Source organism: Thunnus albacares, chromosome 18 (assembly GCF_914725855.1).
Source record: "Thunnus albacares chromosome 18, fThuAlb1.1, whole genome shotgun sequence".
In the NCBI taxonomy this organism is placed as follows: domain Eukaryota; kingdom Metazoa; phylum Chordata; class Actinopteri; order Scombriformes; family Scombridae; genus Thunnus; species Thunnus albacares.
In genome coordinates this window covers 28,533,219-28,821,576 of record NC_058123.1, presented here as the reverse complement: position 1 = coordinate 28,821,576, position 288,358 = coordinate 28,533,219, and the positions used below count along the sequence as shown (strand labels likewise).

Here is a 288,358-nt window from a genome sequence, read left to right as displayed (position 1 = left end):
ACCCTTGGTTAGTCAATGAAATTCCAGTCACCGCTCTGCCCTGAAGCATTTCCTTCCCACCACATCAGGCTCTGCACAGACTGAAGAGAGGGGAAAGAACCAGGTAGAGATGGTAGAGACATTAAGGATTGATAATTAGAAATTAATACAAGCTGAAGCTTTCATAAGTACCTACTGAATGGTTCAGTTGACTGATCCAACATGTTCCTTTAAATTTTCCAGAAGGCTACAATTACAGCCACATCACCATGACCTTTCCTTACTCACTTGTTAGGGAAAATCTCAACAAACACAGACCTGGACCAGTATGTTTAAAGCTATTCAGAGTAAAGTCTTGGTCTTAAAAGTGTCAAAATTCTAAGAATGGGGTGACATAATTTTGCTCTTATTCTTACAAATCAGTATGAGTTAACAGCAGAAGCAGCAGCTAGATACTTTCCACATTTTGAAAATGCTTTATAATAAGTTGATAAAAGCTCTGTTCCAATACTCAGACTGCCTGTACAACATAGAGAGATTTATGACAGGATGGAGACAGTCAAATGGTTTCATGTTCATTCTTCCAAATGTAGGAAAACACCGAGTTGGGATAAAACATTGCCTTTTTCAGTCCACTGAAGATTTTGGGAGCTATAATCCCAAAGGGAATGTGCACACAACTGCCTCTTTGTTATTCTTTCCAATGTACACATTAACCACTTCTACATACATTATAAAAAGTGCGATCATTATTACATTATAGAACTGTGAAATACTAGAAGTCCTGTGAAAACTGAAGTGCCCCCCCCTTTCTCTCTCAACCCAACTGGTCAAGGCAGATGGCCGCCCACCTAGAGCCGGGTTCTGCTTGAGGTTTCTTCCTGTTAAAAGGGAGTTTTCCCTTGCTGCTGTCGCCAAGTGCTGCTCATGGGGGAATGTTGGTTCTCTGTAAGAGTGCAGTCTAGACCTGCTCTATGTGAAAAATGCCCTGAGATTACTTTTTTTATGATTATATAATTAAATTGAATTGGAAAAAAACTGAATAATAAAACATAGAATTGACAAATTAAAATGATTATATCCTCCTCACTATTTAAATATGTGGCCTTTGCTCTCTCTCTTGTTTTCCCTGAAACTTAATAAGCTTAATATGATGTGCTCATAAAAATGCAGAGGTGCTCTTTTTTCAGGTGAGGTGGGGTGCCTTCACTGTCAGAAACCCTGCAGGAGGAAACTGGGAATTTATAGTATATGAAACATGTGACCATGTAACGACTTCTGTGCCTCCCTAAACTACCAAATATTAACTACGCAAAACATCCACAGTGCCAAGTTAAAGAAGAATCTGAGCAAATGAGTTGAGAAACATAACAAAGTCGGATCCTTGATGATCCATCTCTAAATAACCCTCAATCATCAGAATTTTGCTGTTAAATCAGATGTCCTGGTGATAAGCTGTGTCCAGCATAGCAATATAAGATTGGTCCTAATGAAAATAATTTTGTTTATAATGGAATTTGGATTTCTGGGGGATTTCCTGTCATGGCGAGGTGTTCTTTTGTTAATCCCTTTATTTAGGCTTGTCAAACACTGGTTAAAAACAAAGAAAGAATGAAAAAGTCATTTAAATTGGCACAAAGGCAAGGGAATTTCCACTGGTGGATGCATGGCTGTTAATCCTTGCTATTTTCATTCAGGCGTTTAACTATAATGTCTCTGAAAGAGGACCAGTGTCACACCAAGGGTTTGTACTGTCACATGTCCCAAGTCCACACCCATTCATGTGATTTCCGTTTCTTTAGCCATGCTAGCGACATAGCTCTAGGGATGGCCCTGTCTGACTGCCTGTCTGTCAGTCCAGCACTTCACTCCAGAAGGAAGCGTTCAGAATTTTTGAAGTCTGTCTTAAAACAACAGTCAGGAGTCCAACTGAACATTGAAACAGGTTTTTCTTGCTGTAATCATTCCTCCTGTTCATACTGACCATTAGAAGATCCCTTCATAATGTACTTACAATGGAAGTGAGTAAGTCCACAGTCCTCCTTCTGTGCAAAAATATATTTAAAAGTTTATCTGAAGCTAATATGAAGCTTCAGCATTTCATTCAGCAAATGAGTCAAATCAAGTAGATATCTTTCAACGTTACAGTCTTTTTAGTGCCAAAGTCCCTCTTTTTGTTACTATACTTCCACCACAGCTCAAGAAGGAAACACTGTCTGAGGAAACTCAAAGAGGGAATTTGATACTAAAAAGACTGTAAATGTGTCAGATATCCACTTGATATGACTAACTCAGACTGCTGAAGCATCATATAAGCTTCAGATAAAGTTTTAAGCACATTTTTGCACTAATGACTGTGTGGACACACTGTGGCGCTGTGCTGGGTGGTAGCCAGCAGCTCTTGTTTGGTGTTTTGTTTTTTCAACTATTTCATTTCAGTGACTGACTGGCAATGGCTACTTTTTGTTTTGCGATTTTTCACGTGGTTCCATTGTTACTTTCTACATTCTTGTAACGGGGAGCCATGCAAAGAAGAGTTAGGCCATTGTTTACTCACGTGGTCAGCTGATTGAGTAAACAGTGCTACTGTCTGGAGCAAGGCCTGAAATCCTGGAGGAGCTGCAGAGGTGATGCTGAGGTTGCAGAGCTGGAATTAAGTGGAGAGCGAAGAAGAGGAAATAAAAACCTTCCGTTCTAGTGATTCTTATAGGGAACGTGAGGTCCTTAGGCAATAAGATGGACGAGCTTGGTGCGCTGATCAAGACCCAGAAGGAATACTGTGAGTGCAGCATTTTGTCAGACATGGCTGCATTTGCACTTCCCGGACCATAGTGCGGCTGTGCCTGGCTTCAGGACTGTTTGGGCGGACAGGGACGTTATATGGAGCGGTAAGAAGAAGGGAGGAGGGATTGCACTGTATGTGAGTAAAAGGTGGACATGTTAATGTGACGGAACATTTCTGTGGCCTGGATTGACCGCTAGCTGTGGGAATGCATCCATATTATTTGCTGAGGGAGTTCTCGTCCACCATTGTTATTGCTATCTGCATTCTTCCATCAGCTGATGCAGAGGTAGCATGCAACACCATTCACTCCACTGTTGCAAGACTTCAAACTCAGCATCCCAATGTTTTTGTAGCTATTACTGGGGACTCATATCACACTGGGCAAAACATTACCTATAGTTTATCAGTATGTTAACTGCCCCACTAGAGACAATTAAACACTAGACCTCCTGTATGCAAATGCTAAGGATGCATACAGTGCCACTGCCCTTACCCCCTCTGGCAGATCTGATCACAACGTGGTCCTGCTGACACCAAAGTATGTCCCTCTTGTCCAATGGCAGCCTGTTGAGGAGGTGGAGTCGGGAGGTTAATGAGGCACTAGAGGACTGCTTTGAGTCTACAGACTGGGATGTGCTTTGTGAGCCACATGGGAAAGACATCAACAGTGTTACAGACTGCATTACAGAATACATAAAATTCTGTGAAAACACCACCTTGCCAGCTCAGACTGTACGCTGCTTCCCTAATAACAAACTCTGGATCACCAGTGACCTGAAAGTAGCTCTGAATAATAAGTAAGCCTTCAGGTCTGGACATTCAGATCCCCCCTGGTGAGCTCCTTTGTCCCATACCAAACCACCTTTGATGTGCCTTTCCTCCACTGAGACAACGAGCCCCCTTCCCTGCCTGACTGTGGCTACTGGCCAGGTTGGGAGACAGGTGGAGAGACTCCACCAATGCAAGGCTGCAGGCCCTGACAGTATCAGCCCCAGGGCTCTGAGGACCTGTGACAGCCAGCTATTTGCTATTTTATGACACCTCTTTAACCTGAGTCTGAACCAGGAGACGATACTGGTGTTGTGGAAGGCGTCCTACCTGGTTCCTGTTGCCAAGAAGAAGACTCGATCTGGCCTCAATGACTATTGACCAGTTGCCCCCCTCATCTCTGTTGAAGGTGCTGGAAAGGCTGGTTTTGGCCCACCTTAGACCGTATGTGAAATCGTCACTGGACCCTCTGGAGTTTGCCTACCAACTTCATCTGGGAATGGATCAAGCCATCATCTACCTTCTGCAGCAAGCTCACTCTTACCTGGATGGAACCAGTTACACTGTGAGAATCACATTCTTCGATATCTTCATTGCATTGAAAACCATCCAGCCACTGCTACTGAAGAAGAAGCTGCAAGCAATGAGGCTAGACATGTCCACCATCTCCTGGATTACTGACTACCTGACAGGCAGACCGCAGTTTGTCCAACTGGACAGTGCTCTGTCTGAAATGGTGGAGAGTAGTACAGGGGCTCCACAGGTGACTGTGCTGTCTCCCTTCCTTTTCACCTTGTACACCTCAGACTTTCAATACAACTCCAGGTTGTAGCACTTGCAGAAGTTCTCTGATGACTCTGCAGTGGTTGGGTGTATAAGTGATGGGTGGGAGGAGGAGAACACAGCACTGGTAGATGATTTTGTGGAGTGGTCTGGAAGAAGTCATCTTCTTCTGAAAGTGGCCAAGACTAAGGAGATGATGATCGACTTAAGAAGGAAGAGGACGGCTACACAACCCCTTTGTATTCTGAGAGAGGATGTTGGCATGATGGAGGAGTACAAGTACCTGGGTGTCCACATCGACAACAGACTGAACTAGAAGACCAACATCGATGCCGTATATAAGGAGGGCATGAGCAGACTCTTTTTCCTGAGGAAGCTGAGACCCCTCAATGTGTGCAGCAAGATATTAGAAATCTTCCACCAGTCTGTTGTGGACAGTGCACTGTACTTTGCTGTAGTCTGCTAGGGGGGCAGCGTTGGAGCCGGTGACACCAACAGACTTAATAAACTGATTAGGAAGGCCAGCTCCGTAATTGGCTGCAAACCAGACACCTTTGAGGTTGTAGTGGAGAGGACACTGAACACACTGCTACCCATTATGGATAATCTTGACCATCCTCTCCACCACCTACTGGACAGACGGCGGAGCACTTTCCCAAACAGACTGGTTCAGCTTCGCTGTCACAAGGACTGATACAGGAATTCTTTCCTGCCCAAAGCAATAACTCACCTCTGTCTAACAGGGAACTCTCAGCTTTATAGTTTCTGTCTCAGCCAAACCCCACTCTGTTGTGCTCCTTCAGTAACTTTGCTCATGGTGAATTTGCACATCTTTATACTCCTACTCTACCTCTATTGCATTTTTAAAACCTCAACAATTCTGCACACTTGTCTAATGTATATAGTATGTTATTCTATGTTTATATATTTTATAATATTTGTAGTGTGTGCTATGTTTTTTTTAATATTGTATTGAGCTATTTTATTTTGTTATTTGATGTGTTTATTTTTCAATAGATATATTTTTCTATCTCTCTCTAGTGTTTATATGTACTTTTTTTTTTTTTTTTTTTTTGCTGTGTATTTACTGTTCCCATGCGACACCTGGACAACCTGCTGCTGTAACACAAGAATTTCCCAGTTTGGGATCAATAAAAGTACATCTCTCCATCTATTTCTGTCTATCCATCTATCTTACATTGAAAGCACATTTGAAGGGGCTCTTTTAATAGCCAGTATGAACAGTAGGAATGATTACGGCGAGGAAAACCTCTTTCACTGCTCATATGGACACCTGACTGTGGTTTTACGACACACTTGAAAAATTGTGAACCCATTCTTTAAATATCTCAACAACTGTTTGATGGATTTCCATGAAATTTGTACAGACATTCATGTTCCCCAGAGGATGAGTCTGGCTGACTTTGGTAAACTTGTGACTTCATCTGCTAAACAGCATTGTCATTGTAAGCATGTTAGCCTGCTGACATTAGTATTTAGCTCAAAGCACCACTGGGAGTACACTACTTAAGTACAGCTTCACAGAGCTGCAAGCGTGGCTGTAGACTCAGTGTCATTTGTCTTCTTTCCTTTCCTGCACTATTACTGCAATTATGTTTTAAAATAATAAATATGCTATCTTTTAAATTTTATTGCTTTTATTGTAGTTAACTAAAGTCACTTAAAGTAGCTGCTCAGGTCATTACTGCCATGTTCTATCAGAGATTTTGTGTGAAAGCTGTGAAACATAAAATATAGAGGCTGGTTTGTATAAGCTAATATTGCTCCAAATTTAAGATACAGTGGCTGTAGAGCAGTCTTAGTCTTGTTTCCAACTGTCTTAGAATGACAGTGAGAACAGGCCAACCTTTCTTCAGCAAAGGCAGTGTGTTGATACAGTAAGTCTGGCAATGAGAGGCTGGTTCCACATGGCTTCTCACAGGGGGATTTGCATTTATATTCCTTCCCACCTTGACAAAGGCAACAGTTCTGAGGGGAAACACTGAAAATATATAATGATTTTTCATGAACATTGTCTAACTTAATCAACAAGTGATCAAATGTCACCAGCTCTGGTCTAGAAATTTGGTATTTGGTATTGTCATTGTCCAGATGTCTGATAAAACTCATCTGTCTTATTTTCTGATTGACAGGAGCTGGCCAGCTGTGGATGGAATGGGAAAGAGAAACACAGTTTGGCTCCCAATGTGGTTGCATTCACACGCAGGTTCAACCAGGTGTGTCTTACATGATCTCTAAAACAAATATTTCCTCATCTGATTTCTTCTACTTCTCAGAAATTACATTTAACAAATAAGAGTCATATAAGTTATGCTTGATGTGCGACTTGACTGCTAATCATAAAGGCAAGTGAAATACTGTACAGTTTTATACCAACCCATGAACCAATATTACTGTAGCCTATTATTGATGGGAAACCCTTCCAGTTTGTTCAACAAGTATGTGTCTGTGGTCTAAAAGATGCTCCAGTGAGACAATCTATCTTCACTTTGTTATCATAGACATGAGTCAAAGATACAGGACATTTATCATCCTTAATATCATCAGTGGATTGATCACAAGATTCAGTAGTGGATACTATTGTTGTAGGGCTCAATCTCAATTTCACTTTTTAGTGCAAAATCCTAGGACAGGACAAATGAAAAACTTTTTCCTTCCCTAATATAGTTTTATTCATCTTTAAAGCTGCACTAATCTAATATTTTCAGATTAGTGTGAAATGTCAAAGGGTTCACTTGTAGAGACAAACCCACAAACCCCCAGTGCTTGTTAGTGTCTTTCAGCTCATTGTTTTGGTTTTACTGTATTGTTTTGGTCTCAGCAGTTAAAGAGACAGATAAGTAGACTTATATTCATCAGGTGGACCTAAACATGATTGCATGAATGATGTGAAAGTATGCAACTGTTTGCTAGCACATTTACCATATACCATTATGAAATGATAATATGTAAGTGTTGCGTTGACAGCTTGTTGCACTGCCCTCAAATGGCCAAAAAAATTAATGATGCAGGTTTAATGTAACAATTACTGTTGCATTAATAATAACTGTACAAAATCAAAGTCAGATGGCAGGTAATATTAATTGCAATTTATGATATATGAGAAAGATGAAAAATATGAACATAAAATGTAATTTATAAAAGTTTATTGCAGATTTTTTTAAAATATGTGTTTGGATATTGTTATGTTTCAGGTAAGCTTTTGGCTGGTGAGAGAAATCTTAACTGCCCAGACGCTGAAAATCCGAGCAGAAATACTGAGCCATTTTGTCAAAATAGCAAAGGTGAGTTCAAATGACTGAATGAAAGTAGTTTTATGAAAAATATTGCCTAATGGTGCACTAACAATGCCATACATTATGAGCACTAGTTCTTTAACACTGATTCAGTGTGTTGTTAAATTGAGGGGTGTGTATGTGTTATCCTAACTAATGATTTATTTTGCAGCCCGAGATGCAAGTAGTTGTGATTTTGTTCAGTTAAAACATTATTCATAATATAATAAGTAATAAGTAATAAATAATAAGTTTTTGAATATCGCAGTTGGTGATAGAAACTTTCGTCTCTCTCTGTTCTTACTGGATCAACTATTCTAAAAACTGAAATATGTTTTCAAAAGACAAAAACATGCTGTTCATCTCCATTGTTGTTACAGTAGAGATATCTCAATGTGACGTGTTGTAAGCTTTACAGGGTCATAAGAACATCCATCATCAGACATGGATATGTGTTGAGAAGTGGAAGCAAGCAGGAAATAGTTTAGTGTTTCAGTGTAGATTTTTGTTTCATGGGTCTCTGCTAGTTGCTTGGAAAGCAATCTCAACACAGAATCCATTATATTCTGTGAGCCCGCAGCATACAGGAGCACCCCAGCTACTTTATTACAGTATATGAGGAGTAATGGAGAAAGCAGACGCACTGATGGCAGAAACAAAATGGTGTTTCTCCTCTTGTGGTCCGATCAGGGAATAGTAGCAGCATGAGTTTCTCCCCGAGGTCAGAGTGTGGGATGGAAAGGAAACGTGGAACCATGACATAATGTTCTTGGCAAATTGCAAAGATATTGACTGATGCACCCTTTATGTACCTGACTGTAACAATACACAAACCCAGAATGTGTCACCATAGAGAATCACTCTGAAATTATGGATCGGGGCCTCAACCACTGCAAAGGAGTGTAAAAAGTAATTGAAATCTGAGAAATGCAGGAGGTCCTGACATAAGCAAAGAAGTAAGAGATCATTTTTAAAAGTATTCATCATAGAAATCATGTATAGTTTATACTTGAATCAAGTGTTTGATTCCACCAGCTTGGCTGCGTGGTCATTAAAGTGAATTCAATTAAATTGAATTTGCAAGTAAAAAAGCTAAAATCACTACAACTCAAAGATGACAAATCATCTTCTGCTGGCAGAAACACAATAGGTTTTAGTAATTAATGTTAAAATAAGAAGCCTGCTATGTACATTATATGTCTTCTGTTGCTCTTTGGCAATGAAAAGAGTGAGGACAGATAAAAAGTATGAGATTTGGAATTTGTTCGCATTGAAGCTGAATGAATCTAGGTGTTTTGCCAGAAACTGGATCAAAAATGGAACTGGCTATTAGAACCAATGCAAATAATAATCTTTAAAACTGCCATCTGTACTCGAACAGTGGTTGCAATAGAACCAATAATATTCATTCACTGATCCCTGTATAGTGTTTACACTCTGTAAACCCCTCATCTGTAGTGCCCCACTGACATTATGGGGGTATGTGTTCCATGTAAGGCCTTTGTCATTCCATGGGGAAGTGTAGATTTATAGTGGCAACTCACTGTGGGACTCACATAGCCATGGGTGGAAACCCAGCTGTGGGCATTAAAGGTTAAGGTAAAATTGTGTGCAGTTTCATTTTTAGAAAAGGCTCAGTAATTTTCTAAAACAGCTGGTCACTACTAAAATAAAAAACACATAAATTTCAGCCATTCCTGCCATTCCTGACATAAATTTCCATCCTCAGGAAGGCTTTATAAAGACCTCTTAGCTGCTGAACAACCAGCAACACTTCGAGTGTCCTGCTTTGCTTGTCATCTGGCTGAAATGCAAACTCCAACTACAGAAGTATTGTACGCACTCAGCATAGTGCTGGGTGGCGGTGGGTTCATGCTAAAGCTTCCTGCAAATTTGATTTGACTTTCTGGTGTGACATAGCAACGGGCTCTGTCTTAACACCGCTCACTCTTGAGGTGCGAATTTAAAAATTTCAAATTACTTAAAAAGACAGAGGAGATAGAACTGAATAATTTTAGAGCACAGGAGAGCCCACCATCACCCTGATCCATCCCAAAGATCATTTTTCTTGTGTTACCCAATGCTAGCCCTTTAACAATATAACTCAAACAGGAGGAAATAGTGCATTTATTGGGGACTGTTTTCAGCAGCAGATGAATCCATATTAGGTTCTCTTGTGAGTATTTCTGGCAGCAGTACTGTGTGTGTTGGATTGAGCCAAAATAAACTACAGTGTGTGTGTTCATGGTAATGAAGGAACATGTCACCCAGTGCAACAGTGTGGCTCATTAATGTGTTTGTTTTTAATAGTTTTTAGACAATAATGGTGCTCTATTGCACAGAGAAAGAAGATATCATCAGGTTTTGGACATGTACAATACTTGTTAGATTTGTTGACTATAAGAAAACACAGCTTCATGCTTTAAAGTGAAGTACGTAGTGTATGTTTTCATTTACATAGCTCATTGGTTACAGAATAAGAGAAAGAGTTGCAACAAAGGTCGCTGGTCAGATTTGTTTCTGTTCATGGTCAGCGTGTTCACACCTAAGCCATCTGGGCACTCTTGTTTTTAAAGATATTTATGGTTTCTTTCTTTGAAGTCATGGGTTATTACAAGTACATCATCTACAGTGCTAACAGACGTGTGAAGTTGCATGTTAAACCTAGGGTGACACATGCATCCTGTTCATTAAACATCTGTCTCTGTTCCCAGAAACTGTTGGAGTTGAACAACCTTCATTCTCTGGTGTCTGTGGTGTCTGCTCTGCAGAGCGCTCCCATCTTCAGACTCAGCAAAACCTGGGCGGTAAGACATTAGCTTTATGCAGGTCTTGAAGTGGAAAAACATAAGTGCTGGTATCAGCAAATCATATTACATTTAAAAAGACATAAAGAGATATTGCTGATATTCACAACATAAATGTATTAGTAGAAGTTGAAAGTAAATGAATACATTTACTTGAAAGAGGCTCCATCAGGTTTTGGGGTTAGATATGCTTACAGTATGTCCAGTGGTTCCTCAGGTTAAGTGTCTGTGTAACGTCATCATTATATATATATACCATGAACTACTATAGCAGCTGAAAAACAGAAGCAGGCAGGCAAGAGCATAAACAGATGAGCCGACTTGCATCACACAGTGCTGTGCTGGGCTAGCAGGATTTGCCACAGAGTACAGACTGTGCCAGTACAGTTCGCCGGTAAGTACTGGCCAGCTTTACGTATTGTTGAGGGTTATGCATGAAATAGTCATTACTGCCTCAATAACAATGCCTCACTTATTTAATGATCTATATATTTATTCATTTCTTGTTTTTTTTTTGTAAAAGATATATTTGTTTAATTGTGCATAACTATCTGATGCCCAGCAGTTGATTGTTTCTCCACTTGTGTCAGTGTATTGTGATGAGTTACTGTAAAGCGATTGTCCAATAGTGATGTGTCAATGAAAGTAGGGACAAAATTGGATTTTGGTCAGTGCTGGGGACATTACTGCTCTTGCCTGCTTGCAGCACATGACACATACAAACACAGAGTGTTACAACCAGATAGGGCAAGACCACAATATTGAAATTGTGGTCTTGAATCCAAATTGAGTCTGCAGCTGTACATCCAAAAACAGCTGGAAGCTAACCTGAAACCTGGTAGTTTGTCATGATCTGCTGTGTTCAGGTTAGGTAACAGAACTTTAACCACCAACTCATACCCTACCTGATTTTTCCAGTGCAAGATTTGTTTTTTTTAATTATTTCTTCTGTTTGAAACATTCCAGACAGGAGATATCGTGTATATAATATTAGAATTATCATAGATTTTAAAGCTGTCTGTCTTTGCTCTTCTAGACCTCGGTGTTCAGGTTATCATAATATTCTGCTGGACAGATCAGAGAATTGGTTTTAGATGGATCAGATTGGATGACCATCCCTCAAAGAAAATAAGATAATAAACAATGCAGTGCCTGGCTTTTCAGTCCAAATGATTTTTCACTACCACAAACAGATGCCATTGTGTATGTTTATGAGTAATAAAGTGTGGCTGGCTTGTGCCTTTTTTCCAAACGGGGTGTTTGAATGATTAGTTCCACATTACCAACAGCTGTTTGTGAGCTGTGAGTTCTTGTAAGCCATGTCTTCTCTTTCCAGGCTATTAAAGTGCAAACTCTTTGGTCCTGGTTTTAATATTTGAACATGATTTCTGATTTTACTGCACTGAATATGAGACCATGAAAAGTGGGTGCATCAGCGCCAAAACACATGGAGAAATACTCTGTATGTTAAGCAGGAAGGCTTGCTTCAGTTGATGATTTTATAGACCAGTACACAGAGAAGGTTACTATATCAACAAGGCTTTTAAAAACATTGATATTATATTACATTTTTAGTGAGCAGAAAGGGGTTGTATATTCAGGGTTGCCAAGTTAAATCAACTACGTGGAGACTACTTGAAAATGTGGTTTTCTGAGTGGGGAAGCAGCCTAGCATCTTGTAGCGTTTCTACTGTCTGTTGTAGCTGAGGATGGGGTTTGATAGCATAATTACAAATCTGAATCCAATATCAGATCCATTATCAAATCTACATAAGTTCGGCTTTTAATCTTTTTTACATAACTGAAGTTATAAAGAACATTGATCTGTGCTAGCAGAAGACTGAATAATGTTGACCACCTGCAGTTCCGACCTGAAAATGAGCTAAGCAGGAGAAGACATGAACTGTTGATTATGCGTCTGACACATTGTAATAATGGCTGACCTTTACACTTTATTTTTCACTGTTTACTTGAGGGAAATACTGATAAAATAAAAATGTGAGAAAGTGAAAATGCCCATCAGCATTTCTCAGTGCCCAAGGTGATGTCTTCACATAGCTTGTTTTGTCTTACCAACAGTTCAAAACCCAAATATATTCAGTTTACTATTTTTAAGACAAAGAAAAGCAGCAGATCCTCATTTTTTAGATGCCGTAACCAGGGAATGTTTGACATATTTGATTTTAATAATGACATAAACTATTAACTGGGGACAAAATAGTTGCTGAATAATTCTCAGTGAATCAATAAATCAACCAGCGAATTCCAACTACTGATACTGATGTGTTGCAAATCGCAATCACCTAGATTGCTTCACTTAAAATTCATCACTCTTTGTATGGTTGAACTACGAAAACACAAAAAATAGTGGTGCTTCTTTCTCCAACAAATCTTTGGCTCAATACAGGAATCAACTTGTGCACCTTAACCAGTCTACAGACTAAGCTTTCATTTTGGCCTTTGGGAAAGTTATTTATGTCTTTAACACTAATTAGCTACAGCTGATATAATCTGCCCCTTAACCAGCAAAAGAGACGAGCAGTAGCAACTAAAAATGAGAAGCTGCTACATAAATGTTTTCTTTGGTGCTCTAATAAAAACAGAGCATGGAGAGATAAAAGATTGGATGAGAGAATTGTTAGCCTTGGAGCTTGGATTTGGGTATTTTGCTTACTTAGAAATGGATCCAAAATGAAACCAGCCATTGAAACACAGTTGTTTTACTTAACCAGATACAAGTTTTTAGAGTGCTCTCCTAAGAGTCTTTTTTGGGTGAAAACTTAGGTGGTCTAGGAGGTTTTCATGCACGTTTGACCACATCCATGTGTTTTTGGCTGGTAGCATGACACACTAACATACTTTGTGTGTCTGCTCAACAGTACATTATGCATACTCTACATGTGTATAGACAACAACATGTTTTTCTTCTTTTTTTACTTTGACCTTTGTTTCACACACTGAAAGCTGGCATCTCATCAAAATGTGGAAGTCTGTAATTTATTTATTTATTTTGTTTCTGGCACACGTCTGATTCATACTCCATAGACTTTTCTTTATTTTTTGTTTTGTACAATTTATGGAAACCAATCCCTCTGAAATCACTTACTTTGTGCCTGAACAACAGAATTGGGTCACATATTGGCAAGAAAGAAAACCAGACTTTGCCAAATATGTCTGAATCACTCAGGATGACACACTGCAAACCTCCTCTAGCTCACTTTAAATGAACAGCTGCCTACTGCAATAATAACCATTGAGATATGTTGGAAACAATTGTTGTGTATATTCCATTATTAATAAGCTTCTAGCTCCAACAGTATGTGAGTTTTAACATTGCAGTTAGGAATGAGGAGGAGAAATCTAACAATATATTTTTCTCTGTTCTTGTAGTTGATCAGTAGGAAAGACAAGGCCACATTTGAGAAGCTAAACTATCTGACATCCAAGGAAGAGAACTACACCCGCATGAGAGAATACATCCGCTCCCTGAAGATGGTGCCCTGTATTCCTTATCTTGGTAAGTCCTCCATTGTTATTTTGGCCTGCTTTAAATCAATGCTTTCTGTCCTAATGCTTGGGTTCCAGACCCTGTGACATCCTACACCATTACTCTGAAATCCAATTGGCAGTTGTACACCTTGCAATTATACATATAGTACATTTGGTTTTGATTTTTTTCACCTCAGCTGGTATAAAATATGGAATACCATATCAGAGTACAGGTAGCGTACATTTGTAAGGATCTGCAATTTTCTACACAACATTCCTGTTGTCTTTCTACAAGCCACCATTCTGGAGACATCCCTCTTGAGGTTTTAGTATAAAGGACTGTTGAACTTTGGTATTCAGCTGCCTGGTCAATGATACAAGTCCAGCTGATGTTGAACACCTTTACCAGTTGCGCAAATGCTCTCAAAGTGGCAAAGAGAGAAATACTTAACATTTGTAATACCACATTGAACTGACCATAGAACAAATTAAATTACTTGTTATATATTATATAATGACAATTTGCTAATAATTAACCAATTTGCTATAAAATATGCTAAGCACTCAAAAACTAGGTTTACTGTTTTTCCAACCAGAGCTATGGAAATTAAAATTGAGGTCATATACAGCCATGAGCTGTAAAATAAAGTCCATAACAGCATGATGGAAAGCATGATTTCCAACCAATAAAATATTTTCAGTATAACACATAATTTCTTATCTGACCTACTGTCAGTCCCCTGTTGTTTGCAATGAGATTAAAAAGTGTTCAAATCAGTGTCAGTGAAAATATTGAGAACTGGTTAAATCATAAATGCAGAAATAGGAGATATGGATGTCTTAAGCAAAGAGATTTATTGACAAACACAAACTTGATCGATCAAGGAGACAATAGTCACATATTAAACTGCTGGTGTTGACACAGTGAAATGCCACATCAAGTCTGAAGGAAAAGAGTTGAATCATTCTGTTATTCAGGCAGCGCCCAGACGACCTTGTCCCTAGCCACAACATCGTTGTAAAATTGTTGACTTTAGTGCTGTCTAATTTAATTGCAAGGAAATTCTATGAAAGTGTGTTTTCAGGCACTGAGTGTGAGCATTGACATATTCAATTCATCTAACAGGCTTGTAGAGAACGTTCAGTGGTTCAGTTGCCAGAACAGTAACAGCACATTCACCTTTTAAATTAAGGTTGGAACTTGGGACGTTGGTCAGACATCCTCAATGATTACAGAGGTCTCATACAGAGTCCTATAGTACCCCGGCCAGGCCAAAGCAGTCAACCTAGGGGAAACACTGAATCTTGTTATGTACTTCAGATTTCATTGGTTGCTAATGAAAGTAGGCAGTTGGTTTATTATAGGAGCTGTACCTAGACTCAGTTATTGGCCTTGCTGTAGTACTGTTGAAAGCACTGAAAAGTTTGTTTGCATTACAATTATACCTCCATTGTATAATACTGCCGCAGAGAACAATAAAAACTCCATATTTTTCAGATACACTGGTGTCAGGTAGTGTTATCTTTAATGCTTTTATAACTTGAATTAGATGTCTTCATAATAATACCATATTAGTTAGGGTGTACTGTAGAAATGTCGTTTGGTAATGAAAGCTGCTGTTACAGCTTTATGCTAATATAGTTTAAAATGAAGGGATTTTATTGGGTGCATGGAAACAAGTTCTCTATCTATGTAGAGTTCTCCTTTGAGAATAAGGGCAAGTGATTTTCAGAGCAGATATGTATGCTGTAGCATACAGAATTTCTCCAGTTCCTCCCTTTGGCTAACTGAGCATTAGAGTAACCATGTCACTTCTGTGTCAGTGGTGTCCACCAGTCACTACATCACACTCAAGTGAAATACCTTGACAGGAAAATCTGATACAAATCTGTTAAACCAGGCTGGCTCCACACCCATAATCTCTGCAGTAAAGTAGCACTTGATTATTTGTAAGGACAATTAATCATTTACAGTTCAGCAAATACCTGCACAGCCGACATACAGCAGCAAGGATGTCACAACAGTTCTGCTTGTAAGAGAGCATTTTCAACAGTTAGATTAGTTCCAGTCTAATTGTTGACACTAATACTGTTCTGGTTGTACATATAGTGGTAGCAGGGACAGAGTCTTGCACATATGGACTATCCTAATTGAATGGGGACGTTGCTCACTCAGGTACATGCCTTCCCCTGTCAGTCTGAAAGTGCATCTTCTCAGAGAGAATGTGAATAGATAAAATGAGTCTGAAAACACTTTGACACTTAATTTTTTTACACAGCATGATGTGAGTAATATAACTGGCTGAATCTATTTGAGAACGAATCATTTTGGGGCTTTTCTGTTTATCACTGGTTCTAAATGTAAAGTGACTGTACTCCTACATACTCACTCATTGATTTTTGCTTGATTCTTATGTCTTACTGTTTGTCTTACCAGTATTTCAGTTTACTTTTAATTGGTTTTCTGGACTCATATGATATCAGAGTACTTCTCTCATCTCTGTTAATGGAATGTGTGATAGTAGTCCAGATGGATGAAAGATTGAACTTGGTTTAAGTTGCTTCCTTGTGAAGGAAGGAAGCGTAATTAGTATCTCTGGTTCAAGCAAATTAAATGAATCGTTAAAAAAGTGGAACTAATTGAAATGAGGTCACTGGAAAGACAAGCAGAGCTGTACATAGTTTATTGCAAGATCGATAACATACAGACTATAAAAATACTCTTAAGGAAACAGCATATATATACACAGAGCACCTGGTACATACTGTATCTGCACACTAATACAGTGACCGATCTTTTCAACAGATCAGAAACCTTTGGTGGGTAGAGGGAATGACTGAGTTATACACACACTGAACCGAGTAGTGTAGTGTAGCTACTTTTTCCTGGAACACCTGCAAATTTTTTGTTAAATGTTTTTGTCAATGCTGTAATGTAATTCACAACGTCAACATTAAATAGATGTGGTGGGTCTTTGTTTTGGAGCTGGTGACAAATAGTTCAAGATGTACGGAGCAAGAATCAGGATGTGGTGAGTCTAGCTTAGCATAAAGGCTAGAGGCAGGGGGAAACAGCTAGCTTGGCTCTGTCCAAAGTTCAAACACTCACCAACCAACACCTCTAAAGCTCACTGATTAACATGTTGTGTCTCATTTATTTAAGCTGTACACAAACAGATGTGTAAAATCAGTTTGTGGTTTTAGGCAGAGTTATGTGTTTGAACTTTTTTTTATTGGCTTTTATTGGCTAACAACAATTGGCTAACAACAATCCATTTGCCCAGTACTTCTGTGTTCCAGCTACACCACGGGTTGTCAGTTTGTTTTTTTTGTCTCTGCACAGACACAATGGTACCAAACATGGTAACCTCACCGTGACAACAAGACTCTGATGCAACAAACTGGCACTGTGCTTTGCTATTGGTCACCAAAAAATAGTTCCAGCACCTAACTCTCCTTTAAACCTCAAATTGGTGATTTTACATTTCTTGTTATGTAAGAATTAAAGAAACAAGATGCGCTGGGTTAATCAGAGATCTTTAGATGTGTGGGGTGCATTTTTGAACTTTGAGCCAGGCTATCTGCTATCTGTGTATAGAATGGAAGATCTATGTAAACACGGATACTTTTCTGAGCATAAAATGGTTAAATACAGTAAAGTTAATGAGTAGTGCCACAAAATATTGAGTATCAGAATCTTCAGTACCAAAACATTAGCATCATCCTTCAAAAACACATAAATGCACAGTAATTTGATACATTTGAACAGTATCAATGGTTGATCAGGATATGAGAAGAAAGGGCTGTTTCTGCACCATTAGTGGCAACAACAACGGTTTGTCTTGCAACTTCTAATCTCACTATAAAGACACAACAAGCATTATAGAATAGCTTAGTGTATTCAGTGATAGCTGTTTAGTCTACAGTCTCTGTTGTTTAGATTCAAGAAAAGTTGACCTTTTAAACTTTGTATTTTGGTCACATACAGTACTTAGCAGTCAGTTGACCTTTGATCCAAAACTATGATCATATCCAAATATTAGAAGAAATTAAGAAGCAAAAGAGTTAGAAAGGAAATGATGGTTACAAATTAGACAGATTTACTGAAAATCTTCCAGAAAATTGTATCAAAATAAATAGCTGGATTTCTCTCCTTTAGAACTGGTCTCAGTCTATATTATACATATAAGCACCAATGGTAACATGAAGCAAGAGTTTATTGCCAGTTGGCAGTTCTGATCTCTGGATATACATTCTTGTGTTGATATTTTACAGTGATATAGAATGAAAGCAATGTGGATTTTTACTCTGTACATATCAAAACAATCTTGCTGTAAGTTTTGTACTATATTTTACTTATTGAAGTTGTGCACACCAACAAAATAAACAAATCAACAAAAGCACACAGAGAAAGAGACAGGGATAAGGTGTTACAGCCACTTAATGTATGTCTGTGTGATTATGTTGATTTGTGCGCAATGATGCTTTATAAGTCCAACAAGATAAGTAAAACCTAAACCTGTAGAGGGAATAAAATTTTAAAAAGCACAATTTGAAGAGACATTAAGAATGTAAAGCAGCCAACAGAAAAAAGCGAAGACTGTGTGCGAAGTTCAAATCAAGGATGCCTGTTTTTGTGATATAGAAGTGGAATCCCTTTGGAGGAATTGCTTGTCCAGGAAAATCTGTTCTGAAATGTTAATGGAAGGTGTTTGCATTGGGTCTTATCATCATGGTCACTTTCTTCAGAGAATAAGCCCCTCCCCTGAACTCGGCCCAGTAGACGCCATCCTGGTAGCGGCTGCGGTAATGCCCACCACGGTACCACACGCCGTTCAGGTTGGAATGAGCACAGGCATTATACCACCATCCTCCCTTCTGGTAGTGGGCACAGTTACCTGGAGACACATAGAATCAAATCAGACTCACTGGTATAAAGTTGATTTGGTCTTCTTCAGGGTCAGGGTTAGGATTCATCATTAATCAGTTATTTTCATAAGATTCCTGCATAATTGTCATTTTTGTATTTTTTCATCACAGCCAGAACAGTTACCTCATTACTGCAATACTGCCTCTGAACCTCTGAATGCATACAAATGTTTATGTTCTGCATGCATATCGACAGTCATAGAGGAAGAACAGAACATGGGCATTTGGACACATTTTGAACGAGCAGACACTGAATATGGGTGAAGTGGTTTATTGAATGCCAAATTCAATTTGCCAAATTGCTGCAGTAATCTTCTGAAAGTAGAGAATCATTTTAAACAGTAACATTTATAGGTTGCTGAGTATCACTTTTTCAAAAAACAGAACTGCAAGAAACACTGCATATATATTATTATATATATATGCAGTATATTATACAGTATATATATACAGTATATTATACAGTATATAGGTGCTTTTGCTTATGATTGTACATTAAACTGATGTGAATTTCAGGTTGAACAATTCTGACAATTTCTCTGGAACAGCTTCTGGCTGGAGTTTATATGACACAACAGTAAATTCATGGTGTCTTTGGGAACCCAGGACAAGATTAAACCTGCAGTTTGGAACTTTTACATATAAATGAACGTCAGTTACATTCAAGTCCTTGCCAAACAAGTTCACACAATGCTGATTAAGCCTATCACCACCAGATAAATCTCTCTGTATTTCACAGTATACCAGACTTTTTAATCTGGTTGGGTTTGGATGAATGCATACTGTGCATGCTGTGGGGGCAGAGCATGCGCCCCAGAGACTTCTGCCAGCCGAGCCTGCTAACTTCCAGTTAACTCTCTGCTAATTTGAATGAGGATAAAATAATTTGATTGCACAGCTTTTCTAGACTACCCAAATGTTATTGGACCGAATGGATCAAATTCTGATAGTAAAACAAGTCATTTTATGAGGGTTGTGTGACGCTCAAAATGATTTATCCACTGTTTTATAGCCCCAACAGTAGCAACGGAATAGGCTACAGAGCCTATGATGTAAGCATATGTCAACGGTGCTTTTGTAATTACTCTCACTGGCAGAAAGGAGAGGCATAAGTCCAGCACTTCAGCTTTTAATGTCATCTGCTGAGCTGAGACGGACACCTTCTGACAAATCCTTATCAGTGTAGCTACTATATGAGGTCCAAACAATAGCGTTAAGGGAATCTACACTGATGACCCTGCTGTCCTTTACGAAGAGCAGGTTATGAGAATCGACAGTTTGTATGAATGGATGGATGCTTCAGTAGCGCATAGGGAATGCTGGTTAAATATATGGGTTTGGCTGTTTTGACTAATTTTTACCTTTCACTTTGAATATTGATTAACTCAAGACACACCTCTGTTTTTTGGAAACGCTACCAAACATTCATAGCTTTTTAAGTGCTTTGTACTTTATATCTGTATGTCCACTTTCTGTATCCATCCATCATACCTGCTTTTCCTGTGCATGGTGGCGTGGGGCTGGATCTATCCCAAGATATTCAGTGAGAGGCAACTTATACCATGGACATGTCACCAGTCTGTCAAAGGGCAGTGTCTGTATCAACTCACCATTGTGGGTGCATAACTCAACCCTGAATACAGACAGGTATGATTTACTCACCCTCATTCAATGAGAGGAATGGCATATACAGTAAAAAGTTGGGTTCACTGATGCAACTGTGTGGGATTAATTGAATCAGATACCAAAACATCTGCAGTTCTTGCAAACAAAAGCCCAGCAACAGTTATGATTTGCCTTTTCTTGCACTACATTCCACTCACCTGTGTAGACATCATGGTCTCTGTCCAGTGTGGTAAACTGCTTGCCATTGTGCCAGGTAAGAGAGTCTCCAGCGTTGCCATGGTATCGGCCCACCCGCAGCCTATAGAAGTCGGCCTCAGACTCGATGCGGAAGCTGGCATACTCTGCAAAGGTCTTGCGTCCAGTCCAGTCTTCCAGGGTCACCAGCAGCTTGTAGATGCCCTGGTTAGTCAGCCAGTAGATGTTCTCTAGGCCTAACCAGTATTCACCATCAATGTTTCCAAACCCTTGCTGTGGTAGAAGAAAGACATTGAATGAGTCAGGAACAATCCATTCCTACTGTCATGAATTAATAGAAAATGCCACAGTTATTATTTTATTTGATCATTTACAAGAAAGAAGCTGTTTTTCCTCCCCTTGGATATGGCCTTTAAATTCCAGCAACAAACCACCCATGTTTTCCAGACATTTGTGAAACACTGGTATGATGTCAGAACACGAGGCTCAAGCAGTGGCATAATGGCAGGACGTGTTTAAGATCCTCCCCACTAGAGCTCACTGTGCGTCTGAATCCCTGGCTTCAATTACGTAACACATGGATTAAATCAGGAGGGAGTCCTTGTCCCTGCCAAATGTGAATGTGTAATTGGCTTTAAGTGCCCTGTTGACTCATCGAGGGAGGGTTGGGGAAAGATCTGGTTGGGGGACAATTTGGAAGTACTCCGTTGTGCTTCGGTCCTGAGTTTAAAGTACTGAGAAAAGTATCCAGATTGGGATGTCTTCACTTTGGGCTGCAGGATGTTAATCTTTGGCACCAAAATGTATCATCTTGCACTTGTATTTACGTAATGTCGGGTTCCACCAGTAGTCACTGAAAAACACAACATGGTCTTTAGATCACTGCACTGGCTGCAGCACTGAGAGCATGTGTAGTTCAGTTGGATTGGTTTCAACTGCTGGTGTGATCTCATAAATTTGATTTTGTTGAGTTTTTCGTATGATTACTCATTTATTACACAATGAGTTGGGTTGGTCTGCCAGTTTGTTCAGTTAAAGATGGATTTCAGCTGTTGGAGCTAAATGGCAGTTTTAATTATTTCATCACAGATATAACTGTATTAATCATGTATTATGTCCGCATGGCACTTTCACCCCTTCACCCTTTCACATGCCCATAGCCACTGAGGAAATTGATCAATTGCTACTGAATTTAGTCATCTAGCTCCTGTTTACTTTAGCAACACCATTGTCAATTATTCTGAAATTGGCCCACTAGCTGGGGCTGCCAAGTGTTGGTGCTGTTTTCCATAAAGTGGGATGCATAACCAACCAACACACATCTGTAAGTAGTAGACTACCTCAGATGACTCCTACCCTCAACCCAAAACCCCATGGGAGTCGTAGTTTCTCAGTGCATTGCGAAAATGGCGAGTGTTGCAGGAGTAGATATTCATTTTGCTTAGCATATGACTAAAAACTGCCAATGCCATGTCTCAGCTTTAAAGAAAGATTGATGTAAGATTTCCTGTATGACAAAACAGATTGTGAAATACACAAGTGGAACAGAGGCTAGTCTGGAAATGGAGAGGAGTTTGGCTACAACCACTGATGCCTAGTCAGCCTGCAGCGAGGCAGCCACTAAACCATTGAAAGGCTTAAGGTTGTCTTCACAGGAGTTTCAGCCATGTTTTTCAGTCTGCCGCCCACATTTCTAGCAGAACAGATCCACTTAATTTTGAATCAATACAGGTTTGCAATTCACTTGCGTAGCTGCAACCCAGAGCATATTTTATTTTCTTCTGACTTATGCATGTACCCACAGTACATTGATTGTGCTGTTATTAATTAACTCAACAGGCTAGATCTTACATAATAGCATGTTAGGAAACTTCCAGTCTTATTATTGTCCTTCAGTTTCCGTATTCATTTCTTTGAACCCTATGTATTACATTATTAACATTTTAGTGAACTGATATACTGTCATCCTTTCTGACATTCCTCTCTCATTCTTTATTATTCTTTAATTATAATAATTAAAATAGCAGATTTTAAGGCTGTATAATCTGGTTGTCCAGAATCAAAAGTACATGTAGAACAGCCCTGGACTGGCTCCATTAACAATTATTAACCTCAGTCTTAAACTGTGGACTTTCTTCTAAAGTGTATCTCTATTAACTTTTGTTTTACTCCATGGCTACAAAACTGGGCCATTATGTCATAACTGATGTAATGTCTGTTGACGGCAGCACACTGGGTTCCATTAGGAGTATTTGAGGAACAGAGCATCAGCAGAGGCACTGAGGGTGCCGGGATATGTTCCATCAGTATTTCACCTCTCCTGCTTGCCAGGTCCCATGGCAATATGAACATATGCGCTGTGGTCTCCCTTAACTGCTCCACTGTGCAGACTTCTCCTTTAGTCTTTTTGTAGTTATTGAACTGAACTTTAAATATTGATTTAACTAAAGTTTTTAATGTTTAAGTTGTACATGTATATAATTTGTAATAAATTCCATGTTTAATTTATTCAAGATTAAATTAAACTCCTAGTGCTTCAAATAAATACATTACTTAATGTTTTGTAATCCCACCTCTGACCACAATGTGGGTTGCAATGGCAGAGTGGCGCTGTCCATATTTCAGTTGACTCCATGAGCAGAAGAAGAAGCAAATCAATGTTATTTATGAGGTATTTTTATATATTTTTCGGGAACCACTCATCCAAACAGCTTCACGCATCGACATTGCACTTCCTCATTGCACTGTAAATTGTTTGTATAATATCCTAATATAAGCTTTCTAAAATTTGATTAAATAACCCTGTAGGAGCCAAGCCCATAGTTTGTATTTATTTCTTTTCCTTAATTTATATATAATGGCCACTTTGTATTGTGTGTGTGTTGTGTGTTTATTAATGTTGATTCTCCCTTAAAGGACAGGTGCTGCAGCCCAGTGGTGTGGCTGACAGGAAAGCATACAGTCTTTAGACCTCGCGCAGATCTTGTTTGCTTGCTTATTTTGCATCCTTTAATCCATTTATAATAATAGTTTTAGTATTTTCACTTTCTTTATGCAACTGTTATTTTATTTTGTGTAAGTCAGCCCAAGACTGACTTACACAAATGGATTTTAACAAATGGAGACCATGGTCACTAAAAACCCTGAAGATGACTACAAATAAAAATCTCAAATTTATTACGGAAAGCCTGAGTTACGAAACTGGAGGTATGGAGTTTCAATTCAATTCAGTTTTATTTATATAGCACTAATTCATAACAAAAGTTATCTCAGGGCACTTTTGACATAGAGCGTACTCTTTAATTTACAGAAACCCAACAGCACTTGGGGACAGCAGCAAGGAAAAACTCCCCTTGAACGGGAAGAAACCTCAAGCAGAACCAGGTTCTAGAGTTTGAAAGAAAGACAGGATGTGTATAATGACAGGCACTAACCAGTTGCATTATGGGAAATGTAGGATCCAGTGTCACCAAACTTAATAAAAGTAAAATACCCAAGTGTTGGAGTACTCTTAAGTACGTTTCACTCCACCCTTGCTTCTAAAGTTTTACCTTGGCCTCCTGCTCCTCATTAGAAAGATAATTGTTTTGTTAGAGGCAGAGGAGGGAGGATAGTTTATTATTCATTTGTTACATTTTCTTTCCTGTACCATCATAGCAACAGCCATCTGGACTTGTATCAATTTTTAGCTATACCAGCAGTATGGCCTGGCTCGAAGGATGACACTGTCAGTCAGTCCTGGGGTCCACTCCATTGGTCCAGACTGAATTCTCTCAACGCCCATTAGATGGATTTCCATGACATTTTGTATAAACCTTCATGTTCCCCAGGGCTTTAGCTACCATGAGGTTGACATTTTGGCAGCTATTGTTGTTATGGTTCTGTCCAAGTCTGGTTTATGTCTCTCCACCATTATATTTAAGAACCACTTGAGATACTGTTGCTTTCTACATTGACTCTCATTGGAACTAAGTGCTAACGTTAACTGAAACAGTAGTTATGTTATTCAGAGCTGCAGTTGTCTTTTAGCTCAATTAATGTTGTTACATGCAGCCTTAATATGCAGGTCATTCCGCTTGGCAGACTGATTGTTCATGTTTTTGTTAACAGGAATATATGCTGATGTTTATTTTGCTGTGTGTGCTCGTTGTGACTTATTTTAGTTGTGTTCATGTGAGTACTGGGACAGTTTGTGCATGGTTATATTGAGTTTTCTGTTGTTTTTTTTTTTTTTTTTTTGGTTTTCTGTTTGCTCTGCCTTTCCCTTCTGTGTTCCTGTGCTCCACACCTGCCCTGCATCAGTCTTGTTAGCCCCGCCCTGCTCTATGTGTCTTCCCAGCCAATCAGCTCCCAGCCTGTCCTTGTGTCTTGCCACCTGTTCCTTGTTGTTTCATTAGTTCAGTTTGTATTTAAGTTCTGTTTTTTCAGTTCAGTTTTGTTGGATCCTTTGTTCTGCTCTGTTTGTTCAGTTCTTTTTAGTTCAGTTTTACTTTGCCTGCACCCGAGCCTAGAATGAAGAAGTTATTCTTCAACTTTACTCTGCCTACGGTCTCCTGCATTTGGGTTCAAGTGCTCCCCTCCACATAACAATTGGATCAATTGAAATTGGTGCCTAAGGGATGAATCCTGATGACTTATGTGATCACTTATCCTGTAAAATATCTACAGAATTTCATTCAGATATTCATGTTTCCCAGATGATGTACCCTGATGAATTTGGTGATCCCCTAACCCCTGACTCCCCCTCAATCCCACCATGACTGTGATATTCAGGTCCCACTCAGACTGACATTAGCCATAAAAAAATGCAGTCTGCTCATTCTCATTTTGCTCTGGCAAAAAAACTCAAAAGAGTTGTCAGGCAAAAAGTTGAATCTGGCTCAACTTTCATAATGCACTGTGCTGGCCAATCGCATACATGTACGTGCACTTTCTGAACTGAGTGAACTCAGTATTTCTCGTCACAATGAAAGTTGTAAAATCCTGTCTGTGAGTATAACAAACCACTGTGCAATATTTTGGTGTCTGAGAAGCCTTGAAATTCATGTATCTGTCAAACTGGACTTCCTGAATCTCATTTTATGTCTCACTTGTACCTGAAGCAACACACCTCCACCTACAGTGTGCAGGCTCTGTGTTGTTTTAACATAAGTTTGATTTTGGTCTGAATGTCCTCTGATTGTTTTGGGTGAAATGTCTTGACAACTATGAGATTGATTGCCATCAAATTTGGTTCACATATCCATGTTCCCCTCAGGATGAATTGTAATAACTTTGGTGATCATCCTGACTTTTCGTCTACTTAAAACTAAAGCTAAACTAATGGCATTAAAATCAGCTGTACTTTGTAATTAGTGCTAATTAGCAAATGTTAGCATAGTAACACACTAAACTAAGATGGTGAATATGGTAAACATTATACCTGCTAAACAGCAAGCATTGTCATTGTGAGCATGTTAGCATGCTGTTATAAGCATTTAGTGCCGCTGTGCCTAAGTACAGCCTCACACAGCTACTGGTGTGGCTGTAAACTCTTATCTTGTTGGAAAGAATGACTCTGAGTCATTTTCATTTAATGCCATGAATATCAGAACAGTCTAGAAGGCACATAGATCCTTATAATTCTAAGATCAGATCCTCATTAGTACCTTGTACGTCTCCCAGTTTCTAAAAAAGTTGACAGAGCCATCCTGACGTCTCTGGATGACAGTCCAGCCACCAGGGTCGTGTCTCTGGTCACACCAAACCTGCATGAGGTGGTTGCTGTTGTCTGGTTTCAGGAGGTACATGCCACTGGTAGTGTATCCGCTCTCCAGAGCCCCCAGACAGTCTTTGGATGGACCTGCAGTAGAAAAGGAACGATGACTAACAACCTGTGCAACTAACAGACACTGCAACATCAAATAGAATATTAAAACATATGGTAAGAGGGCCCCTGGAAAAGTGAAGTCACTGTTTACCATGTGTTATGTGTGCCAAATATGACAAATGCTTTCCAGGCCATAGCTTTGTTTCTGTGATGCTGGCAGCAGCAAATATTATCATGAGCAAAAAAGAGACGATACCTTCAAATATACTTTATTTAGATCTCATCATTCCATTATGTACAGTGGTTGATGGTTGCATCTGTCCACCTTGGAGGCTAGAAAACTTTGTATTTTCAGCATTAACACTAAAATGCTGTGAAAGTGTGTGTCCGTGAGTGTGAGTGTGAAGGTTAAACACTAGAGGGTGTAAAGTATGTGCATAAGCGGAGGTCAGGGTGAGGATGTGGATTAGTGTCCAGCATCAGGGACATGGTCACATAGAATATATTCCATAATTCTGTCCTATCGGATTTTATATAGTTATTTATTTTCCACAGTTGTTTATTGCTCCCCTCTGTCCCTGTCCACAGTGTGTCTGGGCGAGTGAGTGACCAGAGAGCAGAGTACTACTGTACTGCAGCAAAAAAAAAAGCCTAATGTAGGCAACTCACAAGTCAGTTTTTTTAGAAACTTATTCTCGTGGAAAACCCAAGTAATATATTGCAATGACACCTACAGCACATACGACATATGTGATCATAGACATTTGAAGCAGGATGAAAGTGTCTCTTTCATATCTGCAAATGAATGCATATATGAAATAATATAACTATTTAGACTAAATTTACAAAAAAAGGCTTGCGCAAGGTGAATATCACCAGACTCCCAGTTTAGTTTTGCCTTTAAAAGTACAGCATTTTACACTCAACAGAATGTTAATTGCAAGTATCACCTGGTGGTCATCTGGTATTGAAAATAATACATCAAGTTTGAGTTATTTCAAGAAACATCCATCATCAAAATTTGAGTTTTGTTGTTTGATAACACTCACTGCCAATTTCTTCCCTTCTCACTGCAAATGCCACTGTGCGCTAATCCTTCCATCCATCATCAGTTTGTTCTAAAAACGTTATGTCCTCACATCAGTCACATTATGATTATTTTCATCATGTTTAATCTGGCAGTTATTTTCTTAATTAATAAATCAATACTATGTCTGAAATGTTGGAATTCTGAAAAATGTTCAGTCGCAATTTCTTAAACCCAATATTCTTAAATAAATAAATAAACTTCATATCCAACCAACAGCTCAAAAGCCAAACACATTCAGCTCACTATTACATAAAATAAAGAAAAGCAGCAGAAGGGTGAACTAGTCATTGTTGAGCATTTGTCTTGAAAAATGATTGATTATCAAAATAGTTGCTGATTAATTTTCTGTTAGTCGACTAATTAATTGATAGACCAGTCTTTTCAGCTATACGTCATTTACTTAAACCATCCTTTTTTAAAGAAACGTAATACAAGTCACATGAAATAAAGCCTGGTTAGAGTCAGAAATGCATTCATTTTGATACACTTTTTACTTTCATCATATATTCTGACATTTGCTTCGGAAAAGTTTCTCCCTTTCCTTCCCGCTGGAAAATCTATGGGCTGACTGGACATGAAATCTGTTTTTGCAGCCACCTGTTAGATCCACCATCATCCCTGCCTCAGAGAGGACTATTAATGTAGGTCTGCATGATTTGTCTGAGCCAAATACTGCTCAGAATGATTTCTCCTTTGGGATTCCCATACCATTTCATATTGTTCCCATATTATATCAAGTTGCATAAATTGTTCTTTATTGACGCCATGTTTTCTTCCCTCTTTCAGTTATTTATGTTCCTCTGTTGTGTCTGTCTGACCATCTTCCCATACAACTCATGTACAGCAGAGCTGAAGAATTTACGATTAGAAAAGAAGTTTTAAGTGCAGAGTTACTTCTGTTTTTCTCTTCTGAGAGCAAGAGATGTGAATTTTTGTATTATCATATGAGAGCTAACTTTCAGCTTTTGTTGTGCTACATAGTAGTTTAACAGACATTAACTGAGGTCATTTAAGATCATGTGTATGTAATTTAACCTTAAGAAAAGATGTGAAAATGCCAGAGAGGGCATGTACTCACCAGAGGGCTCATTTGTGAAGCTGTATGTAGCACTTGGCATTGTGGGCAGGGGAGGTGGCAATTCTTTGGAGTTCTGGTCATTCTGTATCTCATTAGTCATGGGGTTGTTGGTGTGGCGGGTGTAGGTGGGCGGATGGAAGGGTCTGTAGCCTCCAGGAGACAATACAGGCCTTTGTAGGGGAGGCTGAGCAATCACTGGAGGCTGTGGACGGACAGGACGGATCCTCTCCTGCACCACACCATATGAATATCCTCCCCGCTTGCAGTGCTCCTCCAGCTGCACCAGCAGAGCGCTCTGGTTGCTTGCGAGTGCTGACAGATGCTGATACTTATGTTCCAGGTCGCGGTAGCGTGAAGCTAGCCTCCCCATCTCATTTGTATGGTTCAGCACACGGGTCTCCAGCTGTGACACCTCTAGAGCATTGTCCCGTTTGCGGATAATCTCATGCAACAGCTGCATGTAGAGCTGCGTAACACGGGAGTTCATGTTGCGGCTCTCTTTTCGCAGTAGCTTGACTTCATTGACCACACCCCCATCTACTTCTACCAACTGCTGCAGCGCCTCAATCTGCCGTCGCTGCTTCTGCAGCTCACTGTTAAGCAGCTCCAGCTCCTGCTTATTGACCCGATTCTCCAGCAGGGCTTCGGGCTCCTTGGAGTTCACACAGATGGCCCCGGTATTCTTCTGCTGAGGCACAATAAAGGTGTAGGAGCATTTGTCCGTTTGGGAGGCACTGTGGTCGACCACAGAACGTTTTTGACGCGGTGTGTAGATGAATTCTCTCTCCAGGATCCTATCACTGCTCCCGATCTCCTTGGTGTCTCCCTGGAGAGATGACTCTGGTCCAGAGAGCAACAGGAGCACCAACAAAACCACTACAGGCAGAATCATAGCGCAGTCCTGCTGCACAGCAACCAAGATGATTTCTGGGGCAGAGGTGAAAGACATCATCAGTAAAAGTCCATTCTCACATCAGTCACTAACGTAATAGTATAATAAGAGTTTTTAAGGCCAGTATTACTTTCATATTGTATATTTTTTGTAGCTACTCAGTTGTCATCCCAAATATTGTATTTTGCATATTGCCTGGTCACAACCTTTAGGTGCTTAAAGCCACATCATTTCTTTTTATGTTTTTGTTTTCTTGTTTGTTTGGCCACTTGGTACAGCTTTGGAGCAACAGAACAAGCTGAAAACTTTGACTCGGCAAACATGTTGCTTATTTATACATCCAGCAACATTTATTTGGAGTCATTGTTCTGGAAACTCGACAAAAGTCACACTTTCACTCTCCTTTTAGCTCTGTTTTGGTCTCCACCAGCTCTTCAGAAAAACTATTACACATAATCATTGTTAATTTAACATGTATTGATAAGTGCGGCTTTAATATCCAGTGTCCAAACATTGTAATAGTAGAATTCATATACACCTCTTGAACTATTTTCCAAATTGTCCTGCTACACAGACTAGTACTGGACATAAATCATAGTGACTGGGTTGCCATAGAAGCGCTGCATCTATACAATTTTTATATGAAGGGTGACATGAAAAAACAACCCAACATTTAGTGTCTTTAGCTACCAGTGTACTTCGTCAAAAGTGCTTGTCAGATTGCTTCAGAACCCCCGGTCTCTATGATGGCCAACTTTTCAGTCTGCCTTCTAGTATAGCCATCCTGATCAACTATGAACACTTTTGATTTCGGACGTGGTTGGACATCATACGAAGTAGTTCTGATGGAGCATAAACTGACCCTAAGACTCCAGAATAACTTCAGTGCTCCTTGTTATAGACTCTCTAAGGCTGTGGGACTCTACTGGAGGGATAAACAGACTTTTTTCCAAAGATATTTCCTCATTTGGTGGAACACCACTTGGCTTTTTGTTCTGCTGTATGCACAATGTAGTTCTTTTATCAATTACACTCTACTTTGATAACTGCCAAATTTGATTGCTCCATATTACTACTTGTCATTTGTAAACTATTTGATCGCTTAAATTGACCCTAACTTGATCCCATACAGTGAAATCATCAGTCCACTTTACCAAGATACAGTACCGGTCAAAAGTCACAACTCCTCATTCACTTGAATGAGAAAGTGTGTCCAAAGTTTTGACTGGTACTGTATGTGACTAAGAAGGCGTGCTCAAGCAATATCTTTATTGTTTCCAGTCTTGGTTTAAAGCTTGTATAAAGGCATGCCGTGTGATGATGTTTCTCTTGGTCTTGGGATAAAAAATGCTGTCACACCACTGGAATGTTCAATAGCACAAAACACAAAAATGAATGTCCCTTGACTATATCAGTGTTATCTTAGGTTGTTGGAGATGGGAGTTACTACATCATAACATGTTCTGCCAACTCCTGTCGCAGCCAGGCCAGCCCCGTCACTGTTGGTGGACTTCATCCATTTTCCCATAATACTCTAGTTGAGGTTTTTCCCAAGTTGAAAGACTGTAAATCACATTCATTACTCAAGTGGACCATAAGTTAATTCATGATGTGAGCAGTAATTCATTTATTTGTAGTGTGTTCGTATTTCTGACATAAGTTTTATAGTTTTTGCTCTTGGTCTATGATGGCCTGAATGGCTGAGTCATAATCCGTAACCCCCTTTCAACAAAAGGAAACTTTTCCTGGAACCTCAGGTTTTTTTTAAGGTACTAAAGAAAACTAGAGCATATGTTCAGTTTTAATTCCCAGCTCCACAGTTCCCAATGGCCCAGGAGCTCTTTGTTACTGATGGATGCATACCATATCTCATCCAAAAATGATACAAGCTTCATATTTGTTATAATCTGTTATCTCTCTAATTTCCCTGGTCTTCACAGTTCTTCATAATCTGTGAAGATCTTTTAGGTCATGAATTGCCCCTGACTTGTTTAGTCTTTTGCCACCCCATCGACCCTCATGAACATTGGCAAATGGCAAGATTTACATCACTTGGACACTTGTGACAACATTTGTCATTTGGACAGTAAATTCTGTTTGTCCTCAGGGGTTATTTGTAAAAATGTGGACAGAGAGGAAATCTCTCTTAACTACTTAATTGCAGAAATAAACTGCAACAGATACAGTAACTATTTACACAGTATAAAGTTCTATGATTTTTGTAGGGTGAATGAATGAATGATATAACAAATAATATGCATTCACCACTATCACTCATTATGTTGACGGTGGGGACATTGATCCTTACTTCCTACTGGTTCGTGTCAAAATAGGCTTCCTCTTTTCACATGCAAACGAAAAAATGGCAAATTCAGCAAGGAAATGTGATGAAATTGCAGATTTTTAGGAATGCTGATGCTGGGAAACAATCTGTGATTGTGCGTGTCTTAATGGTGCTGGTGTGCAAGCATAGAAATGATACACACAATGTGTGACAGAGATCGACTGTCAATAGACACATGCAAAGCTTGTTTTGAGTATTTCCAAGGTTGTTAATGAAATTTAATTGTCATTTATTAAGTTGTGGAAATGGAAAGTGGATGAACATGACAGGAAGTTCAGACTGAGAATGATTGTAGGGGGTATAAACTACATTAGAGCCACTCCAAGCTCCTCCGTCTTCTGATGCATCTTGCCTTCCTGAAAATATGCCTATAGCTCACATAACATGACCATGTTCCACTGACCAACCACTGCAGACTGGAGTATTTTAATGTTCACTATACTGAAATCATGGGAGTGTCCATTGATTAGCATACAGTTTCTTTTTATTACTCTTGAATTGCAGGAATTTGATCACATTGTCACAAGTCTCACAGCTGGCTCACAATGGAACTCAAGCTGTGTTACTCTGAAGAAGTTGTGATTGTCCTGGCTGACAGGATGGTGTGAAATATACATCTATACACAAACACACACTGATGACACAAACACACACACACACATTTGCAGTTTCCATTATTTTAGAGACACGTCAGCATAAACCTCATGATGCTGCCTGGAGCGCCAAGCTTGAAACACGTTGTAATTGCTGCTGATCCAAGGCTCTTCTGTGTTCTTAATGCCATTTATGGCCTGTATTAGTGCACATATTGAACAGATTAAATTCTTAAATTCCTTCCTTTTTTCTCAGGACATTTTAATCACACTTAAGCAGCCTTTTTTGTTGTATTGCAGCTCATCCTCAGTATCAAAGCTGGTGTTGACTTTATTAAACTGATCATTATTCCATATGAAATACTCTTCTTTGTCACATTTACTGTGTCTTGACAGATGAGGGGCAGACTGTCACACAGCAGCAGGGTCGGTTGTTGGCTGCTTTTGTCTCCTGTTGGACAGTTTTATAAAGTGTCTGAGAGGAACATGCTTTTATTTTGGAGTAGTGAGTTCACCAATTTATAGAATGGAAAGCACAAAGACTTGAGGTAGAAGAAAACAGTTTAATTTCAGGAACTAATGAGTGGTCAGTATAAGATCTGCTGTTTCCAACATGAGATTGTTGATGTGCATCGGATCTAAAATGCCTGAACTTCCCTCACAGTAACTGGATTCACGCAGTTTGATTTGATTTGTGAATCCTGATTTTATGAGGTAGTAATCTCATAATGCTCAGTACAAAAACTTGCTTTTGTGCATAAAACATCTCCATAGACTAGCCTGACCAATGCTTAGGTGTTCATAGTTGTCAATATTATTTGCAGGTTTTATCCTCTCACAGATAGATAGATTGGTATCTGCATATATGTTGGCTGAAAGGTAACAAGCAGTTGCAGTACAGAAAAGTCAAGTGTCTCCATTACATAGTTTGTCCACCAGAAAGCACTGACAAGTTGATTTTTACACTGTAAAATGTTTCACTCACTACATATCTTAATCAGAATTCTTTAATAACCAAACCTCAGAGTGCTTTATCAAAATATCTAATTATGTTGTGTGTTTATATTAATAAACAATATCGAAATGATGGATCACTATCATACTTTTTAACTTTCGAATACTGATATTTTATTAGTATTGAAGTAGTCAGTATTGCACTTCCATAATTTTGATGGACTCATAAGTAACAGACTTTTAAAAAACAAAGCTCAAGCTCCAAAAGCACTGGATCCTACATTTACCATAATGCAACTTGGTAAATACCTCTTTTAATTCCACACCTCTGGTTTGTAAAACAGGCTTTCTGTTCAAATGTTTTGTCTCCAAGCCGATTTCACCCTGATGACGTCATCAGGATTATTTTGTCATACCTGGCAAAGCTCCTCCGGAGCTGCTGGAAATGTTAGAACCTTTGCCACTGTAGTTTTCCCCATGATGAATAATTTGAACTTCAAGCGTAAAATCAGTGAAGTGTCCTTTTAAAAGTGGAGTATTTGTCGGGTTCTAAAGGACATGTCAAAGGCTCAAATCACTGGTTGACCCGTTTGAAGATCATTCTGTTGTGTTTAGTTTGCGTATTACACGTATTACGTATTACAGGCTCATTTCTCCATTTGAAAGACAAAAGTAAATAATGCAGAAAAAAGTGTGTATTTGCGTATGTAATACCAGCACTTCAATCTTAATGTTCTGAAAGGAGATTGATTGCGGTGGTTTGAAGAGCGCTGCAGTAGGCTGTGCTGTAATGGAGATGAATAATTCACTTCCTGCTCTCTGCTGAACATGACATGAAGTAATCCAGCCTGGCCTGAGGAGCTCAACAGGAAGGCATCACAATCTAACAGGCAATCACACATGACTTTTTTTTATTTTATTACTTTTTTTATTTAATCTCTTTTTTTTTCTCTCTCTCTCTGACTAATAGCGCAGTTATAAATACTAAAAGGTAATTTGTCAGTGAACCAGGCGTTAAAGTGCTCAAGCACACGTGTTTACCATTATTCACTGGCTAATGTGTGTGCGCACGTTTATCAGTGGTCATTACTTGGCTAGACGTCTCAGCTGCCAGCAAGCCTCGCAAACCTCTTTGTCTGCTCATACACACACACACACACACACACACACACACACACACATATACACATACACCTCTAGAGATGGTAGCAAAGCCTTTCCGTAGCTACAATGTGTCAGGGCGTCACTGGGAAATGCAGCATGAACCCCATAAAATCAGTCCAGACACAGATCACCATCTGTCAGGCAAACTTATAAAAGGTGCCAGCAAGACACGTATACGACCACACAGAGAACAAACACAGTCCTCTGCGGTAGACGTCACAATCATTCAGCAGCGACAAAAGTGATTAATCAATTTTTCACGCATGCTTTATCCCTCCTCGTCTCCCGCTACTCTCTTTCTATCTTTGTCACTGTGTCTGTTTCTGGCTCTCATTCATGATCACCCACACACACACACACACACACATGCATACACAGCAGGAACAGTTGCCGGTGGCTGCGACTCGTCTGCGCTTCAAACGCACGTCGGCGTCTGGCTACAAAGGCATGACAGGCCTGTGGTGCTCTGCAAACCTCGGAGACACCCGGCTCTCCTCATTCAGCAGATTTGGTTTAGATGGCGGGTGACTAATGAAGAACCTAAAGAAGAAGTTGATCTGGATTAGTCAGCTCACTTTCCCTTTGTCTAACACAAGCTGAATGAGACTGGTGGATTGTAAGAGGAGAGCTATCCTTTAATTAGTCTTAATTAGTTTATTTACATGGCACTCTTTAAAATCGTAAAACACAAAACACACAGCAAAAGCACATATGAAAAATCATTGCATTTTTAAATCATAGCATTGAAACAAAATACAATGATGCCCGTATTAATTGAGTTTTTGACCTCTTGAGAGCAACTGCTAAAAAAGAAAGCTGCTAAATGCTCCACTATGTTCACCAGCTAGTCTCTAACTGTGTTTGGCTGCTATTTGGTGCTGAGCAGGTCGTGCACCGTGGCTTTTTAGAGCTTCGCCACTGAAAACCGCTGCCCGCTGTTACTGGAAACCAACTTAATGAGAGCGCTGAGACTCAACGAAAAGTGTTGTTAAAAATCAAAACAATGAGCTGAAAAACATCAAATCTGCAGAGTTGTTTATAGTTCTCTGTGGGTTCGGTGCTACGGGCAAAACCTTTCACATTCCACACAGTCGTTTGACCCATCATTAATGTAAAAATACTAATTAATGCAGCTTTAAATAATTGTGACCAAGATATATAGTGAGTGGGACATTTTTTCAGACAGTTTCTGAATGACCTCAAACTGACATATATTGTTACTAGTCAGCTTACATAACAGTCAGTATTGATATCAATGACTGCATGAGGAGTTAATGACACATTTGTGGGGCTCCAGTCTTCAGTTTTCTGCACAGCAAGTCAACGATCCTAAAAGATCTGCCTATCATGGATTATTCCATTCTGCTCATATCCCTCAATATAAAAAAATAATGGGACACATGGGGAATTCCTCATTTTTCAATGTTCTCAAATACCAGAAGTCAGCAGTGGACATTCCCAGATCATATTCAGCAAAGTCCCAGCTGCACCTGCATTTCTTCTGTCAGCCAGTGGATTTATAGTGAGCTTCTGTTACGCACGCTGTAAAAAAAAAACACTTCAATAGTTCCAGCAAATAAAAAAAGACTGACCAGGCTGCTTTCAAGTTGAGTTAAAATTGAACTAGAAGTAAAAATGCTGTCCAATTTTGCTCTTTAGTCGTTCCAAAGTAAACACTCGCTGAGTCAGCTAAACTGAATTGAAGATGATTGAAGGTGAGAGTTAGTTGAGGCTTGATATCCAGTTCTGTTTATTTTTTCACCACCAGTAAAACAGTGTCAAGAAACTGAAAATAGGATCAGTGATGACACATTCATATGAAATCTTATGAGGGAGTATTTACATTTTACAGCATCGTTTGCTTTGTTAATGAGTCACATTTATAAAAAATACACAGAGCAAGCCTCACCATGTCTTCAAATTAGAAAAAAAGAGGCTTTTAACCTCAATAATATGCATGCTGGAAAGTATGTTAATAGGCTAACAGTGGTCCCAAACGTGATGAGTAAATTGAATTGGATCATGCACTGTGTAACTTCTGAAAAGGTTCAGAAAGTGATAACTAGATAATTTAAGTTGGTCTGGCATGAAACTTATAAAGTAGTAACACTGATGAGTTGATTGAATCAAACTGATTATGAGATTAAACAGTTCAGTGTAAAACTTTGTGAATGAATTTGTGAAGAACAGCTCCAGTGTTACTACTGGCTGCACAAAATCACCTGATACACTTTTACTAAATGAATTTATGTGGAATCTCTCTACTAGCAGAATAGTCATTGATGAGAGGACAGTCCCTGGAAGTTGAACACTTTTTAAAAACTCATGCTGTGCAGCAAAACTTTGTTGAAACCCACAGAACTTAAACTTCAAATGGAGATCATTTTAAGATACAACATCTGTCTTGCTGAGGAATGATGCACAATACAGAGTTGATGTTAGCATCCTTGAAGAGAGGGGAAAACTTGAAATAAATACATATATATGCAGTATGATGCAGATGAAATGAAAATGTCAGGTCAGATTATTGCCTCACTCACCTCCACTTGTCTCCGTGTCTTTATTTACTTTGCCTTCCTGGCAAGTGTGACTGCAAGTCCTCACCAGTCAGAGTCATTCCACATTTCCCTCTATTTGTCCGTTACTTTGTCTTCATATTATTTCCTTCACCTGCTGTCAGAATCAGTCCTCTGTCTGTAGAGACAGCAAGGTAAACTGTCCAATTGTGATGATGTCCTTAATTGTCCAATCAAGCAGAAGCAACAAACAGCCAAAGCTTTCCTCTTGTAAATTCAATCATGTGCAGCAGAGGACTTTTCCACCTTTTGTCAAGTGATGAGTCCTAAACTCAGAGAGCCTGTTCTATCACGCTTATTACTCTGTAGAGTCTGTCTCTCTTCCTCCCAGAGCCTGACCTCCCTCTGTCTTCCTGCCATTACCAGTGAGACACTTACTGTTGCTTGAAGTAATTAAGCTGTGAGCCACGGTGACGCCCCTTTTCCCCTCCCCTTGACAAACCATGGAGGCATTAGACGGAGGCTCCCTGTCCCCCCACCTAAACCCTTGTCCCCTGCAGCCCCCCTGCATCTCTCAGCCCCTCAGTCCTCCTTTTTTTTTTTTTTTTTTTTCCACTGCTGTCCTCCAGATAGCCCAGGACTCCCTCTGTGGAGGAGACCGGGAGAGCCGACCAGCTGCACATGTCAGTGGTTGCATGTGTTGCAGGCTGAGGTCACAGGTTTAGAGCATGTGGATCTTGACCTGTACGTACAGAGGGAAGCTACGGGAAAGAGAGCGTTTGTTTTCCTTCTGCTTCAGCAGCAGAGGCTCTTAGAATGAAAGGATCTTCCTTTTTTAAAATATTTGTATGGTTTTAATAATTATATAGTTATATTTGTATTATTCAATTCGATTAAATTTTATTTACATAGCACCAAATCATAAAAAAAGTCATCTCAGGGTGCTTTTCACATAGAGCAGGTCTAGACCAAACTCTTTAATTTACAGAGACCCAACAATTCCCCCATGAGCAGCACTTGGTGACAGCGGTAAGGAAAAACTCCCCTTTAACGGGTAGAAACCTCAAGCAGAACCCGGCTCTCGGTAGGCGGCCATCTGCCTTGACCAGTTTGGTTGAGAGAGAGAGGGGGGTAGGGGGTGGGGGGGAGGAGAAGCAGAACAGCAACAACAACAACAATAGATACATGACTAGCGGCAAAACAAACAGCAAACAAACAAACAGCTGTTTTGGGGCATTTTTGTGAGACAGTTTCTAATGTGTGTGAGTGTGAGTGGGTGTTTCTCATGTCAGTGGTTCACTTATATCTGAGAGCCGCTGTTGCTAGGAGACATGCCGTCTGCTTGCGTGGTGTGCTGCTAACTGGAGAACGTCAGACTGTGTATATCTGAACCTTGATACATTTTTTTGCCCATCAGACATTTAAGCTGTCTGTCCTTTACAACTCTCAACACTTGGGAGGACCCGTTGTGCTGTTGAAAGAAGCCTGTGGAGTTTTTGGCCACTAGTAGCACTATTTGTTTGTATCATTTGCATTTTCACAAGGATTTACATGTATGTGCATGAGTTTACATGAGTGTAATACATTGTTCTGTTACTAGTTTCACACTATTCCACTGCAAAACACCCATAAAAGGCAGTGAAGAAGACTGCTAACCAGTAAACGTGATGTAAACAATGCAGTTTTCAAACTACTTTAAGCTCTGAAAATGTTTTATTTGGAAGGGAAAGTATTTAGCCTGTTTATTAAAGATCAAAGATAAACACAATATGTTATGCTAAGAAAATGTAAATCTCCTAAGGGCCAAGCTTCAAGTCCCACTCCACTCTTGTTGTCTTGTTGCTTCACTGTGCTAAATGTTATATGAGCAGAGTTTGTTTTCACATTCATCTGCTGAAGAAGGAAAGTGTCTCAGTGATTTCCTAAAATCTCAGTTTAAAATGTTTACCTAAGAGTGTGATTTGTGACATCAAAACTAGTTTGGAGCTTATCGTGGTCCAGTATGATGTGGAAACTTGAAGCCTCCTGTACACAAACACTGAAAATGAAAGAATAACACACATCTTGTGTCCAGCAGGAAAACTTCTGAAACAATATTTACATATTCGTAGATTCTGAAATGTTCTGGAAGAAATCCTAACTAGATAACTGAACTTGTTTTTGGGAAAAAAAAAACATGCCAGACACAAATTATTAGAAGAAGAGCATTTTTATATGTCTTAAAACATGTCCGGCCAAATAGCAAGCTATCTAGTTTCCTAGCTTATTAACATTAACACTGAATCCCTCTAGATGTTACATCTCCTTCATCATCAACAGGTTCTGCACACTGTTGGTCCTGCATTTGAGAAAGGAGGGGCTCTAGCTACTGCACAGTCTTTCTTTTTTTTTTTATTTTATCAAATGATCAGACCATCAAAACATCCCAGGAACATGATGCAGTGTGTTGCACTGAGTCACACACTCAAATAACAGATGAGGCTAAGCATGGATAACAACGTAATCTATTGTGCCCTCCCACACAGATATTTCACCAATCAAATTTCAGCATTGTCAGTCAGTACCAAAATGTCATGCCAACACTACCAACACCAATGTAGGGGCTGCTGTAACTGCATATAAAACTTTTTTTTAGCAACAATGCATTTTAATATCAGTTTGACTTGGGCAAATGGACAAAAAGAGAGTCTTTCCCAGTCTCATTCAGACTCCTGTAATCCTGGACTTAAATAGGCACAACAAGAATTAGTTCCCAGCTAGAATTGGGCATTTTCAGTCTTTATTTTCTGTTTGTAAGAAGACTCTTACATAGACTCTAAGCTGATGTTTATCTCTGAAATGAGGCAAACACCATGTCCAGTCAGACAATTTGCCAAAAGCAGAGGTGGAAGAGTGTTGATACAGTTTGTTATGTTGCCATAGTAATTACTGATTACATAACACCTGACAAACACTTTCAGCAAATATTCAGTGACTCATCGTATTTGTTTTTAATTGCAGGAGATGTTCGCAAATGCGTGATGTATGATAGCCTTTTATCCATGGTTTAAAAAAAACTGCCCTTTGTCTCTAACAGGTCAGATGGGTGAGGATGATGGTTATTCTCTCAGACATTTGCTGAAACTCTACTCTTGGAAGAGAAGCTCATGTTGATTTTTTGTTTTTATTTGAGTTCCAAAAGCTTTTCAAGGGTTATTTTCAGATGGTTTAATGTGACTGTTGCAGCTTGAAATGAGCTGTATTCTAATTGGAAATGGGCCGGCCTTTTTTTTAATTTTGTGAAGTAAAGGGGACCGGACAAGTTAGTGTTAACAAAAAATAGGCTAGGAAAGATTGTTAAACTTTGCCAAAAGACCGTTGGCACTAACTTGAATGATCATGGCCATGTTTATCAAGTTAGAACCACTCAGAGGGCAAAGGCCATCCTGGCAGACCCTCAACACCCTCTTCATGCAGAGTTTTGACTCCTGCCATCAGGGAGGAGGTACACTTTCCCTGGGAGGGCCAAATCAAACATATCTGAGATCATTTGTTCCCTCTGCTGTGGGCTTCTTAAACAAGCTGCAGGCCTGCTTACTATTGCACATACACTTTAACAAAGGGCTGATGAGCCCTTAGTGCGTTTTTATTATGATGACATCTACATAATGTTTATTATATGTATGTGTGTCTTTTTATTATCTATTTTTATGATGTGTATTGGTTGTATTGACTACTGTTTGCAAACCAAACCAAATTGTCCCCCAGGGACAATAAAGACTATCCAGTCCAATGCAGTCCAAGATCCGCCTGTAGTCTTAATGCTGGAGAGTCTCATTCATACATTTCATTACATCTTAAAACTCAACATTATATTTGACAAAAACAGCAAAGAAACTAAGAGGCACTAACAGTGCAATAACAACATTATTGCCAATTCAAATCCCTACAGGAAATATTATAATACTCATTTAACTGCCTTCCTGCAAAGTTGAAACATGCCTCAGAGCACATCGAGATGCAGCAGAGCGTGAAACCAGAACCATGATTCTTCTTTTCTTTGTTAGGATTCTTCCTGTATGTGTGCTTTAACAAAGAGAAATTCTTGGAACTTTTGTAATGGCTTTTGTACGTCATGCGATCCCGTGTTTTTTCCTTTCCTCTGCTTCATAAAGGAGGACATGCCCCAGCCTGTGACCACTCTCCAATCTCTGTCTTCTCAGACACACAGTCTGCTCTGATGGGCCTGATAATGACCTACAGTACAGTGGAGCTCCAAGTGTTAGGCAGCAGGTATTCAGGAAAAAGCAGTGGGCTGTGAAGCGTCTTTCCTGCTGCAACCCACTCTACATTCAGACCTACAACACAGGAACACTGTTGGTCAGTAACGTGTTACAGATTTTTTTGGCTACGAAATGACATCACAGTTAGTAATCCCAGTAATGCTCCAATACTTAGACACTTTGGGAGTTGACTTGTTTGCTGCGTTAAAGGTAATTTGATGAAGGGTTGATATCAATTTGGTCTCTATGTGTTGATGAGGCTTCATTAGTTCAGGTTTAGTTCAGAGTTGGAGGCTGTGACAACGAAGCAGCTTCACTGCGAGGTCGGGATCATGCAGTTGCTGCGGGTAACGTTAAGGTAGCTGTTGATGGTCAGTAAATACCTCCAAACTGTTGGCTGGCTACTTGTTAAACCATAGTGTCTCCTTTTCTTCTTCTCTACGTGTTAAACAAAGAAGATGGTGTTAAGATGGCACCACAGATGGCAGTTATGGTATTTTGTTCCTGTGTTTTTTTTTCTGTTTTTGCTTATTTCTAGTGTTTATGGTGTTCCCAATAGGATCACCTCTCTGAGAGATGAATTCATAAACATTGATATTTCTATTTCTCCACACCTTAAACCAAATTTTTATTTTTCCACGGACTATTTCAACATCCTTGACGCCAGCAGAGCTGCAGTCCTGGCCGTGAAACACACAAGGACCTGGGGAAAGCGCTTGTGTGCCTTCAACAACAGGGATTACGCACACCTCTCCTGAGCATATTACTCTCAAATCTGCGTTCTCTCAACAATAAAACTGACAAACTAGGACTTCTCTTCAAATCAAGAAAGGACTTTTCACTCTTTGCTGTTTCCCTGAGACCTGGCTTTGTGAGTCTACCCCGGACAGGGTGCTGCAGCTGGATGGATTCAAAGGCAACCGCAAAGACCAAAGGAGGGGGAATATGTTTTTACATCAGTGATGGACTATGTAACGATGTCATGGTACTGTTAAAATACTGCTCTCCTAGAATCGTATTCATAAACTGTAAACTGTTTCACTCCTCACAGGAATTCAGTTCACTCAGTACAGAGTATATCCCACCACACACATGCGTGTGTGCAGCATAAATGCAATTCGCCGAACAAATTACTGCAATAGAAAAAAAAACTTTCCAGACTCCATGGTTGCTGTTTTAGGAGACTTTAACAAGGCAAACCTCAACCATGAGCTCCCTAAAGTCAGACTGCATGTTACCTGCCCCACCAGAGAACAGAGTACACTGGACCACTGCTACTCAACTATTAAGAACTCATATTGCTCTGCTTCCTGTGCAGCACTGGGTCCCTCTGATCACTGTTTAATTCACCTAATCCTGACCTACAGGCAGAAGGTTAAATGTGCCAAGCTTGTAGTGAGAACTGTGAACAGATGGACAAGGGGGGGCACTGAAAATCTACAGTACTGCCTGGACTGCACTGACTAGAACGTTTTCAGTGAGACATAAACTGATCTGGATGAGTACGCAGACACTCATCCTATCAGTTTTTGTGAGGACAACTTCATCCCCACCTGGACTCAGGTCAGATACAACAACAACAATCCATGGTTCACTGCAAGACTCAAACAGCTCTGTCGAGCCAAGGCCTACAGCAGTGGAGATAAGGACCTCTACATGTAGGCCAAGTACAAGATGAAGAGAGGAATCAGAGCAGCCAAGGAGAGGCACGCTGAGAAGCTGAAGGACAGGTTCTCAGCCAACAACTCATCCTTAGTTTGGAAAGGCCTGCAAGAAATCACCAACTACAAAAGGAAACTCCCCCACTTCTTGGACGACCATCAGAATTGACCATAGACTTCAGGAGAGCCCCCCACCCCTCCCTCCACTCACCATCAACAGCACCGCAGCCGCAGCTGTGGAGTTATTTAAGATCCTCGGCACCACCATCTCCAAGGATCTTAAATGGGACATCAACATAAGCTGCATAACGAAGAATGTCCAACAGAGGATGTTCTTCCTGAGGCAGCTGAAGAAGCTCAACCTGCCACAGGCAGTTTTGATCCAGTTCTACACTGCCATCATCCAGTCCATCCTCACATCATCCATCACTGTTTGGTACAGTGACATAACCAAACAGGATATTCAGCGCCTGCAGTGCCTCATTTGCTCAGCTGAGTAGATCATCAGCTGCTGATCAGCTGTACTCCTCCAGGGCCAGGTAGTGTGCAAGCAAGAACTTCTCCGACCCCTCCACCCTGGAAACAGACTCGTCAAACTTCTTCCCTCAGGAAAGAGACCAGATCCATAAAATCCTCCACCAGCAGACACAGGAACATCATCTTTCCAGAAGCTGCTGCTCTACAAAATAGCTGAACTGTTCTGTTATCAAACTGGACCTTACATCTCACATCCCTCATTAATCCTTGCTCCAGTCACTTTCATATATTTCATACACTTCATTTCTTTGTCCACACCACAGTCCATATTTCCTTTGTTCTGTCAATATTTCATTTCAAGTTTTATATCCCATTTCAAAACTATTACTATTTCATTCTATAAATAGATTTTAATTTTTTTTTTCATTTAACCTTAGTTCTACTTTGTTTATTTCATTATTTATTATTACTTTACTCTTGCTCTATTTTTATTCTTCTATGTCGTGTTTGTGGGAATAAACACCAAGATGCTGCATACTTGGGTAATAAACAGATTCTGAATCTGATGTGGCTGTGGAGGTTTTGAAGCTGTTTGACAGAGCTGACAGCTAAGTAACAAAAGTAAGTTAACAAGTAATGTAATGAATTGCTTTTGTTGCTGAGTAAAAGTGCAATGTGTAAGTAACTGATTGATTTGACTGATTCATTCATTTCATAGAGATAAACGAGTTAACGCTCTGTGAAAATGATTAGCCATCCAGCTCGTTCATGAAAGCTTGTCATGCTACTGTTCTAAACAGCTGGTGTTTGGTTGGTCTGATTATTATGAGTAGAGATAGCCACATATGAATGAACATGTCAATCATCACCAGATTATCCAATCAGAGTACTGAACACACTGATTGAAAAGTGAGCAGCACTTAGAAACATCATACCATATCTGCTGGTTAACAAATAGACAGTAAGTGAAGCCAGCATAGTTGTTTCATTTATCACTCTTCCTGTCTGAGAAAAAAAATAAAAAATATTCATGTTGTTCAGGAATAACATATTAAATAGGCAGACTTTATAAAAACACAGGAAACAGAATAAAACAAGAAGAGTGCACTCAGTAGAATTCAGCTCTCCGCCAGGTGTGTAAGTTTTCTTATACAGATGTTTGCATAGTTTTTGTATAGTGTAGTCTGCACCAAACAGCATCGTGGAAACACAGATTTATATAATAACATAACATCCATGGAATGGAAATGGAAATTTTGTTATGTTGTAACATACATCATAAAATGGTGAGGACAAAAGTGTAAACTTTACTGTAGGCTCATAAGGAATCACTTTATAAAATAGGTTTTTATAAAATTCACCGCAACCACCTTGAGGTCCTTGAGCATACAGTGATAAATGTGCACAAAAAATATTAGGCTGATGGGTCCAGTTGTATACGAGATTATCTGCGGACACACACACATGCACACACATACACAGACACACACACGACCAAACATGTGCGTAACTATCTCCTTCCAGGCATGAATACAGTATATTTAGCATTTTTTGAGTTACAGATGAACAAAAAAGTAAGCAAGACAATGTAAGTTTGATTGCTGTGCTGTAGCAATTCAGTCCAGTAACATCACATGAAAAGGCAGTAAATGTATTTTGGAGCTTCATCCATTGTGAAGCAGCAGTGTTGTGTTCTGAGTGACAGCCGACCCCCTGCACTGTGCTGGCAGAGCGAGCATGTCTGAAGGGTATAATGAGTTTGAAGGCGCCTTGTGACCGGGCTTCCCTGTGCGTCAGAAGCAGGGAGGCAGGAAGCAAAGCTGTACTGCTCTGCAGATCCAACACAGCTGAAACACATTACACCCAGCTCACATGCGTCTATCAGGATGACATCATCGGCAAATATCCGTTAAGCATTTTGTGTTGTGTTATGCAGATGTAATATTTAGGCCGTCCCTGCCAGCACAGCTGATATCATGGACAGCCCGTATATTTAAATGGGATTTGGGTGTAGCATGGTATGTAACTGGGAAAAATACAACACACAGTAGAGGGATTTTCAGCCTAGTGTTAGGAGAGGTTCGCTGTCTTCTATATGTGAAAAGCACATATAGAAGCTGCTGGATATCATTGATAAAATGTTATAGTTGTTTTGTGTGTTTTTTTTGCCCTATTGGCAACATTTCTCAACAGCTAGGGGTCGCAGAGTTAGTCCGTTGTTTATTCCGTCCAGCACTTTGAAATTATGAGGTGTATTGAACATCGCAGTGATTCAGTACAGAGAATTGTTTCTTTCGTGATTACAAGCTCAACTAAAATGCTGAGCTTTGAAATCCTGCCAAACACTGTCTGAGGTGCTACCCAATATTTCCACCACTGTTTTCCATCTCATCAATTGAGCCTTTACATGTTGGCAAAAACACAGTCTGAACACATCTTGTAAATTTGGTGTGTAATCATTAATAATGAAGGCTCCCCCAGCTGTTTTCCCTCCTGGTCCACTTCAACTTCAGTTCTTTAAATGTTCAAAGATGAAATCATAACTTTCCACATGTTGTTAGTGTGGTAAATAAATGCTCGGGCTACATGAAAGATGATTGAGCATCCAGACTTGTCCTTTCTGACTTTGTGTCACGACGCTGTTGATAATTTGTTATTCACTAAGATAATGAAACTACAAACTATAGCATGGACGACATGTATGAAAGTAACTGATGAACCTTTTTTTGTGGTGAGTTAGATATAAATCCACAGTCTGAGCAAAGAGGGTGTCTATGCTGTTCAGATTGTACAGCCCTCAGAGACAACTTTAATTAAAAATCGACCCGACTTTGTGTACAAGAGCTCAGTTTTGAAGCAACTTTATCAGCATTGTCAGCTAGACTGGTGTGGAGCATGTAGTCCCACCACAGGAAATTTGTAAATGAATGTGTATACAGATTGAACATAAAGCAAATGTTTGTAGTCTGTGTTTATTTACCTCAAACAGCTAATGTATCCACCATACTGATGCAGTGTTGCTAGGTGCAGTGCTGAAAGTCAAGGCAAGTTTATTTGTATAGCACATTTCAACAAGGCACTTTTAAGTGCTTTACATTGAACATAAACAGCATCAAGACAGACTATAAAAGCAACACAAGCTAATGTTAAAAGACATTTAAATACAATTTTTTGAAATCAATTCTTTGACAGACAGGAAGCCAGTGTAAAGATCTGAGAACTGGAGTGATATGATCCACTTTCTTGGTCTTAGTGAGGACGCGAGCAGCAGTGTTCTCAATCAGCTGCAGCTGTCTGATCCATTTTTTTTGGGAGACCTGTGAAGACACCGTTACAGAAGTCAAGTCTACTGAAGATAAATGCATGGACAAGTTTTTCCAAATCCTGCTGAGACATAAGTCCTTTCATTTTTGATATATTCTTTAGGTGAAAGTAGGCTGACTTTGTAATTGTCTTAATGTGACTCAGGTCTGAGTCCATGACTACACCAAGATTTCAGGCTTTGTTTACTGATTAAAGCTGAGGGTTGACCTCTAATTGTTCTTCCTTGGCTCCAAAAACAGTTACGTCAGTTTTATCTTTGTTGAAATGAATAAAATTCTGGCACGTCCAATTGTTGATTTGTTCAATGCACTTACTCAGTGCTTGTATTAGATCGTAATCCCCTGGTGATATGGTTATATAAATATTTGTCTCGTCTACATAATTATGGTAACATATTTTGTTGTTTTTCAATGATAAAAATTGCAGGTTTGATATGGGCCTGTTGTTGCTCATTAGTGAAGTGTCTAGATTGTTCTTTTTTTAGAGTGGCTTGATGACGGAGGTTTCAGGGCCTGTGGGAAGACACCTGAGAGAAGACACATGTTGACAATCTGTAGAAGATCTGAGGCCATGCAATTTGAAACAATTTTGAAGAAGCCTGTAGTCAAAATATCAAGGCAGCAGGAGATCACAGGAATGATCAGAGAGATCAACATCAGTCACCACAACCTTAGAAATGTTCAGACCCTTGGAGATGATTAAGTCCAGAGTGTCCCCCTTGTTGCGTGTTGGCTCTGTCACATGCTGAGTCAGTCCACAACACAGTTCTTTAGTGCTGTTGTCCTGGGGGTTGTCAACATGGATGTTAAAATCACCAACAATAACCACACAGTCAAAATCAATACAGATTGTAAACAGCAGTTCGACAAAGTCATCAAAAAAGGTTGCACAGTGTTTAGGTGGCCTGTAGATATTTAGAAATATAGCTTGAGAGGAGGAAGCTGTGATGATTGTGTCAACCCTGGCTGAGGCCACTGGTAGAGGTGGACGCTGAGGGGGCTTTAGGGGGGAGAAAATGGGAGCAGGGCAATAAAGTCTCGTTTCAGCACTTCAGACTGTTGTTTCACAACATCGTTTGGCCTCTATGTGCAGTATGATGTTATTCACAGTTGGATGTGCAGCCACAACATGCAGGATTCTCTCAGTCATGTCAGAGACCATGTCTTTAGTGTTCTTACTGCACATGCTTCTTACATCTGTTACAGCATACTCACCCACAATCAGAGTTTGAGGACCAGTTGTTATCTTTCCTTGTAGCCTTCTACTCTCTTGAGTTACTCTTAATTCTTACGCTGCTTTGTGAAGATGAAAGCATACCCAGGTCATCAGATGGAGATCCAAGGTTTTGCAACAGTGAAGCAAATCTGTTATCCAGTTGCACACTTAATTGTTTGTTTGTTTGTTGTTAGTTCTCCCTTTTGCAGCTGACCACGGCTGTGTCTCTGCAATTGTCTGTAGTGGTCCCAGTAATATGTGAAAGAGATTTTATTTAATTATAACTATTCTTATTATTTTTAATTGTGACTGACCAGTGACCGCTACAATTAAGTCCCCCTGCTCTTTCATCTGTTTCACTCGGTGGATGTCTGTCTTTTTCTCTGTATTGAGTGTTTTGTCACAGTGATTATTTGGGGTGCTTTAACGCTCTCCCTCATGCCCCTATGTGCCTTTTTTCTGCCTCTTTTCCAGTTAAGGAGGCTGCGGTGAGAAAGTTTTGACAGCATTTTGGGTGCAAATTCAGGAGGCTTATGTCCACCCAGTTACTGCAGTTACTGTCAAATCAAGCACACCTGCAGAGGGGCTACCCCACACTAAACTGATGTAACAGCTTTTCAGTCATATGTTTTACCTGCAAGACTCGTGTTTTAATGCTGTTGTTCACTGTTTGTGATGTGAAAACATCAGAGAAATAAAAAGCTTGCGTCCTCGTATTAGTTCAGTTATAAAATCCAAATGCACTGCAGAGCGTCTCTCCTGCTGTCCTGCTGCCCATCAGGCCTGTACTATCATAGGGGAAACACTGAAGTTTGATAGACAACATTGAATAAACCTTAGAAAACCTTTTAAAAGATCCCTAATAGACTCAGTATCTTACCACTGTAAAGTCTTGCCGCCTTCTCACCTTTTGTGCCACAAATGAACTTCACACATGTGTAACGCAGATGTTCATGCATGAGCGACATGAAGAAGACCAACTTCTGCTGATTTCCTGTCAACTGCGGAGGTGGAGGTTCAAGTTGTCTGCATCCGTATCCACCATTTTGTCTTCATCCAGGTCCCTCTCAAAATATAATAGAAAATGGTGAAAAATGTCCATCACAGTTTCCCAGTGCCCAAAGTTCAGATTCCCTTTTTAAAATGCTTGAAGTTTTTGCTTGATAAATTACCAAAATAATTACACTGTTTACAAAATTGTTTCAGATTAATTCTTATCAATCAGTTAAATGAGTTATTGTTTAAGATCTGATTTACTAAAATTGACTTAACATTTAATGTTCACACCTTTACTGTTAGTATGCCAACACTGTCCCATATAGATAACAAAGGATTATGGTATTTGAAAAAGCAACAGATTTCAGCTTTACAGCATGAGTCGGTCCTGAATGGGATGTGATGGTCTTTTCTGGCTGACAGTTGCTGTGTGTAGCTGCGTTCTTGTCTTCACCCAGGTCAGAGCTGAAGAGATAAATCACCCCTCAAGCTGTAACTTTTGACCCTAAAGAGAAAACATGTAACTGTTTTCACTTGACCAGCTAAAGAAGAGACAAAGCCAAGACAAACAGCAATGTCTTTGGCTTCAGACAGGCTGTCCATCCTGCAGCTCTTGTGTGGACACTGTCCTCTGTGCTCCAGTTGAAAAAGTTTTGGCTCTTTCCAGTTCAGCAGTTACAGGATTATTTGGCCTCCGAGCAGGCGACTGGACCTCACATTGAGCAGGATGGCAAAAGATGATGTGGCACACAGTCACTGGAGCAAACTGACTTGGATAATAAGACTCTTGATAGTTCATGAGTGAGGGTGAGTGGAGCAGTGACAGGTAAACCCTAGTGTGTTCTGTCCCAGGCACTCCCAGCATGGGTGCAGAAGACCAAGTTTCCTTTAGCCCTGCTCCATGACCTCTGACCCCTCCAATGCCTGACCCCCTCCAGGATGTCTCCTTTGTGCTACTAAAGATGTTTCTCACTGCACTGCTCAAGAATTTCAACACTAGTGTGTGTGCTCTACTGTGCTTTGTCCACCTCAGCCGGCTGTTGCTGTTCTCCTTTAAGATAGCTGGGCTCTACATTCTGCTGAATAAGCAAGAGAAAAATTCGCATGTGTGATGATATTATTTGGTTGCAGCAGTGTGTGACTGAGGTTGGAAAAATAGACTTTCTAAGATCCAAAACTAATAATCATTAGCAAAGCAGTGTGGAGTAACATTCAGCTAGCAGCCTCTCATTTTCACACCGTGTCTACACAGAAAGCGTAGCATGAGCAGCACGTTTAGCAAAGCAGCAACAGCGAGCGCTCTCTGTTTGTCTACACCGGAGTTGTTCAGGCACAGTGATGAATGTAGGTCACCCGCGTTTTAGAAGCGCTTGGAGCCCAATAAACAATGACTAGTTATGTTCATAAAACGGAGGAAAATAGACTTGAAGCCTAAAAATACACTATGGCTGTGTAGACAGCTGTATTAAATATAGAAGGGTACTGCTCTGTCAGATGCATGTGAGACGGACAGCTGAAAAACACAGCTGAAACGCTTTCTGTATAGATGCTGACCATTGTTTTCACCAGTTAAAATGACAAACATCTTTTAACCAGCGATGTTAGTGTCTTTTGCCCTCTATGAACTGGTGTCTGTACTCGTCAGAGATCATTTGTGAGGGATGAACCTCCACTCTGTAACACCACTGAACTATCAGAGTGGGGTTCCCTTAGTGTGTTTAGTGTTTCTATAGTTCCAGCAACTCCAACAGAGTGATTTGCTTCTCTCTAATGAGAAGAAAATGTGACATATTCAGTGTGACATATACATATTTAGGGTCGTCATTTGAGTAAATATAAGAATTGGATTGATGCCAGTGTTGGCAGATACAGATATTAAAAGGTTGGGATTGGGGCAACAAAACTTGATGGGAGTAATTGCTTTGATAAATCTAAGTTGAATAAAGTTGTTCAAATTCAAAAAAGTTGGAAAACGTGACATTGTACATTTGTAATAAACTATAATAAGATGTGATGTTCATGGGGTGTAGCCAAGTGTAGCCATAGCAACAAGTTTCAGAGGGTCTCCCACCAACGTAGCTGGCTATGAACCAACAAATCCTCTGACCTACACAACAGAATAGGTCATTTGCCTTTGTCTCTTAGAATGACCCGTATGAATGTTTTCTGATCTGCCACCTCTGTGTTTAAGAAGTCTGGTGATATTTTATGTTTTTTACATTCTAATTCAGCAACAAACCTCATGTGTAGAGCCAAACCAACGATGAATTGATCTACTAACAAGTGTGATATATCTTCCTGTGTCATAGAGCTCCTTTGGTGTCCAAAAACTATTAAAAACACATCTATTTACCCAATAGTGTTTGAAATGTTATTATCAATCACAAGTTTTGCATTTGTTTTTGCCTTTTTCTCTTACTTAACAGTCTTACATGTGAATGGCAAGTTATGATGCCTCACTGCACAGGGTGTACTAGTGGTCACAGGACATAAAACACTCTGGCATCTTTTAGGTGCAGAACCTACAATTAGAGAGTTCTCCTTCCCAAACATGTTGCATAATTTCAAATGTAGTGATGTAATGTGCTCTGTTGGATCTCAGTGTGGGGAGACTAAGGAATGCTGCCATAGTAATAGTTATTTTACTTTTAATACACACATACATACTGTACATAAATAAAAGTATACCTCATTTATTCTGTGAGAAGTTCTAGACATTTATACAGTGAAGAAATTCCTTTATTTGAGGTCGGTGAATCACTCCTGTCTTCTTGTTACAAAAACAGAGTCATGCTTGAATCTCCATGATTATACAATGAGCACAGAGCAGCCAGGCTATAACAGAGAGATAAATGGAGTGTATTCAGAGGTGCAGTGGCAGTTTGTAAAATATGTGTGTGTGTCATTATTTACAGTTGTGAAAAGAAAGAAGAAACATTTCGCTCATCCGGCATGTGTTTATCTCAGTGGTTTGAATCATGAGGATTTTAACACATTGAAGCATCTGTTCTCTGTTTTTGTCCACTCAGTGAACTCACAGTGATTTAGCACTGTCTGCTCTCTCGTCTGGTAAAACTTGCAATATTATGTTGTAACAGGACTGGCAAGACAGCTGTCAGGATTCTTTTACTTTGCATCTAGTTTAATTTTCCTAAAACCTGAAGATATAGATGATATCTTTGTCCTTGCACAACTCCAGCTTGTGATTACACACTAGAATTTTTCATATAACACTACACATTGTTGTTTAGCCTTGTTTCTTTTTTCCAATTCCAAAGAGCCAGCAAACTAGCAAGAACTAGCAGGCAAACAACACTGGTAACAAAAAAAAATGTCGTTGAAAGGTTCACATATAAATAGGGATGCACAGTGTCCTGGTTGCCAAAATATGACATTCTAATGTATGGAGAAAATGGAATTTCAGCTGATAATGAGTCAGTGAAATATAGAGTTAAAATGACCTCCTTTTAGGCTGTTTTCTTGTTCCTGTTTTGTTAGCTCTGTGCAAAAGCTGTCAATGAAACAAGTATAATGTAGCCGCTAGCTCAGCTACAACAGAGGTAACACACAAAAACTTTTACAAAGGGTCATGAATGTGCTTCTAGTGACTGTCAAAGCTCCAGCAGACTCTCTGTGTTTCCTGACAGCAGCTGCTCATAGCTGGTTAGCTCTGACTACCAGCTCTACATCACTTCATGCTACACTGAGCGCTGGTCAGTCTCAATCCTCTCTGGTCCCCTTACCGCCACGTCACACACTACCACATAGCCAGGCCCCCTACAGTCAATGTCCTGTGCATAGACTGTAAAAAAAAAATTTTTAAAAATGCACGTAGCCACTGGGACGTCACCCATTGGTTTCCGTCCAATCATTTCATTCAGCCTGAATGAAATGTCATTTTATAGCAGGTTTCAGTCTTGTTCTTTGACTTTTGTTCGTGGGATTTCTTTACATTTGAATAACAGATTGTGCCTTTAAAACTATTTACCAGAACAGTAATTCATCTAGATATAGATGTAATTTCCTTACCAGTTTTCCTGCTTTGAATCTGTTCATGTCTCTCTATCAGATGATGCCTGGGTGGCCTCTGTGTTTCTCTTTCCTCCTTAAACTTTTTCTTTCAATCTTTTTGAAAGTTCTTTACTTTCTCCTTTCAACAGTATTACATCCTGCAATTCTTCCTCACTTCTTTCTCCTCTCTCCTGATTCCTTCACTCACTCTGAAAATATAAAAAGCCTTCCTTTAAAAGTTTAAATGAGCATAAAGCAGAACTTTAACTTATATTGTGTTAATTACAGAAATTGTGCACAAAACACACAGTGGGGATGCATCATCAGCCGATCTATCCAAACTACCAAGCTAACGTTACATTAACATTAGTGTAAAGTAGGCTAAAGCAGCAACAGATAGATAAACTGGGCGGTAAAAACACTAATGTCAATTTAAACTTTAAACTTAAGCTCCACTTTTAGCTGAAGAGTTTTTGCTAGCTACTTATTTTGTGATCCTTTTTCTGACATTATTTGATGCTGCACATGTCAGTTAATGTCATATGTGATTCATTCGTCTGTCTTATGAAAGCGGCTCCAGTCTGCCTGCTGGCTTCAGCACGGAAGGTTTATTTGATTAAAACACCTGCGTAGCAGGAGTGGGCGGTGGATTGTTGGTCATCCCTTGTTAACAGTAACAGCTGTCTCCGTGTCTCATACAAAGATACAATGTTCAAACGGAACACTCTATACCAAAAAGACTGACTGTTCATCTCTGTTGCTGCGGCAATGTTTTGGCGTGAGAATTGTTTGGGCAGCGTGAGAGTGTGAGCGTTGGCAACCCTGCGTTAATTAACCTAACCAACGTTGTCGCTGTGGTAGTGACTTGTCAATCACAACATAGCCACACCCTAAAGCATACACAACTTTATCGTCTATTTTACTCTAAATAAGACCATAATTTACTAAATGAACATTATGATGTATTGAGACTTGAAACTAGCAACTGAGATTATAAACTCATTAGGAGGGTGTTTACTGAGGTAATAAATCAAGTGAGAAGTAGGGTCATTTTCTCATAAATTTCCATACAATCTGACCTATTTTTGCAACCAGTGGAGTCACCCCCTGATGGCCTCTACTGCATTTTTTAAATAAGCTGGGATGGAGGGAGCTAGCAGAGTTTGAGTATGTAGTTCATTGGTGTGGAAGCATCTTCCAGTCTTCTGCCTGTATGAGAAGAATGAAATCCAAGTGTCATTTACTGACCAATATCACTGCTTCAATGTTTTCTGTAAAAACACAAGTTGGTGGGTATTTGTAATGGAGTAAGAATTGGGAAAAGAGTATCAGCATTGGAGAGCAGCCTCTCTGCCATCTAGAATGGTGTATGGGCACAAGACTTTAGAAATAAAACAGACTAAGTTTTATAAAGTGCTGTAGTGTGTGTTGGTTGGTCAACTCATTTGTTAGTGCTGGAGTTCACTGCCTCGCTATCATTAATCTCTAGATGATGGCATATAAAGTATTTGTTGCAAAGCTGTTATTAAGCTTCTAAATCCAAACCACCAAACACTTGACTTTTTTGAAGATGAGCTACAAGATAACTTCTTCCTCCCTCACAGTTGAGTTCCACCTTTTTTATTCCATCAACATAACGTTATTAACTAACAGTATTACAGAGATCAATATTTAACATTTGTGAATTGATTCAGAATCATAGAAAATAAGAATGATTGATGATGAAAAATGATTCTTATCTGACTATTTTCCCATAATACCACAGTACAAGATGCCTTTCTGTCATCCTGTTTCCACCTGTCCATCATTGGTATTGATACAAGTCTGGACTAATAATGCTCATAATCAGTTTCAGCTTTATGACATCAGAGAAGATCAATAAACACATTAGGCTCAGTAATGTGCAGCCGATGTGATTTCTCCATGTAGCTCTGATGATGCAGGGTGACATCACTGTCACTGTCTCACGAGGGAGCTACTTGTCAGTCCAAATGATTTGATGCTTACAGTTCTCCCTTCATTTGTAATTCTCCAGTGTGAACATGAAATAGAGCAGATCAAACCAATTCAACTGAGCTACAGGTGTGAAAGTGAGCCAGAGGCCTTGGAATGGGACTGATGGAAATCTGCTCTGATTTTATTTTTCCTTCAGTTTCTATCTTGACGTTTCAGGAAAATGACATCATATCTTTAACCTGGCACATCTCCAGCTTGAGACTGTCACTGATAACTGTCTTATCACACCACACACTCTTGTGTTGAATTGGTTGAAGTACACTCTTGTCAATTTTACGGTCTGACCCGTTATGACACCTCATCCTCAGAGGAACAAGTTCCCTGTTTGTCTGTTGTCTCCTTCACTTACTCTAAGCCTCATCACTGTCATACTGACTTTGAGAAAGATGCTGCTTCATCCAACAACAGAACATCTAGACCTGACACTGGCAGGTGTGTGAGAATCTGTTTTTAATGCAATAAAGTTTGAAGCAACATACTGCTTGAGTCAGTGGATCTTATTCCTTCCAGTGATGATAGTTTTTCCCATGTCTGTTGAGGATCAACATCCATAAATCATAAGCTAGATCTCCTTTCATTTCACAGTATCTTCAAATTTGAAGCTTTTTGTGTGTGAAAGACTTGTTTCCTGTTAGAGTGAAAATGCCACTGAGTGTCATTCTACATGCTACTGGCATTAATGAATATATTGTTTAACCCTGTAAGCCAACATTTTGGCACACTGGAAAAGTCTGCACAGGTGCAGTGCGGGTGTGCTCCTCAGTTTTATTGGAGTCCTGTAACTTTTATGAATGCACATTCCCCAGCATGTCCACGTGTGCCCTCTGGTCTTTTCCAAAGCCCTATAAATACTACGTATTCCCCTGTTTTCCACGTCCTATCTCTGCAGACATATCCACAACTCACTCCCGTATGGACTCTGAGTCTAGAAGATGTAAAGTGAATATTAAAGATCACAGTCATTTCTACTTTAGCTGCAAAATGGACTAAATTTGATTTTGAAATGAAATAGAATGCTTTTTTTGGCAGTTTCCACTGTCTTCCTAGAGTTAAAATAACATTTTGCATACACCAAAGAGTGAGACCATAGTGTGAACATAGTGATGGAAAAATAAATGATTTTTGGTCAGGTGAGGACAGCAGAAACAAGTAGTGAATACAACACTGACACATCATCAGCTTTTGAGTTGATATGTTGAACTTGTTAGCAGACAGTTACTTATTTCCACATCCAGCTGTTACCAACTCCTGAGGGAAATATCTGGTTCTTTAGCAGCTAAATGCTCCACTATGTTCTACAGCTACAGGTTTTTGGCACAAAAAAGAAAAACGATGCCATGAGAGCTCTGAAATTGCAGAGTGAAAAACAGTGAAATTGCAGCCAGACAGCTAAACAATGAACCTTGGTTGAGGATGAGCTGCAGGGTCAGGTGATAATTCTCTGTTGGTTCATCACTACGAGAGACGCCTCTCACATTACACAGTCATTCTGTATACATTATTATTATTAAAAATGTGCAGATCATAGCGCTTAAACTACATCGAACATGTTTGATGCTTCAGGGCTTGTGTCCTCCCTCTGCAGCTGCACTGTCTGTCTGCAGTGACATATACCAGATTCTCGTGCTTGGACTTTAAAGGAACACTGACAATTTGGGAAGTAAGCTCTTTGTTGATGAGCGTGTTCATCTGAATGCATTCTGTATAGTTCTTGGATTTGTCGATCCAAGTTTAGCACTTTGGAAACGAGGACACAATGTCTTACACAAAATAAACAGTCGATCCCCTGCCTTCCTGTTACTCTTATACAAATTTATCTAGGAATATAGATCATTAAAGCACAATGTCAAGTTAAATAATACACGCCTGCCCTGCTTCATAGATATGATAATACTGTCACATTTACATCACCGTACCAATAACAATGTTTCAAAGTTCAAGAGGCACTCGAATCACAGAGATAGAATCGTGGATGATTGTGCTATCGTGCTTTGGCGCTCAGTAACCACCACGTGAGGCATGCAGCAGCCAGAAGGAAGAACTGAGGTAATGGGTATTTTTACACGCAAATCTCTATGATCTTAATCTTGTACAGACCGTCTGCCTGCTCCTGCATCAGTAAAGATTCCAACATCTCTTACCTGCTGTTTAATGCTCAGTAAGGGTTATAGGTAGCCATGTGCATGTTAAAATCCATGTTAAATGGTTTAATAGGAGCCATGTAAGTCATTTTTTTTCCTGGCACTACATCTTAAGGCAAAGAGCTCCAGCTTCATGTCATGATGCATTCTGATGCATGTTATTGTCTGTATGTCTGTCTATTATGTTAATCTTATTTATCATCTATGTCACTCTTTTTTGTCACGCTATTTCAGCAATTTAAAAAAAAAAGCACCCTTGGTCTTCATCAGTGGATAGAGTTTGCTCACTTTGCAGTTTTTTCTCAGATAGGACTGCATTTTTTAAGAACTAAGAGGTCAAGGTGAGACATTTTAGGAAAGTCTACTCACTAAGCACAGTAGCGTCTTCACTTCCAGCTCTTCCCTATAATGTTTGGACCAGCTGTGAGTCATTAGTTCAGGGTTTTCATTGAAGTATTTAAAGCCTAATTGGTGAGAACAGTCAGTGATTATGAGATACAGGAGGTTGCATCCTACCTCCTTACCACCAAAGACCTCACATCACAGTGTAGTGATGGTGAGATTGTCTCCTGCAACCTTTCCTCCCCTCATCAGTGTCTATGTATGCTTTTGTGACTTGATTTGGGAACAACATTAACTGACATGTGCTTTCATCTCTAATTAATATGAAAATTTAAAAACCCGTGGAGGGTTCTCCATCCTCATTAATACTTTGTGTCTGAGTAATATGTATTTAACATATTCTGTATTTCAAAACTGGTTGTTCGCTTAGTTTAGTTTATTCTGTTGTATGTATGTATGTATGCACAAATAACAAGACACCAAAAAATATGGTATGCTTTAAAGGAGTAAAAAAAAAAAAAAAAAGGATTTTGCTGGTGGGCTTTAAAAGAAAAACAAAAAGTTTTATCAAAGAAAAAAATATATTTATACAATCATTTTACCACAAACATACAGAAAAAAATAGAACAGAATAACTAATAATTATGTGTGCCAACAGTAAAATAAACACATGTTCCAATTGCTAATAACAAATATAGAATACTATAGAACTGCTTCAAAAATATACTTGGAGAAAGCAAGAAGGCCACAACAGGGCAGCATTTAAAAAGAAGAAGAAATAGGCCACATTTACACTGAGTCATTTCATGTATCTTGGGCAGATCACGTGGCTGCTCAAAAAAGATAAGTGCAAATGCATCCAAATCTTCCAAATGGATTAAAATCTAATGGAGACCAGTTCTAGCCAGATTACGTCTTTACTTCTCCCATCTGTAACTACGTCAGTAAGCACTCTGTGGAAAAAGCTTGTACAGGGTCTCTCCCCTGTGATAATGTTACACTTTTACACTGAAATTGGCCTTCAAGTGATTTCAACACATATAAACATACAGAAGGTGCACCAAGCTGTTGTTGCATTTATTTGATACCTGATCAGTACAATCAGTGAATGATCTGGGTGGGTGAGAGAGCAGTGATCTGTATGGGTAAGGGAGTAGTTTGAGACAGAGCCTGTGCCGAGAGGTGCAAAAGTAATTTTTCTGGAGACACTTATACAGTATCAGTTAAACTTTTGGACACACTTTATCATTCAAGGGAGTTGGAAGGTGTCTCCAAACTTCTGACTAGTACTGTATGTTTCTAAATGTCAATGAAAGTGTCTGAAATCTCATCTGGGTTTAATCCGGATATGAGACACTTGAAATGACAAGTGTAAAATAGGCCGTAGGGAAAAAAATTCCATTCCAGCTGTCCAACAATGAACACTGAAACCGGGAAGTAGTTACAGTACAGAAAGTGTTTTTATGTATGATGGACAGTACACTAATTTGAATATCACAAAGCAGTGCCTCTGTATATAAATGCTAGTTGGAACATAATGGAGGATATTCAGAATGCATAGCAGAAAATGAGTGAATTATCAGATCAAAGCTTTAATAGGTATCAGTATTATATATAATATAATATCAACATTTTGTCTTTTGAAGATCTTTTGTCCCTGGTAAGTGTCCTGGTCAGATTCAAACCAGGGATGTTACAGATACATGCAATGCATCTTACACCACCAGGCCACTGTGAGGCTCCACATTCTGTTGATGAATGACTTAATAAAAAGTCTAGTCTGTCATTAAATGCATGTGGTGGACCACCCTGCTCTATGGAGCTGCCCTAGTAGAATTTAATCGGTGGGGTTTTCAGTGGAAACGATGGTGTCCAACAGTGCTCCCAAAAATGCGTTTTTCCGCCCTGGCGGTTCTGGCGCAACACTGACTATTTCTTTAGTTTCGGAAAACTGCAGATATTTGTTGAGATATTAGCAACAATGAGGTGCAGGAATATTGTTTACATTTACACTCTTATATCAGTCTAGTTTTGATTTGTGACTGTTAATAAGACATGTTTAGGCTGCTCGAGGATCTGCACTGATTTGTTTATTAAACACATTCTCATGTGAAAGTGTAATATGTTGAGATTTTACAAAATTATGTGGAAAATGATGTCATCACTTGGCAAATATAGAATATTACATGAAATATGTTGTTCTTATCTCACAGGTGTGCAACATCTATACATCTGTCAGTGTCCATAGTATATTCTTTAACATATATGTATAATTGAAAAACAGAATACACCACATGAAATGCAGCATAAAGTGGTGAGGCTGAGGGTGAGTTTCCAGTCTGGTATTTAGCACCAGTTAGTACAGAGTAATTAAGACGAATTGTAGGAAAGTTAGTGACTCAGCAGATGTTTTCCAGGTTATTTTTGACACTTGTGATGTGCTCTGTGTTTTTTCGTCCTGTCCTTGGTACTAGAAGCCAGAAATCAGACATGCAACCCTTCTACCTGTATAAAAGTCATAATGGTATTTAACAATCATGTGGTTTTGCAGAGACATGTCTTGGCATATCCAAACTCTAAAAGAATCCAAGTTACGCTCCAAAGCCAAAGAATTTTAAAAAGAATTAGAAAGATATAATGCATGTCTTCAACACTTGCAGGCAAAGTCTATGGTCTTTCTTAAATAACTAGTCAATAATTTCTAGTTGACATTGTGGGTGTATGTGATGTGCTATTGTGTGTAACTTTGTATTTTGAATTATGGGCCCTGTGTGTTTTTTGCTTTCTACTGTTTGTTATTGTGCTGTTATATGTTTTATTTGTAAGGGACTGCAGATAAAAATTAGTTTTAAAGCATCAAATGTTAACATTTCTGTTTAAAACTGTACATTGTCCCAATAAATACAATACAATAAACAATAAGTTTAACACTTTGGTCCAGAGAAACACGATGTATCTTAGCAACCGTCTAGATTGTCAAAATATCTACTTTGAATATAGATGATGAATCTCAATGTTTTCGGTGACTTTGACCTTCATGGAATATTTTTAGTACTACCATCAAGCCAAAATATCAGATTTGCACAGCAGTCACAATCTGACTGGCAGATTGACAAATTCCAAGATGAATTCATGCTCCCAAGGGCATAACCATTTTTTATATTAATGACCATCACAGCAGAGCCCCTAGGCAACAAGAGCACAGTGTTCAGTATGTTGTTTGGTCCATTTCATATTGTGGAGTGTGATGAACATTTCAGCATCTGAGGAGTGGTGTTTAATATTTTATTCTTCACACACTTTTATTCTCATCTTTTGTCTTGCGCTGCTATTGAAATATAAAATCAGCACACTATCTTTGGTTGTGTATGTTCTCAGCCATAAGACTACAACGACTTTAAAGCCTCATATTCTTTCTTTGAACTGGATGTGTAACAACATAAGTCAATGAGTAGTGCATAAGTAAGCATTTTGGCAACTGATTTGCTATTTTGTGATGTCTCCTCTAGGGATTTACCTGTTGGACATGATCTACATCGACTCAGCCTATCCTGCATCAGATAGTATCATAGAGACAGAGCAGAGGACCAATCAGATGAACAACCTTCTGAGGGTCATCTCTGACCTGCAGATGTCATGTAACTATGGTAGGTAACAAATAATCATATACAATATATTATACAGTGGAATGAGTATTATATACTGTATGCTTGCTAGCAGTAGTGTTGACTCTCTGAACTCTTCTGGAGGGATGAACACCATTCTTGTGCTGAACAAATGCTTGTCACTGAAAAATGAAATAAATGTCTATATTGCTTATATTGTAATATACTCAGACATTTTTGCACATTTTTTCCTCTTTGCATGGTAGTTTTAAAAAAATGGTTATCTTTAGGTACTCAAATCACCTGGGTAAGATAAGAAAGATGGTGGTTTGGACTAAATAAGGAAAACGTTGACTTGAAGCACAAGACATGGCGTGTTTATTAACATTGAACTGGAACCATGTCCGGTGCTTTGCACATCCACCACAACCACCTCCATGATTCTGGTGTGGTGCAAGAATGTAACACTTCCTTCATTAGAAGAAAGATTGCTGGTGAACATGTTTACAGACAGCAGTTACATTTCTTTCAAATGTGTTTGGCAGAAGAACTTGGTGAAAAAAAAAGTTTTTAAGTCTTTAGTTTCTGTAGTATGACATATTTCCCAGTGAAACAGAATATGTGGATTTAAATCAAATCATGGCTCAGCTATAGAGGACTGTTCCTCCACACACACCTCCCTCAGCTGTGTTGTTAGATCAGGAGGAGGGATAAATTAGATCTGCTCTGTTAGCTACTACGACCCACAAGCAGTCACGTGTGGTTTTATATGATGGGGATTAGCTAGTCTCCCAAAATCACATTTGATTGGATATTATATTTTTTGCAGTCATGCCTGGTTCATGATGAGTCATCAAACATATGAAAACATTTTACAAGAAGAGAAAAAACAGAGATTTTTAATATAAAAACACTCAATGATTTTTTTTCCACACACACATCAAGAAATAACTGAACACTAAACACAGGGACACAAGATTAGAACTGGGAAAATGTATTTTCTATTTTACTGTGTCATCAAATTTGTATTCCACTTTTTTCTGCACTTTTTTATTTCACAGTTAACATAAAATTAAAAGAACATCCCAATAGATTTGGGTGTGTGAGACTCCTGTATTTCATGTTAGTGGACATTCACAGGTATCCTCACTGAGCCAATGTTTCCTATTTTGTTTGATTTGATTTATGTGTTTCCTTTTTTCAGAATCATTCACAACAACTCTGCAAGTACTGTATGTGAAGTGTCAGTTTGAGTGCTTTATCTAAAGTATCTTCTCCCATTTTTTTTTCTTCAGATTATCTTGTGACCCTCCCACACGTGCAGAAGTATCTGTTGTCAGTTCGCTACATAGAGGAACTCCAGAAGTTTGTAGAGGACGACAACTTCAAGTAAGTTCTATCTCAGTGACTGGCACTGCAGGAGTGGCAGTAAACACTTACAGTCATGACATTTAAGCTCTTTCTATTGTGGACACTCCACAAGCTTTCCTCTAACCCTCTAATGGCCAGATTACCAATATGTACACTCCAAACTCTGCCCAATGTGGTCTTGACACCAGCTTTTTTCTAGCACATGGAAACATGGAGGTGGGCGTGAAATTGACGGGGGTCAATGGACAGGAAGCAGGATGGAAAACGACAGGCAACTGGTTTTATCTTTCTCCACAGGGAGTTCATTCAGTCAGCCCTGATGACTTTCTCAGATTCTCAGCTCAGGGATAGGTTTGGCCGACTGCCACAGCTCGTGACAGCTCTTGATTTTTGGGGTGGGACGTCATTTTGGGTCTCTGGTTATACTTGGTCTTTCTTAGCCTCACCCTTTTCAGGAATACATTTTAGGTGGGACACGAAGTAAGCTCAAATGATACATCAGCCTTATTAATTAAGATATTTTCATTTGGATAATAAATGTAATTACAAAATGAATGAAAGATTAAGTCTGTATTGGCACATTTGAAGCATAACTATGTGACTTCTGAAAGAAGAAATGACAAATAAAAAGCAATAACTCATAGTCTTCAGTACAGTACAGTCAGGGGTTTCACTGCTACAGCCTTACTCGGTCTTGTATTTGCTTGTAGTAGCTAATTATTTAGTCAGTTCACTGACTTTATGACTCTTCTCTACTGATAAACTATAAAAAAGTTATATTTTTATGTTTTTAAGTATCATACACCCAAAGATGCCCAGCTCACATGGCCTTACAGGACATCACATTACTTAAAAAGGCAAGAAAAAACAAAAAGGAAAGCAACCAAGTCCATTGTACTGCATATGTGTCACAGTATATCAGATATAAACTTAACCTTAAAATGCTGACTCCTAAAATTAAAGGATAAGTTCACAATTTTTCAAGTCTGTCTTAAAACAATAGTCTCATATGAAATTGAGACTATTGCATGCTGTAATCATTCCTCCTGCTAATAGAAGAAACATGTATTTTGTCATGGCCATTTAGAATTTAGTTTTTTTGTGGAAAGATTTTCCTGACACAAAGTCATTAACACTGGCAAAGTCTGTTTAACTCACCATGCTAAAATGTCTATCTAAATGTTTGCTGCAGAAATCTAAAATGTGGAAGTGGAGAGACTAACCGCTCATGCAGCGCTGCAGGATGACTAGAGCCGTAGGGAGGGAACCATTTACCTGCTCATACTGAGATCAGTCAGAGAGGAAATACACTTTCCAGACCTGTGTGTTTGAATTTCAATTGAAATGTGAGAGGAACTTTTCTGCAGAACATTTGTGTAAGCGGCTCCCCAGAGTCAGTCATCAGCTCTGTCTGTCAATAATGTGTTAAAGCAAGAGTCACTCGGCGGTCAGCTGGCTGCGTCCAACATGATGGAGGCACCAGTGAAAAGCAGTAAATTATGACCTGCTGCACCATTTTCCATTGTTAGAGATGACAAAATGGAAAAAAATAGGCCTAAACACATGTATGTGGGATATTTACTATGGTTGTGCAGCACTGAGGTTTTTCAATGGTAAAATGGAAGAAAAGCAGCACCACTGAAAAGCAATATGTATTTTAAGGCGTTTCTGTTAAGAGGCGCAAAATATGGGAGGAGGGAATGGAAATTCATACAAATATTTGCTGCACCTGATTTATCACCACAAACTGGCCACTACAGCAGGAAACTGTGTCTGAAATTCAAAGTCTGGGAAAAGAAGGTTTAAAATCTGCCACACTGTTTTAGTGGTCACACACAGAGGGCAAGAGACTATATGGAAATATAGATATATATATATAGAGAGAGAGGCATTACAAAGTGACTCTAGTTGAGCTCTCTGCTCAGCAACACAAGACAAAAGAGCAGGAAAGCAACAGTCTGTTATTTTTTTGTTTTTAATGTCTCAGCAGCTCCAGTCCAGCTTGATATGATTGAGGCAGCCAGGACTAAGTTATATTATCTGTTTACAAAAGCAATCTTGTTGAAGAATGTAGTAGTTTTACCAAGAATCTCTCACTGATTTTTCATAACTGATTCAATCACTGATCTGTTTGTTTAGCTGAGAACATCGGTTATTTAAGTCATATTTCCTCACATCTATTGTTCTTCTAGTGAGAGTAAAACACACTTGCAGGTCCAAAAATGACTTCTCCTCAATCACTATTCCAACTCTGTTCTCCAGTATTCAACAGTCCTTTCCAGACAGCCTGGCATCAGCTCTTACTTAGCGGCACTTAATGAAAATAAGATGAACTGCCGCTTGGCTCATGTATATTTCTAGTCTTAGTAAATGCCCCACTAAATAAAAAAAATTGTGGTAATGGTAATTTTCAACTCAGGCTTAGTAAATATCCCCCTCAGGATCAAATGATACAACTCAAATTTACAATGAAAATGAATTTAGCTTTAACTTGCATTCTTGTCAGTATTAGTGTGAAATGCATAAGGATCTAAACAACCCTAGCTGAAGTAGAACTTGGAATACCACAGTGCCATGGAGCGCTTGGTCCCAAACCACCTAAACAGACGTTACCCAGGTCGGTGGTCATATACTTCAAGGAGTTTAAAACTAAAGAACTGGTGTTGCACTGTGCGAAGAAGCAGAAAGACATTCACCACAGCGACAAGAGGATCTACTGCGATCATGACTACCCTGTAGAAAGACTAGCAAAAAGGAGGGCGTATGCACAGATTAGGAGGATTCTTCAGGAAAAAGGACTTTGACTTTAAACACCACCACCAGCCAAGCTACAAGTTTTTTTCGACAGGGGGCTGGTAGCCTATGGGAATGCAGCAGAGGCAGCAGAAGACTTGAAGAAGAGGGTTCTCTTGTTGGACTGGGAGAAGGCTGCTGAGTCTGGAATCCTGGAGAAAGTACGCAGGATCACCTGGCAGCGACCAGCGAATAGAACCAGCCAGCAGACCTGCCAAGAGTGGATTAAGGAAAGGTTGCAGGGTTTCCATTGGCCAAGATAGACTTAGAGGCAATGGGAACAGGAGTAAACAGACTATCAAATGATCTTGCATTATAAGAGAGACAGATAATAGGGTAAGCAAGATAACCGTCTAGTTAAGGATATTTATTAATGCCATTTGCACTAAGGGATGGAGCTGTATGCCTTCAATGTATAGGAGTAAATGCTATAACTGTTGCTTTTTCATAGCTGACTCCACCCTCTCTACTAAGACTGATGTTACTTTTATTTTATTGAATATATGATTACCAGTTCTCATTTTTGTATGGGACTAAATTTTTGAGGATTGCCCTTAACCTATGAAGAGAATATAGTTGACTGATAAATATGGGTAAGAGATTTGGTTTTGACGAATATAGTGCACAAAATAAACTCCTGAAGTGGGGGTATTATAGGTTGCACTGAAGGGGGGCTCTGGTGGTTAATTAGACTACTCCCCCCACATTAAGAAGTGGTTTCTACTTCAAAATGGAGGTCTGCCTTAGTTTTTGACTCGTTGATTTACTTCATCTTGTAATGATTTGAGTTTGTTTGACAGTTCAAGAATAGTTCAAATTTGGCCACCAAAAACATGTAACTCACCTACTTGTGTTAACTGTGGGATCAAATACAATGTCAGGAATAAAGGGTGATTACCCTTAATGTACTGTAAATGGCTTACACAGTCCAGTTAAAAACTAGGGTTTAAAAATACATTTTACTCATCCTATGAGAATGGGAGAAAGAGAGGGCTAGCAAAACTAACTTAAATTTCCAAGTGGTTTCTGAACTTTGTGACAGAGAGGGTCGTTATGTTTTTGTTAAGGGATATCTTGATCAGAAAGAAGTCACACTAGTTAATGTGCACAGTATATACCACCAGGCTGGGACAGTTCTTGTTTTAGGGACATTTTTGAATTGATTGCTTCTGAAGCCTCTGGATCTCTAATATGTGGAGGAGACTGGAATATATAGATACAACCCAAACTCGACTCCTCTAATACGTTACAGAGGCTTGCTCCTAATGCCAGGATAACTAAAAAATGTTGACGGAGTTGGGAATGATCAATATATGGAGGGATTTCCACCCAACAGAAAAACAACTCACATTCTATTCAGCAAGTCAAGGTGTTCATTCAAGAATTGACTTTTTTACTTATAACTCAGACAGACACAGACTCAAAGATTGCAGGATAGGGGTCAGAGATATCTCTAATCACTCAGCTGTTTATTTAACTCTGCATCCTGCAACTTAATACAAGTATCTTGAATGATAGTACGTGCAAAGAATATGTGCAGAAGGAATTTAAAGATTATATGGATAACAACAATAATGGATTAGTATTGCCAAGTGTTTTGTGGGATGCTGCAAAATTACGGTATTGTTAACACATAACATAGTAATATAGTCCAAAAACAGTGTACTATGTATTGGGTATCCTTAACGAATAGCATTCTGCAAGAAAACAAGTTTTTTTTTTAAACAAGTTTTCTCAAAAAAGTGCATTTTTCAGATAAGAGGTTTTGCTCTTCAGCCATCGATATATGATTTGAGGAAGAAGTAGGGAAAAAATTAAATTTGTTGAGCAGGGATATTATGAGAATAGCTCAAGGGCCCTGAAGCTTCTGGCATGGAGTTTAAGGAAGCAGGTACCATATATATGAAATTAGGGATCCTAAAACTAAAAAAGTGTACCATAAGCTACAGGATATCCAATACATTTTTGAAAAGTACTACAGACACCTATATAATGAACCAAATACAACTACCTATTTCTAGAATAGCCAGATTTACCCCCCGTAGGTGAAGAACAGAATAAAGCCCTAATGGCAGAGATTACATAGGAGGAAATAAAGAAAGCAGTTTCTAGATTAAAGGCTAATTAAGCACTGGGAACAGACAGCTTTGCAGCCGAGTGGTATAAGGCCTTTAAGTATATAGTTTTTGATTGCTTTAATTATACACTTAAAGAAGGTGAACCACCAAAAACATGGCCATGATATTGGCGATTCGTAAAAAGGGGAAGGACAGAAAATCTCTTAGATATTCATAATAGGGTAGAAACAATAAAAATGAATGTACTTCCCTGACTCATATTTTTTCCAGTCCTTGCAGTTGTAGTAACACAAACACAATTTAATGACTGGGATAAGTGGATTTCAAGATTCATACAACACTGCAACTGTCTAAAGAAAAACCATGCTTTACAGACTACTATAAGGCGGCACAATAAAGATCACTAGCATGATGCTGTGACTCAGAGTGTATAGCAAAGTGGGAAGACTTGGAAATCTTGCAGTTAGATACAATCTGTATTGGGTAGCAAAACTTTGTATGAGCAGAATTCTAAGGTTAAATCAATGGACTAAAGTTCCTCTTAGAATCTGGTTTAAGGAATGTAAATCACCACTACCTGAAAGACAGTCTAGACTGGTGAAATGGATTGCTTTTTAACCTGGACTACAAGCCAGCAAGGATTGACAGGAGGTTTAAGCATTGGTACAGAACTGCCATCACTTCTTACTGTTCAGTTTCATCAAAGGGAAAATTGGATAGCTTTCAGAAAATTTCAGATATGTATGCTCTAGAAAAATTTAATTATTTTTAGATATTTACAAACCTTATTTTATTGATGGCGGAATTTGACTAGATATTTTATAACCCCTAAGTTGAAATGTGTACAGACAGGTGAGATGGGAAGGGCTCTATGTTGAAGGAAATGTGGAGAACAGCTGGCAAATCATTTACATGCATTTTGGAGCTGCCCAGCCATTCAGTCATACTGCAGAAGGTAATACAGAACATTTTTGGTGACTGAATTGACTGTTCTTTCTCTACAACGTATTTGGGCAAAGTTGCAGTTAATTTACTGGTGCAAAACAAATATCTATCAATATATCGATATTATTAGCAGCCAGCAAGAAAGTTGTAACACAAAAATGGCTACAGACCAAACCTCCAACAAAGACTGACTGGATAGATAGTGTGACTTATGTTCAAAGTATGGAGAGAATGACTTTATCGTTAAAAGTGTGTACGATTTTTTGGCATCTAGCAGTGAGGTTGCAGATTGCAACCAACTGAATACCCCTCCTCCTCCCCTTCCAAGCATGTAGGAGAACCTATGGTGGCTGCAAATCTCGCGAAAAATGCTAAAGGCCCTCTCTGGAGCCAGTGTTTTGTGTGTCAGGGGTCGGGATTTGGGCTGAACAGTGTGAGGCTGACGGGATAGTGCCTGGTGACTCCCATGTGTATCAGAGGAAGCACATAAATGCCTAAACCTTCCTCAGGTCAACTCAAGCATTTAGCAGCAACAGTGATCATGACACATGGGAATTACCCTGGAGCAAATTGAAAGGAAGCAAGGGAGGAAATAAAGCAAAAAAATCAAGATATCAGACAGTAAAAAATATAAATACTAACAGTCTGTGTAATGTGAGAGGACTCACTCGTAGTGAAGAGAGAATATCACTCTGATGTTCTCAGCTCTACAAATCTTTTTAACATCTTTCAGCTCATTGTTTTGTTTTTATGGACACAACTTTTCAGTTTAGTTCGGTCTCTACACTCTCATCAACACCTAATGTTGCTATGTGTATGCTGAATGTGTTATAGGCTATTTGCTAACATGTTACCCTTATCAACTTTATAAAGTGAAAATATGTCAGTGTTGTGTTTACAGCTTGTTGCACTGCTTCAAAGCACTGTGTAGTCACTAATCATACTCGTGAGCAGTTTGGAGTGCAGTACAATCCACTAGCAGAACATGCCTCAGCTCTCTGAGATCTGATGTTATCTCCACTCCACCAAAAAATAAAAAAATGTCTGTATGTTGACTGGCAGATCCAGGGCATACTATAGGTATGTACTAATTCCCTTATTTGATCGTTCCTCTATCCTTGATCCATGCTTGACCCATTCTGCCATAATGAAGGCTGACAGAGAGTTTCATGAGGGGGTCTGCAGCCTTCATGGAAGTATTACCTCTTTAATGGAAATCAGTTAGACTGCTTTGATACATCACATCATCGCAGTGGACAGACAAATAACAGACTATTCTCAAATGTTATATTTTATTTGTTTTTTTGATTCAACAAAGAACTATAAACGACTTTCTTCACTCATTAGAAAGATTTTTCTTTTTATGATCCATTATTTCCCCTTTTAAAGCATAAGGCTGGTGATTTTGTATATTTTATTATTGTCAACAAGTCTCATGTTTGGATCCAAACCAACAATGAACTGATCTACTAACAAGTATTGTGTGTGTATCCAAAGCTGATATGTCTTGTTCCTCTGTGCCGTAGACCTTTGTTGTTGTCCAAAAGCTATTAAATACACATCAATGAGTCACGCTGCTGCTCTGGGTAATGTTGTAACATTTTGCTTCATTAGTTTGGTCACGTTAGTTTGTTGCAACAGCTCTAAAGACAAATAACAACGTCACCTTTTCAGTGTCCAGAGTAGTTCTGTGCAAGGCAGACGCCTTACTGAGCATCCTCCTCTTATCTGTTCCTGTATCTCCTCTTGAGTCTACAGTTGGAGGGAATATGATGCAAGGAAAGTACACAAGTGAGGAAAATGTGGATGCAATTAAGGGAATTGGCATGTAACTTCTACCTCATTCTTACTGATGTTTGGACCTTCCTCCAGAGCCCTCGTACATTGTCTTTCAGACAATGGCTCACAAGGAAAAAATCCTGTGGTGACCTTGGGATTGTCCTGCACTGTGGATAACGGATGGTCCTGCCAACATCATGTAACCTTCAAATCAGCAAATCCACCTCAACATTTTCCTAGTGATCGCACACAGAGGCTTCAGTTTGAAAATACTACCGATCGTAAAATAATATGCTTAGGTTTATCAGCACAAGATAATCTTAGTAATGCCACTGTAGATGGTCAACATGATCTCAGAAATAGAAGGGTTATGGCGTGTTGAATGTTAACACATCCAAGAGTGTAACACGTGTATTGTACTCCACTGGTCCACCACAGTGTAATCAGGAAGTGAAAGTTTCTGACATGAATCAGTTTAGTGGGAAATGAATCAAACCTGTATACAGTGCAGCTCTGGGAAACGTTTCCAGAGGTGAGATGGTCTTTTTGAATATATTCCGAGTATCCGTGCTGCGTTGCACAGAGCATTACTAATGACAGCAGCGACAAGAGACAAAACAGACACACAGCGATATAACCAGACTGACTGTGTGATGCAATGTAGACATTACACATGACAGACTTTGTTTGAAGTTTGCATGTCACTGCCCTTCTGTTTCTCTTTGGACCCAGGACTTTGAACAGTCATTTATAAACACAACCAAAGCCACTCTCTCTAATTAATGACTATTTAACCCAAAGTTCTTTCCACTAAGAGTTTCAATAAATTCTTTCCAAATGTGATGATGAGTGGCAGAATCCCATTTACCAGTGCACACAATTTATTAGGGATATTCCCTGCACTGATAGATCAAACTGAGCATGTGCAGTCAGTAGAGGAGACTCATAGACAGTAAAGGAAGATGAAAGAAGTACACTTTAAAAATGTATCAAGTTATGAACCAGCCTCTTCATGTATGTATGATGCTCATGTTACAGGAAATGAATCTATTGTTTTTGTTTATTTAATGATGCTGAATGCTTCAGTGTAGAGTTCGCCCAAATGAGTGTGGCTGGTAAACTCAAAACATATTTCCCAGCTGAACTTCAGTCCAGCAACAGTTATAACTTTGTAAACTTTATAAACAGAACTTTGTACAGGTATGATCACAATGCTCTTTAAAGGGGACATATCCTGCACATTTCCAGTTTGATATTTTAATCTGTGCTTCTACTGGAATGTCTTTGTATGATTCACTGTTAAAAAACTCCCTGTTCTGATTGGCTAGCTTCTGGAAGTTGCGTTCTGACTGGTTTTCCATGGCTCAGGAGGCTACCTCAACAAACCATGAAAAATATTATAGTAGTAGGATTTCATTACTTTTTCTTGTTCTTTACTCGAAATGTCAACAATACATCCATGCATGCTGGGGCTGAAATCCAATCTGAAATACGAGTGGACTATGCGAACAACATGTGGACAAACCTTACCAACAACCTTAGCAAGATGAGAACTCCAGCAACACTTGTAGTATGAAGAACAACTTTATTAGTTGACCAACTCGTTTTGGCTTGTGGCCTTCATCAAGGTCATCATAGAACAAATTACAAACAACATTTAAATAAAGTAAGTTCGGTATGAAAAAAGGTTAAAAAAAAAAAAAAGTTTAAAAAATATAAAAGACAACCAATCATATATATCCAGACACATATCAGCCAATGGGGCATCTACAAAGATGGTTGGATATATGGTCATGTGACTTAAGGCCAATCGTTGTCCAAGAAGGGACATGGGTGACACCATATTTGGTCCATTAACTAGAAAGGTGCAACTAGGGGGTGGTACTTGGGTTTTTGTTAATCCAAAAATGTGCCTATTAGATATGGCATACATTAGAAACACTGTGATTAGGACAGTAACAATAATAATAATAATAATAATAATAATAATAATAACAATAACAATAGTAAAGATAAAAAGCTTTATAAAGTGATGTGTATAGAGAAAGCAGAAAGATACATAATACAATACAAATTGATAAAAAAAAAAAAAAAACATCATTAAAAAATTTTGTCATAAAAATATATCATCATCTTCATACTATAAGTGTTGCTGGAGTTCTCATCTCTCTAGACTTCTTTCCCTTCTCCATGCACCTTGGAAGTAGGTGAAGTTGTGCCAGAGACCCTTACTCTGCATCTGCAACAACCTTAGCAACAGAGGGTTATGGCTCAGACCATGTTTAACACAGATATCTGACATCATAACAGTATGTTAATAACAGAAAATCACAAAAAGCATAATATGTCCCCTTTAAGAGTCAGAGCTGTGGAGGAAGGTTGGAGGTTTTTATCTGTTGTCACAACAAGCTCAGAATGTTTCCACAGTGCAAGTCTCATAATGTCATCTCTTCATGGAGAATTTAAACTGAGAAAAACAGAAAGAAAAGGAAACACATAGATTTGTCAGCATGCGGATGGTTCCTAATTAGGGGTAAAGCCTTAGTTACAGTTGTGAAGGAGGTGGCAGTGTGATGAAACACTATTTAAGTTTAAAGATCTTATTTTCCATGTGGTGTATGAATCTCACCCAGATCTCAGTTCTTTAACTTATGAGGAGTTGTGGCCTTAAACAGAAATAGACTTGATCCAATGTTTATTACACTTTGTGAATATCTTTGTATTACTATTTGTATGAAGCCTTCATAAAGTGCAACACACTACAGCCACATCATGGAGCACTGCATCAGTTGAAACCCTCAGCACACACTGGATGTGTCACATAGACAGAAGAAGCAGTCATGGTACAGCAGCCGGGATGTACAGATCTTTAAGATTTGATTTATTTATGGGTCTACAAAACATGCTAATCTGAGGAATAACATGTTAAAGTAAGAACACTAATTTCCTACATGGTGACAATGATGTTTAAAGACAGGCACAAAACATCTGGGGAGGAAATGTGATCAAATTTCTGCTTTTCACTGAGGTGCTTAAAGAGAAAACTGTGTTAGGGGTTTTGATGTGCATCATACACCACCAGTGTTTGTCTGTGAACATCTAATAGTGTGTATGAAGGTTTGACAAAGCCAATCTTAAAGATATTTTTACTCCTGATTCAATATGGGCATTGGAGGTTAGAGAAGTGAGTTTGTGACAAGAAGGTCGTCGGGTAAATCTCTGGACTGGCAGGATAAATCTGGGTTGGGAAAGTGAAAAAGCAGCATTTACCCTTCCATCATTACCACCACTGTGCAAGGCCCTCAACCCCAACTGCTCCAGTAGAGCTTCCAGGTGTGAAAGTGTGTAGTCTTGCAATACCAGACAATCAAAGATCTCCACCTACCAAAGTCTGGGGATTTCTAAATGCACAGTAGTTGCTTGAACAGCAGCGAGAACTGCCGCTAACAAATTTACCCCCCTTACATTTTGTCAGGGACACGCCTTACAGGAAATGACGCTCTCCCCCCATTCTCCTCCGTAGTGAACTGCATGTCACCACCCCAATATGACTGGCCACTCTGAAGACTTTGGATTGGTTCTGCAATGCAGAGCTTTTTTTAAAAAAACTCTCTAATTGTTTCCACCCAGTTTTAACAAAGAAACTTGGGGGATTGTCCTCAATCTCTATAAGCATTTAGAGACTGACCTGTGAGTCTAGAATGTGTGAAACTGTGATCAGGGCATTCCTGTAAAAAGAGAGGCTTTCTCTCAGTGAAACTTCCCTGAATAAATTAAGGTTAAAAAAAAATATTTACCCACCAAGACAACTGGAGAAAAGAGGGTTAGGAGAAATTATATCTGAAGAGCTTTAATTGTCAATTTTCAAGTTGAAAATACAAAATATGAAGATGCGTGTCTACACAGCCATCAATTGGAGTCACTCTAACTCCCCAAAATGTCTCAGTATTGGGTTTGACTTATGGCACTATGACACTCCTAACTCAAATGAATTCATCTGTCACCCAGAGGCTTCCAGTCATTTTTATGCAAATCCAATCAAAATTTATACCAGCCTAAAACACAGCAGTCTTGACTGGCTTGAAACAAGGATTTAACCAGTGAATCCTGTCTATCTGTATATGATCTTAACATGAACTCCCTTCATATCTTTGTATCTTATACAGTAGATCCAAATAACTGTGCCATGTGTTCCTTTTTCTCACCCTTTTACATCAAGAGATGATGCAAACACTGAACCCTCATTGTTTAGGGGAGAAATGCTCAGTTAGTCATCGGCTGGTTCTGGTTTTTTTTAATTTAATTTAATTGTCTTGGGTAAATAATTTGGGACCGCAGGAAAAAGGTCTGTAAAATTGGCTTTGTGAAATCATCAGATACACTGTAAGTGGTTGAAAAACAAAGTTTAGACACTTTCTGCATCGTTTTCTGTGTAACTGTGTAATTAAGCTGCTGGAGAGGATATCACCACAGTGATGTATTTCTGTCTGGGTAGTAGGAACTATCAGCTGGCCAGAGTGCAGCAGTTGGGCTGGTGTGTCTGATAGAAACCATTTGTGTTTCAGGCTGTCTTTGAAGATTGAGCCTGGCAACAGTTCTCCTCGCATCGCTTCTTCTAAAGAAGACCTGGCAGGTAAGACACACATGTGGCAGAGTTACACTGATGCAATACTCTTTTGATTAGGGTCGTTAGATTCAATTACATTCGAATTCGAGTTTATTAGGTTTTCGTTTTATATGTCAGAACCAGACACATCACACCAACATCACTAACACTGAAAAAACAAGAACAGTAAACCTTTATGTAATCATAAGCTTAGTTCTAATTATCCATAAACTGTATTATACAATAGAAAAAGGTAAAAAAGTTAAGTAGAAGAAACCAACAGTACTTTTCATTATTTGAATAACTATATTATACATTTTGTTCATCTCGTTAGAGGCAAATCCTAGTGTGATAATCTGACTGAAGTGCCTTTTTGTTTTCACTTTATTGTTACGTTTGACATTGTGTTCATGTTAGGTGTTTTCTGATGTTTTGAATGCTTCATGGACATAATTTTCAGTAAACAGAAGTTTTTTTGGGGGTGGTTAATGTTTAAAAATATGTCAACTTAAAGGGAAACATTCTTCAGGCATTCTTAGGCAGAGCAAGGAGAGAAGTTGTGTCAAAAGCCTTTATTTTGTCAGGCATATTACTTAAACTAAGGAATTTGTTTTTGAAAAAGATTTATAATCTATTTACTCATTCAAACCTTGATATACTTAAGCATCAAATGTAAAAATCGGAAAAGTTTCCCTTTGCTTGTGTCAGACAGTAGGGGATATTTTGGGAGGTTTGGAAAAGACTTCTCCAAGCATTAGATCACTCCCAATTGGATTTTATGATGTTCAATTGTTGAGCCTGATGACTATGACGCATCACTACAGATGGCTTTTTGAATGTGAGTCAGTTGGAGCATCTAGAGGTAGCACTTAAAGGTACTTCTGCATTGGCTTCAGCCTTGAGCCATGGTAGCTGTTGCTTGGTCCAAAGTGTATGAAAACTCTACCTACCAGTACCTCTAAAGTTCACATATTAACACGTTATATCTTGGTTGTTTAATCTGTACAAAACCCAAAGTGCGGTTACGTGCAGTAAGTATTTGTAGCCAGGTACAGTGATTTCCTGGAGTCTGTTTGTTGCCTGGCAACTTCACAGTGACCAGAAGACTTTTGCACTTTGGTTTTTGGGCGAATTAAGCCAACAAGATATAACGTGTCCCTGGTTTTATGTATATGTAAAGTTACGTTTCATAAGCACAGCAGTGTAAGTTATGATTATGTATTATTCTGCAGGTAGATACAAAACAGAAGGGGACCTAGAACAGAGCCTTGAGGTATTCCACAGTTCAGAGAGCCAGATGAGATGATATGAGAAGAAGTAAACTGTTTGAGAGCAGTGTATGCAACTCCTACAATGTCTCTCAGGCGACAGATTAAGAAACTCTGATCTACTGTAAAAAACAGAGCCTGTTTAATTATTCACCTGAGTCTCCCTTCATGAGCATAAAGAAGAAAGGCTGTTGTAGTTCAGTGTTTTGACCATAGCAGAATGAAGACAGTAACAACAGGTTCCTGAAGTACCAGTGTGTATTGACAGGTGATTTTGATAAGGTCAGAGATGAAAACAGCAGAGAGCTTGCTGGCTATCCTGAGTGGGTTACACAAACAATCAAAATGGTCTGCTCTGTCAGTGTCATTTCCTGCTCATCCTTCATCCTCCCTCACCTCTCTCTGTTCCCTGAAGTCATCATGGAGGTGAGGAGGCTGTACTGAACACACTCTGAAAGCCGCAGAGAGACAAATAACTTTCCTCTTGCATTTGTAAACTGTGTAGATAGGCCAGCGCAGTTGGAACTGAGTGAAAAGTTCCATGAGGACATGTTGTAGAGGGCCAGTCTACTTCCTTTATTTTCCTTTCTTATGATGTGCTGGGGTTTGGAGGGGTTCATTTGGAGTGGGCTGGGGTGATGTAATTCAGCAGGAACAAGCCAAGAACTAGATGTAGGTCATGATAATAAAGAGGGATGAACCCACAGCCACATCAAAGACAGCACGGCACTCTGCAGCTGTCTGTGTGTGAGCTCTGCTTCCATATGTGTCAATGAGGACATTTAGCATGATCATGCGCATGTAAAGTTCAAACAATGCTAACATTATTTGCATTATATGCTCTTTATATGAGATAAAATGAGAAATGCCTTCAAGTGAAATACATGAAAGTTGGATTAATGCTGAAATGTTTATGAAGTTTATATACTTGTCAGTCATTTGAGTAGTAACTTGATCAATCATTTATCAATGAAAAATGCCAAACATTAGCTGCTCCAGCTGGAAAATGCTTTTCTTTTTTTTGCCCCTCACATTTTTATTGAGAAGAGATTTGAAACATTAACTAATAATAGTGACAAAAGCCTTTGTCACTATTATTAGTTACAAAAGAAAAACATTTACAATAATATTTCAATCATTTATGCAATCCTGGTGAAGGAGTCATTTGTAGTTCCATTTCTACCGTTTTGAGTCTTGAATAATAACAGCTTTTCCCATTTTTCCTGCAGTGTTTCAAATTATACGTCAGTTTTTCCATCAGGATTAATTCAACAATTACTAGCCATTCCTCCTGTGTTAGCAGAGCTACTTTTCCTCGTAACAGCTTTTTTACCCGCAATGAATATTATAGGAAGCAAATACCTATAACTTCCTACATTCTTTCATAGAAATTACAGAGATAAATTCTCATCAAGACTTCATATCCTAGAAATTGTCATAACACTTGCATACTTACCATTTCCCAATCATAACAAAATGAATCAAACATTTCCAGGTAAATTCCCTCTGCATATGTGAACTGGTGGATGTAGGGTGTATCTTCCACGTGGTTTGCTGATCACTGTCTGCCATCTTTGTTGAATTAAGTCCATTAATGTGGTTCTTCCAAGAAGTGCTGACATTACTGATTATTGATATTACTGACAGAGACAGAACATTGCTTAATGCAAGATGCTTCTTATTAACAGTAGAGAAACAGGTCAAACAGCTAAATCAACATCTGAGCAAGAGACGTTATTGGCTCCAGGAGGAGATTGTTATACTAATCAGGAATTACAGTGTGTGATTTCACAGATGCTGCAGCTCCTTCAATAAGACTTTACAGTAAAACCGCTTTATTGTTTATTGTTACTGTTTTCATTGGATGATGAAAAATGAACACATTTCATCATGGATCTCAAATGCAAATTAACGCTGGTCTTCAGAAAGGTGTGTTTGTAGGTATTTGATTAGCCAATGCAGTGTGTTGTCAGACGATGTTGCACTGCATGGAGTTGCTAGGCGGGAGGAGCTATTTTGGGTTCCGGATGTAAAAATCCTATTCATTTTTCCCATAGACAATGTTAAGTGACTCACAGTTTGATCTCTTCTACGTCTTGGATCAGTATGAAATTTAACCCTTACCCTAACCCTAACCCTAACCCCCTAATCCTAACCCTAAACCTAACCCTAACCCTAACCCTACCCTCCCAAGTGTGAAGGAGAACTTAAGGTGGCCGTGGAAAACGTGAAAGGCCCTCTTCAGAGCCAGTGTTTGGTTTGTCTGTTCTGGGCTACCGTAGAAACATGGCAGTGCAACATGTCGGGCTCCATGGAAGAGGACCTGCTCTCTATGTAAATAAAGGGCTCATTCTAAGGTAACGAAAACACAAAGATTCTTATTTTGAGGTGATTATACACTAATTAAAACATACTTATGAATATTATATTTCAGGCCATTCTGCTAGATACCACTAAATCTTACACACTGGTCCTTAAAAATTTAGTCATGTTTGCGGCTAAAAGTGGACAGAAGCTAAAGATAACGTTGAAAAAACTGATTTTATAATCCACAGAGTGAATACGTTCACTTTTAATTTCTGGGTCATATCATTTACAACTTCAGCAACGAAGTTGAAGTTGAATTCATCACGCTCTGATTTGTGTCCATGGTTTCTTCTCTATAGCAACGGCAGCCAAGGCACATGAGTATTGTAGTATTTTTTGCTTTCCGCCAAAATTACAGACAAAAACCTAATTTCTCAGAAATAAAGTTGAAATAATTGAAACTGGTGGTCGTAATATAATATTATAGGATTGTTACATTATTCAGGAGAGTCCTGTGTTTCCATGTTCAGTAGCATTGAGGAGATTATTTAAAGAAATATTTGAAATGGGAATACAGAATGAGGAAAAACACTTCCAGAACCAGCAGCCTCTCCCACATTTCCAATCTATTCTGGCAAAAGTTTCTTTCTTTTTTTCTTTCTTTCTTTTTTTTCTTTTTTTTCCTGCTGGAGCCCTCTATGTTGGCACCCCTGCTGTTCTCATCCACATGATGGTAGAACATGTGGACTCAAGGACACAAGATACAAACAGGCCCAAGCTCATTATAACATCACTCTACAGCACCACTAATGACTCCATGAGGCTTTAAACAGTTTAATCGGACAAAGAGTAAAGAGCATTATCAGTACCTAGAGTATTAGTATAGTTTAATTTGGTCAAGCTGGAGTCACCAGTTTTCATGTAAACCTCCTCAGTTGGTGTATAATCATTAAATGTGGTTGCAATAAACTGTTCACAAATCAAACGTACCTGGTTGTAATCTGAGCTGTGGGTGGCTTTAATAACCTTCTCTGCGTGTGAGTGTGACTGAATTACATTTCTGTTTTTATTCAGATTTATCTACATGAATTTGTCAGCGTGGCAGACAGCAAAGACAGCTGTGAGAATAAATAGAAAAATCTTTCTTTGTTTTTGAAGTTTTTACATGTTGTGGCTTCAGAATACAATACGAGTGGTTGACTGAAGCTATTTGCACTTAAACAATGCATTGTTTTTAGATATATGATCTCATATCATTCATAGCAGGTTAAGCCAGTCCATTCTTTACTTGAGCTCAGAGTCATGTAGAGCAAATGTCTGACTAAAATTTCCCATGAGCAAGTTAACGACGCAGCTAATAGCAGTCTCACAGCAGCAAAATGTCAGCCATGGGAGCTAACACATTGATCTTTTTCCATAGACTCATGTCTCGCAGGCTGGCCAGCCACACGGTGGGATGTGTTTGTAACGGTTGTCATAGCAACCGCTATTCTCTCTCTCTCTCTCTTTCTCTGTCTTTCGCTACCACTTATCAGACAATTTTGTGCAATCACAATTTAGACAATTTGGTGGTATTAATCTTTACAGTGTGACCGAGTCATTAAGTGTTTGTCACTGGACTGACCGGAGGGGATTGTGCAGTAAAGGAAGGAAAAGTTTAAGTTTCAGTGCTTGTTAATTACAAAAGCATCTTTCAGTGCCAAGAGTGTAACGTGCTGCACTCATTATAATACACAGGCCATCAGTGAATCATTCAGGAAGGAAGCACGTGTCTGAGCCATTACATGGAAAAGTTTGGTTAGAAACAGAATGTCACTTGAGGGTGAACAAAAACTATGCTCAGTTTCTTGTTTTTACGACAAGATATTTTCTCCTATAAAGACGTATTTTTCTTATTATTATGACAGACAAGCTCATCTTGTAATAAACTTTACATGATTCGTAATAAACCTTTCATCGTTATCATAAGTTAGTATGAGACTGTAACAGTGTTTCATATGTTACAATAAGAAACACATTCAGTCAAAGCCTGAAGAGAAGATGTTGTTGCCTACGGACATATAAAATGTTGCCTTGGTGGGAGAAAAGGGCCAATCCACCAGTTTTATGTATAAACGTCAATTTGCTCATCATGGTGTGCATTACTCAGCCTGTGAAAACAGCTGTTTAATGTCTTCTGTGGCTCTGCAAGAGTCTGAGAAGCTATTGAGTTGCGTTATGGGAGATGTAGGATTCAGTTTTATTGTAGTGTGACCCAGGGACAAAAAGTCAGGATAACTCAACCTCTGCTTCTGTGATTTTCAAGATTTATTTTTTTTAAATCTGTCTCACAAGTCCCCTGAATACATGCAAGTTCAATACTAAATCACTGGACCACCCCTTTTAAATAGAAAATTTTTAAGTACAGCTTTAGCAGTCAGCAATAGAGCACTTACTTTTTATTTATGTTCAAGTGTTCTAGTGTTTTTCTCAGTGTGATTACAAACTGTGACTGTTAAATGACTGACTTTTTAATGTAGATATATAGAATATTTATAAGTAAAGAGGTACAGAGATGCTTGTTTTTTACCACAAACAGTGTCTGGCAGCAGAACTTCCTCCAGCCCTGTGTACAGCCCCGAACAAGTTTCAACAATTTCGGTTCAAGTTGCAGCCGGTCAGTGTTAGAGTTATTGTTGATGTGGGAGTCAGACTATTCCAGACAAGACAGTGGAATTTGTATTCTTCCTGAGAGACAGAGCTCAGTGTACCAATCAAAACTGGTTTAGATCAGAGTAAGGGTGCCCTGCTTAGTGAGAAAATAGCAAATCACTCACACTTCTACTTTGAGGGTGGGGTCAGTGATGGTGAAACAAGCAGCATCGCTACAATCTAAAAGTCCTGCATTCAAAAATATACTTCAGTTAAAGAAGTATTAACCACAAGTACTGAAGTGCAGTACTTGAGTAAACATACTGTGCATTGTACACAGTAAAAACACTTTTTACCGAAACAAATAACTGTTTGATACCTTCTGCATGCAACTAAATCTGTGAATTTTACTTGTTTCCCTTTTTGCTTTTATTTATTATTCAATGTCAAGAAAAAGACTTGTTGTTCTGAGCGGACCTGTATATATACTTGTTTTTTTTCCCAAGAATCAGCAGTGTCTCATCAGTACATAATGAATGTCGGTGGTTTTCTCCTCATGCTGGTCAGATGATCATTTAGTGTTATATAACATGGCAGAAAACAGCTGTTCTGGCTGTGTCCACTGGCTTATTGGCTCATTCAGCATAAACAAGTCTCAAACACACACACACACACACACACACACACACACTGACACATACACACTGCCAAACTGAAGAATTTGGTTTACTCACTCTCTCCATGTACAACAAGTCAGTATGAGATGGCATTATGAACTGAGCAGAACATGTGCGAGCACAAAAACAAGAGAAATCACACGTGACATGATGCATTCATCCAGTTTACCACCTCTACAGCCATCAGCACGTCAGCAGAGAAAACCCCTCTAATGATGGTGCTGTATTTGAATTGAGCTGTGATGATCCTGAGAATATTAGCTCATGTGAATTATGTTCTATAAATCATCTATTCTGGGACGCTTGTGGCTCAGCTTCTCGTGACTGAAGTTTCAAACCGCAAATTCATCCAAGCTGTTTTGTAATGTCTGAGCAGTAGCTGAATAAGTACGCACATGTGCTTAGAGATGAGCTAAGAGCTAACATCAATCACCTGGAACATGACGTTTCAAAGGGGTTTTTAGACATGTAAGATCACAGTTTTCTTGTTTGTTCCTGCTTTGTTGAACCTGCCAATCCTACTGGGTGTCCATTTCAGCCTTCCTATCAGCTCTCAGAAAAAAAAAAATGTCCACAGGTAGTAAGCAAAAACTGACACATTAATAGTCAACTAAAATACAATTGGATGACAAAAGTAAAACCATATATAATGTGTAGGAAGGTGTGCCTCCAGAACATCTTCAGTGCTCCTTATCATATATTCTCCAAGTGTGTGGAACTTTACTGTGAGGATGAACACCATTCTTCCAAAAGATATTCCCTCATTTGGTGTTTTGTGATGGTGGTGGAGAGCACTGTCTAACACGTTGCTCCAAAATCTCCCATAGGTGTTCAATTGAGTTGAGATCTGGTGACTGTGAAAGTCATAGTATATAATACATATCATTTTCATACTCATCTAATCAGTGAAACCTTGTATGGAAATATCTGCAATTTCTAGTTTCTCCACTCTTTTAGGTTTGCATGGTTGGGATTTGATAGCATTATCATCTCTTAACATCTCTAATTGAATCTAATTAATTTTAGCTTTAACATTTGAAAATAAAACTTAAGTTAGAAATACCTAAAATGAAAAGATTCATTACCGATCTATAATCACTTTTTGTTGGCTTGAAGGAAACAGTGCAGTTGTTAGTGGCTTTATAGCCACAACCTTACAAAGAAATTAAATATTGATTTAATGTACTGATTAACTGTTATGGCCTACTTACATAGCACACTTTTTTACAGGCTACTTTCTCCAAATAGTGGGAGTCCTTTATTGAGAACTTACAATCATAACAATGATATGCATAGAAAGTTAACTGGGACATTCTGACAACTGAAGTTGACGACTGTCCTGCTATTATTACAGACATGTGAACTAACCAGACACTCGACTATCCTACTGTTATTACAGACATGTGAACTAACCACAGACACTTGACTGTCCTGCTGTTATTACAGACATGTGAACTAACCACAGACACTCGATTGTCCTGCTGTTATTACAGACATGTGAACTAACCACAGACACTCGACTGTCCTGCTGTTATTACAGACATGTGAACTAACCACAGACACTCGACTGCCCTGCTGGTATTACAGACATGTGAACTAACCACAGACACTCAACTGTCCTGCTGTTATTACAGACATGTGAACTAACCACAGACACTCGACTGCCCTGCTGTTATTACAGACACATGAACTAACCACAGACACTTGACTGTGCTGCTGTGGTGGACTCGTGATGGTCAAGGGCTTATGGGAAATGCTGTTTGTCAAAAGTTGTGAAAAAAGCTGAAATCTGGAATAAACAATATTACCTTGTTTTCTAAAAGAATAGTTGTCTTTTGTGTACTTTAAGTGAGTTTTCATGAGTTCTGCTTGGCAGTATTTCGCTGAGTGTGCAGTTCTCCAGCAAGCTTCTGTTACCCCAACCAGCATGAGTCTTTATATGCTAATAGTAGTGATAAAGACACATTAAGGCTGCTTCTGTCCCAAAGCAATCACATTATACTGCCACATTACATGGATTCCTTTAATTCTAACTTTTTCCACATTAGTATTCATGATTGCAAAATTGCAGATGAGTAAAAATGTCCTACAAATCTCCTGTTTGTAGGAAAGATTCAAACTTGAACACATTCCATAGTACAGCATCAGTGGGAATATATGTTTCCCCACCAAACCCCCATGGCACAATTGCATAGAGTACAGCTGTCTGTCTGCATGTCCTCTGCAGTGTGTGAGGTTGTCTTCATGCTGCAGTTGCTCAGTTCTTATTTTTCACGAGGCTCATAGTACTTATTACAATTAAAAAAACGTTTCTTCATACAAGTATTCCAAGCAGAACATGTTGAACACAGACTGCCCTGCTGGGTCCTTACTGGTCACGTCTAAATGATTGAATGGCCCCAGTGGGTTTCCAGTGAGAGGGAACAGGGTGTGACTCAGAGGTTCCACTGGCACAAAAAACACAACCTAACACTGCATCAATTCACTAATCCACCGCTGTCCAGCCAGAAGGCAGTGCTGTGGACGGACTGATGATAGTATTATGAGGACCAACCTGACACATTCATACAATCACTGTACAAAGAACATAGATAGACTTGCTACAGGGGATGGAGGCTTTGGTTCCTGATGTAAATAATGCTTTTCATGTTGAGGCTCATTTTCTGCCTCACTGGCTCCATCTAGTGGATTTCGTGCAGCATGATTATAAAGGAGAGCTGTACATGATCCCAACTACTGTAGAATCTACTGTATTTACAAGAAATACACTAAAGCACAATATCAGCTAATGTGGGTCCTGCACCATCCCATAGTGTTGTAAAAGGTCCCTTGTTCCTATAAGTTATTTAGCTTTTTGCTTTTCTTTGATGTAATTTCACATACTATGAAAATAGAGTAGCAGTATTGTAGCAGCTAGCATTGATGACCTGTTTGCTGTGTTTCAGGTCTGTCTGAGGTATCTGCATCTCTGAGGTATAACCGACGGCCTACCTGCCCTGATGCCTCTGTGGGGGTTCACATCCCCACCCCTCCGCCCTCTCACCACAGGAAGAGCCATAGTCTGGGAAACAAGTGAGTCACAACAGCATTAGATTTGCTGTAGGATTCAATAAAGATCAATCTCTATGTTAAACCCTAATTCTAAGTTTAAAAGTGTCCAATAAGATGTGGAACATCTAGTGGCAGTTGTAGGAAACTACAACAACATTGGTAAATTTGTGTCTTTCTCATCAACTCCCAATGTTTTTGAGTTGTTAAAAATCCCCTATTGTTTCAATAAAATACTCCATCACAAGTAAAAGTCCTACATGAAAAATCCTGCGACATTAAAAGTACATAAGTATTATGAGCTTGATGTAGTTAAAGTATTGCAGTAAAAGTACATAAGTATTATGAGCTTGATGTAGTAAAACTATTTTGGTCCCTCTGACTGATATATTATTATATATGACATCATTAGATTATTAATACTGAAGCATCAGTGTTAGAGCAGCATGTTACTGTTGTAGCTGCTGGAGGTGGAGCTAGTTTCAACTACTTTATATACAGTTAGCTAGTTTAGTCCAGTGGTTCCCAACCTAGGGGTCAGGCCCCTCCAAAGGGTCACCAGATAAATCTGAGGGGTCGTGAGATGATTAATGGGAGAGGGGAAAAAAAAAAAACAGTGAGAAGTTTAGAGGGAAAAATCACTATTTGGTGGAGCTGTTAACAACTCATAGACATGTGAAATGTGACCCTGACTACACACTGGTTTTTGTAAGACGTCAAAAGCCAAAAAGGTTGGAAACCACTGGTTTCATCTTTAACAATGTGTTGTATTTTAAAAGCTTGTTATATTATCCATTGTGTCAAATAGTCATCTGAAAAGTAACTAAAGCTGTCAAATAAATGTAGTAGAGTAGAAAGTACAATATTTCCCTCTGAAATGTAGTGGAGTGGAAGTATAAAGGAGGAGCAAATGGAAATACTCAAGTAAAGTACAAGTACCTCAAAATTGTACTTAGGTAGAGTACTTGAGGTGAAGTAGAACCACACTGTAGCAGTGAACAGTGCTTGAGTAGAATCTAAAGTTTGCAGGCTTCACATTCACATAGGTTGCTGACCGGTCCAACAAATATGAATCCAATGCCATATCAGTATTGAACAATTCTCAGAGTCTGAAGCTCCATTCACCTCACTTCTAAACTTCAAAGGTTTCAAACCTGTCTGAGCACTTGTGTTGCTTGCTGTAATGGACGCCGGTGTAGAATCTCTGTCCTCAGATCTCAGACTTTACTGCAGCATCTATATACAGTATTTTCCTTGTTGTGTAATGGTTCCTCTCTGTCCACAGTATGATGTGTCAGTACGGCATGTCAGAGAGCAGGAGTGCCACGTTTCCCATAGAGAAAGCACGACATCTGCTGGATGACAGCTTCTTAGAGTCTCAGAGTCCAGTCAGAAATGATCCACACAGTACATCAGTGTCCAATGGCCTGTCATTAGGTATGTATATACCGTATGATACAAATGTTTTTCTATTTAGGACTGTAATATTCAGACATTCTGTCCATGTCAAATACAAGTAAACCGCTGATATGTGCAAATGCTTCACTAGATTTTCTTAAAAATGTGAGACCAAAGAATACACTCCTTCATAACAGGTTTGTTGTTGTTGTTGTTGTTGTTGTTGTTGTTGTAACAGGCAGCAGTGAAAGCTCGTTTGGGGAGGAGCTGTCACCTGTAATGGAGAGGTGAGAGCCAGTCATAATATGTAATCTTAGCATTTGGTCTGTAAGGGCTTTAATCACTTTGAAATGGCAAATAAAATGTGCCTACATGATTGAGCGAAATTTTAAATATTGTCGTCAAATCCCATGAAAGGATCCAGAGCAACAATATGTTAGTCCGTCTCTTCCTGACTTCCACCCATTGGTTCCTACTGAAGATGTACATCTTTAAAAACAGCTCAAAATATACTGTATATTTGAATTTTTAACAAAGGTTCAGTAATTTCCTACAACAGCTGGAGTTTTTAACAAACATTTCTTAAACAGGAGGAAATAGTGCATTTGTGAGGGACTTTTTTGGTAACACTTTATTTTACAGTTCCCTTAATTTTATACTAATTTTATGTAAATGTTCAGTGTAATTTGCAGGTATTTAACAGAAAATTTTTAGGTAATCTTACAGATGGGATGGTGCAATGTGCTACAAATTGTAAGAAAAAACAGATAAAGTGTTAAGCTGGTTTAGTCGGTAAGTGTCCACTCATTATATTTGGGTTCATATGTAGTTGTTAATTAACAAAAAATCTTAAAACTCATGACAGACAAAAAATACTTAGTGTTCAGTGTGTAGTTTTTTGTGTCAAACAATATATTAGCTATTAGGTTTGTTCAATAATTTCCTAAAAGTGGCAGCTGTGTAACTGTAATTTAGTAGTATACAGGAGATGTGCTCAGTATAGAGTTTTTATGAGTTGTTTTTTCTTTTTGTAAAATTTGTAGCAAACTGCACCCCCCTCTCTGTTAAATGTCCAAGAAATTAACCATTAAATACCTGAAAATTACTCAGAACATTTTTGGAAAATTAGTGTAAAATGAAAGGACCGGTAAAATCAAGCGTTACCACTATTTTCAGCGGTGGATGAATCCACATTTGGTGTTCTAGTGAGTATTTCTGGCAGCAGGACAGTGTATGTGGGATTGAGTCAAAATAAACTACAGTTGTTAGCAGATCGGATCATTGTTGGTTTGGCTCTGCACATGAGATTTGTTGACGATAAGAAGAACACAGTATATCTCCAGCATTATACTTAAAGCTTTATTTGTCTTTGAACTGTACTTCTGTGTTAACTCCCAATCTGTGCTCTGCAGTGGGTTCATTATGCATATAATATCAGTGTATTTGAATGTTGCTAACATCCTAACATCAAGTTAATCATACTGTATATCTATGTTTGTCCCTGCAAAAAGATATGTTATTTATATTTGTTACTGGCAGATGAAAAAGATTGTTTGGTCCCAGAGTGACGTTTATATCATATATCTCAATAAATGGTTTAGGGTACACTGAACAATTCTGCTAACCAAAAGGCCAATCCTATGAGCCCCTCAGACTGACTCTGACAATATGTGACAAACAGGGGCCGCATGTACGCAACACTGGGCCCCAACTGGAGGGTCCCGCTTCGCAACTCCCCCCGGAGCCGCAGCTATGTTTACAGGTACAGTGAAGCAGGAGAGCAAGAAGTCAATATCACTTCAAGAATTCATTCACCTTTTTATTAGAGTAAGAAGTCAGACTCACTGCATGCTGGTGGAAGCCAGGTATCATTTTAACTCAGCTCTCAGGAACTGAATGTGGCTGTGGGCTGTACATTTGACTCACTTGAAAAAGGATACATTGGATGAATGTTGTAATAAAGGGTCAGTTCAATCAAATTACTAAAAAAAATCTAAAGCAGGTAGTTTGACCATAACTGTTGACAGGACACATTGTCAAAAGTTTTAATTGGGACTATTTGTTCAGAAAAAAGTAGTTCCAACAAAATGTTTGACAGTGTGTTCTGTGGATTATCTAAAGTTACAGGGGCACTGACCCATTTAAAGTGATGTTGCTATTGATTTTTTTAAATGTAATTTCTCAATGCTGTCAGCATCACAATTTTATCCATGCAGTCCTACTGTTGGTTTGGAGGCAGAAATATCAGAAACCTACAAGGCTGGGTATAGTTGAGATTTTCAAATACAAGCCAATACGATTCCAGAGCTACAGTACCAGTAACAAGATTGATAAGACATTTCCTAGCTTTCAGAACGTGGCAGTTTTTGATATTCAGTGCAACAGACACATTGTAGTCGTACCAAAAAAGTATTTATTTTCAATACCCTGCCATAGACACAGATTTCTGAAAACCAGGACAAATAAAACAGAACTATTTACATGGCTTGATGTAAGAAATGTGTTTTTTTTTGTAATTTGGGTGAACCAACCCTTTAATCACAATGACTATATGGTCTGGAATGGGCTCTCAAACATCATACTATGTAACTAGAAAAGTGTTTGAGTGGCAGGTTAAAAGCATTTAGGGAAGGCTTGATTGGTAAAGGAACAGTCTGATGTTTTGTGAAAGAAACTTTCTCATTATCTTTCCCAGAATCAGATGAGATATTATATATCAGTTTACTGATTCATCTCTGTGTAAGCAGTACAGAGATACTGTAGCTCTAGGATGTGTTTAGCTTAGCTTAGCACTAAGACTGGAAGCACATTGAAACATGCTAACCTTCAGTAGCACCTTCAAGAATAACTCCAAAGCGGTCTTATTTACATGTTTTGCACACAAGGTTCTATCTTCCAAAATCCAGTGGGAGATTTATCACCTCAAAGGATAACACCTTTTTATTTTTAAGGCCCTGTGGTCTTAACCCCAGTGGTAAAGCTGTGTTCACATTATATTGGAAAAATGCTCTTGTGCTGCATGTGCCACCTCGGACAGTGCAGGATTCTTGGTTGGATTATTGGCAAATAGCAATTAGCGAATACTTAGTGTTAGCTTCTAGCTATTTGCAAGTTTTGTAAGGTATCATTATCTATTCTGATCACTATACTCACTACAGACTCAAATAGTGTTTTTGTAACATACCTGATAATTGAATCTGAAGGCTGGTAATTTGTGCAGCAAATGTTTTTTATTGTGCTGTTAATGTGAGGAGGATTTGTTATTGCATTAATACAGTCATTTATCTTTTATTTGAATCTTTTAACACAGCTTTGGCCCATGCCAGTGCTCACAAAGGCTCGGGGTTAAGTTGAACTATAGGTACAACACAGTTTTACACAGTGCATTAAATGCATCATCATAGATCCTTCACCATGAAAAAAACACACACACCATGCACAATAAGGCAAAAGCTGTTTTTCTGCTATAACGTGAACATGGCTTAAGGCTCTAGCAAAATAACAATGTATCCATAAAAGTCCTGGAAGTGGGGTGGCCTCAACATTCAACAATGTTTTTGTGTACAGTGTCACTGACAACAGGTGACTTTTGTCAGACTAGATCATGTCTTACTTAACTGATAGAGTCAGTAGTGTGCTTTATGTTTGTCTTGTGTCTGTCTTATTTAAGAAAAGAAAAGCTAACTTTGGGAAGCATAATGTCAGTGTTGGTAACTTGCATGCTGTTTCTACAAGATGGTTCACAGTCATTGTCATACACTATAATGTGTGCGTTCCACTTCAGTCACATTGTATATGGATATCCAAAGTCTGGACTATTCTGAAGTCAAATGGTGCATCTTGACAGGGACACCAGTAGCAGAGGGTTCCAAGCATGGAGCCACACCAACACATCTTGTGACTGCATTGAATTCTGGTCTATTGAGGCTACTGTCTGTGGAGAAATTGAAGCCAATGTACACAGCATCCATAATTCTTCTCATTTACATATTTTTCTGCTTCTATTGTCAGATAGCAGAAGAAATATGAAATTTGATCACAGCTCATAAACCAGCAGTTATTACCAAGCTGTTGTGCTTGCAAATAACACCATTATTTTACACCCACAACGCTATCTGACAAAATTAATAAAAACCGCGATGTTGACATTTAAAATGAGTGATAACATAGAGAGTTAGAAGCAACAAAAGGTTGCCATATTCAGGTAGAGCGACAAAGCCTCTCATATCATCTAAATGAGCTGCCAACATGTATTTATGCTTGTAAAACGTGAAAAAAGAACAGACGCTAATAAAACATTTCCAGTGGACACTGAAACAGCTACAGAACTGGTACTGAACTGGAGTACAGCCGGTAGCTGTGTACATTCAGTGGTAGTCTCTCTGCTCTCTGTTCAATAGATTTCTGCCCCTATCTTTCACAGAGTAAATACATTTTCTACTGAAAACTCAATAATAGCTGCACAGGACACCATGTATGGTAATTTGTTTGGCCTGTTGGGAAAAAAAGAAAAACATGCACCACCCAGTTGGCCGAGAAATACACATAGCATTAAATCAGCATATAATGTGTTTTCCCTGCAAGAACCTGTTGTATCAATACAGGCACTTAACAGACAATAGTTCCTCATCAGAATCATATTATGTCAAACTGAGTTGTACACACTAAACTCTGAATACTAAACAGAAACTGTTTCAGTTGCTTATAGTGTTTTGTGTTTCCATCTTTTCTCATATTTCCCAACACCCTCAGCTCCTCTGCTGCCACCTCCTGCTATGGATGCAGCGAGGCTGGCAGTGTGACCATTGAAGGACCCCTTCGAAGGAAAACACAGCTGAAGGAGGGACGGAAGCCCAAGGTAAGGTAGATTTCACCATGTCAGCACATTGGAGAGGAATCATCTTATTGTGAATAAGATCTTTTCAGCATATGTGTTTTATTTTGCAGTTGTCATCATGGACCAGATTTTGGATCACTCTGTCTGGATCAACACTTACATTCTATGGGGCGAAAGCACTGAGGGCCTCTGAGAGGAAACATGTAAGTTTGCTGCTTTAAGAATATGAGGCTAAGGTGGTGAAAGGTTTGTCTTGTTTCATCACTGAAAAGGATACTATTGATGTGTAACAAGAAGAAGAAGAAGAAAAAACTTTATTAATGTAGCCCTTATCAAAATCAGCAAGTACAAAGTGCTTTGATATCTGCAGTTTACGATTACTATTTTCTACAATGTAGAAAATAGTAATCTACTGTCTCTGTAGCTTCTGCAGTGTAGCTACAGCATCTATGCCTGTGGACATACTATCCATAAGGTCCAGTCTCATGTTCCCATGCTGTTACCCCCTTAATGCAAAAGTATTCATCTACCTTAACTTTTACTTCAAGTGAAAATAAGCTGTGAATGTGACCCATTCTTGTACTTACCACAGTATAAGTCCAGCCCCTGTAAGAAGGTGTGTGTGACTGGGTGGATGGTGGTGCTGCCAGATGACCCAGCCAGACCCAACATCTTCCAACTCAATGACCCAGACAAAGGTCAGCTTCACCCCTGCCAACAGAACATGTTTCCTTTTCTTCATTTAAATTGATGCACTGACACAAAGCTAATACCTGTTTGGTTTTAGTAACATATTTATGTCACTTCACAGGCAATGTTTACAAGTTCCAGACAGGATCCAGGTTTTCAGCGATCATCTGGCACAAAAACCTGGAAGAGGCTTGTAGGAGCAGTAGACCTCAGGTATGATCAGCACAGTGAAAAATAAAGCCACTGTACACCACTTGCCCAGCGCCAAACAGAAGACAGACACAGTTAGAGACTAGCTGGTGAACAGTGTGGAGCATTTAGCAGCTAAAGAGACAAGTGTTTTTCTCAAGAGTTGGTAGAGACCAAACCAGAGCTAAAAGGAGAGTGAATTTTGGACCTGGATTCATCAGGTGAACACAAACATGACTCCAAATGAATGATAATGTTGCTCTGTGTCTTCTGGATATGTAATGAGGCAATGATTTATGCCTCTCACATTTACCATAACAGCTTTATAAGGTGATGATAAGTCAGTGTTGTATTTATACCTCATTTTTTGCCTCAATTGGCAAAGAAATCTATTAAACTACTTTACACAGACACAGATTAGCCTCTAAATAAGACCTGGATATGGCTTAGTTTTCCTCGTTTCTAATATTTATGCTAAATATCTGTTCTGTTCTCTCAACAGATACCAGCAAACCTCATGTCATTTGAATGAGAGCAGACCTTTCCCAGCAGGACATTATTGTGCCAAACCCATTTGTTTGGGAAGTATAGACTAAATGATGGAACACATTGGATGGAAAATGATGGTCTCTATTGAAATGGGAGAATGATCAAGCATCTGAAACTGTAGATGAAGCACTTTGATACCAGATGTGTGACTGCAAATGCCATTCCACCTACTATCTTCTTCACAAGGACCATGTGTAATTTAAACTCTGGAAAAATCCAGGCAGTGGAAGATGGTGAGGCTGTCCCGTATTTCTTTCTCTAAGCTTCCTTGTTCACTATCGTTTGTTATCGCTGCTATAAACAGGTGAGCGAGCACATAGTTTTTTTGGCCCATGTTGGGTTTCTGCTTGGGTGAAAAGATGCATCAGTGCACAATTGTGGACGACAGTGTTAGTTGACTGACGAGAACATTTTCAGTTTGCAGAGCAGTGTTATACAGCCTTCAAATGGAGCTTGGGTTTTGACAACTTGGAAAAAAACACCCCTTTTGTTGAAGTTGTTAAATTTGTGAAACTGCTGTTGCAAGGCAACTAAGAGGAATTGGATGTCTGCATGTTCTGTTGTCAAGAAGAATGAAAGATTTGGATTTTTTTCTGCATTTCAACATCATACCAAGGAGGATGAATAGGAAACATCAATACACATCCCAACTCATGATGTTGGATCTATCCACATGAAGATCACCACCCTGTTTGAGGCCTCGTTATACCACAAAATATCAGCACTGCAACAGAAAGGACAGACAATAAATCTTTATCACCTTCAGCCCTGTGACACACAGCTGGACTGAGATTGTTCTAAAATGTAAGAACGCCTAGTTGTTCAAAAAACAATAAGGAACCATGAAGTTTGCTTTAGGAGCCTGCGTTGAATTGTTGTTCAAATGAAGAAGCAGCCCAGGATCAGTTCACCTGTTCACCCCTGCTACCTCAATTGGTAGTCCTCCTGTAAAAATGTGTTTGCTGATGTACATAACAAGGTTTACAAATAGCAACAATTAATATTTTCTACAGACCAAATCAAAATTTGTCAAACACCGTGGAAACAATACCGAACAAGGTGATAATTACAATCATTAATGCAGAAAACAGCCAGTTCTTGTCTAAGCCAGTATGCCGAGGCAGCTGGTCAAGTTCATCTAAAGCAATTCACAATGAAGTACCTAGCTTTCAACAATCACGTGTGTATAAATATTGTATTTATTTGTAAAAGAGTTTATTTTTTTGACTATTGGCCATCAAAGGGAAATGGTACGATGGATTATCTTTGATTCACCACCTGCTGCAGGATGCTGCTCCTCTGAGAGACTGCTGGTGGGAAGCCACCCTAAAACTGATCTCCAACTGAAGGACACTGGGATAAGGGAGGACTCCATCAGCATTGGTACTGTAAAATAATCTGCTTCAAAAGCAAAATGTTATGCTGTAATTAAGGACAATTGCGGTTCATTAGTAGTTGCATATTTTTCTGTAGGTTTGGCCATCAGTCCTATCAGTAATAATAACATTGTACTTACCAAGTCAATTGCTGAGATCTTGGAACACAGCAAGTGATTAAGTTTGGACTCGTTGGGGTCTTGTTCATGAGCGAAGGAGGAAGAGGTGGAACATAAGACTGCCAGGCAGATTGGTGCTGCATCAAACTGCCGTGTTGAAGCATTGAACAATCTATGTCCCAATCCTCACCTATGGTCATGAGTTTGGGTTATGACCAAATGAATGAGATCACATAAACAGCCAAAATGAGTTTCCTTTGCAGGGTAGCTGGGCTCACCCTTAGTGATAGAAAGAAGGCATTGCTATGCCGACGGAAGTGCTTTTCAGATAGTTGAACAGCATCTGAAACTTTTCCCCACACCTTTCCGATGTTGGAATTGGGGGTCTGGTCCAACAATTTTAGTAACTTTATGAAATTGACAGTCTGAGGAGCAAAACCCTGTAGGCACTGGATTGGTCAGGCTGTAGAGGTTAGAAAGTAGGCAGAATATAAACTTCTCTGGCTAACTTTTTTCGTTCTTCACACAACTTACTTCTCACACTTTTTGTATGTACAATTTAGTGGGGCACTATGAATGCCTCTAAGGAATGATTGTTCAAAGTGTGCGCCATTTGTACAATTTACCTCACCCTTCTCTAGACTTTTTACCCCATTAGGAACAGCCATAAACACTTTTGCCAGACTCATCTTATTACACTGCCTCTGTTTTTTGGGCACATCCAACTGTGAGAAAGCCCAGGGCAGACCCAAAACACATTGGATTACATATCCCATCTTGTTGATTGCTTTCCAATCCCACAGGAAGAGTTGTAGGACGTGATTAGAGTGAAGGACGTATGGGCTATTGTGTTTTCGCCAGCTGCCAGGGGAACCTGGACACGGATAAACAGCAGAAAGGATGGATGGATAGATGGATGGATGGCAACATGAGTAAAAAGAAGTGTGATGGGTCAACGAATGTGAGATGATCACGTAGGTTTGAAACAAACCCTCAGGTTAGCCAAACCTAGTGGTAAGAGAAAACAAAGGTGAACAGTAAAGTCATTATCCATGTCTATTGTGATCATCCATCACAGTTTATTGACCAACTTCCTGCTTCAACCTTCACCTACCGTACTTGCTATAGTTGTGTGCAGACAGTGTTCCTGTGCAATAAGGGATTATTAGTGACATTTCAGGTGTTCTCACTCTAAGTTTGACCTCCAAATAAAGTGGATTCAATAATCTGGATAAATTGTTTGTTGGTTTGCTTACAACCTGTCTGGTCATCTGGCTGCTCATGTTTACCCCGTTGGACTTTGTTGTAGAGATGTGATGTTGCCATGTTCCCAGATCTCTTGATTACTTTAGGTACAGTTTTATCGTAACTGATGGAAACAGTGGCCAAAGCTCTGAGATTCATGTTGTAATAAACCAAATTATCCTTAAAGAGTAAAACTCAGCTAAATGAAAAAGAAGTGAAATATTTACTAATAGATGTCATATTTCTAATGTTTCCCTGTTGTAAATCATGGTAACTGTCATTTATGATGTCAATCACAATGGTGGCAAAAACAAACATATTAATGAACGTCATGAAATCACAACTTTTCAAGAGTAATCACATTGTTAAGAATTTTATAAGTTTAATGTTCTGTTTTTTTCTGAACTCATTCATTTATTGTCCTTGACTAAAATTTTCAGTGGACTAAGGATTTCTTCAGCTAGTCCCAATTATTTTTGCAGTATTATTGTTGTGTGTCGATGAATGCAGTGATGAAGGCTCTATTGAATTCTAGAGGGCCATACTGGTGATAATGCATATTTAAGCCCATTTACTACAAATCACATGTACTTTACTTCAAGGCTAATAACTCTACAAATTATGCTGCTGTGTTTTAGAAATTGGAACGTACTCTTTCTGCCATTCCAGGCGTTCAGTGGTTTCAATTCATTTCTGTGAGGCAGGAAAATCAATTGACAAACTCTTGAAACTTGCTTGTAATCCATCACAGTGAACATCAGACTCTGCCTGTTGATATTAATTGGCCAATATTAGCTTTTTGCAGATACATCTTTTTTGGTATATACATCGGTTAATAACAGTGTTTCCCCTATAATTGTACAGGCCTGGTGGGCCACCAGGCCAATGAGAGGCCCCACTGGGCCAAAAAAATCTTTTCTTTAATGCCAAAAATAACACCAAATATCCATTCATTCGGAAATTGATAATCATTTGCATTTGGGAGCCTCTGTGCAGCACTGTTCTGAAATGTGAGTCAACCTCTATGTCGTTGCCTGGGAAACTCTTGACGTGATGTGAGTGCCACTGCTGCCAGAGTGCCTTTGAATTACTACAGAGTAAGAGCGCAAGCGTATGGGATGCAGGTTAGCTAATGGCACCACCTAAAGAGAAAGATCTAACACAGGGGACAAATATAACCAAAGTTTTTCTCCAAAACTCTGGAGCCAAGCAAAAATACATATTGGGAAGAAGGGAGAGTGACAGAAGTGGGAGAAGTAAGAGGAGCCGATGAGGGGGGAAGCTCAAGCTCATTTTTATGCAATAAATGCAGCTTTTTAAGTTATCCTCTCCTTGTGATCTGACTGCACGAATATGCCATCCTGCGCACCTTGTCTCTTTAGGATTTTTTCGGTGCGTACCTCCAGGCCTGAAAAAAATTCTAGGGGAAACACTGAATAAGTAACAAGAATGGTATGATCAGTAGAGAAATGTCAGATATTTTTGAGGTAATTTAGAAACAGTGTCTCCATTACATAATTTGTCCACCAAAGAGCACTAACAATAATTTCTACATCAAGTCTGCATTAATTTGTGTCAAAGTTACATCACTGTTATGAGCTAATGTAGTGTTTACAAATCAATCATTTAAATTATAATTCATCTACATCATCATGCAGTAATAATGTAATGTTTATATGAATGAGTGCAGATTTCATGTGTAACATAAATGATTACACAACCCCAGCAAGTTTTAAGGATCTGCAAATTGATTTTCAAAATCAGTGAAACCAAATGACTGCCTTGGATGTTAACTTTTAAACACAAAGGTATCGTCCTTTAATAAACACAAAAGCACATTTCTTCAAATAGTGACAGCAGAGATACAGTTTGACTATAATTGTTCCTCTAACATCTAGTGAACATCAGGAATTAATCACAAATAGAGCATACAGTGACCACTCCTACCAATGTCCTGTGAATGACTGAGCCTGTGTTTTTGTTTGGTATTTAGTATTGTATTGTTTTATTATTGCAGTTCAGCTGTACTAAGTGTTCTGCATTGATTGACACTGCTGCATCCCATTTTCAAGTCTGAGTGGAAACATTGTACTTTTTTTTTTTGCTGTTGTTGTACAGTACATCAAACTTTATTTATTTCACATGCTGTTTGAAGGGTAAAACTCCAATTAAGTAGAATAATCAAAGACAGTTGAACGTGTCCAGGTAATAGTATAAGCTTGTTTAAAAGATAGAAATGACAGTGACAGATTTGTTGTTACTCCATCTCAACAAATTTGAAATGAAACAGACAGACTATGAGGTTAAAGTAAGGAGTTTGATGTTAATGTTAGTGTGTAAACCTCCTCAGGTGAACTGTGTTTGATTTATGACCTTTTTATACATAATCTCCAATTTTAAGTGACAGAAAGTAATCAAACAAATTAGCTGTTTTTTTTTGCTTGAAATCTGGTGTTCAGCAGGTGAAACTCATGATCAGTTTGAAGTCAGGTGATTGTTTGGCAATAAAAAATCCTTGGTTACTTATGTTTAGGATGATTATACTGCTTCATTGTATCAAAATTGGGGCCCTGTGTATAAAAAGAGCTTCGCAGTCCTATACTGTTCACCAAGTATTGGTATTATATACATCCTAACATACCTTAAAAGCTGATAGTGCTTTGACCTCATAGTTATTGTTTATTGTTCCATTATACTGGAATTGAACCAAAACAATTAAATGCAAAATCCAAAATAATTTTGACCAGCTTGTAGGTCCAGGATGTGTTAGCCTAGCTAGAGCACAGAGAGTGGTTTACATAATATCTACAAGCTAGTCAGCTAGTAGTCCTAGTAGCTGGTCAGTTCATTCAAGAGTCATCTGGGTTATTGTTAAAACCCGGCTGCTGTGAGGAGGGCTGGGTATCCAACTTCAATACTGTTTTAGGTTTGACTAAAATGTGTTTGTAGTATTGAAAAGTTTTAAATACCAGAAGCTGGGATTGATGTCTGGTCAGATTTGTAGTTACTGACTTTTGATCAGAAACTGATCTAAAATGATCAGAATGTTTTTTTATTCACTTTTGATGTATGCTTCCAGTCTTTGTGCTCTGGCTAGGCTAAAAACACCCAACCTATGTGACCTGGACCAATAATGTTTCTGTACAGAGATAAGACTTATACTGATTTTCTCATCTGACCCTGGGTAAGACCCTTGAAAGCTCATGATTTACTCGCTTTTTACCAACTTTAACTGTGTAGAGTAGGCTTTACCTGCATCATCTATATATAATTTCATACTGCAAAATCAAATAATATTGTGGAGTCATGTACACCAGTATGTTTTGATACAGTACATTTTCTGGAAGATGGATTTTTACTGGATACAATAGCCAGACAGGAATGGCTGGTTTTGACTAATGTAGCAATTGAAATACCTGACAAAAAAAAATCATATAAAAGTGTCCTGCTCACATTATGGCCACAATGACCAGAGCTCCCAGAGACATTAAAGGGAGAGCTAGGTGTAAATAGTATGTCAATATTTCAACAGTTGACAAATTTATGGTTTACATTCATCAGTTATTTCATCCTCCCCCCAACCCTTCTAACTTCTAATTGTGCACAAGGTAAACATAACTAAACATGGCGACATCCAACACGTATTGCATTAGTAATGCTTAGATCATGGCAGAAAAAGGCAACAAGCTCTATGAATTTCTCTTCACTTTTCTGCTGTTGTTGTTTGTTTAGTCCACTGCTCTCTGCTTTATACAGCATCTGACATACTGCCTCCACTGTTCATGTGTTGAACTGCATCTTGCAGAGGTGTAGCATAAATTTCGGATAACACTCTGAAGGAATGCCAGATATGTGTGGCTGCCACAAACAGTTAACTAACCACAAGTATATCACAAGCCAAAGAAGCACATTCTCCAAAATGTTTCTTTTGAAGAACCTCAACGTCTTGCCAGGATTTAGCATGGGTCATTATAAATTAGACTCATCAGTTTAATGCCAACTACTGTATGTGCCACCACAGTTTTCATGAACTTATCTCCAAACAGTAAATTGCAAATGTTGCAAATGTTTTTTATAACCAATGCTGATGGATCTTTGAATGACTGATCAAAAACAGCAAGCAGCCCTAAAGATTAGTCTTACTCAAGTGAATTCTAGTTATAAGTGGCTTTACAAATACACAAATAATTACAAACACCCAACCAACATCTCAGCATGTGCCAGTGAGTTTTCCAAAATGCAACCATTATCAATTTAGATGCAGGTTGACCCAACACTTTTTTGTCACAAATGTTGAATGAAGAACCAAAAGATGACACGTTTAGAATAAATTCCCTCATGACTAGCAGTGTTTTTTTTTTAAAAAAAAAATGACTATCCAAATAAAATTGATCCAAATATAATGTATGTTAGCATAAATTTGTACATGATTACATCATATCACTTTCCAGTTTGTTTTCATGAAGTATTTCAACAGTATTGCTTTACTGTTTTCTTTCGATCATTTTGATACTTGTATATGTTAAGATCCAGACATTTTTCTGTTTTGATCAAATTCCTCTGAGGAGAAACTGAGTGTGTTCTATGGGGCATTGCATGTATTTATTTGTACAAAATTTCTAGTGTCGTAACTGTGAAAAAGATAACCACTCGGTTGTGATTATCAGTCTGTGATTATTTTGCTAAGTTATTTCTTATCATGGCATTGCTATATGTTGCTGTATTTTTCAGCTTCAGCCACTGAATTGGGAATAAAATTTATGTACAGAAAGTTGTTGACTTTATGTCACATAGTTTCTCCTGTGTGGTGCATCAATACTACTTTCCATGTGGACATTAAAGGTTCCCTGTGGAGTTTCAGACCTCTATTAGTGCATACAGGTGACACGACACACAGTGCTGCTGCTGGTTTCACATTATTCCACTGATCTACAGCAATGCACCAAAAAAGGCAGAGAAGAAGAAGGTGACAAGCTAGTAAACATGGATGTAAACAGTGCAGGATTTAAAATACTTCTACTTTAAAATACTAAAACATTAAATCATTTATAGAGGAAATGCATTCAACACTCTGACATCTGAGTCAGAGTGATGGTGGTTTAGATATGGATTTAGACTGAGAGCATGGCTGGATTCAACTACGGCTTATCAGTCTCCCACTCCGCTTTTCTATGGTATAATACAACCTGGCCCTACATTTGCTGTGTCATAATTTGAATAAAAAACATACAACATATAAACACAAAACTGAGGTAATGAAAATCTTCAAACAAGATTCTGACGCTGGGACCCTCTTTAAGGTCAGATAGATCAGGTAATGAAGCAATCATACTGATGCTGGCCAACATGATCAGTGTATCTGAGCTCAGTGACTGCAGGTCTGAGTATGTTTCTGCCAAACTAGATTTAAAATGTTTAAAAGTACTGCACCCTTGGATACTCAGTGGTAAAGAAGTCCACATACGGACTGCCTTAACTGAAAAAAAGTTTTGACCAAACTTCAACATTCAACAGTCCCTTTTAGTGGAGCTCTTGTTAACTTTGATCCAGGACTACAGGTTGTTACAAACTGTTCAAAAGATTGAGGTGCAAGATTGTAAATAACTGTAAAGAATAAACCAACATTAGCTATAAGCAAAAACATCTGAAGTCAGAAGATGGTGTTTTTAAATTTGGTTTGAAATAGTAAAAATGCATATATGATATCAAAGTTGTGTCTTATTAAGCATCTACAAAAATCGGAGTGAAAGTGAACATGCATAACTATTAGAAAACCTAGTTCAAGAACAGCTCTTTCTCATATTACAGCTAAACAGTAACTAAAATATAGAAATAGGCAATGTAGTAACAGAATCTTGATTCATTTTTTTGTCGGGGACTACAGATGCAAATTAGCTTCGAGCTAACTCTGGTGCAGTGCATCTTTAATGTTTCAAACTGCACACTGTTCCATTCAATAAATAAATAAATCAATCATATCTGATCAGCACTGCCTAGTTTGACAGTTTGATCTGTGTTTCGTGAGCTGTGTGTTCAGGGTCAGCTTACTCTGTCTATCACAACACATAGCTGAGAACACAAAGGGGGGGGGGGGGGTAATAACTTACCCATAATGTAATACATTATTACATTATTGGCTGGTTATTACATTATTTGCTGGGTTTAAAGAAAATCATAAAAAATGTAATAACTGGAGCCAATAATGTAATAATATACTTATATCACTTTATTTAAGTTTTATTTATTGGCTATGAAGTGTCACACTTCCATGACACTTATCCTTACTGTTGCTTCTTTCAAATAGCTGCTCAAAAACTTGACCACAGTGATTATGTAACATAACCATGGTGTAACCCCGGATTCACAGAGTATAGGTAGCTGCTGCTATTGTTTTCAGTTCATTAAAGTTAACTAACATTTTGCTCACCTAAAAAAGTCTTGTTCAGCGTTTGGTTGTAGTAAAAGACCCTCTAAGGAGTTGGATGTTCAGCTTTTCCAGTGAGTACATTTTGTTTTAATGGTTTTTGGCTCGCTTTTCACTTGCTAATTAACATTAACATTAGCATTATCACAATTTACCATAGATTGTAAATGCACCATACTAATCAAGCTAGCAGCTAGCGTTAAGGTCAGCTCCACCCTCTCATCCACATATGGTCACTTCTGGCTCCAAAAATCAAACATGGCGATGGTCAAATGTCTAAATTCAAGGCTTCAAAATGGCGGTTTACAAACAAATGGGTGACGTCATGGTGATTACGTCCATTTTTTTTTTTTTTTTTTACAGTCTATGGTAGTGAGTGTGTAAATGAGCGTGTCTAGAAGTGCGAGTGCAGAGAACAAGCAGCAGAAAAGTGACGTGAATGTTAGCAGGGCAGAGGAAAAGGTTAGCAGTAAGTTGTCAATGTGGCAGTGAATGTATAGCAGTGGCAACTGGTGACTCAAAAAATTGGGGAGGACAGGTGGAAAACCAACATGGAATCTTACAACAAACTGCATCAAACTATATCATTGTCCCCCACTCAATGAAATCAGAGGGGTGGGGGACAATTTTATATGCCAATAAATCAATTTGCATTCAAAAACAAAACCCCTGAGTGGTGAAAAGACTGCTTCTTTAGAGACATTTAGCATATACATATTGTTTCTAAACAAAGAAGTGCTCATTTTAGCTGTGGAGTGGTTCAAATGTGTCATTTTACTAACAAAGTGAAATTCAAATTTATAGTATTGTTCTATTGTGACAACAGATTTATGTTCTCATCAAAAACAGACAACTTATCACATCATTTACAGGTGTTTCCTGTGTATTTTCTTAGTATACAGAAATATATAAAGTACCACAAAGCTTATAATCTGATACAAGTACAGATCAGTGCTGAATACTAGAAAGACTGAACACTAAAAACATTCACTGATCTAAAAGTGTAGGTTCACATCAGAAAGTGTTAATGCATGTATCAAATACATGACTTACACACTCTTATCTATATGCACAACATACAAAATATAGTCTACAAAACTGACATGTTAACACTTATGTTATTCTATTTACTTTACGCTATTAATCAATATACAGCTCAGCTTAAAAACAAACCGAAGAAATTGTCACAAGCCAGCAGCCAGACCTCCTGCACACTCAGTCACTAATCACACAACATCAACAGGTGACTGAACAACCACTCATTTAAAAATGGGATAAATTCCAAATGAATGAATGAGTCCAGACAACTCACTGTAACTTCAACAAGCAAACTACCTGCAACACATTATATGAACTCTGCTGCATTCTTGTTAAGGAGATAAATTCACACAATAGCCACACAGAGACATTTAACCATCAGAGATGAAATTAGCAACCTAAGAGACAGAGAGAGAGAAGCCGTATCTGACTCACGTTATCTGACGTCTTCTTCTTTCTATCATGGAGATGAAGTATTCATGTCATAAGGTCCATTTGTGGCCGTTGGTCATTTTGTTTGTCAGTTAACTGAACTTTGTGGCTGCTGGTTGTCCAGTCTGATATCATTAGCAACAAAGACAAACAAGCTAACTCTCTCTCCAGCCTCCACGGCAGCGTCCTGCAGCTGCTGCACTGCACAGTCCAGATCCATTCTCCCATTAGCTTAACAACAGTCCTTAACAGTCCTTCCATGGATGTATAAAGAGTCCTTCAGGCTGCTACAACAAGCTAACTGTTGCGTTGACTAACACAAGGAACTATATACTGCTCGCTATCCACTGCTGCTACTCTGCTTTACAGTGGAGAGAATTGAAGATGAAATCTGGAAACTATCATTGGACCAACATGATGTCAATATTACATTCTGGTTGTTGATTGGTTAGGGAGACGGTTCTCCCTTGGAGCATCATTTTACATGTCTTGGCCAATCATAGATTAGCATGAAAAAAAAGAAGTACATTAAATCGATGTAAGACATCCCGCACTGCTGAGGACAGCAGGCACCCATCCTCCTCTGTCCCCCATTCCCCCGACTCTCCCCCACTGCCCCCCACCACCGCTTCACACACACTGCTCTTTCTCCTCTTGCCTTGCAGGTGTCGCTGTTGAAGTATTTTAACCAGAATTTCAATAATGGATTTTTTCCAAAGAAGAGAGAAAAATATTTTGTAAATAATACTGAGATTTGGTAATGGTTTACTTCATCCAAAAATTCTTTTTTATATTTTGATCTCCCTCTTGCCTCTCAAAAAATAGAGGAGGAACAACCTCCTCTGCCTCTAAGGACCAGCCTCCATTGCTATGATTCTTTTCCATATGTCTTACTGCATCACATATTAGGGGCAGGCTGGAGAAACAGCCATATAACCTCTTGAGTTCTTATACAAACAAACTCTAAAAACAACAAACAACAAAAAGCCAATGCATTTCCATCACTGTAGGGTACTGGAGAAATACAATTTACTGAGCTTTGGCTTTGATTTTAGATTATTCTCAAATTTGTGCCTGGTTTATAAAATTTTAAGTGGTTCGGCCCCTCCTCCACTATGTGATTTTGTGTACACTCGCTCAGTAAGCTCTATTAGATCCTCCAGAATATCCTCTATACAAGATTGTACCATAACATTTCGTCACACTGCATTTGGTTAGTCAGCTTTCTCTGTGAAAGCCACAACTCAGTGGAATGTCTTACCTGATGATATGAAGAGCTGCAGTTCCATCAGTACATTTAAAACCAAATTAAAAAGTCTGCTGAAAGCTACTCAGCTCTGTAACCACTGACTCTGCATTTCATCTCATGGTCTTCTCATGAACGCAAATTATCTTGCTTTTAATTTGACAAGCTTACATTATTAATTTCTTGTTGACATTGTGGGTGTATATGATGTGCTATCATTTGTGTGTAGCTTTGTATTTTGTATTATGTGTCCTGTGTGTTTTTTGCTTTGTACTGTCTGTTATTGTGCTGTTATATGTTTTAATTGTGACCTGCCGAAGGGACTTCAGATGAAAATTAGCTATAAGCTAACTCTGGTACAATACATCAACTGGTAACATTTGTGTTATACACTGTACATGGTCCCAACAAATAAATCAATAAATGAATAATATTGTACATTTCTCCCATCTATTCAATTCTGGTTCAGAATTGGCTCAGAAATGTTGCTACATCAAAGAGAAAGAAAAAGTGACTTACCTGTATCACAGTGGTGATTTACAGTCCACTTCTTTAGATCACTTGCTTGTTGATTAGAGTGTGGTTGTCTACTCAACTGCTCAAAATAAAATGAACAGAATCCAAACGGCTCTAATTTATGCGGGACATCAGTTCTAGAACTCCTTTATGATGTTGACTGCTCAGTTAACCTGAGTTCTAAAGGCTTCACATCAACATCACATTCAATTCAAATACAAATAAAGCATTGAAGATACATTAAATCTTTAAACATGGCAAGCCCTTTGAAATGACACTTTTTAGCCTGTAAGATATATATACATTTCTACAAAACAGATACCTGCTGGTAATATCTTAATATTTTGTGACTTAACCATCAATTACTTGAGCATGACCTGTAAATAACTCTGACAATAGGTGAACATTGCTGAATAATATTTCAAACTGTATGACAAAAGAATATTGAAAACATTTAATCAGATGACAATGTCCTCTGCAGGTATATGCAGTTTTTTAGCTTCTTAAACCTGCTGAACATACAAACATACTGCCAGGCCCTTTACTTATGCAACACAGACTGAGCTACTATTTGGAATGATATTGCCTGTAAACCTCCCAACACATATAGTGTATATACTGCATACTGTTGTTGGAATATTAATAATTTTATTAATATAAAACCTTGTCTGGGCACCGCTTCCTTTAGGCTAATCTTTAATGTCTGGAGGAAACATTAAACCCTGAATTCAGTTCTCAATTTTATCAATTAATCAGTCTCATAACTTTAAGTTCTTGTCCAAGCAGTGACCTCTATTTACTGCAGCTCAAAGAAGACAACAACAACTTCTTAGGATAAATGAAGACATTCATTAATAGCTAAACATCTTGAGGATACATGATAAAGCATGTGATAATAAATAAAAAGAGTAATAAGGCCTATAAATGGTAACAAAAAATTAAATTAAAATAATAAAGTTTAGAAATAGTGTCTCAAAGTGTGTGACTTGAGGCTGACATATTGCAATGGGGAATGCTAAGGAAAAGCTAAACATCCAACCTGAAATTCTTCACATATGTTTTTACATTTTTATTACTTCAGAAACTTCATTCATTCAAAACAACTACTTATCTAATTTAACTAGTAAAATTTGATTGTCTATGAGGTTAATGGATCAAAAGACAAACAAATATATTCATATATATATATATATATATATATATGTGTGTGTGTGTGTGTGTGTGTGTGTGTGTGTGTGTGTGTGTGTGTGTGTGTGTGTGTGTGTCTAGGTCATTCATTGTCCCTCAGGTTGCATGTTGCTACATATTGGGCAGCAAGATGCCTTGTCTCCTTCTCCTAGGAGTATTTTTAGTTGAACTTGTTAAAGTAAATGTACCATATTTCATTGAATGGTTTACATTGTGGGAGGAAATGCATCTTTGCCTGCTGCCATGATGTTATTTGCCAATTTGTGGTCACTGAGTCTGTGCTTGGTTGGGATATGTCTCTGCTTTCTATCTCTGACTGTAAAGAGATATTCTACCAATTCATAATCTCTTTTAAGGCCACATAATATTCTAATCTACTTTGGCTTTTAGTTTCTTCTTTTCCAATGTTCAAAATCTCTCTCTCTCTCTCTCTCTTTGGACCAAAAGTTGATCCTGGTTCAACTTTCTTTCTTTCTTTGCCACCCCTGCAGCCTCAACGCTTTACCCTCATTCAAATGAATGGGGGGACTGGCGTTTTCACTGCCACACCTGATGTGGTGTGAATTCAGCCTAACGGGCTATTTACACTGCTGAAGTGTGTCAGACCTATTAACAAGGAAATGTAGAAAATATGATGCATAGTGTTAATGTAGCAAATATTCTGCTGTCTTTTTTGCACATTCACCTGCTATTTTCCACAGTATAGAATATGAAGTGTACATATTTGGCATATACAGTTTATTGATTACAGAAAAATTCCCCAAACATTGTTGGTTTATCTTTTCTTCCAGTAAGGGTCAGGCAAACAGGCCAAAACACCAGAGGTTAACATGGACCTCACCAAGTCCAATTTAAAGGGACTGTGGTTGCTGTGATGAAACAACATTCTGTACACAATTTGCAAGGGATGATGCCATGACATGCACCATACTTCTGTACTTGATAGAAGTCTTGAAGATGGAGCTAGAGATGGAGCTCATCTTTAAGAGAAAACAAAGTGAAATCAGCATACTTACAATTAATACTAATTTGATGTTTTTAGAGGAAAGAAGGTTTCTATCACTAATGACCTTTTCAGATTTTAATGTTGAATAAAATAACATTTTAATGGTGTCAGCAAGTCACATTTTAACTGCTATATTTGGTATACAGATGGGTTTTAACAAGACCAAGAGTCTACAGCCACACTAGCCGCTGTATGAGGCTCTTGTGGCATGCTAACATTTGCTAACGAGCACTACCGCACAACGTACAGCTGAGGCTGATGGGAATGTCATTAGTTTTGCAGGTATATGGACCCACATTACCGTCCCTAAAGCTGCTGCTAGCAAAACAACACTCACCAGGAACATGATGTTGACTCACACTCACAAATGGTGGCATGACCAAATACAGACACAACTATATGTATTTGCTACTTTTATTTCTTTGAACGACTGCAATATTGAAGCTGATTGTAGATGGATGCAGGTGACCATAAAGCTATGACAGTGCAATAGATTTTGTGAAATAAAAACAGTGTGCAGAGTTAACTCTGAAGAGATACTTCAACACAAAATTTAACATCCCATTTCATATTTCTCCTTTTCCATTTCAATGTATCACTTTATACACAAATCATATTACTGTAATTTCAAATTTGCCGAGTGCTGCTGGTGGGGCATAATGTGGTGCAATGGTCAGATAACAATACAAAATATATTGGTGGAGTTTTAATTAGATTTGAAAAACCTAAACTAAGAACAGTCTGTACATCTGCTGTGTACAATAATCCATGTGAGGAACAGGTTACAGTCTGTATACAAGAAAAAAACTTATCTGTCATAAATGAGGTTTGGTGCACATGAATACATTTCCATCCGTAGTGATCTGTGACTTACCAATGCAAAGGAAGACATCAATGAAAAATTCTGGGAAAAAACACTCAATTATGGCTGAGGTTTCAGTTTTGTAGAAGCAGAAAACCTAATTGAGACAATGTTAAAACTGATGCACAGAAGGCATGATTTCAGATTGTTTCTCTTGTTAAGCCAGAAAAACCATCAATTCAAATTTTCTTTTGTTTAAAATAGTAATTTTGCACAGAACCAACTACTTCACTTCTTCTCTGTGCAATGCATTATCGCCTTTAGAAAAATAAACCTGATGTTTAAATACAGTCAATGATTCATATAAGCCATTCACTGAGCAAGTCGTGTCAGGTAGATAGCTATAAAATTACAGACATCTTAGACTGTTAGAGCACAGTAAATATGAAAAATCCAACATAAAAGTAAGATTTACAATGTAGTCATCACCTTACTGTAATGTGCCGGAGTTATCAAGGAATTCTAGTTTGTAACGTCAAATGAACTGAAAAGGCACATCACATTTCTTAAGCTGACATTTAAACCACATACCCCTTTTTAAAAAAAGCATATTCAGTGGAATTACATGAAATCTCACAATGTTTTACATGGTACACAACAATGTACCAAACCACTTTTTCAACATACGATACGGTGTACAGCTTCCTCGGGGATGGTCTGTAAAAACCTCAGGTAACATCTCCCTTGTTGTCAAAGTCTGATATCAAAGGAGATGTTCTGGTTTATAAACTGTGCTTAAGGCAACCCTGTTCTCTACAAGGAAACCAACATTTTGGCAAATCAGTTCAGTGAGCAGCTTGGCATTAGGCATGTTCGAGCCACAGCACATTTGACATAATCTTATCCTGGTAAGAAAAGGTCAGTGGCCAAAGTTGGCACCCAAACATAGACTGGATTAAAGGTTGGCTAAAATATTATCACTGCACAATGCTAAACTCTTCAAAGAGCTAATTTGCCAAAAAAAAAACAAACAAAAAACCCCCCAAACATTTCCATGTTTAAGTCTATTACATGAGAATTCATATGGTTATGTTTATTTTGGAACTTTTGATGGCATTTTTTTTTAAATGGTCGCCAAGACATCTTGGGTCTTCAAGAAGTCAATTTTCTTGTCTTTGTTTAAGATCAGAGGACTGATAAGAGGTTTACAGGTTTCTGCAGGAGCAAGTGCTGATCTAGCTCTGAGTTTGCCTTACATTTCCATCTCTTACTGTTCATGTTTATGTCTAGAGGAGGACTGTATGCAAAGGAAGAAACAGATAAAAAACAAGATGCTTTGGTCCATGCATGATCTGTTAAGGTTCATATGTTCCAGAGCACACATGATGGTGGCTCATATCCTAGCAGTCTGGGGTTTGATGTCCTTGTTTGCTTCTATCCGTTCTCCTTCCACAGTACCAAGTGAATGCTATGGTCGGGCATGCTTGTGGCAAACACCAGTCCAGTGTCATTACCCCCGTCCAGGCCGTTGAGCCAGGACGTCACACCGGCCAGGAAGCTGGATCCTCGTTTGGATTTTCTGTAGGCTGGTAGAGGCCAGCGGCCCGAAATGGCCTCTGTCCTCAGGTCCATCACATACAGGAACTGGTTGTCGAAAAGGAGTGCAAACACCTCGCCAAAGCTGAGCAGGGACAAGTTGGCTGGGTCCTGCGTTTTTATCACCCTAGGAAAATAAAAACATGCTGCATTAAGACGTTATCTTATAATAACAAAGTTCTCTTATAATTCTCTGTAATTACAAAAAAGGAAAAACTTGTTACTGAGGTTTCTGTTTTACATGTACAGTACTGTGCAAAAGTTTTACTAAAAGTTTAACCTAAAGTTTTTCACTTTAGATGTTTAGATTCTTATCCATTATGCAATACCATGATAGAGGCATCCCATCAGTCCCAAATGTATTCTGCAACAAGACAATGAGCCCAAACATCCAGCCAGAGTCATAAAGAACTATCTTCAAGAACAAGGAGTCCTGCAACAGATGGTCTCTGATCTCAACATCATGGAGTCAGTCTGGGATTAACATGAGGAGACAGAAGCAGCTGAGATGCCAAAATCCACAGAACTGTGGCAACTTCTCCAAGATGCAGGAACAACCGACCTGCCAAGTACCTGAAACACTGTGTGCAGGTGAACTGAGGAGAACTGCTGCTCTTTTAAAGCCAAATATCAAATTTTGATTTCATTTAAGTTTCTTCTGTTGACTGAACTTTGTATCAAGTTGACTGATAAAAACAATTCATGGCATTATTTTTGAAAGCACCCTCACTTTACTTTTAGTGCCTAAAACGTGCACAGTACTTAGTAAAACAGTAAAAAGTTTTGTGTGATGTAATGCACACCGGTGAAACACAGGTCACTGTGTAGTACAGATGGATTATTTTTAAGTGGTGTCATGATTCTCCAAATCCATGATTTGATTTGACTTTCAATTTTAAGGTCACGATTCGATTTGACTTTCCATTTAAAACACTTTTTTTTCAGCACTGACAGCTATGCCGTTGTTAGACTATCGAGTCTTTATTTGTAAAGATCAACAGATCATTGGTTTAATGCCCTGACAACTGTCATTTATATTTTCAAATTCTTCTTTACAAAGATGAGCTACATGATATCAAGTGTGATATAACTACCATATTTTTTGGGAATGTACCACACTAAGGCCATATGGTCAAATTTAAATAATTTATTTAAGATGTAATAACAATAACTTATTTCAAACTGTTTAACACAAGAACAAAAAGAACCACTAGATGGCAGAAGGTACTTTACAACAACTGCTTGAGTTTCTTCCCCTTGCTAAAAGCCACCAGGATTAATCCTGGTGTGAGGAAACTAAGTTTCTGCATGTTGCACATTTTAGACGGTCCCTGTGCACTTGTCTCACAGCCGGCTGTACATAGAGACTATAGTCCAGCTCAGAGGACTGATGGTGAAAATTAGGTTGTATCTCGTTGTCTACATTACTATTGTTTGAAAGAGGCGTTGTTTGTGTTTGAAAAAGGTTCCGCTTATGAGTTTAAGATCCAGAAAGTTTGAATCTGTTAATATATTTCCAACTTTACCAAAGTGTGTAGCAAAGTCTTCAAACTAGTTTTTCTGTCAACGATGCCTTTGTTTTTTACACAACAATCCTACTTTTGATTTCACATGTTGAAAGTACAATATTTTCTTTTTTATAGAACTTTGAGCCCATGGTCCTCATGTTAAGAAAATACATTTAAAACGTTTTTTAAATTCCCATAACTTAACTGCAACAAGAGCACATAAGAGCACAAAACATCACAAATTACATCTCAATTTTTGAGAAAAGCTGCTGCAAAATAAAACATTTTTGGCCACAATAATCACAACTGTTATATACTTGTGACATCTGCTCCAGGAAGGTGAGTTTGAATTTCACAAATAATGCACAGCAGCTACACAATAGGTTCATTATTTGACAGAGACAGATTTTGGCGTTGGTTGTGTATTATTCTACCTGAGAATCTCAAAACTGGCAAAGTCCCACTGATAAACTCCGAGGTCAGAGCTGCAGACGATGTAGCGTCCATCAAACTGCAGGCGAGGCTGAAGGCTGATGCTGCGGTTCTCTGACACTGACAGTGTCTTCAAACACTTACAGTTGATTTCTCTCCCTAAAGGCCAGACCTACAGAAGGAACACAGTGTTTGCTCCATCTTATGGACTCCTCATGTACAGCAGCTCATAAAACAGTAAATTATTGTTTTTCAAACAACACACACATCAAACAATAGAGACATCAGTATTACCTTAATTTCATACTTGTCAGCACTTAGGAGGATATAATCACCAGGACTGTGCACCATAGATTCTACTTCACTTTTCTGTAGTATCACCTGATGGGAGATAACACAAGATGCACGTTTCAAAACACATTGTTTGTAATAAAAGCAACTGAGAACCCAAAATAACTCACACGTCATATTTTTTTTAAATATGCGTCAACTTAATGCAGGGTTTCCACCAGTGTACTGACTCCCCGCTGGGCCTAAGCATTTTTAAGTTGTCTTTTAAACTAAAATGTGTTATACAAGTAGCTTTAAGGAATAGCTTAGTGTGTAGGTTGTGTGCAGTTGAGAGAGAGAGAGAGAGAGAGAGCATGTGTGATGGTGAGTATAAAGTTAGCAGTATAGCTCTGAATGAAGCAGTGCAGTTTGTGTACAGTTAAAGCTATTTATTGGTGATAAATGCTACAACTCCTCAAGACCAGAGCCAAGTTCCTGTGTCTTGGTAGTGGACTCAGTCCACCTTGCAAGGTGTCCATCACCAAGTCCACCTGTCCACCTGTCAATGGTCAGTCCAAAAAAAGACACTTGGCTGCCGGGTCTAACAACTTTTCTGGTGGAAACCCTGTATTAAGGTTATGTTAAAAAAAAAAAAAAAAAAACCCGAAGAAATAGCCTATAATTAAGGATGGGGTTCAATAGCATTTTGTCTAATTTGAATCCAGTATTGAATCCACTTATCGAATCTGAATCGTTTCAAATTTCTAATCGAATCTTATTATGTTTACTTTTCAACTACTTCACCAGCATAGCTGTGTGGTCATTAAAATAAACTGAATTTTAATGAATTTGCAGGTAAAAAGGCTTAAACTATAACTCAAAGGGAAACTTTGGTATTTTTCAACCTGGACTCTATGTTCCCATCATTTTATGTCTAAATGACTAATGGGGACAACAATTTTTGAAATAGGTCCAGTATTGAGCGCGAGCGCTGCAGCCAGCAGCCGTGAAACAGGCAGCTTATTAGCTACAGTTGATCGAGCTTTAACCAACATCAGCAAAGTTGATCTAAAAGTGAGAAACTTGGTTTGCCAGCGTCTGAGCTTAATGAAGTCAGGGTTTTTTGCAGACCCAAAACCAGATCCAAAATGGAACCAGCAATCAGAACCCATCGCTACTTATAATAACACTTAGAGATTTTTTTTCCCCCCTAAAATAAAACTTGAAAAGGGAACAGTGGGCTGACCTTGGTGACCCACTCAGTGTGTCCAGTCAGAGTGTTGAGACAGGCACCAGCTGACAAAGCCCAGACCTTCACGGTGAAGTCTGCAGAGCCGCTGACCAGCATGTCCAGCTCATCATTGTAGTCCACACTGAAGACTTAGCACACACACACACACACACACACGCACACACGCACACACGCACACACGCACACACACACACAGCAGTTTTCAATCAGCAGCAAAAAAGAATATTTAAATGGCTGCAACTAACTATTATTTTCTTTATTGATTAATCTGCAGATTATTTTCTCTATTAACCAATTAATCATTTAGTCAATAAAATATTGAAAGAATTATGTAAAAAAAAGCATTCACAATTTCTTAGAAGCCATGGTGATGTCTTCAGTTTGTTTGTTGTGTCTGACTAACACTACAAAACCTTAAGATATTAATTTCACTGTCATATAACAAAGAAAAACAGCAAATTTTCACATTGAAGCAACTGCAACCAGCAAATATTTGGCATTTTTGCTTGAAAAATAATTTTAAAAAAAACTATTCACTTATAAAACTAGTCACCAGTTAATTTTCTGCCAACTGAGCACTAAAGGTCATAATATCAAATGCATCATATCGCTCTCACATTGCCTAATTTTTTAAATGAAAATGCATCATACAAACATTTTGCTCTTTGAGGTTATATAGAGTAAATTCATGAGGACAACTTTCCCCCGATTCTATTTGCTTGGTACACTGCAGTGGAGTGACGATAATACTAAAAATACTGCTGAGGTTTCATATTAGCTTGAGCTGAGTTGTATACAAGCAACAACCCCCAGAGCTGAAAAATGAAGCCAAAACTAACTGCAGTTCCTTGAACGGCCACTTGAGGCTGTCTCCAAAAGCCAGTCAATCTCCATAGACCCTCATGTTAAAATGCCCAACTTTACAGCAGAAATAAACACGTTTAAAGCAGGAAGTGGCTCTGTAAACTGTGATGAATGGATGTTTACAACAGACAGTTTAGATAATAACTTTATCTTTATTTTATCGTCTCACATAAGTTTGAATAACCTGGAGGTTTGTTTACAACCTGCCAGACTTCTCTCTGTGGCATCACCCTGTTGCCAGATCTCAAAAACTTGGTAAGTACAATATTATCATAACCAATTGAAATTATTGTGAACGCTACAAAAATATTTGTAGTAAATCACAGTTAAAAATTGTGAAAGCTTTGTTTTGTTGAGGTTATGTATTTAAATGCATTTGGTTGACTTGGTTGTTTATGTATAAATACTTTTAATGTTCTTTGCTTTTCTGTGATGTAATGAAATGACCTACATAAATAACAGTTTGCTTGTGTATTATTCTAAAACAACCCGGAACAGAGAGGTGCTGAACATTTAAACCAACCTGCTCCTGTGTGGCCCCGGAACTGCTGGATTTTAGCCCCTGTGCTCCACTCCCAGCATGCAATGGTGTTATCAAAGGACCCGGTCACCAGCTTCTGTTCATCAAATTTCACTGTAGCGCAGGTGTGTGTCTGAATTCCATAAATGCACTGCCCAGTGCGCACATCCCATAATTTGGCAGAAAGGTCATCAGATCCTGAAAGACAAGAGGACATTTATGTTATTGCTACAAGCTCTGACCTGCTTTCATAACACCCCGTCCAGACCACACAGTCTTACCGTGCTGTGTGTAGCCCATAGACTGGATGGAAATAAGGTGTAGCTGTGGTGTCTCTGGTTTAACAGGTGACAGGTGTGTTATCAGTGTTTATGTTCTCTGAAAGACTTCATGATACGAATATAAAGTCACACAGCTGATGGACTGTTAGCCTAGCATGCTAATCCTACTATCTATCTATAATAACAACGTAGGTGTTACTTTGTTATAGATTAGTGGGAGATATATTATTGGCCAATAAGTAAGAAAATCAAATTATGGTTATTGTTACAATAATGGAATTTCAGCTGATAAATTACATCTGATTATACAAAGCCTTCGCTGCGGACGAGGGATGCATCTTCTCTTCTCCTTGTGTCAGTGTGTGTTTGCAGTCAACAAATAGTTGATACCAGTAGGGGAGACGACATGAGTAATTGATCAAAGTGTTGAACAAGCAGAACATAAACTTGCAGAGGTTTAACATCTTCAACTTCTCTCCTCGCAGTTAATTCCTGACAGGGCTCGTTATGCTAATAGTGAACCCCAGAACCAGCAAAAAGCAAGTGCTACCTGTTATAAAAAATATGATTACACTGTGTATGAGTGTTACTATTTTATCTAGATCATGATGAATTGTTCCTGTCTTGTACTGCAACTCTGCAACGTCAGCAGACTTATCAGCAAAGGTTAAAGGAAGTTCAGTATTATATTTGTAAAGAGGAAGATGTAGAAATTAGAATTTGTTGGAGATAGGGTGAGACATGTCATCTGGGGGTCAGTTGGACAAGATCCTCCTGGACAGGAGAACTGAAAAACAAACATGACGTTATCTATAAGTCTGTATTTGATAGATTAAGAAAAGAACTGTAACACCCACTTAAGATGTATAAAACCCTGTTGTACGTGCTCCTCGGGGAGCCTTTTTCTTTGTAACCTCATCCTGTGTGTTGCACAACGCTCCTTCTTGTACAAGAAAATAAATTCTGTTAAATTTGATACTTCGACTCCAGTCTCTATTGTTTAATGGTCATTACGAAGAAGTTCTTTTAACACTAATTGTATGTAATATTTCGTATTGTCAACTAGTCTCAGCCAAACCAACAATGAACTGATCTACTAACAAGTACTGCTTGTATATCCAAAGAGTTTGATCACATTAGTTTGCTTAGAAACGGCTCCAAAGACTAATAACAGCGTCAAGTTTTCAGTCTCCAGAGAGTAGTTCTATGTAAGGCGGACGCCACTGAGCATGTGCAGGAATGTGGTTCTGTGTACACCTTAACTAGCTTGTTGTGCTACATATCACAACCTCTGACTTTGTACTGAAGTTCTTTGAGAAATTTACAATGTAGCACATAATGAGAGCTACATTAATACAAATGTTGCTGTGTCTGCTGGATGTGTAAATAGGCAACTTACACATTGATTTACATATATATCCATCCTTTCCAAGACAGACGAGAAGATTTTCAACACCTGTATGTAACTCAAGCCCAAATCTAACCCAACATTTTCCATATTCAAAATCATGCAGAGCCACGGTGTACCTGTGCAGAGGAGGCCGTCCTTGTAGTAGAGGGCGTACACACGAGCGCTGTGGCCGATGAGCGAGGACGTCTCAAAGGCCTCCTGATCCTTCAGCTGCATCATACGCAGTTTAGCCTTCAGGTAGACCCCCTTCCAGTGTGTTGCATCCTGAATGGACTCATCAATCCTCCAGCCCAGCTTCCGACACACACCCTGCCACACCTCTGTACATGAGCTTATCACCTATAAAGAGACGGACACATGTTGGAATGTTTGAACGCTGCTTTCAATACAAGAAAAGGTTTGTAAATTTAGTTTTTATGTTCTGAAAACAAATTGTTTATGAAACTGAATTATTATTAGCCTTTCTCGTCATATAAGGTAACCTTTCATTTAATCAAAGATCAGTAGTAACTCTAACTTATTTTATCAGAAGAAAATCAATACATTTTGTGCCAATTTGCAACAGTTGTTCCTAGATGGCAAACACAGATACAGGACTTTGACTTGCACCAATGCAGCCTGTATGAGTAGAAAACTGTGACGTTTATGCAGCAGCATCATCGAGACCTGAAATCTTGAGTAGTAATGATCACAGAACATCACACATCAACTGTGCAGACTGCCTATGCCGCACTCTGTGACCCCCGCCATCCCTCTGAATTATCAGTGGGATAAGTAAGTAAGTAAGTAAATTTTATTCATGTAGCGTCGTTCAAAACCAATGCAAACAATTGAGAAAAAAAACTGAAAGTTAAAAACAGGAATATCAATATAAAAAACAATAAAAACCATAAAACTACACAGAGGCAAACCAAATCAAGAGTGTGAGCATGATTGTGGGTTGGCCCTGATACATGTTGCATTCAAATTTGAAGATTGAATAGTAAATAAAAACTTGGCAAATTCAATTAGGAAGCCATTATTTGGGCCAGGTGGGCAGTAAATCAACAGACAGTAAAAGAGATTCATCAATCTAATCCTGAGCATGTACACATCCAAAGTGTTGAACTTGTTGAACTATGTCCATGGAGTGGCAGATCAACTGTTTGGAAAAAACAGCAGCTAGGCTGCGACCAGACATCCTGGGTGCACTGACAAAGTCACAGTCAGTGGGACACAGACACAGTGAATCCTGTCTCTTTTGAAGAGCAAAGCATGATCCCAGAACAAGTTAAAAAGTTAAAATTGTCAATAAAATCCATGTTTTGAGTGCTGCATGCAGATTGGAGTAAGGTGTGCAGGCTGAAAATGCGGCTAAAGTGCTCAACTCCGCATCCAAAGGACTTCGAGACTTCGTTTGCAATGAGGATGGCAGTTGGAGGCTCAGCCCGAGAAAGACCTCCCAAGCGTCTGATGACGGCCTCCCACATTATAAGTAATGTGGGAGGCCGTCAGTAATGAGGCCCCCGCTGGCCACAGGTGGAGGAAACGCAGCGGTGACGGGAGGGGCCATGGCTGGAGTGGGGTCTGCCAGCTGGGGTGAAAGCGGGACTGCAGGGGCATCACCAGGATGGACTGGAGCCTCATCCATCAGAGATATGAAGCCGTTAGAGAGAGTTCAAGGAGGTGGTGGAGAAACTCTCCCCCTAACCAAATCCCTCCTTCGGCCGCGATGAACCACTTCAGCCAGGATGGCTGCGACAGCATTGGAGTGGAGCTGTGAACCGGGGCCATTCCCATGCCGACCTCTGGATCAGCTGGCGGCTCTAGTGCAGAGGCAACCAGCTTTCATTCAGAGGAATGGCCACTCACTTCGGCTGCAGGACTCTCTGGGCGGCCGGCCCAGTGCCGGTGTGTGTTGAGGGCAGCCAGGGAAAGGTGGCTGCAGAGGCCGAGACCAGTTGTGACATTGGGGAGGAGGGTGATCGGGCTGCCTGGGCAATAAGGCTGGAGGAAACATGCTTTGCCTGGGTAGCAGCAATGCTACTCAGGCTGTCAATAAGCTGATCCTTTTTTTGAAGTTCTGTCTTCAGGCGGTGAATATCCTCCTTCAATTGTGAGTACTGATGATTGCGGTACACATTCACAGCCATTATAGCCGACTTCAGTTCAGGAATAACTCACAAAACAACACAATCATTCAGATGGAAAACATGAAACAAGGTAAAAGTAATCCAAGATTGGTGAGAGTGGTGTTCTCAGATGTGTGCTCTTGCACTTTCGTGACTGTACCTGCATAAGACAAGTCCTTAAAACAGCTTAAGATCCACGTCCAATGATTAAAAATCCTTATCCAGTTAAATGACAAACGACCGTTATCTGAAAGTGTATTAAAATAGATAAAAAGTCCATTTCTGACAGATTTTCTGGCAGGTACACACAGATGCCGACGCATGCGTAGGGTGCTTCTCATTTGCCTTAATTCATGCCTCCTCACTCCTCGGGTGAGCCAATAATTCACTTATTTCTGCTCTGTAGAATGAAGACAGAGAAGCGAGGATGCTTCCCTGAGAAAGCACGATACACGGGACCATTTCCATTATGAAAATATTTTAACAGAGCGACACAACCCTTTATCAGAGATCTGTTAGTGAAAAAAACCCAAAGTTGATCTAGCTGCTCTGAAACTGCATCAACTCAACAGTCATATGCAGTTTTACACCAATACTCACGTATATTATTATTCCCAATTTTTATTTTTTTCCCCAAATCAACAATTCAAAGTGTTAACTGGAAGCCAAATTAATAAATGAAGCACAGAACTACTTTCATTCATTAACATGTTTCTTTTCAATAGTCTTTAGAAGCTGCATCCTGGCTCATAATGGAGAGTCTTTAGACTTTATTCCTGTATGACAATGCTGCCTGTTGTCCTTCAGCAATAAACATCATTATATTTACCTTATTCCACTGTTTGCAGACTAGGCAGCAGGTGAGCAGGGTCTGCGGATCCAGCCAGCGCAGTAGGTAGAAGGCCAGCTCCAGAGGAAGGAGGCGCAGGAAGTCGCGCTTAAGCAGCGTCTCCAGTCCATTAGACAGATGACGGAGCTGGACGGCACCACTTAGCGATATGAGGTGGTCCAGAGACTGGTTGCGCTGCTGGTCATTTAGTGTAAGGAAAGTGGCGGAGACTGACTCCAGCCACCCCTCAAAGGCCGCTTTCTCCATGGGCACATGAGAGCGACCTGCAACACCTACAAGAGTAACGCAGGATCTAACTTCAGCATTTCATTTTTTACTCAAGATGAAACTCACTTGTCAAGCAGCAACAGAGGAGTAATCTGATGAATCAAATGTTTTTTTTTCCCTGACTGAATCACAAAGATATTCAATTTGCAATGATACGATTAACAGAAGGAATACCTTGTATTTGAGAAACAGTGACAAATGTATGATAGTTTTACTTTGATCAAAATTGTAATTGATTAATTTCCTATTGCTTGTTTAATCAATAGGAGATTAATCTGGACGGCTGTGGCTCAGGAGGTAGATTGGGTCGTCCACCAACCACAGCGTTGGCGGTTCGATCCCGGCTCTTCCTGTCCATGTGTCGAAGTGTCCTTGAGCAAGACACTGAGCGCCAAATTGCTCCCGATGGTCAGGCCAGCACCCTGCATGGCAGCTTTGCCGCCATCAGTGTGTCAGTGTGTGTGTGAATGGGTGAATGAGAAGCAAAACTGTAAAGCATTTTGTCTGTTGAGGTAAAAAGGTGCTATATAAATGCAGCCCATTTACCATTTACTCAAATCAGAATTATGTAAACCATAAAACTTACAGAGTGAGACATTGACAGTTAAATGTTTATGAACTCTGAGTGTCTGTAAGTTTGTAAATGTTTTGTTTTACTTAAAATGATATGACATACAGTATAAATGTGTAATATAGATACAATGTATTACAAAACGTATCAGTACTAATAACTATAGGTTTGTATCAGTTCCATTAGTATGTATTCTATCACTGAAACAATCACTGAATTGCCTCGAGTGATAACTTTACACAGAGGGAAATGACACAATCAAAGTGCAGAAGTGAAAATAACATAATAATCATGATGGATTTGTCAACTAGAGAAAATTAATAAATGACAATTTTGAAATTAATTTATCATCAAAAACATATCAACTAAAACTGCCAAATATTTGCTGATAACAGATATTAAAATGTCAGCATTTGTTTTTATCTTCTCTTTCTTCAGTTTCATATCATTGCAAAATTGAATGCTTTGAGTTTCTGTCACAGCTGGTCAAATCAAAACCAGCATTCGTAATGTTTTAGTGATGTATGACCAATCAAATGACTCACTTGACCAATCTGTGGTAATTTCATAAGCCAGAAACAAGAATATTTTGAAGATTTGTTGGATAATAGCAGATACGTTTAATAGCTTATAAGTTAGCTGTGGTAACGAGCTGTCAAACATGTTGTAGCAAAAGGCAATTCACAATTATTGAGTCAACCCTCAATGAATACAATTTGGAAATAATTTTACCAGAGGATATTTCCTATTCATGAACTAGCAATATTATTTGGCTGATATGAAATTAAACTACGGTGGAGTCATGTCATAGTGCAATGTAAACTCGATAAACTGAGACTGATAAAACAACCAGACGAACAGATGAAGGTTTTAACGTCAGGCTTAACGTTGCCTAGCTTACCTTGGCTAAGAAAATGCAATACTGGCCTCTTATGTAACCTATGGCTGTATGTGATAAAGGTTTCATTTTACAGAAATACTAATTATGAGACAATGACTTTTACGAGCCGATTGTATCTGCTTTATGCATTCAGCCTATAGCTACCTGGCTAGTTAGCAACTTTGGTAGCAACCGTTAGCTGAGTAACACTAGTACAATTTAATAGCAAGTTAGCTACAAATAGTAACAGTTAACCAACCAATGAGCAGTATCTCGTCACATCATCTACTCACATTCAAAAATGGAAACACTAAATGTGCACCAACCAGCCAGTCGCAGAGTTTCTTTATCGCCACTTTCCTGGCTTAGTTAGTTCACATAGCGAAGTTAGCTGTCGTAAGAAGGGTTGTCCGAGTAACCTAGCTTCGTAGCTAACGTTAGCTAACCACCGTTATGAGAGAACTTGAGTCTGTTGTGACTTACATAATGTTTCTAATAGAGTAGTGTTCACAACATTTCCCAAGCAGGGGTCTTTGAGCAGCAGTAGGACAGAAGGATAGCAAGTTCTGACAGCATGAAAACCAAAAGATAATGGAAACGCTATCCCTTTACTGTACGCTTCCTGCTCCCTCAGGTTTGTCTTGAAGGAGGCGCCGTGGGGCAGCCTGCAAACTCTTCCCCGAAAACAATTAACGTTATATGCATAAACTGGATACATTTAGAAAGATACAGAAATTATCTTTATCCATACATATTCATTCATTTATTTTTATTTAAAAAGACACATTCATTTTATTTTTGCTTAGTAGTAGTATTGTCATTTTTCTCTTCATGGGACCTATCTTGCCTGTAAGACAATACTGAGGGCATGTAACAAAATTATATTCCCAGGTAAACTAGCTTCCGGTGTCGCGGTAACTGGGCTCTTATTGCCGTGTGGCTCCCTCGGTGGTTCCGTTATGTCTGCAGAGCAGCGGCAGCAGATGATCGGTAGTGCTTTAGTTTGGAGTAAAGTGGAGCCAAAATATTTTAATACTGCCAGCAATGGAAAGACGACTTTCCTTGACACTATATTAATGCATATTAAATCACACGAGAACGTGGCATGTACAGTCATTTGCTGAAATGTGTTGAAGAATAATTACCACCAGAGGGCAAACACGTGATGATTATTAATATTCTTGCATTTACAGTGTTTAATCAAAATCAATCAATACATTGATCAAAACTTAAAGGCAATGATAAATTGACTAATTACAGTTGCGTTTAAATAATGCCTTATACAACTCAAAATTTAAAAAATGTAACTTACCAATTAATAATTCTTTCATATACAGTGTTTAAATGATGAATTGATGATTGGCATTTAAAATGGAATTGCTAAAGTCATATAAAAATATTTTTTTATATGCCCATTCACAGGTTCTGTATTTTTCAATGAGGGAGGAGGAATAGTTTGTAATTTTTTAAAAAAAATTACCTCTTAACTGAACTTTTGTGGGAAAATATCAGAGACAAATCATTATTCAAAGAAGAGTATTTATATATCTTAAAACATGTCTGGAGGAGGATTTTAAGAATTAGATTGACTAAAGCCAAAAACTAAAATGTCACATAGCACATCATTTTTACACACAAGAAATGTGAGCAGTCTCTCATTCATCTCCTGAGGCATGTATGTCGCTGAAGCTTAGGTCAGGTATTCTTGGAACTAAATCTTTTGTTTCCTAGTGAATTCACATTTCTGGGCTTCTTTCCAGATCTAATCCCTAATACTGGAATTCCAGTGAAGCAGGTAACTGCTCTGGCACCCTTCTAACACCTCTTTGTGTCTGCCAAGCTGAGGAACCACAACCTGGCAAAGCAATCTTAACTATTTTTGCTCTTTCAAAAGGCCAGTTAAGCATCAATAGGCATTTGCTTGAGACAAAAGTCATTCCGATAAGCTGTAGTTTATAATAGGTGATTGACCGTTCTCTCCTTCACTCGCTCACATCAACATGAACCCTGTCTTTATTCATGGCTGGGCTAACCTGCTGGGGGCTGTGAGCTAAAACAAGCTGCTGGGTCCCTATTAATCCCCAGGCCCCCACTCTCTGTGCACTCTGTATAGTATACCAATGCTGGAATATTACATGGCCCCAGGTTTGTTGTTTGGCAACTTGATTAAACACAAATCTATTTATTTACAGTGGGAGATGCACCATTAAACACAGTCTTAAAACAAGATTTTTACACAAGGACCCTCTACTGAACAGGAGCCCCAAGATCAGGAAATAAAGCAGGACCCACATTAAGGCCCTTATCATGTCAAATGTTATTGCACTTTAGTAAAGTATATTGCCATATTCCCAAACAAAATTACAATGAATCACATTACCACAATGTTTACTGTAATATAATCAAACAGCAAATGAAAGACTAAACAATGCAAATAAGACATCTGAAAAGCTTAGAAATTCCATTAAAATCAATGATTACAACATAGCACCATATATAAACTAGACCTGCAAGCAGTATACCAGAGTCCAAGCAACCAATGCAGCTCGGAACCAAGGGTGCGCCGTCTCGTGGCAACCAGGAGGACAAAGTCATCACTCAACAGGGCTTCAATAGTTGGTTTAGTACACGTTTGTCTGTATGCTTGGCAGAGTAAGATGCTCTCCAAATGTCTCTTAGAAATTGTGTTTATATACTACTAAATTACAACAGAAAGAAAATGTTAATTAATCTGCCAAACTGCAAATATGTTGATACTTAATGCATCACTACAATGTTCAGTGACATGATATTTCTTGTTTTTCCCAAAAAATTAAGTGATTTTGAAGTTTAGTATCCAATGATAGTAATTATATCATATATCATTTTTTTAGGCACTGTCAGCACTTGGATCAGATTAGGGACAGATCATGATCTTTGTTTTATACAGAAAAAAGACACAGATCATGTGTTTATTGCCATTTAACCGAAACCAAGACTTTCAAGTTCATTTTATGCCTACATTTAACCACATTTAACCACATTCAGGACTAAGGATGTGAACCTCGGTCTCTGCAATGTAGGCCTGCAATCCACTCCGACTACCCACGTCCGACCTAAATACCCCTGGTTGGGAATTACTGATCTAAACACTCTGCGTAATTCATGTTTGAACTACGACTGGATTTAAAGGACAGGTTCACATTTTTCAAGTGTGTCTTAAAACAACAGTCAGGTGTCCATATGAACAGTGAAAGAGGTTTTCCTGACTGTAATCATTCCTCCTGTTCATACTGACTATTAAAATATCCCCTTCAAATGTGCTCTCTCTTGTCTGTTGTTTTAAGACAGACTGTCAGTTTATCTGTGGAAGTAGGAAAAGACATAAAAGTCAGGTAAGCTCATGAATATATCCCTGCTACAGTCATAACTTATGTCTGTCATTTTGCATATGGCACAGAGAGTCACGTCGTGATCAGCTCATTTCATGGTAAACAGGAAACCTGTCTGTAATGCTGACACCAAAAAATAGAATGTTCTGGACAAAACAGCTGATGACTTCACAGATGCAAGGAACGTTGTCTTTGGGATGACACAGTCCATGACTAATAGACAGTGTTAAAAACACTTGTCGTTTCTGTTGCTCACTCCTTCTTCCTTATCTATCACTGATTAAAAAAGAAACCTCTCAAGGACAGAACAACAGCAGCCTGTGGAGCAGAGCATGCATCATGCTTTACCTTATCACAGACTGCATTTAGTTACTTTATGTAGGCTACTTAAGTCAGTGTTAGGAAAGAACATGTGCTGAATGTGTAACAGAGCTGTGACTCAGAGTCTGAGTTAGTGTTGTAATCTTGCTGGAGTTGATACATTTTATCACTTAACCGGAGGTTCTTCACATGATTAAGGGCTGATATAATGTCTGTATTTGTGCCATGCACTACTGACCGACTTCAAATGCCAACTTGTCTACATGGGACAGGTCATGTGGGGTTGAAGCTTATCCCTTACACTGACCTGTTGGGCCAGCGTAAGGGATAAGCCTGCATACAGTTGCATCTTCACACACACAAACACATAATATAAATCATGATGAATAGATGTACTCAGGTGTTGTTGCCTGCTAGACAGGGTCTAAAAATGTCAATGTCTGTCTCTCTGTCCAGAGCAGGATATCAGGACAAGTACTGTCTATCTCAGGGACCTTATTTTGTGTGATTGGCTTGAACATCTATCTGTTTAAGTCTTGACATTCACACAAGTGCACCCATATGCACAATGCACTGTATCCTGATCATGCGCCAGTTACTGTAGGTGACAAAAAGTTCATTGGTGCAAATCTGTGCGGTAGGCTGTGGGGTGTCAGGCACAGCTGGGGTTTAGGGAGGGGCAGGGAATGGAAGGAGGGAGGGAGTGAAGGGGGGGACAAGTCTCTTACAAGCTAAAGTGATGGATGTCGAATCGCTAAGCTCCACACTACAAAGAAGCCACCAAAGCTGCTGAGGACACTAATGAGCCAGTGACTAAAACCTGGTCTGGATCCACTGGACTGCACAAGTCAACACAACGCCAGAGGCTGATTGGTTCACACTAGGATGTCCAGAGCATGTACCTGTAGGGTCCCTAAGACAAGACCTGCATACCTTTAATTACAGAAGAATGTTTTCATATAAATACTATTTTCTTGCATGTTTTTGAAAATATGTCAACACTCGTAGAAAACTGTTTTCAGTCATATCAGCAGTCCAGTAGTAAATTAATGTTATGATCATTTCAATTCACTTAAAATTCACTTAAAATTAAAATTATTGGATTTATATCATCAAGAAAATGTTAAAAGACAGGGAAAGTCATTCAAAAGTTTCCATGTGAGAATGGCACATTGTTATCTTATCTTTATCTTGTCTTTCTATTTTTATCATCATATAATATTGTAATGTGTAAATGTAGGTGTGTGTAGTATAACAGTAGTATATTATTATACTGCACATACCTACATTTACACAGGCTAAGTAAATTAAGTATTTTTTAAGAACATGTTCAGATTTAGTTGGGTTAAATTGAGCATAACCTGAAATTGAATATACTCAAGATCTGAGATGCAATGATTAGTCGATGAATAGATTAGTCAATCAAAAGAAAATGATTGGATAACTAACTAATAACTAAAAAAATGATAGTTTAAGTAATTTTTTATGCAAAAAGCCCAAACATTAGATAGTTCCAGGTTTTCAAATATATACACACACAAATACATACAGATTTAATTTGATGATGTCACCTGAGTCTCATAGGATACTGTGATTTTCATTGTTTTCTAATGTTTTACGGACAAAATAATTGATCTATTAATCAAGAATGAAAATGAAAATTATTGTTACTTGATATAAGTATATAAGATATATATATATATATATATATATATATATATATATATATATATATATATATATATATATATATATATATGATATAAGAATGCTTTTGGACTTTGTCTTTTGATATATATATATATATATGTTTCCTTAAAGCACAGTGTAAACATTAGCTCAACAAGTGAGCGTCCGTATTAGCAGGTGTTAATCCAGCTCATGTTTTCTTGTCATCTCTCTGCTCTCATGGCTGATTACACTCTGTGAGTCCAGAGCAGGGAGGGCTGTCTGTTGAGTCCAGTGCTGCTCTCATTAACAGCCAGGCATGTGCGGTGTGTAGAATGCCAGCCTCTAAACACAGGACAACAGCAACACAGCCGGGAGCGCCTCCATCAGACAGCAGCATGTCAGTCCTTTAGGACTTCTCAGTTCTGTTCTTTTCTGTTTCTTCATATTACCTTGTGGTCGTGTACAGACCCAGGTCAGTGGTTTTGCCATGGAGTTGGGTAGAGTTCATTTGAATCTAAAGACTCTGCTGCTGACGATGATGATGTTCAAATGGGGTGAGTAGAAAGACACTTCTGTTATTTTTCCTGTGTTAGAAGACAGTTTTTTCATTTTGGATGATCATTTCTGTGTAATTGTACTTAAAGTGTTGAAGGAAATGTAAATCCCAAAGGAGACTCATGTGAAATCGATGTCTGTGAAATCAACAGGTTACATGGAAAGAGTTATTATTGGGACATAAATATCCAAAGACTTCCTTATAAACTAAAGGATGAACTACTACAGTACACTAACTGACTAATAAAGTCATATTACTGCAAACATTTTAGCATTTATTGGATAGTCTAACAGTATCAAGAGGAGGTCTCAGGAATGTCATCAGTGCTCAGAGATGCTGCTCCGTGAATGGTGTGCAAGTGGGTTTAGGGAGGTGCTTATTGGGTTGTTTTGTGCTTCCACTATATTAAGAGACTCAAATGGATGGGGACAAATTGGGGGTGGTTTGTCACTTTCAACAGAACAATGACCAGGGGATTGGCTGATTTCCAGTGAATTTTCACAATACTGAAAAATTATTATTAACATTAGTAGCTGATTTATGATTGGCTCATTTATTGTAGAAGGTGTGGCTTCAAGGACAGAAATCCTATCAGTTATTTGTAGTTTTTGCAAGTTCTTTCTGTCAGATTTAACACATGACTGGTTCAGAATCAGAGGCAGCGCTTCTCAGTCATGCATACTCAAACAGAGCAAACAGGGATGCGAGCAGTGGAGAGAAGCTCAACCATATCTGTCCACATGGAGCTTCAGAATCAGGTCAAATATATAATATAATATAATAATTTCTGTCCAGAAAGTTTAGATATATAGATATATTTTGACATACTTTTTAAAGTAAAGGTCCATGAAGTTGAAGAAGAGACTAGAGAAAACTCAAGCAGCAGATCTACTGATATAGTTCTGTGCTGTTTAAAAATATAGATTTTATTCAGAAGTCACCAAGAAGTTCTTGGTGTCTGTGTGGATGCAAAATTACTTTGATGCAAACTCTCTGAATTGTATCAAAGAATGGACTCTTTAGATTTAATGTCATGTAAAGAACTGTACATCATACTGACTGAGGAGTTAGAACAGTTAACATGAAACATTTGTGTTGTATTTTTCCAGATAGTAACATTATCCACATTTCACATCAGCTTGATCACTCCATACAATCTTCCTTTTTTTCTTGTTTTTAAAAAATATTTCATATAGACAATTGGCACTTAACCTCACACGTGTGTGTTACTCAATTTGTATTTGTACACAAATAAACATGTTTTTTTATATTTTGCAAAACTCACGTAAAGTAAAACACCTAAATGAGCCAAACATTTAATTAGCAGTAATTTTGTAATAGGTGTAGCAACATATAAATGGGAAAAAAAACCCTGATATTTTCAGTTGTTATCATAGGATATGTTTGGAGTTTATTGTATGTGCATGACTCAACCTTTATATTAGGTGAACTGGTTTGTTTCCTTATTTAAGAGTCACTTTTAATGAAAATATTCACATTTTTGAACACAAAGGTGCTAATGATAGCAGTGATTACAGCCACAGTGAATGTCCTAATATTATCATTATGTAAATGAAGCCTCTGCTAGCTGGATATAACAGATAATATACTGTGACTACATGCAGTAATTTAATATGTTCTGCAGATCAAGCTGTGTGTAAAATGCAGAATGAATATTATTATTCCACAAGCACAATGGTTCTTAAACTGTGGGGCAGGCCCTTGGTGTTTAGGCACTGCAGGTACATGACTGTGGGGAAAAATGTGGAGTTGAACTTTAACATACCCTGTTGACGTTTCTTGTGTGCAAAGTTATATTTACCCTCAGTGTTTCTCACAAAAACACACCACACACACAACATACCTTCCTCGTAAAACATTTGTAAAGCCAATTCTAAAAAATATTTTCCATTGCTTACATCCATTTTTATCAGCTTGTCTTCTTTCTTACCTTTTCTGGCACGTTGCTATGTTGTGGAATAGCTGGACAACATCAGCACAAATGTGTATTGTGAGTATAGTATATCAAGAATGTACATGTGCATTCTTGTGTGCATGAATGACACACAAACAAAAGTGGACAAAATCAGTGCTACAAGTGAACAAAATCTGCCCTTTAAGTTTGATTCATGTGGGGCAGTGGTGGAAGAAGTATTCAGATACTTTACTGAAGTAAAATAAATATAAATATACTGCATGACAAGTAAAAGTCCTGCATGAAAAATCCTACTGCAGTAAAAGTACATAAGTATTATGAGCTTGATGTAGTTAAAGTATTGCAGTAAAAGTAGTGGTTTGGTCCCTCTGACTGATATATTATTATATATGACATTAGATTATTAATACTGAAGCATCAGTGTTAGAGCAGCATGTTACTGTTGTAGCTGCTGAAGGTGGAGCTAGTTTCAACTACTTTATATACAGTTAGCTAGTTTAGAAGTCCAGTGGTTCCCAACCTAGAGGGTGGGCACCTCCAGAAGGTCAGCAAATCTGAGGGGTCGTGAGATGATTAATCATATATCTAATTGACATTGTGGGTGTATGTGATGTGCTGTTGTGTGTAACTTTGTATTTTGTATGGTGTGTTCTGTGTGTTTTTTTGCTTTGTACTGTTTGTTATTGTGTTGTTGTATGTTTTGATTGTGGGGGAATGAGGATGCAAATTAGCTTCGAGCTAACTCCGGTGCAGTGCATCTTTAATATTTAAAACTGCACATTGTCCCAATCACTAAATCAAATCAAATCAAGGAAAGAAGAAAAAACAAAGTTCTGATACACAAATCTGTTTTCAGTTTTTGGACTTTGTCTCTAATCTTTGATTTTTGGTGAATTATTGGATCATTTGAACATTTCTTGAAATGAAAACATGTGAGAAGTTCAGAGGGAAAAAAAACTATTTGGTGGAGCTGTTAACAACTCATAGACATGTGAAATGTGACCCCGACTACACACTGCTTTTTGTAAGACGTCAAAAGCCAAAAATGTTGGAAACCACTGGTTTCATCTTTAACAATGTGTTGTATTTTAAAAGCTTGTTATATTATCCATTGTGTCAAATCTTCATCTGAAAAGTAACTAAAGCTGTCAAATAAATGTAGTAGAGTAGAAAGTACAATATTTCCCTCTGAAATGTAGTGGAGTGGAAGTATAAAGTAGCATCAAATGGAAATACTCAAGTAAAGTACAAGTACCTCAAAATTGTACTTAAGTACAGAACTTGAGTGAATGTATTTAGTAACTTTCTACCACTGATGTGGGGACAGTACAAGAATGATTGTGCACTAGCAAGCCTATCAAGATTGAAACTGCAAAAATGACATCTAATTTACAAGATGGACAGATTTTTGACATGGAAGAAAAGAAAAACTGATTCATCAATCAATCAATTTGGTGGATTTTGGACCCTTTTTCGATTTTTGAAGCGAGATGAGAATTTTTTTTTTTTTACATCTTGAGTGAGCAAAGCAGTAAGCTTCAGGTATTTGCAGTTGAACAATTAAGGAATCTTTGCTTTGATATAGTAAATGCAGACTACATTTTGAAACATTCATTCTTTTATCACAGGCATGTACACAGGAGAACAGGAATGGAATAGACCACACATTTGAAACATGATCAGAACATTCTATTAGACAGATAAGATTAACCATATGAGATTAACAATAAAACCAGTCCCAGATATAGGTAGACACACATTCTGTACCTATTGATGAAGACTACCATGGTCTTTAGTTTATAGGGGGGTGAAATCTTTCAGTTTAAAAACCACTGCACAAGTTTCTGTAAAGTGGCAGCAGGTACTTTGTGCCTGGACTACATGCCTGAGGAAATAAGATTAACAAACAATGTCTTATGTACAGACACAACATATCAAATGTGTGTTAAGTGTCCATAATGAGCTCCAGTGACTAAATGCTGCTGTTCATCGTTCTAATTAAAGGAACTGAGTGACTCTTTTATTACAGCACTCTATAAAAAAAAGCTTGGCATTTGGTCTGTTTAGAGACACTTCATACATTTGATTTTCAAAAAACAAAAAATAGATTAGCTGCTAATCTGTCTCTGAGGGAGGTCAGAGACAAATGACAGTCAGATTATTGCAGATTAAGGGATGATATCACTGAGAGAGGGGATGTGTCTGATAAAGAGAATGCTCTGCTTGTTTGTATGTGTACACTGGAAGGTGGTTGTGTTTGTGGGTCCATGTGATGTGGTACTGTGAGCTGTAGATCTGAGAAGAAGACACTTGTGTATGAAAGATAACATTTTCATCTTTATTGGACAGTTGATAATAGAGAGGCAGACAGGAGACAAGGGGAGAGAGACAGGAGTATGGCATGCATCTTAGCCTCTCAGTTACAGGACACCCTGGCTGTGACTTTATTAACTGTGTCAGGAGAATGAGACACCTGTCCTGGCTGTCACTGTCTGACCTGCTTTCTGTGTGTCACGAACAGTCAGGATCAACCTTGTGTGTGTATTCTGTGGATTACAATGACAGGACAGGTCGTAATGTTGTGTGTCTGGGTTCCTGCTCCACTTTAAATCTGCAGTAAGAAATAATCTGCTGTAAGAAATAAAAGAACAGTGACAGCAATCAACAGGTTATTAAATGCAACCTGCATAACAACTGCAGGAGATGTGTTTTCTTAAATACTTTGAAACTTGGAACATGTGACAAGCAAAATGTACTGTATCTGTTTGTCCACTACTTCTGTGCAGCATCTCTAGAGTTGGTGAGAATGGTTTTGGTTTTTTTTGGTCTCTGTACAAACATGATGGTACCAAAGCTGGTAACCTCATTGTGAGAACAACCGCCTGTATGTAGTTAGCGCCATAACTCCATCTAAAACCACAAATTGTCACTTTTACATTTCTGTTTGGATTAAACTAATGAAATACAACATGATCAGTGAGATTTAGAGGTGTTGGTAGTTGTATTTGTGAACTTTGGACAGTCAGGCTGGCTGTTTCCCTCTGCTTCCAGTCTTTATGCTAAGGTAGGCTAACTACATCCAGACTCCTGCTCCGTACTGAACACAGACTTTTCTCATCTCACTCTCAGAAAGAAAGCAAACATATTTCCCAAAATGTTGTACTATTACTTTATTACTAGTCAGCCATATATTAATTGGTACTAAGCTTTTTTTGTAGAAATGTTGTATGATCATAACAAGTCTTGGTGTGTTATTGATACCAAAACCAAGTTGGAGATTAAATCTCGCTGGCCACACTCATCATTAAAGGACATCTTAAAGTCCTCCTCCACTCAAAAATATGTTTTTGTTCTTTTTCCTTCGATTGGATGTTTGAGCTTCTTTGTGCAGAATGATCTATGTGCAGAGTTAGTTTTCACACCCATCTGCTGAAAGTGGAAGGTTTTTCTGTGCTCATTGTAAATCAGATTTTAAGGGGTGGGTCTACAAGCATGACTTGTGACATCACAACTTGTTTGGAAGCCAATCATGGTCCAGCATGCAACTTACGCAAGTGTAATGTGGAAACTTGAAGCCACTGGTGCACAAACACTGAGAATGGACTTTACAGTAAAGTAGGAGACATCTTGTGTCCAGCAGGAAAACTTCTGAACAGACACACATTTGCATATTCATATATTCTTGTATTTTTAATGAGGGAGAAGGAGAATATGTCATTTTAAAGATTTTAAAGTGGTAATTGGGGGTGGAAAAATCATATTAGACACATATTGTTCCAAACAGAGTATTTTCATTTGTCTTAATACGTGTCTGGAGGGGATCTTTAAATATTGAGTCAAATCGGTCGATTTGTATAAACTTGGTTCTAAACACCATATCTGATAACCACAACTTAACTAAATTATAAACTACAGTCACCCCAGCATATCTTATTTTGCATAAAATCTGGTGAATCACCATGAAACAGCATGGATGAAATACTGTAACATGTTCAACTATCACTGTAGTGCCACCTACAGTATTATTCCACTGTTACCAAACCCTGGGAATTCTGACAAGTGTGCCAAGTTTTATGAGGTTTGGGCATGGGAACCTGATGAAATGGGAGGTCAAAGTTACAGAAGAAGAGTATGTGACGGAGAATATGGTGACAGAGCAGACATATGCTAGAGGTTGGAGCTTGAAGCTGTAATCTGTGCAGGTATCTTGCCACCAGGAGATTAGAGGAGCAAGGGGATTGGCCCAAAGAGGCCGGAGGGATTACAACATGGAAAGGCTGTGGAGGTCAGGGAGGCCATGAAACTTGTTCGGGTGAAAGAGGGGGAGGGAAAGTAGGATGAATAATAGACGTGGGGGTTGGATAAGGAAAAGTGAAGTGGTGAAGAGAGAAAGGGTGTGTATGATGACAGCCAAAGAGAGATACAAAACTAAGAGAACAAAATGTGACTGAAGATTTAAATACTCACAAAACTAGAAAAATACAATAATTATCACAGGAAACGTTGATTATTTAAGATATGTTAATGAAAATACAAGCTTTTGAAGATTTTATTTTTTATTTGTGTTGATTTAGACAGATGGAACCTCATTTCATGAAGTTAAATTTTCAATCTTTCATCACAGTCACACCAGAGAGTAGCACAGTGAAATTCACTTGCTCCTCCTCCTGAAATAGGTGCTGCTGGGTCCACATGGGAACTGTACTTTGTAGTTTGATCACCAACTGAACAAACTACATATTCAGTGACTAAGAATCATTGAGCAAAGTGATTTAAATCAGCAACAAAGTCCACATAGGGAGGAGGTTGGAGGGATGGATGGGTCAACAAAACACCTGATTCTAATGCTGGGGATCACTGTTCCTTTCCCATTTCCAACCCACAGTCAACATTGTTTTTTAAAAACCATGAATACAATCGTCCCCTAAACTTAACCATGTGGTTATTATTGTAACCATGACAAGGAAGGTCCCCTAACACTTAAAGGACGGGTTCACAATTTTTCAAGTCAGTCTTAAAACAGCAGTCATGTGTTCATACTGGCTATCAAAAGATCCCCTTCAAATGTGTTTTCAATGTAAGTGATGGAGGCCAAAATCCACTGTGTGTCCACAGTCATTTTGTGCAAAAATGCAGTCTGAGTCTTCAGCTGTCTGAGTTAGTCATATCAAATGCATATCTGACACATTTACAGTCTTTTTGGCACCAAATTCCCTCTTTGTGTTTTCTCTGACAGTGTTTCCCTGTTGAGCTGCGGTGGAAGTATAGTAACAAAAAGAGGAACTTTGGCACTAAAAAGACTGTAATGTTGAAAGATATCTACTTGATTTGTCTCATTTGGACGCTGAAGCTTCATATTAGCTTTAGATAAACTTTTAAATACATTTTTGCACAGGAGGACTGTAGATTTTGCCCCCCATCACTTACATTGTGAGTGCATTATGAAAGGATCTCATTTGGGCAGGCTTAAAAAATTGCAAACCTGTTTTTTTAAGGAAATTGACATTGAAACCCACATCATGTTTCCCTAAAACTAACCAGTGTTAGTGCCCTAATCTAATCAAATTGTAACCATAGTGGTGTCACATCATAAAACTTTTTTTTTTATTTCATATAAAATCTTGTCTGCTTGGTCTCATCTGTGGCATTTGTTCTCGACCCATGTTTGACCAAACAGTACTTAAACTAAGTTTCTTATCAAGCAAGCAAAGGATTACTTCAGCACTCAGTTAACATGTTTATCCTGGTTTCCTTTTTACATCAAGGCCACTTGAAACTAATCTTGACACCCCTGTCAGCCACCTGGAACTCTTTTAGTCTACAGGTGGCTAAAACTCTCCTGGAGCCAACTGTAATCTGTGAAGTTCAAACACAGTTAGTGTCCACAGTTCAGAGGGGAAATTGGAAATGACAACCTTCCGCTTTGAAAGGGCGACGCCAGGCCACAGTTGTAAAGCTAAGCTGCCTTTACCTGGCAGGCCTAAGACCTGCTGCTAAGAGCCTATCAGATATATCACAAGTCTGTCTATTTTCAGCCATAGCACACATAATGATAAACCGTGTAATGGAGTTTGGAATTGATAAGACACTCTTCTGAAAGGAGTATGTTGAACTGTAAGATTTACAGTTCAGTAGTTAGAGTTAGTTAACATGTGCCACAGAGCCACAGTCTATCCAATCATTCGGTCCAATCAGCTTTTATCATGACTTAATCCAGGGTCTCCATATGTGCAGGGAAGAACTACACCGATGGTTGACCGGCATGTTCATTCACTGGTGCAGTTCAATGGCAACACTGATTCAAACTTTTCTTGCTAATAACAAGAATTAAGAAAAAAAAATCTATCTTTTTTTTTGGCCTTTTTGCCTTTATTCAAGACTTTGTCTTGAGTTGGAAGTTCACTACAGCCCTGTAGTAAGAGGAGTTAACAAATTATGTTTTTGTGTTTTGTATTAGTCTTATTAGTTATTATTAGTAGTAGTAATAGTAGTGGTAGTAGGATTAGCAGTATCTCATGTTCCGAACTCCTCTGCCAGGTAATGATAGGAGGGACACAGGGGTGTTAGAGAGTTTTAGCCTTTTGAATTGGTCAACAACAACAAAAAAACTGTCAAAATTTCTATGATATTCTGATTTGATCTCCCTTTTACTCCTGGAAAAACTCAATGACAGCCAACTTTTGCAACAAATAATGAGAGTAACTATCTTTCTCACTCCTCGTTTATCTCATTAAATATTCTCTGTTTCTCTGCCCCCCTTCCTCCCCTCCATAGCTCCCTTCACTGTTAATATCTTCCACTTCAGTGAGAATGTGGAAACAGAACACTGATCAAAGTGTTTGGGGCTGGGAGGCTGGGAGTGGTGGATGGGGAGTTGAGATTGGCCTAATAAAAGGAATGTGGACTGATTCCACAGAGAACTCATGGCATTGGCTGGTGAGCGGAGACAGCGTATGTATTGTAAATCTTCACTTAACTACCCCTCCCCCTCTGATGGCGTTCAGGTCCACTTTGTAAAGCGACATACAGAACGGCCGCGCATGCTCAGAGAGTCGCTATGCATGGAAGATGATGCACAGTACTCTCATTATCTGCACACTCAGTCAACAAACACAATTATAGCTAATAAAGAAACAGCTTGTTGGGCTGGCAAAACGTTCATTAACACTGGAACTTGTGCCCAATCTCAATAGTGGCCCCTAGACAGAGAAAATGGGCCCCAAGGCACAGACCAAGCAGCAACTACCTCGACTTGAGGCTGAAGCCAACAAAGAAATACCTTAAAGTGCAATGCCACTGATGGCCACTAGATGCCCCAACTGACTCCCATTCAAAAAGCCTCAACTTCTCTCTAGAAATACTAAGTCAGTCATTTTTTTCAACAAGTCATTATGGTCTCAGTCTCTAAATTCGGGTCCTCTAAGTGTGCTGATGGTCATTTTGGAAATTATTGCTCTGTTAATAAAATTTGAAGACTTATAGCAACTTTGATGTCTGCCATGTGGGTGTTGATTGACAGCTGGCGCACTTGCTGCTCTCCTTGTCGCTAGGACTCGCACTGAGTCAGACTACTGTCAAGTTTAATTTTATTTGATAATGATACCCGTCCTGCTAGCTTAATTTAGCTAGAGTAGCTAATGTTAGCCCAAGTATGCAGCACTCAAGCTATGTCTCAAATCACATACTTCTGTTAGTACACTTTCATGTAGTACACTGTTTACACTATATGCTCACTGGCGTAGTGCGTGAATTTCTACAGGGTAGTGTTATCTCAAATCAAACACAGCCTGTGTGCACTTACCGGAAATGACTATCGCAAATTAGCATTAGTTAGCTTTAGCATTTGTGTTATCGTTCGCGCTACCAAATCATTACAGACTGCTAAATTAACCCAAAAAACATACTGATGGCTTATATCCAACAACAGTATAGTGGTGCTTAGTGCTAAAAAACACATTTGTATAATGTGTCGATGTTCACCGTAGTTACAACATACTCGGCCGCCATTTCCAGTTTGAAAAAATGGTCCTTCCCCTTCCACTACGTAGCCAAGGTGGCGACCATTGAGGGCGAGAAGTGTCCATAGTTCCACACTCAACTTTTTGACTGTTTTGAGTGCACCATCCGGGTACTCACAGTGCACTGCATTTTTCCATACTTCTCAGTGTGAACGCACTTATGCACTCAAAATGTTAAGTGTAAGTACAGAAGTATGCGATTTGAGACACAGCATCAGTGTTCCCAGTAAGCTAGTGTTAGTTTGGGTCTGTGGTAGCGGGGTGTGTTTCCAGAGAGTGAAAGGCAACACCCTGCACTCCTTATTTGGACAATCCTGCCTGGCTCCAAATGGAAAAGGTGTCATTGACCAAAAGCTGCAACTCCAACCAGCTCCAATGCAAACCAACGGATGATATCACACCTCGCTACGCCCATCTTTATTTACAGTCATGGCTCAGACACATAAAGGTCCCAAACTCCTACTATTTACTCTGTTGTTCTGTTGTCATCATTCGCTTTCTCTCTTTCTCCACACTGTGAGGAGTGGAAGCTAATATATTATAACCACCAACATTGACACATTCTGTTTGTTGCTTTATGTTATTTTGGTTTCTCTCTCTGCCTGGCTGTCACTGTTTTTTTTCTGGAGAAAATCTAAATACAAAGACCTGGTGTTCATTAATATGTTTTCAACATTAGCACATCAATACTGAATCAAATAACAAAGGGCGGGTGGTGCAGTCTTTGGCAGTTGCCGTCAGAAAGTTTTTAGCTGTGCTAGCAGGATTTAGGGATGACAATGGTGGTCTGTCCCTGGAGATCCTCTGACTAGTCGATATTTAGGTTTATTGCGAAATACTTGCCGAACTAATGACATTCCCATCATCATCAGCTGAAGTTTGTGTGTAATGCTAATTAGTAAACATAAGCATGCTGACATGTTAAACTAATATGCGTTAGCTTTCTGCTAAAAGCAGCACTGTACTAAAGAATAGCCACACAGAGCTGCAGTGTGGCTGTAGACACTTATCAAATCATTATCAACTTGTTGGGGTCACAGGACAGGCTGCTGGAATGACCTGAGGCAAGAATTTATACTTAAAACAAAACAGACACTGGCACATGTTTTAGCTGTACTGTTAACACTCCACTGCCAAGACTCTCCCACACAGTCTGTCTTTTCAAATGAAGTGAGAGCAGATGAGAGGAAATATCAATGGATAAGTGTAACAGTGTAACATTTAAGTAACAGTTTAAAACCAGGTAACCTACTTTAGTCACACTTGGTTGTTCTAGGTCATCCGCTTGTTTGTTGCTGCTAATTCAGACAGATATTTTCATTTAAATATATTTAATGGGGCTGGCCCTGTCCAGCACCCTCGGAGGGTCCCAACACCCCACTGTTAATGGTAAGTCTTATTAGATGTGTGATGTACAGTCCCACAACAGTAAAGTGTAAATCTGTTGGCTGAAGTTCAAGGCAGAGTCAGGAGCTGTTGTGATATATTATATATTATATGTATTGCGCAATATTATGTGATACTGACACTGTAGCAGCTCAAACCATCAAGTGTCATAAGTGACCACACAAGTCAGTAACCACTGTTCTCATACCAACAACACAGTTGTTTAACAGTTTTTAAATGCATTTTGCAACATGCAGTACAACAAAATCTAAATGAATGAATCTTGTCAGTAGAGTGTGGTTCTTTTTATGGGAAGCACAAGCTGTCATTTTTAGTATTCTATACTTTTGGGTACTGATGGAGCACTTAATGTAGGACTACTATACAACATTAATGTATATATTTCATATACAGTACATTTAATTAAACATTTGTATTATTCCCCAAACTTGTGTGATTCCACATGCACTAACAGGCTTTTTAAAGATTGTAATCCTGATGATTTTAGTTCTGGTTGATCTGGCGAAATGTGTACTTACTGATGGTAACACTCCTTTTTCAGATAACATGGTTAAGAGCTGTTGTTTATGTCACTGACATGTTGCAGGTGTACTGGTTCTCCTTACAGTGGCTGGTCTTGTTCCACCCCTCCTTTGCAAAAACTTGAAATGCCAACCTGCTGAAACAAAAAGCTGAAAATGCCCATTAAGCAAGACTACAGCACCGCTCACTTCAGTGACAAATATATTGCATTCCTTGTGACTGCTTCACAATAAAAGCCGCCATCTGAGGCAGCAGCAGTGGAAAATGTACAGTTTGCATTTGCATTAACTTTATATTGCAAATACAACTTTGATGTGACTGTAGGAGAGAGCTACAGTCATTTCAGAGGACTACATGCATGCACTGTTTCCTCTGAATCTCTTGTGAGTGTGAAGGCAATCTGAGTCCTGTAGTCTACCAGTGACAAGGGAGACAACTATGTAACGAAGGAATTGCAGAATTTAAATATATGGAATGACTATAGAAAAAAATATAGAATATACATATATAGGACAAAATTCACAAAATTTGGTATGTATGAAATAGTTATATATGGCTATATGTTGTACATTACATACAGTATTACAATACATACAGTATTGATTTTAAAGCAATAAACAGATGCATTTACTGCAATTTAAAAATAAATTGTATGATAGGCTCTTGATGTTTTGTTTAGCTTTGTTTTGTCATTTGCTGTAAGTGTTGTCCTGCTCTTGATGTGCTCTACATTAGTTGTTCCCAACATTTTTGACATCACCTTAGAGTAAAGTAAGTCTATGAAATTAGACTAGCCTCGTCACAAGTAGACTGGTCTATTCTTGTCACAGGTTATGTCATTAGTGTGTGGGATAAGAAACCCAGGAAATGAAGAAAAGTTTAATTCTTTCAAAAACATTATGATTCCTTTTGGCCGTCTGTGTGTCTAGGTTCAGGAGCACACACACAGACCCAATGACCTCTGACCTGAAGGTATAAGGATGTCAAGGAAACATGAACAGGACTAAAAACCCAGCCTTCTCACCACCAGCCACAGAGAGAAAATGGACAGTTTTGGAAATTAACAACTTTGTTTTTTTCTTCAGATACAAACAGATTGCCCAACCTGGATGGACTATCCTCCATTCTTCTGCTAGCCAACTATCTCTCTTAGGTCGTAAATTTTGGGAGGAGCCACATTCCTTTGAGTTGCTCCCTCTCCTCCTCTCTCTTTTTCTTTTATGCACAATAAGTGTCTGAATTGGTCATTAATGCCACTAAAAATGTGTAAAAATATGTATCTGGAATTATCTAACCAATGTTCACTTTTTTTAAAACTATTAATTAGATTGATATTATGAAGATTCAAACACTGCTTCAAAGTCTGTTAATTATATGTCACATATTATTGCATCTGATTTATTTTATATTAACTGGTGTAAGTGTATTATTTAGCTATGATTTGATTGCTAGGATAATGCTTTCTTAATAGATTTAATTACAGATTAGAAAATGGTTTATTGATTTTGGTTTTGGTTGATTCTATATTTTATGTGGTTAATCAACAGTGTTCTGTTTCATGAGGTTGATGACATTGACTACAGAACAAGTTAGTAATTCAATTTGCAAGCATGTAATTTTTAGATATCTGACAGGGATAAAATTATTCCCCTTTAAATTTGGAGTTCAGTTCTCTCTCCACACAAAGTCATTAATTAGTAATCAATGTAGTCCCTAAAAAGAGCGCCAAGGATCCTATTTTTTTCAAAACCCACCTCCTAGACTATAAAAATGTCTACAACTCTTTGAAGGCTGTTGCTCCTCTTCTGCTTTTTGCCTTGCTGACCACTGTGTTCCTCTCGGCCCTGCAGCCGGGATGGTCTGGCATTTTGGGTGTTGATTTTTTCTATGACTGGGACCTGAGAGAAAGAGACTCAACTAAGAAGCAAATGACTGCAAAGATGTCTATGCCACAAGTCAAGCCATGCCGTTTGACATCTGAATAATCTATTATTTTTGTAATCTCCTATTGTTATCATGTAGTTAAATTTTTTAAAGACCTTTCCAAGGACTCTTCTGATTAGTTTAGAGCTCCATGCATCCAACTCTGCAGCCTACCACTGAATGCACCATGACTGAAACACCTCTCTGCTGTATGCGTGTCCACTACGTGGCCTCAGCTAGTCTGAGACTGGATTAATCCTTCTAAGAAGCAGTGAACCAAAGCTGTTTCACTGAGCCTACTGCAACAGTTCTTATCTGGCTGTCACTCTGGCAACCCAAGGATCACTAAGTCTGCTTTGCCTTGCTTACTGCTTTCCAGCAAGTGTGCTACCATGCCTCGGTCTCAGAGTTGATGCTGTGGTTTGAGTCTTGGCCCCTCATTGAGTTTTGATAACATTCATTCATTAATTCATTCATTCTGTTGGCAATAACTTAATTTAATTTACCCATTCATTCATGCATCCATCCATTCAGTGATTCCCATTCATCCCTCTTCCTTGGTAGTTAAATAAATATCTTGATTTATTGCCAAGTTGTTGTTTCTGTGTTTTCCTTTATATCAGAGATGGAGGTCACTATATTCAGAGTTCATGACTTTCAGATATAAGACTAAGGATTAATTTCATTTAATTATTTTCCTCCTAATTAATTAATCTTTAATTAATTAATCAATGGAGGTGGTGTCTCTATTAATTTCCAAGTGTAGTGTTATTCCTACAAGTGTGAGCTCAACCAAACAATGATTTTCTGAGATTGCTTTATTTCAGAAAGAGTGGAAGTATGTAGTATTTCACAAAAAAGCAACAAAACTTGGAATCAGAAAATTATTAGAAATTATTTATTTGTTTCAGTGTTTAATTTGAGGATAAGCCCATTTTCCAAGGCGATCCTCAGATACAAACACATGGAACAGACAAATAAATGCGTTGGTCTCATAATAAAGGTGTTCTATGTACTACAAGTGTTGCTGGAGTCTTAACCCCTTCGGATGTCTTTCCTTCTCCATGTAGGTGAAGTTGTGCCAGAAATTCATACTCAACATGTGTATGTGACCCCTCAAATTTTTCTTGGGGGCCCTTAGGGACTCCTTACCTCCATGCTGGGAACCATTGCTCTACAACATGTATGAACTGACCTGACCCTACTGTTCCCTTTGTTTTTTAGGAATCCTCTGCTCAGCCGCATCAGACAAATGCTTGTCTGCACCCTGCCACAACGGAGCTACCTGCGTGGACACCATGGATGATTACGCCTGCATCTGTGCCAGAGAGGGGATCCGATACATGGGCAAAAACTGTGATGAGCTCTATGATGCCTGCTCCTTTGCTCCATGTGAAGACTGCACCAGCACCCCTGGCACCGCAGAATACCACTGCATCTGCCCGGATGGACTCATAGGTGATAACTGCACAGAGGAGGTGGATGAATGCCAGAGCAACCCCTGCTCCGAACCTCGCTCTCTGTGCGTAGACCAGCTGAACGAATATTTCTGCAGGTGTCCTGCTGGGTATGGAGGACAGGACTGCCAGACACATGTGACTGACTGCATCGATGAACCCTGCAGGAACCACGGGACTTGTATATTGCAACCGGAGGGCTTTGAATGCCTGTGTGCACCAGGGTTCGAGGGGAAGACCTGCGAAGAGGATGTGGATGAGTGTGCATCAGCGCCCTGTCAGAATGGAGCTATCTGTATGGACGGAGTGGCGGAGTTCCACTGCTTCTGTGTGCCTGGTTTTCAGGGCTACAACTGCGAAATTGACATCAACGAGTGTGCATCTCGACCCTGTGAGAACAACGCCACCTGCATCAATGAGAAGGACCACTACGAGTGTGAGTGCCTGGTGGGCTTCACAGGTACATCCAAAAGTCATACAAACACACAAACACACACACATTTATCCACATGGATGTTTAGTACAACATTTACTTACTGTCAACGAGTTCCATGAAGAGACCAAGTTAGTCTGTCTCTCAGCATTTCTGACTTCCCTGCTGTAAACCTTTAAAAACAGCTCACAAATATGTAGTTTCATTTATTAAGAACTCTCGGTAATTTTCTAAAACAACTGGTCACTGTAGTTTTTAACAAACTACTCAAACAAGAGGAAATAGTGCATTTGTTTGAGACTATTTTCAGCGGCGGATGAATCCGCATTTGGTGCTTTAGTAAGTATTTCTGGAAGCAGGACAGTGTCAAAATGAACTACAGTGTGTGTATTTACGGTAAAAAATAAAACACTTTGAGTTCTTTGGTTCATTAGAATTTCTGATGAAAATAGAGCAGAAAATTGAGCTAGTTAATTTTAGCCTGATAACTAAACCCAGACCTGCAGTGCATTATTGCTTAAAGGAGCAGGTTTTGCTCAATGTAATCATTCCTCTTGTTCATACTGACCATTAGAAGATCCCTTCATAATGCACTTACAATGTGAGTGATGGAGGACAAAATCCACAGTCCTCCTTCTGTGCAAAAATGTATTTAAAAGTTTATCTGAAGCTAATATGAAATGTGGAAGCTGTCCAAATGAGTCAAATCAAGTAGATATCTTTCAACGTTACAGTTTTTTTAGTGCCAAAGTCCCTTTTTTTGTTACTATACTTCCACCACAGCTCAACAGGGACACTGTCCGAAGAAACACAAAGAGGGAATTTGATGCTAAATGTGGCAGATATCCACTTGATATGACTAACTCAGACTGATGAAGCCTCATATAAGCTTCACATCAACTTTTAAATGCATTTTTGAACAAAACAAAGGCCCATGGATTTTGTCCTCCATCACTTACATTGAAAGCGCATTTGGGTCAGTGCGAACAGGAACAGTGCGAACAGAATGATTACAGCGAGAAAAAACCTGTACAGTATAATTAGAACCTCAAAAACACAATCTACAGTGTTGCAGGTACTAAGACATCAAGTCAAAACAGGCTTGGTAAACTATAGTATTCAGCATTATTACTCAGAGATAGAAGCCTCCTGCAGGTGTGTTTGCACTTTTGTTCGAAACTGTGAATGAAGAAGTTTAATATTATGTCATCATTAATCATCATCTCAAAACATAAGGACTTTCTGCTCACTGACAGCATTTATTTGTTCCTCCAGAGCTATTTCTGCTTCTTGTTCCTCCCCATCGTTTGTTAAAACCAAAGTGTTTTGTTTGTTCCTGATAAACTGGGCACGAGGAGTATTTTAAGTGCACAGTAAGATGTTTTCAGTCAGGCCTCTTATCTGCGGCTCAGATAAAGTCTCCGTGCAGAGTGAGAGAAAACACTCCCATCTAGCTTTTTTTACACTCCTTTCCTTCTGTGTCAAGCTCTATGAGCATGGCTGCATTCCACTGTCACTCTATCAGGTTGTTTGGAGAATGGAAAGAAAGGCTTTTATCATCACTGATATCTGAAGACCAGAATAGACACACGGTGATAGAAATTTGGGCAGTTGAGTGTGGTTCGTGTGTTGATTTGTCAAAAATGTGACTGATCATTTGAACAACAGCTACAGTCATCATCATCACTTTCATAATGTTTCATATTTACAGTAATTACATCTTGACTTTCCCCTTCTAAACCAGGAGTCAACTGTGAAGTTGAAATAGACGAGTGTGAGTCAGGTCCCTGTCGCAATGGAGCCACCTGCCAGGACCTCGTCGGCATGTACGCCTGCGAATGTCTGCCCGGGTTTGATGGCATCGACTGTGAAATTGATGTTGATGAGTGTGCCAGTGAGCCTTGCCAAAATGGAGCTGTCTGTCATGACATGGTGAACAGGTAGGGCAAATCCTTACAGTCCGCCTCCAAAGAGTCCCACATGTTGATCTCCTTAAGAGAAAAAGGCATCTGTCCAAGTGATGATTTATGAAAGGGCACCTTACAATTCCCAGTAGATGCACCTCATGTTACTAAGTCAGCAGCCCTGAAAAGAACCACCAGGTCACTGAGCACCTGAGGAGCCTGGTTATTTAGGCATTTATAGAAAAGTTAAAGGTTAGCAAATGTGATAAAACTATCAAAACCTAACTTATTTAATTTCCTGGAAGAAAAGCAAACTGCCACAGTTTTCTTAATGTTTAGTGTGAAAGTTTTCAAATCATGGACTGTAAATGCTGTGATAACTGGCTAGAGATGGACAAAACACTTTTACCAGATATATATATGACTGTATCATCTGCATACTTCTGGAAACCTGCTCTAAGAAGTGATTCTGGTAAGTCATTTACATATAAACTGAAGAGAAGTGGGCCAAGGAGAGAACCCTGTGGAATTCCTGTTTTACTCTTTATGTCTTTCACATCACACTCCAACTCCATTTCTGTGCACTTACAAGTTTCTTATGTAGATTACAAGCCCTCCTCCCTTACCAGTTTTTCTATCTTTCCTAAAGAATTTATATCCAGGGGCGTCAATTAAATTGGTTTGAATCCTACAATGAAGCCAGGATTCACTGAGGCACAAAAAGTACAGATTGGATTCCATTAGCAGTGTTTTAATTTCATCACGTTTAGGGAATAGGCTAAGAACATTGAGATGACCACCAAATATGCATTTAGGTTTGGCATCATTGTCCCATATAACTTTTGCATGATTTACAGTCTGAAGAATTTGATGAAATTTATATTTACTAACTGAACTTCTTTTGGAGATATTTGACTGTTCAGATCCATGTTCAGATCCTCCTGTCCTGTGGGATAAGTCCCAGTTGCTGTTAAATCTGTTAGGTTTGTTCTTAGACATTTTAGGACAGCCAGATTTTTTGGTGTGGCTTTCCTTTCCCCATCCAGTAAAGCAGGAGCCGTCGCAGACAGCTCCTCAGCAGCTGAACCGTTATGAGTGGAAAGGCCCACATATTGTATGTCTTCTCACAGTGTTAATTTACTCAGCAAGCCTTCAGACTCATTTCTGAATTGCTGTTCACATTGGATTTCTATGAAAGGCCAATTTATTGAGACCAATTATCATCATCTCTTTTCTTGTGATCATGACTGAATAATCTCAACTGGCCTCATTCACATTTCCTTATTTTCTCTGTTAAACTGATTGTCACATATGCATTTGGTGTGAGTCAGAATTGGAAAAAAAGTCTGTGCAGGTTTTTGCTGTTTCAGAGACTGTGTATGGAGTGTGTGTATGGGACTGTGGCGCTGTGGTGGTTTTAACCACTGGGAAAGCATTGAACCAATCCACCAGATCGGTATCAGGACTAATCCTGTCTTTATTTAGTGGATCTGTTATCGGCCATGTCTGACCATTCCACCTTTTAGTGCCACAGCAATTCAATTCAATCTAATACAACTTTATTTATCCCAGTAAGCACAATTGTATGCAGCAGCTCACCACCCAGATCAACAGATACACATACAGTCCAGGCCTACCCTGAGTTGCAGTATTGAAATCAGTACCAGGAGAGAAAAAGTGGGATCGGTGCAGCCTTACTAACCACCACCTTTGTCTGTAATAGGGTGAGACACCAGTCAATCAAACATGCCCAAAAATAGTTCTCAACATCTTAATAAAACAGTGATTCCTTACAGTCACCTTAAACACAGTGGAAGAGAAAACTGACTTTATGAATGGAATCCCGCGCAGTAAGAGACTTTTAGGAGTCATCTAGGAGTCATTAGTAGTACTTCTTCTTAAATCATGTCTGTATTAACTGGTGGTTACCAGCTGAAGGCATGTTCATGTTTTCTAACATATACCACAAAACAGTTAAACCTCAAGAAATGGCAGTCGCACTAGTCATTTGAGAAATTCCAGCAGAGGTTTCCAGTTCAGTTATTGCACATTGGATATTTTTTATGCTGCTGTAAAAAAAGAAGAAAAATAATAATAATGATAATAATTTGTGTGTGTTACAGTTATGAATGTGACTGCAGTGAAACAGGATTCGAGGGTGACCACTGTGAAGTGGACATAGCTGAGTGTGCCTCTGATCCTTGTCAACACGGTGCCACATGTTTAGAGGGCGTCAAAGGATACACCTGCCTTTGCTGGCCAGGTACTGGAACTACATGCTACACATCAAACATTTCTGTACCAACAGAAGGACAAGTAAGGGTTTTGAGCGGAGCCAACTGGTCTGCTGTCCAAGTGCTTCTGAGCCTAGAGGCTGCAGGTTTTCACCAAACCACAATTAGTTACATGGGCAGCCTGTTGGACTCCCACTCCTGCCCACAGACAAGAAATCAGTTGACCTGCCTGCACATAACTCTCTGTTCTCCGAGTTACTCACAGAGGACACATGAGACTGCAGTCATTCACTGTAATAGTGGCAGAATTAGTATTTTTGCTTTGCACCAGGACATTGAATCCAACCGTTTATCTTAAAAGTACATTTATTTAAAGAACAAAATCACAAATACTAATACTGTACTTAAATAATATAAAAATAATACAACAAATATGTACATCAGTTTTTTATTAGCAATATACTGTCAATAAGGAACAAAAAGACTGAGAGTCAACAACCATGTTAATGGCTTGTGAGGCTTCACAGTGCTGTTTTGAGCTAAATGCTAACATCAGCATGCTAATGTTAATGTTACGATGATAATGTTAAGAATGTTAAATTGAGCCTGTAATATTTAGTATGCCCACCATCTTAGTTTAGCCTGTTAGCATGCCAACATTTGCTAATTAGCAGTAAACTCAAAGTACAGCTGAAGCTAGAGGTAATGTCATTTGTTTTGCCAGTATTCGCTCATAAAATAAAGTATTGGACAAAATAAACTTTTGATCTGATGATGGCGCTAGATGAACAGTCAACGGCTCATCAAAGTGATTACAGTTCATCCTGAGGGACACATGAATGTCTGAACCAAATTTCTGCCAATCCATCAAGTAGATGTTGAGATATTTCAAAAGACAGAGGATCACCAAAGTCAGTAGGATTCATCCTCTGGGGACCATGAATGCAATCCATCCAGTAGTAATAATAGTTATTTGAGTGTGGAGCAAGTAAGAAAGACTGACATACAGACCCTAGAGCTATGGTTCTATGAGCATGGCTAAAATCAAAAACATTACAATGTAACAGTTATATAATCTGAGTTTGACATTGTATAAAAGAAAAAGATAAGTAGGTTGTTAGTTTTGTTTTGCTTCTCTGATTGAGCATGGTAATGGATAACTGTAGGACAATGCTCTACTACCAGTAGATTGCTTTTTTATCTTCAGGATAATGAAATAGCATGCATCCTCTAATCTGAGTGTATATGGGTGAATGTAATGGTTTAAAGGTTCCGTTCGACAAAGAGGTGCTAATCCATGAAGAGTTTGGTAAGTAATAGGTAGTAGTTTGTAGCATAACCTGAATGAAACAGGGGGCCAGTGAACAGAACTGATATTTGTTCAAATCTCATGTTTCTGGTAAGGATTCTGGTAGCTGCATTTTGAACTAGTTGAGAACTAATTGAGATTTTTTTGATGCTGCATTGAGGAAGGTCTGAGAACATTAGTCACAGGGTCTCAGTTTTTTTCTGTTCAGTGTGAATAAAACAGATAAAACTACATTTTGTATTTTGTTCCCTCTAGGTTATGAAGGACCAAACTGTGAGATTGACATTGATGAGTGTGCCGAGCAGCCCTGTGAGAATGGCGGGGAATGTTTTGAGCGTTCGGATCCATCCCACTGGGAACTGGACTGGGAGCTCAGCTTTGCAGACGCAGCTGGATATATTTGCCAATGTCAGCCAGGGTTTGCAGGTTGGTTAAATGAAAGAAACCAATCAGCAAAAAATTTCAGCTCTCACACTTCTACTGACAAACATTCCATCTCTTTCACATTACAGGAGAGAACTGCTCTGTCAACATTGATGAGTGTGAATCTGAACCCTGCCAGAATGGAGGCACTTGTGTGGATCAAATAAATGGCTACACCTGTACATGCTCTGTTGGATTTTTAGGTGAGTCTTATACTTGTATTGTAATACACAGACAGTTGCATGTTAAGAACAGAATACTGTAAGTGCTAAATACCCTTTGTATCAGTGGCAGCGCTTGTTGTATCAACATAAAAGAACATTTTACAATTCCTGCTGTTATCACAATGACCGAAGCTGAAACATCACTAAAAACATGCCCAGAAATGAAATACAAATCAATCAAAATTGCTTACAGTTATTGCAATTATAGTGGACTAACATCAGTAATGAGCCAACTATGACAAACTTCACACAAATCCAACTGATATGCTGGTGGGAAACTCATGATGTGCAGCCAAACATTGTTCAGTCCCAGAGAACTTTTAAATTCTAGTGGAATAATAAAATGTCCCCAGTTCAAGTCCAGCCAGGGACCTTTGTTGGATATCATCTCCTCTCTCTCCCTCCTCACATTGCTGCTGTCTACAATCTAATAAAGGCAAAAGTGCCCAAAAATATTAAAAAACAAGACAAATACACTTTTTAAAGATGAAACTATATATTTGTAGATTATACAAATAGACTATACATTTTTATAGATTTTCAAGTATTGAGAGTAGGACTGCAACTAACAATTATTTTCATTGTCGATTAATCTGTCAATTATTTTCTCGTGTTATCAGTGAGTTGTTTGGTCCATAAAATGTCAGAAAATAGTGAAAAATGTCAATCGCCATTTCCCAAAACCCAAGATACAACCTCAAATGTCTTGTTTTGTCCACAACCCAAAGATATTCAGTTTACTGTCATAGAGGACTAAAGAAAACAGAAAATATTCACATTTGAGAATCTGGACTTTTTTTTTCCTTAAAAATTACAATTAAGCAATTATCAAAATAGTTGCAGATCAATTTAATACTTGGCAACTAATTGATTAATCGACTAATTGTTGCAGATGTCATTGAGAGATGGACGAATGTCAGCCGAAAGGTTAAGGCACATACTTATAAATGCAATATCCCTAGTTTGACTCTGGCCAGAGATCTTTAAAGAATGTCATACCTCTCTCTCTCCCCTTGTTTCCTGTTCGCCTATATGCTGTGCGTTATACAATACAAAAAAAGGGTGTGAATGCCTCCCAAAAAAAACAAACAAAAAAACAAACACATGACAAACACATTTGTTGTTGATTTGTTGACAATCTCCCCCCTTTCTTTTCCAATACAGCTCTGGTGCGCTCTCCATCAGTATCCTCCATCATACAGTATCTAACCATCTCTATCGTCTCCCTCAGGTGACCTCTGTGAAGTGAACATTGATGAATGTGAGAGCCAGCCCTGTCAAAATGGTGGCTGGTGTGAAGATGGCAGGGCATCCTACACCTGCCACTGTCCTGAGGCAGAACCAGGTCAACTTCCTTGGGGAGGCGATCACTGCGATGTGAAGCTCTACGGCTGTGTGGACCATGAATGCCAGAACGGAGCCACCTGCCACCCATGGCTAGAGGGTGGTGAACATGGCCACACATGCTTGTGCCCTCATGGCTTCTATGATGAGCAGTGCTCTACGCATACAACATTCTCTTTCTCCACTCCAGGATTCATTCACATTGAGGTTGTTGTGGAAGAAAGGACACGAAGGGAGGTTGAGCACCGTGGTCACAGTGGTTTTGGGGTGCAGCTACGCTTCCGGACAACTATACCCAATATGTTGCTCTGCTACAGAGGTGATGTTGACAACCACCTCCTCCTGGAGATTGTCAATGGTGGTCTTCATGCCAAAGCCTTTTCTGAGGAGTCTGAACTGGATGTAATGTTTTCTGGCTTGGTTAGTGATGGAGATTGGCGGGATGCTCATGTGTTTGTGGATAATGAAGGCCTAGTTTTGATTCTGAAAGGCCCTGGCTGTGACAGGGATGGATGCAGAGTTATAGATGGTGGTGCTGATGAACCACCTTTCCAGCCCTCTGAAGCCTTCACTCATATTTATGTAGGTGGAGCACCAGAAGAGCTTTTAGAGGACTGTGTAAGTGGTACAGCCTTCATTGGATGCATGGAAGACCTGATGATAGACTCTAAGCCTATCCTACCCCAAACATTTCCAGAAGACCAAGGTCATGAACTGGGATGTAGTAAGACTGAATGGTGTCAGCCTGACCCCTGCTTTGGACATGGACGCTGTGTGGACCTGTGGACCAGCTACCACTGTGACTGCTACCGTCCCTTCCATAGTGAGAGATGCTCTGAAGGTAAACACTTTTACCAACAGCCATTTTTTTGTAATGGACAGATCTTGTCAAACCAGTCCTCATATGTGTAGTATTCTGTTGTTGCACTGTTACCAGTGTAGTTATCACAATAAGGGGACACAAATGTAATTTGCTAATGTTTTTGGGCCCGTTCACGGTCATTCCAAAACCAAAAAGATAGTTGAAAATACAAGAGTAGCAGTAGAGTTTTTGTTTGAGCTTATGGCAACAACTTGATTTGAAATGTTGCCAGTAACTAAAGTACATTTAAATACTATACTTAAGTACAGTTTTAAGGTACTTGTACTTTACTTGAGTATTTCCATTTTCTGCTACTTTCTACTTCAATACATTTCAGAGGGAACTACTGCACATCTTCTACTAGGTTTATCTGACAACTATAGTTACTAGTTACTTTTCAGATTAAGATTTTACATCACAACTTTTTGGCTTGTGACCCCTTACTGAAAGTCTAGTTGGGGCTCTCTTGTCACATTTTAGATGTCTATTAGTCTTTAGCAGTTCCACCAAAGAGACATTTCTCCTCTAAACATTTCACATGGTTTCATTAAATAATTGAGTCCCAAGGAGGTAAAGCTATCCAATATTTGTCAGAAAGATAAGCAAAACATAATAACAGTAGCTGCACCACTAACTGACCATTGTACTACTGCCAACATAGTTACATCCACATTACATAAACAATAAAATCATACTTACAGTATTTCTAACTTGACGGCCACCTGCAATAAAAGTCTGATACTGACGTCCTATTATTAAATGTTCTAGTCCTACAGTATTTTTCATTTGATTTATCCAAACTTCCAATTCCCCCCTGACAGAATACCCTTCCTGGACATACAGCCATGAGGACAAAGTGGGTTTCAGTGTCTATGATGTTGGTAAGAGCCATGGGAACAACTTCAATGTGTCCTTCTTCCTGAGGTCACTAAAGCCAGATGGGCTGGTGTTTCAGCTAAGGAGACCCACAGAGGAAGAGGAGGGAGAGGTCTACTTCTCAGTCTACCTGGGGATGGGGAGGGTTTTTGTCAGCTCTCTGCTTAACAGTGCCCCACTCTCAGCTCCAGTATTTGTGACCACTGGCGAAAAGCATCTTCTACAAGTGGAAGTCCAACATAGAACGGTGATCTTTGAGCATGCAGGCCTTCGCTATGGAATAGGGGAGATCCCTGAAGTGAATGTGAACAGTGGGGATCAGGTATATGTAGGAGGTCTCCCGGGAGACTGGGACTCTGATGTTTGGGGGGGGCATTACAAAGGTTGCATCCAGGACCTTCGTTTAGACTCAGTGCATCTGGATGTGGACGCCTGGAACAGCTCAGATGGGGAAGATGTGTATTTACCAAGTGATGCTGAAAATGTAACGCAGGGCTGCATCAGTGATGATACGTGCAAGGTGGGAAGTGGTTCCTTTAATCTACTTTTTCCTTACAGTGTTTCTGTGACAGTAACTGTCTTCCATTTAACTGTGTTCCTTATACTGCGTTCATAATGTATACAGACCATAATTATAAACAGCTGAGTCACAAAAAAGATTCACACCAGCCTCTTAGTTGTGATTCCAGGTCAGAAATAATAACATTTTCTGACAGCTATGATTGCTCCCACTTGACCAAAAGAATTCCAAAAGTCTCAACCAGCCAGTGTCAAAATGGCTGCAAAGCCCCCATCCCTGACTAAACAAATATGTGAGCAATAAATGCACAGGTTGTATCTTCCAGTGAGACAACTTTGTAAACTTGTTGTAATTTATTCACTCTTAAAAATATGGACAGAAGGAGGCAGTCCCCAAAATGGGAAAATGGGTATTGACCCTTGACTGTTTGGGATATCTACCATAGCTACCACTATCAAGCTTTTCACTTTTGAAACTGTTCTGAAGATTATTTGCTGTCTGAGCTCCTTGTGTCTGGATTAAATAAAACCTTAATGCTTGCCTCTGCAGATGGAGCCCTGTCAAAATGGAGGAGAATGCACTGTCACGTTCAACGATTTTACATGTTCCTGTTCAGAGGACTACACTGGAAAGACCTGTGAAACACGTGTGTGGTGTGTTAGTGATCCTTGTGTCAATGGCGGCCATTGTGTGGACCTCCCTGATGGATATGAATGTAAGACCATCTGCATAAATTTATAACTCTGGTTAGTGAGAAGTTAGTCACACTCTATCTGAGATATTGTAAAAAAAAACCTGACCTATGTAAGCAGCATGCAAATAATAATTATTAGTAGCAATAGTATAAAAGGAGTGTGACATTTTTGGACATACTGTATAACTTATGGTTGAATGTTTTCCCATCCATGATTTTAATATATTCAGTATCACTTTTTTCCTGGGAAAACTGGAATTTACTGTTATAAATTTAGTTATTTTAAACAGACCTACAGATTATGACCCACAACTTTGATTATGAATATCGAAATTCATCTTAAAAGTACATCACCTATGATGTGGAAAAATTACAATGCCAATCATCAGTTCTTCTTACCAGTTTTAATATGTCACAGTGGTTATTTGGTATATATAATGTATGACTATCTTTATAGCACTGGGGTTTATACTGTCTGCAGTGGCAGGTGAAGAAATTCTGTTGCACGCAGCTATTTCAGGGTTTCAGTGGTTTGAGGAACAGGTGCTTAAATGTTTAGTAACGCTAGGGCGGTCTTCTGCATGGCAGTTTTTTGCATAAAAAGGTACAGTTAGTACAGACACAGTTTGTAGCCTCATGTTATCTTACATAATAATGATCCCAATGAGTTCCAAGCAGTGAGGTTTACAGATTTGTTATCAGATTGGTATTTTGTATCAACTGGTACTGAGCTGTGGCATTGGAATGGGTATTGAGAGAGAAATAGTTGGAATAGTGCATCCCTAGTTAAATGGTTGCTGGTTCCATAATAAAGAAATGCAAATCCAATTTTTCAGGCTGCTTCCTTAATAAATGAAATAAAAATAATAATTGATAATAATTTCTACATGTTGACCTTTAGGTGTGTACAATGCCACATTTGAGAACAACCCTGTGCAGTTCAGTGCTGGAGGCTCCCTGGCTGAACCTGTCTCAACCATATACATGGAGCTGCGGACCCGTTCAGAGAATGCCGTGCTCCTGAGGGCCTCCTGGGGCTCTGACCTGTTGATGGTAAGCCTGCTGGACTCTTCAGTCCGGGTGGAGATCCACATTGGCAACAGTGTCGAGACACTGACCTTTACAGGAGTGCGTCGGGTGGCTGATGGAAGCTGGCACCGTGTGAACATCTCAATGGCTGAGAAAGAGCGTGAAACATCTCCCTGGATCATCACTGTGGATGGAATCATGGACGCCAGCAGTCTGCTACAGCACACGGGGAGTCTTCACTTTCTCAATGAGAAGGGGGCCACATTGGCCATTGCAGAGAGCTTCACTGGCTGCTTGGGTGCAGTGAGGGTCGGAGGAGTCTACCTTCCTTTTATGGATGATTATAAGGCCCCACAGCCATCTCAGTTCCATTTAGTTGGAAAACCAAAGATTCGTTTGGGTTGTACCAGCGCCCCTGTTTGTGATTCAGATCCTTGTTTAAATGGAGCAACATGTGAAGACCTCTTTAATAAATTCAGCTGTTTGTGTGACTTGGGTTGGGAGGGAGACCAGTGTGAGACAGACACTGATGACTGTGCATCTCAGCCTTGTGTTCATGGCACCTGTAAGGATTACTTAGCTGGTTTTGAGTGCCAGTGCCACCCTGGATATGCAGGCACACTGTGTGATGAGGATCTAGATGAGTGTGAGCATCATGATTGTGAACATGGAGGCACCTGTCAGGATGGACCCAACATGTACACCTGTATATGCCCCAAGGACTACAGTGGCCCACTGTGCCAGTGAGTACACACTCATTCATCTGTATACTGCTTTGAACAGGCAGTGGTATCTGTAGCTCTGGCATACAACAAAGAGTTCTTGCTTGGTTGTATTTAAGCAAAATTTTATTACTTTTTCCAACAGGTGGGACTATCCACCAATACAGTGTGGTAAAGATGTCCAGTGTGCAAATGATGGAATTTGCCATGATGGGCTGTGGGGAGCTAACTGCACATGCATGCCGGGTTTTACAGGCAGCAGGTAGGCTCACTTTTAATAGACTTGACCCTTTTTATGTTTATACCAAAACTTGTACCAAAAATGTTGTTATCAGTTAATGTTGTCAGTTATCCCAAATTACAAACATATACTGTATAACGTTTTTTTTTTTATTTACAGTGAGGAGGCAATCCTCGTGTTGCTTTGTTGTACTTTGTGACAAGACTCGTTATATGCGTAACTCTGAAAGCTGTTCATAGAGAGGTCCTCAGCAGACTGGTAGCAGAGTTTTACATGTAAACAAAACAAAATGGCAATACATGTACCTGGTAAGAACAGAATAGTTTTAGGTGTCCCACAGCCAACTCTGTGACAGCAAGCTCCAGAAAATACTAAACCAAAGAAAGAAAGAATTAAGCTAAATGCTGGATTTCTTATAATCAAGCTAGCATACTCACTGATGATGTGGTGTGCTCAACAAATTACCCTACAGCAAATTATTCACAAAAGCATTTAACATACAAAGTACAGAATATATGTCTTCACCAACAAAAATGATCTTATTCAATTATTTTAACAGAGTGTATTACACTGCAACCCCCCACAGGGACAGGATACAGCAGTATGGTAACACAATTTGGGGTTCACCCCCCCCCCCCCCCCCCCCCCCCCCCCAAGTGTGTAGTGGCCCAGCAGAGGGTGCTCATGTTACACAAAACACACCAGTCCCAGTGAGAAACTAATAAAAACAAGACTAACAAAATAAAATAGGAAATGACATAGTATTAAAATAGAGAGATGACTAATAGTGAATTAAATTTGCATTAATAATGGCAAGAAATGGCTAAATAATGACAAGTGTAATCATTAATTCTGTTGCATCAGCACCACAGATTATATTCACCTCCATTGTATCGGGCTGAAGGCACAAATCTTAGAGACAGACACCTAAAAACCTCGACAAATAAAACCAAAACTATCTGCGTTGAAAATCTGCTTTTGTAAAGTTTAATGACACCTACTTGTCAGATACAGTTGATGTCTTTGAAGACGTGGAGTGGCCTAAAATGTACACAGTTTATTTGGTTGCATTACCTTTTACACCCTCTTTTAGATTCACCTTTTTTTTAAATACATGTGAAGCACTTTGAAATTGCCCTCAGTGTATGAATTGTGCTATATGATATATCTAATATATGATATATTATGCCCTTTCAAAATGTGACTTCATGTATTTTCTGTCTTCCAGATGTGAATTGGAGATTAATGAGTGCAGATCTAACCCCTGTCGAAATGGTGGTTCCTGTTTGGATCGTTTTAACATGTTTGTGTGTGAATGCCCTCCCGGCTACAGCGGTCCAACCTGCGATGCTAATGTATGTTGGTTACATTGTTGTTCTTTATTATTATACAGGTTAAGCAATGTCATTTTTTAATTTGTTGGGTTAGGGTTAGGGTTAGGGTTAATTGTTGCCTAGCAGCATGTAACAACTTATGAACTTAATTCTTTGTTCATTAAGGAACACTATAAAACTTATTTTGTTTTAAAGCAATGTTCTCACTGCGTTTTAATGAATTTTGAAATGACTGAGAATCTTGGGAACTAGTTATACAGCATATACCCTTCATGTGATTTCAGTTAGCTGAAAATAAATTCAAACCACAAATAACAAATAGCTTTCACAATAGTTCAGTTCATCACTAAGGCACAATCTCTGCTCTGTGTGTGTTTGCAGAAACAAGCCCATAAACAGGGAATTCCCTGGCTGGTGGTAACCATCCCGCTGCTGTGCTTCTGCGTGCTGATCCTGATCATCGGCTTTACTTTCATGTTTTTAACGGCGAGGAAGAAGCGCCAGTCGGAGGGTGCATACAGCCCCAGTGCTCAGGAGCTGGCTGGAGCTCGCCTGGAGATGGACAGCATGCTCAAAGTTCCACCAGAGGAAAGACTCATCTGATGAATGAAGGGTGTTTGACTGTGGTGATCTGAGCACTGCGGGCAGGTGCACAGGACTCACTGTCAAAACTGTTTAGACCAATGAATATCTGGATTGAGCTGAAGGACATATGTTGTAGGCTGCAGCCCCCTCCTGGTGGTGACCAGTTACTGGCCCAGTGGTGCTGCTGTACAAGACACTTAACATGTTGGGGATATATTTTTGATAAAAGACTCTGGACATCTGAAGAAACAGCCCCAAGTACTTTGCTATTCATTGATAGGAGCGGGAAAAATAAAGAAACAAATAATTGTATAACTCCACACACTGTAGTTTGTCAGGACCTTAAACCTGTTTTACAGTCCTACAGTAGCTACTTTATAAAGGACAGTTTAAGGACTGTATTTCAGGTATCATTGCACAGTCAAGCTCTAAAAACACAAGCTGCTGGAAACTGAGTTGCATTTGTAGGAAAGCATTATTATTAGCATTAGCAGCATCCAGCAAAGTCAGGCCAGTGCACAGGGGTCTGCAGCTGTAGTACCTGCACTGGCCACTAAATGCTGGCGCTAAATAAAACACCGAGGGGTGAATTTACAAAAGGATTACGTACTTTTACAGCTGCGTAACCTGCACAAATAAGACAAAAAGAAACCATGTAAAACCGCAAAGGGCAAAATGCACCCCTAACTGCACTGCCAAGCAAATAGTGTGCTATTTGCACGTTTTTAAATTAGGTATACATTTGGCACAAAACCGGCCCCTTTCTATGCAAATGAGCTTTGTTGCAAAAACGGTCCAATTCACAAAGTGCACTAATAGCCACACAAAGTTAGAATGAAATTAATAGCGTCTTTAGAGAGTTGGTGGTAACTGAAGCCCATTTCTAAGGGATGTCGCTCAGACTTTCCAGTGAACATGTCACATTTAAATTCCTTGCCTGAAGTTTTGAGGAATGCCTCTGCACCTCGTTGGTTAGGACTTGTAGCTTGAGGTCTGAAAATTTAATTTTCTTTCTCTCTGTCATTGTCCTACCTACTGTGTTCTTAGCTCAAAGACAATAGTTATAATTTGCCACGTGGATAATTGCAATCAGACACAAAACAATGGCAAATTGCACTTAGCTGCAAAACCATGTTTGTGCTGTAATATCATTAGCGCAATATCTTTTGTGAATCAGACCTTGAGACGGGCAGTCAGCGGCCACAATCCAGTCTTTGTGAATTTGCCACTGACTGTATTGGAGTGATTGGAAGCTTTCTAATAGAAGGTCAGTACAATTTATTTTTTTCCAGTTTCACCTCTAATGTGGGTTTTGGTGGGGATTTTGAAAAATATAGCACCACTTTAAAGACGTGAAGGCTTAAGTAGAGGTATGATGATCAAGAATGTGTGTGTTAACGTGAAGGGTACATACTCTGCAGCTTGCTCTTCCCACCTCAGCTCAGCTTATAAAGCCTTACCATCCTACAAACAGCTAACCTGGACAGTATCTGACGGCATCGGAATGTAAATAATTTCAGTATTAATTTTCTAAAAGGATATTCCTGTCCTCCTGGTGAGGGTAGAATTCCATCACTCTGGAAAACTCAAACATGCACAACATGAAGGATTCCAGTTTTCTCTCATACTGCAAATCCCACCTCCTGTCAATGCTGGAATACCATTGGACACATGTCTTGTACATTTGGTGTGAAAGCAGGGTTAGCCTCTGTGACTTTCTAGTTCCATCATGGACAAAAATAAAAGCTGAACTCCCCCCAGAATCAAGTGGGTGACATCACAGAGGCTGTTTTCACTTAGGACCAATTGGTTCAACTTTCCTCAACCCACTGAAGGCACTGTGCAGTGTGCTGCGACACTATGACAGTCTGATGACAGCACAGAACCTCACTTGGGAGCAAACTGAAAATGAGCAGCAGGAAATGTACAGCACCTTATAAAAAAGGCACTGAAAGCAGCAGAAGATGTTTAACTCACTGAGGAGATGATACCACACCTGCTTATCATGAGTTACTTTAGTCTTGGACGATGAATTCACTGATGTGTTTCTGAGCCAGTGGGCAGTTTGGCTACATGTAGGACATGTAGGCTACTGAATAGTTTCTGCACAAGATGTGTTCACCTCTTTGTTTCTCACTCCATGTGCCATGGTGCACACTCACAGGAGAGTACAACAAGTTACAAACTGTCATATTCTCATATTTTTGTCCATTAGCCTATTTATTGGTCATGATACTGCAAAATTTTACTCATGTAAAGAGTGTAGAGATTTGGAAAAATTGAACTCAAACAAGATCAATGTTGGGGACAAGGAGTGTGAGTCTCACAGCTTTCCAAAATAACTTCAGAGAACTGCACTGTTTGAGATGATTTCTGTTAAACTGATCAACTTTTTGACCAGCTGTTGGAGGCTCTCACTTCTTTGCTGGAGTCATGGCAACACTAACCTGTTAAGGGCCGAACGTGTCATTACTGACCCAGAGTTTTCATGTCTGACAGACACATAGTAATGGACAAAAATAGGTGGACAAACACAGGAAGAACACAATAGCTTTGTATCATTTGCTGCACAGACCCATAATCCTTGCACTCTGATTCTTGAGCTTTGCTTTCACCCCTTACTGCACTTCTCACCCACTTTGGTGTGCTCTAGAAAAACTACTCTGAGTGTTTGATGAAGATTTTAAGCTCCAAGTCGCACCATTTAAATGTCCTTGTCTTTTATGTTTATAATATTGTTAGGGCAACTTTGTCACATGATATTCTGAGTGAAAGCAATTCACTGTACCTTGTATATGAAACATGACATCCTCAGTCTAGCTTTCTTTATTAGGAAGCCAGTAAGTTGTACAACTTAATCCACAAGCTGGCATTTATTTTGTGTGTAAAGCCTGTAAATATATTTTTGTTTGAACTTCTTTTTTTGAATTTTGAATTTGACTTTTAGTGCACAAAGGGAGTGTCTGCTCATGTTTGTCTTGGCCTCTTCAGTAGCATCTTCACATATGTTTACAATCAATCAAGAATTCATTAAATCCAGTGATTTTCAAGACAGTATTCTGGGAGATCAAGCTAACTTTTTAGGATGTAATGAAATGTTGCACCAAAACAAAAAAGAAAGGAATAAAGAAGCTTATTTTACAATGTAAAAGCAGGAGTAAAAAGACAGTGAAATATCCTGTAACTAAAAATGTGAAAAATGTGATGTACAGTATAAGTTTTTTTTAATGTACTAAAGAAAACAACATGTACTCATGTTAGTAAGAGTTTTAAGTCTTGGCTGCACATTCAGTATTGTCATTCATTTCTTTGTTTCCTTCATTTTGATGTACAAAATCCAGGATGTTTCATTCATAATGTATTATAAGCAAGCAATAAAGTGAAATGAGAAATGAATTTACACCTTCTGTCCATCCGATGTCTGCACCACTTATCCTGCTCCTTCTTTTTGCCAGTTTATTTGAAAAAGCACAAAAAGTATAGCTTGTAAGGATCCAGACCTAACCCGGACTGTCTTGTGGGCTACAGGAAGCAATGAGTTAATGGGAAATGTGTTTAATTTAAGTAATCTCTGGCCCCTGCTGCTCTGCTGGTGTGATATGATATGAACGTTAAACAGTCCCCTCTAAAGCCCTCAAACAAGCCAAAGGTAAAGATACAGTAGCTGCAGTCCGGGCCTGACCGAACATCACCAGAGAAGATGGCTAAATGCTGCTAAATGCTCCACTATGTTCACCAGCTAGTCTCTGACTGTGTCTGTCTGTAGTTTTGGTGCTGAGTAGATAGTGTACAGTAGCTTTATCAGAGCTTTTTCACTGCCTGCTGCTGCTGGAAACCAGCTTGATGAGAGCGCTGTAACACTGTGAGCTGTAAAACCAAAACAATGTGCTAGAAGAGGTTAAAAAGCTCCATAGTACTGATGGGAACTTCAGAGTTGTTGATTACTCTAAGTAGGTTTGTCACTATGAGCGCCTTTCACATTACACACAATCATTTCATCCATTGTTCATTTAAAAATATTGATTATAGCAGTTTTCAAGCTGAAAATCAGGACTTTAACCTGATAGTCACCCTTCAAATCTAATGGATGTGGAGCCAACACACAAAAAAAGCATCAAACCTAATATTTTCTGATGGGACTGTATTGTGACAATGATGCAAAAGTTTAAAAATGATTAATGAAGCCAAGTCAGATGGTCAGAGTAGAATTGTTCTGTACACTGTGGATGATAAATGATCAGTTCAAACCTAATAAGATACATGTAAAACAAAGACAAAGCAGAGCCGAGGGAGGGAAAGTCCTTCTCCAACATACAAAGGAGTCATTATGTTTACAACATGCTGGGCTGCAGAGCTCCACACACAGTTATACAGGTTTGTCCTGGATGTGATAGAGATGATTTTGAAAGTAAATATTAAGATGTACAAACAACATGAGCTGCACCACAAACCTGCTGAGACTGCGAGTGAACCGAATCCAGTCAGAGTGATTGCAAACAATATTTAATTATGAAAGACACAAAAACAAGCAATGAAGCAAAAACAAAAGTCAAAATTAAAAGTGCTCACTGTATGAAAAAAAGCAAATATTCTTCAGGGATTCATAAGACAGCAGGATAGTGGACAACAGTTCCATCAATATATGATGGTCTCTTATTTAAGTGAGGTGTAGTCAGGTGTTTTCGCGTTAGTGCCAACTTATTGTATCTTATCTTCAATACACAAGTGTACTTTTAGACTAAAAACCCAAAAGCATGAAGCAAAAGCAGTTTGTATGGGAAGAGTAATGACATAAGATTTTAGATTATACTACCATATCAAATCTGATCTGTTTTCCAAATAGGATTCTTCCTCAGCAAATATTTTAATTTGCCACAGAAACAAATAAAAAAAAAAAAAAAAGATAAAATATAGAATTAAGTTCTTAGTTTTTTAATTTAGCGTTCATCATGGACAATTCAGACTGTAAGTAGCAAAAAAGCAAGAGATGTTTTTCTTTCTTCATTTTCACTTAATTAATGATAGAAAAGTAGACTGTCAGGACAGAAAGAAACATTTAACATTATATTCATTTAAAGGTGTAGTGTGCCATTTGGAGAAATCCTCGTTTGCCATCTTACTCAAGAGTCAGATGAGTCTGTGCATCCAGTATGTAGTTAGCCTAGCTTTGCACTAAGTCTGGAAGCAGGAGAAAACTGCTAGGCTAAGCTTGGGCAAAAGCATTAAGTACGTATTAAAGTATTATTAAAGTATTATAAAGTATTTTAAAAAAAACTGATAAGACTTTCATTTAGTGGGACAAAAATGTCAGATTTGGCCAGAGGGTGGCAGCAGAGGAGAGGTCATCATGTCTAATTTCATTAAAAAGGTTTAGGTGGTAGCCTTTTTAGGACATCTCAGTCTCCTCACAATTTGTAGTTTGGTTAAAAAAAATATGCATTGTTGCCTTTTAGTTCTTATAATTATGCAGATCTCTTAAGACCTGACTTCATTGACAGCTCCCTTAATCAGCACATGGCTGACCTGCACCTTTTAGTGCGTTTGAATCACACTCTGGTTGGTTTTCATTGTCATTGACATTACATTGTGTTTTGACCAGTGGACCTTCTTCCTGTGTTTATGTTCTTGCTCCTGCCCCAGACCTTAAAGGTCTTAGTTGTTTTGGGCTGCATCCAAGTACAACTGCTGTGTTCAGATCTGCCCAAACTAATCGTACTGAGGGGAAAACCAAAGTCCTGTTCAACCAGACTGAACAACACTGATTGTAGAAACCAGTACTGAGGTTTTAGAAACAGTTAGTGTTGGAGGTATTTTTAGTCAACAACTGCTGCTGATCAAATAAATAAATACATTTTAAAAAATGCTGTAATGTGTATTATTTTGCTTTTGATATAGGATAAAGTCTTCATACTAAGCTAGGCTAATCATGTTCACAGATAATCTGACTCCTGGAAACATAGCAAACTAGTTATTTTTTGTATTTTTTTTCTTCAAATTGGCAGTGTGCCAAAAATTAATTACATGAACTGTGAATCTTGTGTGATTTAATGTAAGTCACCTAGACTCCTACACAACTACTACACAGTGCACTGATTGAGGATCTGAAACCATCAACAGAAACTGACTTTTGACTTAATTTGAAATGATTTGACGGTCAATTTTTTTTTCCAAAGAAACTTGTTGTGCTGTAAGTGTACTAATTGTTCTAGCCTTCCACAGGCTGACTCAGTGATGGTCATCTCTGATCTCTGGCTGTCTCAGCCAAAAACCACTGCAATCCTAAGTTATCACGTCAAACTGTGCAGGGTTACTTTAGCTTGACCCTTCAAGTTTGGACAAATTACATTTGTCTAATAAAGCCAGACAAATTGCAGCACAGTGTTGTGGGCTTTAATCTTTTGATATTAATTATATTATTTGTTTTGTACAAGTGGACATTCTAGTGTGATGGTGGTGCTAAAGAAAAGGTCAGAGAGTCACTAAAACCATTAGATCCTGTGACAACCACAAATTCATAGTGGCTAGAGGAGCCTGTTTTTGATGTTATATTGTTCAGGACCAAAGTGCAGTGCAAGTGGAAATATCTAGAGGACAGCAAGGGTGTCCAATTTCAATAATCAGGATTCATCCTGTGGTGAACATGAGAATATGAAGTAGCCCAGAAGACATCTTGCTATGGATCAATAGATGAATGGACACAGTCATCAAAAAAAAGTAAGGTAATGAATATGTCCTGCATGTGAAATTATAACCAAGTTACGCTGACATGTTAGGATGAAGGGTATGTATTTTAAACAATGCAGTGCAGTAGAATACTAGTCACCGCTCTTTAATCAGTCTTACAACAAACATAGTGTCATCTGTACACACACAGCAGCAACCAGACCTGTACAGCACTTTGAAATGATTAGGACTTTTTGGCATTCACCACAACATGGACGCCCCCCAAAGATCACCTGGAAAGCAGTGAAGGCTCACTAGGCGCTACACCCACACAACAAATTCTGTTGTTGAAGTCAAAACAGCTGAAATAGACGCTGGTGGCAAAATTGTGAGAACCATTATTTCTGCTCTCAATGCACAGTTGACATCACAATGTGTAAGCAGCCTGAAACTCATTAGCCAATATGTCATCAAACACAAAATACTTCACTAAAGGCAAGAAAACAGAAGGAAATAATTAGAGTGCATATACGTTTCAGCAGCAGAATTGGCAAAAGGACCCTTTAAAACAACAGAATATACAATAAAGTGTTTCAAAGTCCCCACATAGTTAATTAGACAGAAATGCTTAAAATCATTTGAGGGATATTACAGGCTATTGTAGGCTTGGAGGTTTTCTTAAAATGTTTTAAAAAACAGTAGGAGGCAACACATTTTCACAGGTCAGTGAGATGAGCCAAAGATGGGATTTATCATGAAGGCAAAAAACCCCAAAAACCCAAAACAAAAAACAGCACTGTGCATGGAGCTACTATAAAAACATCAACAGGTGAACTAATTGCATGATTGAGATGCACCACACTTTGTAGCTACAGTACCATAATGCCATTAGCATGTTAATCAACTATAGCAGACTAGCTACTAGTAATAATACAAGCTAATCATACAAGTTGACATCATTAAGACATATGCTGTTGTGAATGTGTCATATATCCTCTTTCAGGAAATACTGCGTGCTGTTTTTAAAGTCACAAATCTATACTGATCTATACTGAGCACTACTCTAATGTGGTGGCTTTAAAGGCAGATGACATGAGAGGGTGCTGTGCAAAGAATTGTATTAGTAGTTAGTGAGTGGCGGCGGGCTGAGAACAGTTGGCATCTGAACATCTTGAAGCAAGGCTGGCTTTGTGTGTGATGGTGGGAAAATGAAACAACATAAAATATCAAAGACGATCCTTAGACAGGTACAGGTGAGTTCAAGTGTTGTGTGCTGTTGAGGCAGTCCACACTCCTGTTTGTCATTGGTCAGCAGCAGAGCTGAGGGTAGTTAGGGAGGGGTGGTGAGTGTGTGTGTCTGTGGGGGGGTCACCATATTTCCCACCACTCCCACCTACTGGATCAGTACCTTCTGTCGGAGTTAATAATACATTACTGCTAATGCATTCGCACAATTGTTCTCCATAATCACAAAATCATGTGATTACAGTCTGTAACAACAGTCATAAATCACAGTAAAACTGACAGTAAAAATGTTTTCATCATATATTAATGTATCACTTACAAAGTGTATTATAGTAAGTTATGATCCTTAAGATTTCAGTCCTGGTTGATTGGTAACACCTGTGGTTACTGGTGGTAATGACAAGTGTGTTTTAATAATACCAGTCCCAGAGTTCCATTGGAAATAAGTTGCATTGACCATTAGGGGCAGCAAACACAAAAAGAAGAACTGGTGTATCTGTTTACACCACAGCCAAACGCATTGTGGACTGAGAGGATTCTTTATGTCACGTCATTTTAATAATGAAGATTAAAGAAGACAATCAACAATATCATCTGACACGGTTAAACTGAGCGCATGGTCTAATATTGCCTTCTGCATCAAGTCCACTATGTGCATGCACAGTTTCCTGTGAATCCTGCGTGCATGTAAACCGCAATAACAATGACAGCTACTTTGTAGAGAGGTTATTGCAGAATCCAAATACATCATAGAATAAAAATGGGTTAAGATATAATGAAAATCTTATGGTTTATAATGTTAATATTGGGAGTTAGCTTGAGAGATTCGGTGCTTTTCAAGTTGCTGTCGCCAACTTCATTTTTTCCAGTGACAAGACAGCAACTGAAGTTTGCTATGAAGGGAAGTAATGTAAGCCTAATGAGCTAATGTTTCCTAACAAATTTTAGCTAACTAGCTACCTAACAATGCCTGTAAATGTTGTATGTACAGTCTGTGTTATGCACTACTTCATAATTCGTACTTTTCCAATTGATTCAAGTTGGGACATAACTTAAGGCTAGAAAATGGAAAAGCCCACAGATGTTGTCCGCTACTCTTTTTTTTTCATTCTTCAGCATGGTTTTGAAACGTGAAATTAATTTTGGATAGAGGATTAGGAAGAATCTTACAGAACTGTCAAGTCGTATTTGAAGGTAGCATAACAAACATCTTTAATCTCAGTTTAGGTTATAATTCTTCTACTGAGCCAGTGCTCATTAGAACTAATGCACATTTAACTTCAATAGAAGGTCCTGATCCAGTAATGAGGAAAGATTGAGTAGGTACAGAGAGGGACAACTCAGTGCATATTCACAGGATTTAGTCAAATGTTTCCCACCTCCTCCGAAGGTCCTCCACCTTCTTTTTTTGGGGCGTAGCTGGCTTGGCCATAGTCAGCAGGTCGCCAAAAGGATCCTGAGTCTTGTGGCTGTCTCCCTCAGCACGAAGTGGCTTTGCCAATATGTTGGGGGCTGTACTGGGGACAGACGTCGAGTCCACCAGGCTGGAAAGAGCGTGATTGCTGGCAGAGGACTGAGGCAGGGAGGTAACAGAGGAGGGGAAGGCTGACTGGAGCAGTCCATAGTTGGGTGGCAGAGTTGAACTGCCTGGTGAATGCTGTCTGTAGAGCCCTGGTAGTGTGGGAAAAGACTGTGGCTGGGGTGGAGTGTGTAAGTAAGAGCCTGGTTGAGGCCCGTAGACTGCACTGAAGGGATTCCCACTTACAGTCGGCGAGTAATGCATTTGAGGGGAGGTGTGCTGGAGAGACTGGGCAAAAGGGTTGAGTGATATGTGAGGATGTAGGGGGAAAGGAGGCAAGCCCTGTGGGTAAGACCTGGTTGGAAGGGTTGGTTTGCAAGAGGATGACGACACACCAATATCTCCCCCATCACTCATTGAAGTGGAACTGGTCTGTGCTGAGCTGTTAAGAGGGTCTAGAAGGCTTATCAGATCTATACTGTCCTCTGTGACCTTGGAGGGCTTCAACAGGTCTCCATCCGTGGTCATGCTCAGGGCTTGTCTAAACTCTTGCCCCCCTGATGTAGTCCTTCCTTCACCAGCTCTTGCTGGTTTAGGGCGTGACTGGGCCAGGGGGGGTGCAAGGACAGTACCAGGCTCAGGTGTCTTCCTTCCGTGAGGACGTGGAATGGTGATGTTGCCAGGAGCAGAAGGGTCCAGAGGGTCAGGGCCTGGGCCGAAGCTCTCGCGGATGGGGGAGTGGGCTTCCGTCAGCACAGGAAGTTGAACAGATGGAGGTCTATCACAGGTAGGAGGCACACAAACAGGCAAGGTTGGTTCTTCCTGCCCTACACTCCACAGCTTGTTGTAAGGGTTGGAGAGCTTGAGGCCTGGAAGCGTTCGTGAATGTTCACTGACACTCAGGTCCATCCGCTGAAAACACAAGAAATAATTCAGACTGCAAGTGCTAATATAGGAGAACTACAACTTTAAAGTGTCCAAGTGCTTATCCATGTTGTTTGGGAGAGTATGGACAGCAAGACAAGGACCAGATCCTTTTTTGGTCAAGGGAAAATTTCACGACAGTGACACCAGATAGACTTTTAGGTGGTCACCAACAACCTTAAGGAATCGTTCTCTGAGGACTATGATTCACACCAAATTTCACGGCCATCTGAACTTTTGTTGTCAAGATATTTTCTCTGGTTCAAAGTGTTGATCAACTGGCGATCTAGCCCTCAGGACCAAATCTGAAATCTGGACCGGATTCTTGTATTTTTTGAAATGACAGTTAAGCATTTAACAACTTTTGGCTACAGAACATTTGGATCTCTGACCTGGTAGGTGAACTTGGCTTGTAGCTCCTCGGAGTCTTTAGGAGTCCTCAGGTCCTCAAGACTTTTAGCCAAGGTAATTGGTTGGCTGTCAGGCTCATCCTGGCAGCCGAAGATATCGCCCAGCAGGTTGACATTGGAGAACTTCTCAGTAACTGGGCTGGGAGGAGCAGTGTGACTTTCTGCCCCAAAACCAGGATCATCCCCTTCCATCAGCTCAGCCTCCTTTAGGGAGCGGTATGGCTGTGGCCTGCAGGAACAGAGTTTGACCAATGGTCATTTATTTCTATCAGTATCTCTTTCTCTCACACACCAGAGGTCTTCATGGGTTAAAACACTATACCCAACCCTTAAATGGACCAATGACCTTTTTCCCAAAGTAAAGATGGACCTGCTTCATAACATCTTGAAGCCTAAACTCTTTTTATGTTCAATGTCTGAAATCTATGATCAACATACCGTGCTTATCCCTCCACTCTCTCTAACTTTGCTTTATTAATTTTGTTAAAAAATAAAGCTGGCAATATTGTATATTTTTCTCATTGTCAACAAATTTATGGCTGCCACAATTATTTTCATTATCAATTAATCTGTCAATTATTTTCTCGACGTTTGTTTGGTCCAGAAAAAGGTGAAAAATGTCGATCACTGTTTCCCAAAGCCCTGTGTGACTTCCTCAGATGATTTGTTTTGTCCCCAACAGTCCACAACCCAAATATATTCAGTTTACTGTCATAGCAGTCTAAAGAAACCAGAAAAATAACAAAATGGTAGATTAATAGCTGGGAACTAATTGATTAATCGTTGCATCTCTAATCTCATTAAACCTATATTTTTGCCATTATGATGAACATGGGCACTGCAGTTTTTTTTGAGTCAAATAACTTACTACCTGAATACCTGACAAATCAGGAAACTTGCAAAATAGCTCGAAAAGGCTTAATACAGCCCGAGATGTTTAAGGGATAGTTATCTCAATGGAAATAATACAAAAAAGTCTCTGCCGATTGACAAATCTTTGTAATCTCGTGGTATACGTATTTCGTCATATCACACAACTCTCCAGGCAGGTAAGAACAAAACTGATACAGTGGAAACTGTTTATAGTGATCACGTCTGTCCTGGTCAAATTGATCACTATAAGCGGATGATTATTATAACCGATTTTTTTCTTTTTCTTTATTTATCATGCATATTACCAACTAATTGACATTTGTATATTTATTACATGAATACAAAGTAATGAAACGGGCAGTTTGGCGGTTTGTCATGAGCTTCAAGGAGACAATGTTTTTCATTGAGAGAAAAAGAGAGACTTTCTTTTTCCCGTCATGATCACGTTCACGTCAATGTGCATGTGGCTTTCCGACTCCTTTTTAAAAAGATGAGAGAGAGAGAGAGAGAGAGAGAGAGAGAGAGAGAGAAAAACAGTGGACGAGCGAGCTAGAGAGTGGATGAGGAGAGGGAGCAATGGTAGCGAGAAAGCCGGTGAATGAGAAGAATAAAAAATTATTTTCTGATTGCTTCATGGCGATTACAAATAAAAACACCCCGCAACGCCCAATAATGGTGCCACAGTTGCTAATTACATATCACATGTGTCATGGGAGTAAGGTAAAAAAATAGAATTACCACAGTTTTAAATTTTTCGTCCATATGTTTTCATGTATGAAAAGACCCAAAATGAACACTGTAAGAGGACTACTTACTATAAGCGAATTATTTAAACAGCATTTGTATAGGAATGATTCTGTCCCAAGCTTTTTGATCCATATAAGTGGTTGATCACTGTAACCATGATCACTAAAAGCAGTTTCCACTGTACTGGCGCTTTTAACTGAGAGACTGGGGTTGGGCTGGGTTCTTACCTGTTGAAGACCTCTATCACAACACACCCCAACAAATAGCAAAATAGATACGCATGATCAACATTGAAGCCATACCTAATCCTACCAATGCCTTATGTAAATCAGAATTCTCTCTTGACCTTATAATCAAAACCTAATCCCAAGACTTCCCTGTACAATGACCAAAATGTCCTCAATGTGAAGCTTAAAAACGCATGTGGACACATACACACATTTGATTCGAAAGAAAAGAGATGAGGTGAGAAAGGCTTATTAATTAGTCAATAGTGCAAGATGCGTACAGAGGTGACCACTCGAAAGGGACGGAGAAGAGAAAGCTGTCAGGAAACCCAGAGATGGAGTCATCGTCATACTGGAGCTCATCTCCGGACGAATCCTCAGAGAGAAAGACTGTGTAGTGACGAGTAGGACGGATAGAGCTACGGTGAAGAGAACAAGAAATTAGCAGCTCATTGCATCATTAAAAAGCAACAGGGAGGAAGGGGAAGAATAAGAAAAGGAAGGAAGCTGAAGCAGTTTTTATTTTTATGCACATAAAGTATATTAGGATTAGTATGTTACTGTACTTAGATGAGTTATTTTATCTGATTTATTCATTTGAATGATCCTAAAGCAACCTGTGAATTTGTTGAAAAGGAAATTGGACCGCAATGACATCCAATCAAATCCAAAAACTTTGAATCCTGTGTGATTGTATTTGCCAACTAAAGGAGTCTTATATTGTCTGTCCAACTGCAGCAGTACAGAGCTGCAACACAGTTCCTAATGCTCTGTCTTCACTACCTTTCAAATGTAGTGAATGTCACTCTAATGTAGGCTACCGTACATAATTTACAGTGGTCTGGTTACCTCACTTCTTTTTAACTCCACACCCCCATATTTTTTAAATTTTCAAACAAACTCTACAAACTTAGAATCCTATCAGCGGTTTTTACCCTTCTAGCTCAAAAGGTCATGCATCAACTGTCTAAATATGTAGATGTTATTTCTTAATTGCACCATGGATGGTGAAGTATGCTGTATATAAAGGAAGTAGGCTTACTGGTCAACGCTGCTTTCCAGACTCACATTGCTGCTTGGTCTCTTTAACAGCATTGGTGGCCGAGCCTGTGGAAGTGAAAAAATAATATGAATAAACTAGAAATACCAGTTTGTGGTTGTATGCCTCTGCCAACCAGTTAGGTTGCAGTTTACATCCATGTCTGTCCAGACTCATAATATTTGTAGAAGACTTTGAATTCAATAAAAGGTGTTAAGTGTATGGAAGTTATCACTATATTGACATGTATGATTCCAGCAAATAATTTCCAATGAGAAACATGCAGTCTTCACTTAGAGTAAGTTGGATATAAAATGTGATTACTTCATCATTTTATCCTATTAGACATTTGTGTGAACTTTATCATAATTAGCCTCTGAATTCTGGAGTTACGGCCAAAACCGTGTTTTGTGAGGTCAAAGTGACCTTGACCTTTAACCACCAAATTCTAATCCGTTCATCCTTGAGTCCAAGTGGATGTTTGAGCCAAATTTGAAGAAATTTCCTCAAGGCGTTCCGGAGATATCACACTCACGAGAATGGGACAGACAGCCTAGACAACCTGAAAACATAATACCTCTGGCCACGGCTGTCGCCGGCGTGGAGACATAAAAAGGGGATCACAGCTTATTCTGTATACCTACTTCCTCATCAGGGAGACACACAGGAAAATGAATACTGTAACAATGTTTGAAGACGTTTTATGGGGAAAGAAATTAAAACTTGCAGTTGACAATGTGCTACAGTTCAACTGTCAAAGTGCAAAGAAAGAAAACAGAAAAAAGTCAGTTCATGAAAGCAGAGATGTTACTGAGCTACCTCGGTATAACTGCTATGGAAACATCTCTTACAGTTTACATATTGTCATCTCTTGTTCAACATCGATACAGTGCAACTATAAACTCTTTCTCTCCACACCTTTTCTTCCTCACCACGTCCCCGGCTCGCCTCATTTCTGCCCACCTGTCCAAAGTGCACAGTGATTGGCCTGTGGTCGTCCCAGGTTCGCAGTGGCCCCTCCCTCCTGACCGCACTGGTGGAGGAGGTAAACCCTGATGTGTTTTCCTCGCCGATGACTGCTGACCCCGCTGTGGAAAAGCCGTTCTCTGCCTGCTCCTGCAGAGAGGGGACACGGGGAGGTGGAGGTTGACATGGGCGAAAGGAGTGATGGCACTGCAGGGGGATGGGGAGGGAGGCTGTACGCCGTGGCTGGGGTGGTGGGGTTCAGTGTAAGGTAAGTTAGGGTAATATTTAAGGTATTTTTTATGAGGGAGAGACCAAGAACTGTCACCAACTTTGCTGCTGGACCTTAAGTTTCAAACTCTCAAAATTTACACACCAGTGAAAAAGTGTTTCCAACAACAACAAAACAATGATCCAGAATAGTTTTTCAGTGTACAGCCACATACCTTCTGCTTCAGCCGGCTCTTGACTTCCTTGATGCCCATTTTTGCATGATCCTTAGCCTGTCAAATAAACATGAACACAATTAGATCATTGACATTGTCATTCCTAACTAAAAGTTTAATTTTCAGCTTTTTAAAGAAGTCAGGGATGTGCTTACAAACTTGTAAACGGTCTTCATGGCCGGGTTTGCCTTGGTCTTCACTGTGTTGAAGATAGCCCCGCCCCCTTTCTGTCAGAAAACATTTAGGGAATCTGTTAGTGCCGGATACATGAGCGCAGCTCACAAACCACACTGGGGTTTCTGTTATGTACCATGATCAGTTATCTTGAGATGTATTATTAGTACTACATACTGCATGAGGAAAGGTTTAAACCCCCACTTGCAGCACCTACTGTAGAGGCTGCAGTAATCATGACAGACACAAGACAACACTGGAATGGAATGAAGAACATATTTTTACGATTCTTAAAGGCTTCCCAGAAAAATGTAGAGGTGCATCCTAAAAGGTACATCCTGATGGAGGCTCTGGAAGGAAGACCTTGTAGTTATTAAGATTCAAAGGCTTTACTCTCTGAGGCACATGAATATGAGCAGCCATCTGCCTGTTACATTTTGAATAGCCCAGATCAAAGGACCTTGATATGTATATAAAAAAAAAAAAAAAAAAAAAAAAAAAAAAAAAAAAAAGAAACACTATTAACTCCGACTACTGACCAGAACAAGATGTTCATCCATTTAACTCAATACAAACCATAAAAAAACTAAAAGATGGTGATGGTGATTTTTTCCTCACTCATCGACTGGGGTGTTGATCACCAACAGTACACTCAGTGCTGCCACTCGTAGAGGAAAGCTATCATTTTATCAATTTAATAAGTAGAATTGCAGCAACATAGCTTTCAGGCCACCTTTCTCAGTCAGAGTGAATAAAGTTTCTTATTACTTTGCACCCTCCTGACTGTAAGTTGAGTTTTCAACATACATTTTATTAACCACTGAGTGACTGAAATGTCCAGGTTCTGTTAGATTGCCTTCCAGAACTGTAACACGCTGTGTGACAGTCCTGAAATAGATCAGTGTGGCCAGATGGTGGTGCTAGAAAGGTCAATGGGTTGCCAAGCATGGTAAGAAATATGCCGCGGATGAGTATCTGCAGCCTACTTTGATAAAATGTTGCTATTAGTAGTCAAGACTGCTGCTAACAAGCAAATAATAGGTGACAGAAATTTATGTATACTATTTTTTTGGGCAGCAGTTCCCAAAGTGAGGACGGGCCAGGAGTGCCACGAGATCAAACCAAATCAAATGTAATTCATTTATTGTGTATTTTAATAATGTTTCTCCACATCAAAAAAACGGCAAGATTTACATTAAATATGTTTTACACATATCAAAACAGAATAAATAAGCAATGAATATCAAAATCACCATATTAAACTTTGTTTAATATGCAGGTAGTCTCAGCTGACATGACAACTCACTGTTGCTGGTTGTCATAGTAACACAAAACCCTTTTCCAGGGCTGATGTTTTGCAGGAACTCAGCAGTCAGAAAAAAGTGAGTGTCAGAGCAGCAATAGAAAGATTTGACACAAAAAAACTGAGTTTAAAGAAATGCAGAAACATCTCAGTTCTTTACACAGAGACTAGTGAATGTGCACCAACAGACTAAATGACTCAGCTAATGACTTCACGGACAGGTTGTAGCCTGTAGAAGACAAATATCCAGATATCATTGTCTGTGCACATTCACTGTGTTATGGGGCTCTGTGATCGCTTGTTGTTCTCTCTCTCCACATCAACACTCTGATGTCTCTCATGTCCCAAAACCTTTTTTTTGGTTTTGTTTGTGTCCTTGTACATCTTAAATAAAAGCTAACTGACGAAAATGAAAGAAATAAATTTAACATATTAACATATTTAATTGTATTCATTGTTTATTTAAAGTAAAATTATTTATCTGTAAATTTACACAGTACCTGTTGGCTTTTAATACTGTTATTGTCATTAGTATTGCTAAGCCTGTATTATTTAACTGAATATAATATGATATAATATAATATAATATAATATAATATAATATAATATAATGGGAACCACTGTTTTAGGGTAATGTCTGTCTGTCTGTCCAGGTAAGAACCTTCACACTTGCTCACCTTCACGGTGAACAGCCACTGGTGGTAGGTCTTGTCACTTCCTGTGGGGGGGAGTCACAACAATAAAAGGTCAACAACATTAACCAGTGTGCGTGCTGAGTGATATAAAACCATTGCTGTGTATAACCAGTGTGTGTGCTGTTTTCTATTACTGCATCACTTACACAATACACTGTTATTTCAGTGATCCTCCTAAAAATGGGTAGGCACAAAGTATAGATGCACCCAGTGTTTCCATGCCAATGGACCTACTGGATAAATAACACACTACCATATTACTGCTGCCTCACCTGCATATTCACCCATGTTGATCTCTTCCTCAAAGATGTCACTGAAACCTTCTCCTGAGTTCAACAGGTCCAAACGGCCATCAATAAACTGCAGGTGGAACCAATGAATGTATTAGTGTATGAAGAAGGGATAAACAAAACTGTGTGTGTGTTCTGTATGTTTGTCTCTGTGTGTGTGTGTGTGTGTGTGTGTGTGTGTGTGTGTGTGTGTGTGTGTGTGTGTGTGTGTGTGTGTGTGTACCTGTTTGAAGAGTTGCAGCTGAATAGCATTCTGGAGGAACTGTCTCATGGCACTGGATCGATGGTTCACAAAAGTCTCCTCATTAAATGTTATTGGCTCGCCCTAAAGATGCAGGAATACACATAAACTGTCTCAGTACTGTACAACACATTGATAGAGAACATGTTCAGCATCTAATATTCAGTGCCCATCAGTACTTGCTTTTGGCCTTGTTAATAAAAAAAATGCTGTGGACATATTGGGTCTCATGCAAGAACATTCTCGTATCCTAAATCTATTCCAAGTCGGATTCAACAAACTAACTGACGTATTTTGTGAGTTTTGATAATTTGCATAATAAACACCCCTAAAATGTCCATATAAGGCGACCTGTTCTGCTCCGTTGGTGAGTTTCATTCACAAAAATGTTCCCATAGAGTAAGAAGAGCTTCAAATCCTGCAGTCAGATATCAGAGGACACATTTATCAGTGTCAGTAGTCGTATTAGAAAATATGAATCCATCAGAGCAGCGCTGTAGTGACAGAAATAAAGAGTGAATGCTTTGACAGGAAGTTAGATGCTAAAAGATGTTATGCAACACAGGATGATACTTTATACAGAGAGACACAGAGGCAGCTGTTTACAACAACGACTGAAATAAAAATCATCACATCTAAAAAAAATAACCTCTGAGTGAACTGGCAGCCATGATGATGACGATCTAGTGAACAGAATTTTAATTTAACATTAAGTTTGTTTTAGTATATATATACATTTTATTTGAGTTCATTTTGGTATCATATTTGAACTCTGATTATGACATTATGATTTCAGGTTTGTTGTTTTTTGCCCTGTGAGGATTAACAGATTGTCTGTTTATGACTCATACGACAGGTCTGAACTTGTGAATTTTGTTTGTATGTCAAGAGAAAATTCCAAGCATAAGAAAATTGGGGAATGCCATAAATCCTCTTAAATCACTCAAACATGCCACTTAAGAACAAATCTGTTCGTACAAGTGGTTCTTGCATGAGGCAAAATGACTTGGGGTGTGCCATCACATGCAGGTCACATAAAGGATCTTTCCCGGCATCTGAGGTGTAGCCCATGGTGGTTTTCAAGATGCACTCCAAACTTGTCGAAACCTTGAATAATTTATTTCAGCAAAAACACCTCCATAATTCCTATTAAACTCAAAAGATATCGGAAAAAATAACTAAAAGTTGTATTGAATTGCTATAAAGTGGTCAAAATTGGCATTGAACCACAGCTTCAACCCGTCTGACACTGCAGGACTGACTGACTCGCCGCCAGGACCAGGTGAGTATATGATTGCTATTCAGTCACCTGCCCAAACAACGGCCAGTCAATTTGACTCACTCTGAACTGTCACTCTTGTTGTTTCTCATCTATGTACTGACCGACTCGATCTGCAGAGCATTTCTGTAGCTGCCAAACAGAGCAGCCTGACTCTTGAGGAAGGCTCGAGCCACACCATCTCCAGTTGTTGTTGAAACCTTCTTCAAACGACTTTTTAAAGATGAAACCTGAGGGGAACATTAAACACAATTATTAGAACACAACTGTATAACTGCTGTGTGAGAAAGAAATGACTGAATGAAAAGTGAATCTTATAATACTGTCGCTCTGTGAGTGTGAAAACATTTGTGAATAAGTGCTGCCATATATCTACTGTATAGATGTGATTTGGTAACTATCCCATTTCTATGCTTAAGTTAGAAATGGAAGATCAAGATTAGGGTGGCATCTACAGTGATGCTTAGTGGCCCAAACACACTGAAAGCATCTGTAGCGCGTGTTTTGAAGTGCACCTCTTGTTTTAGACGTCCAGACATGCACCAAAAGCATCATGAGGCGCATAAATCTGTCTCGACACCCCTACTCCAACCTTGACTTTGGAGCGTCAAATGAGGACCCAGCGACCAAAACTGTTTTTTCTGCAGTCGAAAAGAGAGAGAGTGCGCAAGAGAGCTGAGAGCATAAGCAAGAGAGAGAGAGAGAGAGAGAGACAGCACGGCGGTGGTCGAGTGAGGAGAGCGAGTGGCGGTAGAGTGAATGAGAGAAATAAAACATTATTTTCTGATTATTTCATGGCGGTTACGTTCCGAAGCACAAATAAATAATCAGATGATTGACTGTGGAAACAGACAATCATAGTTTCATTTTCCTGCTCTGCGTTTTCTCCTTTCTATTCATTCATTACATCCAACTTATGCAGCAGTAAATACAGAGAACAGGACAAATCTGTGTTGTTCTGTGGTGTTGTGTCATTTCAAATCTGATGCCTGCAGTGCGCCACAGGAGCATCAAATGACGCGCGTCAAATGAGACACATCGCTTATCGCTTTCAGTGTGTTTGGGCCTTCATGGTGATGGTAATGTGCTGACCTGCAGCTTCTCTTTGACAATGTTTACATTCATATTCAAAAAGTGGACTGCTTTTCTAAATATGTAGTGTACTGTTGCCCACCACATCGTTGGGCAGGCTTTGGAGGTCTTCATAGGGGGTTTCCAGGGTGTTTGTGTCCACATTCAGGACCACCACATCATCAAGAGCCATCCCTCGAACCTTCTACAAGGAACAGAAAGAACACATTGCATACTGGCAGTCAATTAAAAACACAAAGTCGCTGTGCTTGTAAGACAGGTGTATACTATACTATTTAAAATCTGACAATAACAGGTAGAAAAAAGGCAAGCAGAAAAAAAACACTTTGCTTTAAATCTTTCATGATCAGGGCCTGTATTTGTCAAGCGTCTCAGAGTAGGAAATCACTCTTTAGGGACTAGGAGTAAAAGCACTTGATCCGCTTTGTTAACTTAAAAAAATTACTCCTATCTGTGGAGATATTTAGCAGAGCTCTAGAGGAGTCCTAACCTGAGATGGTGTTCAGGCAGAGATAATCTGTGAGAGGAGATATATTTTGGCAACGCTTGATGACAACAAGCTTATTAAAGTATTGATTTGACAAAAAGAGAAAGAGAAACTGTAGCGAATCAAACTGTATCTCATAAAAATAATGCAAAACTAAAACTCCCCGCCTGGTTGTCAGCTGCATAATGAAGGCTATTTCAGCTCTATTACAACAATAGTGCATTTCCTGACATAGAAAGAAGACTGTGATATTACAGAAATCCTTTTTTCCCCACTGGTAAGCACATAAGTTAACAAGGAGTGGTGTTGAAAGTCCAATATGTGCAAGATGTGGCAAATATACACTGTAAAACCATGTGACTGGACAGAACTGATGATTTTACATTTCATTTTATGAGTTTCAGTTAATTTTCCATATAACCCTGTAAGCTATTTATAGCTCACAAATAAAAAAAATAGTGTTATATTCTGCATTTTAAATTTTACTTAATGTTTCAAACCAAACCAAACTCTCAAAGAACTATGATGTCATGATCATTTCTACTTTGCAGCTCTGAGTGTGGTAAAATAGCAACGTCACCCTCTCTTCTGAGAGTAATCCTCTTCCCTGCTGAAAGTCAGTTAGGAAGCTTCTCTGAGGTAGGAGTGTTCTTAGTACTAGGTTCACTTTCAGCACGATTCCAAGAAGTGATTCTGAGACACTTGATATGTATGAGCCCTAGTTTCTGTATGCCAGGTATAGAATCTTACCTCCATCAGGCTGGAATGTACTCCAATGAGGTAGGGCATTGGGGCACTGAAAAAAGACCCATAGACACTGTTACACAACATTTATGCCTCAGATAATAGCTGGGTTATGGAGGTTGTACAAATTAGCTCTTGACCTAAGTTCTACTAAGCAGGCACTTGCTGACTTTAGTGAGATTTGTATTTTCAATACTTTCTCTGTTGTTATGCTGATGATAATCAGTTGTATTTTCCTGTAACACGTAATGTTGCTCAGGCTCCGTGAAGTTTTGCCTGGCAGATATCAACTCCTGGATGTCATACAGTGTTCTCCTAATGTTCCCTCAGACTTCCTGGATCTATGTGAGCACTTCTCAAGCCTGTACTTAAAACTGCAAACCCCTTGCTTTCTGCATGTTTTAAGTATGATGATGGAGGAGCATTTAGAGTGGTGTTTGTGGAGTTGTTTTGTTTTATTGTGTTTTCTATGCAGTTGAAATGTTATTGATGGACCAAGTGACACAACATTAACATAATATTACTAAGTTTATGATGGTAGATAACTCATTGGCATGGACTATGGAGTGCCTCTTTCTACAGTCCACTACACAGATGGATATGATAAACACACTGTATATATATGCATAACCATATCAGTACTTTGCTCTAAGTTTCTCTGTACTTTGCAATTTTATCAATTGATGTTTAACTACTCAGACTATTTACACTCATGAAATACAACACTTCAGCCGGCGTTTCACACTAAAAGCCTTTCAGGAAAGAACTGCTGGAATTATTTTAATGTGAAATATTAATGTTTAAGTGAAACATCTGTGCAGGAATTGTTGAGCTTACACTAACAACACAGAAAAATAGAAAGAAATCAGAAAACAGGAGGGTGTCATGAAATACATGTATAAAACAAGGTAAATTACAAATAAAGGCTTGTCTCTAATATAAACCTGGCTCAAATAAAGGCCTGTTTAATCTGCAGTTGACTTAACTAAAAGCCTCAGCCACTATCTGACAGTTACGGTATTTATGATGTTTATGTTTTAACTTTAGCACTTTCTTGTTGAGAAAAGTTCAATACAAAAACATTGTCATCATTATAACAATGACACAAAACAAACAAACAAAACTACTATTTGTGAAAGATAAGGTGTTCCTTGGTATTTGCAGTGATGTATAAATATATAAAAGTACATTGTGTTCAATTGGTTTTGTGTCTGGATGATACCCAGCATACTCACCAGCAGTAGTCTAATAGATGTTGAGGCAAGACAGGAATGTAAACATGTTGCCAGTGCATTGGATATAACATGGCTGCAGACCCATGGACACACGCTGTTAACTGAGGACAAATATCAAAAACATAATATGTGATGTCATACTGCCATATATATATATATATATATATGGCAATTATACTGTTGCAGACAAGAATATTGTATTGTATTTTGTGAAGCACCTTGTAACTCTGTTTATTATTACTATTTTCTCAAACACAATGATGGCAAACTATGGAGCCCAGCAAGTGTCATGAAGGGAAAAAGTAATGTGTGCTCATATAGCAAAACATAACATTAAACAACACTTACATTTTAGCAATGGTTCGAACCCAACGTTGTGTTGTGCTCCTCCATAACTGGTTGAACCAGCAAACATGAAACCTGAGTTTGTAATAGTGTTATGGTCCCTTGACAGTGAGCTTTAGCAGTTGTGTTTTGGTATTGAGGTGCCTACAAATACTGAATTCATTCCTCCATATTAATATTGTTCAGTAATCACATTTATTCCATTTTTCTTATCCACTTTTACACTCTTCCATTCACAGTCATGATGCCACTCTGGCAGTTGTTTCAGCTGTACTGGCTAGCTCTGGCTGCTATGAGGTGCACATATACCACTGTGTAGCCAAATATTAATCTAAATAAGCCACAAGATTTGTGGGTATACTTTTTTTTATGTTGCGTTATCTTTGACATCCCTTAAAACAACAGTATGTTTCATGCTATGTTCTGTTAATTCATGTGCACATGTTTTAATCTGACAGCACAAAATATGTAATTTGTGAGTATTCATTACTAATTCATGCTCACAAATTGGTTGGAGTTTTTTTGTTGTTTTTTTTCCTCCATGATACCTTCTAGGCTCTGCTGTGCAGTTGAAAAAAATGCCATTACAGTAAACAAGGAGACTGTTATAATGGAATAATGTGCAGGATAAATCCATTTATGGAGTAAACTTCTTCATATCTTAGTATTCATCCACATTTAATGTATGTTTCAGTTTTGCAAATTTTCTTGTTTTTAGAATGGCTGAGTGGAAACAGTAAAACTGACTCAGTCCACATGGAAAATGGTTTTATTGTCCATAAAGTCATGTACTGTAGTTGTTTCTCACGCATATAACTCTTTATAGTCATTGTATGACCATTAGTTGTGATGACACAGCAACTATGAAGTCTAAAGTCATTTCTTGTTTGAGTCCTTCAAATGAAAAATGGCCAGCAGAAAGTAACAATGACAATTTCCACATAAAAACCTTAAAGCATATCATCATCATTTTCTTTTAGATATCTGTCCCACATATCAATATGTGCACTCTCTGACACTGGTTTTTATTGATTTCAGATGATATCCAAACTGGTTGCTGCCACTGCATAAAGTCCAACTCAAAGTTTTACTTAAAGTCATTCATATCTTACATTTAATGTAAGGGGAAGAAGAGACATCTCAAAACAGCAACATTTCATTCTGAAGTCTCAAAAAACCCTTTTCAGAGAGCTCACAGTGTAAATGCTATGGTCCTGTAAACAGATGTCACAGTATGATTTAAAAGAGACCATAATGAACAGAGCTGTACAGGAGAGAAGAAACAGGAAGTAGACTCTACTTACAGTGCTTAGTTTGCTACAGCAGATGAGGATTCGGCGTTCATAAAGCATACTAGCGTACAGATGAAGCATGTTATTGACATCTACTGCTACAAAGTACTCTGTTAGGTTTCTCTGCAAGGGTCAAACACAATAAGAGAAAAACAAAGAGGAGAGTTATTTGTAAAGGTAAAGTATGAATGGTATAAACTGTGGTTCAAGTCATACAGCTCAATCTTGCACATTAAATATCCAGTAGCTATGTCAATTGACAAATGAAAAATGCCATCATTTTAAATCTGGACTAGTGAAGGATGCAAGTAAAAAGACAACAACAAAAAAACAACAACACTTGTCATACCTCATAATTACAGCATAGTAGATCAAAGTAGCTCATTATCATTATTCACAAGGTCAAAATCAACAACTTTGTAGATCAAACTAATGACTTGGTGCCTCAAAATTTTAGAAGTCATAATTGTTAGATATAAACTAATCTAATTGTTTCCTATAATTATTTATTTTCATGGTGGGGACTGGCCTCCACATGTTTCTGTGAAAATGTGGCAAAATCAAAATATTGTCAGAACATCATTAAGTGTTTTTTAAGGACCTTCTGGTTTTTCAAATATTGTTGGTTAATTATCTTTAAAAAACTGATGTTTCCCTCTGGAGCCACACAATGCTTTATATAGCCTTGCATAGCCAGAACTATCTCCACAGTTTGATTATGTTATATGACTTTTACTGAAAATATAATTTGCCATTTTCAGTTCTTGTTGTTTCACATAGTGATGGAGATTTTGAAAACGGCAACACGCAGATAGCGGAAGGGGAGGAAAATGCCACCTGCAACAGGCAGTCAATGGCTGGCTTATACCCACAGTCTACATCCGGTCAGTCAGACTATGCTTTATACACTTTTTTCACATATGCAATAGTACTCCCCAACACCTGGTAACACACTGTGATGAGTAAAATTGTTGGGAGTTCCCCCTGGATTCTTCAGCTAACAGGCAAGAGCTCTAAATTTTGAATGTCACTGCTCACGGACACAAGTCAATCATATGAACAGTGAGTTTCTGCTTAGCCAAAAGTGAGGGGATTGAGATGTTTGACTGTGCTGTCTTTCAGCATCTCTCAGTGATCTTAAATGAGTTGTGTTGGTGTCAGAGCCAAAATATCAAACTAAAAGCACAATGACACTCAATGTCACAATGACAACACTCACGTTCTCAGGTATACTGGGGAGTTCCCTTGTGTCAGGCACAGTGAAGAAGGAATGCTGGAGAAAACAAGAGAGTCAGTGTCACTTTGGTAGTTAACAACCAAACCAATGCATTTAAAATCATTCACAGTGTGGTCAAAGAATGTTCCTGATGTCTCCTATGGACGTGATGTGGTGACGTCAGACTCACCACACCCAGATGAACGGGAACTCCAGGCTCGGGGATAGGGAGCGTATGTAGTGACACCAGGAGCTCTTGCCATTGGCTTTCCTGAAACATTCACAAGTTCAGTCATTCAAAGAAACATGTTCTCATGCAAGAAAGACAAACATAACTCCAAAGGTTAATTCATTCCATGGAAGACAAGCTGCCCAGTCTGTACAGAATAAAAGCTACAAGAAATACAAGACACTTACACGTCATACTTCTGTTACAACTGTGTTCATCTTATCATCAGGCAGCAGTGCGACTGATTATACTGTCGTGTCAGTTTATTATCTCTCTTGTGCACAGCTTGTTGTGAAGAAGCCCAAACAGACATTAGCATGCTGCTGCTGTCTCTGTCACATTATTACAGACACATTTGGGAACTGTTAACATGTATACCAATGTATCAGTGTTAAAAATAAATCAATTGAAACAGAAATTAGCAGTCAATTACAGCATCTAAAGCCAAGAATGTCACAAATCAGGTCAAAAAAGTGGAGCTAAACTAAAAAAAGAGAAAGAAAATGTGAAAACAAGCTCAAAACAAAACACTGATAGCAGCTAATATGAAGCCACATGTTGAGTGAAGAAATCAGCTGACAGATTCCTGATTGAAGTCAAGAATTCTGATATAACACATGTCCTCGGAACAAGATGATGATTAGAAATGTTTCTCGGTGCCACAATTCAATTCAAAACAGATTACTGATTGAATACATAGGGAGGGAGGCTCCATTTTTAGACTCTTACTCTAGTCCACTGTGTGCCAAACCACTGACTCATGCCCTTAATCCACTGAACTGCAATATGACACATAACTGACAGTGAAACTAACAGGTGTTGATGAAGGTCACTGACTGATGAACAGGAAAAGCAGAGAAAGGTGTGTGAGAGTAAAAAAGTGAACTGCATTTATGTGGAAGGATCGCCCACTTCTCTGCCACAGAAGAATGGAATCAAAGTGTCATAAACTGACTGACATCACCGCTTCAATGTTCCTGTAAAAACACAAGTTGGTTTGTGTGTAATGGAGTGAGAGAGGAAAAAGAAGATGAATTTTGTGCGTGTGTGTGTGCTGAACATTGTGCGGGTGCTGCGCTGCCCTCGCACTTGAGTATTAAAACATCCATTTTTGGGATTTGTGAATCGATTCAGAATTGTACGAGATAAGAAGCGATATTCTTATGTGAAGCAACTTTTTTTTGTCTCGCTGTCGTCCGTTCATGACTTACCTGGCCTTTGATAGTGTAATCTGCGAGGATATTAAGCAGCTTGTAGAAGACTTCAAACCAGGGCAAGTAGCTGAGGAACAAAAAAAAAAGAGAGGTTTTTGCACTTTTTACAGAGCTACCACAATATGTGGTTAACCTGGTTGTTTCATTGGGCTACCTTTAACAAACTCATCAGAGATACTATTTTTTATTTTTCATCGAACATGCTTATGCTGTAAACATTTTTGATGAATATAGTACTTTGTGAGTCAACACTATACTGTCATACATGACGACACTACAGACTGTCTGTACTGCAAATGTTGCTTTTATAATCCAATGATCATCCTGATGTTTGAATTATAGTCTTTTAATTCTTTTAATTCAATGAATTCACTGAGCTAAACTGCACCAAAAGTCAGACAAATAGCTCTTGCTTTGCCAGAACCTTTTCTATTTGGCTCTAAAACAGCTTTTTTATCAGCAATTCCCGTTCTTCCTTCTGCAAAGACCCACCCCTATGGATCCTACATGACTACCTACTGATTGCTACCTGCAGCTAGGGTCAAACACTGACTGCAGCTTACCTGAGAATGCAGTAGCAGGTGTGTGCACCTGAGGAGAGGCGACAGAAGCCAAATCGCTGTTTGCTCTCGATGTCAGTCAACACGAATGTGAAGTTCTGGCCGACCTGGTTGACCGTGAGGCTGCGGGGTGAAAGAGGTTCAGAGAGAACACAAATCATTAATCACAGCCCAGCAGGTTAGCAGGCTCTGTCCTGTGTGTGGAGGACAGCTGAGCACTTGTAGGAAATCTACCCTTTTCACCTGCTATTTTTAAAGAAACTTACTACGTGTTCTGTATTAAAAACTGCAATAAACACTGCAGTAGCAGCAGTAGAAGATTTATGCTTGCATCTCTGCACATAAGAGTACTAAATAACCTCCAAAGTCCCACAACACTCAAAAGCATGTTCTTCTTCGGTCCTTCAGTTGGATGCTGTCCTCTTCACTGTGCAGGATGATATATGTGCAGAGTTTCTTTTCACATTCATCTAAAGGAGGAAAGTTTCTCTGTGCTCACTTTAAATCTCAGTTTAACACTTGTACCTACAGGCATGACTTGTGACATCACAACTAGTTTGGAGCCAATCATGGTTGGAATATGAAACTTCAAGCTCCCAGTGCATATACACTGAGAATGGACTTTTCAGTGAGGTAGGAGACATCTTGCTTCCATCATTTATTAATTCCTTGGTTTTAATTGATACATTTGTAAACTGATTCGCTCATATGCGGTTCTTGAGAAGTAATAAGCAATTGGCCCATTCCAATCAGGCACTGCACTAGTCTAACAAACATGACAAATATAAACATTAGTGGTGCAACGGATCGTAGTTGATCCGTGATCCGTACAGATCGCCCCCCCCCAAGGTTCGACACGCATGTGAACTGCGGATTAATTGCAAAATTTAATGTCTCATTTAAGAAGATTATTTGGAGAAATTAGTAATCCGAATTTAATTACCACAGAAGTAATATGTCTCATCACCTCAAAGCAAAACACTACTGAAGCTATCTCTACAGGGCTTCACCAATCTACTTTACAGGAGTGTGGTACTCGTGGGCGAATAAGGAAACCTGTAAGTAAGAAGGTAACTAATGCTTTGACTAACTGGATAGCTAAAAAATAACGCTGAATTAGCACAGTAGAAGACGATGGACTGAGAGAAATCATTTGAATTGCATCAGGTGGCACCTCTTATAATCTAGCCTCCAGGGGAACCATCGTGTCAAGAATACACACTTTGTATGAAGGCGGGTGGGCACGGAGTATGAATGCGCTTGAGCAAGCAAAGGACATCGCGGGACCATCGAACTTCTTTGAGCAGTGACAACCACTTGGGCGTCACAGCGCACTTCACTAATAAAGAATGGAATCGCACTAACTGTGAGTAAAGTAGAAGAGCGACACTATGCTGAGGCATGTGCTCATCATTTTCTGGATGTTGCTAAAGAATGGATAATCAAGGAAAAGTTAATCACATTTGGCACTGACCGTTGCAGCCACAGCACTTGAAGCATATTCCATCAAATGCTCAGGAATTAAGAGAACGCCAAGTTGCACTTGGACAGAAGCAAGGATCACCTCTTCAGGTCATTGCAACAAGATGGAATTCTACCCCGGAGATGGTCAAGCGAATCCAGTGAAACAAATCTCCACTGACCACTACACTGGCTCAGCAGAACAACAACGTTTCCATGTGGACTGCACAGGAGCTTGAGCTGCAACCTCCTGCCGGCTGGACATCTATGTAAAAAGGGACAGCTGGCATGCCGGACAGGTCTGTGACGTTTTGATGATGTGTTATGTGTGCGAGCCACCACCAAGGGATTTAAAAATCTCATCAACATGTTGTATACAATGCACAGCGACTTTGCTTGTGTTTGAAGAGTGGTATAAATGTGGATGGCTAGCAAAAGCACCTCAACACTCAGTTCACCTGCCGTTATTGTTTAGAAAGCGATGTCGCTGCCCGACACATATGTTATACGTCACACTATACACCGACGCTGTTGTGTTACATGTCACACCTTTGATTCTGGATATGCCAGCATGCTGTGTAAAATCACACACAGATTCTGTGTAAAAAAAAAAAGCCTAGCCGGCATAATGACAGGTCTTCTTTACGGCAATATTGCGGGACCTCTGTATAAAAGGAGCTCCTGTGTGCGTTCTCACTCTCTGTCCCCTTGTGCATGTGTGTGTTCTGGCTCTCTCTCTCCCCCTGTATCTTCTGTGTGTGTGTGTGTATGCATGTGTAGCATATGGATAGGAAGTTAGTGAGTGTCTTTCTCTGTGTAATTAATAACTTACTGACATGTTTAAAACATGGCCAAAGAAGAGGAGGATGTCCGTCCTCTTGCTGGGTTCTTCTGATATGAATACAGATGAAGAGGAATAGTCCATAGAACAGTGTGTGGACTGCTACAAGGCAGAGCCCAAAATGGACATGGAGGGTTGTCCAACTACAGTGGTGGTCAAAGAGAGAAGGAGCACATGCCAGGCTGGCACGTATTACAACACGTGAGTACCTGTCAACCCCTGCAACCACAGTGCCTTGTTGTTCTCACTCTCAGGCCACATCATCCAATAGAAGAGAGCTGCTTTGTCAACTGATAATGTAAAAAGACTGCTCTGTCTCAGTAACCGGCTGAATGTAAAGGAGCTGAATTGTTGTTGTTGTTGTTGTTGTTCTTTGGAGTGAAAAGGATTCAACATTCTGAACTCTCAGCAGAACCTTTCTTTGTTCTTTTTATCATATTTCATGGACTATTGTGGACCTTTTTGAAATTCAACTGGCATTTGAACATGGAATGCAATTATCCATTATTACAAGCTTCAGTCTTGAGAAGAAAAAAAAAAACGATTAATCGTTATTAATCACAGCAAATTGTACAATTAATTTGTTAATTTTTTTTAAATCGATCGACAACCCTACATTTATTTATTTATTAAGTGTGTAGACCCCAGAAATGCTTCACTGTCTTCACTGGTCAACAGAACCAACCAACCCTGCTACTAGAATAAATTTGTCATATCTGTGGTTTTAATAACTTTTTAAGATCTGATTTTGGGCAAGATGTTTTTCTAATATATTTGGGCACTACCACTGCCAAACATGCACGTTTCATGTTTCACGTTTCAAAGTACTGTTTGTTGAAACCTGTGTGTGTGTGTGTGTGTGTGTGTGTGTGTGTGTGTGTGTGTACCTGTCCATGCTGAAGGGGAAGCAGAACTTGGGCACAGTCAGAAGGGTTTCCTGCGGAACACAGATGAAGGATAATAGAAAGAATGACAGTAGTTACATGTATTAACATCAGTATGTACTATTGATGATTAAAAAAAGTCAGAGGGGCTGGTGGAAGGGTTTTATATGAAGGAATTGATGGATGAAGGAGGGAGAGAAAGCACAAAGCATACACAGACAAAAATAACCAAAGAAAAGCTTTTGACTGATGGAGCATTTGTGAGGAGAGTATAGAACAAACCTGCTCTGTGTAGTCTTCAGGGAACTGCCTTCGCACCTCCGGCCCTGTTAGAAAAAGAACAGAGGTCATGTGACTGTGGAGTAGTGAACGCTAACAAACTTTTCCAAATGTACCCATGGACAATACATCTTATGGATCACGTATAGCCAGCCATCAGTTGCCAGGAAGTCAAGATCTCAATTTGTATCATATTTCTCAGTTTGCTCCAACACCTCTACAGAAAGAAATATCTCAGTGTGAGAGCCAGCTTTGAGAAGGATACATTAAAGTCAGTAAATGCTAGAGCTTGACTCATGAAGTTTAAAGTGATTCATGGCTTACATTATTCTGTATAGATTTTATTTATGGGGTTTCGCCTCTGTGTGATGCATATAAAGTATAGAAGAGCACACACCTCTTTTTATCTTGTTCTTGTCTGGTTTTCTTTCATTTATGACAGAAAGCTACTGGCTCTTTTTGACACCATGCTGCTACTTTTTAATGTACAGACTGTGCTTTTAAAACAGTGATCGGATGAACTTCCTCATTACACCTGGAGATAATTCATCATGACAGAATTGGCTGTGGTGAAAAGTCGATCTCACCTTTTTTATTCTATTCTGTAAAGTTTGTGAATATCAGACCGTGTGGGTGTCTCCACCTGCTATTTTGGTTCATGCATGTGCAAGCAGCACGAGGTGCGAAAGGGCTGAGTGAAGTTGAATATAGATCAGTAGGAGTGGTGATGATAAAATACTGTCTCAGCAATTCATATTATTGCTCTCACTTCTCTGAAACAGCTGAACCAATCACGGTTAAGCGTGATAACGACAGCTCAACAAACAGAAAGCTTCTCTTGAGGAAATGTCTGGATGATTCAGAGCGCCAACATGAACACACATCACCACAAATCTGCACCCGAAGACAGCTGGAGTAGGTTTTTTTTTTGTTACTATGATAACAATAGATATATAGGAAATATTAAAAAAAAAAAAAAAACGGTGAAGCGCTTTATATGATGCACCAGATCGACACTATTTCAGTCACAATTCTGTGTGTATTTCAAGAATAAAACAAGCTGCTTTTGCTAAAAAGAAAGTTGGAAAAAAGGCCATGGTGAGCCATGGTAACCCGACGTCTCCTTCATGCAGAATATCAAGGTGCAGTGTATGAAGAGGTGTGTGTGGTGAACGGCCATGTGTAATGGTACTGGTACTCTGGTGCAGCGCTCCTCTAATCAGAGGCTGCAGATTTATCAACACATCTGCTGCCTTCAGATGCTGCAGGGATTTAATGAAGTGACAGAGAAGCTTCTCATACAGCATAAAGCAGCTGTGCATTCATTTATAGACCAATGCAGACTGATTTACTGACTTTCCTGCTGTTTTTTTTAAGCATTAATCTATTATTGCAGCACGTTTACAGTAAGTATTTAGTTTGTTCTTATTGATAAAATCACAGCAGCAGCAGCAGTAGATTGCTCCAGAAACAGATGTGGTTCTGAGACATCTGTTTTCAGTGCAACGTCTAGGACCAAATTTACAGCCAGCTTCCAAAACCTGCTGGGATGCCTTTCAAACTAAGAGCGGAGGTTGTTACAGCAGCATAGCAATGCCCGTGATATTATAATACATGTTCAACTATAACAGATTTAATGTCTGCATACTTCTGGACATGTAGTGTATGTGCTGCTTTTAATTAAAAATGGTTGAATCAGAACAGATTATTATATCATTTCTTTACTCATTTCGGAAAATTCTATGGTCAGTGCAGAGGCGGTTCATTTTTATTTTGTGAGTCTGCCATGTGTGTTGTAGCATGTTCCCTCCAGCAGGTGAACTCTTGCTGACTGTCACATGAGACAACAAGGGAAAATGTTCCACAAAGTTTTAGAAATGCAAGGAATGTTCGGCTAAAATGACTAAAATCATGCATACTTATGAAGGTGAGATGATCCTCCACATATCAAACTGTCGTGCATAATTGTCATTGATTTATTCCAATCAGTTATTCCTTCAGTTCAATATAAACTAAAGTGAATGTGTAAAGCTCTTCTGTCAAGCAGAATGAAACAAAATGCAATCATGGCCAAAATATTTCAGCTTTAAAAACAGCAGAAGAAGTCAGATTGAGGGAGATTTCTGTATCAGAGCGATAGATATGACGTTTTTTAAGACTGAACAGGAAATGATAAAAGCGCCAGACTCCAACAGGAAGAAATTCTTAGAAATACACCCGACAGCCTCTCCTCAGTACCCAGGAAATAAGCCACACAATGCAGACTTAAAAAAGCCTCAAGTACAGTAAAGCAATGTCTACTTGTGACACCTCGTTACAGTTTGTGTATGTCTAGGAGTGGTGAGCAACTCTACCACAGAGTGATTTTAAACTGCTCAGACTGTTTCATTTGAATAATGACCATAAGAGGTAAAACAGGACATGTTTAGGACAAAGACTGTACCAAGGGGGAACTGCTAGCCAAACTCCATCTTCAGTGCAGTATAAACACATTGCCAGGTTTTAGCTCTGTCCTCCACATTCACACTTCATTCATTTTTTGGCACCTTGGGGGCAGTGCACCAATACTGACAATCAATTTTAAAAAATAGATATAGATATGGTAAATGTGTTAGCAAAGTGTTGCCTCTTTACACATCCAGCAGACATAGAGCAACATTAGCGTTCATTTGGAGTGTTTGTAAGTCTGATATTCTCTCTCATTTTAACTCCTGAGAAAAATATCTCACTCTTCAGCAGTTTGTCCGTGTCTGTCTGCTGTTTGGTGCTGGGCAGATAGTGTACAGTGGGTTTATCAGAAAAGAGAGAGGATACAACGCTCTGTAGAGCTGAGCAGAACTGTAATGTGGTGACTTTTCATGTGACACATCAGTAATGTGACTCCTTTCACATTACAGTCATTTGATCCATTGTTCATGTAAAAATATTAAATAGAGCAGCATTGACAAAACCCTGGGGGATGTTCAGATTGGTGACTAGCTTGCTAACTAATGAGATACACCATGTAAAAAAAAAAAAACTAATCTACAACTACTTTTTCTAATCTCTCTTTTCAGACCTAAAAACAACACAAAAGTATCACATGACATTACATTTGTCTCCTAGCTTATTGGTTAACTGCAGAGAATATTTTTGACTGGTTATGCATGTTGGTCTATAGGTTAATTTGCATGCACACTCCGCTAATGGCAAGACAATTGTATGTCCACAACATCAGATATTCGTTTTGAATTGATAAACTACCGGTGTAAAACCGACTTAAACATGGAGTGTTGCATTATGGGTTGTTTTTAGCATTAATGTTGCTAGGCTATTGAGTGTCTGTTTATAGTGAGTGTGTTAGCGTCAGTCAGCACTAAAAGTGTTTTGTTAGTCCAGTTTAGCCTGCAGGAGCTTCTGAAAGCGTGTTTTTCTGCATCAGAGGAAATAAATTCATGAAAACGAGTCCAAAGCGTCTTCCAACGTCTCTACTGCAGAAATGGAACATGTCAAGCTGCCAAATACCACTGTGACAGATAATAAGGAGCCCAAAAAGACAAACAGGCAGTCATATTAATGCTAACTGTTGGAGAAAATAATTTTTGACTGCTTACAAGAGCCTGGCAGGAGAGTGAATAAGTATGTAACAATACTATGATAACATAAGCAGCTGTAATCAGGGTCGCCTTTTATTTGTATTATCATTAACATTCGTATAGTATGCCATCGAGGGCTACTGTGACTAAACACATTGAAAAAGACTTTGAGGAGAAGAAGGATGAGCTAAAAGTCAAGATAGCTCTGACCACTGACTGCTGGACAGCTCTCACAAACCAACACTACATCACAACTTTTCTTAAAAATTAACCAGTTAGTTACTGTTTAATGGATATCGGTCTTTTGAAAGCAAAATTAATCGAAATTGACATCCCTATTCAAGACCTACACATCAAGATCTACATTACGGAAATGAACATATCATAAAAAAGGGAAAAGTCAAAGGCGCAAAATAAATAAGTACATAATGGTTGTCCATTCGGCATTAAGACAAAGGAATTCATTGACTGTTCCTTCCAGAACCGTCTTTGGACATGACACAGTATAGAACCGATCACAATGTTTGTTTATATATAATAACTTCCAGGTAGAAAACCCCTAATTATTATTCTTATGTACCATGAGGTTATATATTAAAATGTTGCTAATGTAGGCTCTAAATCTAGATATCTGAACAAAAAACAGATAAATGAAAATGTATCTATGAGGAAGACAAATACATAAATAAATAATCCTAACCAAGAAACAATCCTAGATAGAGTCTGACAAGAAAAAAAGACCTTTTTATAACAGTATAAACTAAAAGCAAATACTAAAAAAAAGGAACCCTAACCCAAATTTACAAAGAAAAAAAAAGTTAGCTTAGAAAGAAAATAAGAAAGAAAAAAAGACCCACATATAGATTCACTGTGTCTGCATTACCCTTAACAAAACCTTAACATCATTGTGCCCTGGACCGACACATAGTTCTACTCACAACCATGTTGTCACTTGAAGGTCCTGAAAAAGCTGATTGTTAATATAGAGTTTGTCCATTATCAGCCAAACTGTTGTTTTCTTCTTTGCTGCTCTTCATTATGAGTACAGAGTTTTTGACGTCTTTCCGGTACTGTTTGTGGATATTATTCATGTATTGCATGATGTTCATGATTGCACAATCATGTAAGGTTTGTTCTCTTTAACTCGTTTCCCGGTCTGAGCACATACTGTCGCTCTTTGAAGCTTTCACTACAACTGGTTGCAGCTTCTTTGGATCTTTTTTGCCAAGTCAATGCACTCTCTCAAAGTTCATTTCCCCAACTTTGGCTTTAGGTATTTTTAGCTTCTCATTCAGAAACTGTTTCAGTGTGGGCACCGTTGTTTGATATGATTCACCCTCACCTTCTTGAATGGTAAATTATTGTGTATGCTTTGGCACCACAAGCATGTGCTTTTTGATGAATCAATTATCAAAATAGTTGGCGATTAATTTAATAGTTGGAAACTAATCAATTAATCATGCAGCTCTACACATCATAATTGTTGAACTGCAAAAAAATCTATTTCCTAACATGTCAGACAGTTACTATAAGCACAGCTGGGGAAACTTCTGGAATCATGCTGTTAACCAAACTACTACAGAATAACAATTGCTAGTGTTAATGACAACTGCCACTTACTACAATGTAGGTCTTTCAACCTATATTTCAAATACATTTTTACCTGTGCGCTAAAAAAAACGAGATAATACACATCATTCACACAAGTTCTATACGGGCTCAGCTTTGTGTAGATGTTCCTGCGGACCCAACACGTCCTCCACACTGACATGATGTCTTGGTAAATTTAGTAAAACATCCATTTCCACAGCACGAATTAACGAATTATACCACATCAGGTGTTCCACTTTGCTTTTTCTCCCAAACCATGAATGAAACTCACCACATCCTCCAGAATTTTCACATTTTAAGTCTTGCAGCCTTCCCTTCATTATTAGATTTTAATGTGATAAAACACCAGGAAGTGGTGAGTTTTATTGACTGCAGCTAGGCGGTACAGCGTTCAGCCGCAGGGTTGGGCGGAGGTGTGAGGGGGGTTGTGGGCGTGTTTATTTGTGCTCTAGAACATAACCGCTGTGAAACAATCAGAAAATAACGTTTTATGAGGACCTGAGTCTGTTGTTGTAATTAGTCTTAACATGCAATTTACCATGTGAGCTGTTGTAGTAAGCTACAAGTAGGCTACCTGACCTTTATTAGCAACCAGCCTTTATTTGTTCATGCTGGCCATGACCCTGGCTATTATTTGAGACTCTGCCATTATTTAAATACTGACTTTTATGTGATAATTTACAGTATTAAAGGTCAGGAAATTTAATACGTCTATTCATACATTCCAGCATGTCTTTACACACATGAGAGGCCTTGTTTGTTGTGTTTATTACTGACAATAAATGAGAAATAAAATGATTAGCTAGGCCCACAGCCTTCAGAGACTTACCAGAGCTTTGTGTGCCTGGATGGTCCACCTCCATATAGACCTCAAAAGTGGACTCAGGGCTCTCCCTGGAATAGAAGAAAACAGCTTAAGATTGTGTTCTTTGCAAAATTTCTGAGTAAGTAAGTAAGCACAGTCATCATGTATGCAAGCCTTCAGTGAAAAACAGGATTTTGAGTTTATGTCCACCTTACTAACAGGTAGGGGTGTGCATGAATCCAAGTGGATTATTTGGCAAAGCACAAATAGTGGGTTTCTTACGAACAATTATTTTATACAAATATTTTAAAAATGATTTGTTTTTCGGGATGAAAAAAAACCATGTTAAATACTAGCACGCAGATCGGTTACACAGCTATCTCAGTCTCTGTCCTCTGCTCTGCTGTTACATCTATCAGCAGGTCTCAGTCACATCCACCTGCTACATGATGCACATTTCCTTATTTGGACATCACTCCCGGAGTTGGGGGTGTTCCCCAGGGATAAAGCTGAGCTACTGACACAAATGAAGTGCTCCAAAGGGACTATCAATAACCTGCTGTTCCCCTTCTCCTTTCCACAAAGTTATTGTAAAAAATAGGCAATAAATGAAATGTGCAAATCAAGAATCACCTTTGAAGTTCTTCTCTACACATTACACGCTGTGCTGTCTCTGTATTATGGATGTATAAATAAGTAGATGTCTGTCTGCATGTTGGCAATGCACTCAGTTTAGCTCAGTAGTCACCGTGGTCATCTTTGATCTGGGAGACTGGAGTTCGAGACCCGGTGTGGAGACCTCCTTCGTAAAATAGTTTATTCATAAACACTTATTTTAATACTTTAATATTCTAAAATTAAAGGCATAATAAAAACAAAAACTGGATTTTTACACCTATTTCCACTGTATTCGAATACAAATACAAATAATTTTGCTGCCTCAACAAACATAGATACAAATACAAATACTGGGCTGTCTGAACATCCCTAATAACAGGCAACAGAAACTGCAATCAACCAGTTAGTTTGTTGCATTTCTCCAAATAAACAATACTACATACACACACACACACACATATATATACATATATATATATATTACATTAATATATGAATTAACATATTAATTATGGGGTCATTCCACCAGTGAGAGGTAATTAGTAACAAACTCAAGTAATAGGCTATACTGTTATGTTTGAACATGGAGGTTCACTCTTAAAACATATAAGCTACCTGTGGTACAATACTGTAAGCTCAAGGTTCACTTGCTCCATTTTTCTAGACCTTTCAGCCATATCTCTATCAGAGATGGGTTACAATCCAACCCCCCATAAGACTACCTGCTATTACGTGTGACTGAAGTTCCATATTTTGGTTGTAATGACACCTGAGTAGATTCAATTCACTAGTCAGAACCTCTGCAAAAAGCTGTTGGAGTGAAATTTTTGTTTTAAATATTGTTACAGTGAAGTATTGGTGTTATAGTTACCAGAAATTTAATAAACCATGTACATTGATTTTAAGCAATTTTAAACTGTCTAATTTTAGATTTTAAGGCCAATCACACAAGTCTTTTCAGTGGTATAGTAGTATAAGGTTTGGTAAAGTACTATCTTGTGTACTATGTATTCTGAGCTTCAATAAGAAAAAGAGAAAGAAATAGAAAAAGAGAGAGAGAGCAGTGGTAGTCGAGTGAGTTAGAAAGTGAATAAAGAGAGTGAGTGGCGCTGAAGAGAACAAAGTCATGAATCTGAGAAATAAAACATTTTAAATTTCTAAATCACACAAGGTCCCAAAATAATACTACTCCCACAGTATTTTCCGCCTTTGTCTTTCTCTGGTGAATAGTTAGAGATAGTGTGTGAAAAGGCCTTGAGACTTCTGTGGAGGTCAGCGGGCTGCATAACATTGGTATTTATTTTTCAAATAACCATTAATGTGGCTATTCCAGAGATTTGTACTTGCAGTGTTGTACATGACTGGCCTGCCGCTGTCCTTTCAGCACCACAGCTCAGTGTGCTGCAGGACAAAGTGACTTCTGTCACATAGGTGGAGCTACGTGGGTGAGGATGAACAATACTGATGTGCGCCGACCTGTCTTCTAATATACCTCTTTTTAACTTCAAGAATGGCAAAAATGACAAAACTTCAATGGTTCCAGGTTCTCAAATATGAGACTCTGCTGCTTCTGCTTGACCTTACATTATAGTAAATTGAATATGTTTGGGTTTTGGACTGTCAAGTCAGACAAAACAAGACATATGCAAACATCCCTATGCAGTCTGGGAAACTGGGACTTTTCACAGTTTTTTACAGTTTTATAGACCAAACACTTAACTTAACTGGCAGATTAATAAAAATAATGAAAATAATTGCAGCCCAAGTTTTACTGATTAGTTGAACAACAGAAATTAAACTGGCAACTATTTTGGTAATCGATTACTCATTGAAGTCATTTTTCTAGCAAAAATGCCAGAAATTCCCTCGTTCCAGCTTCTTACATATTAATATTTGCTACTTCCATGATATTTGGTTTTACCAGGATGTTGTGATCAGCATTTTTCACAATTTTTATTACATTTTAATATCATTATTTATTTACCATTTTATACACCAACATATTATTTGATTAATCTTAAAAATAATCAGCAGATGAAACGATAATGAAAATAATTGTTAGTTGAAGCCCTATACCATACTGATACAGATGTAAACATTCCACTCATAGTTTAAGGTCTGTATGAATGAGAAATAACACAAACAAACAAACAAAGTGTATTAGTTCTAAATAACTGTGAATTCAGGTGGAATTTAACAGTGATGTCATTATAAATACATTTACTTATCAAATGAATATGTGCAGGATATATAAACCTTAATATTTAGTTTATTTTAGGTGCATTGACTTAGGAAATTCTTAGTCAACTTAGGCTAGATCCACATAAAGTGTCAGTGCATCATAATAAATACATCTCATATTATTCAAATATGGATTTATGCTCGCCACAGTGAGACATTGGATTGGTTCACCAACAAAACACAAAACCTGTCATTGTCAGTGTGAAGAAATCCTAATACGAATAGGATTCTAATCAACTAATTATTTCTATCAAAGTGTATGACTATGATGGTACAGATGTGAAAATCGTGACTGATAACTAAAAGCTCATTCTTCAGAAATACATAATAAAAAAAACTGACTAAAAGGTCTTAGTTGACCAAAAAGTAATAAATCATAGCCCAATATTTACAGAGGAGTGACATTAGGATACAGGAAAGCACAAAGCTATCAGTCAGTCCACAGCAATTGTGTTGTGCACTTTAGTCTTGGACACTGGCATCCGGTTTTGGAAGAGAATCTGCCTCAGTTATACATGTTTACACTAGCTGAACATACAGAAGCATGACCCTAACTCACTGTTCTCAGCTTGTGCCCGGAAAGCTTCGCCCTGACGTGTTTTATGAGCTTGTGAATGACTAGTAGACCTCAAACCAATACTAGACCTTTCATATGCTTTGTTTTTCTGGGTCCAGTGGAGTACCGCCAGTGTTTTTAGCCTGTGTCGCAACAAGTCAGGGCCTCGCACTGGACTGTATCTTCCCCAATGACTCACTGGAACACAGCTATTAGAGCAGCCGGCTGCTAACAGTCGCAGTTAAACCAGCAGGAAAACATTCTTACTTGATTCGGGACCCCATCCTTATTTCTCAGCCCGCCGTCGCTGACAGCAGATTACAGTGCGCAGACGCGTCTGTCCGGAGGTGTTTTTCTGATGCTAACCTGTCACACATACAGCGCTGTACAACGCCATGGTCCGTCTGCACCATGGGGTCTACCCACGTAGATCACGCTCTGCGTCGCTCTGAACTCTGGGGGTTGTAGTTCGACTGTAGAAGACATGTTAGTCTGTGATACTGAGAATTCTGCTGCCACAAACTACAGCTTCCACAATACGTGTCGTATATAACGCACGGGTCGCGTGATAAGATATATCGGCTGATATGGTCGATATCGTGGATGTGTTAAGTCGATATAGTAACTCTTATTTACCTTTTGGCACAGCTATATCTAACGGAATACATTAGTTATATGTATATGCACCACTGAAGTTTAATGGCTAAAATATTTACTTACTTCACAGTCATGTCATAGCCTAAATAACTGAAAATTTTGATGTCTTTAATATTGTCTTTAATACATCAAAATTTGACAACTTTCTTTACAGACAAAAAGAAAAATTATTTAGTTACTGATGACACCAAAATTGTATTAATTGTCATTGTTGGTTAAATATAAATTTTAAAAAGGTTTTATTTTTTTATGCTGATGCCACAAAAATTGCATGCATTGCAGCACAGAAAGCATGCCCCTTAAAACAATACTGATGATGAAGTATACACAGAATTTATTTTTTATTAAATGTTGTCATCTGTGATAAATTTCTTTCAATCAACAAAAACTTTTTCTGCTGTCTTGTTTCCGTTTGTTGTCCAACACAGATTATGACATACACAAGCTGAGGTGTGCATTTCGAAATGTACGTTGGTGTTGTCACTGATCAGACTATTTCCACACCAGCTTTACACCAAAGTTTAAAGTTAAACATAATGATAGGTTGCTAAAACCTCAATATGCCCCCAAATATTTTATTACTTCAAAAACATTTCAATGACATCATATGCATACAATACAATATTGTGCCCACAAAAACAATGTTATTGCCATACAGACAATTAATACATGATATATCGCAATCCAATATACAGTAAAATGTCAGCTCTAGTGAAAGCATGAACAGCATTCTTCCAAAACATATTTCCTCATTTGGTGTTTTGATGGTGATGGTGGAGAACACTGTCTGTGAGCCCTAGAAATACCTGTATGGAGCATCTGCATTCATAATATCTCCTCCATTAATTTATTCAGCTTTTTCTTATTATTTGTCAGCATGTCTATATCTGTACATAGAGACAGTCTTTTCAATTCAAAGACAGCAATATGAACACAAACACCATAACAGCCATAAACTGGCAAAATGCTGAATTGCTAGAGATGACAACAGATCAGAGTTCAAATAAAGCAATAAAAGAATGTACCTCAGCCTCAGAATGACATGTCCACATATAATTAGATTATCAGCTGATGCATTAAGGTATTGGCTCTTACTGACTCATTGATGTCTACGCAATATTTTTTAAGATGTATATAGTCAATGTGCTAATGTATATAGTGTTAGGTAGTTTCATGTAAAACAACGGAAACATCATACTTGATAAGATTATCCTATGTTTGTATAGTTTTGTAACTAGTGACATGTTTGATATTTAATAAAGATATTGCCCCTTATGTGGTGAAGTAGATGTACAAGGTAGCATAAAATGTAAGTACTCTACGCATACTTTAATACTGTACTTAAATACAGAGCAAGGGCTATTCCATTAAATTGGAATAGCACCCATTTTGCATATCAAAGTGTGTGTCCAGGTGTTGGTGCTATAGTCCTATGTGTAAAAAGTAGTAAATAAAAAAGAAAAGCTTTTTGTGTCTCCAGAGGGAGCTGTGTGAAATCTGATAAATCACCCCAAGTGTTATCACATGAGTCAGTGTGGATTGGGGCTGAAGACTGTTTGAAGACTAAGTTTGAAAATGAAAAAAAAAATCTGGGGGTTTGGAGTTAGAAGCCCACTCCACATCTCTGCTGGAGGCTAAAAGCTCCAGGCTACTAGCATAACACACCCCAATCTGGTTGTATGGATGTAGGTTCAAAGTGCTAAAAAGGTAGATCAATATTTTTTAGATTCGGTGCTCTTAAAGAGTAACTTAACAACAGCTGAAAATCGTGTTTTTGCTGATCTCTAGTGGTTTAATTTGCTGCAGGGTGAGTCAGTACACTGTGACATCACTTTTGCACACTTCAGACTATGTACATTCAACCACACTATCAAACTTTCAAACAGAGAGGGCAGTGTTTCAGCTTGGTGTTGTGCTACCCTGTAAATATGACAATTTTATGCCAAGAAAAACGAAGAAAAAATACAGAAATTAATGATGCAAATGTTTTACTGATTTACTTTTAGGGGAAAAAAAGCTTTTAGACCATCAGTAAAGAAACGATGAGATGAAAAAGTGCAGTAAATGAATGACACATCTTACAAAAAAGAGTAAATAATTAAATGAGTCAAACATTGAATAAATATCCACTATAATAGAATTTTTTGCTCTTCTGTACCTATGCTTTTCTTATACTTTCTGTCACGTGTGTAAACTCTCATATCATATATCATCAAGCACTGGCTCCATCCCAAACAACAGGGCGGAGTGAAGCTAGAGGGAGCTTTGACGTTTGACCTACTTTTCAACAAACACTTGTCACAAGCTCACCATCGCTTCCCTGCGCAGAGGTTGGACACTTTAAAGTTTCCCTCCTCTCATTCAGTAAGTTGTCAGTAAACTCCGTGGACCAGCCTGCGTGGCAGCAGCGGCACAAACCGCAGAGACGCAGAGAGGAGGACTCGGGGAACGGAGGAGGGGTCCGTCTGTCTGTCTGTCTGTCGATGCGAGGAGTTGCACAATAACACGGACCCATGTAACTTGGAGAAACTGTTCAGAGCTTTCGAGTAAGCGGGACGTTATTGACTCCTCTTCAGGTAAGACATGAAGCGCTCATAATAAACAACTGTCTCTAAGCTATTGGTGACGCGTTTAAAAAACAGTAAGCATGGAGAGTTTATACAGTTAATTGTTTGTATCGCTCAAAACGCCTCACCGACCAGGCTACAGTCTGTTTACTCATTTTGGAAAGCTACAAAACTTTCTTTAGTTAGCACATACCTTGCTAGCAACCACGTTAACGTTAGCCGTCTACTCTGAGCGACCATATGGAAATGATATTTACCCGCTGCCTCGGACGGAAACGAGGCTACATTGATTCTTGCTATCTGGTTTTAATGTGTTTTTCGCAATGTTTAACAAAGAGCTTTACGGTATGTAGCCTGAGCTATGTTATGCCAACACAGAAAACTACAATAATAACTCTACACAAACAAAATATTAAGCTAACATTAAGGCAGAATTCCAGTTCCAGCCACATTGTGCATTTACATGTGGCCAACGCTCGGTTGCTGTCAGTCTAACTCCGTAAATGCTGATGTTTATTTCAACATATTCCAACCATTGAGATATTAATTTCCTCTACGTAGTCTATTATTTCATAATAGGAAACTTCTGCAACATTATGCTTCTGCAGGTTCTGAGATATTCAGATTTAGAATATTACTAACACGTAATTACAACGCAGTGCCACTTGCTCACTTATTTCTTTCCCTGGTTAATTTATCAGGTATTGGATGTGGTCTCTGGTGTAGAATGTGATAATATACCATGTAAAACAACATGTAGAGACCAGGGTGATTTTGCACCAGTGTACACAGACACACCTTTTAGCAAGGAAACCCGCATGTTGACATGGTATATTTTTACATGCCGCATGGAAGCAGAGCGCTGTGTTTGTGTTTGTGGGTATAAATGAACATTACATGCATTACATGAACAAGTCCACAATCAGCAGGGTGGGGGCTGGGTGTGGAGTGGGTGGTGTTGAAGGGGTGGTTGCTGGTGGTTATGAGGATGCCTGGGCATCCAAGGTCAAATAAGTGGCTAAAATTAGTCACGTGCCAGCTGTGACAGGGAGCCAGTGTCCTGTGTGTGACTGGGAGGGCTGGTTAGTATCCACCCAGCAGGAAGCCATGTCTTCACACATCCTCGCTGAATATCTGCCAATGCTTCGCCATTATATTCTCTGCCATTTTGACCTTTTGAGATTCGGAAGAAGTTGGAAAAATCCAACTTGAGTTGTTTTTGGCAGGACGATTATAAACTGTAGATTTTAGTGGCTACTTTCTGTCAGACTGCCACAGGAGGTGAACGTGAGGAGGTTTAATGCCTCCACTCTCCAGAACAATTACAACCAGGGGTGTGAATCTTTGGGATTCTCACGGTTTGATTCAATTTAGATTTCGATTCTCAGCTGTCCGATTTGATTTGGAATCAATTCTCGATTGAATGAATAGAAAAAGGGGCAATATTTAATAGCTCTTTTAACAGCCAGTATGAACAGGAGGAATGATTACAGCAAGGAAAACCTCTTTCACTGTTCATATTGGCATCTGACTGTTTTAAGAGACGCTTGGAAAAATTGTGAACCTGTCCTTTAAGTTATAGTTTTTAGCACATAGCCAGGAGAAGTGAGCTCAGTGTATCAGTGGTAGCTATCAATGTTTGTAATATAACAAAATAACAATGCTGACTTGTGGGGAATTAATTTGCTCAAACTTAAAGCCAAATCAAGACAACAGTTTGATTCACAGATGAATCAGTCAGATGAATGATGAGTCAGCATTTTGTGTTTCCAAATAACAACTTAAGAAAACATCATGTTAATAGAGTTGCTGTGTAGTGTCAGTATCTGTATTAAAAGATCTGGATGTCCTTAAGTTTACATTTGGATTTTTTAAAAATATTTCTTTTTAAAACTATTGATCAGAACAATAGTTCATGTAGATACAGGTTACCAGTTTGTTCTGCCTCCTTCATGATGCCTGGGCTGCTTCTCTGTGTTTCTCTTTCCTCCTTCATCACTTCTTTACTTTCTCCTTGTTTTACATCCTTCTTCCTCAATTCTGTCTCCTCTCTCCTACTTCATTCACTCGCTCTGAAATGTAAAAAGCTTCCTTTTAAAGATCTGACAGAGCATGAAGCAGAATTTGAACTTGTATAGTGTTAATGACAGTGGGAATGTATCAGCAGTAAAGCTATCTAAACTATCAGCTACATTAACATTACTGTAATGTAAAGCAGCAGATAAACTGGATGATTAAAACAACTTAAAAAGCTTTTCTAGCTACTCACTCTGTGGTCTTTTGTCTTTCATTATTATTTGATGCTGCACATGTCAGTTAATGTCATATATGATCCTCTGAACTCTGATTTATTTGTCTGTCTCATGAAAACAGCTCCAGTCTGCCTGCTGGCTTCAGCATGGAGGGTTGGTTTGTTTTAAACAGTCATTTAGCAGGAGCTGGTGCTGGTTTGTTGGTCCATGTTAACAGTAACAGCTGTCTCTGTGTCTCATACAAGGTTACAGTGTTCAAACGGTGAACAAAATGAGCGCTCCTAGAAGCTGCAACAAACTGCAGTAGGTGGCTAAACGGCATTTACATGTGTGTAGCACTCCTGCTATCCTGCTACTATAACTTACATTTGTTTTTATTTGTTTCTTTTGGGAGGGGTGAGGATCAGGCAGTGGTAGGGGAAACACTGCACATAACATGAAGACAAGTTTGTTTGTTTTTTTATGACTTTTACCTTGTCCGGTGGGGCAAGTAAATTTCTCCTTTACTTGCCCTTTTAAAAAATCCACTTGTCCTGGACAAGCAGACAAGACTTAATGTGGAGCCCTGGTGAACCTATCCTTTAATATATCAATTAATGATATACTTACTAATTTGTTTACTAACTATTTGTTTATAGATTCATTAATTAATTTGTAAAACCTTTTATTAATTCCTGTTTTTATTATCCAAACTAAACAATAGATAATGAAATGCTTTATGACTATTTACTTGACTCTTCTGGTCCTCCACAGCTGTGATGTTAAAAGATAAAACTGATCTGAAAGGAAGTTGAAAGACTAAGAGATGACTAACAAAAGAGATATTTTGGTGCAAAGAACAAGGAACTTAGTTGTGAATGTGGTCTGTTTTGAAGGAGGTTCTAAAATCTAAAAAGACTGGGTGGCTTTGTGAAGCAAAAGGCTGCATGCATACATGGTATGTATGCATGATAAAATCAGTTCATCAAATAATTGTTTTAGTCGTTTTTAAGCAAAAATGCCAAACCTTTGCTGATAGCTCTAACATGTGACAATGTAATGCTTTTCTTTGTGATACATGATAGTAAACTGATTATCTTTGGGTTTTGGACTGTTGGACAGAACAAGACATTTGACACTTTCTTCTGTAATGTTGTAGACAAATCAATTAATGGAAAGAAAAATCCACATATAAATCGATAATCAAAATCATTGTTAGTTGTATAAATAGTTGTTTAATGCAATTTCATGTGATGATCCTCAATTTATTGTTTATTGAATGTTTGCCATTATGTTACTGTAGATCGGGGTGCAAACTTGTCAAATTTGCCGTTTTGAATCCTAAATAGGTCACTTGTGTGAGTGGTGTTGATCCAATGAGTTTTTGAAATTGGGAGGTTGTTGATAGAGAGAGACACACACACACACACAGAACTTCCCTTTCATTACCCATCTTATTTGTGGAGTTTGATGGTGTAAAAATAACTGTGAGAGCTGCATCAACCAGATGTTGTTCTACGCAAATTGTAACACCCACAAGCCAATGTGATTGTTTACCATGTGCACGGATATCTAAACACACAGCATCGCTCAACTTTAGCTCATAGTTCCAAGTGACAGATCAAATATCGGAATCTCACATGATGGAATAACAATGGAGACTAGTGTTTTTGTTGTTGAATGTTCAATCAGTGAACAGGAGTTAACATAAATGATGGACGGATAGATGACGGTTTGCTACAGGTGGTAGCTGGCCGGCTAACGTTTAGCCAGCATTAACTGAGCAGCTGCTTCTGTTAAAGATGTTGGTTTAGTGTTAGAGCCTCTGATACCTAAACTGCACAGGCGCCAGACAACAACAACAGTTTTTACAATTTTATGCGTTCATCAACATGACTGCCTCAGTGAACAGATCAAGGTATGCTGTGACTGGTGCATTTGTTTTACAGTTTGTTCAGTCCCTACGGGCGGTCAAACACAACTGCATACTGCTGCTAATCTACACAACATTTTCTGACAGTTAGAACACACGTTCCTCTTCTTCTGCATTATCGGTTAATATATTTTTAATCATTTAAATTATTAACAGCAATTAACTGATAATCGATTAATCATTGGCATCCCTACATTATATGCTCTCTGTGTGGATGTAACTGGAGCACCGACCCCTGGTTTGTTATTCTGGTTAAAGTGGGAAGCAGCAGCGGGTCTGTCAGGCAGCTGAGTGAAGTGGAGCCTGCGGAGGAAGCACTAGGACCAGACAGTGGAAGACAAGGCAACAAATCGCTCATATCGGCAGAAACGTTCATTTCAGGCTGATTCCGATATTTCGATTTAAAGCCTTTATCAGTCGATACTGGTGACATGCCGATATTATCATGCATCCTTAATTTGTAAGCTCACTTAACTTTTCTTGTCTAACAAACTGCGTTAAAGTTAAAGATGAAATACATGATGATTTCAGATTTATTGATGACATTCGCTCAACACAGGCAATCTCTAAAACAGGATGCATGATAAGGCTTTTATACAGACATCCTGCATCTGTAAAGAAGATCCATCATTAAGTCACCTTTGCTTCTTTACACTGAACCATAGAAAGCCATCATAATGCCAACCCTGTGTTTGCTTTTACATAGCATGCCGGCATTCAGGATTCAGAGGCGTGATGTGTAACACAACAGCGTCAGCTCCTTGTCCTGCCGAGCCGGCTGTCCCTTTTACACAGATGATGCAGCTCAGTGACCCCCCCCCCCCCCCCCCTGACTTTCTGTTATACCAGCAGAGGCAGGAGAGGATGAAGTTTAATACTCAGGGTAGTTAAAATCTCGCAATCTGACTGGTTGGCAGCCATGGTATAATGAGTGTATAGTATGACTATGACGTTTAATGTCCTTTTACAGTTCTATTTTTTTTTTTTTATCACTTTGTGAATACCGTTAAAACCGTGAGCTACATTCTGACCTAAAAACAGCTAACTTTACATGCAACAACCATCAGTCATAAAATGGATGAATTTAATATCAGCTTTGATTTTCATGGAGGTCTGACTATGGAGCAGTGGATATAGCAGTGCTTGTCTCTGGGGAAAAAATCCACCTCCAGGGCTCAAAAGACAGCATGCAGACCTTTTTATAAGAGGAGAAAGATGACCTGGAAAAAAACATAACAAAATTGATATAGTTAAACAGACTAAATGGGCTGTGAAATGCTTTGAGGACTGATATCAATAGAAAAGTGTCATTTTGTATTTCAAGACGTCATCAAAGCGCCATGTTAATGATATTTTGCAAGATGTGAGAAACAGTGAAGGCGAAATGTATGCTCCAAGCAGCTTCATTGGTCTCTGAGCTGGCCCAAGCCGTTACCTCAACGACCCACCACTCAGTGCCTTAAAAGATAACAAAACAATGTATTCACTGGGGTTGTGAAGAATGGACTTGACAAAATGGTACACCATGCCTCTATTACTGAGAACGACTTCAACACTGGTTGAAGTCCAGCCCTGGATCCCAACATCCCGGACAGACTGGTAAAGGAAGTGTGGTGTGATGTCCAGTTGGGGAATCAAGGAGAATCAGCAGCTGAAACCCAGCTCATTCGTCAGCAAAATGGATGAAAACGGCTTTAAGTATGCAACTTTATTGTTTCACAAGCACACGAAAAAATCACTGTAACATACAGGAAAGGAAAAAAAGAAAGCTGAAGAGGGTTCATGTATGGAAAGACTGGTGATGTGCTCTGCCCCGTTGCTTCATTGGAGAAGTACCTGTCCTGCCTGCCCTCTGATGCACCAGTGATGCAGACGATGTTTGGTAAGTAGCATTAGTCTTGTTGTAGTGTATCTTTAGGTTAGTCAATGTTAATGTCGGCTAACGTTACCACCAATGGGCATGAACCACCTTGCAAAAAATGTTGCCCACAATCTGCAAGCAAGCAGAGACGACACAGAACTGCACAAACCACTGTCTCTGCAGCACCATGGTGCAAAAGCTTACGGGTGCAGGCACAAATGAAGCAAGAGAGACAATGTCCATAAGCGGGCACAAATGTGAGAGCTCTCTCCAGAACTATCGGTGACCGAAGCTCGGGGACCGGAGAAGGTGGAGCAGCATCCTCACTGCACCAAGCAATGCATCTCCTAACACAAGTAGCAGGCCTAACGTTATTGCAAACACTTTGCAACATGACCCCAGTGATGTTGGACAATTCTTCCACGAGTGTACAACTAATGTGAACATTCAAATTAATGTGAATAAATAAACTGGTTAGATTGCTGACTAGCTTGAACGTTAGCTTAAAAGTTTGCTAACATTGCATACCAACCACAGGCAGCCAGGAGCTACTTTCTTGTAAATGATTCTTGTAATGTAATTGTTATTTAATAAAACTGTTTTTATTGGATTGTGTCTGTAATTTCTGTATTGTGATATTTGGTAACCGTTTTATAAAAGCAATATCTGGTATATTGTGATTATATCACAGCGAAGGTGGCTGTCAGTGCCAGCGCCCCTTCGCTGTGATATAGTCACAATAGACCCCAACCAGTCATGAGATAGTGCTTAATTATAATGGTCAAATCTTCTGTGTCCTTTCTTTTAAATTGTGGTTCAAATGATCAACCAAGTTATTTCTAACTTGCCTTTCTGTTATGTCAGCAGAAGCAGGAGAGGATGAAATTAAGCACTGAACAGCTGCATGTCTTTTGAAATGAAACAGACGACTGAGATATATTCTTCACTAGAATACAGTTAGATGGAAGTGTTGTTAAATGCTACAATGTGTGTTTAGTGCTGACGTCCAGTGCTCCACTCTGCTAATGTTGTGCATGTGTTATGTACTCTGTCCAGGTACTGCACAGTACACAAACTGATTTGAATCTGTGAATAGATTCACAATCAAGAAGAGGAAAAGAGTAATACATTCTCATGTGAACTGAAGTGTTTGTAAACTAGCTAGAGGGAGGTTATTGCTCTGGTTTGTGGGTTTGAATGAACACTGACAGATGAAGAGTCCTGACAAAGCAGAGCAGAGATCACTGATTATATTTTGGAGTCAGACAGAATTGAGAAGGCAGGAAATTGAAGTAAAACACTCACTCTGTTTTGTCTGGTGGGTGTATGGGTATAGACAAAGTGTGTGTAATAAGAGGTTACCTGAGTGATATAACCTCTAACGTATGCATATTTGCTTTTTATTTCTATATACATCTATTTTTTTAGTCCAGTTGGTTTGATTCACTGCAGAAGTGAATGTTTGTTTTGCTGGTTGACATCCTCTCTTTGATTCATGTGTTTCACCTGGGAACTCTGCAGTAAAATGTCTACTTAAATGTCTTACTTTGACTTAATGGAATGCTGTCTGACCCTTTGTAATGTTAAGAATCTCCCTCATTCTGATTGGTTGGGAATGTTTCTAGCATTCTTAAGATGTTCAGGGCTGTTTTTCATAATGACAGAGGAAGAGGAAACAGCTGTGTTGGTTCAAATTGACATTATGTCTCAAATTAGGATCAATAGCACAAGGTCAGAAGAAATTAAAAGAGGCAAGCAGCATGTCTGGAAAGCACCTCTCAGGTTCTGTCTTTAGTCACTATATTTTCCTGCTATTTCCTGTAAGAAACAAGGAAAAACGCCTTGGCTCTCCAACTCCTTGATGCCAAGATAGACATCAAGGAGTTGAAGATGGGAGATTTTTTACAATATAAAATAATATCTCAAAAATCACATACAGAATCATTAATCAAAACTATAATAAGAAACATCTAATAAGTTAAAAGCCATCAAATAATAAAGGTATTCTGTGGAGTTTTTGACCACAGCATGGAGCAGTGTTTTCATGAGTGCATCCCTGTTTTGTTTGTATCGTACACATGCATGAGCGCCAGCACGCGGGTGATTCGATACACTGTCCTGCCAATGGTTTCCACTCATCTACTGTTGGCAGTAATGCACCAAGAATGTGCAACAACAACAAAGACAGGGAAGAAGAGGTAAACATGGATGTAAACAATGCATGTTTCAAAATTCAAAAGAAAAATAAGAATTTGGCTTTTCAGTTGTTTTTTGAGGAAGGAAATACACGTAGCATGTGATTAGACCTCAAAGATACACACACTGAATGTTTGGTGAGAAACACTGAATGTTTGTGAATATTATGTTTACAAGATGAGTCAACAGCACACCTTAAAGAAGGCCTTCATCATTGCAGACTCTATTATACGTCACAATATCAGAGGCAGATGAAACCCCCAGATTCCGAAAGCAGTGACATAAATTTTCTTGAAGATACCACTGTTTTCCATTTGACTGTACACATGAAAAGTGACAGAGGTACTGTGGGTGCATTAAAGATGAAAACAAGAGATTGAGAGGGAAGTTCAAACCCTGCCTACTTTCACATTTGCACAAGTTAGAAAATCCCCTCTCTGCCAACAGAAAGAGGGTTTCAGATGCTGTTCAGACGATACTTTTTTGAATAATACTGAGGCCTTAATTGCAACTTTAGCTTGTTTCCAAAGCAGGAACTTTTCTAGGGGCACTGGAACCATTTCAGGAACTTAGGAACCTTGTCTGCATTTGGACCAGTTGAGATGCTTCATACATTAAGGAAGGGAAGCACTGGCTGCCAGTAGTATCTACATTCAGGTTGGGGACATGAATTTTGCAGTAATAAATAACCATCAAACACTCAGCATATTGTATTATTTTGGAGATGGGTATTCTCAAGTTTTCAGTCTCTCGCAACCTCTGCAGGTCTCTTTCGCTTCCATTCATTACGTCCATTCAAACATTACAGTCACGCCAAAGTCATTTTTTAACCTTTTAATTTGTCTAATCCTCATGGTTGTTCAGATGCAGTGGTAATACAAACAGGAATGTGTAGAAGGTAGAGTTAGGTACCAAACTCTGTACTTTTAAGGGTACCGACCAAATTACATCGGTACTACAGAGTAGCGATTCACATTAGATCAATCGGTGATTTCGGTAGTTAGTGCGACCCTGAGTGCAGCTCATTCCGCGGGACTGAGAGTGAACACAGCCTCAAAAGAAGTTTTAAGAACACACATTTACTGACCGAAGCTTCTCACACAAAAGCTACAACACTGACAGGAGCACAAACCGGAAGATACAAAGAGATGCGATGGATCCTTTTTGCTAGTCTGCATGGCAGCTAGCAGCTAGTTAGCATGGGTAGCATCGTTAGCATAGCCGTGCCATGCTGTGTGTAGCCTATAGACTATAAAAATAAAGTGTAGCTGCAGTGCTCCTGGTTTAACAGCACCGTGCTGGGCAGGTGACAGGTGTGTTTACAGTGTATGTATGCTCTGAAAGATGTCATGGCGCGGATATAAAATCACAGCTGATGGACTGTTAGCTTAGCACACTAATCTTATATAAACATGGACATTCATATGTTTACATATGGTCTCTCTGTATTACTTTGTTATTACAGAGAGAGTAAAGCACTGAAAAAAGGTAGGCCTATCGGTTCAAATGTGAACGGTACCCAACCCTGGTAGGAGGGACTTTTAGTTCCTCTGGTTCAATAGTTCCTTGAACTGTTTGGTCAGAAATGGCGACTAAAATATGTCAGTGCTTCAACAGGATGGAGGTTAAGGAACTATTTCTGTTAATGCAGCACCACACACTGAAGAAACACACTCAATCTTCTCACTAAGCCATTCTTATCCTTTAAACATTGTTTAAAAGCCAGGCATAGTATAAGAACAGGGAGGCTCGCAGACCACAGAGTCACTGGATTAGAAAAAAAAATCATAAAACTGAGATATTTGTTTACAGCAGAGTTGCTTCTTTTTAGGGTGTGAGTTATTTTTATACAGGCCTCCACTCTAGACCTGCTGTAAAGTAAGGCAGGTCCATCACCTAAGTCATGGCATGAGGCCCAGTTGGCATTTCTAACATTTTAATGGTTAGTGGAGCTAAGGTGAGCACAAGTTAGCACATGTATTCTCGGCTAAATACTTAAAGCTGACTCATCAGAGATGGGGGGTTGAAGAATAAATCTTGTAATGTTTTAAGTCAGAGAGCGAGTTTCAACATGACCCAGCTTAGACACTTTAGCAGCCATTTGTGGTCAGAACAAGTAATTAATAGTTCAGTACTTGGCAATGGTGACTGCAGGGAATCAAATGAGGTTGTGTCTTCAGTAAAGGCCTTTACTTTGTCTTTAGTTGAATACAGTTGGAGAGAGGAGGCACAAGATCATGCTCAGATGACTCAGCTAGTCACAAGAAAAGCTAAGAGGACACATTGATGTAGCAACTCACCAGCTCATTCCCCCAGCAAGCTTAAACTCCACCATCAGAGAAGAGCGTGTGTGTGTGTGTGTTTTGTGATCAGAAATTTATTATGTACTTGAGCATTTACAATGATGCATTTATTAATTTTGTATTTTATATACTCTGTGTAAACATACACAGAAAGTGCTCAAACAATAGTGATGGCACACCAGTCAATAGAATGCAGTTAATGACAGGCTTAAGTAACCCACCAAAAAGGAAAAACAACATTAAGTTTGCTTGAGTATGGTTACTGTGTTGCTATAATCCTGTGGACAGAATCATGAATTGTTATCCAGACCTCCTGAATGACTGAACACTTAAGTGTCCTCCTCCTGGCACCATTCATCATCTGTAAATGTAACATTCAAGTATTTTCCCATACTAACTATAAAGTGGTGCATTTTATAGATTTTATTATCAAGTGAAGATATCTTCATGACCAAGTCTGAAAATAGACTTGAAATAGAACTTTAATCTTAGGAGGGGCAACATTCACTCCAAATGTACTGTATGTAATAAGACTTTGTATGAATGGAGAATTACCAATACTGATGTGTGTATGTAGTATTTGGTTTCTGTTTATTATATGTATTTTGTATTGTGCTATCACAAGGGTATGGAAGTACCTAACAGGCAAGGAGCCACAGCACATGAATAGCTGTTGCTTAGTAGAACCCAACCAATACATCAGCAAGGCTGATATCATTGGCCAGTTTTAGCAGTAGTTGACATATGTATTTTTGTTTCTTTTAGAGACAGTGTCTCCATTACCTAGTTTTTTCCACCAGAGAGCTCTGACAAGTTTATTCTTAATGTATAAAATGTCTCACTCATAGCCTGTATATAAAGATGGGTGTAGCAAGGTGTGACATCACCCATTGGTTTGCATGGGAGTCAGTTTGAAGCTCAGAGTTGCAGCTTATGGTTGGCGCCATCTTTTCTGTTTGGAGTCAGGACCTTCCAAATAAGTAGTGTGGGATGTTGCCTTTCACACTCTGGAAACAAGCCCCACTACCTTGGACCTAAGCTAACACTAGCTTACTGGGAACACCAAGCGGTGCACACTTGGGCTAACATTAGCTACTTTAACTAAATTATACTAACACGGCAGGTATAGTTATCAAGTAACATTAAACTTAAATACGAAATATCGTGACAATAGTCCAACTTAGTGCGAGCCCTGGAGCCGGGGAGAGCATCAGGTGAGCCAGCTGTCAATCAGTGCCCACACAGCAGACATCAAAGCTATTATAAATCTTAAAATCTTATTAATGGAGCAATAATTTTCAAAATGACCACCAGCACACTTATTGCAGGACCAAAATTTAGCAAGTGAGACCATAATGACAGATTTAAAAAAATGATTGAATCCGTTGGAGCCAGCATCTAGTGGCCGTTGGTGGTATTACACTTTAAATGACCTCTGCATTGGCTTCAGCCTCAAGTCGTGGTAGTTGCAGGGTTTCCACCAGTGTATTGCAAGCCTGGCGGCCCGCTGGGACTGAGTTGACCCACTGCCAGTCCTAAGCAACGGGGGCTGCCCGCGTCAAATTCAAAATCTTGATGCTTGCTTACAAAACAGCAACTAACTCACTATGCTCTGCCAATAAAAGGCGCCTGGTACCACAGCAGGGCCCTAAGTCACTAGCTAGACTCTTCTCTTCTGTAGTTCCCTGGTGGTGGAACGAGTTACCAAACTCTATTCGATCTGCAGTGGCCCTCTTGATCTTTAAGAAAAAGCTAAAGATCCAGCTCTTTTGCAAACACCTCTGCACCTGATGGACTTGTAAAATAAAATAAGATTAAAAAAAAAAACAGTGCTGTGCACATCCTTGCCTCTGTGCACTGCCTGTTGGCACTTATGTCCTATTGGGCCTGAGCTTAGCTTCATGGCACTTATTTGTGTTGTTCTCTCCTGACTAGATCCTTGCTAGTGTTGTTTTAACTCTCGTGTATGTCACTTTGGATAAGAGCATCTGCTAAATGAAATTGTAAACTGTGTAGACATGAAGGTCCTTGGCTGGGAGTCAACCATTGGACTTTGCATTTATGTGGTAATTAACCTTTAGGCCGCTGGGATGCCCAACATTGACATATTAACTCATTGTTAAAGAAAAATTCTGGTTTATTTGATATATGATTGATCACACATTGATCACAGGTAAAGTCAGAAGTTACATCCTGTGGTATTCTTGCAAACTCAGCAACACTGTTGTATTTTCCCATGTCTGTTTAAACCTAGATCCAGATGCAGATCCAGATACAGATCTTGAACACATGTAGACAGTCCTGCAGGCAAGGTGGATGTGTGCACTCTCTCTGAGCATTCTGGTTATGTTTCGACATCAGCTCACATGCTGGAGTTCTGAGCAGCTCTGGCTGGAATATTATGATCATTGTGGAACAGCCATTAAGCTTTGTGTTACTAATTTCATTAAATAAAATGAGGATTCAGGGAGATTTTACAGATGAGCTTACCCAGTCAGTGATAGGAATATCAAATACTGACTAGTGTCTATGTTCTTGTTACTGAATTGTAATGTTGCAGATGTCAGCACATGCACATTCCTTTACACTAATACTTCATACACACAGTTTCCACAATCAGTCATCATGTAAGTTTAAGTTTGAGCATGAAAGCAAAATTGCTATAATTCAGACAATGTAACCTATGCAGACTACATGCAGCCTGTTGTCCTTAAAACATGTCACCTTGCTTTCATGCTTTATCTTTCACCCGCCTCTTATCACTTAAGTTGTACATTGTGTTTTTATGCTCTGCAACGTCAAATGTTCTGGAACTGTGCAAATATGCAGAATAAATCCAGATTTTAACTGTTATCTTTTTTGATATGTTTTTGATATGTTTACAGTTGTACGTGGGTGTGATGCCACCATGGAGGCACAGAACAACAACCAGCCAACTTTAGACAACCACAACAATATCTACAAGATACCTGGTCAAGAGGATCAGGTACGACATCTGGTACAGGACGTAGGACATTATCAGACAGGTTCAAAATAACTAGCGTCTAGAGAAAAAGATAAATGTTCTAAATCATGTTATGTCTATTGTATCTCCTGATTTCCATTACATAGGTGTAAATACAACTGCTAGTGAGGTTTGCTACCCCCTCTCTTCTAAATTCTGATAGTTTTAGGGCTCAAACATGCTGTTCATATGTTTGAGAACAGCTGGAGGAATGAGCTAAGTTAGCATATACTGAGATCAGTGCTCACACTTCACCATACACTATATGGAAATGCACAGTGCCCTTACAAATCTTTTACGACATTGAATCAGAGTGGATGTAATTACAGTTTTTTTCTGGTCATCATTCTCATGAAGCTACCACCGGCAGCAGGTTAGCTTAGCTTAGCACAAAGACTGGAAACAGCTCACCTGGCTTTGTAAATAAACAAAAAGTTAAAACAAACAAGTTGTGGCTTTATGTGGGATTATGTGTCGCCGGATAACACCCCGTACAACCACAACAAAATATAGAGTGTTAATCAGTGAGCTTTAGAGGTACTGATAGGTGGATTTTATTACTTTTGGATGGAGCCAGGTTAGCCATTTTCCCTGTTTCCAGTCTTAATGTTATGACAAGAAAGTGAAGTATATTTCCCATAATGTCAAACTGTTCCTTTAATGGTAAATCTCTACATATAGATCTGTCTGTATCAGCTTTGGACATCTAGACGATGCAGTGTTTTTCCCATTATTAAAAAAAACCCCACAAACTCCTCTAAGTTGCATAAGTCCGGCCACAAATATTCAATACTCAGATGTTTAGAGATGTTGATGATCATTCGGTGATGAAGTAATTGCTGTTAAGAATTTGATCCATCAAGAATATATTAACTGGCAGTGTACAAAGTTGTCACGACTGAATTTGTGCTTCAGTTTGTGTTCCATCCCAGCAGCTGGCCCTAAATACAAGCACCTGTCACTGTGTAGATATGTTCATATTCCTAAATAAAAGCTAGGAAGAGTATGTTGTCAGGAGATCAGCGCAATCCAAACCAATTAATAGCTAGGTTTCCATCCAAATGTAGCGAAACATTTTAACTGAACTTCCAGAAAATCTGCAAATTAATGTGTTTTCACATTCAGTGCTGTTATGCACTTATTTGGAGTTGGGACACTAGTCGAGATAAACAGCTGGTGGCGCTAATTCTCCAGTCAGTGCCATTAAACCATTGCAGAAGAAGAGGGCACAACAAGATGACGTCATTAAAAGAGTGATAGTCAAGAGCAAAAACAAGATGGAAATAAGACATTGCTGTTTGTTGCATGTATTAATCTGAGGAATGTTATAGTCTCCTCATCGATGTTTAAGTCACATGCTAAATGTACGTCATCATTTATTTGCCAAGTTTGTTTCCATTTACTTTGTTGCATATTGCGTTCATCAGTACATCGCTTATTTTGAGATTTTTTTCAAACCTACAGCTTTTCCACTCAGATTTTTTTTAATGCGCAGATAAACAATACAAATAAAAACAGGGAACACACCTAATAAACAGTGTCAGTGTTTGACTGTAGTCTGACTCATGATTAAAAGCCACAAGTAAGAAAGCAAGATTTATTAGATGCAGCTAAGCTCTATAATGCTCTTAAATGTTCAACCTTTGAATATGGTGTTTTCTTGTACAGAAAAACATGCCAAGCTGTAAGTACTGCTGCACTCTGTCAAACTTTCGGATTGAGAAGAAGATAGGTCGTGGCCAGTTCAGCGAGGTCTACAAAGCCACATACCTGCTGGAGGGACAGCTGGTTGCACTCAAGAAAGTCCAGGTACTTTGCCACTTCAGGACTACTGCTTTGAATATTCATATAGATTCACAGTCAAGGTGGCTCGATCACACTAATATGTCTCAACTGGCCAATTTAATATTGTATATATTTTACGTATCAAGTACATTTGACCACTGGTGACAAACCTGGTGGTAAAACCTTGAACCTGACCGATATACATTGGTGTGGTTGACAGTATTCACCAATTTTTGCTCATTACAGATATATAGGAAGCAGCATATATGTCAGTACAGAATATCATATTTAGAAACAATGTCACCATTACATAGTTTGTTCACTAGAGAGCACTGACAAGTTGATTTTTACACTGTACAATGTCTCACTCACTACATGTCTTGGTTACAATTTTATTTAACATTTTTTAACATCCAAATTTAGGGGATTCCACAGAAATCCAGTATCAGAGTCCACTTGTCCACTTAATGTAGTTCAGTTTACTGATACCAGTAGTAGTAGTATTAGAAGTAGTTGTGGTAGTAGTAGCAGTAGTAGTAGTGGTAGTAGTAGTAATTTAAAAAATCTGATAATCTGATATATATATTAGTTTTTTAACATAAACACAACATAAAACATTTTTTCTAACAACATTCTTTAAATTTGTTTTTTAAATTATTGTTACTAAGATGTTGCGCTTGAGACATTTAAAGTGTAAAAGTCAACTTGTCAGCGCTCTCTGGTGGATAACTATGTAACGGAAACACTGTTTCTAAATGACCTACGAAACATTGATATTTACTTATGTTGTCACTGCAGATCTTTGAGATGATGGATGCCAAGGCTCGCCAGGACTGCATCAAAGAGATCGATCTGTTGAAGGTAAAGTTGATCAACCACAGCCACTATTTTCAGTAGCTCAGTGAGGAAATCAATTATTTTCCAGCATTGTTTTACATGAAAGTCTGAGGACAAGGGCAAATACTGAGACTGCATTTGAATGTGTATTTGATTTTTCTTTTTTGAAGCTCTATTTGCCCACACTATTGCATGAGCTCAGCTGTACTTGTTGATTGTCAGAGCTGTTGTATGCTGTGTTAAACTAAACATGTTTCTCCTTTTTGTCCACTGCAGCAGCTGAATCACCCCAACGTAATCAAATACTTAGACTCCTTTATTGAAGACAATGAGCTCAACATTGTTCTGGAGCTGGCAGATGCTGGAGATCTGTCCCAGATGATAAAGGTCAGGAATTACCACAAAGTCCTCTGGGACAGTGCACAGATACTGTACGCAGGAAAGTGGTCAAAACCCAACAGACATTACATCCAGAAATAAAAGATAAGTTGATTACTAGTGTGTAAGCATGTTATCTTCTGTTCAGTACTTCAAGAAGAAGAGGCGGCTCATCCCAGAAAGGACTATATGGAAATATTTTGTGCAGCTCTGCAGCGCTCTGGAGCACATGCATTCACGTAGAGTAATGCACCGTGGTAAACAACTCCTCCCAGATTTACTCACCCTTCTCTTTGTTGTCACTTATACCATGCACACTGTATCATCGTCTACTGATATATTTAATCCTGTCATTCGTCCTTCTACTCTAACCAAGCCATCCTTTCACTTAATGTGTTTACCATCACAGTTTTTTACAGTTGGTCATATGCATGGTTCAATACTGAGTCCACATCTTCGAAACTCCTTCACACAGTCAACTTTACCAACACGCTAGAGGGCACAGCAGTTATTTTTTCAAAGCAAATCCTTCCAGCGGATATGAACACAACTCAGGTGTCAATCAGAACACACTGAGATAAAAACACCAACAACAGCCAACACATGATGATCTTTTTATGGCAGTCTGTGAAGTAAATCTTGTAGTGAATTTATTTTTTATTGTGTATATGTTGTTTTTTAATGGTTGATAGTGTAGAAATGTGTATATAGTATATATAGTGTAAATACAGTCAGATGTGTAGCTCTCTATAGAACGTACTACAGTGTATCTACAGGAACAAGTCATAGAAATGCAGCAGGAAAGCTTTCAGTGGGCTTTATTTCTGACAGCACGTCTTGTTTTTTGGTTGAATATAGATGTATTTCAGTTAGGTTATGATTTGGCAGATTGCTGTCCATGTGAATGCATGTTACTTTTTTAACATAAACTGAAGAGCTCTGAAGTGAGGATATAAATGTGCCGCAGATCTACAGAGTTTTGTTGCTTGTTTGTGTTTGAGTGTGAAAAGTATTCAGGATATTTGAAGGCAGTAGTCACTGAATGCTTTCTGTGTAAAAGCAATGCAAATGTGTCACAGTTTGGTCCATAATTGTTGCAGTTTGTGTTGACTGTGTGAAGAATATTGAAGATGTGGACTGAACCATGCAGGTAATGAAACCTAAAAAACTGTAACATTTTCATTTCCTTTCTCCACCTCTTTTATTCTACAGAGTCACAATTCAAACACAAGAAAGCAAATCACAATAGGGGCATATCTTTAGCCATAATGTATTTACACAGTGCGTACATGAATACATGAATAGATACATGATTGTAGAGTACATAACATATAGTAGTGTCCATGCTGTGACCACGTTTTTAGATGTTTCCAAAATGTTCTGATGATAGTTCAGCCTAAACATTTCAGGTCTGGTACAGAAGTACAGTATGGTTACTATGAAAAAGGGTGTGTATATTCCCAGGTTTAAATGTGTGTGTGTGTGTGTGTGTGTGTGTGTGTGTGTGTGTGTGTGTGTGTGTGTGTGTGTGTGTGTGTGTGTGTGTGTGTGTGTGTGTGAACCAGATATCAAGCCAGCCAACGTGTTCATAACAGCCACAGGGGAAGTAAAGTTGGGTGACCTGGGATTAGGCCGCTTCTTCAGCTCTAAAACCACTGCAGCACACTCTTTAGGTAAGGCACTTACACACATCTACGTACACAATATACATAAATATACTGTACATGTTGTACATGAATGCCTTGCACATGTTTTTTTTTATATTAGCAAAACAATAGATTACAGCTCAGCTGCATGATATTTCTGTGAGTAACTGCTGATTCAAGAAAATGACAAAACTAATGGTAGGTATATAAAGTCGTAACAATATGTCAAAAAGAGTTGATTCAGGGACAATTTATATGTACTGATTTACTACACTAAGGTACAACACTCATCAGTGGATTTCTCAAGTGGTTTTGTTTAACTTTGGATCATTTTATCTGTCTGTTATTCTCTCTCTCTCAGTGGGGACACCCTACTATATGTCACCAGAGAGGATCCATGAGAATGGATACAATTTTAAGTCAGATATCTGGTCCCTGGGATGTCTTCTGTATGAGGTAAGCTCAGATCAAATTTAAGGTTTAATATACTGGCAAGGAACAATTTAGATAAATCATAACTTACCTATTCTAAAAGCAAAAAAGCCCTAGTGCAAAGTTTATTACACCCCCCCCAAATACTAAAGAAAAGTGTTTTGTGGGAAAACAAACAACATACTGATGATGACTAACACAGGATCTAAAATGCAGTTTATCCTGAGGGTGGAAACATCAAAAGAGTGGGAGCATGAATATATCTAGATTTAGAAGTGGAAGGTTTTGGTGATTGTGGGCGGTGTTAGATTAAGGTCGGGGTTTCCAATAGTTGTCAGATGTCTGTGCCCTGACCAAACTATTAGACAGACGGAGTATTGTACTTGCATAACGTTTGGGAAATTGTGAGGGTCAGGTTTTTAAAAAGAAAGATCAAAGTCAGATCAGCAGAGTCTGAGATATCCTAACTTTTAGCCCCTATGGGTCCAACTCCAAAAACACTGGATTCTGCATTTCCCATAATCACGTCATGTCATTTTACACCTCAAAGCAGCACACAATGGAAGTGCCACACAGACAGAGGGGAAATGATGATTTGGTGAGGGAATCATCATATCATATAATCATATGAAATTGCTGCTCTCTGGAGAGTTAGCAAGCCTCAACAATGTGAAATACAACCGCTACATATCCTCACAGATCTCTATGCTCTTGGTGTGTCAGCACACAAACAAAACAGCAGGAGCGGGTGTTTTGATGCGTGTTATATGTTCACACTTAGGCTCTGTTGCTAGCAATGCCGAAAGGTAAAAACACAACAGCGTCTAAAATGAGCTCATTTCGACAGCTCAAGTTGAGAGGAGTTAATCATTTGATTACCTTCTCTCAACTTCTGGTTTGAAACTTTCAAATAGTGAAGGATTTCCATAACCTGAAACAGACATGACACAGCAAAAACACCTCTCACAGATGTTGGTTAAACCTAAAGTTTGGTATAAAACTGAAGGACTGGGCCCTGCTCTTTGTAGATGTATGTACAACTGAGTTAGCTTGACTTGACTGGATACACTTAAAATAAAACAATAAACAAACAGATTGATCAAGAATGGACCTTCAAGCTCAATCCTAATATATAGTTTGGGGTACAATGTACAAAGAGGCATGACCTCATATCATGTCATGTTTCTGATTGTTATCAGAACAATGGAACTAGAAAACATTATAATGAGAATGTGTGATTTGAACACTAAATGTATCAGTTTATTCTAAACAGGACTACATTTTCAAACTAAGTAAATCCATCCAATTAAAGTGCTCTGTTCTGCATTAGCAAGAACCGAACAACATTCACTCCTAATCAGTACTTGAATAAATAATGGAAATGTGGAAACAGTGGACTGGCGTATGAGCAGTAACAATGTGGGAACACATAAATGTCTATGACTCTATCCCCCTAGTGCATGCCGGGAGACATTTTATTTGAGTGTCTGAATCGTGTAAATGTATCCACTATATAATTCACAATGTCACAATGGAACAAAAAAAATGCAGTGTGTTGCATGATTTTATATATGGAAAAAATGACTGTTGTCGACTCTACAGCTGAGAGTGATGACACAAAATGATTTCAGATACATATATCTGGTTATGCTGCATTGATTTTTTTATCCTTTTTTTTTTTAACAAGAACTGTCCATCGTGAATGCAACACTGTTACAGGCGTACAATCCTGATTCGGTTTGATGTTATTACTTCCGCCTGTGCTTGTCCTACTGTGAAAAAGGTTCTTTTCTGTGTAGCAGCAAAGCTTAAGTGACAGCTTTCTCTGGAATCACCAGTCTTATATGCCAGTACAATTAGAGACCAGAAAAGTAGAAATACTTGTGTAATTGTAATAGATCATCTGTTTGTAGTAATTCCCTGCCCAACAGTCACATGTGAAAGCTGCCCAGTACAACACAGTCTTCTGACTGAGCAGCTCCACTGCACCCGCAGGGAGTTGAGTCAACTGCTGTCAGACAGCTTTTATGGTTTTGTTTGCCAAGTAATGTTCCTGCTATTATAACTTAAATAGTCAGGATACTTACCGACTGTTATCAAGGCTTATCAGCAGGTCTGTCCCTTGTTTTTGGTTTTTTAAAACTAATAGAAAAGGGAAATGGGGACAAGAAACAACATCCTCTGTTTCAGGAAGCAGTAGGCTTTCAATGGAAAAAATGTTTTTTTACAAAACACAAATCCAGTGTCATTACTACAGCTTAATATCACCAGTTTGGATACAGTACGTATGCCGCAACACTGACTAACCAACTTTCCCAGCATCTGTCCATGTAGATGCTTGCCACCACTGTGAACATAATAAGGCTCTATTCTTCCACACATTTCCTTGGATTTCATTGGAATGCTGAGCCATTGTCGAGACAGTCATCTTCAGAGACAATGGTTTCACAGTCCTCTATGTTGTGAAGATTCTCTGTGCATGCGAGAGGTTTTAACAGGCCAACAGAGACTCAATGAGCAGCATTATGTGTCAGTTTCAATTATTCTCTGGCTGCATCACCACATCTACCACATGAGATGCCAGACACTCTTCATACCTTGCTCTCTTCTTTCCTGCCATCTATTTTCTCTCAGCATAGTTTCCCTTCTTTACTATTGGCTCATTCACTTTTAGTGAAACACTTTTTTCAGAACTCACAAGTTCATTTTATCATAAAAATTTGTTGGAGTTACTTTATACTGTATGTTGTCAGTACAGGTTATGTATAGGACTTTTTTATATTTTGATTTGTCAGTAGGAAAATCACAGGTGTTACTAATAACATTAACGATGGCGCTGTTCTATTCAAGTGTCCCTGTAATGCATGACAGTGTGACAGTGAGCCAGCGTGCACAATACCAGGACCCTGACACTTCAGCCATCATTCATTTTATTATTTACACCTGTGCTTTTGCTGCTGTGACATGTCAAAATGTCTGCTGTGAAAAAGGCCTGTTAACTGAAATGGACAGAGATCCTCTGGGGAGCATTAAAGGACAGGTTCAGAATTTTTCAAGTGTGCCTTAACACAACAGTTAGGTTAAGAGGTTTTCCTCACTGTTATCATTCCTCCTGTTAATACTGGCTATTAAAAGATCCCCTTCAAATGTGCTTTCAATATAAGTGATGAGGGCCAAAATCAACAATGTGTCCACACAGTCATTTTGTCCAAAAATGCATTTAAAAGTTTATCTAATAATAATCAAAATAAAGAATACATTTAATTTGTACCACATTTTTCATTCATAGTGAATTGCCAAGTGCTACAGCATTAAAAAACATACAACACATAACATAAAGAAAGTAATAAGAGTTTAGATGAAAAAGCCTTCCTGAACAGAAAGGTTTTTAAGCCTGTTTTAATAGAATCTAGGGTCTGTGCTGCCTTCAGATGGCTAGGAAGGCCGTTGGAGCATGGAATCTGAGGGTGCGGTCGGAGGTTTGTGGTGTAATCGGTTCCTGTAGGTGGGGAGGTGCATGTCCGTTGATGGATTTGTATGTGAGTTGCAGGATTTTGTGGTCAACCCTGAAGGAGACAGGGAGCCAATGCAATGAAAACAGAATTGATGTTATGTGTTCATGTTTTCGCACTCTCATCAGGATCCTGGCAGCACTGTTCTGAATGTACTGGAGCTTCTGGATGCCTCTGCCAGTGATCCCTGTGAAGAGCTCATTGCATTAGTCCAGTGTTGATGAGATCAGGCATCTGACAGGGTTAGAGAGGGGCGGAGTTTAGAGATGGAAGAAAGAGGTTTTGCACAGATGTCTTATATGGTCATCAAAAGTCAGGTGAGGGTCACTCCTAACACCCATTAGTGACTGAGGAGGAAAGGGGGATGTCCTGAATGTCAAAGGTGAGATGAGGTATGGGGGATGATTCCTGCTAATTAGGTATCTATTGTTGTTGTTGCTGCTGTTGTTCTGCTTCTCTGTGCCCCCACCCCCCACCCTCTTCTCTCTCTCTCAACCCAAACGGTCAAAGCAAATGGCCGCCCACCTAGAGCCGGGTTCTGCTCGAGGTTTCTTCTCGTTAAAGGGGAGTTCTTCCTTACCGCTGTCGCCAAGTGCTTACTCATGGGGGAATTGTTGTCTCTCTCTCTGTATGGTCTAGACCTGCTCCATGTGAAAAGTGCCCTGAGATGACTTTTGTTGTGATTTGGTGCTATATTGAATTGAATTGAATTGAATTGAACTGAATTGAATTGAATTGAATTGAATTGAATTGAAACTGGTGTAGAGTCCCAACAATGAGAGCTTCAGTGTTGCTGCTGTTTAACTGGAGGAAATTTGTGCTCATCTAGTCCTTTATCTCTTTAAGACAGCTGCTGATGTGTGACATGGCTGCAGAAGGTTTTGGGGCAGTTTTGATGTACAGCTGGGTATCATCAGCATAGCAATTAAAATACATCCCATGTCTACTGATGACACATCCAAGGAGGAGCATGTAGAGGGTAAACAGGATGGGGCCGAGAACTGATCTTTACGGAACACCACAGGTGACAGAGAGCAATCTAGACCTTCATCCACCCAGTGAGACTACTGGAAAGGTAGGACTGAAACCACAAGTGCAGAGTCTGACAGCCCAATTTTGGCGTGGAGGTGCTCTAAGAGGGAGAACCAGGAGAGAAGGGGAACCTGCATCAGCTGCCATCTGCAGGTCATTCATAACCCTGAGCAAAGCTGTTTCAGTGCTGTGTGCTGAATGAAAACATGACTGAAATTTTTCAAATAGGTTGTTGTGTTTAAGGTGGTCCTGAAGTTGACAAGCAACCACCTCCTCCAACACCTTGGACAAGAAAGGGAGGTTGGAGATAGGCCTGTAGCTGGCAAGAATTTCTGCGTCCAGGGTGGGCTTCTTTAGGAGGGTGTGGATGATTCCCTTGAGGGAAGATGGAACAGTGCCAGTTTGAAGGAAGAGGTTGACAGTTTGGGTGATCAAAGGGCTTGGAATGGGGATGTGAGCTGTGGGAATGGGGTCCAGGGCACAAGTGCAGGGTGTCATCTTCCTGAGGGTTTCCTTAATGTGGTTGATGACAGGAGGAGGCAGAGAGGGAGAGCTGGACATCAGAGAGCGGATATTCTTGGATCTGAAAAAGTCTGTTATATCGCTCTTCTGTACCCTCAATTTGGGAAGATGATTGTGGCTTCAGGAGATGAATTATAGTGGAAAAAAGATGCTTAGGGTTGCCAGGATTGTTATTAATTAGATTGGAGTAAAACTGTGACTGAGTATCTTTAAGGGACTCTGAGTAAGTTCTTTGATGTTCTCGGAAGGCCAGTTTATGGACAGCAAACCCAGAATGTCTGAAGTGTCGTTCCAAGACACATCCAGCTGTTTTTATTTTCTGCAGTTTGTGAGTGAACCAGGGAGCAGAGCGTAAAAAAATTGACCTCACCCGTCTTGACAGGGGCATGAAGATCAAAGACACTGCTCAGAGATGCACTATGACCTGAAGGTGGCGCTATGTGAAGGGTCAGGGCATCATCTCGTGGGCACTGTGAATAGCCACACCAAACCCAATGCCAGTCTGGTCAGCAGGTGTCATACTGTTCTGCCACAAAAAAGTGCACTTTACTTCATTCCTTCAGGCTGTAAGTCAAGAACAATATTATTTGGGCACTGGGTGAAAGGTAGTCCTAGTCTCCGTTTCCAGAAAATACAATACCTGAATTGTTTTTGTTTCCAATGTTCACAATCTGCACCAACACCAGTACATGCCAATTTTCTCATCCACGTGATGTCTCTTTCTCTAGATGGCGGCACTGCAGAGTCCGTTTTATGGTGACAAGATGAACCTCCTCTCCCTCTGCCAGAAGATAGAGCAGTGTGATTACCCTCCCCTCCCACCTGACCATTACTCTGAAAAGGTAGAGCAACAAAAAAACCAGGCTTTTTGTCCTATTCACACTTTTCACAGTTTTTTTGTTTGCCTCCATGAAAGAGGATGAAAAGAAAGATGTAGCAGCAGGACTCCCTCTTTCACTTTTTCATTCTCTTTCGCCTTCACGCTCTCTCTCTCCCTCTCCCTGCTTCACAATGTCAATAACAAATAAAATGCATCATTAATTGTAAATCAACTGCTGAGCGATACAGACGGGTGACAAATTAAAGGAAAAATCAACATTAAGTGTCCACCAGAACAGCTTCAGTGCACCTTGGCATTGATTATACAGTCTCTGACCTCTACTGGAGGGATGAACGCCATTCTTCCAAAAGATATTCCCTCATCTGGTGTTTTGATGATGGTGGTGGAGTGGTCCAAAATCTCCCATAGCTGGGAGAGTGTGAAGGCCATAGCATATGATTCACATCATTTTCATACTCATCAAACCATTCAGTGACCCCTCGTACCCTATGGATGGCAGCATTTTTATCCTGGAAGAGACCACTCCCATCAGGATAGAAATGTTTCATCATAGGATAAAGGTGATCACTCAGAACAACTTTGTATTGATCCGCAGTGATCCTTCCCTCTAAGGGGACAAGTGGACCCAAACCATGCCAGCAAAATGCTCCCCAAAGCATAACAGAGCCACCAGATCCCCTCGCTGTAGGGATCAAGCATTCAGACCTGTACCAGTTTTTCTTTTAACTTGTCACCCATCTGTATAAGCATTTATGTACCTTAAAGTATAAGTTGAAATCTACAGTGTGTCCACACTGTCATTTTGTGCAAAAATGCATTTAAAAGTTGATCTGAAGCTTATATGAGGCTTCAGCAGTCTGAGTTAGTCATATCAAGTGGATATCTGACACATTTACAGTCTTTTTAACAAATTGCCTCTTTATGTTTCCTCAGACAGTGTTTCCCTGTTGAGCTGGATGACTAAAGCTTCATATTAGCTTCAGATAAACTTTTAAATACATTTTTGCACAGAAAGAGAACTGTGGATTTTGTCCCCCATCACTTCCATTGTAAGTGAATGAAGGGATCTTCTAATGGTCAGTATGAACAGGAGGAATTACAGCAAGAAAAACATGTTTTAATATTCATTTGGACACCACAAAATTGTGAACCTGTCCTTTAACTGGTAAATTGACGCTTCAGAGACGCAAGTAGCTGTGGCAAAAATAGACCCAGATAGCAGCAGAGCCACAAGTGGGACGCTCTGGGCATCTAGCTGTGGATATTGCTACATATCTAATTGCCCATAAATCCATTCCCTTTGAATGGAACAAACTAAATTACTGTCTCCTAGCCTCTTTCTTTTTTTATTGGAATCAACAAATCTCATTTACAGACCCAAACCATCAACAAATTAATTAAGTATTGTGTGTCTATCAAAGCCTCATATATCTTATTCCTCTGTGCCATAGACCATTGTTGTCCAAAAACTATTAAAAACATATCAGTGAGTCACACTGCTGCACTGGGTGACATGTTCCTTCATCACCATGAGCACACACACTGTAGTTTATTGTGACTTAATCACACACACACACCGTCCTGCTGCCAGAAACACTCAATAGAGCACCAAATGTTAATTCATCCACCGTGGAAAATAGTCCCCAACAAATGCAATATTTCCTCCTTTTTAAAATAGTTTGTTTTGGTCCTTTCATGGGAAGAATATAGAATAAAACCAGTCTCATCCTTTCTAATCAAGCCCACTTTTCACAGCTGCGGGACCTGGTAAGCATGTGCATCAACCCAGTCCCAGACCAGCGGCCAGACATTGTATTCGTGCTTCAGATCGCCAAACAGATGCACATGTGGACTTCCAGCACCTGAGCACCATCCCCTCTGCTCAGTCTGAGGACCTTAAACCACTAGATGTGAGCTCCATCTGGTCTTATTTGCCTTACCTTCATCTCGTCAGGAGGAAACCATGGAAAGACTTGTACAAGTGGACTGTGATGTTCAGACGTCCAAACACCCACTCTTTTTTTTTAACCGTTATTTATTCAGGGAAGTTTCACTGAGAGGAAGCCTCTCTTTTGCAGGAACACCCTGATCACATTCACACAGTTACACACACCTGGAAGCTGCTCAGTACAGCCACAGTCTGATCTGCCGACCACTGAGCAGCTCTACTGGAGCACTTGGGGTTAAGGGCCTTGCTCAAGGGCACCTCAGTGGTGGTAATGAGGAGGGGCAAGTTCTTCTTCTTTTTCGTTTACCCCACCCAGATTTATCCTGCCAGTCCAGGGATTGAACCGACCTTCCGGTCACAAGCTCGCTTCTCACGGAGAAACTTCTCATGGCTTCGCATTTCTTCTCATCGAGGATGTGAAGAGGTGTGTTAGTGGTGTAGCACTCATGGGAAGTGGAGTTTACTAAAGCGCACTTGTTCTATATATATATGAGAGGCGACTGCATTTACTGAGAGAGATTTGTGTCTCACCATGATGACGTCACAGGTTTCTCTAAGCTTATTTTTTGTATAACTCCACAGGGGTTGCATTCCAAGTTCATACCCTGTGTTTCAGGTAAAGTGTGTGCAGTAGAGCTGGGCAATTTGAATATTTATTATCTATCGTCTATCATAGTAATCACATCATATCATATCATAGTAATACATTTTCTTTTATACTGTCAATTTAAGTACATAGTTAAGGGGTCTAAATGGACATGTACTAAATACTTATTAATTACTGAGTCACATTTCTCTGAGAATGATTTCTATTAGCTTGCAGTCATTTATTTCTATCATAAGAAGGTGTTCTCTATGGAAGCCAGAGAGACTGGTGGTTAAAGCTTTTCTAGCCCTGTTATCTCAACATAATCACGTCATTACTTCACAGCTCATATTTAGGTTTTTACGGCCTGTTTTCCCCAAATAATGTATTTTATGACAAAATAATCTGGACTCAGTGTCTGCTTACTAGCTTCTTCCAGAGCTTTCAACCACATCTCACAGCCTCCATTAGCGGTAGTTTCAGTTGTCACTTACAGCTTTGACAAATGACTGTCAGATGTAGTTGAAAGCTCTGGAAAAAGCTTGAGTCAAAATTATTTTGTCAAACTACTATTTCCATGGTCAACAATGCAGAATGTTTTTAATGATCTTTAAAGTTGCATTTATTGATTTTTTGGCCACTTGGGGGCAGCACAACCAGCTGCAAACAAAACAGTGATAGATTTTATAAAGTTTTGGTCTCCGCCAACTCCCGACAAAAATATCTGGCTCTTTAGCCACTAGATGATCCACTATGTTCACCAGCTAGTTGCTAACTTTAGTTCTGTCTTAACACCCACCCAAGTGTCTGGTAGTGTGACGTATATCTGGTACCTGCCAAAAGTGCCTGTTTAGACCTCAGAGCTCTCTGGAGTTATCTAGATCTATGTAGGCCTACTGTCTGTGTTTGTTTACTGCTGGGCAGGCAGTGTACAGTGGGTTCATCAGAACTTTGTCACTGAAAACAGCTGTCTGCTGCTGCTGAAAACCAACTTGATGAGCATTTACAGACCAGAAAAACAAAACAATCAACTAAAAGAGGCTAAAAAGCTGTGTAGAGCTGAGGGGAACTGCAGAACTGGTGATTGTGCTCGAGGGGAAAATGAATGTGTACAATAAAAGAAATAATAAACACAACAGCATTGCACAGAGAACCAATAATTAATGGGGAAAGAAAATGAATAAATTAAATAAAAACAGAGTGTGACCATTCATGTGTTCATGATGACTATTAAAAGGCGGAAGATAAGAAATGGGTCTTAAGACAGGTTTTAAAAATATCAGTTGAGGGGGTGGGGATCTAATGAGAGGCTAACCGAGATGTAACCTGGTGCCAGTCCATGCAGTGCTTTAAAAACAGATAAAAAATCTTAAAACCAATTCTGTACTTTACTGGTAACCAGTGAGGAGAGGCCTGTGCAGGGGGGATGTGGTCTGTCTTCGTGGTACCAGTGAGGAGTCTCGCTGCTGCATTTTGAACCAGCTGCAGGTGAAATAAAGCTGACTAATTCCTATATACAGCGATAATGTATTATCCTGCTTGATTGTTGGCAAGTGGCTTTAAGTATTTTTATTTTGAACCAATAGTTTGTGTTTCACTGTTGTTCTCAACATACTCAAACATGCAGAAAAGCACTGATGAGGACACTGCATCAGAGCCATACTGTTTTCTGTGTACAATATGCACCTTCTGGCCAATCAGTATTCTGCAGGAGTCTGAAAAAATAACCCTGATGATGTCACAGTGATGTCATCAGGGTTATCTCAGCTTGGCTATGGAGACTATAAATGTCTCTTTTACAAACTAGGGATGTAGAATTTGAAACACAGGATGTTTACCAGCCAAGTGGGGTCTAACGAAAGATATAATTCCGTTGCATTTTGGGAAATGTAGAGGACAGTGTGGAACTCAATTCATAAAGACAAGACAAAGCATCAGCATACCTCGGCCCCTGCTGCTTCAGTTCAGTTTCGCAATTCCCCCAACTTTATAGATGTAAAGTAAGAGAAAAGTTGAGATCTTCAGACAGCGGGCCTAGAAAAATTTATCATCATCATCATCATCATCATCATCATCATCATCATCATCATCATCATCATCATCCACCATAGCTGCTCTTGGCTTCTGTTTGTCAAAATATTTGAAAAAGACTGGACTTCAACTTTTCTTATTGCCCAGTCCCGTTGTGTGAACTAATTACTCACAAACTGTGCCGACCTCTGACTTCATCCTTTTAGCCGTGAGTTATAGTTTGAATTTGTGTCGCTTTTTATGTTGCCTAAATGCTTAGATTTTTGCATATCATTTTCAGTGTTGATAGTGGAATTAAGAAGGAAAGAAAAACTTGCTTCATCAACCATCTTTTGTCTGAGTGAAGATTAAAGGTGAGCTTTGTAATAAAAAGGAATTTAGAACTGAAATCATCATCATCATCCCTTCTCCCTGGAAACTGAAGAAATTCCACAATATCCAGTGCAGCAGTATCTGCTTATTACAAATCTAAATACACTCACACAAAGTTAAAAAAAAAAAAAAAAAAAGAATAACAGTGCGTGCCATGGTGGTGGGTGTTTTTTTATTTTATTTTATTTTTCTAGTGTTCCAAAGATGTTGCATAAGATTTCAGTTTTATGTGATGTTCAATCCCAGAATGCCATTTGTTCAAAGTATTTCTATGTGCAAATATAGACCATTGTTACTGTGAACATCATAGAAATGAGATGCTGTGAAAGTCATTTTGACAGATAGTACTGAACAAGAATATTTTTATAAATGATATCAAACAGTGCCTTACCACACAGAATGGTTGACAGTTATTTTAATCAATTTGTTAATGACAACTTTTGTTCTATGCTGATAAAAAAAAAAAAAAAAAAAGTGTAAGGTAAATGTTTTGCATTCGTAGGAAGGGTGGAAGTTTTGAGTTTGCATCATATTTAGACAACTTACTGTATATCCTGTGCACATGTCTTCTTGTTCCATCTACTGTACTTATTGAATTGTGACTTTTCACTCCAAAGTATTGTGCCATGTTTCTACCAACTGTACTTTTCTGTGCAACAAGACATTAAATTTTGCTCTGTGTGGACTCACTTTTAAGTGCCTCCTTTTGTGTTTGTAGTAAAAATGATCTGGAAATTAAAGATGAAAAATTTGTGCATGCATGTGATAGAAAATAGCAAAAAATACCCATCACAGTTTCACAGAACCCAAGGTGATGTCATTGAATATCCCAACCCCAAAATATCCTGTTTACAGTGATATCAAAACAGATAAGTAGCAAAACCTCAATGTTATAATATGATTGTTGCTTTATGACGTTATCCAGTTGATTAAATAATCAGACCTACAGCAGTCTGGCAGAGAGTTCAAATAAAATAAGCAGGTCAAAGACCCACTGGGGTTTTAGTCAGTCCTCCTCCAAGAAAATATTATTTGACTAAAAAATATGCATGTTCACATTATTTTGGACCATTATCATTGCAATATTTATTTAAAAAACACACACACTGTGTGCCATAGAAAATAATCTCAAAACATTTGTGAAACAGGCTTATAGTGGATGATCTGAACAGTGATTTTCTCATCCTCCCGTAGTCAGGCTGCAGCCACTAACCAGCTGTCAAATTCAGAACAGGATTAGAATAGATTTATAATTTAAATATGACAAAATATTGTCTCTACAGCAGCAACAGTAGTTTTTCCACCAGCAGAGTCACTATATAAATTCAATAATATCTCACTGGGAAGATATCAAAAATGTCAGTAAAATAAATAATATTCATGACATCGAAATACTGAATGAAGTTTAGAAAGAATGAAGAACAAAGACATCAGTCAGTATCTTCATCCTGTCCTCCTCTTCCTCGCTCTGCTGCTGGTTGAGAGGAGGAGGAGAGGAGAAGACAAACTAAGCTAAACACAAACACCGACAAACAGAGTAGAGGACAGGACGGAGAAGCTAGTGGGACTATAAATGGATGCGTTCAGGTACAGTGTGGAGTGTAGATCACCCGCGTTTTTGTAGGGCTCAGAGCCCATTAGACGAATTTGACTGTAGTTACATTCTCACAGGATTAACTTATTATTTTCTTATGTTCTTTTGTATATTCCAAAATCTTAGTTTAATAATATAAATGAAAGTATAATGGAGATAAAGGACTGGATGAGCACAAATTTCCTCCAGTTAAACAGCAGCAAAACTGAAGCTCCCCCTATTGGTCATCCTCCATACCTCATCTCACCTTTGACAGTTAGGACATCTCCTTTCCTCCTCAGTCACTAATCTGGATGTTAGGTTTGACCCTCAACTGACTTTTGATGACCATATAAGACATCTGTGAAAAACCTCTTACTACCATCTCAGAAGCATCTCTAAACTGCGCCCCTCTCTAACCCTGTCAGAGAAACTTCTGTTCCTTTATCTCCTCAACACTGGACTAATGCAACGTGCTCTTCACAGGGATCCCTGGCAGAAGCACTGAGAAGCTCCAGTACATTCAGTGCAGCACTGCCAGGATCCTGATGAGAGCGTGAAAACACAAACATATAACACCAATTCTGTCTTCATTGCACCGGTTCCCTGTCTCCTTCAGGCCCTCAGTACCAAGCTCCACACCGTGCTCTGCTGCACCAAGCTTGTTGAACAGCCTTCTTAACCATCTGAGGGCAGCACAGACCCTAGTCTATTTTAAAAAACACCTAAAAACCTTTCTATTCAGGAAGGCTTTCTCTTTGTTATAGCTTATATGTGTTTAGCGCTGTAGCACTTTGAGATTCACTGCAAATGAAAAGTGCAGTACAAATTAAATGTATTATTATTATTGATATTAAACAGGGTGTTTTTTGGTGGAAGGACAAAAAGCCTAAAATCAATCACAAAAAAATCACTGTCAAGAGAAAGAGGGCGTATTTGTATTAGCTTGCATTTAATAGCAGATATCTGCTGATTTGGGGCTAGAAGGATAGAAACAAAGGTAGTTGGGACTGGCTGGAGGATCTTGTAAAGGACAAGAAATAAATTGACCTCTTCATCCTCACTGTGGTATCATCTTGTTCCACCCACAGAGCTAGAAGTTCTCATGTGATATAAAGTTCATAAAAAGATTAGCATTCTGTCAAACTGTTATTAGACTTTCCACAAATCATAGAGAATCAGAGATTTTACTATTTGAAATTCAACATAAGCACTGTCTTACAGTATGCCTCATTAAGATCCATTTTCTACAGATTTCCCAATGATCTTAATGGTGAGACCTCTGCCACAGGTACTGTCTCGGGTCTGTATAGGATGTTGATTGACTCCTCTAATCTCAACATTCAGACTTTGTCCCAACAAGAACAAGATTTAGGAGTTTCACTCACCTCTGGAGAGACATATCCAAGTCAGTCAGACTCAGAGGTATACAGTTGAAATTCTTTCACAGAGCTTATATCACTCCCTTCACACTTCAAAATATAGAACCAAGCTCCTCTGGTCTCTGCTGGCATGGTTGTGGACAAGTGGCTACTTTGACATACTGCGGCACTGCCCTGCTGGACAGACGTGTTTCATTCAGTTTCAGTAATAATGAATATGAACCTCTCTCCTTGTCCCGATGTTTGCTTGCTGGAATCTAGAGCTGTAAGCTAAAGTCAATAAAGACAGGATTCAAAGGTCAAACTGTTCCTCAACAGAAACCTGGTTACTAGTATTTTGAAATCTCATATGGAACTAACAGCTGATCTGATCAGCGATACTTGATACCATTTTGGAATGAATTGGGATCAAGTTGGAAATATGTTTTAACATTGTGTATTTGCAATTAAATAACAGACCAACACTGTGCAGCTCTATTCAAGATTATTTTGAAACTTGGTTTCTACCAATACAGACAATGAATTTAATATCAGGAAATTATTCTTTTTTGTGCTAGAAACTGTTATAATGGACATCTTGGTGGCCTAGTGATGAAGATGCATATCATATCAATGCAACATCTTTGGGTTGATTTCCTGTCTGTTCCTCTGTGGTCAACCTATACAAAAGAGGCTAAAATGCCCCAAAAAAATCATCTTAAACTGTTAGCTGTTTCTACCTTTTGTTCTGATAATTGGTTTAACTATGTTCAACCTCACAACAGGCATCTCTGACTAATTTACAGTTCTGCAAGCAGCTTTTCATGCAAGTGGACTTTTTTAAATTGTCTTTAAAGTTGTTGAGCCACAAATAAAACTGTCGAGTCAAACTACTTAAACACAGTAATGAACAAAAACGTGAACTCGAACACTTTTATTGTAAACCATGGAAAAACATGCTATTTGGGACAGGAATTCTGAGGGATAGTGTTGAGGGGGCAAGTTAAATCAAGAAATAGAATGTACAAGTATTTTAGGAGGTGTCCATCGTCTGTACAGTTTCCTCCACCACGTCCAAGTTCAGCTGGGTCACCACCTTCGTCAAGACACCGGTGGTTCCTCTTTTGTATTTGTAATCCCCAGCTCTAGATCAGGGAGAAGGAGAAGAGTAAGTTTCACTTAAACCCATCAGTTACATTCAATAAATCTTTGTTTGGGCTTGTTTATTGTGGTTCCACACGTCTCAGAGAGTTTATCTTCATCAGCACAGCACACCACTTCACACAACTATCCAGCAGAGACAGCCATGCACATTATGTGATGTGAGCAAGCCAAGTCCATCCATATAAACACTTGGTTAGTTCTAATTACAGATGAGTGAGAGAGGCGGCGGCTGTTGACTGATACCAAAATACACTTCAGTACTCACAGCTGAGAGGCTTCAAGCTCAAATACTCTTCAAGCAGAACAAGCAACAAGACAACAAGTCATCCACAAGTTCATCAAGTGATGGTAAAGTCAATGAGTCACATGTTACAACATGCTCTGTAATGATGTGAGATGACATGCAATGTACCGCTATAAACATGCATTCCTTATATCACAGATAAAACTGTTGACTCCAACAATTAATCAATTATCAATACTGATGATAAAGTGCTGGAATTTTACTGTATATTATACATTATTTTTTAAAAACATAGTTATTGAGGTGGAATCTGAATCTGTAATCCGGTGTATAAATACAGCTGGCAGCAACTGAGGATGAAATACATATAAGATACGATAACATATAAGACCTGCTATTGTAAGCTCAGTCCCATCCAGTCATGACCATTTTAATCTGCAGTTGAAAACTTGTCTAGATGCAAACTGTGAGTAAGTATAAGTATATATATTATATATTAATCTTGGCTAAAAGTATTTAATGACAGTACAGTCAGAGGAAATACAGTCGCTGAAATGCTGTTAAAAAGTGAAGAGTGTTTTAAACTCTGGAAGTCTTTGCTGTCGGTTCAGGAGTATTTACATATAATCACAGTTAAACAGTTAAACACAGTCCTGACATGAAACTCTGCACATTACTGATGTTTGATGTATTAAGGAGGAAATGTAACAGCGTTGTTTAAAGTTTGTCTTTATAATAATTGGGTCCCAAATTTAAGGCCTGTAAAATATTTTTGTTCAAGTCCAATTTTTTTAGGCCCTTGATATTTTTTTAAATTTTCACACTCTCAAAAAAAAGCCTTATCTGGGAAGCCATGTTTAGTTAATATCTTGAGAAGTATTGTTCCTAGCCTCACCAAACTTTGTAGGATGGAAGACAAACATGTTCTCAGTATGACTGAACCATTAAATGTTTATACTTCATGCCCATTGATTTTCTATAAGGCCCTAGATTTGGAAAAAAAGTGCAAAATTCCTAAACGAGCATGATATTGAGGGTATTATGAACCCACATGGTATCAATCATTATTGTTCTTCAAACACAAGCTTTTATTAATTTGTGCCAATATTTGAAGTCTCTACCACTGACGGACATGAAGATATTATGAATAAAACAAGGTGTGGTAGCATTTTTCGGTCATTTTCATAGGACAGAAATGGTATATAGCTTGATGTAAGGTGATTTAGTATACAAAGTGTCCTTCCATGTTCCCTTCATAGATAAATACACATAGGCATTGTTTTAACTCTCTATAATGAAGAAGCAGGGTCTTCCCTTATTATCTGTACTTCCATGTGTCCCAACCTCTGGAATACTGGTTGGAGTAAAGAAATCCATATTTTCTTATTATAGGTCATTATGGCTGGATGATAACGATACCTATCCTGATACAGCACATTTGAATTCAATGAGGAAAGAGTTTGTTCGTGCCCAAACATGGCTTTCCAGATAAGGCACTTTTGAGGCTATAAAAACGAAATAATATCCAGGGGCTGAAAAAAATATGAAAACAGAGGATCTGTACAAAAATATTTTACAGGCATTGGTTTTGGGAGCCGTTCATGATATAAACAAAGTTTGAATAAAATCACAACCTTCTGTGGTTTGACACAGAATGACTGAGCTGCTACAGGTGGAGACACAGGGAGAAAGTTCACACTTTCACTGACTCAAGTTACAGTCATCTCTGTTTCTGGAAATGAAAACTCAAAGAGTTCTTACACAGACCCCGGTGTGTTTGCTCACTTTCAAAATCAGTGATTTTAAGTCTAATCCCCACAACGCTAAATTAAAGTGAGAAAATGTCATACAGATACAAAAATAATACCCAGGTTGTTTGTTGGGAGTCAGAGGAGAATAATATGGATGAAATAAGGTAAACCAGTGTTTTTCCTCACCTGACCCCCTTCTTGTTGGCCTCATCATGGGGCCGGATGTAGTCCACCTTGCTCTTGGTGATAACACACAGGTCAATGTTGCTGCCGGAGCCCAGGTCATTGAAGATACCTGCAGCGATGGCGTCACGCACCAGCTGCTTGGCCTCTTCCTCCTTTCAGTAAAAAAAAACAAAAAAAACAAAAACACATTTAACATCATTTATGCTCCAATGATTAACAAGTCAAAGCAGACCTGCTTCTTAGGAATGAATTACATGTGAGTGGCAGGTTGTACTTGCCTCCATTTCAGGCTTGTAGCGATCCTCAAACACTGCCATAGCAGCCAGAGACCCGGAGCCTTTAGAGAAGATAAAGAAAAGCTGCTTCATTACATCATCCACCTGACATCAGCCGTGTTTTCACCAGCATGGCTGTTGTCTAAAGACTATAGATCTGATTCTATAGACACTATTAAGTCAGATGTCCTTAAACCTCGTTTCCATAATAATGTTGGTATAACAAGTAAATCTCTGCAGTGCTAATGCACTAACCCCGATTCAAATTATGTTCCATCATGGTGATAAACAACAAAACTGACAACTGTTAACCCATCAAGATTGTGACTGAAATCTGAGAAGCATGTAGAGAACAGTGGTGTTCATGTTTGTGTTGAGACTGACCCATGGTGACGTAGGGCAGCTTGTCAGTGGAGCCATGAGGGTAGATGCTGTAGAGGTGAGGACCGTTACAGTCCACTCCACCCAGGACCAGAGCAGCCCCGATGTAGCCCTGATACCTGAAAACACACACACACACACGCACGCTCATATCTGACACTTTCTAACTTGTTAAGACCAACTCTAAAATAAAACTACGACTCATTTGGGAGTATGTGACACTTTGTGTTAAGTCCCTCGACATGTTGTATACTGATACAGACTGAGGAACGTACCTGAAGAGCATTTGCTTGAGCATGCGGTTGGCGGTGGCCACGCGTGGCAGTCTGCCTGTAGAGAGGGAGTGCAGCTCCAGGTTGGAGGAGATGATCTGAGTGGTCATCTCTGTGTCTGCAGCTGTTCCTGCTCCACAGCAGCTGGACAATAAACACAATTAGATAGTAGTCTGTGAGGTGTGCAACATCTCAACTCCATCATTTCAAGCTTGATAATGAGAAAACTGTGCAAATCACATAGCTACTTGAAGCCCTAATGTGTAGGAAATACAAATACTTGTTTTACCACCGAAGATGGTGACTGGAACCCACACACACACACATACACACACGTCACCAACATTCTTCTTTGTTCAATGTTTCACACAATGTGAGTGCTACGCAAACAAACTCCCCAAACTGTCTGACTGTAAACCTGAGCTCCTGTCACTTACTAGATGTTGGGGGAGATGTAGTGGATCTTGGAGCAGTTCTTGTCTGCCACTACCATGCCCTCAGTGGCTCTGGTGTCAGCTCCCAGGACGACGCCGTCCTTCACAAGAGACACAAAACATCATTTAGATTCAGTAAATGCTGTTTTTTTTCCAGCAAAGTGGAACAATCAGCTTGTTTGATGACACCTTCAGGTTTTGTTATCTATGTAGTTGTGTATTTGCTGGGAAGTGCATAGCAATAAATGAAGTTCAGACAACTCAGCAGGTGTAAGTCACTGAGCTTTTCTGTCCGCTACAAGTCTCCTGAGGCTTTTTAAAAAACTAATTTACAACAAGTATTTTAAGTCAATGAGTATATTCCTATTCAAGCTATATTAGGATTTTGAGGTTCCATTGAGATATTATCTATCTATCTATCTATCTATGTATAAATAAATGTCTCCTGAGAAAAAACATCCACCAGGAGAAAAAGAAAAACAAACTGCAAAAAAAGGACAGAATAAAAGAACAGCATGACCACTCTGTGCATGCATGCTGGCCAGTGTGTTAATACCATTTATGCAGTATGTTTGAATATGCATTCACATCGTGTGATGAACAATAATCCACTCACCTTGTAGACAACACCACAGATGGTGGTTCCTGTTTTACGAGCAGCAGGCAGGCTGTAGCCCACCTTGTTAGCTTCGCCCTCCAAAACTGCATTTCTAAAAATAAATAAATGAATAAATAAATTAGAATTTTTTTTTTTAAAAAGGCACTTTTAAAAAGGCACAAAAATCAATTGACTCATCTCCATTTCTATACTTACTAAACTCATCTTTATTTATAGCAAAGAGAGCATCACTTTTGACAAATCATGTCTGTCTCAAGTCAATCTATTTTAAATCAATGAGTATATTCTTATTTATACTATATTAGGATTTTAAAGGTTCCATTGAGAGAAAGATAAACAATTAGATAATTAAAGTATATTCGTATTTAAACCATATTAGGATTTTGAGGTTTTATGGGATGTGACCATTTGGGTATATTAAAAATATTTATAATATTAATTATTATATTTTTAAATATGAATTTATTTATTTTTAACCAGCTTCTGCAGCTTCACCAAGTTACATTTAAGACATTTCAAGACTATTTAATTTCTGTTTCAGAGTCAAAGCATGAAAGATATCACTCAAAACCGTTATGGATAATAAGACTTAAAATTATTTAGCAGGAGGAAAAACAATGGATGAATGGATGATAAATTTAACAGTTAAAAATAACTCATTCATTTAATGTCACAGTCTGAAACAATAACCTAGGTTTAGCTAAAAATCATATACACAAAAAACATTTTATAACTAACATTATTGCAGGCTACTAAATATTAAAGACCTTTGTGAATAAAATTTAAGAGTTATAGAAAAGGCCTTCTAAGGCCTCTATTTTGTGGAAACCTAAATCAATGCTTCTTTTAAAAGGACTTTTCGAACCAGTGGAACACATTTCGCGTTTAACGTGTAAATAATATTACAGCGAGGAAACTAACAAACTAACTAACTAACTAATAACATTTCATTATATTTAACTGAACATTTGATGAACAGCGTTACGCTCCCAACAAGGACACTTAACACTATAAACTGTAGAACTGTATTAAAGTTCTAAGCGCTTTCTAGTTTATAACATGTTTACTCTATACTGCCTTCATACAGTGTTTTCTGTATTTTACCGTTTTTTCCTATGCAGTTTGCGGTGTGGTTGTTTTAACGTTATTTATTAACAATTAACATTAGCGGGCTGAGTATCACCGTTCCGCCCGTAGCTTTCCTTATAAAAACAAATTAAATAAAATATAATGACCTACTCTGTTTCGGTAACGTCACTAATAAACATTAGTTAAATGCCTATTATAAAACATATATTTTCCTAATTAAGTGAAAATTGAGTTGACCTAAACTTTGATGCTAGCGTGTAGAAATGCCTGAGTCATTGTATGGAAGGCAGTAGTCACTCAACGTGAGCTAGCATCACAAGGAAAGCTCTATCAATAGCCATCTACTACACACAACGTCTGCATTCAAACGGTAAAAACTTCTAAAACTCATTGGTGTTATTATTCCAGTCTAATTATCCATCCATTGAAAGGCGCTTTACCTTTTACAGTTTTCGAAACTGAAACCCCCGAGAGGTGCCCGGCTCACTGTCAATGTCGCCATCTTGGTGAATGTGTTTCCGGGAAGTGAAGAAAGCGGTTTATTATAGATGCTGCATTTAAGGACCTTTGGTAAAGTTGTACTTTATTGTTCCAAAGCTGAGGAAAATCATAACACACTCGCATGTTTTGTTCTATAGCAACAAAACAAACCCCGAAAAGGTCCCATTAACCACAGTTGTCCTGATCCGGACACGTTCATTAGCTACGCTATTGACTTGAAGTTAGTTATCTTTATCTCATTTATCTCATTTATCTCATTTATCCTCCCTAAAGACCTCTTAAACTCGAGCGCTCCCTGCTGGCTCCCTGCTGCTCTGCACCATTCATATGAACATCTTTGGGTACTTAAATATGGGCCTATTTGAGTCATCTAAGTGAACAGTGATAAAAGTGTGAGGAATGGGAACAATGCTACACATAATATAAGGGGCAGAAAACCTTTTTTTTTTCTTTTACCATAAACAATTTAATACAATTTTCTTTTTTATTGAATGTGAAAATAAAGATAATATTATACAAATCAAAACTGTGACAAAAAGAAGAAAAAAATGTAATGTAGTGCAAGTAGCTCTATTGTAGTGCAATAGATGAATAATATTCAGCAATAAGATGAATGACATTGAAATGAAATATATCTTTACGGAGGCATATTTTGTGCTCTTCCAATCTCAACCTGTTGACTATAAACCACAGTTAACACTATTGTCTTGCACCAGGCAGTTTATTTTTTAACTCTAGTTTAGAGTTATTCAAAGAATCTATTGTCATGTTGTTGTGACCTGGTTCTTTGGCCACAACAAACAGGGGACACACCATGTTGAATTTTAACAAAAGATAATTTATTAAATCAAATTGAACAAATTAACGACTTAACTCAGTTGTGTAAGGTGTGCATGGGTGACAGATGTATATGCATGTTGCAGAAGAAGAAACTAAGGTAACACAAAGCAAAACAGGTGCCTGTAGGGAGGAGCAGAGAGGGCAGCAGCAGAGAGGAAGCTGTTAGGTGCAGCCAGGCTTTACGCCAACGCCATGTGTTCCCAGTTAGTACTGATGACCCACCTGTTGAACAAAGCAGATAGACAGGTAAAAATATTCTATACTGGGTTCACTTTTTCAAAACATTCAGCTTGATGTGATGTCCAAAATGCACTAATGCAACCAAAACACTTCATCTATATTTCAGGGTCATCTCTTGTACCAGAACACTGACAACATCTGTCTCCTAACAGAAACACTCATTACACAATGATGTAAAAGACACAGTGGAGGGTGCTACCTTACAGTATATCTCACAGAAGTGAATCAGAAATGCTACAATATGTTTTTTTTTCTTTTCTTTCCTTTTAGATTTTTTAGTTTAGTTTTTTAGTTCTTTAGTTCCAAGTATACAAAATTAAACTAAAGTAATTCCAGTGATGCGACACAAAACTAGCTACAGATATAGAAATACAAGAGTGCAAGTTAACCCTGTCTTCTGCATTTGGCCACAAGTTCTCATCACACCTTGCAATACACCTGGGAAAGACTCCTTTTGGAAAGACATCCAGCATTCACTGCATCTGATCATGTGGCTGGTGGTCATAAACTTTCCATCTCCATGAGAAGAATTCCTCTGTGGGGTTGAGGAATGGAGAGTGAGGTGGAAGGACTGGCTGTAAACCATTCTGCACCACTTTGTCAATTACAAAATGTTCTGGATTCATCTCACCTGCCCTCTTGCCTCACCTGATACAAGTCTTTCATATAGCCTAGATCATCAAGGAATGAAATGAGATTTAGATGTAGATGTAGCAGAAAGTAGCAAATGTCAGTCTAACTTGACTTAACCAGTTTTATGCCTTAAATTACATTTTTGCATGGAAAACCAGTGATAACAATGTGACTGGTCATGAATATTGATCAGACATGTAAAAACCATTGAGTACATTGTGAAATTACAGACCAGATGAGGTGAGTTTGATATTAGCAATCCAAAATCCTCTAATCTGGCAAGGTGCTCTGGGTTTTTACTAATATAGTATCAACTGCCCCCTTTCCTCACCTGCCACAAGTCTTTCATAAAAGTCATCAACTAATGAAATGAGGAGCTCAGTGTTGTATGTCCCAATTAGGAGTTTTTGCATTTTTATTTTTCTGTTCTCTTTTAGATGTAGCGGAAAGTAGCAAGTTACAGGAGAATTCACAGTAATTTTGTGTTAGGATTTAAAATGAAAATTTAACAGTTTGACAATACGCAAGCATGTGCAAGAAAAAAAGGACTAAATACACAAAGGTTTAGTGGTGGTTGAGTTTGAGTGACAAAATAGTTCATGTATTTTGAAAGATGTGGTCATTGAATGCATCTTGTGTCAAAACAATAAATAGTGATCAACAGTTGAGAGTTGTAGTGACTTCTGTTGTGCTGACTGTGTGAAGAGTTTTGAAAAAGTGAACTCCGTATTGAGAAATGTGTTACCAACTGTTAAAACTCTAAATTAACCAAGCTACCAATGACAATTTCTATCTTTAAATTAGCTGTACTGATGCAACAAACTTTGTAATTCTTTGATTCCATGTGTTATTTACTCTGTTTCCCACAACTACTGATGAAAAGCAATCTAACACACACAAGTATATATTAGCAGGATCCCTTTATTTTTTTTTCAGTGAAGTATTAAACTATATTTGCACAGTGTTTATTTTTCACTTTCTGTAAAAAGTTAACTGTACTGCTTCGTCCCAAGCAGTTGTGGGCCTGTATCAGTGTGTATTTAGTCACGCTGCCTTGTTTTGTCCTTGAACAGGACTGATGCCAATTTGATGCCAGCTGGATGTCAAGGTCTCCAGTGAGGTGGACGAGATCAGATAGGGCGCCTCCACACAACAAGATGAGTGCATTATGTTGATTAAGCCCTTCATTAAAGCAGAGTGGACAAAACAGGTGGTTGAAGGTGTAATCGGTGGGATCTCAGTGGTTGATAACAAAGGTTTAATGTGCTCTGACTTTAATCTGCAGGAAGTGTGTCTGTTTTCTCATCATCCACTGCCTTCATGTTCCAATATATTATCTTGGACTAAATAACAAGATTCATGTTTCACAGCATGTAATATGTATTCTGAAGGGATATGTTGCAAATATTTGCAAAGAGCTAGAGCTTGTTTCCAAAAACCAAAGTTTGTGTTCACGCTGCACCTATTGACATCAGCATCATTAATCTCTTCATATCTGCAAGGATGACCAGTGGCTCCATCAGAACTCACGTTTTGTGGCTAAACATTGCTTAAACTCACAGAGCTTTATTCTAACCTTAATTCTACTCCATATCTCAAAGGTTTCTGAAATACCATACATGTCAGACTGGGTTTTTGGGAAAATTATACAGCAAACATGTAATGTAATATAATGATATAATCAATCTCTGACTTGGATTTGAATATTTTTTTATCAATATGAGCATCATATAGTTACAATGAAAGAAGACAGACACAGAAGACACTGTTTATGCCATAATGTCACACATTTTATTTCTTAATTCAAAGCTACTTAAAGTGGCAACATTTTTATATTTAAGTCCCGCTCCACTCAACAATATGTTTCTCTTCTTGTTCCTACAGTTGAATGTTTGAGCTTCACTGTGCAGAATGATGTATGTGCAAAGTTTGAGTATGGAAGGTTGTTTTCACATTCATCTGCGAAAGTGGGATGTTTCTATGTGCTCAATAAATATCCAGTTTTAAGGGGTGGGTCTATAAGCATTATGTGACATCACAATTTCCAATTCTGGTCCAATATTCAACGTATAAAAGTGTGATTGATGTGGAAACTTGAAGCCTCCAGTGCACATATATTGAGAATGGACTTTTCAGTTAATTAGGAGACATCTTGTGTCAAACAGTTAAACTTCTGAAATCAAGTATATTTGCATATTTATAGTTTCTGGAAGATTTAATGAGGGACATGGAGTAGATACAATGTATAGACTCATACAAAAATAATCCCTCTCAATCATCACTTATGACTCACTAGAAGTGTATTGCGGTGTATTTATTTACAGAGACTCTGCCCTCTGCCTGTATTTTCTTATTTTTATATTATTTTGCTGTGTTTGGGAAGCTTCTGGGTGTCAACCTTTGGATGGTGGGTGTGTAGCCCCCAGCCAATAATAGCATGCAGGGTGTGAGGTTGGGACTCATAGTGTAGTGACCAGGTTACATTGCTATCTCCTCTCTCTCGTCTGCTCTGCTCTGCTCTCTGTCTCTGTGTCATGGATGTATGAAGAGCTGAAGGTCTGTGTGTCTGCTTGACCGAGGGCGGGGCTGAGCTACACTCACGCAGAGCAGAGAGACCACAGCAGACAGGATGAAGCTCTGTATTCACACAAAATCCAGCAATGTGACACCTTCCTGCAGGGTTGTGTGGAGATGTGGGCGCCGCTTGCTGTCTTCATTCATTCTCTAGCTCGCTTGACCACTTCTTTTCTCTCTCTCTCTTGCTCTGGTGTCAAGCTGGGGAGGAGAGGCCAACTTTGAACACTGTGTGTTTACAGACACCAACTGAGAAATCCCGCATAGTAAACCTTTAAGGATTTTAGCAAGATAATTTAACTTTTTTTGTGGGAAAACCATATCAGACACAAGTTATTATTCAGAGTACAATATTTTATATTCATCTTAAAGCATGTCTAGAAGAGATCTTTAACAATGGATCTCATGACTACTTCTACTTGAAAAGTGGTCACTGATAGCGACAAACCCACAGAGAATTATAATCCACTCTGCAGTTCCCCTCAGCTCTACGGAGCTTTTACATCTTTGCTCTTTACATTGGTTCACTCAGTGCTCTCATCAACCTGGTTTCCAGCAGCAGCAGTGAGCAGCTGTTTTCAGTGAAAAAGCTCTGATAAAGCCACTTTACACTACCTGCCAGAACAGCAGACAGACCCAGTTAGAGTCTAGCTGGTAAACACAATGGAGCATTTAGCAGCTATATAGCCAGACGTTCTTTGTGAAGCCCAGAGAGAATATTGGACTTATATTCATTAGGTGAATACAAACATAACACTGAATGAATGCTAATGTTCTGTGTTCTGAGTAATGCTCTGTGTCTGCTGGACGTCTAAATGGGAAACTGATAGCAAGTTCCCTATATCAGCTTCAAAGGTGATAATATGTCAGTATTGTGTTTAGAGCTTGCTTTGCTGCCCCCAAGGGTCCAGAAAAGTCATGGCAAGTTAAACAACCTGCTTCAAGTTTACATTTACATTTAATAATTTGGTGCACATTTTTGTCCAAAGCAACGGACAAAAGGAAGTACAATTCAAGCCAGATTGATGAGGCCTTCAAGAATAAGTGCCTCAACACTCAGTTCACGTTCAACCTGACGCAAGACACAAAACCTGCAGAGACGCTCTCACCAGATAATGCCTGATCTTTCTGATGTTATGTCCTGTTAGCGACATGACCGAGTGACAGATGCAACATAGTCAGTGGAAGTTAGTCGGTCTTTGTGAAGCCAAGATTTCTAGCAGACTTTGTTGGACAGAGCGAGGTGGAACAAAGCTGGACATGGGCACAGATTTGGGACATGTCCTTACCAATGTTAAGGTGTTGCTGAATTGTTCCTACTAACCGATCTCAAACAATCTTGCCATTTTAACTCCACATAATCTTAGATCTTTGCAGAGTTGCCAGGCTTTTGTGTTTCCTGCAAAAAAAGTTGGTTATTATAGTAAAGAGTGAAAGGAGATACTCCTCAGGTTATCTGACAAACCTCAACTTCAAGGTGTTATGCATTGTTGATTACCTGCAACCCAGTGTTGAATGACCAGTGGTGACTCTGAAGCGGGTAGTATTCATAGTCTAAATGTTTTAAACATTACAAATTTGAAAACGTCAGACATAAATGAAAGAACTTTATCACTGTTGGGGTAAATTCCTCCCATAAGTGAATTAAGACATTAGGTCCTTTTTAAAGAAGAACTGAAGTGTCAGTAACAGCTGAGCTTAGCTAATAATCAATCCAAAGACCAATCTTCTTTGACACTATTAGGACAAATATTTATTTAACCCCATCCCTCCTCTTTTCAGAGTGGATAAGTTATTACTGCATGCACTGTTTAGGGGAAGTATAAATAAATAATCAGTAAGGTCAACTTTTTGCAGTCAGGCTCTTAATGTATGTATGTATGCATATATGTATTTGTGCATATGTGTGCACTTGAAAGAGAAAAGAGAGATAGAGAGCAAGTGCACACACACAACTGTTTATTTTCGGTGTCTGATAAAAGAAAAATGTCCTTACCAAAGTTAAAACCAAATCTATGTTTTTGGAACTGGATATTGATGTGCTCAACAGAGGGCCTGGCTGAGATCACCAACAGCTCAGTCTTAGATTGAGATGAAGGAGACGTTTCTTCTGATTATTGATTGAGGCAGGCTGAGATCTGTGCTGAGACAATAGGTTCGTCTAGCAGGAAGGACCAGTAGAACTGTGTATCATAATCATGGCAGTGGTAAAAAAATCTAGAGGAGGGGACCATGAACAGATCCTTGCGGTACCCCAATGGAAAGGAAATGACACATTGACTTTTTGAATGATCATCCTGTAAAGTAGGACTCACAGCAGAGCAGCGCTGTACCCACAGGATGCCGACAGGTCCAGCAAGATGAGAACTGATGATTGGGCATCACTTCTTACTGACCTCAGGGTTTCTATCACTGACAGCAGTGCAGTTATTCACCTCCTGAATGCAAAATGCTTTGATAGAGATAAATGTCCTTTCTATTCCTTTAAAAGTGAAAAGTTGTTAGTTACTTCATAAACATTTCATGAACAAAATGTCAACACATAAATCAATACAAAGTTTAAAATGGGTCAAATGAACACACAGCAAAATAATACACAGAATACGCATGTGATATGTATATGCTCTTTATGCATGTACTGATCTTATAATTACATTAAGCATTGTACATACGGTATAGTGTCTTTAAACTGTTCTACATGTTTTGTAGGGCCTCATGACATCCATAAACAGCAATATGAGATTTTACTGGTGGTTATATAAAAATATGACCTACTGGAACTCAAATGTATTTAATTTTTCATAACCAAACTAATAAATGGTTTTAAATAACAGGAATACATTTTACACTGTTACAGATCAGCTTCGCTTTTGTTTTTCTGTTATGCTGAATGTTAGCAATTTCCCCCTGTTTCCAGTCTTGATGCTAAACTAGGGGAAACTCTTTCCCCTACCTATCTCTACATAAGATGCACTGAGATGAAATTCAATGCTGGGTTTGATGGCAAACATATTTTCCAAAATGTCAGATTGCTCTTTTAAAGGACGGGTTCACAGTTTTTCAAATCTGTCCTTAAACAACAGTCAGGTGCACAAATGAACATTGACACATGTTTTTCTTGCTGTAATCATTCCTCCTGTTCATACTGACCATTAGAAGATCCCTTCATAATGCACTACCAATGTTAAAAAAAAAAATTTTAATGACCATTAAACAATAGAGACCGGAACCGAAGTATCACATTTAACAGAATTTATTTTCTTGTACAAGAAGGAGCGTTGTGCAACACACAGGATGAGGTTACAAAGAAAAAGGTTCCCAGTGGAGCGCTTATCACAGGGTTTTATACACTTTAAGTGGGTGTTACAGTTCTTTTCTTAATCTATCAAATACAGACTTATAGATAACGTCATGTTTGTTTTTCAGTTCTCCTGTCCAGGAGGATCTTGTCCAACTGACCCCCAGATGACATGTCTCACCCTGTCTCCAACAAATTCTAATTTCTACATCTTCCTCTTTACAAATGTAATACTGAACTTCCTTTAACCTTTGCTGATAAGTCTGCTGATGTTGCAGAGTTGCAGTACAAGACAGGAACAATTCATCATGATAGATAAAATAGTAACACTCATACACAGTGTAATCATAATTTTTATAACAAACAATGTAAGTGATGGGGGACAAAATCCACAGTCCTCCTTCTGTGTAAAAATGTATTTAAAAGCTTATTTGAAGTTAAAATGAAGCTTCAGCTGACCAAATTAGTCAAATTAAGTAGATATCTTTCAACATTACAGTCTTTTTAGTGCCAAAGCTCCTCTTTTTGTTCCTATACTTCCACCATAGCTAAATAGGGAAACACTGTTGAGACCCAAAGAGGGAAAAAGACTGTAACTGTTGGAGATATTCATTTTATTTGACTAACTCAAATTTGATTGCTGAAGCCTCATATTATCTTCATATAAACCATTAAATATATTTTTGCACAAAACGAGGACTGTGGATTTTGTCCTCCATTTGAAGGGATCTTAGTGGTCAGTATGAACACGAAGATTATAGTGGGCAAAACCTCTTTTTATGTTCGTATGGGCACCTGACTGTTGTTTTAAGACAGACTCAGTGGATACGTGTCACATTTTCCCGTTTATAAAAATATTTATTGTATATATTATTGCTAAAATGCACTCTTAAAGCACAGAAAACACATTCATCATAACCTAATGCTTGCATATACTATCGTGCAGACAATCACAGACCCACTCAGTCATCATGCCCAGCTGTGCTTAGCGTGGAGCATCTCAATGAGCAGGTTGTTGCAGGGCACCTCACCACTCAGGTGTTTGCAGTACAGGTAGTCTTCAGCGAGGGTGCTGAGAGAGCGTAACTCAGACAAGCACAGCAGCAGCTGAGAAAACCGTCCAAGGTACTGAGAGGAGGTGCACAGTGTATACTCCAGCAAGGCTCCTTCAGCCTGCTCCTGGACTCTCTCTATGAATGGATGGTCTTCAAGCTGTTTCACATCTGCTCAGTGGCGGAAAGGGAAAGTAACAACCAATGAATGTAGAAGGTTAGTATCATGGAGCAAAGAACTGATGCTAAACTAAACTCTGGAGAGAGAAACTGTAAAGATTAGGCAAATTAGTCAGATAAATGGTGATAAAAAACAATGGTAGTGTTTGAGAACTCCTGTGTTTGAGAACTCCAGAACATCTGTCTCCAAAGTCATTCACAATTGACACTAGCAATTGTGAATGAAGCTGTACTCAAAGTTGAAGCAGCAGTGGGGGCTGTGTTTGGACAGTGAATGACCTGCATATTCTGCCTTGATAGTTCCTAGGCCTTTGGAATGTACAGTCCCCAGAGTGGCGACTTTTTTGGACACCAGGAACTTGGGCTGAGAATCTACATTTAGACCCTGGTTCCTCTGGCTCAAGTGCAGGTACAGTTCCTGAAATTGTTCCTGTGATGAAAAGTTCTTGTGATGGAAACAGGCTATAATTGTACTGATGTTTGCATTGTTAGATAATCACTAAATAATTCACTGTTGGTAAGATCCAAAAATCCAAGTGATTGAATCTGTGGGTAACTCCAAGACTGTTTTTTGCCAATATGAAGCTTCATGGATAAAAACCATCAGATGTCACTAACCTGGATTAAAGAGGAGGAGGAATTTGATGCAGGCAAACTCTTCCCGGTCCACCTTTAGAATGGTAAGCCTCTCAACTAGCTCCTGTCCTCTCTGGACCAAGCTGGCCAAGGTGGGACCAGCATGAGAGGCTATGGCTGACAGCTCCACCTGAACCCAAGAAAACGTGTAGATATCAGAAACAGTCATGGATGTAACTTTGTACAGCACAATTTCAGATTCATGTGAAATAGCTCCTTTCTAAGATTGGGAAAATGCTTGGGGCTTGCAGTTTAGTGTTTAAAGCTTTGTTTGGTAACCCTTTACACACTAGCTTAGACTCCATGCCCTTAGTGAGGTGATGTTTCATTATGTTCCAAAACAGAGTTTCTCCTTATTTTATCACCAAGCTCCACAAAGCTAAAATCTGCCCTCAAGTGTCCTGTGTCACTTTTTTGGCAATACACAGGACACAGGGGTTTCAGGGGTGTCTGGGACATCTGTACAGGGATTGGAGGTGCTCACCTTGAAGCACTATACCCAGTCCTGGTTACATTTCTATGCCCTGGTGTTCCTGTTCAAGATGAGGTATGAGGTATGAACCAATCACAGTGGTCTGTGTAAAACACCATCTAGCCTTTCATCTCATACCAATTTGCCTTGGGTGACCCTATCAGGAGCCCAGGCTCTGGACAAGACATCTTCCAGGGGCCCTCAGGCAAAAGCACAAATCCCTCCACCATGATACAATTGCGATGAGATGGGACAGACAACACTACTGGGACAACACTTCACTTTATATCTTTAATGTTGAAATAGAAGAGAAGAGTTGATTGAGGTACTGGTTGAAGCATATAAAGAGACAAATTCAAGAATAAATTTGAGACTGCGTCACAGCTTACAGATCCATAACTGCTCTCTGTACATCAAAGTAAAATGGGAATCAGAACTCAAAATAGAATTATCAGAGAAGTGTTCTGCAAAACACAAGATACACCTAAAATTCAAGGAAATGGAGAGAATTCGGTTGGAAGAATTGCATCATTCCCACCTCTTCTGGAGACATTTTAGGTAGGATACATAGGATAACAGAAGAAGTAGCATTAAGAGGCTGTATCTTCGCAAAAAAAAATCTACCTGCTGCCTTCAAAAAGGCATTGACCAAAGAATGGGATAAAACAGAATCAAAGATGACTCGCCTCCTGTCCGGTGACCAGGAGCACACTGTCTTCTTTGCTGTTCAGGACCTGCCTTGAGATGATGTCCAGCAGCAACAGTTCACTCCAGCAGCTGTGCAGCAACTTCATCTGGTCAGTCACCTTGGAGAAGGAAGAAAGAGGTAAAACCATTCAAATACAGGTTTTAAGACAAGACCCTTTCAGCCAACCTGAACAATTGTTAGGTATATTAATTTTATGTACAGTTGTTGCTATGTGCAATTGATATAGAATAGGATTTAACAGAATGCCTTATTCACCAGACAATTTGACAACTTTTAACTTGTTTATTTCATATGCTTAACTTATGTTTGTGGTCATGAAAATTTGGGGGGCTAAATTAAGATGGTACTACATGCTCATTCCTTTGTATCTTATCCAAATGTGAAATTACTCAGATGTTTCATCCTACACTGAGTATTTTTAATTAGAGTAAATCAGGAATTTCTCATAACTTCAGAAAATCTTTACAATGTTATTCTCGTTGTGATCCATGAGTGAAGCCCAAATGGCATTACTGAGTAACTGGGACTAGAAGGGGATTCTTTGGGTATATAAGAATTTGTAGTTTGGAAAAGTACTGCATTTCTTCTGTTGAACATAACAATGATCACCCAAGTTTAGACAATTTATTCATTTTCAATTTCAATTTTCAATTAAAAACCTGTGTTAGCCACTTCATTCCAGCTGCCTCTGTTCACTCCCCTTTTTTCATTTCACTGCACACATCCTCTCCATTTTGCTCTCCCTTCTCAGAAATTGCAATAAGCTATCAGGTAGGTACCAGATACAATTAAAAGCTTGGTAAGCAAGCTTAAGGTGCTGAACCTAACTTCCATAAGTTGAAAGTGATGAAAAGACACCTTCATATTGTCTTTACCCCTGTTCTTGCACTCTCTGCAGCCATGCAGCATCTGATTCTTGTATTGTTGTATTAACTAACACTGATGGGAATATGGCTATGACTGAACACTCTTGCCTGTACACAAATATGATGTCTGTACATTCCAATTAAAGCTGACAACCTGAAACCTTTGTAACCTCTGGGAAACAGCCTGAGGACAGTGACAGATGAGCACACACCAGTCTGAAAACCAGACACAAAGACCTGGACACCAGCCATCAACAGCCACTGAAAAAGCCAACAATTTCACATGCAATGTTAATACCTAAATGTAATCACCACTTCATTATCTGTATGGATAACAAATGGCAGCACACGTGTATACTGGAGTTATGTCTAGGAAGCACTGGCAGTTGCCGTTGTGTGGCTGTGTGGATGTGATAGAGACATACATAGATACATTAGACCACTGTCATGAATGGAAGCATTTTCATGAGAACACTTTTGAGACTGCATTTAGGTTTACAAGTATTTAACTGCATGCTATTGCTTCATTTTTGTCATGTCTTAAGCTGCGATTATCAAGAAACATTTACAATCACATTGGTTGGTACAGACTCACCTTTTTGCTAAGCTGAGATCATTTTGAAATGTGTGAACATACCATGATTTGAGATTTTTGTTGTAGGGTAGCTAGTTAGGCTTAGTATTATAAAGCAATATGACATGGAAAAATGTTATTGACTATTATTCTACTGCTATTTTATTATGCTTATCTTAGAAAAACATACCTGGGCTAGTAACACAGATTAGATTTAGTTTTAGCTTTAATGTTTGTATTTTCACCTTTACAAGTGAAAAGGCTGGAATGAGGACTAACAGATGAGTTAGGCACACGCTCTCGGGGAATGAGTTTGGCCGGGGTTGCTGCAGTAGAAACTTTCACAAATACAGTTGTTGCTATTGAACACACTACACTGATATAGTAGCATTCAGGACCAGCTCCCATGCAGTGGGGCAATACCACACAGTGGACGTCACAGTCCTCAAGGGGCTTTTTCTAATGTATCCTGTTACCTTTCAAAATACTGTAACATTTGCTAATGATGTGCTCCCTGACTACTGTACTATGTTACACTACATTAGCATTACTTCTGTAGACAGTAAGCTAGTTAGCTGGGCATGCTAATGTTTGCAGCTTACATTAACGTTACAACAGATAAACACACTGTTTAATTAATTCCTTCTGCTTTTTCTCTTGTGTTTTTGGTTTTGAGGAGAGTTAAAAAAAAAAAAAAAAAGAAGTTGTAGTATGTACAGGGAAAACAGAGCTTTGTAGAAACGCTGTCATATCAGTGACAAAATAAATGGTGGCAACATTTCATTGTTTTACATTGGTGTTTCATTGGAAGAAGAAGAAGAAGAAATGCTTCATGTGAGTGTTGTTCTCTTTATTGTCTACTTTGACGGCTTGTTTAGAGTTAAATGCAGCTATCTACTACTATCTATCAAGCTGTTGCAATCTGCTTGCAATAAACAAAATGTCAGGAAACCACAGCGGAAACTTAAATAGTATACTGTTTCTTCTTCGCTGGTTTTCTGTGGCTGACTTGCTCATCTACGCTCCACACATCCTCCAGTAGGAGGAGAATTACCTGTTTGGGCGTTTTAGTTTTGATGGAGGTATTTGCAGAAAACAAGCTGAAACTCCTGCTGTGGACACATGACATTTTTACTTGAAAACAACATTTTAGAATTTGGCTGGCATATGTAGACATAGTCTAAGAAGTATTAGAGGGACAGAAAGATGAAATAACACAGCAGGTGCCACGCTGCCATCTAAAAAATGTAATCTGTAACTGAATTGTAATAATATAAACCTTTACAAATGTAACTGATCAGTCAGTATTCAGTTGCTCTATTCTTATTTCTGTCAGCAGAGTGTAATAACTGCTGAGACAGCGTTGGTGTTTCAGTCACTTCAGTCATACTTGGCTGTATGTGTGATTCATCCTGTCAGCATGTGCTCATCACAGCCAGCGCATTTCAAGTAGAAAGCACAAGACAAACATGAGCGTGGCTGTTCCAATGTATGATACATGGTATAAATGTGTGGGTGTGTTTGTGCGTGTGGGCAGGTGCATGTCTGCTTGCATTTGTAGCTTAGAGGAAGTCTGCAGTGACTCTGAAATTAGGATTTTTTCATTTATTGTTTCACATGTCCATGTTAATGAATTAATTTACCTTTCCCCTTGCTTCCAGTCATTGTGCTAAGCTAAGCTAAACTGGGAAGAAGCTGCTAGCCAGTAAACCTGTATGTAAACAATGCAGGTTTCAAAATCAAATTTTTAAAAAAGTCAGTTTTGTAAATGTTTCCTGAGGAAGCGCATTCAACAGGTTTATTAGACCTGGTGAGAAAGACTGAATATAAACAGAAACTCCACAGGGTACCTTTAACTGTCAGCCAGTTAACTGATTCAGAAAAGTTGCAGCAGTTGGCACAGTGGGAAGGAACCATGTAAGTGCTCATGCCACATGATGAAACAGGAAGTATGAATTATCAAAGTACATGCCATTTGTTGTCACTATATGTACCAACCTAATTGGACCATGTGGACACGATCAGTTATAATAACACTGTGCTCAGTATTTAAAACCAAAATCAGATAGGATCTCACCCTAAGCTGTTTGAAGAAGATGGATCTGCGAGCCCACTCCACGATGAAGAACAGTGTCTGGTCAGCCATGAGACACATCAGGCCGAAGGTGCTGAGGTTCCTGTGTTTCTCCCAGCTACTCTGCTCCTGCTGTAGGCGAGCAGTGATCTTGTTCTGCAGCTGTAGCTCATCTGTATCACAGCGCACAAACTCCATCACTAGCTGAGGCATCCTGGGACCATGTGGAGAAAAAGGTCTTGAATATACCTTGTCTGAGTCGATGTAGATTCCTGCAGCAGAGCGTGGTGAACTTGTACAGATGTTGGTGTGCTCTGACTTGATGGTCCAGTTTGAAAAGGAGGTGCACTGGTACTGGGTGGCACCAGGTGAGTTGGAGGGCAGGAGTGTACACAGTGATGGAGGTTGGTAGCTGATGCGGTCATTCTGTGCTGTGGTTAGTGGGATGGTGCTGAAGATGGGATCTGGGTGGAGGCCACCGGTACAGGTAAAGTCTCTCTGGTGGGCTGAGGAGACCACAGGTGGGCTGCTCTCTATTCTAAATCCACTAGCTTGTATCAAAGCCTTTCTCTGCTGCTTGAGAGCACGATCACGCTTGTACATGGGGCCAAACTTGTTTCTGCCACCTCGCATCCGATCTGCACGGACAGCTGACAAAAAATGTTTATTTGTCTGGAGCAGTTTTTCAAGCTGATGTATACTGTATGTGCACAAAACAAATTATGATATAAATAAAATAAAATAAATAAATACATTTAACTTTGGGGAATTACATTGTACATTTATAAAGGTATTGAGTAAATATTATTATTAATATAGCATAAATATCTTTTAAACATCTTTTCATTCAGGGAAACATGAAAATGAACCAGTCCTGAACTTTTAAACTTTATTTATTGTCATCAAATATATTCTCATTGTATGGCCAATACAATATCAATTTTCAAAAAACAGAGGGTCTGCTGTCCTTAAACTGATTCAGGTGCTTTTTGTTGGAAGATGAATGGAGAATCCTGTTTCAACATTATCATTTTTCTTTCCTTTTTGAACATAAATTTGTCATTTTTAGTGCCAAAGTCCCTTTTTTTGTTACTATACTGCCACCGCAGCTCAACAGGGAAACACTCTGTCAAGACACAAAGAGGGAATTTTTACTAAAAAGAGAGTAACTGTTGGGGATATTCAATTTATTTGACTAACTCAGACTGCTGAAGCCTCATATAAGCTTCACATCAACTTTTAAATTAATTTTTGCACAAAATTACTTTTTGGATTTTGTCCTTCATCATTTACATTGTAAGTGGATTACAAAGGGATCTTTTAATGGTCAGTATGAAAAGGAGGATTATAGCAATCTTTCTATGTTTATTCAGGCACCTGACTTTTGTTTTAAGACACACTTGGAAAATGATGAACCTTTAAACTTGTGGGTCTGTTACACTGCAAGACAGACTGATTCTTATTTCCCAAAGCAACTGAATTTTAGAGATGTTTTCCCTATTTGCTCAGTAACACTGTGTTTGACCCCAAAATTATGTAATACAGCAAATGCTATTTTGAATGATTGGACAGTATGTCGAAATCAAATGAACTGACTTTACTTTTACTGTTTGCTGAAAAAAGGTTCTATGATTTATTAAGTTAAACATGATAGAGCATTTTACTCTGCTTTCAACTATTATTGTTATTGTTGTTGTTGTTGTTGTTACAGAAAACAGAAAAGAATACAAAGAAAAATGTTAAACAGCATGAAACCATCGAAGATTAGATTAGGATTGTTTAGGATTGTTTAGATTAGATTAGGATTACACAACGTCTCTTAATATTCAAATGTACAATTTTAAAAAAAATATTCATCTCATATGTTGGCAGCAGGCTTTAAAATATACCATACAAAAGACTATAGGCCGCCAGAAGCAGGTTAAAGTTGTATATTTGTAACATGTATGAGGATACAAGGTTTTCAAAACAACAGCAGTTTACTTATAACCGACAGTTAAACTCTGTAGGCACTACAAATGTATTTCCTGAGAATGAAAAGCCCTCCTTACCTTCCAGTCGCATGCCAACATGAAGACACTTCTGAAATCTGCAGAACGGACACCTTTTTCTCTGAGTTTTATCAATTCTGCACTCCTGGTTCTCTGCACAGATATACTTCTTGTTGTTTTGAACCGTTCTTTTGAAAAAGCCCTGCGAGTGTTAAAAAAAGATGTTACTAATAGAACAATAATTGTCCGCTTCACAAGCTACAGCAGAGGTTACAATACACAGTCCTAGTAGGCAACAGAGTAATGTAACGGAGAACAACGTCTACCTTGCAGCTTTCACAGGTCAGCAGACCGTAGTGGTATCCAGACACTTTATCTCCACAGACTGGACACAGCTCCTCCACATCCACATCATGTCTGTACTCCATGCTGGACGATGGACCTGAGAAAGGCAACATTACGGTTTCTCTTCCCCATTCACAATCGACTAAAAGTGACACAGAAAACTGAAGAATGTTTTAAATTCTGAAGAAGTTGCACCAGCAGCTGTGAGACATCGTGACGTTTGCTTCAGTCTGAAACCAAAATCAAATCTGCTGGTTGATCAAAAACATTTATCAAAAATTAAACAAATAATGTCAGTGGTTTAAATTGTCCCGGAAAATAAATGCATTCGAACAAACTGGATCATGAGAATCCGAAAAGGAAAACAAAATAGTAGGCTACGTGACAAATAGAAAACTACCATATCATATCATCGCTCTACTGACTGTCCTACCTGTTGTTGTTCGGCCTTTGTTGAATACTATAAATGTTGAGTATTTGCTGAAATCAAAGTTGGTGTATATGCTGAGTATTCTTGCAGCTACCTGCACATATGCCGGGAAGCATCACTGGTCTCATGTCATCATCCTGTGGAGGAGGGACAATCTCCATGGTCCTGATCCTGGAGCTGTCTGAGGTACTGACCAGGGCCTCGTTTCCTAAAAGCATCCTAACTGAAGACGCTGGATTTAAACAGGATGAACCAAACACATGCTTTATTTCAGTTTTCATTGTTTTTGGTGACTTAAAGTCTATATTTTCAAATTATTTGTGAAGTGACCTTTGTGAGTGATAATGTGTGAAGTAGAAAATAAATCAAAACTAAAATACTACACACACAAATTAATTCAACGATTGCTCAGCCAGTCGGCATTTCAGCCTTAATTCACGGCTGAATCAACGTCGTGGATCATGATGGATCACCACTGAATTTTGTTTCGATTTTGAAAGACGAATCAACGTTGAAAGTGAAACTTTGTTTCGTCTTACTTCTCAACATTGAATTTCCCTTTCATTTTACACTGTACACAACCGTGCATTCAATTATATTATAACCGAGTTTGCAATTGGATCAACATGACAATACTGACTGAATCAGTGATTTACATATTCCATGTTTTCAATGGATTGTTCAAGTTTTGATTATGCATTTTTGCTGTGCATAACTTGCAATACTATTATCCCTATACCATATAAATAAAAACAAACACCTCTAAATAACTCTAAATAAAATGTGATCAAATGAAACTCTTTCCCTTCATTTCTATGTAGTACAGGACAACATTCAATTTGCAAAATTTCTAAACTTACTTGAGTTAAAAGCATTAAGAAAAGCAGACAAGTTGAAGGATCTTTCCAAATGATCAGTGTATTTTCTTTTTCAATGAAACCAGTACAGCATTATCCATGTAAGCAACCTCTATTCAATGTCCTGATCACAAGTCTTTAAACATTAACACAGTAAATTCAACTCTTAATGTAACATCAAGTGGGCAACGTACTGTCATATGTGGCTCAAATACTGCTGAAGCAGACAAATAAAAACAACAGCCTTATTGAGGTAAATTCTGTTTCTGAGAGTCCGCAGACAAAGAATGTCCAGCACATCAAAAACTTAACACATGTCCACAGCACCAAGCAGAGTGGGTTTGCTAAAGTGCCTGTCCGCCAAAACACTTGAGAGCATTGCCTGTTGTCTTTAAGGCCAAGGAAGAAAGGGAAGGGAGATCTCAACCTTATGGTGAACCACAATGTTGAAAACTAGACTAAATAAGAACAAACAAAAAAGGTCACAAAGTCGAAATTGTTGTTTCTGAGGCATCTTGTGGCCTTTCTCAGTGGATGGAGTTACTCAGTTCTTAAGGAGTTTTGTTATCATGTGACCAATTTCTCTCATGTGATAACAGCTGGTTGTATATGAGGGGGGACGGCAGCCTCATTTTCAAAGATGGTCTGGCGTTGGATTTGAATGTCCTCCTTGATCTTTCTCCGGCCGTCCACAGACTCCTGGTCAATGACCTTTGACCTCTTTCCAGTGGATGCTGTGGCTGGGTCTGGTCTGGTGTTCAGACATTTGATGAGTTTCCGGAGCTCTTTGTGTCTCTTATGCAGAGCTGTAGAAAGAGAAGAGAAATTATCAAGGGATAGCTCAACTTACTCTATGTCTCAATGGGTAGATTACATACAGGTAGAAAGAAATATATTATTTCTTTGTCTAGGTTACCTTGTGAATCACTTACTACCAGGGCTCAGTCTTATTATAAAAAATAAGCTGAAAATGTGTTGAATTACCTCCATAAATATTGCCAAAAACTGAAGAAAATATCCATTTTGTTGTGTTTCCTAAAATTACAAGTCTGTATTTTATTGTCATCAGAAAAATCAGGTTTTAAAGTGCTCCTCCTCAGATCCACATGTCTGCTGTCCTCACATACAACCTGTTTAGCTGACAAGCAGCCACATCGTATTTGCACAGATTAGAGCACTCACTCGCTCATTAGCAACCCTGATGCTGAACTTCCTTTGATACAAGTTTAAGGCTATACATTTAGTGAAGGTGAAGTGAAGTAATTTAAAATGTTAGGTGAACGAAAATGTAATCACGTGGTAATGAGGACTGAGACAGCAGTTGTGTATTTATATATTTTAGGTCACTGTAGGGTTAGAAAACTGGTGTGCAACACTGCAGTGAAATTCTTGTTTTCTTCAAAGCTTGCCTCGCACGTCTTCCGATTTCTGTGGTCAAGGGATGACAGGATCACTGACAGAAGTCTCCTTCGACATCTGGAGTGATTCATTTTTGTGTCATTTCATGATATGTTAACCTCTATATTGAAAACAACATATACAAGCATTGTTATTCCAAACCATACCTCAGAACAATGTTGAAGAGAAGCTCCTTGCCCTGCCTCTTCTGGCTTAAGAAAGCTGGAAAAGACACATCAGTAGTGCATTAGTATAGAATTTATGATTCTGTGAAAAAGGGACATAATTTATCTTAGCATATAAATTGAGTTTTCAGATGCCTTAGTGTGGATATAGTCAAAATATTACTTTCAGTTGCCAATTTATTAGGTAGACCTCACCAAACCTGATGCAGTCTAATACAGACACCTTACAATAATCCTTCATTCATGAGGGTTGTAATGTTGAGTATTTGCTGAGACTGTGTTGGGCCTTGGCTACAAGTTTGGCTATCAGCAATAATTATCAGCAATAATGAGTGATTATTAAAGATAATCATTAATTATTAAAATCAATAAAAAATATTCATAAGAATTCTCCACCCTGGAGTCAGGGAAAAAGATAGCTAATTCAGTCTCAAAGTGTACTAATGTATCAATTTGGAACTTTCATTAATAGTTAACTTAATAACTATAAACAAAATCACCATATCAATAGCTAGTTAAGGTTGATGGATTTTGGAGTTCTTTGCAGAGCAGAGCTTGGCAAAACTCATTCTTGTGCAACATTAAAACAGACAACATGTATATCCAAAAGCATTTATTTAACAAAAAGGTAAAGAGCAAAACACACAAGATTAGTCTAGCTAAGTGTACCTATATACATGTGTGTGCGTGTGTGTGTGTGTGTGTGTGTGTGTGTGTGTGTGTGTGTGTGTGTGTGTGTGGGTGGGTGTCTTGAAACATGGGGTCAGCCAGTGAGACCCAACATCTGTTTCATTCAACTTTGTGTTAACACAGAGAGATTAAAGTCTTATCATTCAGACCATCAATCAGGATGATGAACTGTGGGAAATGTAGTTGGTGTTAGTGTTGAACTGCATCGCATTAACTGACAGATGTTTCTACTATTTTTCAGCCTAACAGGGTGGACACACACACACACACACACACACACACACGCCATATGACAGAATGTGCAAACAAAGTGTGGCGGGGGATATGACACCAATAACATCTGGAATCAACACAGCTTTATAAAGACAGAGCCAGTGACGGAGAGGAAGAAAGTGTGTAGGGATAGACAGGGAGAGGCATAATTAAACTTACTGTTAAACTGGAGTTAAACTGTGCATGTCTGTTGGGAGATGGACAAAAAAACAGACCTGTCACTTCTAACTGGGCATCACAGACCCAAGAACATGCAAGTTTGGCACACAGTATCACATACATCTGCTGCTGTTATAAAGCCACATAGCCTCACTGCGACTGCAACGATGTTAGACCTGTGACTTACGGACAGAAAGGCTGATTTAATACTCCATATCAAGCAAAATGAGTGAAACGAGATGCTGAAGCGACATTTCTTCAGAAATGCGCAAAATTAAGCTCAGCTATTTTACACAACAACTTTAGTAAACATCACTGCCACTTTTCTCTTTCTGCTCCGAGTGAGAATTGCAAGGACAGTTACCGTTTCAGCGTTTACATTTTCTGTCCCTAAAACTTCAGAGAAAAGCCTGGTGGGGGCAGACATGTTTCTCACTCAGGTGTGTACAACGTGATGCCTCCCACTGTCTCTACCACGGTGGTTAGCCGTTAGCTTAGCCAAATATAGTACGGTGAATCAAGATGACTCACCCCCCTTTATCGTTAATCACCAGTATTTTCTCTTTCGGGCATTGCTATTAACGTTGAGCTGCATATATAAATGGCTTAATCGAACACACAGGTGAAGTCTAAAATGAACACGACTCGAGACTTTTCCTCGCTTACACTTTGCCTAATTACATAACAATTATAATTACAGCACCGCTCAAAACTTTCGATGCCAATGTAACTGTCACTGTTCTGGCTCCATATAATCCTCCTAATCTTCATCCTACCAGTCTGTTTTTATAGCGTTCATAACGATAATAATGATGATGATAAAAATATCACTACAACAACACAACCATTATTATTATTATTATTATTATTATTATTATTATTATTATTATTATTATTATTATTATTATTATTATGTGTCAGCATCAACATAAACATATGCATAAGCATAAACAAGATTAAATATTGATTAATTAATCAAAATGATAAATGTTAAAAAAAATAACTGAACTGCATTAATTACCATAATAAAAATAAAATATTTAAAAAAGTAAAACTGAGCACAAAGGGAATGTAGAATTTGGAAGGAGAGAATCTCAATTAGAATGAAGAAATAAAAGCAAAACTAAGCAACAACACACAAAATAATAAAACAGCAACTAAGAAAAGAGGAAAAGGATGAATGAGGAATGGATTGAGGGAAAAGAAAGAGCACTGAAAGTTAGACAGCGTAGGAAAATGTGTGTGTGACAGGAAATTGGGCTGAGGGAGGCAGAATTAATTGTGATTGAAAGAGTGTGTGTATATATATTCATTCATCATTGTATTGTGGATTGGAGATCAGGCAATGATCGGCTGTGTTTTGTGAACAGTGTGTGCATTTGTCTGTAATATTTCCAAACTTCTGACTTACGAGACCATCTCCACAATATCCTGCGAACACCGAGGATCTAGATAAGGAACCACTCATCTCCTGCATGGCCACTAAATCAGAACACTGACCCTGCCACCTCTGACCTTTCAAGCCCCTCAAAAGCCAACAATGGAAAGACCAAATCACATCCCACTGTGAACTGCAAGCACAACTTGGATAAAACTCACCTCACCATTTGCTAGGACAAAGGACAGAAAACCCATGGACTCTAAAATGTAGTTTTAGATTTTTGTCTGAGTACAGTTAATACTGTACACTATCATGTGTGTGGATATAATCTATATTCTCTATCCTTAAGCCAGGGTGTGTACCAATAACACAATTTTGTCATTATTGACACCCCTAACATCATGTTAATACCATTCTGCTTGTTTCACTCTCATAATGCTAAATGTAATATAACATACTTTTTTGTGTTTTTATTTGAAGACTGTAAAAAATGTTACTCTTCAATAGACCATATTTGTGAAGCTAACAGTTAGTTTGTTTATGCACAAATACAGGAGATGGAAAGGGGGAGAACATATCCTGCTTACAGATCTAAAAGCCTCAGGCCAATCCTGCATGTCCTTAAAAACATTCACACAGTTCTGTTTACCAAAAAGATCAATTGAGAGGCAACTGAAAGATGTTTAATCCTCTCAATTGAGAGGATTAAACATTTAGGACAATTAGTAGTTTGTGTATTTTTATTTTTCTGTTTCTTTTTATGTAGATAAAACAGAAAGTAACAAATTACAGGTTAATTTACAATCATTTTGCCTTATGTTAGGATTTTGAAGGTAAATTTAACAGTTTAACAGTTTTTACAATGGTATGTAAGCATGTGCAAAATGTTTGAGTGAGAAAACAGTTCATACATTTTGAAAGATGTTGTCATTGAATGCATTTTGTGTCAGCAATGGAATCTGATCCACAGTTAAGTACACATTGACTTCTGTTGTGCTGCCTGTGTGAGGAGGTTTGAAAATGTGTCTCAGTATTGAGAAATACATGTTAGCAGTTGTAAAAAAATAAACTGTAATGAACAGAGGAGAAGTAAAGATTCCCACAAGAAAAATTCACTTTTGGTAAACATCCAAACAATAAAAACAATATCTGATGTTGATGAAGAGTAATGAAACTTTACAATGGACTTGCAATGACATGTTGGTGTTTTGTTGATATCAAATCCGTATGCATGTTAATAAAAGGCTTTTTTTTTTTTTTTTTTTGGTGAAGTAAAAAAAAAAGTTGTTGGGACACAAGTACAAGTGTTTAGGACGGCAATCGCACACTTGTAGCCGCGATGCAAGAATAGTTTATTAAGTTACCAACGTTTCAACATGGCAGTCTTTTCAGGGTATGAGGGACATTATATCTCAACAAACATTATATTCTGTTCTCAATCAAATTTACATACTGTAGGAGTAGCAAGTCACTGATTCATATGCCATTTAAAAATCACATTAGAAAGGCTCAATACATTTGATAAATAGCTTAGGTTATACCATGTATCAAAAACATCTCCATATAAATATCAAAAAACAGCTAAAAGATAGGCATTATATCTCATGTTCTTTCAAGAAGCCTTGTATAAACAGAAACAAACAATATAAAATCATCAAACCTTTCAGCAGTTGCAGAGGAAAGTATACAAACTGTTAGTTGGACAAACAATGTAGACAAATTGTTGGTCAGTCAAACAATGTAAAACTGTTAGTCAGTCAAACCATGTGGACAAACTGTTGGTTAATCAAACAATGTAGACAAAGTGTGGAAAGACAAATTTATGCACAGTGAGTCTATAAAAGAAGCCTTCACCAGTCTTTTTTTCCAGATAGTCAGATAGTCTCTGAGTGCTGGGAGAAGAACAGTGGTTACCAACAATACCAGACGCTTTTCTTTTCCAGACATTACTTCTCTGTATCACTAATACGCATTTTAAAAGGTAAATAAATACTGTTCTGCGTCAGTCTGTTGGAGTTTCTGTGAATGCATAATGTGGGGACTTTGCACCAGAACTGCGGTAAGTAACATACCTTTAGGTTACAAGTTAACTCTTCCTCTTTACAATGTTACTGAAATTAGAAGAGCACATCATTAACAGTATTCGGGTACAAATATTTGATTATCCTTGCATAAAGTTGCTGTTTCTTACCTTGTAGTCATAAATACATTGTACATTTTTTTAATCTTCTGTTTTATTTTAATGTTAATTCCTGCATTTGTTGTTCACCACCTGAACTCTTCTCTTCTCTTTATTTGTATTATTTAATCTAATGTGTTGTTCTCATTCATTTATTTCTTCTCTTTCTTGTTCCTCTTATATCATTTGCTGTAATAACTTTTTATGGTCATTTTAACTTAAGAAATTAGAGATGGCCTTTACCCTAGTCAAGATGCAATTATTTGATTACATTCTTGTATCTCTAAGGTAAAGGTGAGGATGATGAGACCCTGTGGTTTGGTGAAATCCTGTCACTTGGTGAAGCCTGTATCAGCAACTCTGGTCGCTGGCAGACACCTGACCCAGCAGGAGGGACTGCCCAGTCTGTCTGTTCCCCCTCTGCAGCAGACCTGTGAGCGCTACCTCACCGCCTTGGAGCCAATCATGGAGGTGGACGAGCTGAAGCGCACAAAACAGCTGGTGGAAGAGTTTCAGAAACCAGGAGGGGTCGGAGAGAGATTGCAGAGAGGCCTGGAGAGGAAAGCACGCAACACTGAAAACTGGGTGAGTTCAACAACTACACCAACAGCTGTGGACACTTTGGGCCAGATTTACTGAGAAATGTGGGCTGTGGTTCTCAATTAATTGCAGCCACAGTTATGTTTGTATTTATTTGTAGTCAACAGACTGCATCTTTGCTGAATATCTCGAAAATCGGAAGCCTTTGGTGGTTAATTCAAATATTGGGACGTTTCTCCCCCAACTGGACTACAGGGACAAGCAGGGACAAATGAGGTGAAACACACACACACACACACACACACACACACACACACACACATACACACTGCACTAAAAAGAGTTGAAATCAAATAGAAATAATAATAAATATATGTGAATGATTGGAGAAAACAACAAAAACACGACTCCTCTTCTTCAAGCCATCTTCTCATTTCTTACTTTATGTATCATTTATCTTGGGGGCCAGAGGTTACTAGCACATGGCCCCCGGAGGAGGACAGTTTTTACCACTGCCTCATTCAGCTTCCTGGAGGAGACAGACCTTGGTGATGGGCTTAAGTGACATGCTCATCTTCGCCTTGACTTTGACGAAGGGGTACAAGTCCGTTCTTTTCTGGGACTGCCTGAACAACCTTCCCCATGACCTAGGGGTTGGGTGGGGGGATGGTGGTGGTGGGGGGCAATGACCTCACTTAGGATCCTAGTGGCCTAAGAGTAGAAGCTCTTCCTGAACCTCTCAGTGCTGGCCTGTTGTGTCTGCACCATGAGTCTTGCCGATGCTCAGGAGTAGGTGCTTGTCCTGACATCAGTGGGTCAGGTCCTCTACTTCCTTCAGGTGGGCCTTTTCATTGTTATCTGTGATCAGGCCAGCAAACCTGATGATGGTGGACTTTCAACCAATGAAAGCCAATTCATTAAATAAAGTAATTTAAGGTAAATTACTTCTCTCACTCAAGATATTTGTGTGGGCTTTTCCACACCTTCGTGCTCCCAAACAATTTCCAACCTTTCCCAAAAGTGTTATAATAGTAATAGTAAATAAAGTTACTATTCAAGTTAAATGGTACTTCTCGAATTGTACACATTTTATATAATCAAGATCAGTTTACTTGTTAAAAGGAGTACTTCGCAGCCCGTGAAAACAGTTTTAGAATATCTTTTGTGGCTCTGAAGGTAACTTTCTAAAGTCTGAGAAAATAACCCTGATGATGTATTTAGTGTTATCTTGGATTCTGCCTCAAATTCGTCAAGAGTAACCCTTACCAGGGACCAAAAGTTAGGGTATTGCAATTTTGACCATTCTAATTTAAATTCTTATTCATTCTAAATTCCCCTTTACTATGAAAATGAATAACAATGTTTTTTCTGCTTAGGTCTGCTGCCAAAGCAATAGCGGGTATTTTGGATTTGAAGTCAATGATTGACAAGTGAGTACTGAGTTTAACATGTTTGACTGTATCATGCTGCCAGTTTTATCATTTGTTGTCTTAAAGTAGTACCATATTGTGTCACAAAATTTCATATATTTTAAAATATGCTGATGTTATTTTAAAAAATGTTCTTGTCTTAAGTCTGAGATTTCCTGAGGAGTGTAAATTGGCTTTGTGTCCAGCTAAGGTATTCAAGTTCAGACATTTTCTCCCTGTTTTCATGAGAGCACTGTATTTTTGGTATGGATCAGTTCTTGTATTTGTGTGTTGCACCAAAATCTATTAGCAAAACTATTGCAAAATAAAATTTAATAAATAAATAAATTACTAAACCTGAAAACACTATATTTGCACTTTATGGAAAGCCAATGATATCCTCAACAGATTGTTTTCATTCAGACTTTCTTAAGAATATTGTGTGTATCAAATCCTGTATCATGATTCATAGCAAAATGTGAGCTGATTTGTATCAGTACACCTCTACTACCTTCTGACTGGTGTAGGCCTTCTTAATTTCTCTTATTATGTAGGTGAAGACACTAAACTTGAGTCAAAGATGGAGGCAGCACTACATTACTCAAAGTAGTCCTGCAACACTCAGTAGTACGTGGTAGCTTCAGAGACATAAATGGCTAAAACTATAAATTATATTGATCAGCTAAGTTAGTGTTTAATGACAGAACTTGTTTTGCAGTGATACATTACCAGTTGAGTACGTGAGAGCGATGCCTCTGTGTATGAAGCACTTCGACAAGGTGCTATCATCCTGCCGTATCCCTGGTCCAGAGAAAGACTCGGTGGTGTACCATGCCAAGAGCTCCAGTCCCCCAAAACACATCACTGTAGTACACAACTCTCAGGTGAGGAGCACAACATCACTGATCCAAGTCAGACATCATTGTCTGAAGTCTTCTGCATCCAGAGTCTGTATTTATCAAACTTCTAACAGTTACAATTAGAAATTCTCTTTTCTTAAGGGGTGCTCTGGTGGCTGAGGGGTTAAGGTGCTGACCATGAACTGCAATGTCCAATGTTCGTGTGCGACTGGGGACCTTTGGGGGACCAAAAAGGCATAAAATGCCCAAAAAAACAATAAAAATAATAAAATTAATAAAAATTTAGGAGTAATAAAGTCCTCTGCTAAAAGTGAAGAGTTAGATGCATATATAGAAATGGAGCCCTATAAAAAGCATCCAATTGAAGATCTCCCCAGAGGAGCCATAGATAAAGCCTTGACACTGGTGGAGGTGGGGTAGTGGAGGGGTGAAGTTGTGATGTTTCATAGACTGCAATGACAGCAGAGACAGACAAAACAGGTAAAATGGTTTAAATATTCTTCAGCTAAGATTATTGTTGGATGATAGAAAAACCTGCGCACAGAGATCAGTGAAATAATTATACAGAGCCCAGTGAAATAATTATACAGAGCCCAGTGAAATAATTATATAATAGTTCAGGAGCTCAGTTTGATGACGAAATAGGTTGATAATTGTCTTCCTGCTTGAACTTGCACGCATAGCTGCATAAAATCTTCAGTAGATCTATTAACAATTAACATATGAAAAAAATAAAATCTGCATATTTATAACATTTAAATATATATGAAATGATAGGAAATTGCCTAAAATGTAAATGAAGAAACCCGAACTGGAGCATGATGGAAAGACAACTGTTGGAAGACAAGGTAGATTGGAAAAATAATAATAACTAATAACAGTTGGTTATGTCACCAAGTATTATGCTGCAAAATGAACATTAACCACAACTTCTTGAGCCAAAACCATCAGTTGGATTTGCAAGCCACATGAAGATGCAACCTCTTAAAGGATAGGTTCACAATTTTTAAAACAGTCAGGTGGCCATTTTGAAGCTTCATATTAGCTTCAGATAAACTTTTAACTATATTTTTGCATAGAAGGAGGACTGTGGATTTTGTCCTCCATCACTTACATTGTAAATGCATTATGAAGGGATCTTCTAACGGTCAGTATGAACAAGAGGAATGATTACAGCAAGAAAACCCCATTTCAATGTTCATTTGGGTACCTGACTATTGTTTCAAGACAGACTTGAAAAATTGTGAACCCGTCATTTAACACTGAGATGATTCCTCAGTAATACTGTTTGTTGAATTGCAATGACCTCCAATTTGTGGTCTGGTGCTTCCCTTTGGGAAATGACCTTTGCCTGCACAAAGAGTTTGGTGTAATGCACACAAACTCCACTAGGGACACCATGAGACCATGAATGAAATGTCCCACCTGAGAAAAAAAAAAAAACAGAAAAAAATAAACAGTTTAGCTTATTTCCACCTAATATCGATCTGGAGAAAATAGTACGTGTGTATTGCAAATATTATGAAGTTTGAAATTTGTACCTCTGAGTTATAAAAAAAAAACAGTAAAAGATACAATCACACTGCAAGTCCATGAAGATGCAGTATTAAAGAATTGTGAGAATATGATAGAAGATTATCTTGACTGTAAGTCCATGAGCAATGTGAGATAAACAAAATTATGACTTTACAACATCATATATCCTCCATAAACACATGGCTTTTAGCCTCAGTTTGTAAATCAGGGGGATTTCTTTGATTTCATTGTGCTGACCCAGGTAACACCCTGAGCTGAGCCCCAGAAGAATAGCCAGTGTGCAATGAACAGAGGGCAACAGTAGACCACCACTTGAAAAGGACTGTTGGTAGTCTTAAGTATAACATTAGCTCTTCACCAACACTGACACGACAAAATACATTAACATACTCTGTATAAACACATAAGTGTCATTTTGAGCAAGAGTCTGTAAACCCAAATGTAAATACTGTACATGTTGCGATTGATCCCAGTGATTTTTTTCAGTATCTGATTTTTCATCCAATAACAGTTTTACATTTAAAGACAAATTTGAAATATAAATCAGATAATCATGCTCCATCCACTTAAATAATTGTGTTTCTCAGATGTACTGTCACCATGTATTTTGCTATAAAACATCACCTCACAAGACCATTATCCTTGTAAAAATGCAAACAGCCCATTAGAGGACAGCAGGAGACCACATATGGGTTGCCATATCTCTGTTTTATTGCACTCCTCATCACTTGGTTTACTTACAAATTCGGCATGGTTAAAGAGCAATTCATACTAGATGTGCCTGGCACATTTTGTGCAGCTCCACTGATAACACCATGAGACCATAAATAACATCAGTTAAAATAAACTGGCGCTAGAGAGCACATTTTGGCACTTTGGGGTTTAATTTTTAAATTTGATCAAATTTTTCACCAGACTGGATGTGTGTGCCAAATTTGGTGAGTTTTTGAGCATGTTTAGGGGGTCAAATTTAGGGTTTAAGTGGCGTAATAATAAAGAAAGAAAGAAAGAAAGAAAGAAAGAAAGAAAGAAAGAAAGAAAGAAAGAAAGAAAGAAACAAACAAACAAACAAACAAACAAATACACGAAAAACAACAGGGTCCTCGCCCTTAGGCAAGGACTACCGTTTTACAGTGGTCCTCTGCCTTTTGGGCTCAATCCCTAATAATAAAACAATAGGGTTCCTGCACCTTCACTGACTCCTCTAAACAGGAAGCAGCAGTTCTACTCCCATTTCTGTTCTCCTCGCCCATCTCTCTAGGTGAGCCCAGCCACCCCTGCTAAGGAAACTCATTTTGCCTGCTTGTGTCTTTTTGCTCTTTCTTTTGGTCATAACCAAAAACCTATTACCATAGTTGAGGCTTGGAATGTAAATTGAGAGCTTCACCCTCAGGCTCAGCTTACTCATTAAAAAGACCCAGAGACACTTGAAGTCCTTCATTGGTCTCCTTTTATATGCAACAGCATGATACCTGATTTTACCTCAGGGCATTTACTATTTCAGCTTTTAGTGCTTTAGTGATACACATTACCAAACAAATTTGTAATTAATGAAATTAACACAAAGTAATGCCTACATAGACTTCTTGGGGCCTTGGGGGTCCCTGATTGTCTACAGCAGCAGTTATTGCCTGCTTCAGTAATTAAGTCTTGCTTTCATTTGTCCTCCCCTTGGAATCAGTTCTTTGTTCTGGACGTGTACCACAGTGATGGGACTCCACTGACAGTTGATCAGCTCTGTGTTCAACTGGAGAAGATCAGCAACGCCTCACTACAGACCAGCATGGAGCCTGTTGGCATCCTCACCACCCAGAATCGTGACTCTTGGAATAAGACCTACGTTAACTTAATCAATGGTGAGTAAAATTCTGCTTTCATGCAAAGAAAACTAAAGGACCACTTACCTAATACTCAAAGATCCCTTCAGACATGATTTAAGATGTATAAAAATATTTCACTGGATAATAATTTGTGTATGATATTGTTTTCCACAAACAAGTTCAATTACATTGTTAAAAATTCTTAAAACATCTACTCCTTCTACCTCTTGGAAAAATCCAGATTCTGTATGAAAATATTTTTAATTTCAAAAGATTTACTGCTCAACACAAGATGTCCCCTACTTTCATTCATTCTCAGTGTATGTGCACAAGTCTGTGCACATCACACTTGTTTAAGTTGTAAGCATGTTAGACCACTGTTGGTTTCCAAACTTGTGATGTGACAAAATCATCTCATACGTACACAACTTAAACTCAGATTTTAGGTGAGCACAGAGAATCTTTCCCCTTTCAGCAGATGAATCTGAAAACATGCTCTGCACATACATCATTCTGCACGGTGTTCTGGACAGCAGAGATATTTAAATAAAGGAGCAAAAAGAAAGACACATTTTGAATGGATTTTGATGAGAACGGGTAAAATGAACTTGCAGGAAGTTCTGTACAGTAAGAAAAGTGATCTTGTGACCTTGAAGGGTAAACTGTCTCTTCAAGACACCAGGAATCTGCAAATAACAGAAAAACAAAATATTTGCAGGCACCATGTTTCACACATTGTATCTCGGTGTGATCAATCAACAAGTTGGAAGTGGAAAAGAGTATGTGAATTAATTGGCTGTGCTAACACAAATAAATATTGTAGGGAATAAATAAAAAATAGCTTACATCTGACCATGCCAATATAGTTTTAAAAATGAGGCTAAATGAGCTGTATATATTAGTAGAATTGTTGTCTAAACATACAAATATCCACTTCATTAAGTAGTTTTAAAGAAAATTGGACATAATGTGAATAAAACTTGAAGTGCATCCCTGCTTAGGAGAGTTTAAGTAGATAAGTAAGTAGATACATCAAGATGGCACCACAGATGTCTACTTCAGTGTTGAGCTCTCTGGTACTTTTTCTGTTTTTGTTTGGTAAGGACATTGAGAGCCACTAGAAACCGGACTAAAATTCCTTGTATGCATAAATATACAATAAAGCTGATTCTGACTCTGGTAATGTGAAAATATCTAGGAAAGATTAATTAAACTGTTGCAGTCTGATTACATAATGACATCATATCTGTTTTTTGTGTGCATGTCCTTGATGTGTCCAGATGAGACCAACAAAGAATCAGTGTCAGCAATTGAAAGGGGCATCATCACACTGTGTTTGGATGGACCGATGCCTCAGGTGTCTGATGACATGTATGACGTCAGTGCTGCCAAACAGATACTGCATGGAGGAGGCAGCCAGTGGAACAGTGGCAACCGCTGGTTTGACAAAGCGATGCAGGTAAAACCAGGCAAATGGAAGTTATACATATGTCACCCTGAACGCAAACTCGTCACGTTTTTTCCAGGCACAAGTACTGGAAATCACTATCACTTATTAGAAAAACACACAATAGGCAAAAGACAGTCTAAAGACAGAGGAGCAATTTGGGGTTCAGTATCTTGCCCAAGGACACTTCGACATGTGGACAGGAGGAGCCAGGAATTGAACTGCTGATCTTACGATTAGTGGATGGCCCGCTCTACCTCCTGGGCCACAGTCGCCAATAACCATGTAATATGAATATAACTGAACAGAACAATTAGAACACATTTTTGGAAGATCATTAATAAAAATAGAGAAAAGTGAAGGTCCCAAAATAGACCCTTATGGTACAACCCTTTCAAAATTTAAATAATCTGATTGATTGTGATGAAAAGAAACACACTGATGACGGTTATGGATGTAAGAATTAAACCAAAAGAATGCCTGCTGACACCAAAAACATGAAGGTTATCAAAAAGAAGATAATGGGCAACTAAATCAAAAGTCTTGGTTAAATCAATAAAAACTGCACCTGTAAATTGACCTGAATTGAGAATACATTATTGGAAAATTTTACAAGGGCAGCAGGAGTAGGAAAAATAGGATGAAAATCAGACTGAAATGGGGACAAAATATTGAGATCATTAATATACTGTGATAATTGATTAAAAATTAACTTTTCAAATGTTTTATTCTCAAATATTATTTCTCAATAATTATTAAAATCTAGTGCATCGTCTCCTTTATAAAATGGAATGGCTTCATAGAGAATTGTCATGTAATGTTAATGCTTGATTTGTGTTTTTTATCTTCCTGTCAGATTATTATTGGAGAAAACGGGGCATGTGGTGGCAACGGCTCACATACCATTGCTGATGGTACAATCTTTATGGCCTTGAGTGATTTTTTTGCAGTATACATGTAAGTACCCAAAATCAAAAACAGCTTCACCAAATATATATATATATATATATATATGTATATATATATGTGTGTGTGCGTGTCATTGTCATTGCACTTTAGCGGATAAAATATGACTCTCAGTGTTACTCACCAAAACACAGTGCATATATACTTGAGGCCTAACAAATGCATTTCCTTTCACATAAAAAAAATCCTTAAGTTTGAAACCTGCATTGTTTATATCCACATTTAGTAGCTTTCTGTGATTTGCTGCATTTTTTGCTGCATAACTGCCACCTGTAGATCATGTGTGTATGCACATCCTTATGTTAGTGCACAAAAACAAATAAAATGGGGACCTACATTTAAAACACTGCTCTGTAGTGCTAAGAGAGTGGTCAGAAACCCCTCAGGGTACCTGACAAAATCACTTGTGATACACTATATGAAAGAGATAAGCCACCAGCTGAACTGTTTCATACCCATGTTGGAATTCTCCAGCACTTTACATTTTACAGCAGTGTTCAATGAGATAATCATTTACAATAACCTGATGGTCATGTTGAACCTACTGTTGGAACTAAAATGCATTTGCAAACTTGTCATTATGCATTTCTGTTAATGGATTTAATGTGTCCATGCCCAATGTCTTCTAAGATTACACTCCCACACTAGTTCATATCAACATAACCCTGTGTATATCTTCTTTTAGACAGTTTATTTCTCCTTTACTCATTGAGGTCAGTGACACTCCCGATATTGTAAGGGACACCATTTGGGAGACATTTAAAAACCACTTATGTAGACAAGCCATTTCATATGTCTAGAGAGATAAGAGAGATTAAGAGAGATTTCCAGTGCACGCGGCATACCTATAGCACACTTGTATATTGAGTGGAATCGGAAAGAATACACTACCTTAGATTACAGGTAGGCATGTTAGAGGATGTGGCAGTTGCAGCAATCACATTCACTACTTTCATCTCCTTTTAACTGTTCTCCTTGTTATAATTCAGTGACAATTTGGGAATCCTGGAGTTTTTCCTTAAGAGGAAACTTATCATTATTATTATTGTTATTATTATTATCATCATTATCATTATCATTATCATTATCATTATTATGAACAGTTGCAAGTATGAATACAGCAACTCACCATGTTTTCAGCGCATAATTGTGCACAGTTTTGTTTGGCATCACAATGATCCATACAATAACCACCTGCAGTTAAAATCCAGCATAGTGCCACAGATAAAATAAAATAAGAATAGAAGGAAATATGGTTTAGGGTAAACTGCGGCACACAGCAAATCGCAAAAATAACAAGCCAGTGCAAGCAAGGAAAGAACCACTCCCTCAGTGCAGAGCTGGGCTTCTCACTGCATGCCGGAAACTAAGATCCTGTATAAATCTCCTCTCTTCTTTGAATATTGAAATTATTTTAATCAAAGCAAAGTTAGTTTGAAGTTTGGGATAAGGCAGGCAGGGTCACCACCCATTCCTGCCTCCATCCTCTGACATAACTTTCCCTATGTGGCATGACAGCGACGAGATAAGCATCAATAATCTCTATGATGATGATGGGGCCTGGACTAATTTTAGACTTTTCTGATCTTTGACCAGATTTGACAAATTATTTCATTCAACTATTGGGATCTCCCAAAGCCATCTGCAGGATCTAGGATCCTGGTATTGTGTGGGTTGTGTTTCTATGCATTTTAATTACACACTTACACACTTTAGTGTTTCACTTATTCTCTCCCGTGTATCATTTCTTTTCTCTTGTTTGTGGAAACAGGAAGAAGTCAGAGATGATGCAGTCTCCCATGGTGCCTTTGCCCATGCCCCAGAAACTACACTTCAACATCACACCTGAGATCAAGAAAGACATTGAGGAGGCCAAGCACAGCATGGACATGTGAGGACAGTTTCCAGTTGTGTTACATACAGTTACATAGATAGTCAATGACCATAAAAATAGAAACCCAGAGGAGGATGAAGGGAGTTGTTATTGCCATTTCCATGTGTTGCTATTTTCACACATACACAGACTAGAAATTATTTATTAATTGAATTTACAGAAAATGTAATATGTTGTCACTTCAAATGATGATAATGTATCATTATCATCATTTGAAGTGACCTCAGGATATGAGATTTTGGTCAAATAAGCTATGGTCAAATGTATAGATAGGGTTATGTAACTAAGACACTTCGGTAAGGTTAGGGGAAGATTCTGATTATGATTAAAAAAAAGTTGTAAGTCTGTGACGGGATGCAAACTCCAGTCTTCTGCATGTCCAATATGCTACACACCTAACCACCTCCCTGACCTCCACACCCATACTTTTTGCCTTGGTACATAAAGAGCACACTACTTCCTGCATTGGCACTGAACAGGAGATCTAATGTCTGTTGTAAACCAACAACGATGTCTGCAGTGAGCTCAGAAGTGCCACCATGATTGTAGACTCAGGCTGTGGCATCGTGAGGTTCTGGCAGCGGCTCTCTCTCCTCAGGAAATTAGGGAACTTCTCAGTTAGACACAGGAACAAGCTGACCCAGGTGATACTGAATTGGCGACACTTATCTTGAGTGCCCACCTTGAAACTGTGGTTTTCTTCTTCTTCTTTCCACATATAGCGATTATCCTATTTCCTTTGCATCTTCGTCTACCACACCAATCACCTGCATGTCTTCCCTCACCATGTCCATGAACTTCCTCTTTTGCCTGGCAGCTCCATCTTCAGTATCCTTCTCACAATAAAACCAGCATCTCTCCTCCGCACATGTTCAAACCATCTCAATCTCATCTCTCTCACTTTGTCTCCAAACTGCCCAACCTGAGCCATCCAACTAATATACTCATTCCTAATCCTGTCCATCCTCATAACTTCCAATGAATATCTTAGCATCTCCAAGTCCTGCCTCCTGTCTTTTCATCTGTGCCACCACCTCCAAACAATACAACATAGCTGGTCTCACTACCCACTTGTAAACCTTCCCTTGTACTCTTGCTGGTACCCCTCTGTCACAGATCATTCTAGAAACTCTTCTCCACCCTGCCTGCACTCTCTTCTTCATCTGTCTTCCACACACACTTAAACTCATCCACCTTCACCACCTCTATTCCTTGCAACCTCACCATTCAGCTGTCCTCCCTCCCATTCATGCACATGTATTCCGTCTTGCTCCTACTGACTTTCATTCCTCTTCTCTCCAGTGCATACCTCCACCTCTCCAGGCTCTCCTCAACCTGCTTCCTACCCTGCTTCCTACTACTCGTCATCACCTCACCTTCAATTTTCAGCTTAATACTCATCCCTCTGTCCAACACTCTCTTCACCTCCAATACACTCTTGACATACTCTTCCTTCAAGATTACCCTTACCCCATTTCTCATTTCTCTCATCCACACCATGGTAGGACAGTTTGAACCCATCTCCAATGCTCCTGGCCTCACTCCTCTTCCAGCTGTTCTCTTGCACACACAGTATATCTACCTTCCTTCTCTCAATCATATCTGCCAACTCTCTCCCTTTACTAGACATAGTTCCAACATTGAAAGTTCCACTCTCACTTCCACACTCCTACCCTTCCTCCTCTTCTGCTGCCTCCTGACATGCCTCTCCCCCTCCTTCTCCTTCATGCAACAGTAGCATAGTTTCCACCAGCACCATGCTGGTCAATAGTAACACCAGCAGCCATTGGTAACCCAGGCCTCAACCAATCCGGTATGGAAATCTGATGTATGATCTGTATATTTGATTTGGCACTGGTTTACACTGGATGCCTTTCCTGACACAACCCTCCCCATTTAGTTAGGCTTGGGACTGATACTAAGAATGCACTGGCTTGTGTATCCCCAGTGGTTGGGTTACTCTGAAACTGTGGTGATTTTTATTAAATTCCTTCAAGTCTTCACTACAAATATTATATAAGGAACTGCAAGTTGACTGGTTAGCAGAGGCATACAACCACAAGGCGGTATTTCTAGTTTCTTCACATATAGATTTTAGATTGTATTGCTTTAATCGTAAGCCTGCCAACTGATGCAGATTCAGACTCATGATGTACTGAATTTACTAAACTGTTTTGTGTATTGGTGTGTGGGTGTAGAGAAGCTTGCTGTCAGCAGAGAGAGATGCTGAAAATGTGTAATGGCATTACATTTGTCAGAATCTATGTATCAAAAATGTATATTGTACATATAATACATTTATACTTGTCATTAGGCATAGATATATGCTGAAACACTGCAAATATCTGTCAGACTCACTGTCCAGAGATTTCTCTCATCTCCACATCTACAGACTGGCCCAAGACCTGGATCTGAGAGTTAAGGTATTTGACCACTTTGGAAAAAATGTCATAAAGGCCCTCAAGATGAGCCCTGATGCTTTCATACAGATGGCAATACAGCTGGCCTACTACAGGTGAGACACTGAAAAGTCATGTGGAGATGGACTGTCTTTGTATGCACACGTTTTGCTCTTTACATTCTAAACCAAGGGTAGTTAGAGAGCTGTGAAGGTTTCATGTATAAAAACCTTGATCACACAGTTAGGCTGCAACAGAGATTCTTGCATCCATTATCTGAGAAGAAATGGATTCACCCAGTTTTCAAAAGTTTTCAGGTTGTATTTAACAAAATCAGGGCATTAATAATATAAAAACACAATACTGTGGTCACATGCAGTACATTTTATTATTAGCCACAAAGTGGAGTAATGGATAAACAAATCTTCTCAGCAATATCAAACTGTACTCATTGTTTTTGAGGAGCTACAGTGTGTGTTTGAATGGTTAACAAGTTTGTTGTTGGAACACAGTTTAAAAAGATTTCTCTGATTTCTTTTGGCAGGATGTATCAGCGGTGCTCATCAGTGTATGAAGCTTCCTCCTTGCGTTTGTTCAGAATGGGCAGGACAGATGTAATCCGTGCAACCTCGAATGCCTCAGCTGCCTTTGTCAAGGCCTTCGATGACCCCAGAAAACAGGTAATTATAAAGCAAACTCCTATATAATGTTCTTGTGGGTTTTAATAGTCCCACCAGCTCATTACATCATATACTGTAAACTATACAATACCTAACTCAGGTTTGAGAAGCCTGCACAGTCTGTCCCTGCACATTGCAATTAAAGTGAACATATATCCTGTTAACTTTTATCTTGAGTACATTGTCTCCATGTTCTGTGGGGCACAACAACAAAAACACTACAGCAAATCAACACCACTGGCTGAGTTGTTGTGGGCATATTGCCACAGGAAACAGGTGGAACTACATATTAAAAGTGGTGTATCCTGGAATTAATTTACATGTTCACGTGCTTTGTGTCTTTATCTCATGTTACACTGCTGCTCAACCAGTTTCCCCGTGGGAACAAATAAAGTAACTGAATGATTGAAATTATGATACACTATTACAGATTAACCCATATGTCCAGTTGAAGGCAGTGGTTCATACTTCCCTCAAATCAAATCAAGTCCATCAGATATTATGCCTTTAAGATTTCTGAGGGTTTTTGATACTGTTGGTCGTACAGATTTTTTTGTACATGTTTTATTATAAATACTTCTCTTTCCACAGGCACTTTTCTTCTTGCTTTAAAGTTGCATTAGTGGACCTATTTCTTAATAAATCTAAACTTGACCTTCTGAAGCCAAAACACCCATCTCCTAATTACCATCTCTATCGAAGGTTTTTAAGAATGTGATTCGCTCAAAGTTGATCTCTTTTATGAATAAGACATTTCAATCAGGTTTCCACCCCCTTCACATCACTGAAACCACCCTTATTATTGTAAGAACAATCTTTTACTCAGAGCTGATGCTGATGATTATTTAATTTAACTGCCTTTGGTGCTTTAATAGTATTGTGCTGCATAACATTAACACTAATAAACACTAACCTGCTACAAGTGATGAGTTGTTCCTGTTTTTCACAGAACACAGAGAAGGTGGATTTATTGGAGAAAGCTGTAAAAGTACACAAATCATTATCCTACATGGTGAGTATCATTTACAGCACTACTCAATACTTAAGTTCAGTGGAGGTAAAGTTTATTATCAGTGTAAAGATGCCTTTAAGCAACAACTGTTGTTAGAGCATGTTATGAACAGTTGTCCCTTTATACTATCCTACCTTACATTTATGACTAGTTTCTGATCAGTTTCCTCCTATGGAGCTTATTTTTGCTATTTGTACAAGACATTTACTTAAATATCATTATCATATCCAGTTAAGGATTAGCAAAAAAAATTGAAGATACCTTGTGGGGGTTTTCATCTCTAGTGGGATCACAGAGCAGTGTTTTACATAGGGGTACACATGTTGTTTGTTCTTTTTATTGCGCACGAGGCCACACATGCATGTGCCAGTGGTTGATGTGATACACTGATCTACAGGTAATGGTAACGTGCCAAGAAATGCAGCAATGCACCAGCAAAAGCAAGGAATAAGAAGATTGCTAGCTAGTAAACAATGACGTTAACAGGTTTCAAACTATCAAGAAAGTATTATGAAAATGTTTTATGGGGAAGGAAATGCATGTATGAATGTAAATTGAAATTTTTGTTTACACAAGAACTCCACAGGATAACGTAATTACTACATGTAATGATCGACTAGAAAGAACAAACAAACTGAATTGTCTCTGTCCTTACAGGCGGTGATTGGACAGGGCATAGATCTACATCTCATGGCTCTTAAAGCTCAGGCTATTGAGGAAAAAATCCCCATGCCTGATTTCTTCACAGACATCTCCTACGCTAAAGCCTTTGACTACGACCTCTCTACAAGTCAGGTAAGGGCAAGGGTTTAAACTGTGTTGTAGAATAAAAATACCACTATATTGCAACTAGATAGTTAAACAAGATAGTTAAAGTTACTCTGCAAAAAATGGTTAATTAGTGTGCTCTTCTATAGGGATGCACATTTATATTCTCATATTTCTATGTTATTCTGAATATTCTATATATATTCTATATGTTATATATATGATATATGTTATAACTCATGTTATAACATATATCAGAAGTTTCAGCACTACAACAATAACTAACCTCTGCATTTCCACTTCTGTCCCTGTTCACAAGGTACCATCCAGGAGTGGCTGTCTCCCAGTTACTTGCGTTGAGAAACCCAATGGATATGATTTGTCCTACGGTTTTATGAATGATCGCATCAACTTTGTGGCGACAGCTATCAACTCCTGCAAAGAAACTAACGCTGCACATCTGATCCAAGCATTAGAAGATGCTCTGTTGGACATGAGGACACTGCTGGAACAAACTCCAAGAGTCTAACTGTGAAGCTATACAAGACTCAAGAAATAGTCCAGTATTCTGGGAAAACGAGTGAACAAGTGTATTTTCTAAAAAGTCAAAATATTGTTTTAACTAACCTGATCCAAGATGAAATAGACACAACAGGGAAAGTCTCAAATCTCACAGAAGTTTAGGCAGGTTTGGGATTTGTTCTATAGCCAAATGATATATATACCTTCCAATCATATACAGCTATGACTTTTCTGTAATAACTTGGTGGTTCATATTAACTGATTCCCTCTGCATACATAATTTGCTGCTGTGCAGCCAATTTTACTCTCTCTGCCTCCTGCATCAGCATATTTGTTATTTAATTGAGTGTTCATGTTCTTTCAGAAGTTGCATATCCAAGGCTGAGCTCAGGGGCAGTATGTGTCACATGTGTGTTTTTGTCACTGTAAATAGTTAAAAACTTGAGTGTCCTAACTAAACTAAAGACTCAGATAAGTCTTGATATAATAGATAGAGATTATATAAATGTATAGAGCAAACTTTACATGATGTTTACAACACTATATTCTTTAATTTCATCACTGTACACACAAGAAACTGATTATCCAATAAACAGTTTGCCATAAAATCTACTGACCACATTCATGCATTCAATATGTTGAACTCTTGATTTTAATGCACCATGGCTTTTCCACTAGTGCCACCCTCAGGACAAAACATACATTTTTAGCTTTGTGAACAAATACATAACACACACATACACTCTCTCTCTCTCTCTCTCTCTCTCTCTCTCTCTCTCTCTCTCTCTCTCTCTCTCTCTCTCTCTCACTCTCTTTCTTTCTTCTTCTTCTTCTTCTTCTTCTTCTTTTTCTTCTTCTCCTTCACACTTGCTCACCCCCTACCAAACACAGACACAGGTGTAAATGGGGTATGAGAGTTTGGGGTCTGATGAGGAATTTATCCCTGTGGGTGCTTCTACCAGCAGATGGTCAGGTCGAAGTGGAAGCCATGGACAGGAGCATCTAGCAGGGGCTCTGGAAGATGGTGCAGAGGGTGTCGACAATCTGGGTGTCAATGAGGATATTGTGTATTGTATTTATTTATTTACTGGGACTGTGTGCTGTTTTAAACATAAAAGATGCACTGCACCGGAGTTAGCTCAAAGCTAATTTGCATCTGCAGTCCCCCCAATTAAAACATACAACAGCACAACAACATACAGTACAAAGCAAAACACACACAGAACACATTATTGCTCAGCTGAATTACATAAGAACGTGTGGACCTACACTAGTATTTATCTTGTTTTTGGACACAAACAATTGCCATTGCACTCAACGTCACACTTAGTTTTATTTGAGTAGTTTTGGATGGAAAAATCTTTATTCCTTTTTTTCACTACAAGGATTGAATTGAACACATGGATTTGCAGCAGACATGGCCAATATTGAAGCAATGTCAGACACATGACCCCAGCCTGATGTCTGATGACTTTTTTGCTATTTTTGCATCAAATAATTCCAAGCGCAAAAAATTTTAATTTGTCTGTAATATTTCCTTTTTTTTCTTCCTTCCTTTTTTAAACTTTATTTATAGTGCAATACAAGTGACCAACATGAAAACAAACACAGAAAACATGACACAGCACAAAAAAAGCAGGAGAACTAGACTCTAACAATCTGAAACAAAAGCAAAACAAAAAACCCAGCAACAGTAACAACAACAACAACAACAACAGAAAGGCATAATGTTTGGCGTAGATTTTCTGACTATAGTACACATGTGTGTGTGTGTGTGTTTGTGTTTGTGTGGGCAAAAGGGGGAGACAGTATTAACCAAAATAAGAAAGAAAGAGAATTTTATGTATTTATTTATTTTTGTCTACTTACCCTCCCTTTTTATTCTTCATTTTATATTTTTACCTCTTTTACCTTTCTTCTCTTTCTTGCTTTCTTTGCTCCAGCCTGCTTTAGGCCGCCAACAGGCCCATAGGAGGTGGTTGGCCTGTTGTCAGTCAGATCCCCTTTAGAACAGCCTCCACCCTTACAGGAGGCATCTGTTCAACTGGGTCGGAGGAGCAGCTTTCTATTTGGAGATGATTTTTGTGGGGATCAGGTCCTCTCACCTCCTAAGCCCCTCCAGTCACCAGGGCCCAGTCTGAAGTGGTCCTATCATTCAGAGATATGGTTGGGATGGTTGGGGGATGCGAACAAATTAATAAAAATAAATTAATAAATAATTATGAAAAATAAAAGATTTAAACATTTAAAAAGAAGGGAGTGGGAATAGAAAGAAAAGAGAGCAAGTTAGTGAATAGAGTGAATTGCTGAGTGAGGAGGTTCAGTGTAATTGTTCATTTTATTTTTGTGTAATGGCCTGAACATGAAGATGCCTGTGTATTGCCACGCTTGTAAGATGGCAGAAATGAAAATACTTAAATAAGTTCAGTAACTGAACTGAACTTAAGAGAGTGAAATTCATCCTGTTACCAGATATTACATTTTTGAATTTAAAAAAAAACAACCAAAAAAGCAAGTCCATTAACAGAAGAAAAAAAACAATTTAAAAAAAAAAGCAGCTAGTAAAGTAAATGGGTTGTTGTGTCAGAAAGTTCGGTGCAGTATGTAGCCTGCAAATGAAGATGTTTGTGTGTTGTTGTGCATGTTGTCTGGTAGCACATGAAACTAATTCTTATCAGATTCATATCAATAATAATAATAATAATAATAATAATAATAATAATAATAATAATAATAATAATAATAATAATACTATTAATGGGGAATTTATAGTATTATAATAGTAATGATTTAATACAAACAACCACAACAATAAAAAAGAACCAATAAAAATACCATCAGCATCTTCATCATCCTATTACCATATGTAATAGCAATAAAAATAATATGAATAACCCTCTGTATAAAAATCAACATGATCGTATTATTAGAAATATTCAGTGTAATGAAGTTTATTGAAAATTCTCTTTTGCATGTTCAGGTCATTAGTATTATTTCTTAAACCATCTGTCATTCCCATCCCTAAACATGCCCACTTATAATTTCCTTGCTGTCATTCCACTGAGTGTCAATTAAGTCATCAGCTGGTCACATCAGCTGATCATATCTAACCAATAGCATGGTGATACACCTAAATTTGTCCACCTACCATAATGCGGCTGTCTTTTTAAATATGTTTTCTCCTTCTCTGCCTTTAGTGCTTTCATGCTGCCGTTTTGCGCGCCCCACCACCTCCCCATCACCGCCCAGTCTTCACGGATTCATCAGTGCATCACCTCATCAGCCTTATCAGCCTCAGCAGAAGTCAACAGCCACCAACACCACCAGCGTCTGTACTCCACGGGGGGATTTATGTTGCTGCTGCTCAGGACTTAATGTCCTTCGATAAAAATTGATAAAAATCTTGGATAAAAATCACCTCACCATTTGCTAGGACAAAGGACAGAAAACCCATGGACTCTAAAATGTAGTTTTGGATTTTTGTCTGAGGACAGTTAATATTGTATGCTATCATGTGTGTGGATATAATCATATGTCTGCTGTAGTTACACTTGTATTCCCTATCCTTAAACCAGGAAGTGTACCAATAACACAACTTTGTCATTATTGACACCCCTAAATGTAGTTAACTTGTTAACTTAGGTTCGGGAGCAGAACAACACCTCAACCACACCTCTAATCACCTGCCAAGCCTACTTATACCTGGTCAACCTGTTTGTCTCAGATTTCTCAAGCTCAGACAGACTGCGCTTCCCACCTAAACGCGTCATAGAGAAAACTTTGATTCAAACAAAGACAAAATGTAAAGATTATCTACCTGCCATGGATCCAGAACTGCAGATCTACCCGAACGATTCAGACAGCGATCCGTTTGACGATCTGTTCGACACTGGTCCGCCAGACTAACAGCAGCAACCAGACTGCAGCCAAACATGCTGGTGTAGTCGCTTGTGTTCAGTGGTCAGCATACCTCAGTCCCGCCAGCGTCTCCATTCAAGCTCTACCAATAAGATCTCTCCGACTCCGACTCCAAATGCAGAGGCCTGCAGATCTCAGGCCTCCTTTCCTCCTTCAGCGAGGACCAGATGCCACAGGCATGGTCGTAGGAGCCAGCTCCAAATCTCCTGATCGGCAGCTGACCCCATCGCGTAGGCTTCCAGCTCCCGGCTCTTCAGCAGCAATTTTACCCTTGCCACAGCAGCACCACCTGTCCAGCCGGCTTCATCCATTTATCACCTTTCTCCTGTCACTCTTGCACTACACCAACAGATTCTCACTGGTAATTACATAGATTTAGCCCAGCTGCTTAAGCCATCCTTCATCGATACTAGTCAGCTCAGGGAAGTGCAGACAAACTTCGGTTCCATGCAACTTCACCACTCACTACCCTCACAGTCTAAAGACTTAACTCCCACAGAATTTGCCTTCGCTTTTTCTCTTTACCGCAATGTTATCTGTTCTGCCTTTCCCACACAGAGAGCAGAGCTGGATGATTATCTATCTATCGTGCTCGACATGGCCTTACGTTTTGGAGGGACAGGGTTTTACAGCTACCATGTGCACTTCGCTAACCAGGCAGCAGGTTGGATACAGCAGTTTAACCAGGGGATATACTGGGGCATCCACAACTCTAAACTCTACTGCCGCATATTTGCAGCCCGCACGTCCCTCTCTTGTGAGTTACGCGAAGCCCCTTCCCACGCTGCCACAGCATGCACTGTCACTGCTCCAACACCTTGCTCACGTCCTTCTTCCTCCTGCAACACCACAGTCTTTAACCGTCTGTCACCTGCCGCACCCCCACCTCCAATCATTCCTAGGCCCACTAACATACGTCCTTCGGTCAATGTCCCAATGCCGAAAGGGGTCGACAAATGGGAAAGGCCGATCCTTTACCAGGGAGGCAGGATGGTGTGCAACAACTTCAACCACCTGGGCTGCGCTTTTTCCAACTGCCGCCTCTTGCATGTCTGCTCCTTCTGCGGTGGTGCGCATGCCAGGAGCACCTGCCCCCACAATCCAACAACAGCTGCAGACTACCAAACCATCCTGATAGACAGCTTGTTCACTTTCTCATCGATGGTTTCACACATGGTTTTCATCCCAGTATAGCAGTTCTCCCCGACATTTCCCACGTCTGTCAAAACCTCCAGTCTGCTCTCGCAGAACCTCACACTGTCGACACCCTGTTGGCTAAAGAGGTCAAAGAAGGACTCATGATAGGCCCATTCGATATTTGTCTTTTTCCACTGTTCAGCATCAGCCCAATAGGTGTTGCCACTTGCAAATACTCTGGAAAAAAGAGGCTAATTATGGACCTGTCTTCCCCACACGGCTCACACATTCCAAGCAACAACAGTGTCATTCTCAGTCCAGATCTCTCCATGCAATATGCAACCATCGACCATGCCATCACCCTCATTCAGCTAGTAGGATGTGGAGCATGGCTTTCTAAAGCGGACATTACCAGCGCATTCAAAGTTTTGCTCATTCGTCCAGACTTCTGGTGTTTTTTCAGCATTTGCTGGAAAGGCACATATCATTTTTCTGTGCGCCTTACCTTTGGCTGCAAAAGTAGTCCTAAGATCGTTGATTCTCTTTCAGAAGCCCTATGCTGGATCCTGACTAACAACCACAGGCTCCCTTACATTTTACATCTTCCTGACGATTTTCTCGTTGTCACTCCACCATCCTCACCTCCTCGCCACGGGCTCAATATGCTCACTAACGCTTTCTCTGAACTCGGTGTCCCTCTTTCTGAGGAGAAAACATCAGGACCTGGCATTTCCATTGAGTTCCTAGGCATCACACTGGACTCAGTTTCCAACCAAGCATCTCTGCCCTTGGAGAAAATACAGGGCATCTCTCTGCTTCTGTCAAACTACCTCCTGGCAGACAGATGCACCAAACACCAGCTGTCAGCCCTCCTTGGCCATCTCAATTATGCCATCCACATAATTCCTCAAGCAAAATCTTTCTTGTCAATCCTTTTGTCTAAAGCTGTTGCCGTTCCCTCTCTCCACAATAGGGTCATTCTGGACGATGCCTGTAAAGTGGATATGCGCATGTGGCTACATTTCCTGTCTTCTTGGAATGGCATTTCCTTCGTTTATGACGACTTAATCACCCAGCCTGAGGACATTCAACTTTTCACAGATGTGGCTCCCTCCACAGGTTTTGGCGGCTACTATGGAGGGAGATGGTTCGCCTCTGTTTGGCCCCCAAAGTTTCCCTCCTCTGCGCTTTATGAGCTGTATCCCATCATAATAGCTGCCATTCTTTGGGGGCACGAATGGTCTAGGAGGTTCATACTTATCCACTCCAATAACACTGCAGTTGTAGACATCCTAAACAAAGGTCTATCTCGTTCTTTAGCCATCTTGCAGTTCCTGCGCAGACTTAACTTATTCTCAGCTCAACACCAGTTCATCCTCCAGGCAACCCACGTTCCTGGTCATCACAACAACATTGCTGACTCATTATCTCGCTTCTCGTTCCAGAAATTCAGACACTTGGCCCCAGAATCGGATCTTCACCCAATGCCTATCCCACCATTTTCAGCCACAATATTCAACTAGCTCCACAGCTGTCGAATCTCTCTTATGCTTCACAAGAAGTCATCCTTAACAGTCTCACCCCAAGCACGCTTTCAGCCTTCCTAACTGGCTGGAATTGCTCCAAGGCATATCACTCCACCTACCAGCTACCTTTTCCCTCTCTGGACATCATGTCCATCTGCAATTTCATCACCAATGCTCATTCCATCCAAAAAAATACGGTCCTCCACCATCCAGACCTACTTAGTAGGAATCAACTTCTTCATCAAACTAGTCACTGGCCTCCATTCAACCTCCCATTCTCATGTTACCATATTAATAAAGGGCTTGCATAAACAGGAACCGGCTCTCCCAGCTAGGCACTTGCCATTCACTTCAGACCCTCTCTGGTTCCAGAAACACTTACACCAAGTTCTACGCATTTCGGGCGTATCTCCAGAACTCTATTCTAGCCACTCCTTGCGCATCGGCGTGGCATCCACAGCAGCCAGACTAGGCATCTCAGACCAAACCATTCAGGTCCCAATCGCTTCTACATCCACAACAATCTTAACGATCTCCGTCAAGCTCATGTTCGAATCAGTTCAACTTAAATCTGACTCTTTTGGTGGCCAATGATCAGCTCGGGCGGATAAATGCCTGAGACGGAACTCCCACACTGAGTCTCCCTCTGCCTGACCTTCAGTACATCCTCCCAGACTAGCCTAACAGATGACATCTTCCTTCTACCTCACCCACATCCATTCGTCTATCCTCAACATTCAATACCTCCTGAATTCCATTAAACCTTTAAACAACATATTGCTGTGGCGTGGTTCTTGCTAGTGAACATCATGTTAATACCATTCTGCTTGTTTCACTCTCAAAATGCTAAATATAATGCAACATACTTGTTTGTGTTTTTATTTCAAGACAGTAAAAAATACTACTTTTGGAGGACAAACAGTAAAGCTGTTAATTAATAAAATCATTAATTTAAATTTTTTTTTTAAATAATTAAATGTAGTTAAAGTGTTACTCTTCAGTACACCATATTTGTGAAGCTATCAGTTTGTTTGTTTATGTACAAATACAGGAGATGGAAAGGGGGAGAACATATCCTGCTTACAGATCCAAAAGCCTCAGGCCAATCCTGCATGTCCTTAAAAAGGTTCACACAGCTCTGTTTACCAAAAAGATCACTTGAGAGGCAACACGTTTCTCTAATAGAAATACAACAATGCTAGTCAACATTGTCTTCTGCATTTTGCCACAAGTTCTCATCAACATCACACCTTGCAGTACGCTCTTTTAGCAGATATGTCCAGACATCTAGCATTCATTGTGTCCAAGAGGGACATGTGATCATGTGATCATGTGGCTGGTGTTCATAAACTTTCCACCTCTATGAACAGAGGAGTTCCTCTGTTTCACTCTCCACCCCAGTCTCAATTCCTAAATCCACAGAAGTTTAGGAATGGAGAGTGAGGTGGAAGGACAGGCTATAAACCACTCTGTGACTGGAAGAGAAGGTGAAACGCTACATCAATTACTAGGGGTATGCCTGGATACAAATACTTTATTTGGCAAAGCACAAATAGTACATTTATTTTGTACAAATATTTTAAAAATTATTTGTTTTGGGGAAGAAAAAAAAACATGTTAAATACCAGCATGCAGGTCGGTTACATCGCTATTTCAGTCCCTCTCCTCTGCTCTGTCGTTACATCTATCAGCAGGTCTCAACGAGGGGAGTCACATCCACCTACTCCATGACGCACATTTGCTTATTTGGACATCACTCCCAGAGTTGAAAAAAAGCTGTTAGGACACAAGTACAAGTGTTTGGGAAGGCAATCACACACTTGTAGCCACAATGCAAGAATAGTTTATTAAGTTACCAACGTCTCAACATGGCAGTCTTCTTCAGGGTATGAGGGACATAATATCTCAACAAACATTATATAGTGGATAGGACACAGGAGTGCTCTATCATGGGAAGGAGTGTTCTCAATCAAATTTACATACTGTAGTAGTAGCAAGTCACTGATTCATATGCCATTTAAAAATCACATTAGAAAGGCTCAATACATTTGATAAATAGCTTAGGTTATATCATGTATCAAAAACATCTTCATATAAATATCAAAAAACAGCTAAAAGATAGACATTATATCTCATGTTCTTTCAAGACACCTTGTATGAACATAAGCAAATGCCATAAAATCATTAAACCTGTCACATTCTGCCAGGACATTCTTTTATGTTTGGACTCTTTGTGTTTTTGTTCCCTTGTATTCCTTGGTTTTCATTATCCAGCAGATACCCTCAGACTTTTTCTGTTTTGAGTTGGACTTTTTGAGGGACTTTCTGTCAGTTGGGTTGCCTTTATTGGTCATCATATTGTCATTTTGGTTTTCTGGTTTCCTTGTGTTGTCTCCTGTGTTCATGTGCTCCTCCTCGCACCTGCCCTGCATTACCCTCATTAGCCCTGCCCTGCTCTGTGTCTTCCCCACATCTGCCCTGTATCAGTCTGTTCCCTGTGTTTCCTTCAGCCAATCCCTCCTAGCCTGCCCTTGTTCCCCATTCCCTGATTAGTTTAGTTTGTATTTAAGGTCTGGTTTTCAGTTGAGTCTTTGTTGGACCCTCTGT

The 288,358-nt window shown here is 39.0% G+C and overlaps 9 protein-coding genes, 1 long non-coding RNA gene and 1 pseudogene across 17 annotated transcripts in view; 5 read left to right on the top strand and 6 right to left on the bottom strand.

The window, feature by feature from the left end:
* The window catches only part of LOC122968979 (ras-specific guanine nucleotide-releasing factor RalGPS1-like), a 121,396-nt gene extending 25,819 nt beyond the window's left edge, over positions 1–95,577 (top strand). For both annotated transcript variants that reach the window (XM_044334532.1, XM_044334533.1), the window contains exons 5-20: positions 6,469–6,552; positions 7,531–7,620; positions 10,326–10,418; positions 13,809–13,935; positions 61,052–61,189; positions 62,443–62,536; positions 74,679–74,746; positions 84,548–84,674; positions 85,936–86,087; positions 86,287–86,335; positions 87,730–87,810; positions 90,801–90,906; positions 90,996–91,088; positions 91,478–91,583; positions 91,697–91,788; positions 92,267–95,577. In XM_044334532.1, the coding sequence (XP_044190467.1) occupies positions 6,469–6,552; positions 7,531–7,620; positions 10,326–10,418; positions 13,809–13,935; positions 61,052–61,189; positions 62,443–62,536; positions 74,679–74,746; positions 84,548–84,674; positions 85,936–86,087; positions 86,287–86,335; positions 87,730–87,810; positions 90,801–90,906; positions 90,996–91,088; positions 91,478–91,583; positions 91,697–91,788; positions 92,267–92,296 (1,530 nt within the window). In that variant the 3' untranslated portion in view covers positions 92,297–95,577. The remainder of the gene's footprint in view (positions 1–6,468; positions 6,553–7,530; positions 7,621–10,325; positions 10,419–13,808; positions 13,936–61,051; positions 61,190–62,442; positions 62,537–74,678; positions 74,747–84,547; positions 84,675–85,935; positions 86,088–86,286; positions 86,336–87,729; positions 87,811–90,800; positions 90,907–90,995; positions 91,089–91,477; positions 91,584–91,696; positions 91,789–92,266) is intronic.
* Positions 16,575–37,544, bottom strand: LOC122968980 (angiopoietin-related protein 2-like). The gene is made up of 5 exons (XM_044334534.1): positions 37,122–37,544; positions 28,635–29,561; positions 26,306–26,499; positions 20,660–20,930; positions 16,575–18,805 (listed from the first exon to the last, which is right to left on the bottom strand). The coding sequence occupies exons 2-5, from the start codon at positions 29,524–29,526 to the stop codon at positions 18,606–18,608; spliced, it is 1,557 nt and encodes a 518-aa protein (XP_044190469.1). The 5' UTR covers positions 29,527–29,561; positions 37,122–37,544; the 3' UTR covers positions 16,575–18,605.
* Positions 95,578–107,303: 11,726 nt separating the features above from the next.
* On the bottom strand, positions 107,304–121,161 carry fbxw2 (F-box and WD repeat domain containing 2). Of its 3 annotated transcripts, none has more exons than XM_044334535.1 (8): positions 120,812–121,161; positions 118,780–119,072; positions 115,956–116,178; positions 114,151–114,345; positions 112,758–112,891; positions 111,536–111,622; positions 111,244–111,413; positions 107,304–109,428 (listed from the first exon to the last, which is right to left on the bottom strand). In XM_044334535.1, exons 2-8 carry the CDS (start codon positions 119,044–119,046, stop codon positions 109,140–109,142), a joined length of 1,365 nt encoding a protein of 454 aa, XP_044190470.1. In that variant the 5' UTR covers positions 119,047–119,072; positions 120,812–121,161; the 3' UTR covers positions 107,304–109,139. The 3 variants fall into 3 exon arrangements, with proteins under 3 accessions (XP_044190470.1, XP_044190472.1, XP_044190471.1); XM_044334537.1 differs by having other exon boundaries at positions 120,845–121,161; XM_044334536.1 differs by having other exon boundaries at positions 121,002–121,161.
* Positions 121,162–126,207: 5,046 nt separating this feature from the next.
* crb2a (crumbs cell polarity complex component 2a) lies at positions 126,208–159,834 on the top strand. Its single transcript, XM_044334642.1, has 13 exons — positions 126,208–126,435; positions 141,468–142,160; positions 143,878–144,073; positions 146,161–146,300; positions 147,836–148,006; positions 148,093–148,206; positions 149,459–150,412; positions 151,255–151,829; positions 152,379–152,544; positions 153,425–154,295; positions 154,420–154,536; positions 155,744–155,870; positions 156,231–159,834. Exons 1-13 carry the CDS (start codon positions 126,369–126,371, stop codon positions 156,450–156,452), a joined length of 4,413 nt encoding a protein of 1,470 aa, XP_044190577.1. The 5' UTR covers positions 126,208–126,368; the 3' UTR covers positions 156,453–159,834.
* A 3,369-nt stretch (positions 159,835–163,203) lies between these two features.
* dennd1a (DENN/MADD domain containing 1A) lies at positions 163,204–197,254 on the bottom strand. Of its 4 annotated transcripts, none has more exons than XM_044333282.1 (23): positions 197,025–197,254; positions 193,367–193,431; positions 187,355–187,398; positions 187,076–187,125; positions 183,890–184,009; positions 183,324–183,393; positions 182,074–182,154; positions 181,887–181,940; positions 180,680–180,790; positions 179,031–179,131; positions 177,802–177,847; positions 176,647–176,748; positions 175,577–175,702; positions 174,176–174,277; positions 173,935–174,022; positions 173,645–173,685; positions 171,646–171,717; positions 171,491–171,547; positions 171,000–171,197; positions 170,085–170,149; positions 169,324–169,461; positions 167,178–167,424; positions 163,204–166,773 (listed from the first exon to the last, which is right to left on the bottom strand). In XM_044333282.1, the coding sequence occupies exons 1-23, from the start codon at positions 197,039–197,041 to the stop codon at positions 165,703–165,705; spliced, it is 3,066 nt and encodes a 1,021-aa protein (XP_044189217.1). In that variant the 5' UTR covers positions 197,042–197,254; the 3' UTR covers positions 163,204–165,702. The 4 variants fall into 4 exon arrangements, with proteins under 4 accessions (XP_044189217.1, XP_044189218.1, XP_044189219.1 ...); XM_044333283.1 differs by having other exon boundaries at positions 171,045–171,197; positions 197,025–197,253; XM_044333284.1 differs by lacking the exon at positions 169,324–169,461 and having other exon boundaries at positions 197,025–197,251.
* Positions 197,255–199,643: 2,389 nt separating this feature from the next.
* nek6 (NIMA-related kinase 6) lies at positions 199,644–230,121 on the top strand. The gene is made up of 10 exons (XM_044333386.1): positions 199,644–199,990; positions 213,391–213,491; positions 215,178–215,318; positions 216,093–216,155; positions 216,408–216,518; positions 216,658–216,766; positions 218,075–218,182; positions 218,517–218,611; positions 224,382–224,495; positions 226,250–230,121. Exons 2-10 carry the CDS (start codon positions 213,414–213,416, stop codon positions 226,358–226,360), a joined length of 930 nt encoding a protein of 309 aa, XP_044189321.1. The 5' UTR covers positions 199,644–199,990; positions 213,391–213,413; the 3' UTR covers positions 226,361–230,121.
* Positions 230,122–233,284: 3,163 nt separating this feature from the next.
* On the bottom strand, positions 233,285–239,325 carry psmb7 (proteasome 20S subunit beta 7). The gene is made up of 8 exons (XM_044334327.1): positions 239,221–239,325; positions 237,689–237,782; positions 237,076–237,173; positions 236,642–236,782; positions 236,370–236,485; positions 235,989–236,047; positions 235,711–235,862; positions 233,285–233,510 (listed from the first exon to the last, which is right to left on the bottom strand). The coding sequence occupies exons 1-8, from the start codon at positions 239,280–239,282 to the stop codon at positions 233,399–233,401; spliced, it is 834 nt and encodes a 277-aa protein (XP_044190262.1). The 5' UTR covers positions 239,283–239,325; the 3' UTR covers positions 233,285–233,398.
* An 8,194-nt stretch (positions 239,326–247,519) lies between these two features.
* LOC122968537 (nuclear receptor subfamily 5 group A member 2-like) lies at positions 247,520–255,887 on the bottom strand. Its single transcript, XM_044333863.1, has 6 exons — positions 255,747–255,887; positions 255,481–255,622; positions 253,433–254,079; positions 249,893–250,012; positions 248,717–248,864; positions 247,520–248,089 (listed from the first exon to the last, which is right to left on the bottom strand). Exons 1-6 carry the CDS (start codon positions 255,876–255,878, stop codon positions 247,836–247,838), a joined length of 1,443 nt encoding a protein of 480 aa, XP_044189798.1. The 5' UTR covers positions 255,879–255,887; the 3' UTR covers positions 247,520–247,835.
* A 1,200-nt stretch (positions 255,888–257,087) lies between these two features.
* On the bottom strand, positions 257,088–260,537 carry LOC122968610. Of its 2 annotated transcripts, none has more exons than XR_006398849.1 (4): positions 260,289–260,537; positions 259,758–259,785; positions 258,618–258,672; positions 257,088–257,858 (listed from the first exon to the last, which is right to left on the bottom strand). It is a non-coding gene; the product is annotated as an uncharacterized LOC122968610 (long non-coding RNA). The 2 variants fall into 2 exon arrangements; XR_006398850.1 differs by lacking the exon at positions 260,289–260,537 and adding an exon at positions 259,945–260,268.
* Positions 260,538–263,579: 3,042 nt separating this feature from the next.
* LOC122968884 (carnitine O-acetyltransferase-like) lies at positions 263,580–279,806 on the top strand. Its single transcript, XM_044334397.1, has 13 exons — positions 263,580–263,902; positions 264,018–264,133; positions 265,234–265,287; positions 265,985–266,150; positions 269,344–269,518; positions 270,763–270,941; positions 271,786–271,886; positions 273,667–273,786; positions 276,182–276,304; positions 276,733–276,868; positions 277,818–277,880; positions 278,538–278,675; positions 278,968–279,806. Exons 1-13 carry the CDS (start codon positions 263,618–263,620, stop codon positions 279,175–279,177), a joined length of 1,866 nt encoding a protein of 621 aa, XP_044190332.1. The 5' UTR covers positions 263,580–263,617; the 3' UTR covers positions 279,178–279,806.
* A 3,397-nt stretch (positions 279,807–283,203) lies between these two features.
* LOC122969022 lies at positions 283,204–286,520 on the top strand (annotated as a pseudogene).
* Positions 286,521–288,358: the final 1,838 nt, after the last annotated feature.

What these genes read in the sequence shown, in the direction of transcription:
- LOC122968980 (XM_044334534.1), bottom strand. Translation starts at nt 29,526, where the DNA reads ATGATTCTGCCTGTAGTGGTTTTGTTGGTGCTCCTGTTGCTCTCTGGA. An exon ending in CTTCACAAATGAGCCCTCTG is followed by an intron (nt 26,500 to 28,634) that starts GTGAGTACATGC and finishes TTTCTACTGCAG; the next exon opens with GTCCATCCAAAGACTGTCTG. An exon ending in AGACCATGATGTCTACACAG is followed by an intron (nt 18,806 to 20,659) that starts GTGAGTGGAATG and finishes ATGTGTCTCCAG; the next exon opens with GTAACTGTGCCCACTACCAG.
- nek6 (XM_044333386.1), top strand. Translation starts at nt 213,414, where the DNA reads ATGGAGGCACAGAACAACAACCAGCCAACTTTAGACAACCACAACAAT. An exon ending in CACTGCAGCACACTCTTTAG is followed by an intron (nt 218,183 to 218,516) that starts GTAAGGCACTTA and finishes TCTCTCTCTCAG; the next exon opens with TGGGGACACCCTACTATATG. An exon ending in CTGACCATTACTCTGAAAAG is followed by an intron (nt 224,496 to 226,249) that starts GTAGAGCAACAA and finishes CACTTTTCACAG; the next exon opens with CTGCGGGACCTGGTAAGCAT.
- psmb7 (XM_044334327.1), bottom strand. Translation starts at nt 239,282, where the DNA reads ATGGCGACATTGACAGTGAGCCGGGCACCTCTCGGGGGTTTCAGTTTC. An exon ending in TCTGTGGTGTTGTCTACAAG is followed by an intron (nt 237,174 to 237,688) that starts GTGAGTGGATTA and finishes TCTCTTGTGAAG; the next exon opens with GACGGCGTCGTCCTGGGAGC. An exon ending in CTCAAGCAAATGCTCTTCAG is followed by an intron (nt 236,486 to 236,641) that starts GTACGTTCCTCA and finishes GTGTGTTTTCAG; the next exon opens with GTATCAGGGCTACATCGGGG.
- dennd1a (XM_044333282.1), bottom strand. An exon ending in TTCCCCTTCAGCATGGACAG is followed by an intron (nt 184,010 to 187,075) that starts GTACACACACAC and finishes TTCACCCCGCAG; the next exon opens with CCTCACGGTCAACCAGGTCG. An exon ending in CCTTTCGAGTGGTCACCTCT is followed by an intron (nt 167,425 to 169,323) that starts GTACGCATCTTG and finishes CTGTTCCTGCAG; the next exon opens with GCCACAGCCATACCGCTCCC.
- crb2a (XM_044334642.1), top strand. Translation starts at nt 126,369, where the DNA reads ATGGAGTTGGGTAGAGTTCATTTGAATCTAAAGACTCTGCTGCTGACG. An exon ending in CACCTGCCTTTGCTGGCCAG is followed by an intron (nt 146,301 to 147,835) that starts GTACTGGAACTA and finishes TGTTCCCTCTAG; the next exon opens with GTTATGAAGGACCAAACTGT. An exon ending in TACAGTGGCCCACTGTGCCA is followed by an intron (nt 154,296 to 154,419) that starts GTGAGTACACAC and finishes TTTTTCCAACAG; the next exon opens with GTGGGACTATCCACCAATAC.
- fbxw2 (XM_044334535.1), bottom strand. Translation starts at nt 119,046, where the DNA reads ATGGAGAAAGCGGCCTTTGAGGGGTGGCTGGAGTCAGTCTCCGCCACT. An exon ending in TCTGCAAACAGTGGAATAAG is followed by an intron (nt 116,179 to 118,779) that starts GTAAATATAATG and finishes GTCTCTTTATAG; the next exon opens with GTGATAAGCTCATGTACAGA. An exon ending in CTGACAAGTATGAAATTAAG is followed by an intron (nt 111,414 to 111,535) that starts GTAATACTGATG and finishes TTCCTTCTGTAG; the next exon opens with GTCTGGCCTTTAGGGAGAGA.
- LOC122968537 (XM_044333863.1), bottom strand. Translation starts at nt 255,878, where the DNA reads ATGTTGCCTTTCTCAGGTCCATCGTCCAGCATGGAGTACAGACATGAT. An exon ending in TGTTGGCATGCGACTGGAAG is followed by an intron (nt 254,080 to 255,480) that starts GTAAGGAGGGCT and finishes ATTTTTTGTCAG; the next exon opens with CTGTCCGTGCAGATCGGATG. An exon ending in TCCTGGTCACCGGACAGGAG is followed by an intron (nt 248,865 to 249,892) that starts GCGAGTCATCTT and finishes TCTTGGGTTCAG; the next exon opens with GTGGAGCTGTCAGCCATAGC.
- LOC122968884 (XM_044334397.1), top strand. Translation starts at nt 263,618, where the DNA reads ATGATGAGACCCTGTGGTTTGGTGAAATCCTGTCACTTGGTGAAGCCT. An exon ending in CTGTAGTACACAACTCTCAG is followed by an intron (nt 266,151 to 269,343) that starts GTGAGGAGCACA and finishes CCTTGGAATCAG; the next exon opens with TTCTTTGTTCTGGACGTGTA. An exon ending in ACAAATCATTATCCTACATG is followed by an intron (nt 277,881 to 278,537) that starts GTGAGTATCATT and finishes CTGTCCTTACAG; the next exon opens with GCGGTGATTGGACAGGGCAT.